Consider the following 232,045-nt stretch of genomic DNA (forward strand, 5'->3'; position numbering starts at 1 on the left):
GCTAAGAGCTATTAAAACACTAAGAGCAAGAACCAAACCTTAAAATAAAGATGTAAACAAAGTTACACAGTTCCATTTTACAACGCGAAAGAACTTTTTCAAAACACGTGGAGACTTTTTAAAACAAAATAAACATCTAATGCGGGGCCACGTTAGGCTGACTGGCTAATTCGTCTTAATGTGCCCACACATCCACCTGATTATATACACGTATATATATAGAATTATTATTTTTATTTTTTATATTTATAATATTCTAATATTTATAATATTTATTATTGTCTATTATAATTTATTTATAATTTGTTCATTTATTCTCCTGATTACATACACTTAATATATATATATATATATATATATATATATATATATATATATATATATATATATATATATATATATATATATATATATATATAATTTTTTTTCCATTTATTTTGAGTAGCTCGTTCCAGTTATTTTATATTTTCATTATCAAATATATATATATATTTTAACAGTATTATTAATATCATTGATAATATATTTTATATATTATGATTATATGCAACTATTGTAAAAATGAAGTTATCCATGTATTGACTGAAACCGCCAGTGGGTGGTGGTAAGACACTGTCTTAAGTGAATAAGACATTTATTCAGCAACAAAGCAACTGTTGTATTTATGAATAGTTCAATGAATCAACTCTCACAATTCATTTAAATCCACAGATTCATTCACAAAAATAACCAACTCTAGCCTAAATAAGGACTGAACCGATGTGAATGCTGCCAGGTTGGAATAATGATCAATATACTTGTGGATTAAACATCTTTGTTGACATTAATTGCAGTGGATTTTATTGAGTTATAAGAAAGGTAGGAAATGGTTTTAACTGCGAGCTGTACTGATTTTATGTGAGAATATGCTACATGCCAACACTGTCACGACATTCAAGTCAACTTAGAGCTAAAGAAAAATGCGAATTAAAAAGAAAAAAATAACAAAATACACAAAACGAATAATTACAAATTAAGCCAATGAATATTAAAGTGTAACTAGATCTAACGTTTATTACTGTATAGTCACAGGCTAGTTAGCTAGCGTTAATTACCATTTGATGCTAATGCTAACATTGATGCAACTTAATGCAAATGTAATGTAAATATTAATGTTGACGGTACTGTAACGTTAAACTAATTATTGTTTTACTTAAATCTAGATCAAACCTTTAACGTTAACATCAGTTTGATTGATTGCTATTTGAGTAATTCTGTTAATATTAATTTTTTTCTGTCCAGTTAACCTTAGGAACTATACAGGGAGAGGAATTATTTAGTTTTAGATTACAGAAACTTTATATTTCTTTTCTATATTTTTTGTTAGGCCACAGTTTAAAATGCCATTCTGCAGGCTAAAGTGGGCACACAATTAATGGGTTTACTACAAAAAAAAAATACAGTTAGGTTTATTTTGTGTGGATAAGTTTACTGTAGCAACCATGCTTTTGTTTTATTGCCCAAATGGGCTCATGAAAGTGTTTCACATAGAATGAATTAATAATAATTAATAATAATAATTCCTTTCATTTATATAGCACTTTTTCTGGACATTCAAAGTGATTTACAAAATTGGGGGGGGGGGGGGGGGGGTTCATTTCCTTTTATAGATGATATTTGTTCAACAAGTAATACGTTTTTACTCCCAAATAAGGTAAAAGAAATTCATTTCAAAATATTACACGGGTACTACTATTCCTGCAATATATTTATTAATAAAATCTTTAAAGACATTTCACGACAATGTAGTCTTGTTGTAACCTGAAAGTATTTTACATCTATTTTGTACTTGTAAATTTTCTGATGACTTTTGTAAAATGTTTCAGGGTTGATTTTTGATTCATTTGACAAAATAATTAACTTTGACGAATGCATGATTCTTTTTTGAATTGTAAAATTGGCTATGATACACGATAATGCTTTAAAGTTGATAATTTCTCTTGGGAAGTTTCACATACACAAGGCAAAAGTAATGTCTATTAATCCCTCCTGTCATTTTTTCTATAAAGGTTTAAAAATATTTTATAATTCTTTGACCTCAATTACAAGGAACTAGAAGACTATAAAAATCTCTCTAGTAATGCAAAAAACTATCTATACAATCTAATAATTTAAATAGGATGGATCCCCTCACATATATAATGTAGTATTTTTATGTAATATATGTTCTGCATCACTAAGTTTTGTATGACTGTTACATTTGTTATCATATAATCCTGTATGCTTGTCAGTTATATGCTTCAATAAAAAAAAAAATTAAATAAATAAATAAATAAAAACGTTGGGGCAAACCTCCTCATCCATCACCAGTGTGCAGCATCCACCTTGATGACGCAACAGCAGCCATTTTAAGCCAGACCACACACCAGCTGAGTGGTGGAGAGGAGACAGAGTGATGAAGCCAATTATGATATGGGGATGCAGGAGGCCATGATGGGCAGAGGTCGGGGTTAAACTCCTCTTTTTCTGGGCTTTTTAATGACCACAGAGAGTAGAGACCTTGGTTTAACGTCTCATCAGCAAGATGAGTAACTTTAAATAATTTATGTTTAATTTTGATTAATGACAGTAATTAAGAAAGTTAAAATAAGCAAGGGTCACTGTGGTGAGATCTTCTAAAGCAATAGCTGAGTGAAAGTCAAGGCTAACATTACCTAGGATTATGAAGAAACAGATTTCATGTCTCACATAGAGAAATGATGATTGTGTAACACAGTGTTGCATTACAATAATGTTCTGCTTATTGAACACCTTAATTTAATTCTGATTGTCTCTCCCTATTCAAAAATCATTTCCTTTGTCCAGATTGAGATCCGGCTGCTTGTAAGCTCTTTAAAGATGTCCTGCATCATGTGAACACCCAGACTGACAAAGCAAAATTAGAGATGCAGAGTATAAATGCAAAGCAGTGTTGCCAACTATTTCCAGTAGCTAAAGCCTGCCCGAAAAGTAGCTAATGTTGCCAGATGACATCACGCACTGATTTGCATATTAGTGACGACATTACGTAATATCTGACAAGCGTAAGCCCATCATGTCGTCTGGCCACTCAGGTACTTTCTCATTATATTAAAACAAGTGCCTTGAAAGGGATTATCATTGCACAAAGGGAATTAAAAATCAGCCAATTAGCAGACGATACTGCTCTTTTTTTAAGTGACGCATCTTGTGTCCCCTTTGCTATTAGCACAATTGAATCCTTCTCCAAAGCTTCAGGTCTTTTTAAAAATTTGTCTAAATGTGAATTATTTTCAGTTAAGGAATCTAGTCTTTCTACAATTAATATCCCAGTTAAAGATCAAATAGTTTACTTGGGCATCTCTATTTGTAAAAATAAAAAAGTTAGATTTAATTTTGACTCTATTATTGAGAAAACTCATAGAAAATTAAACTTTTGGCTCCAGAGAGATTAATCTCTGAGGGGAAGAATTCTTCTTACTAAAGGGGAAGGTTTCTCCAGCATTTCATATGCTGCTCAATCTCTCCATGTTGACAAATCAATTTTGAATCAAACTGATAAAATGTTTTTTAATTTTATTTGGAAAAATGGTATTCATTATATTAAACAAATCTGTAGTTATGAATAGCTTTGAGAATGGTGGTCTTAATATGCTGGTTTTTGTACATTTATTAATACTGTCAACATTAAATGGGGCAAAAATGTTCTCAAAAATCCAAACTCAATCTGCAGTTTTATTCCAAATGACATATTTTCTAAATTCGGAGGGCTTCATTTCTTATTACTCTGTAACTGTAATGTTGAGAAAATACCAGCTAAATTATCTCAATTTCATAAGCAATTTCTTCTTGCCTGGTCACTATTATACAAGCACAACTTCTTGCCACAAATATTTTATTTGGAATAACCAAAATATTGTATACAAAAACAAATCTCTTTTCATTCAACGCTGGTTTGAAGCAAATATTCGGCTTGTTAGTCAATTATTTAACTCAAATGGCCATTTATTAAATTATAAAGATTTTCTTAATCGATTCAAAATTCCTATACCCCCTAAAGAATTTGCTGTTGTATTTGATGCCATACCATCTGGAGTTATTAGGTCATTCCAAGGCATCCCCTATCCTTCTGTGTTTCCTCTTTTAGACCCTTCCAATGGCTGGAAAATGTTGTTTCTCTGCAACCTCTTCAAACAAATCAATACAATCTTTATTTCTTAACGGAACTGAATCAGTTCCAAATGTAACTTTTTATTGGAATTCTTTTGTTTCTGATATTGATTGGAGAAAAATATGGCTCATCCCAAATAGCTACTTAATTACAAATAAGATAAAGAAAGTTTCATTTAGAATTAATCCCAGTCATACCCAGTCAATACTCTTTTAGTAAGATCTAAAAATGATATTGATACTAATTGTTCATTTTGTGAGCAGCACCCTGAGTCCCTGGTTCGTTTGTTTTGGCAATGCAGTTATTCTAGTTTGCTTTGGCAGGATTTTTCTCTTTTTGTTATTGAGAATGTTGAGAAAGACTTTTCCTTACTATGGGAAACTGTTTTGTTTGGTTTTGTTCATTATAAAACAGAAGCTTTACATAAAAAGAAAATATATTTTCTTAATCTTCTTGTCTTATTAACAAAATTTCATATACATAAATGCACATTTTCAAACCAAAAACATTTTTTTATATTTTGCTTACTGAAATGCAGCATTACTTTAAAACTGTTTCTAACTCTTTAATAAAAAGGCTTTAAAAACGGAAACTTGTAAATTATATAATCTTTTTCTTTAATGTGTAATGTATATACCCCTTCTGTTTGTCTGTTTCTTTTTCCAATTTTTTTTCTTTTTGTCTTTCCAGTTTTTTTATAATGTACTGTGATTGTATATTCTCATTTTTCGCATTTAAAAAAGCCCATCATGTCTCTTCTCTCTGAGGCGCCGTGAATTATATTATATAAAAACATTACATCCAGATGCACAATAAAAAGGTTCTTATTAACATATTACTTTGCGTGATGCCGTCATTGCGTAATCGCAACTCAAAACTACATCTTTATGTAGTATACAAATAATTCATGTTTTCTCAAATGGACTATTTGTAAAAGTAATACAAACACTTTTTGATAAGAATTTTTTATTTTTAAATATAACACTGATAATAAACAGTTACATTCTGTTAAACAATCACAGCTTGTGTACTTTATTTAACTTGTGAAATGAACACATTTGTGAAAGTGACAACAATTATAGCACTATTGGAATTTATTGCTTCCTAAATTGGCAACAATTATACATGTTAACAAATATCAGTAAATTAAGAGTTATGAAAAACAATCTGAGCTAGCAATTTACTCTACTGAGTCAAAGTCCCTTTAAGGCAAGGCATTACACTCGGCGGCCATCTTTGAAACGCCTCTCAGGCAGTATACTCGGGCATTCTGTCTGAATGGGGAAACATCAAATTCTCCAAAACTTGCCAAGATTACGATTCCATTTCATAATATGAATAACCAATAAAATTATACAACAAGTATCAAGTGTCTTTTATTTCTAAATATTCGTATTACACAAAATCTGCAGAAACTCACATCTGGTCTGAGCCCCTCCACTAGTGAATTGTCATTCTATATCTATAACGATTGCTGATTGGCTCCTGTACTTGAAGGCAGGCTTTATTTGCCATATAGCGATCGCTAATTGGCTCCTGTACTAGAAGACGGGGCTTCATTCACCATATTGACTGTTACACTTTCCCCCATTCAAAAGTATACGAGTGACACGTCTTGTGTATTCTATAGTCTTTGACTGAGTGAAGCCTGCAGCCACCAATAATATCCAGCTGCAGGCCCGCAGAACCACACACGTTTCAGGCACACACGATCTAGGCAAACCATATATGGTTGTGACTGATGTTAATGTTGTTAACGTCTTCTCGGACATCATAATCAATATATTTATTTATATATTCTTAATAAATATTGTACACAATAAACAATAGTGTTTACTATTTCACAAATACTGCGATCATGACGGGCAAATGGGGAGCGTTGTTTCCGATCCTCATTCAATATAATAGACTGAACAGTTTTCTATCAGTCATCATAGATGATCACTCATTATTATCTGATGGAGTCAATATAGTAGATACTCGATTGCTGGCTTTGCTGAACGATCTAAATTGGACAGGTTGAATTTATATAATGGATTCATTTATAATGAAGAAAAAATAGCAAGTTAATATAGGCAATAAAAATCTTTTACATGTAATAAATGTATAAAACTATACTAATAATTTCCTGAAGCGATTTAATAGTATTTATTTTCTTAATTTTCTAATAACTCTTTTATTAATGATTTCCCACATTAATACTATAGTAATTTATAGTAAGCAATATATTGTTTTTAAACCATAAAGCACTGGTAATTTGTTATAATTATTGTTGCAACAAATTTAGCATTACAAACAAATTAACTGTTAATAATTAATAAAAAAATTAATATATATATATATATATATATTACTAACAGTTGCTACAGTTTAGTAAAAGATAGTAGTTTATAATCAGATAATCAGTTAAGATAATCAGTTTATAACTATATTATATATTGTTTAAATGATTAACTATAGTAATTCATTTTAACGTGACACATTATTATTTGCTTTTTATATTTTACAACAAAGCGATTTTAACCAAGATAATATTAAGATCCTGAATTAGTTTAATACAATTAGATGGTCTATTATGTTTTCTTTGTGTATGTGGACACGTGAGTAAAATCATAAGTGTTTAACCAATTATTTTTATTGACATAATTTGAGTTCAGAAACTGCAGAGATGTTAAAATGATAGTTACGTCGGCGCCAGTGGTGTAGTGATTAGTGTGTCGACACATGCACTCCGGTGCTTACGGTGACCCGAGTTCGATTCCGCCTCGTGGTCCTATGCCGATTCTTCCCCTCTCTCTGCTTCCCATGCTTTCCTGTCAATACACTCTACTGTCCAATCTAATAAAGGTGAAAACCCCGAAAAATAATTATTAAAAAAATGATAGTTAAGATATAATAATGATATAATGACTAAAATGGGAACCATATTTGTGAAATTCAATAGGTGGCGATAATGCTCCTAAGAAGTGAATTACCATATATGGTTTGCCTAGATCGTGTGCCTGAAACGTGTGTGGTTCTGCGGGTCTGCAGCTGGATATATATCTCGCAGCCACTGCTCTTTTGAGTCACTTTTTAAAAATTGCTAAAAGTAGCCAAATGAATGTTAAAAATTGCTAAAGTTGATGCTAGGTGCTTTTTAAAAAAAAGTTGCTTGGGTTGTATGAAAAGTTGCTAAATCTAGCAACAAAATTGCTAAGTTGGCAACACTGCGCCCTTCAGGCTACCCCCTGTGTATTTGCCAGCTGTTTTGAACATTAAATGGGCACATTTTCAGTGACAAGACACCAAAAACCCAAACATCTTTCATCATCTGTTAAAGCTCATTCACGCTTTGTAAGGTTTTTGCTTAAATAGTCATCATGAACTGATGTTTTTTATAGTTTATGGTTCTGACACGATTGGAAGCAACATGACATGTATATTACTATATGTAGTGTAATCAATATTGTACATAGCATTTTTTAAAAACTTTGTTGTAAAACAAATTCATTCATTCACCGACTCTTTTAAGGACAGCAAAGAAACAAAACAAAAGCGTTGTTTGCTGTGTGTTACCAAGAATTAAAGTGTAATGAAATATTGACCACCGGGACCTGTATTTTCTGTCGGATTCAAGTCAGGTGATTGGCTGGGCCATTCTACAACTTGATTTTCTTTTTCTGAAGAGTTTCCTTGGCTGTGTCTTAAATCATTGTCTTGCTGAAATGTCCCCTCTGGTTTCATCTTCATCATCTGGTAATGATGTTGGACTGAAGCGGCTAATATTCAATTACAATGACGAAGGGCTGAAGGTTGCTGAAGAACTACTGAAAGATTTTCAGCTACTGTCTGATCTTTCGCTGTTATTTACTATTATCTTACTACTATTATTTAATATTATTTTATATTAATTCTTGTACATTAGTATATAAAAATGAATATTCTCAAAATATTACTTTTTCGGTATGCAATACAGTGCAAAAAGACTATTCTGAACAGAGAATTTATATTCTAAATATTATATACTACATATTATAAAAATATAGTTCATGTTATTAAAATAATTAGTGGCTATAAGAACTATTGTTATTTTTTTGAGTACATACGATATCTGAAACCTTTGTGGTATTGCATAATACTGGACTTTCTGTAAAAATAGTTAATGTTAAACCCGGTTAGTCTGAAATTGCAATATATTCAAATCAACAGAGAGACAGAGAAGAGAGAGAAACTCTTCTATTTACATTAATAGTATCAACAAGTCATGATGAGTAATGTGAATGGAAAATCACTTCTCACGAGAGTCACAAGAAAAGTCATATGCTCTGACATTAGGTCATCATGAAAAACCGAACAACTACAGCATCTTCTATAAATAAAGTCCACTGAAAGACTTCGGGGCTAAATAGTGACGTGTTGAGCATGTGCGGTTATAGATCTGAACACTATATATAGTATCAGAGAAGCACAACAATAGTGAACGAGGAAGTGACTGCAATTCGTTTTATCCGATCACCATAGTCAAATGCATGAAATCAAAGGTTTATTTTCAGTTAGAAGGACATTTTAACCTAACCAAGTTTAAGATAGATTGTGGGGTTAACACTGAAGTTTTCCATCCAAATGAGATCCATAGCCAAAATTTTGTGTGTAATGAGGTTCATTTGTTTGGAATTTAGACACTTGAGACAGGAAGACATGACAATTTATTCTACTGCTAATAGCAAGTACACAGAGGAACAGTCAAATGGAGTCAAAATATTTTTTTAAACACCGTTTTAATACAATAACACATTGAGAAGCAAAAAGGGACAATATTTGCAAGCAACTGAAGACATTTTACACAGCACATATACAGTGGGGGGTGGGGAGTATTGAACACATCACCATTCTTCTCAGAAAACATATTTCTAAAGGTGCCGTTGACTTGAACTCTTCACCAGTTACGAGTATCAACCAAAGAAATCCATATATGCAAAGAAGAAATATTATTTAGTTCACAAATTATGTACATGTAATAAAATGAAATGATGCAGGAAAAAAGTATTGAACACATGAAGAAAGGAAGGTGTAGAAAGGCAGTGAAAGCCCAGACAGCAGCTGAAATCTCTCAGTAGTTCTTCAGCAACCCTCTGTCCTTCATCATTGTAAAGGAAACTCTCACATGCTTTCAGAGAAAGAAAATCAAGCTGTAGAATGGCCCAGCCAATCACCTGACTTGAATCCAATGGAGAATACAAAATATCAGATTTGATAGACGAGACCCACAGAACCATAACGATGTTTACACTCTGTTTGTGAAAAAAAAATAAATCACACCTGAGCAATGCATGTGACATCATTCTCCATATAAGAGGCATCTTTAAGGTGCCATCACCAAAAAAGCTTTTAATATAAGGTATTAAATACATTTCAGTAGTTCAGTACTTTCTCCTTGTGTCATTTCATTGTTATTACACATAACTAATTCTTTAGATTTTTGTGTTTTGTTTTATTTTTGTTTCTATTGTTTGGGTTTTTACCAAAATCTGGTTTAATTCAGTGTCAACAGCTGCTTTAGAAGTATTATTCCCAGAAAAAAACATGACATGTTCAATACTTATTTCCCCCGCTGTATATTTGAAAATAAACTAAACGTTTTCCTTTGTTTAAGATCGTATATACAGCTTCCTTCAACTTTTACTTAAGCGCAGCTACTACACAGACCAAAGTATCCAAATGTTTGTGCCACTTTACTACATTCATTTTAGTTTTACTAGAACATGACCAGGTTTCAGATTGAAGAAGTAATGTGGCGATTCCCACTGAAACTAAAACGCTCCCTAAGCCACCGACTTGACCAAAGTACCAAACTGTGTCAGGAAGCAGAGCATGTGACCTCCACTGCCTTTTAGACGCTGAGAGAATGTTTTATAGCAACTGCTTTATGGTTCATTTAATCTGTCACTTATATGATGTATTTTAAAGGACATATGACATTTATATGACACTGAACAAAACAAACTGTGATTGGTAGATTTAGATGTCAGTCGGGTTCTACATGTAAAACCAAAGCCTATGCAAAAGTGCTCACTGGTAAACCAGATATCATGATAACGCACTACATTTCCAAAAAGGAAACGGCCACTGCCGGGTTTATTGTTTGTTTTGTTTATAGTTTACCCAAAACTACAAATTTCCTCATGATTTACTCATCCTCAAGTGGGTTTCACTTCAGTTTCTCTATTCTGTTGAACACAAAATAATGTATTTTGAAGAACGCTTCAAACCTGTAACCATTGACTTCCATTGTATGAAAAGCAAATACAATGAAAGTCAATGGTTACAGGTTTACTATGTTCTTAAAAATATCTTCTTTTGTGTTGAATGAGTGTGAAGGATGAGTAAATGATGACAGAATTTCAGCTTGGGATGAACTATCTCTTTAAATGTCTTACTTTTACTCTTTAATGCTGTTAATTGAAATTCCTCAGCTCTTCAGAAATGTTATATCACGATTCATGTAACACACGTTAGTGAATTTGGATCGGGAACAAGCACAATACTACAAACTTAAGCTGCGAAACACACACAATAAATTAGCAACAACAAAATAAAATTCACAACTGGCACATTACAAGCAGATGAGCAGCATTTCTTGCTCCCTTTACAAAACACAATGGCTACATGCTAGGCCTACCGTTTGCTAACGGTCATCAGCCTCAGTTACTTCATAAGTACTGAACATTCCCTACCAAATTGAAAGTCAAATAGTGCCAACCAAAACCCACCGGCAGTCAAATGCAGTGTCCTGACATTTAATCCTACCCTGTATCTGAATTGTTTTAAGGTTAAGGTTAGGGACTGGGGTAGGCCAAGCCCTCATATCACTCCACATCAAAAATTGACGCTGGTAGCACATTGCATATTTCACCATCAAGATGTGCTACATAGTTTTTGAATGGGAGGTAGGACAATCTGACAAAGTGGGACGAATCAACAGAACACCGGCTCAAAAATATTTTACAAAGTCAGCAGCGACTGTTCATCTTTAAAGGTCCGGGTTGTTCTCGGTCTTCACAGAGTGGAACATGACCCCTTCAATGTTCTCCAGTTCTGCTGGAAAAGGCTGATTCTCATTCACCATCTGACTGAAGTGTGCATCGTTTATGGATGCCATGTTCAACATTGATTGGTTGATGTTAATATCCATGCCATCCAAAGGAAGGTTTAATTCAGAATTAAGGAGTTGGTTATAGACCTGGTCAGAACCTTGTGGACCCAAACACTGGAGCAGGAAGGAGCTCAAAGCCTCTTGGTCCATGCTAATGCAACCGTCCTCCTGTTTAAAGTCTTCGTTATAGAACAACTCATCCACAGTCAGGGATGGCATGTGGATGCCACCATCCTGAACAGGGACTGCCATGGGAGCACTCGAGACGTTACACTCGGGGGTGGGGTAGAATGGATCAAATTGTTGGGATGTGCCAGGATCATTCATGGGCAAGTCTTGACCTGAGAAAAAAAACAAAAAAACACAGATGTGGTCAACAGAAGTTCAGATTATTTATGAAATTCACCTGGCATGAAGATTACTGGTTTTATCGATAAAATTGGAAGAAACTAAATACAGCTGTAAATTTGGTCTAAAATTTTCTTCCAGGTAGTCAAAAATCCATATGTTCAGATAAGTGTTTTTGAATCGTTACCATCCATTAACAGCACTCCTTATACTTAAAAAAAAACAAACAACGCTAAACTAACCGAGACTTCTCATCGCATTTATATATTGTCTGGTGATTTGAAGTGCTCCTTTTAACCTCATTTTTAAGTCACTTTGGATTAACCTGTCAGCTAAATTAAAGGTGCATGATGTAGTATTGTACACCTAGTGGCTGAACTAGATATTGCAGTTCAAATTCTAAATATTGGAGAGGTTTTTTTCACCAACAATGAATCAAAACAAACGAAAGTTGGCAGATTGAGGCCACAAACAGGAGCAAGCTTGCCTGAGGATCGAGCTTTACACTGTACGCCACTCAGGTTATGTTTATGTTTGTAATATTTGTATCGTTTACAAATGAAAAACTACTTCATGTGGATTTTTTTTAAACTTGGAATGTGCATCTGGTTTCAGAAGCTTCTTCTGCCATCCATAGGCTGCATTTTCGGCTGTAGTCTCATACATATAATCGCCAAAATATAACTAAGTAAACTGGCAGTGGGTGGATTATAGAGACCAAAACATGACAAAACAGAGCTGACCTTTTCAAAGGCAATTAACTGATGTCTGCATTGTTGTTTTAAGATAAACCAGTATGTTCACTTGGCATGTTTCTTAAAGATCTACAAACATATTATGGAGGTTTTATGCAGATCAACTACTCACTGCTTATAAATCTAAAACATTTACTGAATGTATTGAATATAGGATTTAATCTTCACCACCTTCAGTCTAAACGCACAGTATTCTCATACCAGTCCTTATTTAACACGCCATTGTGTAGTTTTGGGGTTATCTGGAGCATATATGAAAGCTGCTGCTCTCTGTATTGTTTTTAGTCTCTTTTTGTGTAATTTCCCATTATTACATTAAAAGATCAGAAAAAGCCCATATATATTTATATATATATAAACAAACAACTGTGAACAGACCTCAGAAGGAGATCAAAAGTGGTCAAAAGAGACAGATGAAAACATGAAGTGTAAAAGGGAATGTGTTTCTACACTAATGGTTCAATTGACTAAAATGTATCTTAATACCAGAAGTAAATGTGGCCTTGGAAACATCCTTACTTTGAGGAATGTTGCAGGACTCGCTGAACTTCACATCAGTTTTCATTTTCCTCTTGCGGTTCACTCCATAGGGATCTGCAGACATAAAGTGAAATCAGCTTTACCTCCATTCATTGTTAAAAAGTGACAGGAGCATGTGATGGGGGCAGAGGTTACAGCAGCACAGACTGTAAAAGATCTGCTTGTGTTCTGAAGACATCAGAAGAGCTATTATGAAGGCTTAGTTTCCTCTCGCATATTTTCAGTCTGAACTACCAAATGCTGGCCATTTCCAAATTCCCTTTGAATAAATTGACAGGCACACATAACCCCAGAGTGCAATGTTTTAGAAACTAGCAAGGAAAGAGCTGAATCATTTCTCCATCTGTTTCAGTTGACTGTCCTGCTGGTCAAGACTATTACAACACCCTCAGAAGAAAACAAAATTCACACCACTTCGGCAAATGTTTAATATTGCCATGTGGGGGGAAAAGCTATTTGTACTTTTTATTAGTTTTTACTTAGCAAAGTTGTGTTCAATTTATCAAAATTAATTCTGAAGACATAATTCTGGCACAAAAATAAATGTAAACAAAACCTTTTGTAGTGATTCTAAAATTAACAGGAAGAAGAAGAGTTCCCAGAGAATCAAATAAGCATTGTTTTCATAACAGGAATAAAGTACATTTTAAATGTCATTAAATTTAAACTTTAAAATAAATTATTATTGATTTTTAACAATTTATTTAAATATATATATATATATATATTATTTTAAAATAATAACTAACATTCTTGTAATTCCAAATTATAAATCAAACTTTTAATATTATTTGGCAACATTCCAGGTTTTATTGTATGTTTGTTGAAATAAAGGATGCCTTGGTGGGCAAAATATTTATATATATATATATATATATATATTATAGGTGGGCAACGATTAATTTTTAAATCTAGATTAATTTAGATTAAAATAACTCATCTGAATTCAGCCGAAGGCATTCAGAATATGTGTGCTACCCAAATAACAAGTCTTTGAGAACAGGTTTCTCAAGTCAGGAGGCGCATTAGACCAGGGGCTCATCTCCTGTTTCCAAAATGCATCACAAACTGCTTGAGAAACTGTTCTACTATGATAACTGATGATGAAAATAAATGATGTTCAATAAGATGTACTTGTGTTTATTCAGTTAAACATGAACTTTGAGCTGTAGGCTTTTTGATTACCTTAATCGGACTAAAGTCATAACTGAACTAAACAGAAAGGGAATTAAGAATATGCAATGGAGTATGCATATATTAGTGGCATTACTGAAGTTAACACCACAATCAAACTATTACCGTCATGTAGGACTTTTCGCCATATTTTCTGACAAGATCCACACACGCGGCTCTCAGTAAAGGACCGTGCACACACACACACACACACACACACACACTGTAAAAATGCGGAAGTTTTTTTCTTTCCATTTGGCAAGCGTTATTAAATTCCATAACACTCTCACCAGTCCATCCTCCTTATTTGTGTCTAATACCCCAGTTTGTCACGGGGGCATGAATGAAATGTTTATGAATGAAAGTGTTTATGAACTGCAGTTAAAGTCAGGCATCCTGCTGATTTGATTCAGAAGGGCACTTTTTTGTCAGACAGCTCACCGGTCAGGTATACATCCGCGCTAAAATATCAAGGTGAAAGTCATTATAGCTTGCATAGAATAGACCCAGCTCCTAATGGAACTTTGAGAATAGATTAACGACTATATTTTTAACCGCACGATAAGAGTCTGGTGTTAACGCAGCACGTTAACGCCGATATAGGCCCACCACATATATATATGACAACATTTCTAGTATCTAGTATTCCTCTAGTTTCTGTTTCTTATAACTCACCTGCGTTGTCTGGAACATAGGTGAACTTGACAGGCTCACTGTCCATCCGATCAGACATGCGGCGCAGACACACATTCACCTCCGTTTCTTCTAAAATATTCTGCTCCCGGAATGGTGGCGACTTGAAGACAATAGCTATTTGTCTATGGACATCAGTCTGAGCAAACTCTGCTTTGGCCTCCCAGTCCTCGATGCTGAAAATGATCTCAATGTCATCTGTGGAGTTTCAAAGAATACAAATGAGCTTTTAAAACACAGCAAACAATAGGAATTCAGGACATAACTGTGGCTTTTTAAGTCAGGTTACCTTTCTGCACTTTGTCACAGAGCATGTAAATCTCTGTCTTTCCCGTGCAGGGCCCTCTGATTACATTAAGCCGATTGATTTTCAGCTCTGCAGTAGTGGTTGCCTCTAATCAGACAAAAACGAATGTTATCAGCTGAGAAACTACAGAGAGTATTGCATTCTGAACTTTTTGGATCAAGGTATAGATCTTTCTCTTACTCTTGTCATAAATTGGGTTGGAAACCACAGGGCTGAGAGGAACCCTGTCTCCGTTCTTTTGTTCCAGCTCACACTGAAAACACAGTCTCACCACGTTCATGTCCATGTCTTCTATGCTCTTACTGTGCCCCGCTGGTGGAGAACAGGACAAAGAAAAACTTCAACATGTGTTCATGCTATAGAACAAGAGGATTATTAGGACCTGCTTCATAACCTAAAAAGATAACCTAATAAAAATAATAATTAAAAACAAATTAAGAAACATCTCATTTAAAAAAAAATCTATGTGGGGAAAAAATTATTAATTTGGCCATATAAAAACATGTTTGTGCTATATAAGTCTATATATATATACACACACAAACATGGTTCATTGATATTAGTTATGAATGGCATATGGCAAAATAAGTCCCGCCTTCTCAATTACAGAGCCAATCAGCAAAAGGTAAAATCAGTGAGTCACTGTTGCCATAGAAACAGACCGGTGGTTGTTCCAGACTAAATATATATATGCTTTAATGCTATTTGCACATAAGAAACAACAATTATGGGATAGTTCATGTCAGATTTAGTATTTGTTATTTATATGTTTGTTAAGTTTGTGAATTTTGGGGTTTTCCTCACTTTAAGTAGATGGTACTTAGTCTAGGGTGTGCAATATCAATTTCTTTGAAAGGGACTTTTGTGCTTTTCTTTAAAACTACTTGTTTATGTTGATCAGACTACTGTGCTGTTAGCTTAGCAACATGCTAGCACCACTATACGTTTATGGCTAGTTTTAAAATGTGCTTTTAATTATCCGATCTCAAGACATTGACTTTAACATTAGCCTAAACACAGTCTGAAATGTTTCAAGGTTTGTCCACTTTTGAAGACTTCCAGTGATATAAAAAAAAACACATTTAATTAACAGCCACAACTAATCACCTACTCTCTGCCTACTGAACGAATATTTTCTTTCTGCAAGACTATGTATGCATACCTGTCAACACTGGGATGCAAACACTGGGGGTAAATCCCCCACTCAAACCTATACCCACAACAACTCCCAAATGACCCAAACTCCTCAATCTGTTCATTCAGAGCAGTTTAAGCCTAAATTAGCCTTGAATGATAGAATGCGTAGCGAACATTAGACAATGTTGAAAATAAATACTTTGATAACAGAGGTGTCACTTTAAAGCCTGGTTTATAACTCGCATCCGCTAGTTCGCTTGAGTGTGTGCGGCGAATGTGACGCAGAGTTTGCGAAGGTTCGATTTGGGTGCGCATAATTACAGCACACAATTTTTTTTTTGAGACTCAAGCAAACAGTTCCCGCAACGCCGCGTTTGAGTTTTGATTTTAGAGTCGACTTGAATATGAATCACTTAGGGATAATCAGACGGCCAATAATTATTGGCTAGAAACTGCAACAGCTGTGGGAAAGGAGGTAAGTTTTTGTTAAAAAGTTTGGAAAAACCTGAGGGATAAGTTTGTTAAAGCCAAAAGAGGCCATGGCAAAAGTGGAGAACCGGGTACACAATTACAGAATGTTTTTCCACCATTCATAGGTTTTACACTGATGTATATATTACAATTTTGAATATAAAAGCATTTAATAGATACAAAACTATAATTAAGCAACAAATTATGTCTTTGATAACTGGAAAGGAATATTTGAACATATCAGTTTACAATATACTGATGCCTGTTTTTCAAGGCTTTATTGGTGATAATGGTCAGGAATTTTGGACCGTCATTGCCTTTTTAGCATATCAGTAGAGGACAGAAACTAGCCAAACAGTAACATGTCAATTGTGGAGCAGGCTAAATCTAAAAAAACATATCAGTATGTTTTAGTAAGTGTACTTTTTTGCTTTTATTCCTGCAATTAATTATATATATATATATATATATATATATATATATATATATATATATATATATATATATATATATATATATGTAGAACAACCCACGTTCTGTTGTCATTAACATTTTAATAAACTGTTTTTATTATCTTGAATGGTTATAAAAATCTTTATAATCATTCAAATAATTTATAAAAAAAAACTAATAAAAATAATTAGCTTGAAAATCTTCAATAATATTAATGATATGACATAGTTCTGGAAACTTTCTACTTCTCTGTTTATCCGTCTGATTTTATGGTGGATTTCTTTTGACCGGCCCGTTGTTTTAAAGAATATGACAATGGCGAACGGATCAAGTATAAAAGCCTCGTCCATTTCATGAGGTGTGTGTGCAGGCAGCGAAGATCCGCAATGCGGCACCAGGCGAAAGTATAAATCAAGCTTTAGGATCCACACAGATCTATAATGGAAGCATTTGATTTCTTTCGTAATCATTTATGCTCAATAATACAAAATTATATGTGTTTAAAATAAAACACGCATTTCTACATCTTAAGTGTATTTGTCTGTTTAAAAACACACCCAAATCCCAAAGTGTCTGCTTTTGCTCCTCTTTAAATGGCATTGAAGCTGATCTGGGAACAGTGTCTTTATACTGAAAGTGTTCGTCAGTAAGCACAGCTACATGAATTGACTGATAAAGAGGCTGCATATGAAAGACGACGATTCACTGACGACGACGATTGACGCAAAGCTTAAAAGTGAATACAGATGTTTTTATATTCATTTCAAGCCAAAATAAAGTGAAAGCTCCTTTTCTCGAACAGCTCTTGCAATTACATCACATTTTAGATCGGTTCTTTGATGTTATTTTCAGTTTTCCTAGAAAGATAAAATATACGGGAGAAATTCAGGAAAAAACTTTAATGGGATGATAGCGGAATAGAATTGTAAAATACGTGAGAATACAAGCAAAAACAGGAGTGTTGACAGGTATGTTATAGTATTAAATTAGCTTCATTAGAATCCATTAGATTAGATCATTCAGTCTGTAGTATCAATCAACAACTCACTGTTAAAAGGATCGATATTCTTATTCCTCCTCTTCTGAAGTGAGGCATCAAGTTCCTTCCTCCGCACACACTGGATGCCCAGATTTGCAAAACTGGAAAACACCAACATACTCAGTCAGGAAATAAAGTTTCAGATCACGTTCTGCTGACTACTCTGTCGTCCAAAATCCAAATCCAAAATCACTGAAGTCAACAGAAATGTACCTGTGTCGGCGATTACTGTGAGGATTAATGTGTATGACACAAATGCCGTCTGTACAGTCTTTCCCGACCAAGCAGTGGGGGTGTGGACGGTATGGGATGTCCTTTGTCACAAGAGACACCGTGACCATGACTTTCTTGATATTGTCAATAGGCCCTTGGATCTAAAAAAAGAAATGAAAAAGATGACACGCATTTTTACTTTCGGTTTCATAACTCTGCGGTGCCACTGCTGTTGAAAGTAACCAAATATGATCATTTGTCAGTGGCAAAAATAACTGGTGAGCATGTTTATGTGTGTGGTTCAAAAGGTAATTCCCTCCAAAATGAGCACACAAAACACACACACACACACCTCTCCAGGGAACTTTCATTTTCAGCTGCAAGGACACGTTTAACTTGATTTCATACGTATACAACCAACAAACCCAGGTGGGGGAAGCCCCACTGTCTTGGGATAGTCGGTGCATTCCAAACACACCCGGTGAATCAGATAAAGAGCTCTGATCAATTTCGAATTAGTGTAAATGGAAAAAATGTGAACGGACGATGGAAATTTAAGAGGTTCACTGGGTCTAACTGAGGATCAAATTCCTTATAAGGGCTTATAGTTGATAGTATAAGTCTCTGAATTGTCAACATTATAAAATATTAGCAGAAAAAACGTTTTGCACAATCTTTTTCATAATTTCCTTCCCCAATCAAGAGTTCATTATTCTTCTTAAAGCAACAGTTCACCATTCACTCACCCTAGAGTGGTTTCATAACTTTAGGAGTTTACTTTTTCTCTAGATAGATATTTTGAAAAATGTTAGAAGCCTGTATCCATTGCCTTTCGTAGTAGGACAAATAGTCAATGATTACTGGTTTCCAACATAGCTTCCACAAAAGAAAGAACCACTTTGAGACAAGTAAAAGGTAAAGTAAATGATGACAGAATATTCAGTTTTGGGTAACCTCCCTCTGCCCCCTTTATCCGCTTGTTAAATTGTGACGTCAGGGGTGCCCCCAAGGCCACAGCCACCCATATGTAAACTGTGGTCCCCCCTGTGGCCACCCCAATATGATTTTGCTGTTGAAATTTATTATTAATTTAAATGTACATTGTGTAAATTCACAATATTTCAAAAAAATAACTAAATTAAATTCAGCCACTAAATTATTGTGGACTGATTGGCGCCATCGACATTGCTGATTCACTGCCCCTCCCCCTTTAAGCATGAGTTTATAGATGTTTGACCATTATTCTGGCTGCACCTCAGTGATGAACTACTGATGTTCAAACGAAGCATATTAGCTGACTTTACCACAGCAAATTCAAGTTTGCATTACTTTTGTTTTTTGTTTTTTTAAGGATAAAGTTCTTCTTAATTTGTTTAGTATTGTTTGACAACGAGAAACAAAACGTGACTTTGGGTTCATGAGATTGTACACTTTTTATTTATTTATTTATTTATTCACTTTTTATCTGATTAAAAAATAAATACTTTTTGTTCAGTTTGTTCATTTGTCTTTGTTTTAAACTAAATATTGATTTTTATTTGACACACATGTACTTGGAATAAAGGAATAAATTGCATTATTTTAAGAGTAACTAAGTAAATGAATTAAAACCACATTATTTAATTTACCAGAAATAGAAATATAACATTACACTCAATTCATTATTTTTTTTATGTGCCACCACATGATTTGGTGTGGCCTCAACGTCCATCCCTAAGAAGATTTTCTGGCCCACCATTGCGTGACGTATGGAATACTGTGTTCGGAATCAAACCAATACTTATTTGAATTGAGAAAATATTCATTCATGACCACTTTTTAGGCATATCACACAATAAAGTGAATTTATATAAATCATGGTGTACACTACAGTCTCTGGACATGCTGCATCACAGACACCAATAATTTTAACAATATATAAAACACTAATCACTTTCTGGCCATCTGATAGTATGCATGGATATATAGCGATTGGACCCAGAAGCCGCTTTGCGTGACGTCACACTTAACAAGCAGATTATGGATATCTCGTATTTTCAGTACAAACGTTCTTCCTCTTACTCACTTCAATGGCAGGCAAGGTCTTGTTAGAGTCTGTGCTGGAGGCTCCAAGGATGCTGCCTGCTGAACGGCCCTCACACTCATATCGGAAGCGCATGCCGCGCTCCTTAGGCTGCTCCGCCACCACCAGGTCTGGCTTTTCCAGGAACAGCTCCAGATGTTCTGTACCCGTCTGCTGAGGAATACGACGCTGGGCCGCTAAAGATGCCGGTCCCCGTCGCTGAGCTGACCCTTTAGCGCCTCGAATGGATTGCATCGCTGCCATACCATCAGCGTGCACAGTGGGGACCTGGTCAAAGCTGAGTGAATTCTGTGAGAAAAGAGAGATGCAAACTACATTTTTACATTTGAAGAAGATTAATGATGCTTTTACATACAAAAGTGGTTCTATGTGCTTGTTAGGACATTGTTATGCAGTTGTTGATATTTCAAATTGACCTGAGTGAGAGAGAGAGCCATATCAGCTTCTCTGGCTATGTCATAGCAAAAAACAAATCAAGTTTACCACATTTTATAAATATCACTTTCTATAATTATAAAAAATATTCAAACAATTGAAAGTCATAAACAGCAATAAATAATACTGTTACGACCCCAAATGTCTATGGCTGTGGTTGAACATCAGCTAAAGAAAATAAATAAATAGTTTGCAGGTTATGATTTTAAAGACCTTAAGGTTCTTTTATTGTGAAAAAAAGGAGAAAAGTGTTTGTTTACAGAAAACAAAGAATAGAAGCACAAACAAAAATAGCTTCAGGGCTGGGCAAGGCCAATATAATAAACAAAAAACTCCACCCCGAAGATAACTTACCTAAGGAATTAAAAGAAATACAGAAAATAAATTACAAACACTACTCTTACTCCTTAACTGGACCAAGAAACAGGAGAAAAATAGCTTGAAAATAAATGGCACTCATATCATACAGATGGGTGTTAACAGTCACAACAAAGAGGGAAGGGAAGAAAGATGGAGATCACCTTAAATTTCACAACTTTAGACGACTAGAAAAATAAAAGATAAAATGATAAATAACAAGATAAGATAAAATACATAATAATAATATATAAGATAAAAATCTAACTTAATCTTACTTTTGATTAAATGTTTTTCTACAATTTTAGAAGGATTCATATTTTTAAAAGAATTATTTAATGTCTCTTCAGATAAAAAAATTATGTCTGCTAACATTAGAAATATGGCATTCCACAAGAATGTGTTTAAGAGTTTGGTTTCTGTTGCAATATTGACATTTTGACATTTGCAATATTGACAGTTCTTCTCCTTTGAGTAAATGTTCATGTGTGAGTCTTGTGTGTCCAATACGGTACCTTCTGTAAACATCTCATCATGTCTCGAGTTAAAAAAAGTTGGATTTTCTTCTTGACCTGGGTGTTTTCAAAGGTTGCCTTAGTGTTCCTTTGTTGAACTGTGCTAGGTGGCATTACTATAAAATTCTGCATAGTGTTTTTAAAACATTATTTTACATGTAGGTTGTTAGAAGTCTGTAAAGACGTTACCGAATTACAATACAGTTACTAAGGTGTTCAATGTGATTTCACACCTTTGCTTACAAGGATGTTGCTGTGTGGTTACTAGCAAGATCTGAATTGGTTTAACATATTAAAGACTTGTTGAAAACTATAATGATAATTTTCCTTTTCATATCAACAGGTGAGGAATAATTGGCCACTGAATTCTAAGAAATTAATGCACACTGTGAGAATATAAATGGATATAATCTAGTTTCAAATGAACAGTGATATTTATATAACTGAATAACTGAAAAGTTGTTCTTTGGTTTTTAATTATATCATTTCATTTGAAACTGTAGCAGCCCAGGTGTGAGACACATTAAACCTATTTACTTCTTGAGCACTGGCTGAGCCAAAGTGATCCTAATGATATAGAGTCTCACTGACTGTGCCTTTGTAGGTCCAATCAATAAACTGTTTTTGTTGATAAACTTGTGTGATCAGAGGCTGGGCAGGTTCTTTCACTGATCTATTTCATTTGCATGCTTTGTTAGCCATCTCCACCTACAAACTCTGCCTTCTCCAAATAAAAACATAGAATAGACATGTCGACTCTGTCTCAGATTAGACTAATTTCAGACTTGCTTTAGACTCATTTTAGACTACTCTTGTCACTGTAATACTCCTGTATGCTCTTGCAGACTCATTACTTGAAGATACTGTTTATCTGCAGAACAACCAACATATTTAAATAAAGAACTCAGCTTGTTGAGTCGACTGGTTTGAGTTCGCATTATTCCAACAACTTGGTGCCATGACCCAGATGGAGACTGAAACTCTTGGTTTGGGTTCTCATTTTTTCCAACAGCACACCCAACAGGAATAATTTTATTTTCTAAGAATTTAACAGGCAATCAATTATATTAGGGTTTCCATACCTTAAGATTGTTCAGAAAGTCAGAACTAATCAACCAAGAACTTGTAAAGACTCAATTACAGCAGGGTTCTACTCTAGGACCTTCCTGTTAGAACAACTAATCCTTGAGGTTTACAACAAAAGTGAATACTACATTCGATATCTACTACACTGACAATTTAAATGTTTATTGGTAATGAATACTATAAAGATATCTACTACACTGACAGTTTTTAGATGTTTATTGGTAATGAACACTATAAAGATATCTACTACACTGACAATTTTAGATGTTTATTGGTAATGAATACTATAAAGATAACTACTACACTGACAATTTTTAGATGTTTATTGGTAAAGATGGCCATGCACAATGTTGTTTGTTGTAAGCAAAAAACTCAACAGTTCAAATTCAACAGTTCTATATAAGTTCCTATCTATGTTTGTTGGAGATTTTCCTCACTTATCACCTGGCTGGAAAAACACTGAATATGATTCCAATTACAGGCTTGATGTTGAGATGTTAAAAACCAGGTTACTTTAAAAACTAATCAAGATGTTTACTCTACAACTTAAAAAAAAACACTTACCATGCAGCATAACTACTTGTCCAAGACTCGACTACTGCAATGCGTTACAACCAGAATAACTAAACCTTTGCAGTCTACAATCAAACAAATAAAACCACTCTACTGTCACACAACTTACTCCCAGCTATGACCAGAATCAAACGTAAATCTTAGGACTTTCGGGACTACTGCTTAAATAGCTCCTCCCTCTACTTATAACCACAAATGTATGCTCCCATCACCTCAGGTCTCCTTGTTGTTTCACGATGAGGTAAATACTCACTATCACTCACTCTCCAAAAAAAAAACACTCAACACTTTCCACACCCTCTAGGTTCCTCTGTGGTGGCATGAGCAGCCAACCTCCACCCCAACTGCTAAAAACATCACGTCTTTCAAAGAAGCAACGTTAGCATGCACTCACACTTTGCCCACTCTCTTAAACCAATACACTTACACATACACAGTTTTTCTGCATCTTATAAACCTGCCATTGTACACTGCAACAATTGTCAATTACATGATGAATTGCTTTGTTCCTCTTTCGTAAATCGTCTCGGATAAAAGCATGTGCTAAATGCACACACTGGAAAGTAAATGTTATAGTTGTGGTGGAGGCTTCCTTGTTTTTACAGAATCTTAACCATTACACTTTATTGTCAGGCTGTAATGGCTGGAATTTCCAGAAAGCTGATAAATAATTAAATACAACCACAGGTAAACAAAGCTCTGCCTCAATGACTTTCATATTTAAATAAAAGAAATGGCCTACTCAATCACTAAATAATTCATTCTCAATGCCCTATGTAATGAATCGGCAGCACATATGGCTCTGAAAGCTTCATTGAAAACTAATTTGTTTTATCACTATGCTAAAATCACACGTTCCTTCCCAGAATTTCCAATATCTAGAACCCATTAATGGAAAGACAAACAATTCACCTTCAACTCACCATATGCATTTGAAATTTGAAACAATGAAAAAACAAGAGAGAAAGAGAAAGTGAGTGCAAGAATAAGAGGGCAGAGGAAAAGAGAGTGATCAGCGGTTTGTTTGACTCCACATGCAGAACGTTTACCGATACTGAACACAAAAAGCATGAATATAATAACGAAGAAGGCAAAAAGGTTGGTGAATTTCAGAGGAAGCGATAGATAAACACCAAGCCTGGACCTGCCTGAGAACGGACTCAGATCGCTTACACAAAGAGCCGCTGAGAAGAGCCAGAAGAAGCATGGTGAAGAAACAGGAAGCCCGCATAGCTTGACGAAAAGCAGCCAATGAGAATGTGAGAGGCAGAGAGGAGGGTATGTGCCTGTTTGCCTTTTGTGTGTGGGAGAGAAACATGAGCAGAGAGAACGCTAACTGAAAGTGGGCATCGAGTTACAATCACTCCTTTGAGAGCAAAAATGTAAACTTGATGTAATTTCGGTAGTTATTAGGTGATAAATAAAGGTGATAAATAAGCTACTCAGTGTTTGAGGAATTACCCATGTCCATAGCACAAACAATGATGGTTCAGTTATGAAATAAAAATGTAACTGTAAGGGTTAAAGAGATAGTTTGCCCAAAAATTTTAAATTCTATTAAAATTTTCCATACAAAGGTTTTTCTATGTGGTTGACAGGACAATGCTATTTAATTGCAATGGTTCTTGGTTTTGGTAATGTTTATAAGAAGTCATTATACAGTAACTAGAGTGTTCTGGAAGGCTGCCAAGGTTGCTAAAGTGTTCTTAAAGTTTTATCGAACATTGCTTTGTATTTGCTGAAATCTGTATGTATAGGTAGATGCCACATTCAGCTGATCTAGTGGAATCCCTATCAGTAAAAATCTATTTGTTTTCCCAAAATACCACAGGAGATGGTTCTGGTTGTAATAATTCAAATCAAATAAATTTACGATTACAATGTTTCATGGGTGAGAATGTGTTGGTTTCTGTTTTACTACTCAATATTTTCTGTTTTATATAACATATGGTAACTTTTTAATGTTATGTTAGCTATTCTCTTCATCTTGTGTTGAGTTGTTTTAGCCAATTCCTATCACAAAATATCAGTTTATTTATGTTGCTGCTGTCATATCACAGTAGCTATGTTTCCATCCAAAGATGCGAATTAAATTTATGAGCAAAACTGGAATATCGCATAGGAGACATGAGAATAATGCAGCGTTTCCATCCAACGAGTCAAAAAGAACCGAATCGTCACTTCCTGATTAACTGGCGGCAAATATCAACAGTAATAATGGAATTTGCTGCGATAGTAGAAGATGCGTAAATCTTTTCTTCGTTTAATAAATTACTTGTGCCTTAGAAGACAAATGCCTATGTGCAATAAACGCGTGGTGGCATTTGAAGATGTGAGACGGAGAGCAAAGATGCTCTCGACTATTCTAGAGGTAATTAATAATGTAATAACACTAATTCTGTAACTGTTACGTTTTTATCATCACATGATACAACAAAACATCTTACAAAAAATAAATAAATAAAAATCATGATTTTTTAAATGCGCATACTGGAATTTGTTCGGTAAACATGTTTCCATCATAGTTTATGCACATCTTTTCTTAGCGAATAAAATCCTACTCAGTTATGCACAAATGTTTTTTAGTGCATTTTCAAAATTGATCCGTATCTTGGTATGTCCATCAATCATTTTTTATGCACATCTCCAAAATGAGCATAAAAATAGGTGGATGTAAACATAGCTAGTGTTAAATGGTTACTAGGATAGTTGCCAGCATCTTACATGTTACAGACTAAAGAAGTATGTAACAAGTAATTAGAGCTGGGTAGATTACTTACAAGTTGTAATCAGTTACTTCATAACAAAATGTAGTCAATAATAGAGGGTATTTTCTTACCTAAAAATTACACAATCATGATAATGTTATTTGACTACTTTTGGATTACATTTAGATTACTTCTGCATTAACCCTTTAAGGTCCAGTGAACTGCTTTGAAATGTGCACTTTGTATTCGATGTTTGATGTCATTTCAATTGAAACATGAAGAGAGGGTGGGACAGAGTAGCTCCTCCCATTTTTAAAGAACAGCCAATAACATTTTGTTTTTTCATAGGTCTACCAGTGAGATCGATTAAGCTCAAGTGCATCAAATGAAAAGCAACAAGTGTATTGAAGGGGCGGGGCATGTCAGGTGCTAGAGAGCATTTGATTGGTCATGATTTGATGAGAAACTGTTGCATGAGAGGATGTGAATAAAACCATTAATCCATTTAGGCGGAAGTGGCTAAATACAAGCTTTACAAGTTTATATTAGTTTTAGATCTTATAAAACACGACTTATATCACTGTTTTGGAGCGCCCAATTCAACTACCCAATTCACCTGTACCGCATGTCTTTGGACTGTGGCGGGAAACCAGAGCACCAGGAGGAAACCCACACAAACACAGGGAGAACATGCAAACTCCACAAAGAAACGCCAACTGACCCAGCCGAGGCTCGAACCAGTGACCTTCTTGCTGTGAGGCGACAGCACTACCTACTGCGCTGCCTCCATTCAGTGTGCGGTCTCAAATTCCATTAAAACAACACTCTTCCAGCAGTCCTGACTACATATTCAAATCAAATACCCCAGTTTGTCATGGGGGCATGAATGTTGAATGGCATGAGTGAAAGTGAAACTGCCGAACTGCAGTTAAAGTCATTAAAGATGAAACACCCAAAATTACATGAGGAAACGCGGATAGCCTGGTGACACAGCATTCAAAAAACACTTCACGTAACACCTTAATTATATTACTGTCTTATTCAGATTAAGGCAAACAACTATTACTGATGTCCATGCAAACATAGTCAGTATATCTTCAAAGTAAGTAAAGATCCAGAAGGGCATTCTGCTGATTTGATTGGATCTGATTTGATTTTAAAAAGCCCCAGGTCTATTTTATTTGTATATATTTTACTTGAACGCATTAACTCTACAGGCGCCTGATGGTTAGCTGTGGAGCTAACGTTAATCAGAATCTCTCTAGTGAACGCATAAAAAAAATCGTCCTCATAATTTACTCGAGTACACGGCTCAAATTCTCGCGACCACATTAATAGGTGCTGGCACCCCCCTGGTGGGGCGCGCACCCCAGTTTGAAAACCCCTGGTTCAGAGCAAGTGTGTCAAATCAATGTTCCTTGTGTATGTTTATTCAGATGGCATAGTTAGTTAGTATCGTCAGCAGTACTTTCAGTTTTTAAAGACACGCCTTAGTTACCAAGTTTACAGTAATATCACTACAATACTAAAGACTGAAAATCCTCCACTTCCACACAGCTCTCAGATCAGCTGTAAATGCTGCTCTTCGAATCTCTATCTATCTCCCCTGAGTCTGTGTTTGTGTTGCCTCTGTGAAAATCAGCTGTTATGCACGTTATGAATCTCCCCTTTTCGTGCAAACCCTTTCCTCTTTCAACACTCCCACCTAAAGCTGGACTCACCCACTTACCTGACTTTTTTTAACTAGAGGTGTGAAAAGGCCTTGCCAAGACGATTTATCTCAATGAAACAAATAACTACTACGTAAAGGCACTTAGTGAGGGTTTCAAGCATAGTATGAAATCTACTAATAGTAATCCTTTCTCTCTTGCTCTAAATTTTAGACTAGAGAAACGGCAGAAAGACTCACCTGTGGAGCTGTTCCTCTAGATACCAGCACTGGATTGTTGGTGGTTCGCCGGCTCCTTGGCGGTGGATTAACTGCCTGGAGGTCCTGATCCACAGGTGGAGGAGGAGGACCAGGCAGCGTTATTGTCAACTCCTTGTTTGTCTTCTCCAACAGGTACTCATTTATTAAGTCTGTAAATATATGATACAGTGTTTGTTAATGCTGAACTATCCCATTTAAATTATAAACAATTTCAATTACATACATTGTCAATGGAAAATAGGCAGGAAGAGAGAGTAGGAAAGTAAATAAATTATATTAAAGAACATTAATATGAACATGAGGGTAAGATGTTTTAGTCAGTTACGGTATACAAATTAAAATCATTACAATGTGACCCAGTTCTGCTTGCTTTCCTATTTTCAGATGAAATTAAATTGTATTTAAATAATTACTCAATTATTTCTTTGGAAAATGTGGTTTGGTATTGGCAAATTCACTTTTGTGGATATTGAGTTTACAAAGAAAATTAATTTAATGTATAACAAAACAAGCATTTAATTTAGATAAAGACAGATTCATAATATCCAAAATAATATCTTTAATATTTATAGAATTGTTTTATTTAATTGTTTTATTATTAGCCTTGAAACATTACACAAAGTATTACTACAAATTCAGATATAAACTATATAAAACTATATAAAACTATATATAAACTATATAAAAAAGATTATCATACGCTTTAAGAAACATATTGTTCTTATTATTATTATTAATAAGCTTAAGAGATTCAATATTGAACAAAATTTCAGCAAAGAAAGTATTAAATCAAAGTATTTAGAAAAATTCAGTGTAACACAAAAAAATAACAATAAGATCAAGAGCATGATCATTGCCCGAGAAATACAGAAATTATATTTATCGAAAGTGGACAACAAGGCCACCTCACAATGACGTCACTCACCTAGATCCAGGTCTGCAGTCAGGCATGAGGGGAAAGAAGAGACAGGAGAAAACAGTTAAACGTGCTCATTTCTGGAAAACGAAACTGAAACAACTTGTCTACCCATCTACACAACATTACATTAGCGCTTAAGGACAAGCAATGTCGTTTGAAAAAAAACATGTCTGCATCAGTTTTAGCGTATTACAGCTAACAAACAAATCTGCTCAAACAAATCGCGAAAAAAAACAAAAAAAAACACGAGATGATAAATATTCAATTCAAGTGTATTTGTACAGCGCTTTTCACAATAATTATTGTTTCAAACCAGCTTTACAAAAGGTGCAAATTATTTCAATACAATCAAATTAAGTTTTAAGTTACAATCAAATAAAAGTTATTATATATAAACATAGTTAACCTTCAGTTTTAGCATATAGATGATCAATGTGTACATATTTAATGAGATGTGTTTGTGTATTAACTGTACGTGTTGTGCTCTAAGTCTTCGATTGCTGGCATCATCTCTTCACAGGTCTTGTAATGTACCTTTCGATTATACTAAACGATTTTTGTATGACAGTAGAGGAAGAAACACATCCGCGGGCCTGTGTTATTGTTTCGAACAGGCCCGCAACTTTTGGAAACACCCACTTCTCTTAGAAACGACTTACTGTCGATAATACCGTCAACTTGAGTGTCAATAAAAGCGATATGAACGCAATATAACGTGATGTGGCGATTGTGTTCTAATTCAAGTGCACAATTAACTGCGTAGGTTCAAAGTAAAACAGATATCGCTAAAACATGCTGAATCACAGTGACAACAGGGCCGAAGTGAAGATGGAAGAAACGCAACTGACCTCTGTTGGGAATGTTCATATCTTTCATTGCAAGGACAATGGAGAAACCAGAGTCTCTTCGGCTCCTTCACGCGTTCTCGCAGTCGTTGTGTTGAACTGCTGCCCGAAAACCAGAAACGGAGCTCTGCTTGTCAGGCCCGTGCTACACACTCATTTCCGGGTGCGTCGCCTGTTTTTTGGAAGGCTGTTAAGTTAGCAGAAGCTTTTTAGAGAAGAAATCCCGAGAGAAGCAGAGAGATTTCTGTAAGTTATCTCAGGCTCGTGAACAAACTACTGACATCGAAATTAGCTCTGTTTGCTCGTTTCACTTTTCTCTTCATAACTCTGGTGGTGGAAATCCCCCTACGTCACAGTTGGGGAAACCCCAAAAATGGTCACCATGACAACGTCTACCAACAGGTGAGTTTATCATCTTAACGCCTTATGAAAACAAGAGCGTGTCCTGAAATAACATACTTTTACAGTATTAATTACTTTGTATTATATACACACCAAATACTTTTAAAAAAAATGTATTATTTAATGTATAACATGTATATAAACCATTATTAAGTAATATGTAAATGAACTAATGTGTAAATATACTATTCTTACTGCTATTATTATTATTATTCATATTATTATCTTTAATCTTTTTAGGACCATATCCTGCTTCACACAAATGTTTTTAGGTTTAAATCGACATTTTGGCTTTTAGGTTTATTTTGACATCTAAACACTAAAAATATTTTAAACCATTAAAAATATAATTGCCTAATGTCTAAGAAAATACATACCAGATACCGACGTGTAACACGGGAAGATCAGTGAGTGAAACCATTTTTTGAAGGTCACGTGATCTAGAATAAACATTGCAGGATATCAGACGGATACATTACCACGGTTGCTGTAGTCATTGCGGCAGCTTCTGTTTATAGTAGCCCTGGTAATGTTAAAACACTACAAATAAAGCCTAAACTGCAATAACGCATGTAAAACACTAAACTGTACATATTTAACTGGAGCCCATGAATATTATTCATGACTAAACCAATGTCAAAATACCACCTACACACAGTGAACATGTAAATTACCCCCCTGCCCTGGGATATTTCCCAACGACACGGGCTGGTCACATGACAGAGAGGTGCCTATAAAGCGATCATGTGAGAGCGCGTTCAGGCGAAGCAAACACCCCCAAATTAGCGACCAGCTCTCCGAGTTCAGCGTTATCATGCGCCATGCCCTCACCAATCCCCGTCACCCGACTTTTGCCAAAAGATTTCGGCCTCGAGTTTGGAGCGTGCAGCAGCCCGCTCACCAAAACTGCTAGTGGATCTACCCTGCGCGTGCCCACAAACAAGTTTCATGGTAAAATCGCCCACAGACTCTGGTCCTCCGTGATCCACTGGCGCGAGCTGCAGGCTCTGGAGCCCATAGGCAGCGGTGGATTCGGTACGGTGTTCAGGGGCACATACTTCGGCGAGACTGTCGCTGTGAAAAAGGTCAAGTGTGTGAAAAACAAACTGGCATCGAGGCAAAGTTTCTGGGCGGAACTCAACGCCGCGCACCTGCACCATCAAAACATTGTGCGCGTGCTCGCGGCCACCACGTGCACTCCTACGCATCTCAACACCAAAGACAACATCGGGACGATCGTAATGGAGTTCGCAGGCAATATAAATCTACAGAAGCTCATTTATGGGCTCACAGACTTGCTTCCTATTGAAAAGTGTATTAAATATTCAATGGACATCGCGCGCGCCCTCCAGCACCTGCACGCGCACGGCGTAGTGCACCTGGATTTAAAACCGGCTAACGTCTTGTTGTCAGAACAGGGTGTTTGTAAAATCGCAGATTTTGGGTGCTCGTTTAAAATATCCAGCACAAGTGACACCGTGACGCATTTGAATGAAATCGGCGGCACGTTCACGCACCGCGCGCCCGAGCTGCTGAAAGGTGAGGAAGTGTGTCCGCGCGTGGACGTTTATTCTTTTGGTATCACGATGTGGCAGCTGCTCACCCGAGAACCACCCTTTGAGGGAGACAGACAGTATATCATGTACGCTGTTGTGGCGTATAACCTGCGCCCTTCGACCAGCAGGAATGTTTTTACCCAGTCTTCTATTGGACAGACGTGTCAAAAACTGATCAGCCGGTGTTGGGACGGCGACCCCAGCATCCGACCGACCGCAGATCAGCTCGTCGATGAACTTTCAGTTTTACTGTAAAAATTCAACTTCCGCGTTTGCAAAAAAAAAAAAAAAATCTTCATTGAAATGTTTTTTTATGACAATTGATTAATATTGTAAATGTCCGCATTTTTTTGTTTTATTGTGAAGCTAAAATAATTTTTATGCAAAAAAGTTTAATTAAATGTTCCCTTGTGTTTAAAGCGGGTCTTTTGTTTGATTTGTTGCATTTCCTTAATATTGAAAAAGAAAAATGCATATGTAGGCTAGATTTGCAAATAAACGTTTCCCAAAACTAGTAACTTGTCAAAGCTCATGGAGTTACATTTTATCCAATAGTTTGGTTACGATTGGTATTTTGGCCCTGTAGGTGCAGATTGACTAGTGTATTCAGCAATAAACTCCATTGTAAATGGTATTCTTATGTTTTCATTATTTTAAACATTAAATCTAAAACCGCATTAGTTAATATTATTTTAATGCATTAGTTAAAATGTAATAATATGATTAATGTTCCATTTATTTTGAAAGAATTGAGGAAATGATCCATGGCAATGTTTTTATTGACCTTAGGCCCTAAATCAAGTTTGGTTGTTGGCCCTTCATAAGAGAAAGTTTGGGCACTCCTGATTTAGAAACTAACAACCTTGATAACAGAATGCATTCATTTCTTTTGACGATGATGCATTTCCACCGCTAGGTGTCCGCACAATATAAAAATAAGCACCTGCGTACGTTTGTGAACATTGTTGTAATGAATTCAAACTCTAGAAAGCTCAACACAGCAGAAATTGCTCGACAATGTTTTTGAGTCATAGACTCCCAGTTTTTGAGACCAGACCTAAGGCTAATCCATGTACGAATGGTCTTTACTAAAAATAACTTGCAGTGACAAAGTACACCAGTAATGTGTTTCTCTTAGTTAATAAAAGCTGCTTAATTACCATATTTATTGAAGGCCTAGTCCTGGCTTAAACTGAGCCCTGTTTGTAAAACCAGTACGTATTCGCTAAAATAGCTGAACATGATATTGGAGATGTATTAGAAAAAGGGGACTAGTGTTGTATCATCCAAAAAAGGTTACAATATATAGGAAGTAATACATTTTCCTTCTATACTTTTTTTAATCTACAGTATATAATTAATAAACACTTGTATTGTCTATTTTAATATTGCCTTTTTCTGAAAAAATACTCCATAAATGCAAATAAAACTTAACTTTGCGTTTGCCCAATGACGTTTCTCCAAAGTAAATCTAACAGATTAATTCATAACAGTCATGCTGCCATTTTAATATTATTTTAGAATAATACAAAATAATGTATTATAATCAGCGGTTAAGTCTTTACACTTGTAACCACAAAACTTCTTCCAGGAAAAATAAATAAAATCATGTGTGGTGTGCACTTCATATGGAGCAATCAAATGTTCTCCAAAATCCTTACTATGTGGTTTCCATTTAAAATCTTCACTATTTATCCATTTTCCTTAATGTATTTATGAGTCGTGCTTCATCTCAAACCTTTCAAAAGTATGCAAAACATATGTAAACACAAAACTCATGAGACAAAAATAACTCCAATGTCCACTTTAAACTGTACTGAAGCTTTACTACAAACATGAGTGATCAAATTTTGGAACGTACCAAAATAAAAGCCCAATCAACTCAGAATTACGGCACCAAAATAGGACAAACCGGACATTTTGTCCCACGCGTTCTTGGACTGTGCCTTGAGTCCAGCCGAACCGGACACACGGTGGACCAGCAATGGAGTGTGAATATAATGAAACTAGTTCTCAGTGAGAGGACTGGCAATTCAGCTATTGCTAGACAGGTTAACGTCAGCAGGATTACATTTTACAAGCTGATAGGCTGTACAGTTTTAGGACATACAAAATAAAAGTCAGAGGCTTAGAAAAAAAAAAAGAAATCATGACCATAGTTATTAATAATATTAATATATAATTATATATTAATACCTACAAGGCTGTTATTTCTTTATTATTTTGTTCAAATCTGCAACATCAAATCTTGTTTTAAAAACATGGAAAGTCTCTTGTCTCGCACGGAATTGACTTTTTGTTTGGTCAGCTCCGTCTTACTCTACGCCGCTGCGTTCTGGTACCCCTTCACACATGGAATGAACAGAAAAGAAGTACACCGAATCAGGAGAACAGCGAGGCTACAGTTGTCCTCTTTTCCTCACTCTTGTACTTCAAAAAACAAAATGATATGTACTGCAATGGCCCTATTCACTCCAGCCAATGGGATTTAATCTCAGACCACCTGACCCTTCATGTTATTAGTGTTTCCAACCAAAAAATATACAATACAGTACATCACATTTTACTTCACTTGGACTGCAAAAATATGGGAGATTGGGAAGAAAGAAGAATGATTTTAGGAATTCTACATTAAATATATTTTTTCATGTGGATCCCACACAACGGAGGATCGTTGAACTGAACTTTTTTTTCCTGCAGTCTTTTACGTAATACCATTAATCCAGTTCCCTTCCCTGACAATTAAACAAACTCCGCCTCGAAGATGCATCATGCACCTTCAACAAGACCAGAGGACAAGGGAGAGGGGGAGGGTTAAAAGGGAGTTAATCATTCTTCTTCTCCCCATCAGGTTTTTCTGTGATGGCAGCAGGTGTTTCGGCAGCTGCCGGCTGGGCTGAGCTGTCCTTGGTGTGGTCCACACCGCTGGTCCCGAACTCATTTACACGGTTGGGATCCACTCTGTAAATCCAACGCTGGTACAGATAGATGAAGAAGACGACATCTGTGGGAGAAAAAAAAAATTGACAACACGTCCAATTAAATAGGTGAAAAATATGAGCAAATTCTTTTGTTTTTAGACGCATGCTACGCTGTGGCTCATTAGCACAATTAACATTACTGTGTGTACGCTTAAAGGTGCAGTCAAGCGACAACCTCCCGCTCTCCCTTCTGAAGCTAATACGGAAGTAACTGAAACTGCAATTTATCGAATTTCTGCTAGTCCTGGCTCCATAATAGAGCAAATTTCTATTGGCCCCACGGTTAAAATGTCCAACGTTACAGCAGAAATATATGGTGTTTACAGCCTGGCAGAAAGAACGATTTTGGTTCATATAGCCAATATTACCCTTCATGACAACTGTGAGGGGAGTAAATTTTTTTTTATAACTCATCCGTTTAGGCTGCATAATTAAGGGCATGGCCAATTGATTGACAGCTAGGTCTTGCTGGTCGCAGTCACTTTACCTCAGCTGATTCCGGCTGATTAGCCGCTGAACTCGGCATATACATCTTATTTTTGTTTTGTTTTATATAGCTTTTCATTGTGGTCAGAACACAAACGAGTCGCAGGTAATGAAGTATTAAGCGTTTCTCCCAAAGAAAAGCCTGTCTAAGCAAAATGCTAGCAGGCATCTGCGGCTCCGCTCACGCTCTGCCTCTTTGCCCTTATTTGATTACCCCTGGTTGGAGCGATGACGCGCAAACAAAATAGCAGCCAGTTATAGCTTCATTTGCGCTCTTCAGAAACCTATGGGTGACGTCACGGATACTACGTCCATATCTTTTACAGTCTATGGGTGCAGTATGTATGCTTAACACCCAGTGGTTGAACTAGGTATTTTATGCAAGCGCAGGTTGCCAGATTGACAACACCAACAGGAGAGTGCCTGACTATTGAGCCTAAAGGCTTATTTAAATCATGTTCTAAATAAAAGCAATGGCATGTGATAGAATAAATATTTTCCATATTAAAAGGAGTTTTTGTCCTAACCAACAGCTCAAATTTATATTTTAGAAATGGCTTCTATTTCTTGCAGACGAACAACAGAACTAAGACAATAATCATCTAATGTGCTTTTTTCAGTGTTAAATGCTAACAATGCGAGTTTGAATGCCATTTTACAGGATATTTATTGCCATACTAGTGAAAGCAGCAGTAGAGTTTTACCTCAGATCTTAAAAATAAAAAACGTTTTAAATTGAACTTTACAACTGTGACTCAGTGCAAGCCAACAAATATCAGTGATTCAGCATGTACATTTAATAATGTTAATGGGGTTTAATATGTATTAATTAGATAGCAAACCTTACCATTTCGTTGGACTGCAGTAAGTGCACTATTCTGTGCTCTTGAATGGCTGTATTTAAATTTCTGTCATGTATCGTCTGGTGCAGACAGCCAAATTGCTCATCACTGCAAATCTCCTCATGTAACTGTTGTTAGTGTTACAATGTAACCTCTTCACCTAATGTTTATATTCGTAAAACATTTATTTTATTTGCTACTTGATCTCATGTGGAACTCTGAATCTGCGTCTCATTTCAGAGTCTGCCACTGTCCACCGGAGGTCACATTTCAGTTGTGGACACATACTTTGAGAGTTTTCCTGACTGACTGAATGAATGAATGAAATACAGGGTTTTCCATCGAGGCAACCAGAGTGCTGAAATACAATTGACTAAACTGGAATAGGGCGGGTTAAAGAGACCAAAACAAAGACAGATGTTCCTGCACGGAAAGCACATTTTCAAAGCAGAATATCTGACTTTAGCATTGTTTTTCAGATAAACAAGAATGTTCACTTGGCATGTTTCTGAAATATCTGCAAACATATTATGGTATTTTTATACTTTACAAGAGTCAAAAACTTAAATGCAGCACCTTTAAAGTCTGTGTGAACCAGAAGTTACAGAGACTTAATTCAATATGTTGATATACTTCCAGCTGAAACTGAATATTGAGTAGGGGGTGGGGCTTTCGTTGTACATCATTCACTGGTAGCAAACTAACGATAAGAGGCGCGTGGTTAAGAATAATGTATTTGAAGTGAATATTACATTTTGAATGCTGAAGCAAATGGTCAGATTTTAACTGAAAGATTACCAAAATTTGCACAGATTAATTTTTCACCTAAAGAACAGCAATGTGCGCTAGCAAAGTAAATACAGTACATTTTGATTTCACACAGACTTTAAAAGATACTATTCAATGTAACAATTAATTGAAACATTGATTTTGGGAAATTCAGGATGTCAGAGGGAAAAAGTGTATGCACATACCATCTCTCAGACAACCTATTCTGTACATCATTGGCATCTTGATGACGAAGGCAAACAAGTCATCTATAAAGGTATTCAGAGCCTTGTAGGTGAGCATCCTCCAGGGAAGATGGGCTACTGACTTCATCTTGTAGTTAATAAAGAGCTGCGGCGTCATGGTGATGAAACCTGGACGAAACAAAAATCAGATGGGCATTTAACAGTTGCACGAGTCAGAACAACAAATTTTAAAAAAGCAATAAGGGTTTGTGACAGATGGCTGAACAACAAATCAGTGTTTAAGTACAACTTGAAGAACTTGTATGAAGCTGTTCGGAGCTAAATCTGGCCAAGCAAACTGTTAAGAATCAAACATTTTACAATAACATTTTGGCTTGTAAACACCTTCAAAATACCACTGGTCTTTTTGACAATGACAGAACAGGTAAGGTGTAGCTCTGAAGCTCTGCCAAAAGTAAAAACACTGAAAAGCTGCTTTGAAATAGAAACTGAAGTATCAATTTTATTTGAATATGACTCTGATGAGGAAAAAATGCTTTTAAGTATTATAAATAAAGTGTCAGAGTTGTATAAATTAACATGATGTGACTCGATTAGAGTGTAAGGGTTTGCAAAGCTCTGCAGTTCCACAACTCTATGATCAGATGCTTTCTTGACTACTGTTTTTTTCCACCATTGTAATTTTAGTTATGTTTATTTTGCTGTTGAGAAGAAAACACAGCACCTATTTATGCTCTTTCGGCAACATGAGTGGTGTCAGGATGCTCAATAAAAGCATTATTGGTGCTTAGGTATTTTGAGCAAAGACAGCAAGCAAAAAAAAACAGATATCTGTTATTCTATTACAAGTGTATAAGGGAGATAAACAGATTCAAGGGTCTTGAGAGTTTTTGATGATTTTCTTTTTCAACTATATTATTTTTTTTGCAAACACATCAACAGAAAAATGTAATGCAAACAAAAAATTTAAAAAATAAATAAATAAAAAGTTATATACATCAATAACCATCTGTAATATTTGTGAATATATTGTCAATAGGTTCTTTACAGAATATTTTTAATAATTATTCACGTATTAAAACTTCTTGTGACTTCCTAATGCGTTATGTCTGCACTACTAATGCAATCAAAGAGAATCATGAAATATTGGTCCTGTAGCTCAAACAGCAAACCACTATTAGCGATATAACAGTCATGGGGTTCATTCTCAAGGAATGCATGAAAGGATAAAAAAAAATTATAATAATATAATAATAATAAAATAATTATAATACTAATAATAACAATAAAAAAACAATAAAAATAAAAAATAAATACAAATTTAATTAAATATATCTTTAAAAATGTAATAATCAGGAAAATTGTCTGCAACTGACAAAACATTTCTTTGTAACTTTCATTATGAAATCCATCAAACATGAATCTGTCAACATGCAATCACATCCCCAGGGCTAACAACTGAATTTCACACATGGCCATACAGCACTCCTTCTTATTGTACTGTAGAAAATCCATTGAGCCTTAAATGCTAATAAGTTGAATTCCCTTTTGCAGGGTTTTCCTCAGGCATCTAGATGTTATTTGATGCGGACAGTCTGAGAGCGTGCTTTTGGTAATCAGAAACACAACTCAATGAATACATAACAAACATGATGTGAAGCTCTACTTACCGAAGGTTAACAAGAACCCATAAAGCATACTGAGCACCCATGAGTACCAGCCCTTGTGTTCCACATATAATAAGCTATAAACTGCATAGCATCCAAACAGAGGGTACAACAGCCAGGACAGGTACTTAAAGGCCATCTGGGGAGGGGGAAACCCATGTTAATCATGGAACAATATGGATTCATCCGAATTTGCTCTACAATGCAGCTAAAAAGTGACTCTTACGTCATCATAGATTTTAGTTGAAGACTCCACATATGTAGACTTGTCTTTGAAAACTAATCTTGGGACAATTCCAGCAATCCTGTTCTCTCTGTCCAGCTAGAAAAAGAAGAAGAAAAGAATGAACATCGATTCAGCCCTAGGCATTTGAGCAATCCAAAAGGTCTGGCAGTGGCTTCATCTCACCCTGACGTCCATGACTTTAGTGATCTTCCAGAAGTCGATGAGCAGGCCGATAAATACGCTGACCTGGACCACGAAGTTGGTCTCGTTGTCCAGGATATAGAGCAGCACAACCAGAGACTGGAACACTCCGAATATGATGGAGCGTACGGAGAGTCCCTCCAGAGACTGACGGCTGTTCCAGAACTGGATGTCTGCAGAGAACGTAAAATGAAAGAGACTGCACTGCTCAGATACCAGAACCCACAAGTCTTAATTAATCAAAACAGTATTGATTTACCATTCTTAAAGGCCAGAAACTCAAAAATGCTGTGGACGATGGAAACTACAATGGTCAGGCCTAGGAGGTATGGGTTGGTTTCAAGCAGAGCCACCTGTTAAGAGAGGCAAGCAAGCATATTAACGCAAAAAGACTTGTAAATGACATTTAATACTGTGCTTGTTGAACTGTTAACATTATTTCACCTATTCATGGGTCATGCTGAGGTTCATTTGTAGCATAATGCAGTGTTTCCCAACCATGTCCCTGAAGGCACACCAACAGTACATATTTTGGATGTCTCCTTCAGGGGACGTATTCATTTCAGGTTTCGGAGGCTCTTCTAATAATGTGATGAGCTGATTCAGGTGTGTTTGGATAGGAAAAGTATGAAAATGTGAACTATTGGTGTGCCTCCTGGAACAGGGTTGAGAAACACTAGCAATGTTTCCATCCAAAAAATGCAAATTAACTTATGCACAAAACTGAATTATCGCACAAAAATGTGCGAATAAAGCAGCGTTTCCATCCAACGGGTTAAAGCGAACAAAATCGTCACTTCCTGATTAACTGGCGCCAAATATCAAGAGTAAAACTCGAATTTACTGCGGTAGGACAAGCTAAGTGAATCTTTTCTTCATTTAATAAGTGACTTGCGCCTCAGAAGGCAATCCTGACAGGCACTGAACGGAAAGTGGCGTTTAAAGGTGTCAGGCGTGGAGCACAGATGCTCTTGATTCTGGAGTTCATTAATAATATAATAACACTAATACTTCAATGGCTACAGCGTTTTAGAATGACCAAAACAACATTCCAAATGTTTTACAGTGTGCTCAGTCTGCTGGTTTGTCCATTCATACACATTTTATCATCACATGATCTCTTATAACAAAGTCACATGACTTTTTTTAATGCGCATACTAGAATTTGTTCGGTAACAGTGTTTACCATCATAGTTTATGCACATTTTTTAAATTTATGTGCATGTTGGCGTGTCCATCATCCGTTTTTTTTTTTAATGCATATATCCAAAATGCACATGAAAATAGGTGGATGGAAATATAACTACTGGCATATCGAATACTACTTCATGGTTAAAGTCTCAATAAAACTATTTTATAAGCACTTTATGTTTTAGATGCTGCTCTTCTGAGACACATTTTCTGCTATGGTGTTGTTCTGAACCATTTCATCGTGCCTAAAATATTACTTATGCAATATTAACTTCTTTTATTTACTTCACTGCCATTTCAAATCAGCATCAAATCTGTGATCATACTCAAGTGTGGACATAGTGGAAAATGCCTCTCTTGCTTAACTGTAAAAGTAAAAAGTGACTTTTTTTTTAACTTGGCTATAGGGTATTTCTAACTGCATTTTACCAGGCTTCATCACACAGTAAATGCTTTCATTGAGACACCCCTCGCTGCAGCAGGTAGTACGGTGACAAAACATTTGTCGATGTCACAAACATGATTGCACGCATGTGTAGCGACTGCCCTGTTGTTTTTTGATTTCATGAATGAATACTTGTAGAACGTCTATAACATCGACAAGCATGCGTGAGTGGTTGTCGCTAGAAACGAAAATCTTTTGTATTATTTATTAAATTTGACATTACAGTGTGTCATTACTGTCTACACCTACCCAAAAACCCAACCGTCACAGCAAGTATTCAGGTCACAACATCAATTACGTAATGGACGTCATCTTTTTCTTGTCTTTTTAAGGTGGTTGGCATCCAATGTTTTGGTGCATTACCGCCACCTTCAGCTCCGGAGTGTGAATCAGTAAATAGATTTACAGACTAATGCATGGTTTCCCAACCTATTATTCCCAACTATTCCTGAAGGCACACCAACAGTACACATTTTCATTAATTTTCCTCCAGGTTGGCCTCCATTTCAGAGGTCACCACAGTGGAATGAACCACCAACTATTCCAGTATATGTTTTACACAGCGGATGCCCTTCCAGCCACAACCCAGTACTGGGAAACACCAACAGACTCTCGCATTCACACACACTCATGCACTACGGCCAATTTTGTTTACCCAATTCACCTATAGCGCATGTCTTTGGACTTGTCGGTGAAACCGGAGCACTTGGAGGAAACCCATGCAAACATGGGGCGAACATGCCAACTGAACCAGCTGGGACTCAAACCAGTGACCTTCTTGCTGTGAGCCACCGCATCACCTTGTACACATTTTCAACCTCTCCGTAATCAAACACACCTGAATCAACTCATCAGAAGAGACTCCAAAACCTGAAATGAATGAGTCAGATGAGGGTGACATCCAAACTGTACCATTGATGTGCCTCCAGGAACAGGGTTGGGAAACACTGGCCTAAAGTAATGGACACTACTCGAGTATGTACTACATTTCGATTTATTACACAACAGTTTGGAAGTATGGAGTATGGAAGTATGCAATTTTGGTCATAGCCATGCAGTGCGTCACATTGCACATGCGCACTTCAAAGTGCGTGACGTAGTGTATAAGTGACATCACTGTGCTACAGGCTACATCAAGGACTATTTTCATGTTTTAGACATATAACAATCATTTTTGTCGACAATAAACCCTTGCACAGTCCTAACAAAGTTATTTTCTTGAGCTGAGAACACACCTTAACAGAATCCTGGTCCTCGTCTGACTGCTCATAAGTGTCCTCGCCCAGGAAGTTCCAGGGAGAGCGGGCATTCTGGGCCGCATATAACTGCCAGCGCCACAAGGACAGGGGGCAATATGTGAGTCGAAGGGGCAGATTTTGCAGGGTGTCATTGATGGGATAATAATCCTTCTGCAGGTTCCAGTAGTCGTTGAAGTAAACAATGGGGTAGTAGTCTCCACTCACTGCATCAAACTTCACATCTGAGAGGAACAGAAGTGCTGTGGTTAACTACAGGCAATTCTAGATCGATTTATGGGCTGGGTTACTTCAGTTAAAAAAAACAAACACTTACGCTGGTCAAGGGGAGGGGGCACAGAGCCTTTCACCCAAGCCGTGTGATCATCTACCATGTTAATAGTGAGATTGGGATGCCAATGGGAAATGATCTCAACAGGGCCATGACTCTCAGCTCTCTGAGAACGCACAAACAAAGCCAAACTTTAGAAACTGCATGTATATATGTATATTTTATTAAGAAGACAATCTCAAAATGAACACCATTAGAAACAATAAGAGTTAATAAGTCAAATCAAAACTTGTTTACAAGTGGTGATCTGTCATTATTGTTTGGGTTTGGTATTAACATGTTTAAATGCGTCTCGTGACCACATGCACTCTTATGTTATGCACATCTTATGTTGTACAATATTTTTGCAGAAGTGCTATTGAATGAACAAACTCCTGTTGCACTTCTTACGAGCGAGTGGGAAAGCAAGTGAATGAAAAGTATATAAATGGCTACAATTCAATATTGTGTTTTAGCATAGCAATGTATGAATACCTTGTTTTGTGCACTTTTTAAGAAAAATAAATCTCACAACTATGATATTGTCTGAGAGTAGCTGATTTTTAGTGGCTGTTTATATTGTTTGATTGTATGTTTATTTATTTATTGCCAAATCGGTAACTTATGGCTATTTAATGGCAAGATCACTATACATTAAAATATAACATGATAAGAACAACTTCATATTTCAATAAAAGATGATACACAAACAAATATATTACTAGAAATAAATAAGTCACAAAAATGTTTTATTAAATGTTAAATATGATTTTGCAAATCACTATTTGATAAATAACCTAAATTTCTTCCTGGTGATGCTTTTTAAAAACACCCATCAAAGGGTTTTCATTATAAATATCTTGTTTAATTGTTCTTAAACTTTCATATTCTAATAAAACAGGTTTCACAGGGAGAGCAGTTTGACAGTAATTAAATGCTGGTGGTGCATCATTTAATAAATACAAATGAGTCAACCTAGAGTGACCAATTTGGCATCTGATTTAAGCCGTTTATATAGTCCGTTTTATAATTTAGTGTCGTCAACTTGATGCATCTTAATATTTACCTTGATCATTTCTGGATCAGCTTCAGTTTCTCCTGTCAACAGGTTTTTGGTCTTGAGGAACTTCCTCCTCTTGTACTTATTGAGCACTGTTGAAAAGGAAGAGTGTGAAAACAGGCTTTAGGCTTTTAAGCGGGTTCGTCCATGCACTGATAATTTGTTATTACAGGCCTGCTGACACAGGCAAATGCGTGAACACGAAAAACACAAATGTACCAGTGGTGAGAGACCGTGAATGAAAAACTAGACAAACTCACTTCGAGTGGCATGGACTGTGGATAGTCTGCGGTACTGGCCCTTGCGTTTGGGGTCTGGGTGAAAGCCACTCTTGGTGAAGTAAATGTGCATGTATATAGAGCCATTTTGCTTCACACTCTGTATGAACAAACAAAGGTAGACTGTTACTCAGAGGCACAGTTAGTCAACACAAGGGTTCAAATAAAATGCATATGTATATTTGGGTGGACATGGCCGCATATAATGTGTTTTAGATATACAGTGCTCAGCATAACTGAGTACACCCCATTTAGAAAATGAATATTTGTATCCCAATAAATATGGGCACTGTATTTTGCTGTATTTATACAAAACAGATTTATTAAACAGATATATTTATTAACATAATATTTTAGCCACCAAACATCTTTAGAAATTGAAAGATAATATAATTAAATTCAAGCAAAATATTGCAAAAAAAAAATACAACCTACAAAATTTCAACTAAATTTTTTTTACTTTTCTTGATTTTTACTCTTTTTGAACTTTGCATTTCATTTTTTCTATAACATATAAATTTATGTGTACTAGTTTTTGGACCGTTATTGTAAGTTTAGTTAGATAAGCTCCAGATTTGGCTTCAGTACTGACTAATCTAATGTATATGCACAAATATAATATTGTATAGCTTCCTATTAAATATGAATTTAAAAGATAGATTTGTGAGGGGTGTACTTATATATGATGAGCACTGTACCACGTAAATGTTTGGTGTGATCGGCCCCTAAGACAGCGAAGACATCATGATTTTTTTTTATTTAATGCCATCTCAGCAACTAAGGCTATTTTCACATTTTTAACATTTTTAAAAAGATTTTTTTTTCTTTTTAAGTAGGGTTTTTAAATGAGAAAAAAAATAAAATTTATTAAAAGTTTTCAAGAAAGTAAAATGGTCAAAAATTAGTTGAGTTTGAAAAATCTTTAGATTTGTAAAGTGAAACATCCTATTAAATGTTAAAAGAATTTGCGAACCACAACCTATAAACATACTTGGTTTTACCGTGTTCTAGTGTAGGTCAAAGCTTAGTAGACACATTTACTGAAAAGCACCAAAACGATACGGATGTGCAAAGTGGTTATAAATAGTCAAGTACATGCATTCATACATTTTCAAACCATGCATGTCTCAGACCTATCGCATTCACATTTACAGAAAGCAAACATGTCCCACCTCAGAGAGATCCAGCTCTTTGTAATATTCATAGCAGCCATCTCCCGAGTCCCCTGTGGTCCACTCTCCATAAACCAGATCTTGCTGGTACCAGAACAATTCTTCTGTATTGTTAAAATCTGTAAATATCTCACTCTCTGAGATATATACATATAAATCCTGTAAACAGACAGGTGATGGTTATCAAACCTGAACCTACTTTGGATTTGGTTATGTGCTTGATTACATATACTGCTTATGATGTTATATGTGAAAGGCCATGAATACCATAAGGGTGTCCTTAGGGAAGAGGTTTCGGCTGGGCACTCGTGGAGCTCCAGCAGGAGTGTTGGGATCTGGGGTTGATGGACCTCTGCGGAACCAGCTGCTTATAGCCCAGATGATAAAAATCCTGGACAAAACATGAGGGGTTTAACTTTAGACTTCAGTACTATGATATTAAAGAAGTGTAATCCCAGACGTCATGATGCAACACTGCTATTTTAAACTATTAGCTATAATGTAAGAGTAAAATAAATATGTAAAAGTTATATCGGCCTCTTTAAATAAGAGTAAAATCAATTTTGGAGAAACACCTCTGGAGAAGGTAAATGCTGTAACTGTGACAATACACTTTAAATATTGCGTAAGTGTGAAATATTAAGAATGCAAATCCCTTGACATCAATTAGAGCAGTCAGAACAGCTCTGGAGTTTAGTTGTTTTCCCCTCAGGGGATGTCTATTGAGTAATGCAGCCCGCAGGACACACACTGGGATTGTTACAATATCATGATAATATCTGGCAATACCAGTAAATCCGGTAATCCAATTTTCATAACACAGCAATGCCAGAGATGTCATTAATATCAAAAGTTGAGCACAGCCAGAGCTTCAGACTCATGGCAGATGGTCCGGACTCTCTGATTTGCCAACAGCAGCACAGAAGTCATCTGAATGACACGTAAAACAACCAATCACAGTTTTTTTTTTTTTGCTTAGCGTCATGTTAAGGGGAGTGAAAATAAATATAATGCTGATGTATCTATAAAAAAACATGCAGGTCATGTAAATCTCTTGGATGCATTATAAAAAGTCTATGCACATAGTTCTGAAAACCATGCATTTAGCTGATCATGTTAAGCACTGTCACAAAAGAAAACACCCCAGCTTTCTTCCATTACGTTTCCATGTGCATTAAAGAATCTGATACATCTCATTGAAACTCCCAAAAATGTGCTTGCATGACATGTGAGACTGTTAGAACACTGATTTTGCATTAATGTTACTAAATGAAACCATTTGAGTGTAGTGAAATCTAATGGCACTAATGGCAAATCCAGCTCAAACACCATTATATAATAATAATGTAATATTAACATACAAAATACTGACTTCTAAAATCTAATTTAAAAAAAAAATAAAAAAACTATGGTGAAACTATAAAAGTGTTTATATTCATAGTATTTTAGATGCGTTGGATCAATCCATGCTGTGCAGTAACTATGAACCTCTTCACATCACTGAACAATGTATGAGTTCTGAAAAAAGACATGAATTATTGTTTTAATATCCGCTAGAGAGCGAGTTACATACTATAGAACAACAGGGAGAAAAACTGTTACAAGTTAAACATAATTTAAGTTTGCAAAATCTGAACTCACCTAAAGAGGACACCTTTAATCACCTGCCAGGCACTGGGCTGTTGTTGTTGTTGTTGTTGGGGGTCCTGTGCAGTCGCACCTGTCTGAGCTACCTGACCTGAGGCAGCTGCCCCATTACTGCTCACCTGCACAAAACATTTAGTGATAATTAATTATACATGCAAAACGTTAAGTATACATTGTACTAGGGCTGAACAAAAAAATAAATAAATAATAAAAATAGTCAACTGCAATTATGCAAATACAGTGGTTATCATGCATATCTTGTCGGCGAAGCATGGATCTGTGATCAGTAGTAAATCTCCTCCAAAAGACCAGAGGGTGCTCTCATGTGAAACTCTTCTTAATACTCACAAGGATGACAGAAAATCCCTATAGTGGTTGCTGAATAAACCAGATTTAACTGCTTTTATTGATTCAATGTGATTAATAAACACATGAACATGAAATCTTCTCACAGAATGATTTAAAACACGACTACAAAATGAGTTTGTAGCAAAAACGTTTGAAATGTGGTATTTTCACATGCTTTTATATGTAGCAGCAACAAAGCCATAGATCATGTAGCTACGCAAACAGATTATAGAAGCTACGCAAACAGTCATTATCTTTCATTTCATCAACACATGATTAAATCATTTGAGCTAATGAACATGATACTGCAAAGCGTGTTAGTGAACTACAAACCTATGTATTTAATGCTGCTCCATCTGAATCTGCTGGAGATTAACCACTGATTACAGAAAAGTGTGCACAACAATCACCTTCCATTAATGGTGCAGCCACACATTGTACACTATAAGATCAGACCCTGATCACAAAAAAGCATTTATTTATTTTCGTGCCTTTAACCACATTTGTTTTACAACAAAATCTGTAAATAATCAAATTTATATTATTTAATTATTTTTATAATTATTAATTTATACTTTGAAATACCTTTAAGTTAGTTAAATGATAATTAAAACAACATTGAAATGAACTAATTTTCCATTATCTCTTCAATTTATATGATATAAATTATTTACTATATCCCTGTCTCTCTGACATACAAAACTTCAATCCAAAGCTCAACTACAATCCAGTACTATATGAATGTTTACTGATAATCAACATATTTGAAAAAACAAAACAGATCTTTCCTATACCACAAAACCAACACCCCTACCCACTTTTTCTAACTACTTAATATGAGTTGAACCAATACGATTGTTAATTTTTTGGTGGGGACAATGTAATTGTTTTATGTTCAATTCACTTAAATTTGTAAAAATTATTAAGTTAACAATTAATTTGTGTTGGGACAACATGAAAGAATTGTGTGGAACCCAGCAGACTGATTCAAGTGAAAAGAGGCTGATAAGAAAGCTTAAATCAGTGTGCCATTGACTCAATCTAAAGAAAACAAATTATGACCAATTTCAAACAACCTGGACACAAAGATATCACTTTCATAAATATAATTAAAGTCCATAAAGCAAGTACTGCACGTTTCATGCATCTCTGTATTCCCACCGTTTATTGTTGATCCACTAGAAAGCAATTCTCCAGTGAAAATGATTTGACACTAGTGGGTAAATATTAAACTTGCTAATCTTTTTAAAGGCAGGGTGAGCATAGAATTGCTTCTGACTGGATTTGTCAAATAAATGCGGGCAGAAGATGGGAATCTGATTTACAAATGATTCTGTTACAATCTAGATGTCTGGAGATTAGAGCTAACAGCTTTGAGATAACAACAGGTCCCAAAAGACCTGTCACCAAGTCCAATGATTGTACCAAAACATAGTGCCAGAAACATACAGAATATAAAAACATACCAACAACACTTTTAGAAACTGTGATATAAATGTAACAAGCAAAGTAAAGACTTGGTTGCTATTAAAATTTGCATTTACACACTTCTGTAGAGTATTTATTCCACTTAAAACTCTATCAATGGTTCCTGGAATGACTTACTAATAGACCCCAGGCAGGGTCAGATGGACAGCTAACCACTGCCAACACTCATTCTAAGTATGGGGTCCCCCAAAGCTCTGTCATGAGACCACTATTGTTCTAAAAATGTACCTAAACTAAGGTGCATTGCAGTTTTCTGTTGACATGGTTAACAGGTTGACGTCACAGATATATCTTAGATGTATATTAGTGGTGTACTGGATCACAAATCTCTTGGTTCAGATCATTATGGTTTTTTTAGTCACGGATCGGACCATTTTTGTGGCAATTTGCTTTGCATTTATTACAAATACACTACTGCAAAAAACTTCTGGTTTTAACAAACAGAACTTAGTGCCTGTGATTTTATTCAAAGTAAAATGAAGAAATAACCAGCTGAATAAAAACAAATTGTAATTTATTATTATTATTTAGGTTTTAATGCCATATCAGAAGCATTGGCTATATTCATGGAAAAAACAAATACTAATAAATATACAATATATAATCATAAAATCAAATCAGTTTCTTAACAAACATACATTGTAAAAAAACAAAAAAATAAATAAATAAATACAAGTAGCAACAACACTAAAACAGTCACATACAATATTTTAGTTTGATTAAAACAAATTGTAAAATATTCACTGTTATATTATATATTATAAAAAATTCACTGTTACTACTACTGTTGCTGAAAACCCTAGATGTATAAATCTAACATTATAATTCGTACAACTCATATTTATTTTTAGTCTGATTTTCAATAAATGATTACATTATTCACTCATAAAACTTCCTGTTTCATTGCTATATCTTTCATTTTGGAATAATTATTCAGTTGCATATTTTTGATGGCCGGTTGTCATCACCTACAGGTTAAATTATGTAATTGCTGCCTCCAACTTTCATTTTTGAGCATCAAGTTTAATGCATGACTGTGAATTTAATGTTTACCATAAACATCAGTGGTTTTATCTAAACTATAAACTGTTATCCCAGTACTTCAGTGTCATTTAGCGGTTTTTAACTTCATAACCAACCTAAAAGACTAAAGTCTGAATCTCTTTCTCGATCTTTGCATGTTTCAAATGCAGATTTGAATGCAGCGATTTGACGGATTTATAAACATACAATTCACCATTATTTATCAATTTATGTCGTGTGGGTGTTGAGATCACAATCTATTACTGATTAATCATGCAGCTTACACTGAATGCATTGATGCAGACTAAACAAGTAGTACCTTTAATAACCTAAGAAACCCACCACATCTCGAATAACGTCTTCCATGATCATTATATTTTATAGGAAAGCGTTAACAGTCACTCCAACTTGATTAGACAACAAACGAGATAAATGTAAAAAAAAAAAAATCACACATTTCAAATGAAATAATTACATCAAATCAGTTTTCCATAAAATCATCAAGCTTAACAAGAAATCAACCAAACTACGGAGAAACTGTCATCTGTTTACATTTGGCAGCCCACATTGTTTTGGAAAAAGTGTTAGTGAACCAGAGTAGGTTTATGATTCATAACACACACATACATGACCTTTATAACCTGTGCAATCAGTAACCACTGGGTTATTCATCAAAACAGGCAAAGCTAACCTCGCTAACCTAATCCCAGCTGCTAAATGCAGGTTCTCAGACCTGATCTGTCATCCTGAGAGTTTAGATACTACTCTGGTATAAAACCAGATAACTAAAGTCCTGATGTTCAGAAGAAAAAAAGATAATACATTAAAATTCTCCATGAAAGCAGATCTCCAGGATCAAATCTGACCACCTCTGACTTAAACCTATTACCAAAGTAGCTGACTACACACAATATGCTATGATCATTACAAAAGCAGTCACCACCACCACAGTTCCTCCATCCACACAAAGACACGTGCTATTGTGTCATTATAGGGTCTAACTGGAAGATTAATGACCAGGATTGCACAATACTGCCATCTTTAAACTGCTTTGACATGTGAAGCTAACTGGAGAGCTAAGCAGCTAGTTAGCTTACATGCTAACTCTGATCAACTCATACAGTCATTAGCATATAACACACTTAACAATAACATTTATGAACAGTCATCTACATTATAGGCTATTTCTCAGAGCCTACTTAGCTGTATATCTAGACAGCATAACGTTAATGGTATTTAAGGTGCGTTCAAACTAAATGATGGCAAAAATGCTGTCAAGGCGAGCAGTAGTTTACTAGTCTTCAAAATACAACCTGTAAAGGATGTATGTGGTATTAAATTAAGCTTTGTTGTGTTTTAAAAATAATAGACCTGTCGGTTAAAAATAAGCCACAAAATCGGAAAGACCCTTCGTGACTCAGGCAGCCTTTCTCCCCCACTGCATGTTGAATTAAAGGGGTCGCTGATTCAGACCGGCAATCTTGTTTTCTTCTTTAAAACAGAAGCGAAACAAGTCTTTACACTCGTGGACGCGTAGACTGTACTGAAACTGTTCGTTGACACGTTTAACTGACGGCTACATCTTGTCATTTCGGTTATTCTTACCTCTCCGTTGCTTACGGAGGACTGCTGTGTTGCTTGAGTCTCCTGCGCCGCCATCTTACCTGTCTCTATCGCACACTGTAATGTGCTGGTATGTAATCTGATGTATCGCGAGACTCTTTTTTTCTGGGAGCTACGACATACGAATTTCCGCGAGTCGATTCTTTTGATCAGTTCGTTTGTTATGAATCGATCCAAAAAAATACGTCATGAATGAGAGACTTTTCAACAACAACAATATCACTTATAACGTTAGTCAGTAAACCCTAATCTATTATTGGTCTGGGTTCATCAGAGGTTTAAATTGTAAGAGGTTTAAATTGTAAAAAAAAAATCATTTAAAAAAATTTCATTTAAAATTCTGCATAGGCCTAAATTTTACCTTGTCGAACATTTTCTTTCCAAGTTTAGACAGGATATAGATCAACACTGTTCATTTTGTTTGTCTCAGCCAGAAACTGTGTCGCATATTTTTTGGGAATTGTCAGTTCTCAAAGAAAATATAATACGAGATCTCCAAATTCATAAACAACAGATCATTGCCAAATTTGTTTAGAATACTAACATGTTATTTTGGGATTTTTGATCTGTAACAAAAAATAGGGAAGAAAGCTTATGTTATTAATCTTTTGATAATATTTACAAAGTACCATACTCACAGATGCAAATATAATAACCAAAAACCATTTTATCATGCGATACTAAAAAAATTATAACGTTATAATTTTTCTTTTTGTATTTGTATTGTTCTGTACTTTGTTCTTTAAGCATTAATAATAATAATAATAATAATAATAATAATAATAATAATAATAATAATAATAATAATAATATAATAATAATAATAATAATAATAATAATAATAATAAGCGTAGTTTTCATTCATTCCTTCATTCATTTACTTTTCAGTTTAGTCCCTTTATTATTCTGGGGTTGCCACAGCGGAATAAACTGCCAATTTATCCAGCATATTTTTTACCCATCACTGGGAAACATCCATACACACTTATTCACACACACACACACTACAGCCAATTTAGCTTACCCAATTCGCATATACCACATGTGTTTGAACTGTGGGGGAAACCGGAGCACCCGAAGAAAACCCATCGGGGAGCATCGGGGGAACATGCAAACTCCACACAGAAATGCCAACTGACCCAGCCGAGGCAATCGTACCCACTGCATCCCCATGACGTGCGTAGTTTTACTGCTGATGAGGCTGTTGGTTGTAATTTCATGTCTAGTTCAATTAGTTGATTCAATGATTCAGATTGTGATGTTTTTTTTAATTAGGTTTGATTTTAATTGGTTTTAATTGTTTTGTTTTGTTAAAATGATTTCTTATTGAAAGTTTTTGCTATTTTTGTATGTTTATTTTAGTTTTCAAGTAGCTTATATTTAATATGTTACTATTACAGGATTCACTCTGATATATATGATTTTCTTTTTTTTATTGAACACAAAAGAAAAATAATATCCATAGCAGCAAAAAAAAAATGTATACAAAATACAAAGTCAATGGCTACCAGATTACAACATTCTTCAAAATATACTATTTTGTGTTTAACTCTATACAAAGAATCTCAAGCGATGGAACAAGTGGGAGAGTAAACAATGACAGAATACATTCATTCATTATTCTTCAGTTTAATCCCTTTATCCATCAGGGTTCTGTTATTGTTCCAGCATTGTTAATAAAAAAGGTGTATTGATAGACTGTCAAAAGAACTGTTTGAAAATATGTAAATTTGCCTCCCTTTGTTTTTTTAAAAACAAAATGATTAATCAAATTAAACCATTTATCTTGAAACACCAAGCACTTACAACCAAATGTGGGCACACCTGCATGCAATACTTTCTCAGGCCATCATTAAATTAACAACTTAAATGTCAGCATGTATAGGCCAACATAATTATAGAAACTACTTCAAAACTAACAGCCAAAGTTGGACATCTCTAAAATTTGTATACTCAGAATCAGGAACATATCTGTTTTTAATTCTGTAATGATTATATTTCTTATTAAAGAAGTGTAATTAAAGAAGTCTTATTAAAGAAGTCTTATTAAAGAAGTCTAAGGCTAACAGACGTTATTTTAAAAAGTGAGTAAAATTTGCAGAATTATTAAAATTAAGTCAACTTAACAGTTCAAATTATATTACAACAGGTTTACTAATATTTAAATTAAAGTCAAGTTGTTGTTTTTAAAGCAATGGGTTTTAAGAAACTAATCATTTTTACAATGTCAATAAAATCAGCCAATGCAATTTAATGTTTTTATTATTAGCTTATTAATTGCACTGTAAAAAAGCGTTTAATTTGAAAAGTGAGTAAAGCCTCAAAATTATTACAAAAATTAACTATTTTCACCGTTATATAAAAAAAAATAATTTAAATCAACTTAACAGTTTAAAGATACAATGGGTTTATTCACTTTAAAGTCAATTTGTCACTTTATTTTTTAAGTCAGAATTATTAGCCCCCCTAAATTATTAGCCCCCCGATGTTTATTTTGTTATTTACTGTGAACATCTCCTTGGGATAAACATCTTTTGGGAAATATTTAAAAAAGAAAAAAAAGATTCAAAGGAGGCCTAATAATTCTGACTTCAACTGTCTCACACTGATTTTCATTAAAATTAGAATCCAAATCTCTTTGCCACACCTATTTAAGTGATCCTAGTGAAGAGTTGTAATAGTCTAATAGTGCAGAATATATCTCAGAGATCTTTCCTTTTAAAGACTCAGAATTCATCATAATCTCCTCTATATTGGAGAGCTCTAGGGATAGTTGACCTCTTTTTTCATAACTAATTATCAAATGGCGAATTTGCAGATATTTATAAAACTCCTGTCTTGGTATCTTGAACTCTTGCCTTGGGTCTGAGAAGGATTTAAGGGTACAGTTAGATTTCGAAACTGACATATACCATATTCCCTCCACTTTATAAACAAAGATTCCCCAAAGTTGTCGCTTTTAAGCCAACAGGTTTGTTCACTTTAAGTAAAGTAACTAATCGCTTTTTTCAGTGTGTGTTCAAAGAAGAGTTTAGTTTACAATGTTAGTTTAAGACAGCATATAAAAAATGTGACCAAACATCCTAGAATACACAAGTCATAGAATAGCCTAATCATTATTACTATTTTTAAGTGGGCTCCCAGCAAACAATTTTGTGTTTAATAGACATCCAATAGACATCTAAACGTAGACAGCTTGGCTAAAACAAGGCTAAACTTGGGCTGTCAGTAAAAATTGAATAGACATCTACTGTAAGAATAGGCCAAAAATAGACTAGTTGTCAAATAGACAGATTAGACAGACTTTATATGTGTAGTCATTCATTTCTGTTTATTTTTATGAATAGTTTTGACCTATTCTATAAGATTTTCACTGACAGCCCAAATTTAGCCTTGTTTTAGCCAAGTTGTTTTAGGCTATGTTTGGATGTCTATTAGACATCTATTAGACATCTTTTAAAACAAAAAATGTTTGGGCTGCTTCCTGGTTAAATCTAATATGGGTCAAAATATACCTATAACCGAGTACACTAAAGTGAATTTTTAAGTGCATTCTGAAAGTAGGCTACTTCTCAGTTTAAAACTTTTTCTTTTCAAAAGAGCTGTCACAGATTACTATAAAGGCATGAAATCAAATCAGCTAACCCCAAACCTGTCAGATTTAAACATTTTGATATGAAGAGTTGAAAACATCTAAATGCCGTCTGAAATTTTCTCCTAAAATGATGATTCTGTTTTTTGTTGTTGTTGTTTATGTTTAGTTATTTTACTCTAAGTGCAATGAAAAGAACTTATTCATCACTATAAATATAAAAGTTTCTGCATTTAAACTAAATTTATAAAAGTTATTTTTCTCTCTCTCTCTGTGTGTGTGTGTGTGTGTGTGGTTATTAATGGGGAAATGATGTGTTGTTCCAATTAGTTTCAACAATGACCTATAATGCTAGCCTAGGTTTCGTTTTTGGTAAATGAAGAGAGACCGTGAAGCTATATAAGCCGCTTCTGAGCTGTTTACAGTCACACTCTCATGCAGCAACAGGAGCCGGCACAAATGCAAGATGGACAGAGTGAACGGGTAAGAAGCGTCTTTATATTAGCAAAACAATAGAATGTATATAAGAAATTTTAGGCATTCTGAGAAAATTCTCTTTTTTTAACATGTTTACCCTTTGCTCCTCCTATACAACATATGCAAACATTAAAAACAAGTGAGAGTAATGTAGATGTGTCTTTAAAAAAACAACAACTAATTTATACATATTGCTTGATATAAAATGGATTTAAGTCTTGCTAATGTATGACAGAACTGTCGCTGGAGTCGGACTGAGTTTAGGTTTCGTTTCAGCAGAGAGCGTGTGCGTAAACAGCTGCCGCAGATGATTCGGGAATATGAAACTGAGAGGAGCCAGCGCGCCCCTACGGTCAAACGAGACTGGGCATAGCATGTAGCCCATTCTTTACAGTCTATGGATGAAGCCGAGAACAGGATGCAGACCAATGCAGATAGTAGCTTACCTGCTTATTATCCATCAAATAAAGATCAGTTCTAAACAGTGTGTAAATTATACATTGGCGATTAGGGGGGTCAACTTTTTTCGGTAGCCTAGTAGTTTTGTAACACATGCTTCAGTAGGCTAAATACATTTTATTAATATATTTAAATTACATGTCAATTATTAATAAAATGTATACGTTTTCAGTGCTTTTGAGGGATATTTAGTGACTTTTTTAGAGGTTATTGTAGGTCAATCTACCAATTGTGTCTATTTTTTTTTCTTTTTTAGACTACATGAAACATGCTTTGTGAATGCTTAAGATGCTATTGGTGCTCTAGAACTGCCAGTTTCAGAGTTGAAAGATATTCTTCCTAGCATTGATTGGCCCAATTATGCATTCACAATAGTATAAACTGATCTATGGGGTTAAATGTATATTTATATTTTACATTATCTATTAATTATTAATATTTAAGATATAGATCAGAGAAAGCTATTTCTTACTATTAAAGGGCTGACCCTCCATACTTCCCCATATACATGTTATTGTTTTGATGTCCTACGGAGGGGATCAAGTGTTTGGGGGGTCAATTCCCCACAAACCCCCCTGTGATTCGCACCCTGGAAAATAAAATAAATGATAAGAAACGCGTAAACATAAGCAAAATGGTGACAACAAAATTTACATTTTAAAAACATAAATCTAGAAATCTGCGTCAGCCAAATAAGGCTGATATGAAAATAGGTTTAGTTCATTTATATGTCCAAAGCGACTTACAAATAAGAACAATAGAGGTAGCTTGACCAATGCATTAATCATATAAGAAAATCCCCAAATTGTCAATAGATCACATTTGTGTTTACATAAAGAGAAATTAAAACCAAATACAGAATAAATAAGAGTGTTGGTGTTAGATTAAAAAAATCTTTAAATTAAAAAAGTAAGAAAGATAAGTAGAAAATAATACTGGAGTGATGAAAAAATGAATCTTTTACCCAATTATTGAGGACAAAGTATAGCAGTTAAAGAGTTAATAATACAACTGATTAATTTTAAATTAAGAACAAGAGATTATTAAATTAAATGTTAGAAGGAGCCAGCACAAATATAGCAAAACAATAGAATATACTCTATATAGGACATTTTAGGCATTCTGAGAAAACTCTTTCTTAAAATGTTTACCCCATCCTCCTCCAACGTATGTATAAACATTAAAAATGAGTGAGAGTAATGTAAATGTATCTTAAAAAAACAACTAATTTATACATATTGCTCGTTTCAAATTTTAAAAAGTAAGATAAGTAGAAAATAGCACAGGAGTGATGAAAAAAATGAGTCTTTAACACAGTTGAGCACAAACTAGCAGTTAAAGTGTTAATAATACAACAGATACATTTTAAATTAAGAACAAGAGATTATTAAATTAAATGGAAGAAGCCCTGCAGCCAAGAGAACAATTGTTAAAGTGTTTGGGGGCGATTAAAGCTCTGAAAAATTAGTCATTTACCGGTTCTCAAATAAACGCCTATCTTATAATAATCACTACTCTATTATCTTATAATGAACTTAATATTTTGCATGGTTAAAATTGTGTTAGATGTCATGTGTCATGAATACAGCTATTTCAATAACTATAGATTAGTTGTTAGTATAAAAATATATTTCACTCAACACATTGAGTCAAGAATAGTCCCTAATCAAGCTTTAATGAAGTGGTACAAGACAGACATATCAACAGAAGGCAAGATATTAATTGTATTTTTAAAAGTATTCCCTATATCTGATAGTGTGTGTGCGCACCTGCAGGCATTTAACAAATACACACAAAGATTCATCCTTGTGTACATTTTGTGAGCAGTTGCAGTCGTCTGCTGTAAATATTTACAAAGACATTTTTGGGCTTAGTTATAACTTTTGGACAGAAAAAGCACAGACACTGGATGATGAATATTTTAGCATGCATGTCTTGAGTGTCTGTTCATGCACAGTATCGAATGGATTCTAATGAAGGTGTGCTCGAGTGTATATAACACAAACACGCACGCACAATGGCATAGCAGTCTTAAAGGACATGCACTCATGCACCTTGCATCATAGGGGCCCCCCCAAAAATTTAGGTTGTTAATTTCTGTAATTTTCTTGAAGAAAAACTGGTGTCAATCGATTATTAACGGAATAAATATTTTGTTGAGTTTGATTTAATAATCAAAAAAAATACTAACAATCTATTACATCCTATACAAAACATGTTTCATTTTAATAATTCATACATTAACAACATACTTAAGATGTCATTTTGATCGTTTTCTATTCGGTAATTTAATAACTGTTAAAATAAAAACCACAAATCAATACCCTGATTTTTCCTATATATTTATTTCTAACATTTTAATTTTATTAGAATTAAAAAACATACCAGTGCAGTTTCATTTTGATTCATTTAATCAAGCCGTTTACCACAATGAGTCAGACAGGCTTTCCAAACCTAATATATTCAGCTCTGAAATCGCACGTCAGATGGGCATTTTACTTTGTGAAATTTTTTTAGAAAAATGCTTGAAGAAAGGGACACTATGGACATTGTAAAAGGTATATATATATATATATATATATATATATATATATATATATATATATATATATATATATATATATATATATATACAGTGAGGCACCCCGCCTTCACTCTTGTGGGTGGGCCCACGCAGTCTGCGCTACACCACTGCACATGCACACACACGCACACAGACACACACAGAAAGTAGGCTACTTTGGGCTTGGCTCTCTGTAATTTAGTATGATTATTATTTCTTCTCAGGTATTCAGCTTTTCTGATGTTATGGCTCCTCATTTGTGTCGGTAAGTAGACAATGACAAAAGTAGGACAACTTCATTATTCATGTAGTTGTTTTAGTCTTTTGTTTCTTCCTGTGATCAACTTGTCATCGATTTTTGACATGTTTTTGGATTAGGCATAATATAAATATCACGGTATTGAGATTACTGCTGTAAAATATATTCCTTTTGATTGTCTGGGTAAAAAAAAAAAAACTTTTCCCCCTTTGTACACAATATATTTTGGATCAGTAGTTTACTGGATCAGTAAACATGTCAGGCTGAATAATTCACATGAATGATTGATTTCTGCTGCCTTCATTTGTTTCAAAAACACTGATATTTTTTACAACTTAAAACGGCATCTTTGGAGATCTTTTCTGCTGGAGATACTGTTGTCCTAAAAACAAAACAAAAAATGTAAATAAATAATCTTACTCATACCTTAGGAATGGTATAGCAGAAAAAACAGTTTTAAAACCTTGACTTTTCCAAACCGTAGTATACCTCCCATGCCTCTTTTGGATGCCAATGTTAATGTCGATTTGATGTCATTTTGCATCATATGGATACAAAATCCTACAGTGGCAGAGAACGCACTGCAATTAACCTTAACGCACTGCAATTTAGCAAAACACATGTAATTACAACAGCAAATTCTCACAACGCAAAAAGAAAATGTGCTACATTTTCTCACAGCACATACAAATAGCACGGAACACAACAGAAATGTTTTAAGGGGACCCAAAAACGTGACGGACCCGGCTGGTATTTGCTTATTGTGCCTTGACTATTGCTCAGTGAAGTTGTAGATGATCTTTGAAAGGTGAGGTTTTTTGTTTATTTTAACATCCTAATTAGACGATTTGTTTGTCTTTTGTATATTATTAGCCTAAATAACAATATAGATGGGTCAGTCATGTTAATGTCAGTCATCCTAAACTTTTACATTGTGTTTTATGCTATTTGCTTGTGTTGTGAGAAAATACAGCGCATTTTTCTTGATTTGTTTGCGTTGTGAGGATTAGCAATATGTTTGTTGTCAAACTGATGAAGATCTTTGCTCTCAATTTGCTGATGTTTTTTGTTATTGCATGTGCTTCCTTAAATTGCAGCACGTTAAGCTTTCTCGGCCACCGTAAAATACTGTGTACATTTGGAATTGAGGCTTTCAGATGTAGAAAATATTTTATTCATTTTCTTTTCCGCTTAGTCCCTTTAATAATCTGGGGTTGCTACAGCAGAATGAATTGGCAACTTATCCAGCATATGTTTTACGCAGCGGATGCCCTTCCAGCTGCAACACATCACTGGGAAACATCCATACACACTCATTCACACACACACACACACACACTCATACACTACAGACAATTTTAGTTTACCCAATTCATCTATACCACATGTCTTTGGATTGTGGGGGAAACTGGATCGGAAACCCATGCAAACACAAGGAGAACATGCAAACTCCTCACAGAAATGCCAACTGGACCAGCCGAGGCTCGAACCAGCAACCTTCTTGCTGTGTGGCAATTGTGCTACCGACTGAGTAACCGTGATGCTCTATAAAATATTTCTAATATTAAAATATTTTTTGTGTCGTTATTTTAGTGGTCAAAAAGGCATCGATGTGTGTTTGTCAAATAGACGTCAAGATTGTGACATCAATAGTTAACTTTTTTCTTTCTCAAATGTTTTTATTGAACATGTTAGATTTGAACCATGCTGTACAAATAGTGCAACGATTTTACCTATTTTTTTGAACAACAAACAAACAAAAGGCATCGCACACATTTATGTTCTATGAAAATATTTGAATAATATTAAAATAAAATACATATAAATAATAATATTTAGTAAAAGATCTTCTTTATGCGATCTAAAACAGGTTGCCAAGTAAGAAAAAAACATCACTACAACCACTTACAGTATATCAAATTTTCGCTTCACAGCAAGAAGGTCGCTGGTTCAAGTCCTGGCTGGTTCAGTTGCAGTGTTTATTTTGACAGCAATTTTTGATTTAGTTTTAGTCTTAGTCTTTTGACTGAAATTCCATTTTAGTTTTAGTCATATTTTAGTCTTTAGAATCCTTTGTTTTAGTCTAGTTTTAGTCAACTATATTTTATAAGATTTTAGTCAACTAAATCTACTCTACACTTATGATAATGAAATCGCATCCCGTGTCTACTGTGGATCAGTTTCTTTTCAAATGTGTGTGTGCCTCATGCATCACACACCAAGATTAATTCTGATTGGATATTTTCCAAAAAACGTCCCCAATCACATTCTCATCTCATTTTTATTAGTGAACGAAAAGGTCAGTATATTTTTATTATAGTTGTAGTCATCATCACTTTGTTTTTATTTAGTTTTCGTCTAGTTTTCAACAGTAGAAAATTGTTCATCACGAAAGTTATGAGGAAAATTGTCAAATTTTCGAAAAAGTCAACGAAATCAACACTGGCCTTTCTGGCATTTCTGTGTGGAGTTTGCATGTTCTCCCTGTGTTTGGATGGGTTTCCTCCACAGTCCAAAGACATGTGGTATAGGTGAATTGAATAAACTAAACTGGTCGTAGTGTATGTGTGTTTCCCAGTTCTTGGTTGCAGCTGGAAGGGCATCCGCTGTGTAAAACATATGCTGGAAAAGTTGGCGGTTCATTTCGCTGTGGCAACCCCTGATGAATAAAGAGACTAAGCCAATGGAAAATGAATGAATGAATGACATCAAAGTGTTTGGCTGCTGTGTTTATAGTTGAAATAATTGTATTTTGTCACTTCCAGGCTCCTCTCCGCTCTCAGTGCTGTCCTATACCTCCTCAAAGGTGGGCCTGCCAGCGGTTCTGCCCTGCACAGTGGCGTCACATCTGGAGTCTGAACGGGCTCCTCATATTCAGTGGCAAACCGTGAGCGACTCTGTGTTTGAGCGAATGGGACAGGAGCAGTTCCAGGGGGAGGCTTACATAGACCGAGCAGACGTCCCAGAACACATGCTCGTCAGGGGAAACTGCTCTCTCTTCTTGCAAGATGTCCGATTCAGCGATGCAGGCGTTTACGAGAGTTACCTGGTGGTTGGGGAACCTAGTAGGCCTGTCAAGAGCCGGATTTTACTTCAGAGCATCCAACTTGTGGTTGTCGGTGAGGGCAAATTCTGAAAAACAACTCAAAGTCTATGAATGTTTGGAAAATAAAACAAACAAAGGTAAAAAATGTACTTAAGGGGTATAAATTCCATTTATTCATTCGATTTCCTTCAGCTTCAGCTTCTTTCATTCATTCGATTTCCTTCAGCTCGGTCGTCACAGCGGAATGAACTGCCAACTATTTCAGCATATGTTTTATGCAGCCGATGGGATACAAAATAATTTTCAGTTTTCATTACAATTTAACAGGACAGTTCACCCAAAAATTAAACCATTTATTCACCCTCATGTGGCTTTAAAACTTTTTTCTCTTCTGTTGAACACAAAAGAAGATATTTTGAAGAATGCTGATGGCTGCATGGCACCCATCAACTTTCATAATGGGAAAATAAAATACTATTGGACTCAGTGGGTACCAGCAACCATCATTCTTCAAAATATATTCTTTCATACAGAAGAAAAGAAAGTCAAATAGCTTTTGAAAAAGTTAAGGGTGAGTAAATGATGACAGAATTTGATTGATTTGATTGAATTTTGCATAATTTAAAAAGTGTCATTTTTAATCTTGTTAAAAAGTATTGTTTTTTTAATATCTATTAGTTTTTATTTAAATGTGTATATATGCAAGGGTGCGTTTCCGAAAACCATGGTTAGCCAACTGAATTCGCAAGTTGCGTCGTTACAAACATAATTCGTCGATTTGGAGTTTCCCAAATCCATCGTTCCAATGAACATTCGCAAACTGTGTCGCAAACTTGTATGCTTGCGACTACACCTCTAGAGCTGTAGTTAGAAACATAGTTCCTGACTGTGTTCTGTTCCCAGTTATCCCCCCTATGCCCTATTCATTTCGAACATTCTAACATTTAAACCTAGAATGATTAAAAACTAAGCATTAAAGTCATCACTCTTAGGTGTTATTTGCTTTCAAAGCATTTTTACAGTTCAGTTTTATCGATCTTCATGTTTACAATCGAGCTCCCTTCGCAGTGCACTTTGAAAACATTGATGTCATTTGGAACACAGTCGTAGCTCATGATGAAAGCTATAGGTGACCTATTATTTAAAAGCAGAATTTATGTTACGTCTCCAAAGCTTGTGAAAACAAAAACATAGCATACGTTAATGCTTTTAATTTATAGTAGGTTATTTATTAAGAAATGTATCTGTATATGACACGAGCCTGTTGGTTAAAACTTTCTGCTGTGGTTTGCATGTGTCATATTGTAAAAGTAGACTTTTCAAAAAATAAAAATAAATAAACAATATCCTACATAATAATATTACTAATAATAATAATAGTAATAATAATAATAAATCATCATCATCATTATTATTAATATTATTATTAAAGTAGGCTTTTTTCATTATAAATATTAAATTTCATTTCTTAATAAATAGCCTCATTATTTATATAATTATTTATTTATTTAAATGATTTATATATGATATTAGAATATGTGTTAGCTTTTGTAAGTGATTTTATGTTGTAGAATAAAATATGTAATGTTCTCAATAATATTTGTAAAGGAAACATTGGCCCTATAAGTGCTGTTTACATATATTTCACTTAATATGAAAAGTGAGTGCATGTTTTACCAAAACGAAGATTTTTTTTAAATGCTTGTACGTGTAAAACAATAGAATTTGCATTGTTCTTCTCTAAAGAAGTTGTTACCACCCCGTTTAGAGCATCATTTTGGGCGTTTTACGTTATAACAAACGTGATTCAAACAATAAATCTGCGACAGAGAAACTACGGGTTTTGGGAAACACTCGTCACTACATCGTTCTTTTCCCAAACGATGCATCGTATTATGATAGTTCAGCCGCGAGTTACGTTCAGTTGAGAAACGCACCCCAGTATAGTATTTCATCTTCCTTTTACTAAGTCTCTATTTCAGAGGTTGCCACAGCGGAATGAACCGCCTAGTATAGTATATATTTATTTATTTACTTTTGTAAATCAAGTTAAACAAAAAGTAGAAATGCCTTTTAGATATTTCATTTGAGATACCATTGATTTTATTTCGATATATGTCAATATATATTATTATAAAATAACAATGACTAAATAACATACATTTAGAAGCTTCACAGCGCTGCTTTTAAATCCTCCAGGAATGAATTCCATCATAAGTGCATCATAGCCATGACCTTGACTTTTAGTTACTTCAGTGAAATTCAGAATATTATTTTATAACATGGTCACAAATACTGAGCTTAATTTGTATGAAAGCTCTAATATTGATTTTAAAAGGATAGTTCGCCCAAAAAATAAACATTTGCTCACTATTTACTCTTACTAATCCCCGTTATGAGCTTCTTTATTCTTTTGAACACTAAGCTATTTTGAAGATAGCTTAAAACCAGTAACCATTGACTAACATAGTAGGAAAAACAAACACTATGGAAGTCAAGGGCTACAGGTTTCCAGCTTTCTTCAAAATATCCTCTTTTGTGTTAAACAGAAGACAGAAATTTAGGTTTTGAACAAGTAAGGGGTGAGTAAATGATGACAGAATTTTCAGTTTGGAGTGAACTATCCCTTTAACATCGAAACATCGAAACCATTTCTCCTCTCCAATTATAGATCACAAGGCCATCAGGTCTGTTCATTCGGGCTCAGATCTGATCCTGGATTTGCACACACATCAAGCCGAACAGGTGATTTTCCAGAGCAGTGATGACACAGACTGGACAGTCCTGTGGGAGAGAGAGGGAGACATGAAGAAGAATGGTCATCTGAAAGAGAAAGGCAACAAACTGATCCTCAGGAAGCTTTCGGCCAGCAGCGCCGGAACATACAAAGTTCTAGACTCACAGGGTTTGGCGCTCAGCACAGTCAAAGTCACAATAACAGGTGGGAAACTTTATTATTAAATACATGTATAATAACACTATATACATGTGTGCTGTAAAATATAACGTTTGCTGGGTAAAGTTGATTGGGACTATTGAATGTAGAAAAATGTTGAAGTTTGGGTACAACTCCTCACTTGATGTACCTGAATAGTTTGTATTTTTGCTCAAAGCATACACTGTAAAATGGCAATTATTAAAATGTTTCAAGAGTAAATATATCTAGTAAATAATATAACTAATATTTTTGTTCAAGATTAGCTAAAAAGATACACTTTTTTGTATTTTTTACAGTGAAAATACATAATAACATACAAGAAAAATACTAGCAACATGCAATTAACATGCTAACCATGCTAGAAACATATTAATAAAATGATAAACATGTAAGCAATGTGCTAGTGACATGCTAATTATGCTAAAAACACACTAGTAAAATGATAAACATGTAAGAAACATGGTAACAATATGCTAACCATGCTAAAAACATGGTAATAAAATGATAAACATGTAAGCAATGTGCTAGCAACATGCTACCCATGCTAGTAACTTGCTAACAAAATTATAAACATGTAAGAAACATCCAAGTAACATGATAACCATGCTAGAAACATGCTAATAAAATGATGAACATGTAAGAAACATCCAAGTAACATGTTAAACATGCTAAAAACATACTAAAAAATGATAACCATGTAAGAAACATGTAAGCGACATGCTAACAACATCCTAACCATGCTAGAAACATGCTAATAAAATGATAAACATGTGCGCAATATGCTAGTAACTTACTAATAAAATGTTAAACATAAGAAACATCCAAGTAACATGTTAACCATGCTAGAAACATGCTAATAAAATGATAAACTTATAAAGAACATCTAAATAACGTGCTAACCATGTTAGAAACATGCAAATAAAATGATAAACATATAAGAAACAACCCAAGTAACATGCTTACCATGCTAAAAACTTGCTAATTAAATGCTAAAAATGTAAGAAACATGCTAGTAACATGCTAACCATGCTACAAACATAATAACATGATAAACATGTATGAAACATCCAAGTAACATGCTAACCATGATAAAACCACGCTAAAAAAATGATAAACATATAAGAAACATCCAAGTAACATGTTAACCGTGCTAATAACATGCTAATAAAACAATAAATGCAATAAACATGGCAGTAACATGTTAACCATGTTAGAAACATGCTAATTAACTGATTAACATGTAAGAAACATTTAAGTAACATCATAACCATGCTAGAAACATCCTAATTAAATTAACAACATTTAAGCAATGTGCTAGTAACATGTTTATCATGTTAGAAACATGTTCATAATGTGATAAACTTAAGAAATGTGGTAGCAACAGGCTAATTAAATGATAAACATGTAAGTAACATGCTAATCATGATAGAAACATGCTGGGGACATGCTAATCAAGTAATCATGCTAGGAAGTTTTGTTATAAGCAAAATGTATGAGATATTGTGCTATTATATCCCTTTCAACCATGATGTATTATCACACTATGAGTTTATTTATTCTTTACGTTGAGGCGAGACTGTAATCTCTCTCTCTTTCTCTCTCTCTCTCTCTCTCTCTCTCTCTTTCCATATACATGAGTAGGAGGCACAAGATTTTGTATGAGACCAATTTTAGAGTTGAACTGATTTTTAAAGGGCTTCTAAGAGCAAGAATAAGGCATGATTTTAATTTTTATTTGTCAATGAAAGAGTTGGACAAGTCTGGAGGCATGTGGAGTGTAAAAAATATGTTGTGTTGGGTTGAAAATAATGTATTGTTTTTGGATGAAAATATTGTGTGATTTGGAAATATGTTTTTGTTTAAATCAATGAAACATGTTGTAGTTAAAAATTTTGTATTACATAAAGGTGTATTAATTTCTCAATTTCTCAATTTCTCAATTTCTCTCTCTCTCTCTCTCTCTCTCTCTCTCTCTCTCTCTCTCTCTCTCTCTCATAACTGTAGAACCTGTGCTACCAAAAGAATCAGAAGTTTTGCAAATACAGTCAGCATTTGGTAAGCCTGACACAAATATTTCACGCATTAACTGACAGGAAAGCATTTTTTAAAAGGGACAGTTCACCCAAAAAGAGAAATGTACTCACCATTCACTCTCCTACATGAGTTTTTTCAACTGATGAACACAAAAGAAAATATTTAGAAGAATGTTGAGTATTTTTTCCTTACTATGGGTGCCAATGGCTAAATCAAGGAGTACATTTGTTTGGGGGGTGAACTATCCTTTTAGAATAAACATACATTGACAGTGCAGGAATAAATCTGATATGTACAGTTTTGTTCTTTCTTTCTTTATTTACGTTTTTCACTTCTTTTTTTTTTTACTTTAGGTAAAGCTACAATGAGTTCTCCTCATCTAAGCCTCGTTATTCTTTTCCTTGTGTTTCATTGGTTGAAATTAACAGATATTTGGTTTTAATTGTATTTTAAGCATTTTTCCGTTCTAGAAATGAATGGGTGTTGCTTGCTATTTCTTTCATAGTGGATAATTTACTGCACTCTGAACTGTTAACGTTATTTAAAATAAATCATTATTGTATACAATAGTAACATGTGGATCAAATAAATACAAAGACGTGCATTCCTTTGAATCTTTGGTAAGTCACCATGAGTTCAAAATTGTCATTTTATTTAGTGCAGTTTTGTGGTGTATATAATATATTATTTATTTGTGGATATTTAATTGAGAAGGATTGTGGTGTGTTTGTATGATGAAAGTGCTACATGACCTTTTTCATGTTCTTACTGTGTTTTGTAAGCATACTGTATCGTGTTTCATGCAGAAAATTGGGTAACAATAAATTAACCAACAATAAAATTTTATATCTTTAAGTCTAGAAACAAGTGAACACCTTTTATTTGTAATATAAATTACACCAAATGTATACGCAACATAGACTCATTCTGAAAACAAAGCCCTATATACAGTTCTTGAGATCGTGAATTATGTAGCCAGAAGTTTGTATGGCTGCATTACATATTTTAAATGAATGCTATGGGGTGGTATGACGCAGTTCCTTTTCACGCTTACCAGCTGACCGCTTACCTCCATATGGGTGGTTTTCCGGCTGTTACCAGTTTGTCTACTCAACAAACTCATTTACGTTGTAGTGATGTCTGTACAACGTTGCATTTTTTCAAAAGCAACATTGCCACTTACATGCTCACTACATTGTTACAACGTAGAAATGTAAGACGTGAGAAGGCTGTAGCAACGTTTCAGCAACCATGAGACGACGTTCTTACTACATGTATTAATGTGTTTTTTTTTTTCGGGCAGTTTATCAATACTGCCTAGAATACAAGATAAGCAGTAATACTTTTCCAGTATTGCCTAATATTAAATATTGTTCATTCATTTTTCTTTTTTAATTTAACAACTGCATGTGTAAGCTTTGAAGTGTTAAAAAGCCACACAAGTGAATATAATCAAACTTTTTTATTATATATATTCACAATATTTAATACATACAGTACACATCTAATTATAAGAAAACAGCATGTAATAAAGTTTAGATTATATTAAATATTTAACTATATTTTCCCAGTGATGGGTTGCGGCTGGAAGGGCATCCGCTGCGTAAAACAAATGCTTTATGAGTGGGCGGTTTATTCTGCTGTGGCGACCCCGGATTAATAAAGGGACTAAGCCGAAAAGAAAATGAATGAATTTAACTATATATAATTAAACTAAAAGGGTAGGCTAAATTAAAATGTCGATTGAGAAGGTAAACAAACAAGAAAGCATTAAAAATAAATGAATGAATGAATGAATGAATGAATGAATGAATGAATGAATGAATGAATGAATGCAGACACTACATTGAAGCTCTGGACTGGAGAATACAGCAGACCGGGGAGCGCAGCTGAAGACCAGGTGTAGTTGTTGGTACGGAGAAAGCAGTCAGAGAAAGAAATCCAACAGAGAATTCAGTTCAGAGATGGATCCACAGCAGCCACAAGTCAAACTAGGCAGTGAACAAGAGGACAGATCAGAGCTTGACTCAACAGGATCACACAAATGACCACTGATGTCTTATTTAGCAAGAAGAAATAAAGCAAAACTCACGTCTCCTCGGTCGTTGTTGAATGAGACGCCGAATGGTCTGTTGAAATTTAAACTGATTCGTTGATGACGAGTAAATGTACAGTGGTCGTCCATGCTGCTTTAGCACAACCTAAGACAATGGTCGTTTAAATGACAATGTTATGACACCGTTGTGACAACCTTCATCAACAATGTAGATCCTCAACCTTTTTACAAGGTTGGTACAATGTTGTAGGAAGGTCGTTAGATCGAGGCAACGCTGTGTGTTTGTTGGGTAGTAGCTCACCATGTACGTCGGTGGACTTAAAACGCAGAGAGGAGTTGACCACGATGACAGAGTTCGAGTCTGGTGAAGAACGGTTGCAGAAAGCAGGTAAGACAAAAACTGAAGCCAAAAGATAAAATAAACGAGTGAATAACAGGTTGAGAATGTGGTAAAAATAAGGCGAGGGCTTTTCTTTTTCTGAATTGGTTTTTAAATTTGTTGGTTGGGTTTAGGGAAGTGGGTGGGTGGGGTTAATCTGTGCTTTTTAAAATACTATTGGTTGAGTTTAGGGAAAGTGGAGGATGGGCGAAGAGCTTAGAATCACCAAGAGGCGACACTCAATAGAACGTTCCATTGCAACAGCCCCATATTCCGCCATTTTGGAGTGAAAGCAATTTGCCGTCCATTGGATCTTATTGCTGTCACGATGGAAAGCAGCTGTTTTGTTTTTTATTTATTTATTTAAAAAGCGCATTAAATTTGAGACAACCTGAAAGACGACAATACAACACTTACTATCACAATCATCAGCACTTTTATTAGTTTATTTTACAGACTTATAATATGCTGTTGTTCTATTGGAATTTTCATTCCAAAATGGCAGCCGCGCCGTCTAGTGGCTGTTTCCCAAATCGCACTAGAGTTACGCCTCTTGGTGATTCTATGCTCTTCGGGGTGGGTCAGTTATTCAGTCAGTCAAACAGTCAGTCGACAGCGGCCTCTGGGGGATTTACGAGAGAACATCAGGCGAGAATAACACTAGCGGGAGAAATTTGAGATCTCATAAAGATGCCTCTCACAGCAGCCTCTAGTGGATTTGCGAAAACAAAAACTTTTATAAATTTATTTTATTTTTATTGGAATGTTCAACAAGAATACAGAGATATACAGAAAGTGTATAAATCCTATAACAACAAAAATAGACAACAGAACAAAACAAAAATAGAAAAAAGGTACATTTTCAGATATTTTATGTATATTTAAACTTCAAAGAAATGTATTATAAACCTTATACAATATAAGTTATTAACACCTATTGTTACGTCTGTGATGGAAAATGATGAAACAAAGATTCAAATGCAGTTCAGTGGGTTTATTGTGAAGTGCAGAAAATCGGGAATGATAACATAGTGAAAAAACATGACAAACAAAAACAGGCTAAAGAATAACAAAACCAAACCTGGGAACAACACAATCATCACGGGGGTACTAGGAAAACTACTCATTAATGAAGGACTAACAGAACCAGTGTCCTGACATTTTATCCTACCGGTCAGATTATGCTACAAACAATGTATTTGAATGGTTCTGATGTTGGTGTTAGGGATTAGGTAGGTTAAGGTGATATTACAGCTTCATATCACACTACTCCACATTAAAATTTACACTGGTAGCAAAATCTGATGGGTAGCATATTGCTTCATCAAATTGTGCTATTTTTTGAGGGAGGTAGGAAAATCTGACAAGGTAGAAAATCTGACAAAAGTAGCTAAAGCCTGCCCGAAAAGTAGTTAAATGTTGCCAGATGATATCACGCACTTATTTGCATATCAGTGACGTCATCCCGTAGTATCTGATAAGCCTGGTGTCTCTACTCTTGAGGTGCCATATTATATTATAATAAAACATACATCCAGATGCACGTCATTGCGTAATCAAAACTCAATTAAATACAAAATAATTAATGTTTTCTCAAACTGACTGGTCATCTCCGAAAAACAATATGTCCATTTAGATTTGTATGAAAAATAGAGTTGACTATTTGTAAAAGTAAAACAAACACTTTTTGATAAGAATTTTTTTATTTTTAAATATAACACTGATGATGGACAGTTACATTCTGTTAAACAATCACAGCTTGTGTACTTTTTTAACTTGTGAAATTAACACATTTGTGAAAATGACAACAATTATAGCACTATTGGAATTTATTGCTTCCTAAATTACCAACAATTATACATGTTAACAAATATCAGTAAATTAACAGTTATGAAAAACAATCTGAGCTAGCAATTTACTCTACTGGGAAGCCTGCAGCCTCTTTTAAATCACTTTCTAAAAATTGCTAAAAGTAGCCAAATGAATGTTAAAAATTGCTAAATTTGTTGCTAGGTGCTTTTTGGAGAAAAAAAAAAGTTGCTAGGGTAGTATGAAAAGTTGCTAAATCTAGCAACAAAATTGCTAAGTTGGCAACACTGGGACAAATCCATAGAACACCTGGTATAAATACACAAAGAAACAATTAACTAAAGCTGACGACACAATTAATAAACAAGACAACCAATAAAGAACACACAGGAGAACAAACGAGAAGCATGTGACATGAATAAACCAAACTAATGGTTTATATACACCTATAGAGTAGTGTCATTTTCATCAGCAAACATCTAAAATCTTTGATAACACATAGTTAGGTTTAATTGTCACTATAAATAAATATCTGTACATGATCAGTTCTCCACAGTTTCTGATTCATGTTTTTATTTGTCCCTGTTTATTAATGCTTTTGAACGGCATTATGGGACCTTGATCTTTCCTCCAACAACTTTTAACCTTATTAAGGTTTATATTATGAGGCTTATAAGGTTGTCTGGGTTGGTGTTGTAAATTACGGTACAAAAACCTTGTAATAAACAGCCAGTACATTTATTTCTCTATATTATTAATTATATTACTTGGCGACACGGTGGTGCAGTGGTTAGCACTGTCGTCTCACGGCAAGAAGATCGCTGGTTCGAGTTAGTTGGCATTTCTGTGTGGAGTTTGCATGTTCTCCCCGTGTTGGCGTGTTTCCCCCACAGTCCATAGACATGTGGTACAGGTAAATTGAATGAACTAAATTAGCTGTAGTGTATGAGTGTGAATGAGTATGGGTGTACTCCCAGTGTTGGGTTGCAGCTGGAAGGGCATCCAAATTCAAATTCAAAAGTTGCTTTATTGGCATGACAAATGTATTGCCAAGGCATTTATAGAGTTTACATAAAAAGTAACATACATATATCATAATGTAAAAAAAAAAACAGTACACACAATATATAGTAGTAGTAAAAAATAAATAAATAAAAAAATAATAATAATAAATATATATATATATATATATATATATATATATATATATATATATATATATATATATATATATATATATATATATATATATATAAAATAATAATAATTAAATAAAATATAATTGAAGGGCATCCACTGTGTAAAGCATATGCTAGATAAGTTGGCAGTTCATGCCATTCCCATGACCTCAAAAAGACATTTTAGGCAACCTCAAATACAGAAAAATGTGTGTCAAATGCCCTGTGTGCTGATCTGCCATTAGCATTTTAAATACTGGGTTCTAAGTGTGTAAAGGGTTTTAAATAGAGTTTTTAATGTGATCTATGATGACATTGAATATATTTGTGTTGCCTGTTTTTTCTGTGATCTGTGTGATGTGAACACTGATGTGGTTGTGTGGTGAAGCCACAGATAAATTTCCACTTGTGGACAATAAAGAAAGTTTAAAAAAATATTCCGCTGTGGAAACCCCTAAAGAGACTAAGCCGAAGGAAAATCAATGAATTATATTACTTGTCAATAACTTGTCAATACAGCTAACATGTCAATAAACGTCACTTTGTTAAACTGCACAGTTGAATTTTCAACATCCAAAGTCAACAGAGCAGAGATCAAGGTCCCATAATGCAATTCAAAACCGTAAATAAACAGAAAACCCTTGTGAATCACTAAATATGGAAAACTATTAACAGATATTTTTTTATTATGTATATTACTTAACATAAATGCTGTGTAAGTGAATGATTCTGTGTTAGTCATTATTATTTAGGTACTTTATTGTATAAATTGTTAAGTGATTTTTGAGTATTTATATCATGGTAATAAGTAATCATAACAGGTTACATTGTTTAATGTACCTAAACAACAATAGTATCATGTATCAGGACTATGTATCATGGCTTAGGCAAAAGAGATGTATATTATTAGAATTCCAATCCGAATTTAGGTTTATTTTCCCATTGATTAATTATAGGACTGTATTTGATTGTTACTTATGATATTTTGATCGAGATAATTAATTATCAGAACAGGACACCAATCAGAAATGGAAATAAGATACTAATGTCAAGGTGAAAACAACATACACAATAAAAATAAATGTTGTCATAATATTATTTTATTAGAAATGTACAAAACCAATATAAAGCCAGCATACTGAATATAGTGTGCACAATCAGGCATATCCAAATAATGCAGCAAAGAAAGTCATTATCATCACAGAAAATATCAATGTTTTCAGTGTAGAGAATATTTTTACTGACAAGAATGTGTGATTGTAAAAAACAAATGATTAAAGGCACAGTTTTAATTTACTCTCTATTTTTCTATTCAACACAAAATGAGATATTTCGAAGAATGCTGGAAAGGTGACCATTGACTTCCATAGTACACTCACTGTCAAAAATGCTGCGTTCCACACAATCGATTTTGTGTTAGGACAACATGAAAGGATTAAGTTATCTTATTACTTTTTACAATTTTAAGTGGATGTTGAACGTCTAAGTCGTCCGCCTAAAAACTCCAGAATTGTGTTGTTTCAGCCTATTTTAAATAAGCAGCTTCAACAAACAGCAAAAGTCACTTTTTTAGTTTTTACCCCTTGAATAAGTCGTTTAAAATTTTTAAGTTGAATCAATATAACTTTTCTACACTGAAAATATATATAGTTGACTTAAAATAAGTGAGTAAACTCTGCCTTATAATGTTTAAGTAAATGAACTGTGCATAATTTAAAAAGTTAAGTTAGATGAACTTAACAATTCTAAGTCAAAACTGGTTTACTCACTTTTTTAAGTAAAGTCAACTTGTCGCTTCTAAAGCAACAGGTTTACTCACATTTTAAAGTAAAGAAAATAATCACTTCTTACAATTTCGCCGTCTCAACTCACATCAGTCAGACTGACTAAAATTATTAACTTTAACTTCGCATGACTTAAAAATGAGTTGAAACCTGATTAACTTATTCATTCATTCATTCATTTTCCTTCGACTTAGTCCCATTATTCATAAGGGATCACCACAGAGGAATGAACCGCCAAATATTCCAGCATGTTTTACGCAGCGGATGCCCTTCCAGCTGCGTAACACCCATACACTCTCACATTCACACTCGTACACTACGGCCAATTTAGTTTATTCAATTCACCTATAACGCATGCCAACTGAACCAGCCTGGACTCTAATCAGCGACCTTCTTGCTGTGAGGTGACAGTGCTAACCAGTGAACCACCTTGTCACCCCTTGATTAACTTATTAAGATAGGTTGAAGCAACATATAAACATTAGCTGTCATGACTTTGTGTGTAGGAAAACAAAATGGACGTCAATGGCTACCGGTTTAGAACATTATTAAAATAACGTCTTTTGTGTTCAAAAAACAAATCAGGTGACTCAATAATGACAGAATTGTAATAATCGATTAAGCTTCATTCAGTGACTTGAAGGGTCCTCTGTTTGCTACATTTGGGCCCGTTTTCAGTGGCACGCTCCACACGTGGGTAAAATGGACCCACCAACCAGTTGAGAGGAGTGTTGTTGAGCAGGTAGTCCATCACGTTGTCCATGGACTCTGTGATTCTGCTGAGCTGTGAGCGGCTGGAGGACAGGACGGTGCTGGACAGATCCCCCAGGACGGCCGCTTTACTGAAGCTGCTGTAGATCTCCAATGCGGAGCGGCTGACGGAGACCACCTGGAGCTGGACATGCTGAGGAAGACCCCTGAGACTGGACACCAGCACCACACATGTGCTCTGAAGTTGCTGGCTGAGGCTGTGGGCGATGGCCAGTGTGCGCGACTCAATTTGCTGAGTGGAAAAAACAAGGAAACATATTTGACTGATTCATTCGAGTAATGGATTCACTACTATAGAAATTATTAAGGGTATAGTTCACGCAAAAAATTATATTTAGGATCTGGGTCAAACCAGCCTCTCCCTGTGTCACGATCACCAGCAATCCAGCCTGTGCAGATCGTTGGTAAATACACAGTTCGCTAACCAACTACAAATCTGCCAGCAAAAGAACTACAAGATTCAATCATGCACCACTCACACACCTGGCCTAGATCCTGTCTGATTGCAAACACTCACAGCTGAAGCCACTCATTAACTGATTACTTGGACTATAAAGAGAGCACTCACACACACATCTGGGCTGAGTCTTGTTATACTGAAGTGTGAACATTACGACGCGTTTTCCTTGCCTTGTCTTGTCGTGTTTTTGACCCTCGCCTTGTTTGTTTGTTTACGTTGCCTGCTTGTACTGACCATCTGCCTGTTATTACGACTCTGGATTTCCTGTGTACATCTGTTTGCCCCTGTGTTGACCATTGCTTGCCTGACCATCCTGCTAAAAACCCTGCATTTGGATCTGAACTCCGTTGTCAGCGTTCCGCTTCACATTACACCCTGGTCCCCAAGGCTCTGTGTGGTTAAGTGGAAATTCAAAATTGACCCAAAACAAATCATTAAGATTGGCAATGAAAATTCGCAGAAGTGGTTCGACCGGCATACTTAGAGCCGTGGAAGTTTTAAAACAAGAAAAAATAAATTATAAATTATATTTAATCACTGACTTTCAAGTGGTTGCAAACCTTTATGAGTTTTCTTTATTTGGTGGAACAAAAAAATACATATTTTAAAAAATGTGTAGCCATTGACTTCAGTGGTAGGAAAAACAAATACTATAGAAGTCAATGGTTACAGCTTTTCAGCAGTCTTCAAAATATCTTCTTTTGTGTTCGACAGAAGATGAAACAAGTAAAGGTTGAGAAACTGATTACAGATTTTTCCGTTTTGAGTGAACTACCCTTTTGAGTGAAACACGAGGACGCAAGATCGCTAAAGAACTCATATTGAGAAACAGCCATGCATTGATGGTGCTCCTCCAGAAACGTGGTTGAGAAACACTTCCCTATAATATATTTCTTTACTTTTTTCTTATAAATTCAGTTTTATTTCCATTAAAATTAAGATACAGGAAACCAATAATGTAATTATTTTAAGTTTTAATTATTAATCATATTTATTTTTGCTCTTTCGAATTTTATCAGCAGTTTTAATATATTTCTGTCACAATAATGTATACAAAGTAAAAGCCTTCTCTGTGTACATTAAAAGACAAAAATTCTTAAGTGAAATGGAATAAATCATGATCAATTTGCTGTATATGTTGCTAAAAAGCGTTAATATCTCTGATACCTCAGCTTCACTGTCTGTTTCGCTCTCTGTTTCTTGGCTTTGAGAAACACTCTTCCAGCCCATCAGTGAACCCAGTTTCTCCTGCAGCTTTTGGTTCGACCCATCAATATTCTTCCTGGTAAATTCAATCTAAAAACAAAAGCAATAACATGAGTTGCCAGTACTTTGATTACATTACTGTAGACCTCTGAGGGTTCATCTGAAGATCAACCTACTATATCCATGGTGTGGTTAAGCTGTGAGATGGACTCCTGTCCGCGCTGCACGGCATGACGAACTTTCTCCACAGCTCTCTGATAAGTCCTGTCTCTGACTTTAATGGACAGAGAGCCCAATCGGACATAATAATTGGCCAAATCGCTGTCATTTTCTAATCCTTCAGTATTCCTCTCTTCACCTTCTGAGAGAGAAACGAGACAAAGGCACATTTGTTAAGATTTCACAATCTTCACTTGTTAGATCTTTATTTGCAAGATTAGTGAGGCTCACGAAATGAGAGTAATTTCAGATTTCTGGTCAACAATCTGTTTGAGACGTGAACGAGTCGGATGTTCCGCACATGAATGGGGTTAATTTTCTTTTTCCAGGGAAATGAAGTAATTCCCAGCACTATTTGACACACATAACAGAGCATATAGTATGGATGCTCTTGTTAATTAGTTTAAAAAACCATGTCTCGTAAGAAGCATGTCACAAGACTATCACAAGACGTGAATCTGAAATGTACATATGCAGTGCAAGAGGCATTTATGGATGCCTTATAGAAAAAACATTATAATAATTAAATTGTGTTTAAATTTAGCCAATTTTTGATTTTTTTTTTTTAACAATTTTCCATACAATGACAGTCTTTCATCAAGACATTTTGTTTAAAAAATGGAAACATTACAGTAAATTATGGTAGAGGTATGGATTTTGGGTGAACTATAATATAATATAATATAATATAATATAATATAATATAATATAATATAATATAATATAATATAATATAATATAATATAATATAATATAATATAATATAAAATAACATAATATAATATAATATAATAAATTAATAATAATAATAAAGTATTAATAAAATAATTTAAAATTTGAGGAATTATTTTAAGTTTAAATAATTATAATTAATAAATATAATAATATTTTTATAGTACTTTAATTATATTTATCTTAACTTCTCAGAATTTGATCCTACTGTACAATTTTAATGTATACAATACCCAAATTAGGCTATTTAAACATACAGTAGTGCATCTTAAAGGGATAGTTCACCCAAAAATTACAATTTACTCATCATTTTTCAAAATAGCTTCTTTTGTGTTCTAAAAGATTTGGTAAAAGCTGAGTAAATTACAATTTTAGGCTCACTTTTCCTAAAGTGTTCTTATTATAGTTTTTTATATTAGGTTCCAAAAATATGTTGTGAAGCTCTCTTGTGATTACATCCATCTGAGGTCAAAATGCAATTTTCTTTTCTTTACATTTTTAAATTTTCTTTGTGTCTGAATCACTCCATTCAAGGATCCAGTCTTTCTAAACCCCGCCTTCTGAGTGCCTGTCCTGCTCTGATTGGTCAGATTTCCCAGTCTGCTCTGACTACTCCACCGTTTACAGCATGCCAAAAAGAAAACACCTATTACCAACTATTACTGACTATTAAATGTCAGTAATATTAACAACAATAAAACCAGTAACAATGGAATCGGTTTAATCACATCAACTCAATTTTCGACATTTGGAAGTACATTAAAAAAGTGGATATATTTTCCCAAAAGCAGCATTTTCTCTACCTGTCGACAACATCAAACTAAAGTTTTTTAGGTTTCAGCTATAGTTTTTTTGGGTAAAAGTATATTGTCACGATCACCAGCGATCCAGTCCTGGCAGATTACTGGTGAACTCTATATGTCATCTTAACGAACTACTAATCCCACCATGCCGTTTCACACATCCCAGTTGTCGATCACCGCTGTTGACCAACACTCAGCTGAAGCTGGTGATCGCTGATTATTTGGACAATTTATACACCATACACACACTGGTTCATAGCTGAGTCTTTGTTGTAGCGAGTGTTTCTAGTGTTTCTTTGTTTTGCCTGCCGTGTGTTTGACCTTAGCCTTGTTTATTTTTGTGTGCTGTTTCGCTGCCTGTCCCGACCATATGCCTGCTTATTGACTATGATTTGGATTACCTGTATACTCCAGTTTGCTCCTGTATGGACCATTGCTTGACTGTAGGGCTAATCTTATTAAAACTGCACTTGAATCCTTACCTCTGTTGTCCCAGACCCACTACATCTGTGACAAATACATTGTTTGCATTGTATGCAGCCACACACCTAGCGGAACACCGTAAACTAATAGTAAATGAGGCCCTCACCTTTTTCCTCCTCATTTTCAGGCAAATAGTGCTCCAGCAGCGTCTCAGATGTGCTCAGTGCATTGTCCACTCTGCTGGACACCAGTTTGAGCATCCTGCTGTCCATCATCGTCTGGACTCCACCGCTGACCGCAGTCTTGGTCTTCTCCACACTGCCCTGCACTGCCCCGCGTGTTCGGTCCATCACATCATTCAGGGTGATAGAGACAGACTCCTTGGCACCGCTCACGGTACCGCTGACAGCCTCCTTGGCTCCTGTCACTGCATCTTTAGCATTGGCCACAATCTGTAAGAGAAGAATAAACATTAGAGACCTGACAGAACTACAGTCTCCTGAAGAATTCATTATAAATGGCCATTTTATCCATAGAAAAAAAATGACAGTTGAAGTCAGAATTATTAGCCCCCCTGTTTATATTTTCCCCAATTTCTGTTTAACGGAGATTTTTTCAACACATTTCTACACATAATAGTTTTAATAACTGATTTATTTTATCTTTGCCATGATGACAGTAAATAATATTTGACTAGATATTTTTCAAGACACATTTATACAGCTTAAAGTGTCATTTAAAGGCTTAACTGGGTTAATTAGGTTAACTAGGCAGGTTAGGGTAACTAGGCAAGTTATTGTATAATGATGGTTTGCTCTGTAGACTATCAGAAAAAAAAGCTTAAAAGGGCTAATAATTTTGACCTTAAAATGGTTTTTAAAAAATTATTAATCTAGTCGAAATAAAACAAATAAGAATTTATTCAGAAGACAAAACATTATCAGACATACTGTGAAAATTTCCTTTCTCTATTAAACATAATTTGGGAAATATTTAAAATAGAATAAAAATTAAAAGGGGGGCTAATAATTCTGACTTTAACTGTATTCTAAATTTTTTCTCATTCATTCATTCAATCATTTATTCTCTTTTCAGCGTAGTCCCTTATCTATCAGGGGTCGCCATAATGGAATGAACTGCTAACTATTCAGGCATGTCGCAATAGCCTAGTGGTTAGCGTGCTGACATATGGTGCAGTGGCACGTTAAGGCATCCCAAGTTCGAATCCCGGCTTAAGGACATTTCCCAACCCCCCACTCCTCTCCGACTTGGCTTGCGGTTTCAATACTGTCCTATCTAATAAAGACAAAAAGGCCAAAAATAAACCTTAACAAAAAAACCTATTCCGGCATAGGTTTTACACAGTTGATGTCCTTCCAGCTGCAATATTTTTTTTATAGTATATAAACGTTTTTAGATAGCATAGCACAAATGAATCATTTATGTTATTCATTTCATTCATCATGTGAGTGGTTGGAGCTAAAGCTAAATTTTTGGTGCAATTTGCTCACTATTACTCTCTGATTGGTGGACTTTAAAAAAAATGTATCATGTGCCTTTTCAACTCAAATTCAGCTGTTAAACACGATTATTTTAAGGTAAAAAAATTGAATGAATAATGGCTTTGGCAACTTTATTAACAGGTCTGTCTTTAAAGATTTAGTTATTGTTAAATTTAAGTTTTCTAATTGAGAAAATTAATTAACTAAAACCTAATCATTGCACTTTATAGTACAAAAACAAGCCAATTAATTGACAATGTGCCAATTCCCAAATCATAGCTTTTGTTTTTTTGGTGTTAATTTTTCTTTTTTTATTCTTTTAAAACCTTTTTAACACATTTTAATCTGTTTGGATCTGTTTTTAATCATTTTTATTCTTTGTTGTTTTTATTTTGTTATGCTTGTCTCTTTTATTCCTGTTTATGTAAAGCACTTTGAATTACCATTGTGTATGAAATGTGATATAAATAAACTTTCCTTGCTTTATTTTTTTTTAACTTTAATTAAAAGGTTTGCAGTGTTGTGATGCACATCATATCTGGTTTGTTTTATTCATGTTTTATAACATCTGATAAATTCTTATAGAAAAAATATGCTGCTGTAAAGTGTGTGGTTACTAATGCTCTTTATTACTGTGATGTCATGTGAGAGACAGTTTGTCCCCATGCCAGTAAACACGTGATCAGAAAAGAGCTGAACAGATGTCTTTGCCAGAGAAAGTGGAAGTTATCATTATTTTTAATAAACGAATATGAGCACACTTTAATTTTTTGAGAACTCAATAAAATGATTAATAAAAATAATCAAAAATAAAATAAAACTATTAACTTCATTCCCATGGTGACTATTTACCTCTTCAGATGGCTTGTGTAGGATCGGCAGAGTCTTTTCTATCTTATCCAGTCCTTTGCACGCCAAGTCATTTGCCATAGAGACTACAAAAAAAAAGTTTGGTTAAAAGCACAGTCACACTGTAATCCGCCCTCATCTCACCCTGCAAACAACAATAGACTTACTCTGAGGCTCCAGTTTGCCAATGATTGGTAAAGCGCTGTGAAAGGCAGCTGAGGTTATGGATTTGACACCATTCTCAGCAACCTCGCACACAGACTTCAGGTACGGGTGGTTGTTCTTGGTGTTGACGTACACGTTCGACACCATGTCGTAGGTGGACACAACCAGGGGAAGGTGAACAATTCGAGCAACCACATTCTAGAAAGGAACAGACAGGGATGAGAAGATTCAGTCACATTTCATCCAACAAGCATCATATTTACATTTCAAACTAAACATCTTTCTGCAAAAAACTAAGCAAAACAATTTTACAGCATTTTTTTTACTTCTAACATGGATCTTAAAAGATTCTGTTTGCTCTCTTTTCATAACATTGTTTTGATTGCAGCACTAGAACACATACTGTGATATATTGTAGTAAAACAGCCCAAGAATTGTTGTAAATGGAAGATATATCACTGCATGTGATGACTTGCTGCCCAGGGTTTCTGCAGATTTCACCAAATCAAATTTAAGACTTTAAAGACCTTTTAAAGACCATGAAAAATGAAATTTCAGACGTATATAGGGCTAAACGCTAAGGATTTTTAATGGCCTAGCAGAAAAAAAATCTAATAAGTCATTTCTTAGCCACATATTTTAAATAATGTGTCAAAACAAGCAGACCTTAGTTGTATACATACATTTTTGTTCAACATAACCTAAAAAACTCTTCAAATGTTTGCACATCAGACTACAGTTATAATATTAGTTATCAGTAGTTTTTCTAAAGGTTTTATTGAAATTTGTTGTTGGTGATTGGATGTGTTTTGGATAGATTGGGTAGCTTTACATAAAAATCAAGACCTGTTTAAAATTATTTAAGACCTACAAGACAATATTTCAGTGAATTTAAGACTTTTTAAAACCTAAAATTGTGTTTTTGAAATTTAAGACATTATTAGACATGTTAAGACCCAACGAATACCCTGCTGCTGTTGGCTAACTGTATGTTGTGTTTCTTTTAAAATACATTTATGCAAATATATGTACTGTCATCTTTGCTTTGTTACCCTACCAAATAAGCAAAAAAGACAAAAAAATTCAACATTATGTGACATTAATGAGGATTAAAGTGGCAAACCTGGTTATTTGCATCCTCCATAGAACCCATGTTAGCAGAAAATCTGCAAAAGAAAATAGTTTAAATCGTTAGCAGACTGACATCTCCTTAATTTAAAGCAGTAGACTAAATAACACATAGGCCTATGTTGAGAGAGCACATTAAACATAAAACGATGTAGGCTATACATAGGCTACAGGCACAAGAAACAGATCTAAAACGCTTTTTACCTGTTGAGCAGTTTGAAGTGCAGAAGAAAGCTCATGAAGTGCTTCTCAGTTGCTGTAATGAGGATTGAGCGACTGCTTCAGATTTTATAGGAAGGAACTTTGGCGATAGACTGAAGATGACGTCACGACGAACGATGTAGTCCAAAGGTCGGGGATTTCACTTCGTGACCATGAAAATGACATAAACCGGTGTTTGCGAGGTTCATTTGACGGTTAAGCAGTAGTTCTAAAAACGGTTATAATACACAATTTAAAAACATTACGCAGTTTGAGTTTAATTTGCAGTTTGACATCTGAAACATGTTTTACAAAAACTACGTAACGTTAGCCGCTGACATACTGTAGCAACTTCCGGTTTTATTGACCTAATTATTGTGTAATCTAGGTTGAAGTTCACACATAGTGTCTGTACAGGTGAATTAAGGCACATATGTTGTATCAGGGCATATAGGCTAAAAGTCATCGACCATCGTCACAAGGACTTTGTCAAAATGTTGTCATCCGTCTGACATCATCATCATTAATGGATGAGATCACTCTTCTTCAGCATCTCGAAAACACATGCATAAATGAGAATAGACTAAACTCATCTGAGGAAAAATAACTGAAAGAAGTCCCGTGCTCAGTAAATTCGTACTGTGAAATAAAAGTTTAAAGAAACCATATCTAAATATGTAGCCCTAATGTGTGCCTATAATTCAAAGCTGAAATTTCGTTATAATTTTCACAGTGTTCATTTTCATGATCCTTCAGAAATAATTGATTTGCTGCTCTACTATGTATGATAATTTATAATTCATGCTCAGTCATTAGGCTAATAATGGTTCTTATTGTTATTATCAGTTAAAAATAAAATTATGATTCACTTTTTGTGGATACTGTGATAGGGTTTGTTTTTCGGGATCTTTGATGAATATAATGTTCAAAGTAACTGAAAAACAAAATTTTATTTAAATGAAATATTTAGTAACATTAATGTCTTTACTGTCACTTTTGTCACTGACAATAGCATCAATTTAATGTGTCCTAAAAGAAGAAGAGTATTTCCAAAACAACAACAACAACAACAACAACAACAAAAAAAAGAAAATTCTGCATTTTCATTTTCACCCTCACTTGTTCCAAGCCTGTTTGAGATATTTTGAAGAATGTTGGAAAAAACATTGCTCAGAATATCTTGTTTTGTGTTCTACAGACGAAAGGAATACATAAAAGTTTAAATAAAAAATAAAAAAAACATTTGGGAGATTGTACATTATCTGTCCCTGAAATAAAAAGATAAATACAGTGAATAAAAAGTATTTCATCCCAAGAATGTCTAAAATTAACTGATGGTTGATTTCTGTGAGTTGTTCTGTAAAGAAATATGTCATTCTGTTTGTTATTAAAACACGTTACAAATGTAAAAACCCTGTCATTGTCCTTGTCCTCAGCCCAATTGAACCTACAGCTTTAATAGTTTTGTAATGCTAAAAACTGTTATTTAGAAAAATACTTCAGAAATAGCAAGTTTACGTTGTTATCATTCACATCAATTGATTAAAAACATGAAATTGTAAATAGATTCTACAAATAAATACTACAAATATATAATACAAATACATTTACATTTGTCTCCATGTTTCTGTCAGTCCTGTCACATTTGCATTAAATGTGAAATGCACTACATGTTAAAGGCCATGACTCGGATGTGACATCATTTGATGGAGGAGAGCTGATAGTAATAAAGGATGTGTTCTGTCATTCATTAATTCATTCATTCATTCATTCATTCATTCATTCATTCATTTTTACCTTTTTATCATTCAATTGTATGGTTTTATGCTTGTTTTGTATGATTTTTTGAGGATGACGAGCTTAAGTCAGGCCCTGTCCCTTTTTTTTATAAGTAAAATTGTACCTTTCTGGTAGAATGTCCCATTTTTATTTTTGGGAAAACCATCCTTTTTTTTTTTTGCTTTACACCATATAAAATAATTTTTCTTTTATAAAACGGGTTACATTCATTGGGAAAACAAACACAGTTGCTATTTGGAACCTTTCATTTTTCTATAGGTTGTATTCAAGAAGGTCTATATATTTTTGTACACTTTAGCTCAATTGGTAAATATATAAACACAGGTAAAATATTTAAACATATCTGTCGTCTGAGTGTAGTAGCGTTGTATAACCACTAGATGTAGCTACATTAAAACAAGTACGTTGGTTGCTACATTGTTTTGTTTTTATGAATATCCCAGTTGAAACAAATATTAGTTTATGAAAGCTTCATTTAAAACATAATCATAATTTAATCATAAGCTTTAAAAAACGTATTCTAATTCTTATTATTATTAATACGCTTAAGAGACTCAATATTGAATGAAATTTCAGCAAGGAAAGTATTAAGTCTGCACTCTCAGATAAAAAGGTACACGGGGATATAAATAATGTTCCTTAAGGAACAAGTTTGTACCTTTGTAAAAGTTGTACCTTATATGGTACAGAAAAGATCTCTTATGACACTGTTCTGTGCCTTTTATGGTACAATTGAAATGAAGGTACACAATTGTTCTCACAAAAAAGGTACATAAGTGTTGGACAACGCCTTTATTACAATGTCTATTAAATAAATATGACTGTAAAGGCAAAGTGATTTTATGAATAATTTCCATATCAAAACATGAATCATCATTTAAAAAGAAACAGTGGAATGAACCGCCAACTTATCCAGCATACGTTCTACGCAGCGGATTCCCTTACAGCTGCAATCCATCACTGGGAAACACCTATACACTCTCATTCACACACATTCACTACGGATTATTTAGCCTACCCAATTCACCTATAGCACATGTCTTTGGACTTGTAGGGGGGAAACCGGAGCACCCGGAGGAAACCCACGCAAACATGCAAACTCCACACAGAAATGCCAACTGACCCAGCCGAGGCTCGAAACAGTGACCTTCTTGCTTTGAGGCAACAATGCCAACCACCATGCCGCCCCGTCATTTTTAAATTTATTTAACTTTATAGTTACATATTAATAATATAAATATTAATCCATATATTTTATTTTATAGTATGTTGTATTAAAAACACAATAAACCCTGTAAAGCCATTGGTTGACAGTGAATTTAGAATTTAAAACAACATAATGTTGTAAATTCCCTGCAAACCATGCCATCTGGCGGCTTAATGCTTTATTCATTCCTTTCAATATTATTAAAAAACTGCAATATGTTAACTTTATCGAAGCATTGCGAGAGGAAATTGTTTTTTTTTTCTCACTTGTATATTAAAGCAAGCACACAGTGAGGATATTGAGGGTTACGGGGCTGACATTATGGTGTTGTTGACTGTGGTTTGCATATTGTGCTGACAGCAGAGAAGATAATGATCAGTCAAGGCACAGACCAAAAAGACTTCACACCGTCATTCTACTGAATCATTGAAACAAAACTCTGACTCGGCCATCTGATAGAATGTGCTTTGCAGGGAAATTGAATCTGGCCTCTGCCCATCAGAGAGAGAGAACAAAGATAGAGACTGCAGATGCCTACGCTATCTAATATAGTTATGCAAGCGGGGTCAGCAGACAATAAAAGTTTGACAGTCATATGTGTTGATAAAGAATGAATATTGTGTATGACTCCCATGAGCTTGGAGGACTGCATCCATACATCTCTGCAATGACTCAAACAACTTATTCTGGAATGGCCTTCATCTTACCCTTGACATGCTCAATAATGTTTATGTCTGGTGACTGGACTGGCCAATCCTGAAGCACCTTGACCTTCTTTGATTTGAGGATTCTTTGGTTTCTTTCTTGATGTTGCCATCCACTCTGCAGAATTTAAACCCAAACCATGATTTTTTCTTCACCAAACTTGACTGATTTCTCTAGGAATCTTAAATCCATGCAGGTTCCATTAGGTTTACTGCAGTATTTGTGATGATTGGGATGCAGTTCAACAGACGATTCATCTGAAAAGTCTACCTTCAGCCACTTTTCCAAATGATCAACTCGAAGTCAAGTTATTATTTGTTGCTCTTACAACTGGGATCGACAACAAGACTTTTGTCAGGTAACGTGTGTGTACATATATAAATTTGTCATGTATTTACATTTTTAAACAGTTGGTGTTGTTGTTGTTATGATCTCAGACTCAAAGATTTTGTAGAATATCTGAATTAATATTATATATTAAATATTATTACATTTACATATTGTTTCTTTGAATATGTTTATATGATTTTTATTTTTTTGCTGTTTCATTAAAAAATTGATATTGAAAGCAGGCCTAGTGTGCTGCTGTCGCCTCACAGCAGGAAGGTCGCTGGTTTGAGCCTCGGCTGGGCCAGTTGGCATTTCTGTGTGGAGTTTGCACGTTCTCCGGTGCTCCAGTTTCCCTCACAGTTCAAACACATGTGCTATAGGTGAATTGGGTAAGCTAAATTGTCCCTATTGTATGTGTGTATGAGTGTGTATGGGTGTTTCCTAGTATTGGGTTGTGGCTGGAAGGGCATGCCCTGTGTAAAACATATGCTGGATAAGTTGGCGGTTCATTCTGCTGTGGCGACCCCTGATTAATAAAGGGACTAAGCCGAAAAGAAAATGAATGAGTGAATGAATGAATGAATGAAAGTAGGCCTGTTAAAAATCAAACTGATAAGTATTGACTGTAGACAACAAATGTACTAATTGATCATTTATGGAACCACGTAACATTGTGGAAATAGAAACTGTAAAAACGTATTAAATTGTAATTGTAGACACTTTTTATATGTTATTTATTCAGTAACTGTAAATATTTGTATATATCTTTGGTTGTTTCACTATTAACAAAAATGTTTTACTAAATAACTTACAACTAACTGTTTATTCTTTTATTTGTCATAGTAAAATATCACAGGGAAAAACACAAAACCCGGAAAATACCGACTTTGTTAAAGCGTCAAGATAACTGTTTTTCAGGGCGGGAGCTGATGATTTTCCTCCAGTCGGTGTGTGTCAGCGCTGGGCGGAGCCTCTGTGGTGTGCTGCCGGAGTGGATGTGTATACAGTCTCTCGCGCGCACTGACGAGCTGTTTTCGCTTGCAGATCTGTGATTGCGCGCACAGACGCGTGTTTTGCGCGCTCGCGACCGGACAGCGGAATAGCGCTGCAATGATATCCATGGGCGGTGGACGAGGAAAATGACCTTTTGTAATAACGACGAGGGCTTGGGATTTTCGTGCTCAACGCTGGAGTCAACACACTATTTATGTTGATTTAGGAAGTCTCGGTCGGTCGCGCAGTTTGGACTTTTCTTTCCAGAAATGGACCGCGTCAAGAGTTCAATGCAGCAAGTCCCAAACCCGATCCCCAAAGTGCTCAGCCGTCGCGCTGGTGGTGCCAACAGTTTGGAACTTGAAAAGGAAAACTTCGAGCGCAATCAGGTGAGGAACAGTAAACACCACCGGACAAGTTTTTTCATGTAGTCAGTGCATCGCCAGCGAGCTGTTTATATGGCAAGCCCAATTAACGTTTATTCATTTAAACTAACCAGTGTCAGTTTTAGCTTTAGCAAGCAGGAAAGCATCCATTATGACAGCGTTTAGATACTACCATGTGTTCCTTTTCTGCATCTACTATTGTAATGTCATCCGTTACAGTCGCTTTATAGTTCAATTAAAATATTATTGGTGTTTCTTTTACTAACAAACTTTAATATATAGCTGTTTAATTGTTGTAGCCAGTTCAAGTAATCCTAAATAACGAATAGTCTTCCAACAACTACTTATTGAAACAGAATTAAATATTAATTATTTTTTACATGTGCCATTTGTTATAAATAAAAAAACTTTTAACTATAGAGATTGTAGTCAAAAATAAAACAAATATAATTGAAGAAACATGAGAAGCGTTACATTTTATTGAATGGATTATTTGCAGTTGCTATGTGCAATTTCTCATTGAAAATATTTTTTAAGTTAAAGAACCTTTTACCTTTTTTTATTATTAACACGACAGCAGCGATATGTTGGCCTGAAAATAAATAAATAAATAAAAAACTGTCATCAACTCTGTGTAAAACTACAGAAACAGGATATGTATAATATATATGATAACACACACATGCATATTGTTCATTGTAAAATGAATGTGTGATTAGCTGACAGGAGGGTATATGTAGTAATATGCAGAAGGACTTTTAATTTTCCAATAACCTGGGTCAAACACTTCCGGTGAACTGTATGCAATTACAAAATCAGCGCATTTAAGTTCTGTTTTCTTTAAAAATCAACGATTGATTGATATACGATTTATGAAATATACAAATGATTGATATATGATATAAAGTGGGTCTCCGAATGTATATGAAGCACTGCATTAAATTACATTTTCACCCGCCATGTCTTTAGAATATGAAAGTTAATTTTACCCCAGTACTTTCAATGGAGTTTCTTTGCTAGCCTGCTGATCTTGACGGTGTGTGCGTGTACACAGCTTTTTATCTTGTTTTGCGCTTGAACAACTAAGTGAATGGTAAGTCTATTTAACTGCTTATATTTTAAATACATTACAACATCGATGCTGTAAAAGGAAGCGCATAAAATAAAAAAAGAAGACACATTAGCCGCTCACCGGAATTTTATTGGTATGGGAAGTAACACTAGCTGTTGATATACCCTATAAACAACAATCTCTGAATACAGGGCCGTATAAGTGCAGGTGCATAGGACTCTGTTTAGAAAGTGACATCACCACCTACTGGCCTGGAGCATTTTTAATCATTTTCACAGTTCAGTTTGAACAGGGATCATTTTGACAACATTGTTGTCTATTCATGAAGCTTTGTAAATACAAGCATGAATTGCTTTCAAATAAACACTACTGGAAATAGACAAAGCCCCTTAATTGTCACTATTGAATTTGTAATATAAATCAAAAACAAGTATTGTAATATAAAAGGGCGTATTAAAGAAATGCATGTTAAACAGCTTGCCATATCTGACAGCAACAAAAACATGGCTGTGAGCTAAAACAAAGTGCATTATGAAACAAAGCAAACGGTCAGAATTTGCAATACTTTGTATTTAACCCATCATCAAACCAAGCAAGCCTTCATTATCATTCTGTCTGGTGTGATATGCTGTTGTCTAGTGTATTATAGAGCTTACTTGTTAGCGTGTGCTTTGTCCAAACCATAAAATGATTGTTTATTTGCAATATATGCAAGTGTCATAAGGATAATCTTTTAAATTCAGCTGAAGTTTAGTGCACCTTTGACCACGTCGCACCTTCATTTTTATCAGTGTCATTGATTTAGAATGAGAACAAAGTTCTTCCTGCTGCGCTCTCATTATTATATGTGAATATACAGTCAGCAATGCCTTAAATTAAGGAATTTCTATGCATTATAAGAGTGTAACTCCTTAATATAGGAAAATCCTCTATGACAGTGTCTTGTGTTTCCAAGCTGATGCCCATGAATCAAGCAAGCCTAAAAGCTTTTAGTGACTCAAAGATGCAGTGGGCAGAGCCCTGATGGTCATGCATTCTGGTCTGTGCCATCAGCCTATAATGTATCTCTGTGCGTCTTTTAGATCTTGTTGACCGTAATGCACAGGCATTGAATTATGCAGTCAGGTTCTGGGTGCTGGAGCCTGAAAGTGTGTTGTGAAGTATAAAGAAATGCGTTCTCATTGTTCTCACGCACTCTTCTTTCCTCTACGGGGGTCTCAAATCTCCCCCCTCCCCATCCAGACACAGTTATCAGGAAAAGTAGGTCAGATGAATGAAGCTGCAGCCGACTGCCCTACTGCTGGGTTCGTGAGTGTTTGAAAACGGCACGACCTCCTTCTTGCCCACATTTCTCTAGACGTTTTTTTTATGCAGCGGCAGCTAACGTTTGTTTAACCTCTGGTTTGTTAATAAGGCGTGCAATCTGCAGCGTCATGTTCGGCTCGATCTGCACAATTCAGTCCTGTTGTTTACAAGTAGGACAGTGACATGGATTAGCGAGACTCGTGTGGCGCATGCGCTCTTGAACCCCCTTAGGACCCATCACTGGGTCAGACTCAGAAATCTGAGAGAGTTATTTGCACATTTCCTGTTTTTAGAATTGATTTCATGTCATAACATAAACTATAACATCTAAAAGAATCAAAAACACCATTCAGACTGCACAAACTGATCAAGTCTCAGAAGGAAATGCTATTGTGAGCCGTCCTTATCAGCTAGTTTGCCTGAAGGAAGTCTGATCCCATAATATCCCGTCGGTTTTCTGCCACTGGAAGACTATGTTTAGATTAATGGGCCTTCTGTGGTGTGAGTTCAGCCTGTTTTAAATGAGAGGATGTTCGTGTGGTGTTCTGTAATGACATGAGCACGGTTTGCTTTGTGGCTGGGTGTTAGAAGACTAGCGTCTACTTGACTTGGGTTTTATATGGAGGAAATCTAAGCAGGGAAACCTTTGTTGTGGTCAGAGTCTCGCTGAGGAACATCCGGCCAGCCTCGGATTCCACGCGGTTGAAATAACAAGTTAAGAGAGCATTTGTTGAAATAAGGCGTAGTAGTAAACATCATGCAGAACGTTTGGTACCAGGCAAAGTTCAAGATTAAGTCGGTATGAAATTCCAGTTTGACTTTGGGTCTCCGGTTGATGTTTTTCAAAATAAAGTTAATAGTCAGAATCTGATTTCCTCCGAAAGGACATTGTGATGTCACTCACGCCACGCATGCATGCTATTGGATGTCATTAACCTATAGCCAGAGGGTTGTTTATCTGTTGTTCTAGCTAACTTGAATTAATTTCCTCCAAAACAACATTGCATTTTTGATGATATCACTATAGGCCATGCATGCAATTGAATGGGTCTGGGCTGATTAACGATATTATATGGAATCGCAATAACTTTCATGTCAATAACAGTGATAAGCTCTGGACGTTTTTACTCAATTGAGCAATGAGTAAAAGCCAAATACATAGCAGAAATGTGCAACAATTGGAATGTAAAAGTGTGTTGATATGAGACAGGTATCGAATTTTAGTGAACCCTCTAATTTTTGTGGCTTCAGTCATTGTTGGGGTACTCTTTTAAACCTGGAAGCATTAACAACTTGTATCAAAATGTATATCGTTATTGTTCAATATGAAAAATAATTATCGAGATTGCATTTTTGTCATATTGCCATTCAGCGCTAATATTGGATATTGTTCATTTATAGGCAAAGAACTGTTAATGTGCTGTTCCATCAAGTTTGCATTCGGGTCTGAATTTCAGTAAAACCCACTTTTTTTGCAAAGATAAATAAAATGTAAATAATACCTATAATAAATATAGGTTATATTTTATACTGTTTTATTTTAGAGTAAATTTGATTAAGTATTATTTACAAATATAAATAATAATAAACTATATATATATATATATATATATATATATATATATATATATATATATATATATATATATATATATATATATATATATATGAATTAAGAATTTAAGACAAACATTATTTATATATATATATTATATATATATATATATATAAATATAAATAAATAATGTTTGTCTTAAATTCTTGATTAACATTGAAATATTTGACTTTTTAAATTTAGTTTAAGATTAAATATTTAATTACAGTAATAATGATTAGCAGTAAGAGTAACTTTATAAGAAGTGTTTTACTTTTCTCTGCTTTAAAATGTTTTATAAATTTTATATATATTACATGTTACATTATTACATTAGTATTATTATATGATTTAAATTTTTTTGGCCATTCCATTATAAAAACTGATAATTAAAGTATTTTAAAAAATGTAACTTAAATATTTAGAGTAGAAAACAAATCCACTAATAATCTGTCATTTATGAAACCACATGTGTAAGATTGTGGAAATGGAAACAGTAGAGAAACTATCTTCACACTGTTTCAGTTTCACAATCTTTCAATTTTACAATACACTCTGCCTTAATACTCAAAGTGTAACAACAATACTCATAATTCAAATTTCGTTCAATGTTTTTATTATGAATTATGATTATAATAAAAATAATATTGTATAACATTATTTTCATGACTTCCCTCAAACTATTCTCTTTTTAAAGTAGTAATGTTTATGCCTGCATCTCTTGTGCTGGTCTGGGGCCCATACAGGAATTCCCACCCACACAGAGCCAACCACTTGTAATTTCACCTCCCTCCAAACAGCCAATCCCTGCTTTCAGCCTGTCACTTTCTCTGTCTACAGTTGTTTGCAAATCCTACAGTATCTTTTATTATTTTTCTCTCAGAAAATTGAGTATTTCAGTATTTGTCTGCTGTTAAAAGTTGAGTAACTGGTGTGTGTTGAGTAAAACGTGTGTGTAGTGGAGGGTTTGTTGGGGTCATGGACAGCAGGAGGGCATGTATGGAAAGGCCTGAGACAGCAGAACATGCAGCTGCTGGCCAGTGGCCTTCGTTCACTCGCTGTGGATTAAAAATCCTATGCAGTTTGGTGGGCCGCCAGATGCCTGTGCCAGAAACACAGAAACAGTGTTTGGGTCACACTGCTGTCAAACAGGCCTTTAATGCTTCTGATTCAGGGGATGAGTTTGTGTTAGATTGTGTACAGTATTCTTTTTTTTTTAAGTGAATATTTTAATGGCAATTATGATTATCAAAAGAGATGATTCCGTTATTGGTAGTCATTTTTAATATTTTAATTGTTTTAAAATTATTATTCCAAATAATTCATGGAAAATGAGATAAATGCATGTGTGTGTATATATATATATATATATATATATATATATATATATATATATATATATATATATGCATATACAGTAAAGTCTTCAACTGTTTCAACTGGAAATTTCCTATTTTAATATATATATATATATATATATATATATATATATATATATATATATATATATATATATATATATATATATATATATATATATATATATATATATATATATATATATATATAGCAGGGCTATTCAATTGGCGGCCCGTGGGCCGAACTTGCTCCACGAGGCAATTTGTTCCGGTCCTCCAAATAGGCTAGTGTGACCATCAAAAATAATTTTAGTTCAGTCGAAAAACGGCTGCTATAGTTATGAAGTGACATGTGTTTGTTTAATACAGCACGAGCTGCAGTTGAAGGCTGCGTAGAGCGGGAGGCACCCGACATTAAACGAGCAGCTGAAAACATTTGGACATGTTTGTTGAAAAGGCCTTTTGTTCAATGCACTGATATCGTTATTAGAGATGCAACTATTAGCCGATTTCTCTATTAACCGCGCTTTAATTCGTAACGGTTAATTAATCGTAAAGGCTTCTCAATGCAGCGTTTCTGTTGCACGGAACGAAACTGCTGCAACTAAACAAAGTTATGCCACCTGTGCGCTAGTGTAAAGTTCCGCGCTCAAACACTAAGGCTAATATGCACACTGGATTAACTATAGCAGCGGGCAGTTCACATATCACGTAAGTTTATTTCCAATGTAAGAATATATGCCAATATGCGTGTGCAAGCGGAGCGACGCCCAGTAGAAAAGGTCTTATGCTGTAGGGTGGCTTTCAGTGCAGTGTAAACAACAGATATGTTGGATTAATTATTACCAATAATTAAAATGATTATGTATGTATGAACGCAGATGATAACAACAGTTCATTTAAATACTTACCTAATATAAAGCTTAAATTTACGTAAGACGTGATATCCGTGAAACCATGATTATTCTTCAGACTATAATTGTACAACCAAAATCTATAATTGTTGCATCCATAATTGTTCTGCAATTCAAAACATAACATATGAATGTGTCTGAATGTAGAAGAGGCCTACTTAAGCAATGCACTGCTCTTGTTGTGCTTTGAAATACAACATTTGAATGTTTGTAAAATAAAACCTATTGTACTACAGTATGCACTGATATTATGTAGTTTCAAAATACAACATATTAACATTTTAAAGGGCACCTAGTTTACCCCTTTTTTAAGATTTAATATTAATATGATGGTTATTTGAGTGTGCCAGTTTAGGTTCAGTTCAAAACACAATTCAGATTTTTTTATCTTAATGTGTTAAAAAGTGTCATGTTGGGGGCGTGTCCACAGGTCGTTGTTTTAGGGGTGTGTAGCTTCACATGAAAATTAGTTTCAACTTTGCGCCCAACTTAACAAGGGGGCGGAGCCAAGAGCTCCCCCACTTGGTGTATGGCAACAGACAGGCAGACAGAGAGAAGCAACACGAGCGAGAGGACCAGCATTCAGCGTACAAGTACGACTCGGACACAGACCAAGCAGAGACTACTGTTGAGGAATCAATGTGCCAGAATATGTCAGAGTGGTAGTAAATAAATAATTTGTGTCTTTGAATAGTTTTACTGCCGCTATGTAACGATGCATGCGTCATCTGTATAGGGATGCAACGATTAACCGGTTTTACTATTAACAGCGCTTTAATTCGTCATGGTTAATTAATCGTAATGGCTTCTCAACGCTGTTTCTGCAGGGAACAAAAACAAATTCGCCAGCTGAGATCCAACAAGTGTTTTCGGAGAGAGTGCTGAAAGACTCGGTGGATCAGCTGTTTAATGACCCGAATCTCGATACATTGCATTCACTGCGTGTTCAGATCAAATAGCCTCTAAATGTAAAATCTCTGTTGCTCGTTCGCAGGAAGTTGATGAAGGCTCTTGTGTTGAGCCAAATGAGCCTTGCATCCAAAAATAGAGCAAGGGTGTTTCTGTGGTGACATTGCTTTGACTCACACGCTGAAAATGGTGGATGTGAAACAACAAACTAAGGATGTGGTAATGCATGCATGTCAATCAATATTGGTGGGCTGGGCGACCGCACTCCTACGTCAAGTTGCAGTCGGTCTCAAAACGCTTCAATTGGTCCACCATTTTTGTGTTGTTGAATTGAAAAAAAGGGACTGGGTCTGTTTATATCACCCCAATATGATGGTCTATACACTATACCTACACACATGTCTGTCCAAACAGCTTGAAAAGTAGATTTTTCACCGTAGATGAAACTTTAATGTAGAAATATCCAATGTGGGTGTCTTAAGGAGCAAAAATACAACATATGGGCTCTTATATTGCTGTTGTGTCATCACTCATATTGCAAGACATATCTCTCCGGCCCCTCATTTGGGAAGCTTTTCATGAACTGGCCCCTATCACAAACTAATTGAATAACCCTGATGTATAGTATTTCCTATATTTTCTTTTTGACCTTTTCCATAAAACATCCATAAAAACCTAATTTGCAAGATGCTGGTTTGCTTTATCAAATTAAGTATTTTAGTTTTGATGTAAAATATTATTTATTAATAATATATTTAAAAAGAATAATAATAATAAAAATAATAACAATATTTATTTTATTATATTTTAATTTAACCAAAAATTGTGATTTTAGTTTTTGTAAATGAATAAAATGTGCTATATACAGTTGAAATAAGAATTATAAGCGCCCATTTGAATTGTTTTTCTTTTTTAAATATTTCCCAAATGATGTATAACAGGGCATGGAAATTTTCACAGTATGTCTGATAATATTTTTTTCTTCCGGAGAAAGTCTTATTTGTTTTTTTCGGCAAGAATAAAAGCAGTTTTTAAATTTTAAAAACCATTTTAGGGTCAAAATTATTAGCCCCTTTAAGCTAGATTTTTTTCCGATAGTCTATACCATGACTTGCCTAATTATCCTAAGCTGCCTAGTTAACTTAATTTAACCTAGTTAAGCCTTTAAATGTCACTTTAAGCTTTATAGAAGTGTCTTGAAAAACATATAGTAAAATATTATTTACTGTCATCATGGCAAAGATAAAATAAATCAGTTATTAGAAATTAGTTATTAAAAACTATAGTGTTTAGAAATGTGTTGAAAAAAAGAAAAAAATCTTCTCTCCAATAAACAGAATTTGGGGAAAAAAATAAACAGGGGGTCTAATAATTCAGGGGGTTTAATAATTTTGACTTCAACTGTATGCATATATATATATATATATATATATATATATATATATATATATATATATATATATATATATATATATATATATATATATATATATATATATATATATATATATATATATATATATATATATATATAATATGCATGCGTTGTGTGTTATATTTTTATTTCATAATATTTTCATTTACTGCGATAAGTTAAACAAGTTGTAAAGAATTCATAATTTTAGATCGGTTTGGATGATTCTGTAGTGGAACACATCTGCATTAAATGTCATTTAAAAATGACAAGCAAAGTTAAATACAACAGATACCAATAAACAATGATTCAGGATTTATGGGGAGTTAAACCGTATTCATCCACACAAATTAAATAACCACCGTATAATAATAAAATAAACACTGTATCGTTTTCATTTAATAAATAATTATATAATGTACGATCTTGTAATCTTTAAGCTACAAACGTTTAATTTGCTGTGCCCAAATAGCTTCATTTTGCTTGTAATGATTACACAGTCACAGGCCTTAAAACGCATGCAAATAATAAATGTTCACTCTAAGGTTAAACGTTGAAATTTCTCCAGTTTTTTGTTAACTGTAATGTCTGGTGAACTATAATCCCGACTATATTGCAGATGCCTGCGATGTGACTATTGTGGACTCGCGCATTGTGATATCTAGGATGTAAGGATATATTGTGCAGCCCTAATATATATTTTATAAACAACTTAGTGTAAATATTTTTTTTATATTATTATTTATATTATAAATATTATTTATAAAAATGTCACACTTCTTAGTTCTTTAGTTCGTTATGTTGAAATTGTTTGTTAAAATATTTGTTTTTCTTGGAAATATGAACATGTGATTAAAGTTTTCTATTTTAGCTCTATAAAATTGCTTTATTTAAAGAGTTCTGTGTTATTATTATTATTATTATTTATTTTTTTCAAATTCATGTTTCCCCTGCATGTAATAGTTCTGTAATTCCATTTGTAATTCTGAGTTTCACTCATTTTCTGCATCACCAAAATCAAAACACCCATTCTATATTCTCATCTGTAAACCAATTCAGCTGTTGGAATCTGCTTTCTGTGAGGCATTCGAGAAAATTCCTTGGTCAACATATGTGGGAATCCTGTGGGTAGCAGCAAAGGTCGCAGTCATACAGTGTTGGTTGATCCAATGTGCTCGGATCCACGCTAACATTATCATTTTTTCATTATCTAAAGTGTGTGTCATTAGCTGAGGAGTCTGCAGTTGTCCAGCCCTGTGGTCAATGCGAAATAGTCAGACACAGACAGTGTGTGGGCAGTGACTCTCTGAAAGTTTCATTTCACTACAGGCGAATGCTCTCTCTGAGTGAAATCTGCTTGACCACTGAAGCACAGTAGTGTAAAGTGTCCTGATGGTCCTACCACACGGTACCAGGAAGTGATTGGCCTTTAAAAAGCTTGCTTTGTTTGGTACCCCCTCCCTTCCCCCCTCACTCCCCCTCCCTGCTGGCACATTTTGCCTCCATGAGTGATTTGGGTGGCATAGTTTATATAAACAATGACTGGTATCCTGTCCACAGCTTGTGCCCGTTTTTTGATGATTATCTGAACTTTTCTAACTCTTTTTGCTGTAGAACAGACTTGAGCATAAAAAGAAAAATACAATAATTGATATTAATATATTACTTAATGAAATTGATTACTTATACATGACTAGTGTATTAAATCCAAGTAAAGTAAACTTATCTTTCTAATAACTTTGTTTTCTTGAATGGACTGAAGACACTGACACAATCGTCCTAACCTCCCTCCCCTAGTGGCGCCCCTTTCATCCAAGTTGGAAACTATTAACTTTAGCAGTCATTCGTGCCACGTTAACCAATCAGGGGCTTGCTCTAGTATGGCCGTGATTATGACGTCGCACATGATGCTGCTGGTTTCCCGAGAGGAAAACCTCCTGTCGTCAACCGTGCAAACAACTACATCATATCATAATAGCATTCAAGATATTCAACTAATTATTATTGTTGTTTTTATAAATTATTTTAATGATTATAAGGATTTTTTATAAACATTCAAGATTTTTTTTATCAAACTTTGATGCATCACTTGCTTATGTTCATATCTCGGACAATTTTACCTGTTATAGTTTATTAAAATATTAATGACAACAGTACATAGGTTACCCTACAAATATATATATATATTTTTATTATGGCAAGAATAAAAGCAAAAAAGCACACTTACTAAAAAAGACAGATGTTTTTTTAGATTTAGTCCACTCCACAATTCCAACACAATCTCACGGCAATTCGTAACTTTTTGATTTAGTGGCTAATTCGTATGAACTCGTACGAATTCGTACGAATTAGCCACTAAACTGACAAAACGTAAAATTACATTTTCTCGTAAGATCAGGCTGACAATTCACACATTACTGTCTGGCTCTGTCCTCTTCTTATGCTAATAAGGCAATAATGGTCCAACATTCCTGACCATTATCACCAATAAAGCCTAGAAAAACAGGCATCAGTATATTGTAAACTGATATGTTCAAATATTTCTTTCCAGTTATCAAAGAAATAACTTGTCTTCAAAAATGTCTTCAAAGAGGTTCATATTTAACTGGAATCAAACGCGGCACCGCGTGCACTGTTCGCTCGAGTTATGAGAAAATCATGAGCTCCGCCAGCTGAAATAATGTTGCGTGCACCCAAAGCAAACCTTCGCAAACTCTGTGATGACGTCACATTCGCCACGAGCACTCAAGCAAACTAGCGGAGGTGTCGAGTATAAACCAGGCTTAATAATCCCATGTACAATGTAACAGTTATTGTTCAGGTATGCCTTAGATTTTTATTCTATGGCACCTTAAAATGTACTGATCCAGTTCACTGGTAAATATAAATGTCCATTTGAAAGACTACAATATATGCTGAAGTTTAAGTGAATTTGGTAATTTTGTCATTCACTGTAATGCAAATTTGATTTTATATTGCAGTTCAACTACACCTAATTACAATATCACTGAATAGAAATCAATTTTACGGTCTTATACATTTTACAGATGAATTATGAATGCTTGGCACTCACAAATATGTGTTAAACTTAATAATGTTAATATTTTAATGCATAATTTTAATTTCAATTCTCTTTTCAGTATTATTCAATATTTTTTTTTTTTTAGTGAATGATAATTGTATAAATAAAAGCTTGTATTTTCCCTCTTTTGTATCTCTTATATTGATCTCCTGATTGTTGTTTTCATTCCTGAATATAAATAAATAAATAAATAAAATAGTATTTATTTGTAGAATTTATTTATAATTTTATATTTTTAATCAATTGATGTGAATGATAACAATGTAGACTTGCTATTTCTGAAGTGTTTTTTTCTTCTTCTTCTAAATAACATTATTTAGCGTAACAAAACTATTAAAGCTGTTCAATTGGGCCAAGGACAAGAACAGAGTTTGTACATTTGTAAAGTGTTTTTAATAAAGAAAAAAAATCTGAGAACCAAATGAATGACATATTCCTTTACAGAACAACTCACAGAAATCAACCATCAGTCTATTTTAGATATTTTCTGGCATGAAATACTTTTTATTCACAGTATTGATGTTTTTATTTCAACGACAGATAATGCATGTTTCTGGTAGAATGTCCCATATACTTGCACATATTTATATTCTGCATTCAAAGCATCTTTGTTTAGCTCTCCTGTTACACATGAGCACCTGTTGGATTAAATACAACATAGCAGCTCATTCTCCTGAGCTTTCAAAACAACCAGACGAGGGCGCCATTCACCAACATCACACACGTGATCTCGTGCAAGAAAGTATTCAAACTGGAATGTAATCAATCAGCTCTTACATCCGTCCTGCATATTGATAATCAACCTACATAAATGCACTGTAAAACAAATATACATTAATTAATAGATTTCGTTATGAATGGCATTATTCGACTTTAATCTGCTCTGTTTACTTAATGATGTTGAAAATCAACTCTGCAGTTTAACAAAGTGACTTTTAATTACGTTTTAGTAGCTTTAAACAACACGTTGTATTAGAAATAATATATAGAGAGAAAAAAGTGCTTAAAACAATAGAAAGTACTGGTTGTTTATTACCAGGTTTGTGTAAAATTTACAACACCAACCCATGCAATTAACCCAGGCAACATATCACTTTAAACAATTAAAAATCTAAGAAAAAGTCTTTTTTTAAACTTATGAACATCAAAAGTTTTGAAAGAAAGGTCAAGACTTTATAATGCAATTGAAAAGCATGCATTTAAAAAAAATAATAATATGAAAAATGCTTAATTTCCATATCTATGACTCATTATGCATCTATAAATCAGGTTGTCATGCATCATGAGTGCATTTTGCATCACTGCAGTAAAATTTTAGTGCATTACAAGCATTAAAACCGATTTTTAGTTTCTCTGTGTGCTAAAAACATTGCATCACCCAAACATTTCTACTTACGTTTGTTTTTACCGACGTAACATTTGACAGAATTGTTCTCCTTTTAAGTCAAGGCTGTGGCAAATGACATCAACGCAAGAAGAACTCCTCCTCTAAGCGTTACAATCTGTGTTTTGTGCTCGGTACCTGTCAGAGAGCATTTAGTCTGGCGTCTGAACGCTTTATAAAGCGTTTATGACACACTCTGCTTTTCTAGAGGCTTCTAATGAGTCTCGCCATCTGCCAATCGGATCTCGGGCGCGCGCGGTGGAAATAAGAGAACGAAACGGAAAAGAAAAGGAGAGAGAAAGAGAGAGAGAGACTATTCGATACTGACCCGGACACATGTTGAGTTAACGGGCCGCTCCAGCTCTCTCCTCCGCCTCCCTCGGCGGATTCACAGTCTGCTTTTGATCGCCGAGCAGGGAGCCGGTGTTCACCTTCACTTTCATAACCCCGCTTGAACCATGGACTCGAATAAAATGGTAAGCAGTCGACGAAATGTTGATGTTTTAGCGCACCTCTACTCGTTTTTGGGGGGTGGGGAGGATTGGGGCTTGCCCATTCGCGGGGTTGGCTTGTATATCGAGGATTGTATGATTTTCAGGATAAGAGTCTAGTTTATTTACCTTAGATTAAACCGTTGAATGTGTGGACCGTTAGTTGTAGCGACCTAGCTAACGTTAGTATGTGTTTATCTCAGTGTTGTTTGGGCTCCCCAAGTATTTCCCAAAACATTCCCGGATTTTAGGAAGTCCCAGGGAGTGTGCTAATATAAGCATGCATGCGTTTAAATAGCGTTTAAATGCACCGCTGATGTCTCAACATTGTATTAGTCAACCAAAACAAACGATTCATCTGAATCTAACGTTACTTGAATGCACAGTAAATGTATATAAAACACTCACCCTTATAAACCTGCTGCTTTGCAATACAAAAGCAGATGCTAACCAGAATGAGTGAGTCTCCATTCACTTTCATTATATGCAAAATACTTGATGAATGTGAATGGTGACTGAGGCTGTGAGAGTGTCCGCTCTTTATGGTCTTGTTAACAACACACTTTTGTGTTTCTTTGTGGAGGAGGAAAGTCGTGCAGTTTTATTACTTTGCATTTAATGGCAGAGTTTCTGTTATTATTATTATTATTGCTATTTTGTCTGTGAAATGTACCTTTAAACGTGCAGCTAATGCAAACTTTGGCAAATGTTTAGGAATAGTTTGTGCTAAAACAAAAAATAGCTGTTAATTAAAGGCACAATAAGTACGTATTTATATATTAAAATAGTCTAAAACTACTAGAACAGTATTATATATTTACTGACATGCGTACGTACAATATCCCAAATATTTTGAAGACCAGAGACAGAGAAATAAGCTATTTTAATTAGTAACACAAGCGTCTCTTGTATCATCATTATGCTAATTACATCATACATTAGTGTTTCCAGTTTTAATTAATATAAAACATGAAAATACTAACATGCGTTAATAGGGTCTGCGTTTTATTAGACTGTAAACCGTAGCATTATAATAGAACCATAAGATGTGTTAAGTATAAACACATCACTTTGCTGCTTCTTTCTCACATGATTTCGACCAAAAGCAGTCGACTGTAGCTTAATAATAGCTCTGGTGATTTCACATCCATTTCTCATTATGCGTCAGCAATCCTTTAAAATCCATCCATTAAAAAAGATTTTTGAAGGAGTCCTGTAGAATGTAATGAAGATCAAATCTCCTATGATTTCAGACTCAGTTATGGCATCAGTTTTGATGACTTTGTTTGTGGTGAATACACTCCCTCTAGTGGGGAAAATTACATAATGTGCCTTTAACTCACACTCAGCCTCACCCTCAACTTTTTTTCAGTATTTATTTATTTTTTTATAGCTAAAATCGTGGTTCTTGCCTTGTAAAATGCCATCAGCAGCCACCAGCACTTTGAGAGTCATAAAAACGCATATAGACAAATAATATTAGTTCCTGATAAACTAAGGTCTTGTGAAGTAAAACGATTGATCTGTGCAGGCCACTGAACAGATTAACCCAGGTCTTCTAATCAGACAGGAGGATTGCTTTGAACAGGTTGAAATTGGGATTTTATTTACGGATAAACAATGATGATCAGTGAAGCAATAGTCACTGACACATACTGGAATTCGATACTGAAAATTGAAAAATGTCCATTTCCCGCTAACATTTGAGCGCTGCTCAGTGCGTTCTTAAACAGCACTGATTTGCCATTGTGTTCACTTGCTCAACAAAAATGACTGTGAGTGGCCGTAAAGGTCATCAGTTCACTAAACCCACAGCTTTTTACTGAGTGTAACTACAGATACAGGGACACCGGAGCATTTTAAAGCCATTAAGATCAGTCAATTTATCTGCGGATCGCTCGGACGTCAGCTCATAAACAGACCAGCTAATCTTTGTGGCTTTTAAATACTCCAGTGTCTCTGTACCTGCAGTATTGTGACAACACTACTGACACATGAGAATTGCCATGTCTCTTTGTAGCTCCTCAAACGTGACAAGCAAGTATGAACTTTATTGGTTCTCATGTGCAAAGAAAGCTTGAGCTTTTGTACCAGATTCAAACACTGTAAACATTGTCCGTTGACCAATGTTTATGCGAATAAAAGCATTATTTAAATCTATTTCTCATTTAAAGTGATTGTGTCTCCTCCGATGACATCACTACTAGAGTCATAATGTTTTATTTTTGGTTTGTTTGTTTCCTGTGAAGTGCTTTGAAATGTGCATTTTTTATTCGATGTTTCATGTAATCTCAACTGAAACACAGAGAGGGTGGGACATAAAATTGCTCCTCCCTCTTCTTAAAAAACAGCCAATAGCTTTCTGTTTTGTCACCGGTATGCCAGTGAGAGTGGTTGAGATAAGAGCATCAATTGAAAAGCGTCTTGATGGGGGCGGAGCATGTCAGATACTAGAGAGATTTGATTGGTCAAGATTTGATGAGTAATTGAAGTATAAGGTGACGTTTCTAAAACTATTGCTCCATTTAGGTAGAAGTGACAAAACAAGCTTTACATGTTTAAATCAGTTTTATATCTACTAAACATGAATTTTTGGTGCACACTAGCTTATAGATATCCTAAAAATGAACAATACTGATACATCTAAAAACGTTATTTTAATTTCACGGGATCTTTAATGTTTTTTTTTTGTCTTTCAATGGCGTCAGATTGGACAAAAATAATTTCATTCATGTTTCAATGATAAGTCATTTTTATGACATTGAAGTTGAGTAAATGAATTTAGATGTTTGGAGTGAACAAACCGTTTGATATTGGAGGAACCTATGTTGGATTCTTACTCCTGAGTGGCTCCTTGGATTCCAGTGTGGGATCTGGGTCAGGGTCAGTACTAAGAGTGTCACGAATTCGATTCTAAATTGAAATCGATCGAAATTCCTGCTCAATCTCTTATTGTCAAATGAAAAAATAGAATCGTCGATGCTGCCACGCCCCCATGTCACATCAGCTTGGCTCGCCAAGCAGAAGAAAAAACGCTTAATGATGTGCTGCGAGTCAACCTAACAGCTACAACAAACAGCAAAAAGGTAGCATGGCAACTGCAAACACACAAGCCCCGTCGACAGAACTTGAACCCCCTCCTCTTATGTGAAGTATTTTGGATTTCCAGTGAGTTATGTTGACCGTTCATGTTGTCGACAAAAAAATACAAACACAGTTTGCAAGCTCTGCTATGTACGTATACCACATTTTCCCATCGGCAGCACGACTAACATGGCAGGGCATCTCAGCAGGCACCGCAAAAAAACGTAGATTTATCTGTTAAAATGACAAGTGTAACACAAACTACTCTCCCGTCTTCATTTGGAATAAAACTTCCAAGTAACTCAACACGTGCAAAGGCAATCACAAAAGCTGTAGGAGTTTTTATAGCCGCTGACACGCGACATTCATTGGTAGAAATCTCCGGTTTTAGGCATTTAATTAGCACGCTAGAACTGCGCTAAATCCCAAGCAGAACTCATCTCACAGCTACAGAGATACCCACCATGTACAATAATGTGAAGGAGAAAGTTATTGAAGCTCTTTGCAGCTCACATTTAGTAGCCTTGACTACAGTTTTCTGGACCTCCAGAGCAACACAGAGCTTCATGACTGTCATAGTGCACAAAGGTCAGATATTAATATATTGCATAAAAGTCTTAAAATGGCATAGCTTGTGCTTTCAAATTTTTCTTTTTTAAATCGAGAATCGAATCAAACAGTGACTCAAGAATCGAAAATGTAATCAAATCGAGTATTTGGAGGATCGTGACTCCCTTAGTCAGTACCTTTTTTGGACTCCCGACTCCCTGTTTTGACTTGAATCGCCCCATCCTTCTCTGTGTTATGACTCCCAGCTTGATATCAACATTGTATGCGTGTTATCTGCTTTTTCTCAAGTCCCTCACGTCATGCCCTGCTTGACAATGGTATGAAAACATGTCTTTACTTGAGTGGGGTCTTGGGATCCCCACTGGAGATTTTCAGAGAGTGTGTTTGCGCAGGCCATGAGGCTAAATCAAGCTTTATGGAAAGTCAATGATTGATGTAATTTGCACTGAAGCAGTAGCAGGGTTTAGATTTGATCTGTGTCTTCTGGGTTTACTGAGAGGTTTGATGTGGGCTCAGAAAGCCTCTTGTTGGTAAGCTCGTAAAACTCAAGCTTTTTTTCAGGTGTGCCGTTGTTGCAGCTATTCAGATCCAGAAACCTGCTCCACTTTTTCATTTTGGTTGTGTTTAGTAGGTGATGAATAAGATGGACAAAAGATCTGGTTGAGTTGAGTATAAAGGAAGTGTGTATTTTTCTTGCAGTGAATTGCTTTCTGTTTAATTAAAATGAATAAGGGAAGTGTTTATTTTATGTGCTATCTATTTTAGTTTTTATATCTGCATTTGACTTTTTGTTTTACTTTTTATTGTATCAATATTTTGTTTTAATAAGTATATATATTTTGGTCATACATTGTGATAATTTCATAAGTGACATTTAAATCCAAAGTGAATTTCAGCATTCCCCAAGAATCAAACGTACAGCCCTTGCAGTTCAAGCATTAATTTTTACTGGTTGATGCATGTATTCGTGTCATTATTTCAGCTATTATCTGATGTTCTTTGAGACATAAAGGCGTGATAATGAAATTATAAATGTGATTTATTTATAAAAGTTTACATTTATTTGAGTTAAATTGTCATTAGGGCTGGGCAATTAATCGAAAAATAATCGTCATTGAGAGCCTATAATCGATAACATTTTTCCAGGTCAATTGTTTTAATTACTTTCCCTACCACGTGTGGAGTCACGCAACCCTGCTCTGTTTATACTTCTGCATCAAACCAAGCGGATGGTCTAGCACAACCTTCATGTGGTCTATACCCCTCACCGTGGCTGACGACGACGCTTGCGAAACCTCACAAAAAAGACATGCAGTTGACGCTGATTTATACTTCTGCATCCACTTTAAAAATCCACATTTAATCTCTAGTCAAGCCTTACTTTGCACTACACTGACCATGATTGGAAGCTGCTTCAGAGATGCTTTGAGATGGCATATTTTCCATTACATTTGAAAATCTTATTTACATTAAAATATTTGTTTACAGAAGATGCAAGAAATGCACTGTTATATTATAATGTTAAAAATTAAATATTATTTACAGTAAATACAAGAGTTACTTTATGTGGAAAAGATACTGCTTATTTTCTACTTTTAATATGAAAACATTTAAAAATATTTTATTTTGTTTCTAAAAGTGTAAGTTAATTATTTTCACTTTTTTATAAGAAAAAAAAAAGTTGGTTTTAGGCAATTTGTGTTTTAATTTCAGTTGTTCAACGTTGGTGTTCAATAAGTAATCATAGATAGTAGATTGTGTGTTTCCTTCAGTTATTTTGAAATCAAGCGACAAGTAATTCAACCATTCAAAGTGAGGATTTTTACTGTACAAAACTTGTTTGTGCACTATGAACGCAAAAAAATTGTTCAATAATCATAATCGAATCAAAATGTTTAGTTAATCGAGATTTTAATTGTAGGCCAAATCGCCCAGTCCTAGGTGTCATACTATACACTAAATTCCACTCTATAGCCCTATAAATTCCAAATAGTTGGGCAAATAGTGTTTTACGTTATGCATTTATAGAGTGAAATGCTGTAAAGGGTTTAGATAAAAAGACCCCCAAACCTGGGCCCATGGGCTGGTGTTTGCAGATAGTGACCTACCATGCCTTAATTGCAGAAGGAAAAGATAATGAATTAAAAAAAAAATTATATTTCCTGTTTTAGTTTTTCCTGAAATATTGGAAACATTTTTCTTTAAATTTATTTTTAAATAATATTGTTTGTATTAGATGTTTTTATATTTTTATGATACAATGTATAAACTAAACTTTGTATATACATGTTGTTGGTTCAAACTACTTATTTAAGATCAGCTGAAACAACACAACTTTAACATAAGGGTGCTGGAATATGGAGGTGAGGATCCACGTGCAGCTTTATTAAGAGATGTCAGACAGGCATTGATCATCGGGTACAAACAGAAGCATGAGGACAATCCAGAAGCATACTCAAGTCACAGGCAAATAGTCGATACAGGCGGCAAACAACAGAAAACAATAAATAGGCAAGGGTCAAGGAACATGGAAAGACTAGACTAGGAAAGACTTCGTAATGTTACAGGGTTAGAAACCAACAAGACTCCGCAAAGTCTGTGTGTGTGCTCTATATATGCTCTGTGTAATCATTCCTTGAACAGCTCTTAGCTGTGTATGTGTGTGTGTGTGACAAAATGAGAACTGGAACAGGTGTGTGTATGTGGTGCATGACAGGATTTGTAGTCCATATAGTGACCGTATTGTAGTCCTCCAGCGATCTGTATGGAATAGATCGCTAGTTTTTTTTTCGGCCAGCTTAATTTTTTAATCAACTTAAAATGCTTAACCATTAAGTTAACTTAACTGATTTGCATTGAGATGAGATGAAGGGATTGTGTGGAACCTTGCATTTTTTTACAGTGAATGTAATCTTTACTCGCATCACACCATCAGTCAAATTGGATATTTTTTTATTAGCTTAAATTCTTGTGAAGCATTTGCACCTCTGGTTTAGCCTTTCTGTAGTTGTTATTACTATAGAGTTCAGCATAGGATTGTTTTTTTTTATCCCAAACAACATGTATCTTTCTTATGGAACTTGGAACTGTGTGGATGCAACCCTTGAAGAACATTTTGTTCAAGTAAAGTTCAAACATGGATCGAGTTCTGATATCAGGAGTGGCTAGTTATTTACGCTCATCATCAGTCCACCAGAGATACTGGGGCTTACTATTTTAAGTTAACCCAAAATTGAAAATTGTCATCATTTACTCACCCTTCATTTGGTCAAAACTGGGCATGCTCCGATCAGGATTTTTGCAGTACTGATTCCTTGTCATGGTGATCGGCTGATACCAGATACCGATTCTGATGTATCAAGCTTTATATAAATTTGCCATTGCATAATCATATTTTCCCTCTATGTATAAGATCTTGCCTTATCTAGGGGAATAAATGAAGGATGTTGCATACATGTAATGGTCAGAAGCAGCTTTACAAGAAATAATAGATAAATTAGATAGAAAAAAAATAGAGAAAAAAATGACTAACAATGCGATTTGGAAACATTACTTGCGTGTTGTAGCGCTGTGAATGGATAACTCAGAGCATGCACGTGTGTCTTCCTTTTTTTTTGTGAACTTTTAAACAAACACTTATGATTGGTTCATGAGATCGGCCAGATCAGTGAGTGCCGATCGAGTCGTGAAATGTGATTTTTGGCCGATGCCGATTGATCGGACCCTCCCTACTCAAAACCTTTCAGAGATTCTTTCTTCTGTTGAAAAAAAGATGTTTTGAAAAATACTGAAGCTGGTAGCTCTCATTGACTTCCATAGTATTTTTTTCACTATGGAAGTCAATGTGTGCCATCAGCCAGCATTTTCCAAAACATCTTATTTTGTATTTAACATAAAGGTGTAAATCAATATGAGGCAGAGTAAATTATGAGGTAATTTTCATTTTCGAGAGAACTACCTCTTTAAATGAGTCTTGTTTAGTGTTTTTTTTCCCACTCCAGAGTCTTAACTAGGTGTTGCTTCTGAGAGGAAGTTTGAGTCATATGTGAGTGAAATTTAGAAATTGCCTTTAAAAGGAAGAAAAACTAATTTCACAACACTGTTGCCTTTCACTGTGGTGACATTTAAAATGGGTGGAGTGGTTTGCAGGAGACTGCGTTAGCTGAAAAAACACAAGACACTAGTGGCTAAGTACGAGAGTCAATCCCCCTCCCCACTCATCAACATGGCAGGAATGGAGAAGCATGTGTATGTTCTTGCAGGCCATTGAAGACTTGGTATTTTCACACAGAATAGATGGCAACTTCAGGAAGTTGAGAGGTATTTTTAGTTCTTTCAATTTTACTTGTACACCCACACCTAAGAAGCAGAAGTGAAACCGCAGACCCATAGCTTGATCGTCGCTCACTATCAGCAGTGCTGCTTCAACGATTGTTCACTTTATACTGGTGGCTAATCTTGGAACCACCTCAAAGTAGAATGATAACCCAAAATGGGAAGTTGTGAAAGTTGTTTGGGTTGGCCACAATGCCCCATAGAGGACTGTGGGTAGAGTCTGCATTCTTCTGTCAACCGGATATGGCAAAGATGGGGTGATGCAAGAAAGGAAGCTCTAGAAGAAACATCAAAAGACTCTTGTGAAAGAATTTCAGGATTTAGTTCTAAGGTCAGGGTTTCCACAGGTCATGGAATTTCTGGAATATCATGGAATTTTGAAGGATCTCTTCCAGACATTGAATGTCAGGGATTTTTTAAAATAAATATCTTTGTCCAAATCATGGACTATCTGGGATTTTTGTTTGTCATGTAAAAATTTTCTTCCCATTTATATGTGTTTATATTATGTCTATATATTTTTTTTCCATTTTTTTTCTCATATTTTTTTCAATCACGTTTTTATGATTATATATATATATATATATATATATATATATATATATATATATATATATATATATATATATATATATATATATATATATATATATATAATAAAATAATTCATTTAATTCATCTAATTTACTAATCCAATGAATCTTTTTTTCAGTGCACAAAGCTGGCTTATCTTTGTGGTTAGGCTATTTTTCAGTTCCATTGTAATCTTTTCCCACTTGTCGACATGGCAATCAAATGCATTCACCAGACTGTTCCTGCACTGTAAAACCCAAAAAGTTAAGGTAACCCAAACCATTTGAGGAAACCAATTGCAATAAACCATTTAAGTTCAAAAACTAATCCTGAGTACTGTGAACTTAATCCATTTATGTAAAGAAGCAATTTTGCACAGTAAAACCCAGTAAATGAAGAGAACTCAAACCAACTGAGTACTGTAAAACCCAATAAGTTAAGGCAACTTTAACCATTTGAGGAAACCGATTGCTACAAACCATCTTAGTTAAACTAATCCATACGAGTAATAATTCAGATGGAACTGCTCTACACAACAGCTGCATGTTTGTCTATTGATTATAGATCATGGAAATTCAGCCTTTTATTCAATGAACATCAGGGAAATGTCAGGTAATTTGACATTTACAGTGGGAACCCAGTGAGGACTTTTTTTTAATGAAAACTGCTGATAAATTGGTTTTGGCAAAATTCCAGTATGAGAAGTTGAAGCTTACTTGTAAATTACTGGTATCCTGCTCTGTGTGAGCTAAGAAAATGATTGCCTGTATGAGGGCAGAATGTGCTGTGTGGTACTGCAGGAAGTCTGCTTTGGTCCAATCATAAAGCTCTGTCAGGGAAGTTTACAGTAAGTGCTATGGTTTGCTCGATATTTTTGGGTTTGGTATGATACCAGATTCTAATGCCGGTAATATCATTACTGAATCAATATCGTAGTTGTTTTGCTTTGTTGTTGTTTTAGACATATAAATGAAAGCTATTTAGTTCAATTGGACAGCAGGCACTGCAGTTGTAAGCTGAAAGAATCTCAATACAGCTAGGCCTGTCACAATAATCAGTATATCGACTTATTGTGCAATACTTGGAGATGACCTTAATATTTTTTGCCATTGCAGTACATATTTACAAATTCACAAATAAAGTTTTAGCCATTTTAAAATAACATTTACATTGTACCTCATCTGTGTCAAATTTTATATTTAAACATTAACCTAATAGGACATTTAATAGTGTATATATAAGAAGGCATTTACCTTTTTAACATAAAATTATAGAATCTAAGTAACCTGAAGAATGATACGTATTTTGAAGCGTTTATGGCTGTTTGTCTTATTATGCTGTTATACAATCATTATACACTACCTGACCAAAAGTCTTGTTGTTGATCCCAGTTGTAAGAGCAAAAAAATAATACCTTGACTTCTAGTTGTTCACTTGGAAAAGTGGTAGAAGGTAGAGTTTTTCTATGAATCATCTGTGAAACTGCATCCTAATCATCACAAATACTGCAGAAGACCTAATAAATCCCCCGTGGACACAATATTCTGACAGAAATCGGTCAAGTTTGGTGAAGGAAAGTTTATTGTTTGGAGTTGCATTCATTATGGGGGCGTGTGAGAGATCTGCAGAGCGGATGGCAACATCAACAGTCTGAGGTATCAGGCATGGGCCGGTATAAGATTCTGATGGTATGATAACCTAGGATAAAAACTATGTTGTGCTATGTTAGAAGTGTATTGCCATGCATTCAAGCCATTTTATTAGTTTTGTTAATAAAAGTTTGACTTTGTTTAATGGTAGTTTGATTTTCGAGGCTGTAAATAATAATGAAGCACAAACTATGCATTCCTTTATGTAAAGAGAAAATGAAAATATCTTTCATTTATTTGTGCCACAACACATTGCTGTCATTTAACACAGTTATTTATTGTTTTGTTAACAAGTTCTGCGTTTAATATAACCGAGTGTCGCTGCAATGTTTGCACAAAAAGCACAGGCCTACATCGGCTAGTTATATCAGACTCATAACAAGGTCCACAAAGAATCTGCACGTGCAGATTTTTAGCCCATCGTTGAGTCTGAGTATTTCCTTGTGTAAATATATATTTATCTAGTTTTTAAAATTAATTTCACTAACATGATTGTGATGTATTAATAGTAATAATAAAATGTTCATACGATTTATTTACAATACAGTTTGTAATGTAATGTCTTCTGTCTTTTAGTAGATGTATTATATTAGAGACTTGCTTTGTTTACCAGTTAAGTGAATCTAATTGGATTTGCATTGAAAACATTAAATAAAATGTATTATTTTTTATTTCATATGTTGTTTTTTGTTATGATACTCCTAAAATCATTTCGCATAAATCTGCAGATTTGAAGTTCTCCGCAGAAATAGCCAAAAATATGTGCAGATTCTGTCTGGCCCTACTCATAACCCTGGTTTTCATTTAAATATATTTGTATGTCATATTCAATGGTGATGTCTGAATTAAAATAATGACTCACAATGAGCCTTTTTAATTACTCATAATGTATAAATATCTAAATATGACTGTTAAAGTAAGGCAAAGTTTGTTTTTTTACATTATAAAATGTGAAAAAAACTCCAAATGTTTAAGAAAGTAAAGTCTTCACTTAAATGTTTTTAAAAAGTTTATTTTAGCTGCATTTGTTTGATCAGAATCATCAGAAATATTGTAATCTAATGTTTGTTCTATTTAAATACATTTTAAAATATATTTATGTTCCTGTTACCCAAAATCAAATGTTCTGTGGTGTTTATATCAGTCTTTAGCATCACGTGAGACACCAGAAATCATTTAGATACGATTTATTCATCAACATTCAAGCATGACATCATCCGTCCCTTGGGTCGCAGCACAATTTGAAGCATCGTCCCAGCCATCCTAATTGTTGAGCAGCACGGGTTAATGCATAACCTCAACATGAAGAGAGCTATTTCCTTACAGTCTCCTCTCCAGGCAGATGGGTCACATGAGGACAGCTGGCCTTAATATCCCACCAGTGCATTACTCCTGTCTGAGATCCCATTGATTTGATTGATATTGTGCATTTGGCAGTTGTGTACAACATGACTGTCAGAATGGTTCACGACACAGATGTTTGCAGATCATCAGTCACATATGCTTTGCCTAACAAGCTTGCGTCAGCTCCATATAGAAAGAGTGGCACAGTAATGAAGTGTTTAGTAGGTTGATGTTGCTGTAGGCGAGAGATTGAATAAACTACTTGTGGCATAACAGGCTGTGTGGAGAGCTTTCTTTGAAATGCAAACACAGGAAATTTAGTTACTCTGGCGTCAAGGAAAGAATTGATAAAAGCAATTAAATCGTTGTGTGTAGGATGACGATGCACTCCTGAATGCAAATCTGAGTGTTGTATAAAGATGATAGAGGCTCAGCGAAGCCCATGTCAGGCCGTTTAATAGGATGAGGTTGAGTAAATTGACAATTTTATTTTTGGTTGAACTTTCACTCTTATTCCTGCTGTATCCGGTTTGATAAGCCAGTTTCTTCAAGGGTTAGTTCACCAAAAAATGTAAACTGCCTCATCATTTACTCTCCTTCGTGTGGGTTTGAACCTTTGAGTTTCTTTCTTCTGTTGAACACAAAAGAAAATATTTTGAAGAATGCTGGTTGCTTGGGCCCATTGATTTACATATTAGTAAAATAAATATGGATGTCAATGAGCCATCATTTTCCAAAGTATATTATTTTGTGTACAGCAAAAGAAAGACACTGACATGGGTTTTAAAGTCAAGGGTTGGTAAGTGATGACTGAATTTTAATATTTAAGTGATCTATCCCTTTAAGTATCTACAGGTATGGACAAAAACTCAAACAGCTTCTCTTTACAATTTTAAAAAGTTTTGCGTGCGGATGACAACTTGAAAAAAGGGACCCTTTTCTCAGACCTGCGAACAGTTCAGAATATTGATACAGCAATATATTGACTGGATACTTCCACATCACATGATGTGGAGTGACTATTTTAGCAATCTCATGCACATTTCACAATGGCTCAGATTATTTTGCCAACAAAGACAAAAGTAAAATCAAAAGTATGGGACAATTTGGGGTTTTACACTCAAACAGCGATTGAGTCATAGCATTTGCAAGAACATCAAAGCAAAAGTTACAGCTATAAAGCCTGGTCTAGAATGTTGGTTTCTGGCAGTTCATCCATAAGTGAACCACACTTTACCAACAGGTCAGTTTTTTGCTTTTATAGAATTTTTCAAGTTTTGTTCTGTTATTGAGCCTTGTTCATGTTTCAAAACTTGACTTATTTAGTTATTGAACCAGAGACTTAAAGTAGAAGGATTAATATACAATTAAAGTCAGAATTATTAGCCCCTCTTTTTTTTTTTTTTTTTTTAATATTTTCTAAATGATGTTTAACAGAGCAAGGAAATTTTCACAGTATGTCTGATAATATTTTTTCTTCTGGAGAAAGTCTTATTTGTTTTGTTTTTGTTGTATTTAATTTTTAAAAATCTATTTTAAGGTCAAAATTATTAGCCTCTTTTAGCTAATTCTTTTTTCCTGATAGTCTACAGCAGTGGTTCTTAAACTGGGGGTCGCGACCCCTGCGGGGGTCATAGAATAATTTCATCGGGTCGTGAGAGTGATTTAAAAATTGTGTAATTTTCAGTGATTATATCATATATTTTTCAGTATTACAAGTAAAAGCTAATATTTTCAGATTTTTTTAAAGATATTACTGATTAGTTTAAAAAAAAAAGTGAATGGAACATCATAAATGTGCAGCGAATAACTCGCTAGTTCTCAATACAGCATAGTTATCAATACAGCATAAATTAGATTAGATTCAACTTTATTGTCATTACACATGTACAAGTACAAGGCAAAAAAAGGGGGGGGGGGGAAAGCTGTTCCTCAGTCTGCTGGTTTTTGTCCGGGGGAGCCTGAAGCGCTTGCTGGAATGCAGGAGAAAAAACAGTCTGTGAGCAGGGTGAGAGGAGTCCTTAAGAATACTGCATGCTCGACGCAGACTTTGTTTCTTCTGGATGTCCTCAATGGCTGGCAGTGTAGTCCCTGTTATTCGTTGGGCAGTTTTCACCATCCGCTGCAGTGCCTTGCGCTCAGCAACAGAGGAGCTTCCATATTAGACTGTGATGCAGTTGGTCAGGATGCTCTCTATTTTGCAGCGGTAGAAGTTCACCAAGACAGCTGATGAAAGCTGGTTCTTCTTAAGTTGCCTTAAGAAAAATAGGCCCTGGTGAGCCTTTTTGATCAGGCTTGAGGTGTTGGTGGTCCAGGAAAGGTCCTTTGAGGTGTGGGTCCCCAGGTATTTGAAGGATGAGACTGACTCAATGGCCATTCCATTGATCTGGATGGGATCAGGTGAGCCTGTTCATTCCTTCATGAAGTCCGCAATGAGAGCTCCTTGGTCTTGTTGGTGTTAAGGAGCAGATTATTGTCGGTGCACCAAGTGGCCAGATGCTGTATCTCCTTCCTGTAGGCAGTCTCATCATTGTTGCTGATTAGACCAAGCACTGTGGTGTCATCTGCAAATTTGATGATGGTGTTGGATCTGTTCACAGACCTACAGTCAATGATAAAAAAGGAGTAGAGGAAGGGGCTCAGTACACAGCCCTGTGGTACACCAGTGTGCACCTGTGGAGCAGCTGTGGCCTGATCTAACATTCTGAGGTCTGTTAGTCAGAAAGTCCATAACCCAGTTGCAGAGAGACGTGTCGATATCCAGGTCTCTAAGTTTGATCATTAACTTAGAGGCTATGACAGTGTTGAATGCTGAGCTGAAGTCAACAAACAGCATTCGTGCATAAGTGTTTTTATTTTCCAGATGTGTGAGTGTGGAGGAGGTGGTGGTGAGTGTGATAACTGAGTGGTCGTTTGAGGAAGTGATCCTGGTGTAGGGTTCTTTATTGTCTCTTTCAAAGCGGGCAAAAAAGTCATTTAGCTCGTTCAGGAAGGAGACATTTGTGGCTGTGGGTGTGGACTGGCTGGGTTTGTAGTTGCTGATGGACTGGATGCCCTGCCACATGCACCGTGGATCAGAGTTGGAAAAGTGCTCCTCTAGCTTTAGCTTGTAACCGTGCTTGGCCTTTTTGATGCCCCTCTTCAGATTAGCCCTGGAAGTGCTGTAGGCCTGTGCATCCCCTGATCTGAAGGCAGTGTTGCGTGCTTTCAGCAGGAGGCGTGCCTCCTTGTTCATCCATGGCTTCTGATTCGGGTATGTGGTGATTTGCTTCTGGGTTGTAACACTGTCTATGGTGGTGTTGATGTATTCCAGAACAGAGGAAGTGTAACTGTCAATGTCTGTGTGAGAGCCACAGGTGGCCTGGGAAGCAAACATACTCCAGTCTGTGCATCTGCATGCTTCTGGATGTGAAAACCGTCTAATTTGACTGAGCATAAGAGCAAAACCCCATCAGACAAAAGTAGGAAACATCAGAAATATCAGGATGAATTCATAATGTATTTAGGAGACATTCAGGTAGAATGGATCTTTGCACTTGAAACCCTGCGCTCAGGAACAGTTTAAAACAGTTGACATGTCAACTTGCTGCTGTAAACAAAGCTTACAACACTTGCCCACGTTCACGCTCTTCTTATTGGCCCATTGCTCTAATACTGAACGCGAATGGATTGGTTAAAATCGGCTGTCAATGACTCAGTCAACACCTTCTGCCTTAAAGATGACATGAGTGACAACCACGAAAAAGTAAAGCGCTGAAGATGAGAATGAAAACAACACTGACAGATTTAGTTTTAGAAACCACCTAAAGCTACAAATAATGGCACATCTGATTACTAATCATGTTGTGAATGTTAACCCACCATCTACGTTTTTCGAAGAGTGGATAAAAGACTTCCATTGGCTTAAAGTCTGTTATGAAAATAACTAAAGCGTAACTGTAAAGTCTGTGGGACAGAATTTTTCAGGTAACTGTTTGCCACATCTACACATTTTAAGCACGAGAGGTTCTGTTTAATCCTTCATTTAATCGCCAGACGCTGTCAGCAGTGCAATTTGGCAGCTATAAAGACATTTTGTTTAACCAAAAAGACATTTTGTTTAACTTCCATTTAAAGGGGACCTATTATCGAAAATCACTTTTATAAGGGCTTTAAGCACAGTTTTGTGACAAAGGTGTGTGAATATAGTCATGTAATGGTCAAAATGAATTATTTCCCACTTAATCAAAATAGTCTGCAGAAACACTTTGATTGACATTTTCTCGTTGTACATGGCATCAGAGGAGGGACAGTTTCTCCCTCATCGCAAAAACATAATTAAGTAACCAATTAAGTGTTCATTTTAACACCAACAAAGTGCGCTAGCAAACAAACATTGTACATTTTGTTTCATGAGGACATACCTGGCATTGTATCTGGCATTACAGGGCTAAGCGTGCCGAGATGACACAACAATAATCTCTGCTCGTAATCTATCCCAAACTTCTATCTCTTTCTTACTTTATTAAGTAGTTCTCTCTTCATCTTCTCATTCGCTTATGCCTGTGAGGGAGATAATGTGTCTGGGGTGCCAGCAAATTGGCTCTCCAATGCCAACAGGCCCGGGCAGCTGGCACAACTCATTCACCCACACCACAGAGTCTCAGTGTGAACCAATTAGGTCACACCTCTCTGTTCTATCCGACTCTTTAGCTGCTACAGTATGTTTATCCACTCCTTTGTTTTTCCTTTACTTTAAATGTTGTCATTCGCTCTGTGTTAATGGAAATTCTTTGACGTCATTTCCAGCCATCTCCTATTTAAATCTTCATGGCTCATAAATTGCTTTAGTCATATGTTTATCTCTGAATGCATCATTGGTTGTTGGAGACTGCTAGAGATACTTGGAATAAACCTACTTCTCAAGGAGATATGCCTTTATTTTTCCAAGTTTAAGATCATTTGGCTAAAACGTTCTGTTGAGTTGGTCCATGACAAACCTGGAAGGATTTCTGTATTTTCTTCATCCTCAGTTGGGACATAATTAGACATTCATAACACAAAAACACACACAAAGCCATGCCTCATCACATTTAACAGTGCATCTGGCATAGGGCTGCACAATATATCGTTTCAGCATCCATATCGAAATGTGATCATTCGCAATAGTCACATCGTGAGCATACGCAATGTTGAGTCTGGTCTATAATTGATCATTTTCCAAGTGTTTTTTGAGGCCTGTGACTGTGCAAGGGTTTTAAAAGCATTCAGGCATAAGAAATTGTACCATTTGTAACTTTGAAAAATTAATAACAATTAATTTTGTTGAACTGTTTACAAAAGGAAGACTATGCAGTACTATTTTACATTTGATTATTCAATTACAGTTCGACTCTTAAAACGCTGTTCATTTAATTAGTATCTTTTACTTTATTGATTTGATCTATGCTGGTAGATTTATTTATTATATTTTTATGCACATAATTATCCCAATCAGTCTAAAACTTACTTACGTTTTTTCCAAATAGTTATTTAAGTCACCTAGAGAAATTGTATAAATATCGCAATATATACAGTTGAAGTCAGAATTATTAGCTCCCTCTTAATTTTTTTCTTAAATTTCTGTTTAACGGAGAGAAGATTTTTCAACGCATTTCTAAACATAATAGTTTTAATAACTAATTTCTAATAACTGATTTCTTTTATCTTTGCCATGGTGACAGTACATATTTTTCAAGACACTTTTATACAGCTTAAAGTGACATTTAAAGGCTTAATTAGGTTAATTATATTAACTAGGCAGGTTAGGGTAATTAGGCAAGTTATTGTGTTACGATGGTTTGTTCTGTAGACAACTGAAAAAAGGGGCTAATAATTTTGACCTTAAAATGGATTTTAAAAAATTAAAAATTGCTTTTATTCTAGCCGAAATAAAACAAATAAGACTTTCTCCAGAAGAAAAAATATTATCAGACATACTGTGAACATTTCCTTGCTCTGTTAAATATAATTTGTGAAATATTTAAAAAAGAAAAAAAAATCAAAGGAGGGCTAATAATTCTGACTTCAACTGTATATATTGCAGATTAAAAAACATAAATTTTTCCAGTATCATGCAGCCCTAGTCTGGCAGTAGAAATCAGTGCAGGGGTGAAAGCTGAACATTGCATGTGTACCATGCCACCTTTATACACACCACTGCTGCAGTCTCTCTGCATCCTTGCCAGAATTTCCTGTCAGGATGATCCCTGGCCTCCTCAGCAAAAAAAAAAAAAAAAAAAAAAGTTTTTTTGATTTTATTTTTGGGCTGGAACAAAATTTGCAGCAGTGTAATTTTGTTTCAAAATCCTCACTTCCATTTGAAAGTTTAGATTTTTTTTAACAGAAACAACAGTAGGGTTATGAACTATCATTACAAGTTAACTTTACATTTGTTTTGTATTTGAATAGATTTGAAAATACCATTTAGTTATGTAATTCACAGCTGAATTTTTTATCAGTTTTCCTTCAACCTTCAGTCATACGTCCCTTCATGAATCAATCTGATATGCTGGTTTACTGCTTAAAAACATGTCTTAATAAACATTAGAAATGCCTTAAATGTTTTTAATTTAATGTGTTCTTGCTTTTAATAAGCTTTCATTGCTTTAATAGAAAAAATCTCACTTAGTCTTACTAAACCCATACTTTTAAATGATGTTGTTAAACTAATGCAATGCTCAATGCATAAAAATACATACCACACGCAAATATTTGATTATTTTTTAATTAAAAAAATGTGTGTGTATGTGTGTGTATGTATATATATGTATATATATATGTATATATGTATATATATATATATATATATATATATATATATATATATATATATATATATATATATATATAAAGAAAATTAGCGTTACTGTTTATTTTCACTTCTCTAACAGCCATTTTGAATTTGCCCCAAAAAATACTTTGCCATGGGCCCTGGTGTTGTCTTAGTAGGTTTAAAAACTTGTTCTGGAGCTAAAGTGAGTTATTTCTTCAGAAATAGCTTACTCTGTAGTAGGTACTACAATAAGGTGTCATTTACATTAGTGTGTTTTTGTATTAAATGGAGTTTTAGAATGAAAATTCTACTTGTCCAGACTAGAGATTTTATTGTTTTTTAAGAAAAATGATCTCCATCCACACTATTCAGCACATATTTTGCTTGCATCCATACTTGCAGGCTACATCTTGTGTAATGGTCTTATGAGAACACCTTGACGAATAAGGAGATGATACTCCAATAGTCTAGAAGAGCAGTCAGAGTGTAATTGTTAATGGCCACGCCTCCACTTTTAAAGGTTTGCGTTTTAGTCTGTTTACACTGAAATGAAACAAGTGTTTCCAAACCAAATCAGGGTCTTTAAGGTTTTCAAAATGCTCTGTTTTCACACATCAAAGATGCTTGAATAGGGTGGATGCTATAGGCATAAGTTTAATCAAAATGATGCATTATAAAATGAAAACATATTAATGTAAACAGCACATAGGGGGAGGGCGTTTTCAGATCTGGAGTTTGTTTGCTTTCGTTGAAATAGGAGTTAAAATTGTTACAATGTTCCAGTTTATGATTTTACGATTTCCAAAAAAAAAAACCTAAATTTGTTACATGCAAGTAAAGTCTCATCTCATTGGTCAGAGCGCACTGATTTATGTCCCGAGATTTCATTTTGTTTGTTTTTTGCAAAGTGAGTGACACACTTGATAATATCGGCTTACATATTCTTAAACAATAATTACAGTCAGCATCAACAGTGGTTATATGAATATATGTGCATCGACACAGCACAGTTCAGTTTCCAGCTCGATGTCCTTTCCGGATTATTATTTTATTTAATAAAAAAATTAATAATTCAAATATATATATATATATATATATTTTTTTTTCTCCTTTAATGAAGAGGGCTGTGGAGAGCGAAGACAGGAGAGGACCTTGAACCGGGAATCGAACTCTGCTCACCGTGAGACCCTCAGTGCCATGTGTTGACGCAACAACCACTAGGCTTTTTATCCACTTTTGTCACTGTGATGTGTCCTATGATATCCATGACCTTATGGCAGGGCCTTTCAATGTCTACATTAAAAGGTCCAAATCTGAATTCAAAGGTCCGCAACAATCGATATTACATAACTTGTTTTTAATAAACATCCATCACATTGCATCAAAAGTCAAAACTATTTTTCTTTAAATAAAGTGGCATTTGCATTCAAAACACATTAAATACAATGAAAATGTGGAAAACGAATATAAGTACATTTCTGTACAAAACACAACAAAAGATAGGCCAATAGTTTCTGGATGCAGCTGGAAGCTGATATTGCATATCTCAGAGATGCAATGTCAGACACACTGCACTCAATGGAGCTAGTGACGATACTGTGAGGGGTAGGGCTAGGGATGGGCATTAAAAAGCATTGCATGCAGCTCGGATTACAATTGCATCAGGTCTGCATCCAGACCTCTCCAAAAAAGATGAAAAATACAAAAGGTGTGTAACAAACGACAACTGTCCCTTTAGTTTTATTTCTTAGCATCCTAATCGCACAAAATCTGCAGAAACTCATGCCTGGTCTGAGCTCCTCCCCCAGAGTATCATCAGTCTATAGCGATCGATGATTGGCTCCTGTACTAGAAGGCGGGCTTTATTTGCCATAAAGCAATCGATGATTGGCACCTGAATTAGTAGGTGGGGCTTTATTCACCATATTGATCATTAATCTTTTCCCCATTCAAAAAGATACGAGTGACATGTCTTGTGTATTCTGTGGTCTTTATTTCGGCCTGTATTTTTTAAATTTTTTTTTAACAAACAACTAAACTGTTGATTTACAAGATTTATGCACTTGTCAATGAAGGAAATCCATAATTTAAATCCTTTACACATGGTCTTGCAATATGAAATGGAGTCGGTTCTATTGAATACCCTCACGGTCCGGATCCGTGCCTTATGGCATAGTAAAATCTCCATCAAATGCATACTTCAAAGTCTCATCGTAAGTAGTGGGTCGTCTGGGTATTTGTACATAGATGCATACAGACAATACTGCTTGCATACTACAGTCATTTTTGGAAACCGTGTTTTTCTCTACACACACAAAAAAAGATTATTCAGAGGAAGTGAGACTGAGAGGCTCGACTGCGCTGCCACACCTTAATTGCAGCCCATGTGCATTATCTGATGGGCTGATAAGGGTTCATTACGTTCAGCTGACCATGCCGAATATGTGATGCTTGTTTAAACAGGAACACTGTTTACATTTACAAGGCAGCAGTTTTGTAAGAACTGATGCTGGTTAGGCATCCATGGCAGAAACAGGAAAGAGAACATGTGGCTAATGCTTTTTCAAGTTTGTTCAGCTTCAGAGCTCTCAACATTGTTAGCATGTACGTTACCGGTCTAAAGTTGAGCATCATGGATTTGTTAAAGGTTTTTAAAAGCAGTCTCTTTTGCTCACCATAGTTTTTTCATTAGTCGAGAACAGTTAAAACTGTACAAAAATATTACAATTTCTTGTACAATCTTTTGCAGTTATTTAAAGCTGAATTTTCAACATTATCATTACTCCAGAATTTAAGTCTTACAAAATCCTTAATAAAACCATAGGGGTGTAATGGTATTTTAACCAAACTGAAAAAATCTCTCATGACAAACCGAGGATCTCCCTCCCTGGATGGATAGATAAATGGATGGATTGATAGATAGATAGATAGATAGATAGATAGATAGATAGATAGATAGATAGATAGATAGATAGATAGATAGATGGATATAATAAACAATATACAAACTAATAGACATAAAGAAAAGTGTTTATTTGTGAGCATTTTGCTGTGGAGATTAGGCCTGTCATGATATTTATTTTTTTATTGTATGATATATTGCACCAAAATATATTGTCATAATCAATATTATTGTCATTTTAGACCATTTTATGCCACTCATTAACACCAGAATGACAATATAATATCGTCACAATGCGAGTACACTCTTCCAAAGAATTCTTATTAATTATTGATAATAATATTTCATTTAATTAAAGTCATTTCAACAATTTAATAATTAGGCATTGGAGTTAGAATGTGAAAACGCATATCCTAAACAAGTAAATAATGATACATTTTAACAAAAAAGTGCAAGGTAAAAAGTAACAGAGGCTGCAATATCTATACTGCCAGATCTCTTTTCAGTTGTTAGACACCCACATGAAAATATACTATAGTAATTCATAGTAAACGGTGTGTTTTTTTTTAACCATACTGACACTGGCACCTCCAATAGAGATATAGAGATGTTGCACAATCAGCTAAAATGTTGCTAGAATTGGTTTTTATGTATGGGCGGTATATATTGCATCACCAAAAATGATTTAGGTTATGCCATGTGTTGTGCGATAAGTCGATATTTTGGTTATTGTGACAGGCCTAGTGGAGATGATTCATTTTAGTTTACTCCGATCAGCTGACTGTACTAAACAGAAACGTGTGAAGCCAGTAAATAAAGATAATAAAGGTTTTGAGTTTAATTATTCCTGTTAAATCAAAAATAAATGTACTGTTTTATAATATTCTTGCTCCCACAGCACAAGCCCTGCCCCCTTATGCCTTTTTCACACTGCACACGCGAGCGGAGCATGTTTTTTTTTAGCGTCCATGTTAACAGATTAGAGCTTTCATACTGCATGCAGAAGCAGCACGTCAGCGTGGAGCGTGAGTGGCGCTGAAGCAGTTTCGGTGCTGGGTCTATTTTTGCTACGCTGCTCGCCCTCATCCTCGACAGTGCATTGATAATGACCAAAAAGACATTGAATGACAGTAAAAAGCAATTTTACCCAATAAATGCATCTGTAAAACTGATCTTTATATAGTCAGTCAAATTAACTTAAACTATTAAGAAACTACAATACCAAATTTAAATAAATATCCTTATAACTATATTGTATAAATATTATTATAACTATTAGGCCTACATCATGATGACAATCAAAAACAAAATTACACAATAAGCATATATTTCTTTAGGATCTATATAATTTGTACAGGGATAGATTAGACAGGGATAGATTGATCTGTGCAACAGCTGCCGATTTGCTGTGAACTGAACCTAACCATGGCATTGGCATGCCGTTACACCTCTAGAAATCATACTCGTGGCTTGACGTTAACATCCGCCAACCTACCAAATGCAGGTAGATTTCAGCTCTGGCGGGTAAGACAGCTGTTCCCACTAGGCACTTTGGCTGGTTGGAAATAATTTTATATTGTAGTTTTCTTAAAAGCAGAGTTCGACAATAAAGATGGCCCAATATGTGTGCAAATGTAATCTTAGAATTGAGAAGCAACAGGACTGACAAACATAACTGTTTGCGCAAGCAAAAGGAAGCAGGTTTAAAAAGCGTGCTCGCTCCCGTTTCCTTCCGCGAAGCAATTGTGCCTGGAAACTCAACTGGTGTGATCAGTTCTCTTTGAAATAGACTTATCAAAGGGTGATGCTCGTGCACACACAAAGCCCTCCTACTTTCAAAAGCTCCAGATTTAATAATAAAGAAGTCTTTTTGTAAGCAGCAGCGGTTGCTACTTTCGCTTTAACCATTCTTTGAACAGATTATTAACAGGCCTAACGTCAACATGATTTTTTCATAATTACACACGGTGTGTTTTTACCTGCTTTCTTTTGTTTATTGTTGTTTTTGTTAATATGCTTTAATTGCATTTTTTTACAACAAGATTGCTTTAATAGGAGATTAACTTCCCATTTAGTGAACAGGTGATCTGAGACCTTTAAGCCAGGACACAGACTATGCATTGTTTTAGATGCATGACAAGAATTATTTTTAAAATGTCATTTTTTTTAAAGAAAAGTTTAGTTGAATAAAACATGTATGTATACAGCTATATTTAGCTTGTTTTGTCACATTATTTAAAACTTGTGGCTTAGAAAAAACTATTTATTTTTGGTGTGGTCAGAGATAAATTTGGTAAATCCTTAATTTTGAGCCCTGAAAAGTCGTGAGAAATAAAAACTAATTGCAGTGCGACACAACCCATTTGCTCATGCACGTTGAGCAAGGTCATACACAACACACAAAAATCAAAATGCATGTGGAAATAACACAAAATCTAAATCAAGTCATTTTAGCATGTCAAAGTCAAATTTAGGCATATAAAATATATTTTCCCAACAACAAAATGGTGGCTAGTGAAAATGGCGAGTGGCTAGTAATGTTGGAAAACCACTAGCCAAAGTGGCTGGGGATCAAAAAACGTAACGTCAAGCCCTGATCATACTAATATGCTGATTAGCTGGTCTATAATGATCAATTATTTTTTGTATGTGGCACTCAATCACCACCAGTAGTGTATTTAGTCGAGAGGTCGGTCATAAATGATTTGTAGGACGTAACTCAGTCGGTCAGAACTGCATTAGTATTCATTGGCGGCTGCGTGGCGGTGGTTAGTGTTGCTCAATAAGGCTGCAGTGAAACACTAAAACTCAGTGTTTCCCTCAGCGCACAGGAAGACTCTTCTGCCATGAGCTGGGTTTTAATCTTTTACTCTCGCTAGAAAGGCTGAACGAAGGGTTCAAATATTCAGTTTCTTTCTCTTTTCTTCTTCCACAGGCAGTGAGCATCAATAAAGCCATCAACACACAGGAGGTTGCTGTCAAAGAGAAGCATGCCAGGAATATCCTTTTTGTTTGTGAAACTCTGAAAGAGAAACATGAAGGAATGTACTGTATTAGCAGGAGAACTAGGACTTTTTATGATGAAAAATCAAGTCAAATGACCATAGTCATAGTCATGACCATAGGTTTGTTTTCTTTAGCCTTTTTCTAAATACCTCAATAAAAGTCAATAGAGATCAATATATCACAATAGTTAATTTTCCTTTGTTGGACATATTTTACACCTGAAGTTAAGACACTCAGTACTATTGATTTTATTTTATATTTATATTATTTTATTTTATTTCATTTTTTATTTTATATTATTTTATTTTTTAAATATTTAATTTTATAATATATATATTTTTTATTTAATATAATTTTTTCTTTTATTTGTTTAATTACATTTTTATTGTATTTTATTTTATTTTATTTTTTATATAATTTAAAAATATAAATATTTTTTTATTTAATTTAATTATTTTTTTTATTTTATATTATTTAGTTACACTTTATAATACAATTTTTTATTTCATATTTAATTTTATACAATTTTTTATTTAATTTAATTTTTTTATATTATATTTTATTTTCTAAATTTTATTTAATTATTTTTTTATTTGTTTTATTTAAAAATATTTGATTTTTTTTATTTAATTGATTTCATTTTTAAATTATTTCATTTAAGTATTTTATTTTTAATTTAATTTAATTTTTAATTTTATTTTATTTTACTTAATGCTAAGATACTTTGTTTCAGTATACTAAACTGGCAGTTCTTCTGCCAACATTTAAAACTGAAATTGAATGGACTTTTTTTTCACAAACATGAAAAGCATTATAGTTAATTTTCCAATATTTTAAACCTTAATTCTATTTTATTTTTTATTTTACACTTGCTTTTTTGAAGGTTTTGTTTGGTTTTTATTATCCATTGAATTCTCTAATTTTAGATGTTTCAGATAATATGTAACAATATACTAATCTGACCCATTTGTCATTTTTGTTTTGAGTTACCATCATCATACAATATCCATGCTTACATAAAGTTTACTGTAAACTGGCATTAATTTATCAGATGGTTCATTGATTATATTGTGTAACTCTGGCTGCTCTTAGTCTTTGAACTGGTTTTCATTAGTTCATTTCCCCAAGGCCTGGTTCAGGTTTCTCAGTATCTTGATTAAGCTTCTTCAGAATGTTGTCCTTGACGGTTGTGTTCACCGTGTATATTGGGCACTCATCATGAAAAAGGGGCTCACACATTCTGGCTGGCCGTCAACCGTCTGCCCCTGTCCAGCAATGCTGTGCTCTGCTGGAAGTTTTGCCACGTCTTCCATAAGCTGCTGCGGGACGGCCATCCCAACGTGAGTACATCTCTGACACTACACTCCATCTCTCTTAGTCTCCTGATATTGGCATCATTTATTTTCCTCAAATGATCATAGTGAACGCAGCATGCATCAGTGATGTGCATTTAGTCCATATTGAGCCGTTTTAAATTGACTAGTTCCAAAAATCTGATTGGCTGAAAACATAATGCGCTTTTCCACTGCACAGTATTGCAGGTTTGGTTCAGTATGGCTTACTTTAGGGGCCTTTTCCACTGCGTTCTGTTCCTAGTACCTGGTGCTTTTTTAGCACCACCTTAGATTTGTACATCCAGTTACATTGTTACATTGTAGTTACCTCAGATTACATTGGTCATAGATTAAGTAACCTCTAAATGTATATATCTGAATATGTTATTATACTTTTCCACCACTTCAGAAAAATATCAGTCTTCATTTGTAAACATGCAGTCATTTTTTCCATTATATAGACCTGTTTAAATCTCTGAATCCACTGAGCCACCTTTGGAGAACTTTCTTCTATCCAATATACTGTTATCATTTTGTTTTTGCAACCAGTCATAATATCCTTAATACAAATCTTGTTTCTTAATTAAACATTTATTTGGACTCGATCCCATTAAGCACACATCTATTTCTCTTTAAGCATTTTTATAAAATTCTCTATTCTTAGGGCAGTCCCAAAAACTGTGGGTATGATCTCCAATTTTACCACATTTTCTCCAACACAAAGCAACAGATGGTCCTTTTACATATGTCTAAATTACAAAAGGAGTATTAAAGTACCTCATTTTTACTTTCCAATTAAATTCTTTCCATAATTGACTAATAATTCCTTTATGATGTCCATTTTTTATTGTTATTTTTAAAATGTTACAATTTAATTTAGTTAAAAATAAATAGTGTAATAGAGGCAAGCTAGTGACGTGCTATGCAGGTAAACCACACTCCTCTGACCTCTGAAGGTGCTCTAGCAACAGACGCTAGAGAACATGGTTTTCAGCCTCCTTGTGAGAGCTACCAACTCCCATTCAAAAAATCGCCGGTTCGATCCCAGCTCAGACCGGGTTGGATGCAGTAGGACCTTTGGGTTACACGAGGGGGCTCTTCCAGGATGGTAGTGAGGTTTACGGGGGTGAGTGTAGCAGGCCAGCTAGTGAAGTGCTATGCAGGTAAACCTCACTCCTCTGACCTCTAAAGGTTTTCTAGCGACAGACGCTAGAGGCCATGGTTTTTAGCCTCCTTGTTAAAGCAACCGACTCCCATACAAAGAATAATGGGTTTGATTGCTGCTCAGACTGGTTTGGGTGCAGTAGGACCGGTGGGTTACAATAAAAAAAAAAAAGATACCTCATATGAGAGTGTTATGGTAATATTTTATTATTTTATTTATTCACATTGATTTATTTGCAAGGTATTTTAGAATTGACTTTAATAATACAGTCTCCCTCGCTCTCTCTCTCTCTCTCTCTCTCTGTTACCTCAGGTCATTAAGGACTCCATGCGGCACAAGGCTGACCTAAATGACATGAGCAGGATGTGGGTAAGTAGTGGTTGCTGGTTTTAACGATTTACCGCTAAAATGAAGACTAGATCAATATAACTGGTTATTGAATATGGCCTTGTCGAGTTCCCCTGAGTTTCCATTGATCATGGAAGCTGTCAGTGTGTCAGTCAGTGAGGCGTTTGGCTCCTGCTGATTGACGGCTGAATAGCTTGGCGTTGCGAGTATGAGTCAGACTCACTAGAGATGATCTGTAATTAGCCAACAATGACGTGAGTGTGTGTGTGTGTGTTTGTCACTTCAGAGGCTTTGCTTGTTATGAGTGTATCAGTCAAGCAGCCCTCATATTCTGAGGAGTGCTATTCAGGTTATGCATGCAGTATTACATTTTAATAGTTTATTTTTTTGCCATCGCATAGAAGGGACTGAATATGTGCAATTGTGCATCTTACTGATATCCAGATAATCATAATTCATGGTGGTTTATGCTGATTTATGTTTGTTTTTATTTATATTATGACATTTGTAGAATTTCACTGAAAAATAGAAAACAAAATAAGAAACATTACAATGACAGCAAATATGATCATTTATTAGATAAAACGTTGATGCTTTTCTGCCCGATAAATTTTTTTTTCATTAAAAAGCAGGCTTGCGCAGTTTGGCCTCAGATTGTATATTTATTGATTTATACTGATATAGATTGATTGATTTATATTTAAATATATATATACTATAAGTATTTTATTGTGTACTTTTATTGTAATAATTCACAGTAAAGCTGAAAATAAAAATTTAAAAACTTTATAATTAGTGTGAATATTATAATGCATCAGATAAAATGTTGTTTTTCAGTCTGATTAAACAAATCAGATTAAGAAGCAGACATATGCACAAATTGTCTTTAAATTTTTAGTCATTGATTTATATTGATTTACTATATATATATATATATATATATATATATATATATATATATATATATATATATATATATATATATATATATATATATCTATAGCAAGCTAGTCAATGATTTATACTACGTTGTATTTGTTGATTTATATATGTTATAAATTATATATCATAGTGTACTAGGGATTTAATGTTTATACTTATAAATACATGTTTTAAATAAATAAATACAAATTAATAATAAATTAATGATTTAATAATATTAATTAAATAATTCTAATTAAATATTAATTGCATATGCATTTATTTTATATTTTATACTGACATATATTTGTTAATTAATTAATTTGTTTCTATAAAAAATAAAATATAAGCATTTTATAGTGTACTTTTGATAATTTACAGTAAAATTGAAAAGAAAAAATAAGAAACTTTATAATTACACGGATTATGATTTAGATGAAATGTTGTTTTTTCTGTCTGGTTTAACAAATCATTTAAGAGCAGACATGCACATTTTCTCTCTAAGTTTTATAGTCTTTGATTTATATATATTTTTTGTTTTATTTATTTATTTATTTATATTATAAATTATATACCAGAAGGATTTTATAGTGTACTGGTAATTTAATATGTTACTGTAAAATAGAAAAGACAAACATAAGAAACTTTTTGTAATTACAGTGAATATGATGATGAATCTGATAGAATGTTATTTTTCTGTCTAGTTAAACAAATCATGAAAAAGCAGACATACACAATTTGTCTCTAGTTTTTATAGTGATTGATTTAAAATTGTTGATTTATTTATATTAGAAATTATGTAGCATGAGTAATTTAATATTACATATTTCATAGTAAAATAGAAAAGACAAATATAAGAAACTTTATAATTACAAAGAATATGATAATGAATACAATAAAATGCTGTTTTTCTGTCAGATTAAAAAGAATCTGATTAAAAAGCAGGCTAGTCATTGATTTATACAACGTTATATTTGTTTATTTATTTGTTATAAATTATATATCATAAGCATTTTATTGTGTACTACTGATTTATTATTTATACTTAAATATAAATATAAAAATACTTAAATGTACTATATTTATACTAATTTATATTAAATAAATATAAATTAATTATAACATTTTAATTTATGTTTTAATAATATTAATAATAATAATAATTAAACAATTCGATAAGATAATTATTTACAAATGTGTTATGATGCTGACGGGTATTATTATTAAAAAATAAGGTAAAATGCATATTTACAAAATAATGCAATATTTATGACTATGGTGACATGGTGGCTCAGTGGTTAGGGCTGTCGCTTAACAGCAAGAAGTTCGCTGGTTCGAGTCCCTGGGGAGGTCGGTTGGCATTTCTGTGCCAGTTTGCATGTTCTCCCAGTGATCGTGTGGGTTTCCTCTGGGTGCTCTGGTTTCCCAACAGTCCAAAGACATGCTCTATATGGGAATTGAATAAACTAAGTTGGCCGTAGTGTGTGTGGGTATGGGTGTTGTAGGTGAGTTTGTATGGGTGTTTCCCAGTACTGGGTTGCAGCTAGAACAGCATCCACTGTGTAAAACATATGCTGGATAAGTTGCCGGTTCATTCTACTGTGGCTACCCTGATGAATAAAAGGACTAAGCCTGAAGGAAAATGAATGAATGACTTATTACTATATTAATGCAGTTTCATATCGACTGATTGTCAACAATGTCTAAGCATTTCTAATGTAATTTTCCGATCAGCTGTGCATCACCAGCCAACAGGAAGAGTCTGAAGGAACTCGCTGAGTTTCATCTTTTGCTTACTGGAAACCTCTTCAGCTTATTTGCTGATAACACACTGCAGGACTCATAAGAAACATTTCCTGTGAACACTTTCCTGAGAACAGGAAGTGAAAGAATGAGTTCATTAAGTTGACTCGCAGCTGGTCGTATTGTGTGTGTTTTTTTACCAAACATGTTAACAAACACCAAAGCTGACCTTAATCTGGCCCGACTGACTCACACTCTGAATGCTGAAGTGAGCTGATGAGCGGAGACTCATTAGCTGCTCCTGCGACATCATTTCCTTTTGAAGTAATCAGTATTTTTTTTTATAACTCATTTTAGGGTCATCTGAGTGAAGGCTATGGGAAGCTGTGCAGCATCTACCTCAAACTGCTCATCACCAAAATGGAGTTTCACATCAAAGTGAGTGACGGAGGCCTTGAAGGAGGATTCAGCAGAACATCAGTCTTATTACTGTCCTCTTCTGATCTAGGCTCTTACAGGGATAGTTCACCCAAAAATTGAAAATTGCCTCATCATTTATTCTCCTTCATGTAGTTCTGAACTTTTATGAGTTTCTTTCTTCTGCTGGACACAAAAGAAGATCTTTTTACGATTGCTTTCTGGCACTCGTTGACTTCCATAGTAGGAAAAGATTTAAAAGGTAAAAATGAATCGCAGCATCCAAAATTAAATTTGTTTTGACGAAATATGTTTGGACGGTGTATATTTACTATGTGTATATCTAAATACACACATAAATGAATACATTTAAGGAATTTATATTTAGACACAAAATATACATGTATATGGATACAGATTATATCTAAATTTAAATATCTATGCAAAAACTGTTTTGTATAGTTTTGTTTCTATCACATATACACAATAAATAAATGTATATAATACACACGCATGCATATTATGTCAAAACACACTTTTATTTTGGATGTGATTAATCACGATTAATCTAATCCCAGCACTACTGCTTATGTTTAATTGAAGACAGAAATTCAAATGAATTTTGAAAAAGTGAAAGGTGAGTCATGGCAGAATTTAAATTTTTGGGTGTGCTATCCCTTTAAGGGGGCGCAGTGTTTTCAGAAAAAATGTAAAACGTTTTATGAGTGTTGCCTGTTCGTTCACATAACAACAACGTTTTTGCGACCAAAAACAGCATAAATCTGAAAAAGGGTTAAAAATTGAAAGTTTTTGAAAACACTGCCTTATTTGTGTTCGCATAAACACTTGAAAACAGAAGTCTTTGAAAACGATGTCTTCCATGCAGTGGTGGAAAGACTACTGAAAAAGTCTACTCAAGTAAAACTACTATTACTTTCCTAAAAATGTAGTGCAAGTAGAGTAAAAGTACCTGTTGTAAATATTACTCAAAGTATGAGTAAAAAGACCTTTCAAAAGTACTCAAGAGTAGTGAGTATTATGTTGCTAAAAGCTAGTACATTTACATGTAGTTTGTGCATGTGTGTGTAAACGTAACATTCTGTAGTGCATCTAGTTATTGCCCAGCAGGCACACAACATCATAAGACGTTAATATTAGGTTCGATTTAGGTTGTGATGTCAGGTGACCAAAATCAATGTCTAGCCAGCGTCTAAGGACAACATTATTTTGATGTCCAAAAGCGACGTCAATAGATGTTGATATTTGGTTGATTTTTAGGTTGTTAGAAAGTGACCAAAATCCAACATCGAGCCAACATCATATTGATGTCAAATACTGACATTTATTCATCAGGTATGGCAACCAAAATCCAACGTTTGGTAGACGTCATAGTAGTAACGTCCACACAGCGTCAAGCTGTAACATCATCAGACGTTGATATTTGGTAGATTTTAGGTTGAACATTGACGTCAGCCTGATGAGGAGTTCTGATGTCCACCCGATTATCATTTCCAAACAAAATGCAACGTCCCCACAACGTTGTGGTACAACGTCAATCTGACGTCATGTTGACGTATTGTGCCTGCTGGGTGTTTAAGGCCATTTCGGTCATCATACATTAAACATCCTTCATCTTCTCATCAGTGACATGCATCTAAACAGACTCTGGGTCATTGCGTGTAAAGATTTTGGACTCTTTTGGACACTTTTTTTAATGCTTCCAAACAGTTTGCTGCAATTATAAGTCTCCCATGTCTTGAGGTAGTTCATTATGGTGTGATTTACCTTCTGTGTGGGATTTGATTGGACCGGAAACACAGGACAGATTTTTCTAATCCCCACAAGAAAAAATAAGGAAGTGACTGCAGGTTGAAGGAAAATAGTGGAGTAAAAGTACCGATACTGCACTAAAAATGTTCTCAAGGTAAAGTAAAATTAGACAATTTTAAAACTACTTAGTAAATTACAATTTATTTGAAAAACTACTCAGTTACAGTAATTAGCGTATTTGTAATTAGTTACTTTACACCACTGCTTCTATGTGCATAGTACGTGTTTAAAGACAAGCTCAAACGAACACACAACAATGGTGGAGTACATGGTAGTGTCGCTGTTGCTCAAGCATTTTCTGTCACTTTATCCAACTCTCAAGAAATGACTTTTGCTGCTTGTTCAAACTAGTTATTTAAAATGAGTTGAAACCACACAATTGTAATTTTTTTGGAGGAGGCAACATCATTATTATATGTTCAATCCACTTAAATTGGTAAAAAAAAGTTAACTTAATAGATTTGTGCTGGGACAACATGAAGGAATTGTGTGAAACCCAACATTTTTTTTTCACAGTAAAGTGTGGATTTACTTCACATTACAACCAACAGTAGAAACACAATCTTATTAAAGGCTGATTTATACTTCATAATTTATCATTTATTTATAAAGGCTGACGCCGACGCTGACATGTACCTCTCAAAAAATGTAACTACACATCGCATCGATGCTAGCACAAGCTCCGTGATTAGTCGGCTTGGTAGCTATGATGCACTGTAAAAAATCTTATGTGCTATTTACAAAAAAAAATTGTGGTAACACTATTGCACGTATTATTTTTAAGTAAATTTCAAGACTTGATTTTTTTAGCAAAAACCACTTGAATGAATCATGTGAAAATTACTAAATGTTTTGAGTGATAAATGAAGATTTTAATATTATTAGCGGAATGTGCTTTTATAATTTAAGTTAATCCACCACCATTTACTCATATTTATTTTTTTAAACAAAAACCACTTGAAAGAATCATGTGAAAATTACTAATTTTTTTTAAGTGATAGATGATGATTTTAATATTATTAGTGGAATGTGCTTTTATAATATATGCAAATAAACCACCATTTACTCAAATTAATTAATTAAAATTACTCATTCATAAAATGTAAAATATATAATGTATAATGAAAAACATACACAATACATTTAGGCCAAATATCATTTTATTACATGTTACACTGATAACAAAATGGTACAATATGTTAAACAAATCTATGTAAAATTTACAGCAATGTTAATCTCTGATAAAAATTCCTTTATCCATGTCATGGAAAAAACTGACCTGTCAACTTTCCTTTGTAGGAATAGTCGCATTTTAGACAATATTTGACAGAATTTGTGTATTGCAAACTTAATATTCGTTTCTTTGTAAGTGATTTTAATTTGTGGAATATTTGTATAAATCCAGTTCTAGATTCTAGATTTTCCAGGCTAGCCATGACTCACTTATCCTCCAAGACAATGCAGAAGTCCTCATGGTTGGTCATCCCTCTGACAGACAGCAATTCTCTGTGCATTCCCACACTGTAAAATAAACATTTAGGTTTATTATATTGAAATTATGCAGTTGTACATTTCAAATGTTTAAGGTTTACTAAAACACATTAAGGAAATATATTAATGAAATAAACCATTTCTTTTTATATCTGTGAACTGTAATTCTTCATAATGTTTGAGTAGATGTTGCTGACTGACACAAATACACAAGTATTTTGACTTATAATGGACAGGGTGTTTAATGTATACTAGTGTACAGACATTTATAAAAACAAACCATGTTTATACAAGGAATAGTGCATTCAACAGTGTAATGCTTGAGCTATATATTTTTTGTAAGCATGCAAAAATATAAAATGCAGTTTTCGGAAGATCATAAATATCTGAAACAGTTTGAGACACTTACATTGCACTCCTGGATGAGCTCTTCCTCTTATTCATACAGATAAACCAGCAACAGAGGATGACATCTCTCGATTTATCCCTGATTTAATGTGAGGTCTGATGCAAAAAAAGTGTAGAAATTAGTAATAATAATAATAATAATAATAATAATAATAATAATGATAATAATAATAATAATAATAATAATAATACACAAATAACATTATTAAAAATACCTGATGTATGGCACCCATTCTCTTTATCAAAATCTGCCTCAATAAACTGCTCCTCTTTAGTGGGAAAACTCTGCAAACGTTTTCTTCATTAAACTGAAAAATGAAGCAAACAAATATTAGTATTTATGTTCAGTATTATATATAAACAGTTCATTACATTACATCAGCAATGCTGTAAAAGGAACCTTATGAAATGGAAAAGCACTAGCTGTACATAAACCCCATTGAATAGCTAGCTAACTTAGCTTAGCTTAGATTTACCACTTAACAAGCTCACTGTTGTTCGTCTGCTTAACTGTTGCCTGATCGTTGCTGTTAAATATTACGATGCAAATAATTTGTTCAACTTCATTATATAATTCAGAATGAACATTGAAGCAAATCAATTTCAAATAGGAATGGGTGGATACAAATACCTGTGTATCCCTATATACATCATATGGCAAAAACTAAGCTCCTGAACAAGTTTGAACAGCATGTGTCTTTCCTGAAAGAGCTTAGGCTACTTAAGACAATAAAATGATAAACTGTAAATGATAAAATGCTTACCTCTTAACATGCTCGCTGTTGATCTGCTCCTTCAAAATGTCGTCTGATCACTGCCGTTGTTGAGATTCAAATGCAAACATCTCAATCAAATCCACATAATTGAGTGAATTTTCTTAAAATAAACGTGAAGCCATCTTTCCTCAATTTTATTAGCTTAACTGGTTTCTCAAATTAAGCTTAATAATTGCACTAGTTTGCTTAAAAAAATAAGTAAAATTAAAATCTTAGTTATATTAGCGAAATCTCCTTAATGTTTTATAATAAATCCAGAATATCAATTTTTTAAAGAAAATATGCTCATTGTTTTTAATGACCACATTAATTTTTTTAATGAAAATTACAAGCCTCAAGATTCATTTTTTACAGTGTGAGGGTGGGCAGTGCTGAGAGCCGTGAGCCAGATAGAGCGATTGTTTACAAGTGTGGAGTTCCATGAAGGAGCTCCAGATGGAAACTTTTATTTTGTGTTTACTTTGATTAAAGTTGTTACATGTCCGCCAGTTCCCGCCTCTGAATATTTTTCAGCCACTTGTACATTAAGGCGGCGTTCAGAAAAAACAAAACATCTGCGAAGAAACTCAACACAAAGGAAAGTAAAAACCTACTGCCACCTTGCATTTCGGAAGTGTTATTGCAGAGCAACACAAACAACATGCAGAAGTATAAATGCACAGGTACAAGCAAGGCAGACTCTGTGGGTCACGCTGATCACTCGATGCTGAAGTATAAATCAGTCTTACACACACAGCAAATTATACAAAGACATGGCACGTCATCCCTTCCCCACAGGTACTGTTTTACTAACAATGTGACCGCATCAGTTACTGGCCCAGCATACGTAATACAGCATTTAGACTGTTTTTGAGCATATGTGTATTTGGAGATCATTTTGAAAACATTTGACATTTTTGGTTAATATTTATTGTGTAAACCTAGACTTTTTGAATCTGGATTTGAATCTTTTTAAAAAAATGACAGTATTAGTAAAAGAATAGCCTACATTTTTTTATTATGGATGAATTGTTGCATGTAGTTTGTTGTGTTATTTGTTTGATCTGTTGTTCCATTTCTAGCTATCAAATTAATCAAATAAGCAAATGTTTGTTAATAAAAAACATTTGGATATTTAAATTTGAAAATGTTTTTATTTTTAATAAGTCCAAATTATTAGCTCTCATATGAAATTTACTTTATTTATTGTCCACAAGTGGAAATTTGTCTTTGGCTTTACCACACAACCACATCAGCGTTCACATCAATTTGAATTCTTTTTCAAATATTTCCAAATGTATGTTTAATGGCGATATTTTTTCAACACATTTTTAAACACAATATTTTTAATAAATAATTTCTATTTACTTTTGTCCTTGTCATGTTGACAGTACATAATACTAGATTTTTGCAAGATACTTCAGCTTAAAAGCCCTAACTAGGCTAGTTAGATTAACTGGGCACGTTAGGTTAATTAGGCAAGTCACGGAACAACAGTGATTTGTTCTGTAGCCAATTGAGAAGGATTATAACAGTGTTGACTTTAAAAGGTGCTTTTATGCCAGCCAAACTGACAGAAATCTAAATTTCGCCAGGAGAAAAAATATATCGGGAAAACATTGAAAATGGCCTTTCTTCCTTGCTTGCTGTTCAACATTACTTGAGAACTATTTAAAGAATAATTTAAATTATTCATATAATTTAGGGCATATAATTTTAATATAATAACTCTATACACAATATTCAATATATATATATTTGCAATATATTCATGCATGCAAGTCGCGAAAATGTATTATTAATTTATGAGTTCATGTAGTATATATATTATCGGTAGTACATTTTAAAATAATAATTATAAATACATTTTTTTGTTGTTTGAAATTACACACAGTTGAAATCAGAATTATTAAACCCCTTTTGAATTTTTTTTTCATTTCTTAAATGATGTTTAACGGAGAAAGGAAATTTTCACAGTATGTCTGATAATATTTTTTCTTCTGGAGAAAGTCTTATTTGTTTTATTTCGGCTAGAATAAAAGCTGTTTTAAATTTTTAAACACCATTTTAAGGTCAAAATTATTAGCCCCTTTAAGCTATCTCCCCCCAATAGTCTATAAAACAAACCATTGTTATATAATAACTTGCCTAATTACCCTAACCTGCCTAGTTAACCTGATTACCTGGTTAAGCCTGTAAGTCATTGTAAGCTGAATAGAAGTGTCTTGAAAAATATCTAGTCAAATATTATTTACTGTCATCATGGCAAAGATAAAAGAAATCAGTTATTCGAGATGAGTTATTAAAACTATTATGTTTACAAACGTGTTGAAAAAATCTTATATCCGTTAAACAGAAATTGGAGAAAAAAATAAAGAAGGGGGCCTAATAATTCAGGGGGTTAAATAATTCTTACTTCAACTGTAGTTAAAGCCCAGTTTTTAATGATTTTGCCTCTGCCTCCTGTGTTGAAATGAAACATGTCAATACAGCACAGAAAATTGCACTCGTCAAGCCTTTTTCCTGGGCATTTTAAAAAGGCTAATGCTGTCAGACGCTCACAAATATTACATTTACTTCACTTGCTCTTCCCAGAATCCTCGTTTCCCAGGCAACCTTCAGATGTCAAACAGACAGCTCGATGAGGCGGGTGAGAACGACGTCAATAATTTGTGAGTATTGTTTTGTTTTTCAACAGGCATTGTGTTTCTCTGCCTGTGTTATTAAATGAAGCTTCTCAAGTGCTCTGGAGTGTGTTTGTGAGATGGAACTCAAGCACATTTTCTCTCCTTTTAACACATGTAGCTTCCAGCTGACGGTGGAGATGTTTGATTATCTGGAGTGTGAGCTGAACCTTTTTTTGGGTGGTAAGTTTAAGATCCGGCAGTAAATTCCCTTTAAGTTAAATAATTTGGTGGCCATATTTGGTTATGTACAGTTAAAGACAGAATTATTAGCCCTCCTGAAAGATTAGCCTCCTGTTTATTTTTTTCCCTCATTTCTGTTGAATGGAAATATTTTTTCAACACATTTCTAAACATAATAGTTTTAATAGCTCATTTCTAATAATTGATTTATTTTATCTTTGCTATGTTGAGTACACAATATTTTACCTGATATTTTTAAGATGCTAGTATTCCGCTTAAAGAGCAGATTAAAGAATTAATTAGGTTAATTAGGCAAGTTAGGGTAATTAGGCAAGTCATTCTATATCAATGGTTTGTTCTGTAGACAACTGAAAAAAAATAATCCTTAAGGGGGTTTTACGACCCTTGATGGAAACATGTCAAGGAAATTAAAAGGAGTTGCATTGAGATGACCAAAAGAATACACTAATGGTAAAAGTGGCAAGAGAAACACAGAAAAACAAATTAGCACCGCAAAAGATTTATTGCTCCTACAAGCCATATATTTACAGTATGTACAAACAATAATAATAAAATAATACATTTAAAAACCAAGACAAACGGCAGAGGGAACTGAAAGTTGTGCTAGAAGTTCAAAGAAAGAAATGTAACAAAAAATCCTCTTAATCTCCTCCCAATCCTCTAAATAAGAAACAATATCAAAAGGGAAGTCTTCAGCGTAGCTAAAAAATACAAATTAGCGCACTTCGCTAACTAATGTGTTTACCCATCAATAATCCTACGCTGAAATTCTTTGCTCTGTTAAACATTTGGGAAAAATTTTAAAAAGAAAAAAAAATTCACACACATGCTTATAATTGTGACTTCACATGTAGTCTGACTCCCTGTTGTTCAGTCCCACTGAAATCAAAATGAATTTTTTTTGCCTGCCACTATCAATATATAACTAACCTTAAGGATATCTGTAAACTAGTGTGTCGCATTCAGAAGATAAACTTTCAAATGTTGTTTCTCACTTTTGCCAATATGGATGAATTATTTTTATGACATCTCTATATAACATTCTCATGGTATCTTTTGACCATTCAGATTTCTAATATCTGAAGTGACACCGCAGAAATCACTAGGGATGTCCCGATCAGGTTTTTTTGCCCTCTAGTCTGAGTCATTTGATTTTGAGTACCTACTGATACCGAAACCCAATCCAACACTTCCATAATACATAAAAAAGAATAAAGAATAGTGAAGAAACAGATCCTGGATGTTCCTTTTTTTTTTTTTCCATTCACCTAATTTTAACATTTAACAACTCAGAGCACTTCTGTGAGGTAGCTTAAACAATCAAGTAATAAATAACATCAATTCTTCACTGTTGGACTTTAGTGCAACAGTAAATAAAAAAAATCTAAAATAAAAACAAACAGCACCTCAACCTAAAATACCCGGCAGGCAATCCCAAGTTTACATATCTCACAGTTTGCTATGGCAATGTTGTGGTCCTCAATAATACCTCTAGACCACAGACATACTTGCACTTTCCGCTTCATGCTGCTGCCATGTTCTACTTTGCCGGAATTACCGGAATTCTGTGTGAAGTCAAGAAAGAGGTTTAACTCTGTGCCACCGCATAACTATAGATGTGTTAAAAAATAATGAGAATATATATACAGTATATATATATGTTCAAGTCCTGATCAGTAGGTAACGTCTAATTCCGATTGAGTCTGAAACCGCATGATCGGGCACGATTTCCGATCACGTGATCAGATCTGGACATCCCTAGAAATCAGTCACTAAAGCCAGTGTTTCTCAAACATGTTCCTGGAGGACCACCAGCTCTGCACATTTTTTCATATCTCCTTAACCAAACACACCTGATTCAGATCATCAGCTCATTAGCAGAGACTGAAAGACTTGTAACGGGTGTGACAGACAAAGGAGACATCCAAAACATGCAGTGTTGGTGGTCCTACATGAAAGTGGTTGAGAAACACTAACTTAAGCCATGGTCACACTGCACTTCGCCCCATAGACTTCCATTCATGTGCATGCAAATGCACCAAATTAGAAATGCAAGCACGTGCGACAAGTTTCAAGTGTCGCTGTGGTTCGCTGAAGCTTCCCATCACATGAATGTATGAGACCAATATAAGATCAAAACATGACCTCTCTGTACAGAAATTTTAAATATGGAACAATCGCACATTTTTTTGATGTTGCATCATCTTGTTTCATCATATTAGGGTGTCATATTGCCCTATTTCACAGCACTGTCCGACAGATTTTCGCATGCTCAATATAGTTATTGTTATGTGTTCGCAGCTTTATTCACATGTAACTCGTCGTTTGTACTGAAGATTCACATGAACATTCATCAATTAATTTTCCTTCAGCTTAATCCCTTTATTCATCAGGGGTCACCACAGCGGAATGAACTGCCAACTTATCCAACATATGTTTTGCACAGCGGATGCCCTTCCAGCTGCAACCCAGTACTGGGAAACCTCACAGTTTTTAGAAAACCCACACAAACACGGGGAGAACATGCAAACTCCACACAGAAATGCCAACTAACTGACCCACTCGGCACTCGAACCAGCGACCTTGTTGCTGTGAGGCAACTGTGCTAACCACTGAGCCAATATAAAAGAAAACAGATTGTGACAGCATTGCTGTTAGACTTTATCTGTTGTAAGTTCAACAACTGCGATTTGCAGAGCTGTGCTATTGGCTTTTTATTTAAAAGGGAGGAGCTAATTGATATGTTGAACCCTGTCTGTGTGCTTCAGTTCAAATTACGTCACAAAGTAAAACAAGGCTGCACATTTCAGGGGACATTCAAGTAGGTAGCACACAGAGAATTACAGCGTCAGTATACTTGAATAGAAGAAGACTGGAATCTCTGTCAAGATTATATAATAAAGTGTCATATCAGCCATAAAAATGTGTTGTCTTTTTACATTTTAAATTGACCTAATGTCCATTTTAGAGTGAAAAAATGAGGTTGAATCTATGTCGGGATAGACATGTCCGTTGAAATGCTGTAAAATGTAGCTTGAACACTGCTAGATCTGGCTGTGCTTGTGCTGGAAGCATTAGGGAGAAGTTAATGCGAGTGTTGTTGGCTGAAGCACAGCTCGCTGGCACAGGAAACCACACCTCTGTGTGCTGAGAAGACTGAGTCTCACAGGAGCCTGCATCACTGATCACCACAGAGACGTGGACATGAATGTCAATGAGGAAACGGGCCATAGATGGAGGAAAACAGCATTCTGAAGGGAATGGAGCGAAGGGAGATTTGTGGAATCAATGAGTACAACTTAATGATCACGAATTGAAGCTGTCGTATAGGGTAGTATGGAATATGCTATGTGAAATTGCAGCTGAGTGTTGCAAAGTAGATGAATAGAAAATGGTGAGATTAGTTTTAGAACTGTGATGCAGCATGATGGGGTGCTAACACACTGCATAGGTTAAGATGGCCATTTCTGTAAGGCAAAGTATTTGGATATTTTGCAGGATAAAAAATGTGAGTGTGTATTATGTCAGGGCGATCTTGGAAAAATCTGATATTGCGATATTTCGTTTTTCTGCAATATATATTTTATATTTTGGTGACACGGTGGCTCAGTGGTTAGCACTGTCGCCTCACAGCAAGAAGGTCTTTGGTTCGAGTCAGGTCAGTTGGCATTTCTGTGTGGAGTGTGCATGTTCGCCCCACAGTTCCAGTTTCCCCCACTCACAACATATGCCCTATAGGTGAATTAAGTAAACTAATTTGGCCGTAGTGTATGTGTGTGAATGTGAGTGTATGGTGTTTCCTAGTACTGGATAGCAGCTGGAAGGGCATCCGCTGTGTAAACATATGCTGAATAAGTTTCGGTTCATTCCGCTGTGACAACCCCTGATGAATAAAGGGACTAAGTTGAAAGAAAATGAATGAATAATGCGATATTAATACAATTTCATGCAAACAATAAACTTTCACTCTATGAATCTATAAATCTCTACAAATCTATTGAGAAAATGCTTTTCTTACTTGTAGTTTTTGTCTAGTTTGTAGTCCAAATGTGTAAAATTTCTTAAATCAAGGAATGTTTAATATTAATATTGTTTAGTTTTCAGAAATATGTCAAAATTAAGTTTGTTTTTCCTAAAACAAGCAAAACCAGTGAAGTAAACAAAATAAACTTGTTTTTGGTTTGAATTAAGAGCAATTCCAGCATTATGGATGTGACATTTGCAGTAAAAACCTAAGACTTAAATTCACAGAGAAAGTTTGTTAACATTGTTCAAACATCTGTTTATATTTTCCAAAACAACTAACCACAGAGTTATTGGATCAGAAAAATATTAATCTGAAAACATATTTTAGATTTTAAATGAGGAAAATAAACACGCGTTATGATCAAAAAAAGTATACAACATACGTTTATAGAAATTCTGCGAATTAAACTACAGAACCCAAAAGAAACAATGCTAAAAAATATGAGGCAAAAGCTTGGTTATGGATGTGACATCTCTCCGTTATGGATGTGATCGATTTGAAATTTCCACTTTTTTTGTAAAACAAATATAATTGTTTAAAAACATTAACAGAGACATTTTTGAGTATTTTTGCAGTACAGTAAAATACAAGGCTACACAAAATACCTAGAAAGGGTTTTACTATTTTGGTTATTTCAAGAGTTCACACTTAGCTGATGATTAATTATAAGCTTGTTTGGCATGCTGTCCCGGGAGAGAGCCCTGAGCTCATAAGATCCTCGAGCCCGGGGCTCCCTCCCGTTGCAATGCGAGAGGGGAGTTTGAGCTCAGGTAGATCTCGAGAACTCCCCTGCTGTAATAACCAATGAACAGCCAGTGATTGCTCTTGAGAGATAACCATTTACTTGGAGCATGTCTATAGTGCTGGTTTGGATTAGTCAATTAACTTATGTTGCACGTTTTTTGGACGGTGGGAGAAAACCGGGGAACCCGGGGGAAACCCACGTGAGCACGGGGAGAAAATGCAAACTCCGCACAGAAATGTCTGCCGGTTTGGTAAAGCCTGGAGCGAGAGACATTCTTGCTGTGAGGCAACAATGCTAAGCACTGGGCCACCGTGTCACCCATCTAGGAAGGAGGAGGAGTAGGGGTGGATGGGGGGATTCTTCAAAACGAAGATAGCGGTGGTACGTAACCCAGGGTATTTGTAGTAGCTTAGGAGTCGTCTGATTGGTGCATTGAGAATTGGATAATGCGGATCAAGCCGCTAGCAATGAGAAGCATGTGATCCTCTCGAAATTAGTTTATAACTAAACTTCCCTTATTTCCATGGCAAGGTTGACATTTGCATGGAATTGCTGATAAGAATATTTTACCCATCTCACTGGCAGATAATTTAGCTTGTTATAAAGACAAAATGTCTTGATTTTTATTTATTTTACCTGAAATCATGACAATATTTTTAGTGTACTGTGAACTGTGACTTTAATTCGAGCTCAACATTGCAGATCCTCCAATGTGATTATTGCGAATGTGCACATTGCGATAGCGATGCTGAAATAAAATACTGTGCGGCCCTAGTGTGTATCTGCATTTATGTCAGTGTGTGTGAATAATATGTATATATGTAGGTATAAGTGGGTACATATGCAGGTGTGAGTATATATGTGTGTATGTGTCTGTATATATGTGTCGGCATCATTACATTAGTTTTGTCATAAGATCCTTCAGAAATCGATCTAATATGACAATTTAAGGCTCAAGAAACTTTTCTGAGTCGTTTTATTGATCAAGCACACATTTAGTTGATCTAAAGTGACAGTAATTAAATAGCTAATATACATTCTAACAATTTATGGTAATCATCTGTTGCAATATTTTATCATTTTTGTGTTAGAGAGTGACTTGAAGATATTATTCTGTGTAGTATTTATAGAATCATAGCATTTTTGTATTGTTTTTCCCCAGTGTTCAGCTCATTGGATATGTCTCGTTCTGTGTCGGTGACAGCAGCGGGTCAGTGTCGTCTGGCTCCTCTTATCCAGGTCATACTGGACTCGAGTCATCTATACGACTACACTGTCAAACTGCTCTTCAAACTCCACTCCTGTGAGTCTACTTATCACACCTCTACCAAACCGACCTGTTACCTCTGCACATATCTAAGGAGACACAGTATATATTTATTATATTCATAAAACAATTTGATTCATCAGTATTGATGTTTGTTTAATATAAAAAATTGTATTGATAAATTTGTATTTTGTGTATTTTTATTTTTATTACTGTAGTTTTCTCTATAATTTATTTTGGTTTAAATCTAGTTTTCTCTAATTTTGTGTAGATATTTTGAATATTATAGCAAATAAAATGTATGGATTATAAAAAAAAATTATAAAAAATATATACGGAAGAAAGAACGTTTGCTTGAATTCAGTCATCCTCACTAGTCTTGTTCTCGTGTCCTCCAGGTCTGCCAGCAGATACTCTGCAGGGCCACAGGGATCGCTTCCAGGAGCAGTTTAAGAAGTGAGTCTGTCAGTCACCAATCAGACACAACAGCTGCCATGACTCACACTGAAGTTATTGTTTTATTCTTTTGTCATTTCTCGCCGCCTTTCACTCCATCTCTCTTTCTCTCTTTCTTTTTCTCTCAAGACTGAAGAGTCTGTTCTATCGCTCCAGTAACCTGCAGTATTTCAAGAGACTGATTCAGATCCCACAACTTCCTGAGGTGAGACTCCTGCATACCAAACAGATTCTTGCCTGACCTGAGTCCAAAAATACAGCTAGTGGAAAGAAAAAATATGTAACTCATTTACATATCTGCCTGCTTGGTTTTGTAGCATCAGGAAAATACTGCAGGCTTTACTGACAAACTAAAATAGAGGGTTTTCTTTTATTTTTAACCAATATTAAAGGTGTATCTAACATTTCCCCCATTTATTCAAGAATCATTACCTCCCTCTTTTAAAGGTGCTGTATGTAAGTTTTTGACTCTTCTAAAGCATAAAATACCATAATATGTTTGCAGATATTTAAGAAACATGCTAAGTGAACATTCTTGTTTATCTGAAAAACAAAAAAATGTGTTTATCATGCTGGAACACAGTCTTTGTTTTGATTCTTTTAACCCGTCCAATGCCAGTTGAGCCAATTATATTTTAGCTAAAACTGTGTATTTGATTTATTTATTCAGAAAAGCTCTCAAAGCATGCATCCGTGACCGAAATGCGACCTCTGGTGGACAGGAACAGCCTCCGAAATAAGATTCAGAGTTCCACATGAAGTTAGTAATTAGCAAATAATATAAATATTACAAAGTAAGCATTAGGTGAGCAGGTTATATTGCAACCCCTAACCTAACAACACGCTACATGATGAGATTTGCAGTGATAAGCAATTTGGCTGTTCGCACCAGACGAACCACGTCAGAAATTTAAAAACAGCCATTCAGGAGCACAGAATATGAACTCACTCACGAAATGGTAAGGTTTATAATCGAATTATATAATCTATTTAAATTTTATATAGAACATGAACATGACTTAAATCAGCCTTTAGTCTTGGTTGTAAGACTCGCTACTGTTTGTCCTCAATCTGGCAACCTGCGCTTGCATTTGTTTTGATCCAGGAGTGCAACATACATGTAAATATTCTGTTCATGAACCCGTATATCAATCTATGCACATACCACAAATGCTTACTGGAAAAGAAAGAGCAATTCCACATAGCATACTTTCTTGTTTCTTGTAGCGCTACTCTGTTGTCATGGCAACCCTGATAAAATGGCGACTCTCCAATTGTTCACTGTCGATAAAATGTAGTTATTTTACTGGCCTGGGTTTTTGAAATCAGTATAATCTAAGAGTGTACTCACACTAGGCACGTTTGACCACCATTTCACAGTTGGTTTGACTGGTGTGAGTGCTCCAAATCGGGCCCATGCACTTTTCAGTTTGCCCTGGCCCAGTTGAAAGAGATGTGCCAGAACGTGATTTTGGCATGATACTTTTATATTGTGAGTACAAAGCTTGTCTGAGGGCGAAACCTGAAGATGCGCTTCTTTTCTGGCCGAGGGGGAACAATCGCACCTGGACATGGTTTAAGACAACCGTGCCCAGTGTGAGTACACCCTAAGTTATTAGCTGCATCCCAAATAGCCACTATACACTATGCACTATGTACTTATACACTCATACCCTCAACAGCATAGTATATGTATGTAGTGTCGTCCCAAATGGGACAGTAATGGTTATTTTAATAAGAGGAAATTCAAACTGTTTCCCTGATGACGTCAGTTGCCAAATTAGTGAAATAAATGACCAAACTGCCAAATAATACCTGCTATGGGTATAACCGCATTTACCATCAGGAGGCGGTATAATCCCTCTCGTAGGAGAATTTTGCTTTCACAATCCAAAATAAAGTAATCCAACATGTGCGCCTTATAGCTCCGCCCCTTCCGCTACGTGAGCAAAGCTGCGAGTGCGTGAAGTGTCCATCATTACATACTTCATTTTACCGGCTGAATGAGTGCATCATCTGGGTAATTAAAGTGCACTTATTATTTTTAGAGTTTTCAGTGTGAACGCACTACTTACATTATTTATACTACAAAATGGCGTAGAATAGTGCACAAGTATGCGATTTGCTACGCACCTATTGAGTTAAAGGTCCCGTGAAATGCTTTGAAATGGGCATGTTTTTTTGATGTTTGACGTAATCTCAACTGAAACACTAGGAGAGGGAGGGACATAGTGTAGCTCCTCCCCTTTAAAAAAAGGGCCAATAGCATTTTGTTTTATAATCAAATGTAAAGGGCCATGAAGAGGGCGGGGCATGTAAGATACTAGAAACATTTGATTGGCCATGATTTAATGAGAAACTGAAGTATGAGGTGACACAAAAAAAGCCCAGTTAATTTAGCGCAAATGATAAAGTACATGCTTATATCGGTTTTATAACTTCTAAACGTGAATTTTGTCATTGTTTTGGTACTCACTAGCTTTTAGATACCCAAAAACAAACAAAAAAGCATTATTTTAATATCATGGGACCTTTAAATTTAAAATGTCTTGCTGTTAAATAAAAAAAAATTATTACACAATTTTTTTGTTTTCGGTTTTCAGCCAAAGTGCAACCAGAGAAATATTTGTATATTTTTCAAACATTGGCAACATTTGAAGTCATTTTCATGGATTTTCTTAAAATCTCTTGGTTTCTCTTCAGAATCCGCCAAACTTCCTGCGGGCATCAGCCCTCTCTGAGCACATCAGTCCGGTGGTGGTGATTCCAGCAGAGGCTTCATCCCCTGAGAGTGAACACGTGGTAGAGACAGAAGACCTGGTGGACACGGACATCCCACCTTTAACAGTACTACACACACTCCCTCACTATTCGCAACTCAGCTGTGTTCTTTCTTTAAGCGTGAGTATCTAAAATCAGGCATTGATCTTAATTAGGGCACCGGGGACAGCAAGTTTGATGACCTCTTCGGCACCTCAGCCGCCACAGACCCGTTCAACTTCAACAACCAGAACGGCATGCGCAAAGATGATAAGTAAGACTCTGGGATATAAATAAGGCATTATAAGAAGGTCTTTAAGTTTAAGAGAGCAAATGATGATGACATGAATCTTAATCTGTATTTATCTGTCATTTCAGAGACCGTTTGATTGAGCAGCTCACAGCAGAGCTACAGGCCCTGAAAGAGGAGCTGGAGTCCTTTAGGTTGGAGGTAAATTAAAAGATGGTAGAGGAGAGCAGGTCGAATGTTATAATGGGATATGTGATATTTGTCATCTATGCTAATATTGTTTTTTTTATGTGAAATCTGTCACTTGATTTTTTTCAGTCATGTAGCAAAATCAAAGACATTTCAGTTAGAAGTTATTATCGTGAGTTAGAAATACCCTGTAATTCAAGTTAAAAAAGCAAATCAAAAATCCTATTAGTCAAATCTGATATAGTCAAGTAAAATCAAACACATTAAGTGGAGTTTTCTTAAGTGTTAGAATATATAAAGTCTGGTTAAAAGTCTGAAACTGAGTATTTAAAGCAGTTTAACAAGAAAAGTTAATGTTGAGTGTGCTATATACAACAGTGGTTTGTTTTTCTATTTTTTACCATCCAAAATATTAAAGAAGGAGCTGAGCCGAAAGGCAAAGCTCTCGATTTACTGGTCAATCTACGTTCCTACTCTCACCTATGGTCATGAGCTCTGGGTCATGACCGAAAGGACAAGACCTCAGATACAAGCAGCCAAAATGATTGTCCTTCGCAGGGTGGCAGGACGCACCCTTATAGATAGGGTGAGGAGCTCTGTCACCCGGGAGGAGCTCGAAGTAGAGCTGCTGCTCCTCCACATCAAGTGAAGTCAGCTGAGGTGGCTTGGGCATCTATTTCGGATGCCTCCTTGATGCCTACTTAGGGAGGTATTCCAGCCATGTCCCACTGGGAGGAGGCCTCGGGGAAGATCCAGGGCACGCTGGAGGGGGACTATGTCTCTCTGCTGGTCTGGGAACGCCTCGGGATCCCTCCAGAGGAGCTGGAAGAAGTGTCTGGGGTCTGGGGTTCTCTCCTACAGTAAAACCCCCCGCGACCCGGCCCCGGAAAAGCGGATGAATATGAATGAATGAATGAAACCATCCAAAATAATTCCAAACAAAGCCAGAGCAGAGTATTTTGTGCAGAACACCGCTCTGTTTTGTTTCTGAATGAATCTGTTTTTGAACAAATTATCTTAATGATTAATTCACAACTGACTGTCACTTTTTTAGTGTCTTAAGGAATCAGCTGTTTTGAATGAATCAATTGAATTAACAATTCAGGTCTAAATTAGTCAAGGTCCAACACAAAGACGCACTCAGCAAAATGTTGTTTGTTTTTGTCCTTAAAGCGCTCACAATTTTAATAAACTGCCAAAAGTCCATTACATTGATCAAAGTGAATAAAAAAAAAAGTTTTTTAGGTCACAAAATCAACATTTATTCAATTTTCTTTGGCTTAGTTGCTTTATTCATCAGGAGTTGCCACAGCAGAATGAACCGCCAACTTATCCAGCATACATTTTATGGAGGAAAAACTTCTTTACGTTTTTTTAAAAGTTTTTCTTAAATTTTCTTAAACTTTAAAAACTGAACTACACTATTTTAATTTACTTTGATCTTTTATGTGAAGCTGCTTTGACACAATCTTCATTGTAAAAGCGCTATACAAATGAAGGTGAATTGAATTGAATGTTTTACATAGCGGATGCCCTTTTGGCCGCAACCTTCATTCACACATACACTACGGCCAATTTAATTTATTCAATTCGCCTATAGCGCATGTCTTTGGATTGTGGGGGAAACCAGAGCGCCTGGAGGAAGCCTACGCCAAAACGGGCGTAACATGCAAACTCCACACAGAAATGCCAACTGACCCAGCCGAGACTCGAACCAGCGACTTTCTTGCTGTGAGGCAACAGTGCTAACCACTGAGTCACCATGTCACCCTTTTGACCAAATAATCTGAATCAACGATTCATTCATAACTGACTGGCACTTTTTAAGTTTCCTAAGGAATCTGCTGTTTTGAATGAATCAGTTGAATTAACAATTCACTAAATCAATCATCATGACATCAACTTGCCTAGAGCTTGATTTTAGAGCCAGATTTATGTTTTCACGACAGATCCAAATTAGTCAAGGTCCAACACAAAGACACACTCAAAATATTGTGTGTTTTTGTCTATATCGTGCTCCCAATTGTAATAAACTACCAAAAGTCCATTACATTGATCAAAACAAATAAAAAAAAACCTTTTGGGCACAAAATTAATCACAAATGATAGCTCTATTATTTTGTGAAGTTTATGTGACACTAAAAGCAAAAATATAAAATTGTATGTAGTTTACAGTGGATGAGAATTGAAAATAAAAGCAATCTCTAATCATTTTTATCTTTTTCAGAGTGGTCGTCTTTGTCAAGCACTACGGGGGCGGGTCAATGAGCTGGAGGCAGAGCTTGCAGAGCAGACTCACCTAAAGCAGCAGGCATTGGGTGAGAGTGAGTTTCTGAGGGCGGAGCTCGATGATCTGCGGAGGGTTAAAGAGGACACAGAGAAAGAGCAGCGCAGCCTGAGCGAATTCGAAAGTACGTTCTTTTCTATTGTGTGTATAGTTTTATAATATAATACAAATTTAGTCATCTACTTCAGAATATCAATTATTATTTAATGTGTCACTTGCTACTTGTGAAATGATGAGTCAAACCAATTAAACTTATAATTTATTAATTAAAAAAGATTGTGAATATTATTTAAAAATATTCTGTAATACTAACACACTATTGTATTGTAAATAACTAAAAAATAGCATAATAAATGTGTTTTATAATTTCATTTTTACTATAAAATTAAATTTTTTTAAAACATTATAATTTAATTGAGGTCTTCATCACAAAACATTTATGTTCCTCTTTCATAAAAACAAAAACCATGATTACTTCCTCTTTGGTTTATTTATGCTCACTAATTTACCTCAAACCCCTGGGCTCAAATTCACAAAACATTCTTAAGAAATTGCTCATTTTCTGCCATTTGCTTCTTATTTCTGAACTTATGAAAAAAGTTAAGAATATTTTGTCTTCCTGAAAAAATTTCTTTAAAAAAAACAAACAAAATAAAGAAGATATTTGAGATGTTCTTAAGCTTTTTCAAGACTTGCGCCTCAAGATATTTCTTAACCAGTTTCTTAAGTTTTTTGGAATGTCAGTTATAGTTTTATAGTCCGTGTGCAGAAGCAGCACATCATTTTATGGACTTAAACCCCGCAGCACTATTGATCACTATATTACAAGATAATAATAACAGCAAACAGTCAGTACCAATGCAGGACGGAGATGGATGTTGATTAGATAGTCTGTTTACTGTCTCTGGAGCTGAGGAAACCAGCCAGAAGGGACCCCAGTCACAGCAGCGACCAATCAAACACTAATAAACATCATAGTTCACAGTGCAATTCACCAGCAGACAAGCACACATCAGGCCTTAGTAGTGCTGACTGTTCACTGATACAGAGAGCAGTGTCTGAGGTGTGTGTCAAGGCTTTTGTTTTAGATGCTAAATATGTATTTTGTTGTTGTGTATTTTGTTTTTTCTAGGAAAAGCACAAGCAAATGAACAACGCTATACCAAACTAAAGGAGAAATACACAGAGCTGGTCCAGAGCCATGCTGACCTGCTAAGAAAGGTGAACTGACAATCTTACATCTTCATTCTGGACACATAGACACACAGTATAATCAGTCCTTCTGGCATTTTGCGAGTTTAATGGTTCAAGTAATTTTTTGTGTTTTTACACCGCAAAACACAAGAAAAATAATGAAATATGTTCTCAAATATAAAAAAAGTCCCTGCAATATTCTGGAGGATCAGAATAATGATGCATGCACACCTTTTTGGCACATTGATCACAATAATTCTTGCAATTAATACATTTACTAATGTTTATTTCTGTTTAATATATACACTTCTGTTCAGAGGTTTATGGTCTATAGGTTTTAAAAAGCATAAAAAACTGTCATTTTGATACAAAGTGTATTTTCTATTTGAATATATTTTAAAATATTGTTTATTCCAGTGATAACAGATGCATTCTGCCTAAGTAAAATATAAGTTGAAAAGAAAATATAGGTTGATTTAGAGCAGATGTAAGCTGAGCTGTGTACAATATGATTTAAGGGAAAAATAATGCTATTTATTTTTTACAGCCAGTTTTGCTGATGATTATCTGCAGTTAAAACACTGATTCAGCCATTACATTAGTTGTATGATGTTCATTTATATATATTTGGTGCTGTAATTAATTTTAAAGAGTTGTAAAGGAATGCTGTCTTTTGATTTGATCGCATAAAACTATACAGCAGTTCTAGTCAAAAAAAAAAAAAGATAGCTATTTACGACATGAGACTATATATTTCTTATCAAAATGAACCAAGCACCAACCAAACCTATTTGCGATTGTTGAACAGAATATGCACTGTATCCACCTGTTAATGTGACATCACACGAAGTGGCTGGCTCAACAAATGGTAATAATAAAAGATTACAAAAAAAAAGATATATATATACACACAGTTGAAATCAGAATTATTAACCCCCATGAATTATTAGCTCCCATGTTTATTTTTTTCCCTAATTTCTGTATAACTGAGAGAATATTTTTCAACACATTTCTAAACATAATAGTTTAATAAATGATTTATTTTATCTTTGCCATGATGACAGTACATAATATTTGACTAGATATTTTTCAAGACTGTTCTATACATATGCTTAACTAGGTTAATTAGGCAAGTTATTGTATAATGATGGTTTGTTCTGTAGACTATTGAAAAAAAAAACAGCTTAAAGGGGCTAATAATATTGACCTTAAAATGGGGTTAAAAAAATTTAAGACTGCTTTTATTCTAGCCGAAATAAAACAAATAAGACTTTCTCCAGAAGAACAAATATTATCAGACATACTGTGAAAATTTCCTTTCTCTGTTAAATATCATTTGGGAAATATTTGAAAAAGAAAAAAAAAATTCAAAGGGGGCTAATAATTTTGACTTTAACTGTATATTCATGCCTAATATCAAATATTTCATGGACACAATCCAATCCCGCCACAGAGGCATCCGCCAGTGGGTGCCATGTCCTTGGGAAGGGAACGGGGTCAGCCAAGAGTCTTGGCTCTGTGCTAAACTGTACATGTCTGTGTGTTTCTCAGAACGCAGAGGTGACGCGCCAGATGACAGTAGCTCGTGCCGCACAGGATGAGGTGGAGAATGTGAAGAAAGAGATGCAGGACAGATTGAAAGTTGCCCAGGACTCCGCCAGTCAGCAGGTTGGACACAAACCAGACACATAGTCTTCACAATCACACACACACACACTCCCTCTGCCTGTTGTATCCGTAGTATGCCTGTCTTATACCTCCCTATCCTCATGTATGTGCACGAGTAGGAAAAGGCTCAGTTAGAGCAGCTTCAAGCTCTACAAGCCGAGCTCATGTCCAGCAGAGCAGAACTAGAGACCCTGAAGAGCACCGTCACCTCCTCCCAACAGGTGGGACCTCACCCTCTACCCATCACCCTCTCCACCTCTGTCTCAAATCCATCTTCACTCTTTGTCCCAAAAGAAAGAATCTACAAAATATCAAGCAGCTTGACCTTATAATAGATAAATAACTGAAAGGCCAAATCAGCCAATCAGATTGCAAAAATCACCATTATATTACCAGATTTGGCTTTGGTTGTTGTCCATTATGACACACTATTTGGGGTAAAATAATTATTACATTCATTGTTGTTGATTTAAAAATATCCCAGCATCCTTTTTCGAATATATCATGCCAGAATTGAGTGGAACTTTTTCATGATTTGCTCTCCATCTGTTGTAGGGCTGTGCAATATGACAAATATCACGTGCAATATATATACTGTATATCATATAGAAGAAATAATAGACTTTTAAAAGTGTATTGTTTTCATATTATTATGTATAAATAATATAATATCAATGACATGACTATAGTTATATATATATATATATATATATATATATATATATATATATATATATATATATATATATATATATATATATATATATATATATATATATATATATATAATTTACATAAATATTAATATACATATACATAAATAATAATATACATATATATATATATATATATATATATATATATATATATATATATATATATATATATATATATATATATATATATATATATGTGTATATGTTTATATATGTATATGTATAGTCATGTCATTGATATTATATATTATTTATACATAATACATCATATATATATGAGCAATATCGCATGAGTAGCAGTGCGATATGGCTGTATATCGGCATGGTGGAAGGCATGCGTTGGCACAAGGCCGCAGGCTGAGTGCCTCAGTGTCCCACCAGTGTCGATACTCGTGTGATATTGCGTTTATACAACAGTTCGACGGCATAATAGTGTATATAAAAAAAGAGAATCAAACACAGGAGTCTAAAAACCCTTTTGTATGAGGAACTACTTTCTTACACCATTCATTCACATCTGCAGCTGACGTCAGAGCAGAAACTGTTACTAATTCACAAACGTCACTTTAGAGCTAGTATTTGAATGATTCTCTAGCGTAATGTCTAAAGTAATGACAAAACAGGTGATTTTGCTCACATTTTAAGATTATAAGGCTGAACGGCATGTCAACAGAGATTTCATAGTATTTCTTTGTTGCAATCGGGAGATCACAATAATTAACCCAGAAAAAGCCAAAGCAGCACAAACACTACCGGATAACTGTTGTGTTTGTGATAAGGAAAAACGCTTAACACATGCTGACATTTCTTCTTTCCTTCTGTTTACTGAACTAGTCTGCAGCAATGAAAACAGGAGACTCGTTTGATACAAACAGTTGGCCAACCCAAAAGTAACTCAGGGTTATACAAAGTGTGGCCAAAACAAAATACATACATTCCCGATATCTAGTGCTGTCTCTCACTCAATACACTACAATTATTATGGTATAAATACAGTGCTACAACATACCAAAGAAAGAGATCGACTTAGTCACCAGTTTAATAATGAGTTGATCAGCTGTAGTTAGAAATTACAAGTTTTTCTCTAAGGGCTTATTATGTGGTCTCTGTCGCCATCTTGTGGCATAACGTCAACCCTTTTTGCTCTGTTCAATGACAGACAAATGGATGCCGATGCGCAGTATTTCTGAAATTATGAATATTCAAAATAGACACTATCATTAGAAATAAACTGCATAGCTGCAATCTAAACAACTACATTCTTGACTAAAAAGCCTCAAAAGTACATTATATTGTCCAACAGCTGCGATATTTGTCAAACTGTAGTAAGTTAATTGATCTGCTGTCACTCTATGTTGGCGGCAATGTGTACACTGATATTATATATACAATATTATATTTCTGTATTGACATTTGTCATGTTGCCCAGCCCTAATTTGCTGTTATATTTAATGTTTCAATACAACAACCGGGTACAAAAGCTTATTTTTTCAGATTTTGGCATTGATTAACTACGATAACCTGCATCTAAAGTCAAGTTATTCCTAAATCATTAGTTACATCAGTGAAAAAGCCGACCCCAGTCATCAGTTTGATTGACAGTCATGGATAGAGCACCGTGTGTGTGGTTAATTAATCACTGTCATAAGGTCAATACTTGACTATGCTTTTCCCTGCATCCTTCATCAGCTCTCGACCCACCACAGGATCCATGTGTCTCTGTCTCTGAGGTTAGAGTCCAGAGCAGGTGGACATGTTGATTCTGTGTTAGTGGGGTCGATGTGTCCAGATTGCATGTAAGATCTGATGCCTCACCCTGCTTCCTCCTCCATCCCACTTCCTTCTGACACCTGCGCACCTGCTACCTCACTGCCTGAAGCAGCTGAACACACCTGTGCCCAAACGCTCAAACACTTTAAATCAACATCTACACCTTACTGCTGTTTAATGCTTTATTGGCATGGCAAATAGCTTGAAGGTGGTTGAATGCTTCATTAAAATATTAAACCGTTTGACAGATGGGAATCATTTTAAAGGGGCACTATTGTTATTTTTACAATTTAGGTTTTAGTGCGTGAATTAAATTTCTGTTTGAGTATGAAAAAGACCTGCAAACTTATCCACTTTTTTCTATTAGGGAAGCAGCGATTAGAGATAACTGATTTCACTATTAAACATGCTTTAATTCATCACAGTTAGTGGCTGTTTCTCAATTCCATGAACACAGAGAACGGACTCGTGTTCTTGTGAAGACCGGTCTTGCCAGGTCAAACTCGGGAGACCGTGAGAACAGAGAAGGCGTCCTGTGAGAAATGAGATTATTTATTTATTTTTTCAGGAAACTCTTGAGATAAATAAGTTATATCTCTGAACTTTAATTATAATTCTATATAAAATGCTGGGTTTCCCACCTCCTTTATTCAGTCGCAGTGACTTCTGGGACTTCTAGAGCGAGTTCGGTGCTCAAGTCTGCATCGACGTATCCTCGATATCAAGAACACATCTGGGAACTTTAATGCGTCCTCCATTCTTGTGGTTCTTTTGGAACTGAACTTTGGTGGTTAATGATGACGTTATATGGGAACACGAGGATGCGAGATCGCTGAAGAACGCATATTGAGAAATAGCCACTAAAACATAAACACTGTGTTTCTGTTGCATGGAACAAAACTACTGTAATTTTTGCTAAATGAAAAAGTTATGCCAGCGGCGTAAATAGACTAAGAGTATTTTTGATTGCAGTTTAACTTCATTGGTAAAGCATTACTTACATTTAAGCCCAAAAATGTTTTCACTTTTCTTTAACTCCAAAGAGAGAAATTGACTTTTGTTTGTTTTTATTATTATTTTGTGCTGTATTTTGGTTACTGAGCAGCAATATATAATTTTTTTATAATATAAGTTAGTTAGGTAGTAAGTTAGTTAACTTTATTTGTTTTTCAGTTGCAGCCTACACTCACAGAGACATCTGACATTTCACGTTTGGCATTTATATAAATAATCATATAAAAATCATGGTTCCCCTACACTCTCAAAAAAATGGTACAATGTTGTACCAGAGAAGATACAAACCCTTGTCACTGGGGTAGCACCTTTTTATGGGACAGAATTGTACCTTAAGACAAAAAACAAATTTGTACCATTGCAGTTTGTAATTTTAAGGACAAGATTTCTACCATGGGAAACCCAAAATGTACCTTTGTTTTTTAAAACGTGCAGATAAATATTGTACCTTCATCAAAGGTACAAATCTGATCCGTAAAGGTACCACCACAGTGACAAGACACTTTGTATTTTAAAAATGTAGTCAAAAATGCTAACCAGACATTTATTTAAAATGCCTTAAATGTTTAGTTTACAATACCTATAGTTTTATACTTTACCAGTTGTTTTGTATTATGGTATTATAGAACTAAATAATAATGAATTTCTTTAAACATATGCTTTTAAATGATGAATCATGTTTTGATATGGAAATTATTCATAAAATCACTTTTCCTTTCCAGTAATATTTATTTTCATAGATATTGTAATAAAGGAGGAGTTGTCCCACACTTATGTACCTTTTTTATGAGAACAATTGTGTACCTTCATTTCAGTTGTATCATAAAGGCACAGAACAATATCATAAGAGATCTTTTCTGTACCATATAAGGTACAGGTTTTAAAGAGGTACAAAATTGTTCCTCAAGCAACATTATTTGTAACATCATGTACTTTTTTTCTGAGAGTGTACTCTAAATAAATATCCAGTCTGCTAGCCGTCAACTGCTACTGAGAGAGGAGGAATTTAAAAAACTTAATTGCTTGAGGTATAAATGATAAATTTGTCCTATTTCAGGAGTTTTATAAAGAGTTTTCATGTGATTTTTATAATTTAATAGTGTTGTGAAATTAATGATGGCATATTAATTGCGATAACTGTTAATAATCCTCATACTATAATCATACCAACAGTATCTATAATCATTGTATCCATATTCTCTATATAAGTGTTCAAACTTCTTTTTTTGGAGTCCTTTTGACATTATTTGACAATATATTTGACAGCCGATGGGAAGAGAAGTTATGCGACGTGCCATCTGACAGCTGGCTTTCTTTGTGCTGGGATAAATAATAATAATAATAATATTAATAAACATAGTTAGAAATTAAGGATATAATACTTTGTTTCTTCTGTATTCAATATTTCATTTTATTTTCCCCGTTTCTAACCCCCATTCTCTCTCTCATCAGTTTTATTTCAGTAATGTAGTATTTATTTATATTTATATTAGCTATTTATATATTTCTGTATTTTTTAAAGAAAGTAAATTGAAATGTTTCTACTTTCTGACTTGGTTTATTTGTTTTTAGTATAATACATTTAGCTTGGTTTGTTTTAAGACAGAATTCTGGTATTAATTCATTTTTAAGTTTTTCATCTTTTTTCATTTCAGCCTTTTCAATTAATGATGTCTTTCGATGGCTAACAAGTTTATTTTAACGGAGTAGTTTTAATTAATGCTGTTTTTTTGTTCTCTCATTAAAGTCATGTTAGGTCTTGTACTCCATATAGTGGGAGACAGTGCTAACTTAACATGATTCTCTGTTCATATAGTCAACTGAGCAGCTCGGCACTCAGCTGTCTGCTCTAGTGGCTGAGAAGGCGGGGCTTGTGGAGACTGTTTCTCGAAAAGAAGTGGAGCTGTCTGGTTTGGGGGCGGAGTTAGAGCGTTTGCAGAGCAGTCTGACCAATGAAAGAGAGAGCGGTGTGAAAGCTGCTGAGGCTCTGCAAAACCAGCTCAATGAGAAGGTGGGATGTTATACATTTGCTGTCAGTGTTATTTGACTAGTAGTGTTGTGTTGCATTATTCAGCATTTTACCACAGGAAGAAGAAGGCTTTATATTGGCTAAATATAATGATAAAAAAAAAAATATATATATATATACTTTATACTATAATACATTTATATATTTATCTTTTTACTTTATTTTTTTATGAGTGATTTTTTTAACAAGCAAATGAGGCTATTCAAATATCCAAAATTTAGATTTTTTTCTTTTCATTTATTTTTAAATCTTTAAAAAAAATTTGATCGTATCATTTCAAAATATACATATGAAGTAAATATATTTGAAGTACAATATAACTATGAGGTAAAGCTTAATGATTTGACTTGATGATTTTACACTACATAATACTTAATTGTACTTAAAACTTACTTAATTAACAAAATAAAAGCAGTACGCAGGCTAAAAATGCAAATTAATTTTCTGCCTTTATTTAGAATTTTGTCTGCCAGTATCTCTAGCATCAGGAACAGTGGTATCTGCCAAGGAGGTTTTTCAAAAACAACCATAATCCACAAATACTATTAAACCAGCAGATGCACAAATATGTTGAATGAAGCCCATGTATAGCAAATTAAGGATACATGTTTGCAGTGAGCATCTGCCAGGGTTTTTTTTTCCAAAAACAACCATAATCCACAAATAAGATCAAACCAACAGATGCAAAAATATATTGAATGTAGCCCATGTATAGTACATTAATTATCGATATTTACCTAAGCTTTAGATGGAGTTTTTTACAGGTGAAATTAACACAAATATGATTTTTTTGCTGCTTTGTAAAGGTATAACACTCCCAGTGATCACCTAAATATGATTAATGATAAAAACTGCCTAAAATATTTTTTTATTTAATTTTGAAAACATCATAGAATTGCTGAAGTATGAAATGAACAAAGGACAGTATTTGTTTATGCTTAATATCTGATGTTTTTTGTTGATGTTTGGGCATTCCTGTCTGGTGACAGTACTGCCAGAACATTTTTTTTAACTATTTACACACTCAAAATGGCTAAATCTTTGCCATGAAGTTTTAAAAGAACACTCTTTTTTTTAAAAGAACACTTTTTTGTATATAGGCAGGGTGCAAATTACAGGGGGGGATTGACCCCCCCTAATTAACGCTTGATCCCCTCTGAAGGACATCAAAACAACATGTATAGGGGGTCAGCTCTTTAATACTGGGAAATAATTTGCTTTGCTTTGTATTTTAAATAATAATGTTAATAATATAAAAATCCGGCGTCACGGTGGCGCAGTGGGTAGTACGATCTCCTCACAGCAAGAAGGTTGCTGGTTTGAGTCCCATCTGGGCCAGATGGCATTTCTGTGTGAAGTTTGCATGTTCTCCTTGTGTTCACGTGGGTTTCCTCCGGGTGCTCTGGTTTCCCCCACAGTCCAAAGACGTGCGCTATGGGTGAATTGGGTAAGCTAAATTGGCCGTAGTGTATATGTGTGAATGAGTGTGTATAGATTTTTCCCAGTGTTGGGTTGTGGCTGGAAGGGTATTCGCTGCGTAAAACATATGCTGGATAACTTGGCAGTTCATTCCGCTGTCGCGACCCCTGATTAATAAAGGTTCAAAGCTGAAAAGAAAATGATTAAATGAATATAAATATCCATTTGACCACTCCTATAATGGTTAACACCACTGTGAATGCATAATTGCGTCAATCAGTCTATGCGAGAAAAAACTCATTCAACAGTCTAAAATGCAGATCTAGAGCACCAATAGGCAACGTAACTGTTCACAAGACTGTTTTCTCATAAAAAAGTTGTTTGTTTCTACATATAGCCTAAAAATAAAGTCAAACTAGATGCATAGTTTGACTTACAGTATCCTCAGAAGTAGTTAATCGGATACTGTAGGTCAGAATACACTAAATTTCCCAGAAAACATCGAAAACTTAAATACATTTTATTAATAAATTAGATGTCATTTAAGTAAATAAATACAGTACATTTCATTCACTGAAGCATGTATTACAAACACTAACATTGCCGAATAAGTTGACCCCCCGATGGGCAATGTGTAATTCGCATCCTGTAAACAGCACCATTTTATAACTTTCCATCAGTTAAACAGTTGAGTTTGACCATTTTTGAATCCATTCAGCCAATCTCCGAGTCTGGTAGGAGCACTTTTAGCTTAGCTTAGCATAGATCATTGATTCAGATTAGACCATTAGCATCTCGCTATAAAAAATATTTAAAAAAACGATTTTCAATAATTTTCTACTTCAAGTTGGAGTTTTCTGTAGTTACATTGTGTACTAAGACTGATTAAAAGTTGCTATTTTTGTAGGTCAATATGGCTAAGAACTGTACTCTCATTTTGGTGTAATAATCAAGGAACTTTGCTGCCGTACCATGGCTGAAAATGCTAAAACTCTAGGTGACTTGTACAAAAAGCCTATTTCCAAAAAAAGTGGAGTCTTCCTTTAATATAAGTCCAGAACAGAGATCGGCTGTATTCTAATTTCTCATCTGATTCTAATTTCTGTCCAGTCAGTCGATGCATATCTAGCTAAAGTGAGCTTTATTAGCATGTGGACTGTTCACCTCAAAGCTCACACAAAGTCGTCATTGTGTTTGTGTCTGCAGGAAAGTCGTGAGCAGGCTCTGGAGAGCGAGTTGGTCTCTCTGCGCTGGGCGTCTCTGCGGGCGGCTCTGGAGGAGGCGGGAAAGATCGTGCAGGACAGCCTGAATCAGCTGGAGGACCCCGCACACATCAGCTGCACCAGTTCAGCCGGTCAGAAACCAGCTCAGATGCACCACGCTTCTTACCGCAGGAACTGCCAAAGAGAGTGTAATAAATATTAAAAGAGCTTCTTGTGTGTGTAGATTACCTGGTGTCCAGGTGCCAGGTGGCTCTGGACTGCGTGGAGAGGCTGCGGTTGTCCAGAGACGGCTTTGTATCAGATAACACAGGTGAATTACATGAACACACACTCTCATTTCCCTTCTCAGCTAACAGTCATCAATGCAGCGTTCACTTTAGCAGTGCTGGGAAAGTTGAACTGAAACTGGAGCCTGCCAAGATTACACAAGTTGCACATCATTTAAAGTAGTTAAAGAGCTGTAAAGTTACTAGGTAATTAGAAATGTTGTAAAGTAATTAATTATGTTGAAGCTGCAGAAGGAGACAAATGTATTTTAGTTATTGACAGTTGTACTGCTTAATGCAGGGGTGCCCAAACTTGGTCTTGGAGGGCTGGTGTCCTGCAAAGTTTAGTTCCAATCCTAATCAGACACACCTGGGCTAGCTAATCAAGCTCTCACCAGACTTTCTAGAAACATCTGTGCAGGTGTGTTGAAAACTAATCTACTCGTCTAATCTAAGATAGTAGCATTTAATAATAGCTTAATAGTTTTTTTTAAGTACAAGGGCACCTTACCAAAACAAACATGTTGACAATTTTTGTCAAAAAGAAAACCATAAAGTTCAGTAAAACATTAGTACATATAAGTACAAATCTTAGATGGCATAAATGTTTTTACATTCACTTTTAATCAACTTAATGCATCTTTGTTGAATAAAAGTATTATTTTTTAAAAATACATGAATATTTGAACTGTAGAAAGAACAATATTTTAATGTAGTGGAGCTTTCTTACACGGTCTTAAAATCTTTAAATGTCTTAAATTTTAAAAACTAAATTTTAGGCCTTAAAAAGTCTTAAATTCACAAAAATATTGTGTTGTAGGTCTTAAATCATTTTAAACAGGTCTTAATTTTTACTTTGTCAGAGTTAAGCTACTCAGTTGGGCTAACATCCATCCAATTACCAACACTACATCTCAATAAAACCTTATTTTTTATATTTAAGTTTTTTATTGCAAAGAGATGCAATTTACAACAGCTATTAGACATTTTTACAGCAAAAATCTTCCATTAAATTCCCTAATCAGGGAAGGAAAACTAAAAACAATTACACGATTCCTGATGATGATACAGGGCCATTAGAACAAAATACTTATAGTGTTTAACCCTGTATAAGTCTAAAATTGAATTCTTAATGGTCTTAAAAGGGTCTTAAAAAATCTTAAATTTGACTTGATGAAATCTTGATGAAAACTAAATGAATCTATAATTAATTTATTGAAAGTGTTTTGTCCTTTTCCTTTATTTGTTGGTTTTCCTCACTGTCTATAAAAAACAAGAATCAACAGCAGGTGTTGATGATGGCACATAAAATACTAGGAGACAGCACACACCCCTTAAACAAATATTTTTAGTGGATGCCCCTTGGGTGACATCTAAGTACAATAATATGTTCCACAAACCTTTATAAATTTACTTTTGTACCTGGGGCAACTTGGTTACGTAATAAATGTGGTTAATCGATGTATTATTATTTATTACTATTAATTATTACTTTTTTAAATATAAATTATTTTTGTTATTTTTTTTCTTTATCTTTATTATTATTATTATTTTATTTATTAATTTTTTTGTTTGTGTACTTGATGTTAAGTTTTTTGTTGTTTATAGTGTTAAGTGTGTCGATCTTGTTATATGTGAAACACACCATATGAGAATGAATTGCCCCAAGGGGATTAATAAAGCTTTAATAATAATTATTTTATAAATATATATATATATATATATATATATATATATATATATATATATATATATATATATATATATTAGTAATAATTTAAATATAAATGAAATGGCAAAAAAGTAATCTAATTTCAGGTGGTAGCATTTAATAATAGCTTAATAGCTTTTTTTCAGTAAAATGACACGTTACCAAAACACAGACAATTGACAGACAAGAAGAAGAAAAAGAGGAAAGCTGTAAACTGCTGAACAGAGTATTTTAGGTCTTAGTATTTTTTTATTATAATTTAACACTCAGTCTGAACAAAGTGCATCATTAAACAAACTTTCTGAATCAGTAAGTGATATGAAACAGTCTAGCTGTTGTCTGAGCTCTTATGTTAGTAAGGTTGTGCAATACATGTAGTGACACTGCCATGATGTGTTAATTTGCAATGTTACATCACAGACTGTTGGGAAAAATAGTTAACACATCTGAAAAATTGAAGAATCCACACAGTTTTGAAAAAAGCCAGGCCATCGTCAAGCTACTGAAAACTTTCCTACTTCCTGTTTCTGTTTTCTACTTGGCTCAAAAATATTCAACTAAATCCTTTAAAGCCTTCAGCACCATGAATGCATTCAGACTCCGTTTCATCACTTTTATTTGATACTAAATTCTTCAATTAATATGAAAGATGCTCATATGATCCTGTTGTAACACTGATTTTCCTGTCTGTGTGTAACAGATGTGTCTGGACTGGTGCGGGCAGTGACTCAGTTCGCTCACCTGGTGGGCGATGTCATCGTCCAGGGCAGCGCCACCTCTCACATGGTGCCAGTGGAGCAAGCTGACGGTGAGCATGACACATTTATCATTCCAACACCTTCCTATTCAGATTTACGTCTTGTAATCGCATCTGAAATGCAAAACGAATGCATATTTATATGCAAATACTTGATCAAAAGGATATAAAGGGCAGTATCTTCCTAGCTCATGTTAATCTCGAGTACCAATAGAGTAGAACTGCATCATTCATATCTTTGAGTCTTTCATTGAGCAATATCTGCAAAAACTACAGCATTACATGTCTATGTGGGATTTACTGTAATCATTTGCTTAGTGGTAAATGACTAAGTCTCCTTTCATGATGTCGTCATATATTTTTCTGCATTTGTCCATTTTAAAACGTGTACATGTGGGTAGTTCAGTGCAATGTCAATTGAAGTAGTAAACGTTTGGTGGTCAGCTAAACATCGAGGGATTATGCCTGAGTAACATTTGGTTCATTATACGTTTGTGTTGTTTATAAAGCCGTTGTGAAAAATAGTTTGAGAAATCGATTTTGGGTTGGCGCCAATAGCCTAGTGGTACTGTTTGCTGACATATATAGCACAGAAGTGCACCCGAGTTCGATTCCTGGCTCGAGGTCCTTTGCCGATCCTTCCCCCCTCTCTGCTCCCAATGCTTGCTGTCTGAAATCTTCACTGTCCTAAATCATAATAAAGTTGATAATTTAAAGATTTTCAAAACGCATCGCTTTTTTCCTCTTAATTTGGACCTGTACTTAATTTTTAACAGCAGATGGCGCTCTAGGTTAGTTTTTTTTACTATAATATTAACTATACACAGAAATGCTCACGTAAAGCTCTCATGAAAAGCTCTCAAAGTCATGTAAGTTGGCGTTTATGTCAGGTGTTTAATGTAAACGGCTAACTTTGAACACGCTTGTAATTCACTTAAACCAAAAATAAGTATTCATTAAGTTAGGAAAGGTTTAAGTGGTATTTGTAAGGAATTGGATGCAAGCTGAGCACAGTTGTTTGTAAAGCATACAGTGCTATCTACTGTTAAATACTAAGCTCAGAATCGATTCAAGTGAGAATAACAGTGTATTTTGAAGTTTTTCTTGCTGCCTGGGTTTACAACTCTTGACCAGCGTCTTTTCAATGTTTTATCACTGCTTCATCTTTAACTTACAATTAAAATGTGAATGCAGCATTAAACTGTGCATTGTTTGTAAAACATTGGTCACTGAACAAACACAACATCACAGAAAAACTAACTGCGTCCACTGTTCCTTTTTTTGGGAAAGCTGAACAACTCAAAAGCAAGCAGTGTCAGTTTAAAGACGTTAAAAGCAAATAAAATATATTAAAACTATAATTTCAAAGCTGTTCGAATGTGGCTGTTTATACGCATTAAGCATCCTTCTTATGCATACACACAAAGCATAATAGATCATTTAGCATTCTAAGATAAAGGTCTATATGTTTTGCTCTAATAATTTGATGAATTAACTTACCTCTCCGATCTCAAGACAACACTCATGACAAGATTGCTGAGTTTGTCACTTTTTAGGGTCTCCCAACACATTTCCATTGTGGTCTGTGCTATTTGCAGCATGTTTCTGTATTTGCATGTGTTGTGAGGATTTGTGTGTGCATCTGTTATTAAAATAATAGCGTTTTCTCAGTTTGTTAGTGTTTTTCTACTTGCATGTGTTTTTTTCTTTTTACTTCCAGCACATTTGAGTTATATCAGCTACACTTTTGATATAAGTAGCGTAATTGCATTCGCTATAATTAAAATGGGAAATATTTAAAAACCGTACTGTATTATCACGTAGAGACGTCCAAGAAAATTACTTTCTATTTGAGTCGCTCTCCATACATCACAAGGGTCATTCGAGTCATTGTGGTACTGTTAATAACTGGCCGCCGGGGGTCTGGGGGTTTGGTTTTGAGTTGCTTTTAAAGAGCATGGCATAACTAAAAGCGGCTAATGTGCTGTGCCCACGTGCACAATGCGATCATGTCATTCATTGCAACAAATATGTGTCTGTCTGAGCGTATGTGGAGTGTCTGCAGGTGACAGATGGCTAGTCTGACTGCTTTCTGCTTTGTGTCTGTGGGCAGCATTGGCAGACAGCGTGAAGGCGTGTGGCGCGGAGGCCCTGGTGCTGCTCTGCCAGCTCAAGGAGCAGGAGTCTATGGGGGCGGCAGACTGTAGCCGGCTGAGGGTGGCACTGGATTCTGTCAAGGCCTTGGGCGAGGTGAGAGTCAGTCTGGGTTTTGGTTTAGGAAAACAGTGGATTGAACAGCCATGTTGGGCTTTGAAATGTTTTGGGCATTTGATAGTCTGTTTGGGGGTCTTTCCCTTTTTCAGCCCCATTTTATCTTTCACTTTTTCTGTCTTTTCTGTTCAGTCTAAGCACAAAATCATAATTATAAATCTTTGAAGGATTACATACGAAATGGTAGAATGTAACTGGCAGAAAGAACCATTTTAGCACACTTTTACGGAATGATTTATAATGTGCTAAACCGTTTGTTTACTGCATATTTTCCAGTGTTTTTTTTTTCTTTTAATATTTTGAATGGCTTTTTCTTTGTATATTTTGGGTTTTAACTACTTTTTTCCTGCAACATTTTATTTATGATTTTTTCATTTTTGCATAACCCATTACTAGGGTCAGACAGAATCTGCTGACATTTTTTGCTATTTCTGCTGAGAATTTTGTAAAAAAAAAAACTGGATTTATGTGGAATGATTTTTGGAGTATTGTTACTAAAACTTAATATATGAAATATATTTTTTTTAACCATTTAATATTTACAATGCAAATCCAATTAGATTCACTTAATTGGTAAACAAAACAAGTCTCTAATATAATATATCTACTAAAAGACAGAAAATATTACTTTACAAACTGTATTGTAAATAAATCAAATGAACATTTTTATATCAGTCAATATTACTGCAATTAATTAAAAAACTGAACAAATACAAATTTACACACATTTACACAGGTAAATAATATGCGGAAATCTGCTAAAACAAATTAGCTCCTTACAGATGAGGGAATTGTAAAAAAATAATTATATATATATTATATTATATAAAATTATTATTATTATTTATTATTATTTTTTTTTATACATATACAGTTACTACCATCATAATTTCTTTTCAGGGTACACATTTGTACATCAAGTTACATTGTAGTTGCATCAAATGACATTAATAATAGGTTAATTAAATCAAAAATAAAAATCTTGTAATACTTTTCCTCCTCTTCAAAAAAATCTTCATTTGTAGACATGGAGTCATTTTTTTTTTGTTATATAGACTTGTTTAAGTCTCTAAATCCATTCCAATGAGCCACCTTTGAAGGTCATTCTTCTTCCATTCAATGTACTGTTGGTTTTCACTATTTTATTATTTTTATTAAATTGTCATTTTGATTTTATATATTTTTTTAAACTTATTTTATTTTATTTAGGTGCCAAGAAATTGTTGTTACATTTCTCTTTACATGTTCTATGACTGTTTCATATCTAATTTTTTCATTAAATTTGATTTCTGCTTGTTAATAAACAATTTTTAATTGTTTTTATTGTTTAATTGTTCACTCAGGTACAAGGGGAGCATCTGATGTTTGTTAAAATCAGTTTTGCTTTAGTTTTACATCTAATATTTCCATTTAATTTGATTTCAGAATTACTTAATGTAAATAATTTAATTATTTTAGTGAACAATAACAACACTATTAATACCAGTAACTGATTTTATATTGTGAAATGGTATGCTCTGTATATAATAGGGTTGTCGCAATACCATTAATTTACATTATAATACTATACCAGCTGAAGTATCATGATACCAAGTAGTATTGCGACACTGTAACTCAAATCTATGAAATAAAGAAAACTGTCAGAAATACTATATTTTATATGTTATTACAGGCCTACTTGATTTAAATTCAAAATTCCCTTATTATTGAACATAAGTATGTGCACACATCACTTCACATAAACTGTTTTGTAGATAACTAACCGACAAACAAATACATTAAAATAAAGAGACAAACTATATAGAACGAAATTCGTTAGAAAAAGAGTATTTTTCACTCACAAAATTAGGCTGTATGAAGTGGCCACAAGTTGTCTCAATGTTTTCTGTTGCTCTTTTGGGTTTTTCATCTATTGTGTTTTTTTTTTTAGACTTATCGGGTATTCAGAATTTTATTTTGTGGGTCGTTCTTTTTAATAGATTGTTGCGGTTGTTGTAGCTACTAAATCATATTGACAGGAATAGAACTGAACTGATTCACATGTGCGTTCGAACTGAGAAAACGTGCAATAGGCAACCATAAAAGGTGTGAGTTCTACACAGTTTTGCAACCTTAAAGGGCTCCACAGACTATTCAAACAAAAGGGTCTATTGTTGTGAGCATTTTATTGACTTTTCCACATGCAACATTATGTATTGTAGATAGACCATTAATGACGATGCTACCGTTTACAAACTACAGTGGTACCACCAGTATTTTGGAGCCATAGTATCATGATACTACCATAGTACCGGTAAACCATGCAACTTTTGTATATAATATTACCCATCATGAAGGCCATGATATGAAAAATAAACTCCTGAGTTTCTTGTAATACTGCATTTCTTAAATATGTTATTTGCATATTCAAATATTTAAATCTCATATTTTGAATTTGATAATTATATTCATAATAATTAGTAAGTAATTAATAATTAGTATGCTCCAATGAGTAAAAAAACAAGAAAGAGATGCTAAAAATGACTAACTGCATATGCAAACAAGCATATTGCATTACTGTACCCCTAATAGTTTGCTCTGGCTATATGCTACTAATTTTAGCATATAAAATACATAGTAAACAAAGCATGCTAAGCATTTCAAACACAAGCTCTTTTTCTTGCTCATCTCCTCTGTGTTTTGTATGAGCAGAAGTTGCGTCCTCGGGGTCTGGAGCTGCAGCAGGGGAGCTGGGAGATCTGGTGGAGCAGGAGATGGCAGCCACATCCGCAGCTGTGGAGTCCGCCGCCGCCAGGATTGAGGTACTCAGACGGCTCCCATTCAGACCGATGCTTAATAAAACATGAAGCGCTCCAGTCCACTCATCTAATGCTTTTCCCCTTTGATCTCTCACAGGAAATGCTCAATAAATCCAGGGCAGTTGACACTGGAATCAAAATGGAAGTCAATGAAAGGTCAGACTGACCGAGCCGCACGTGTGTTATGAATACAAATACAGTGTTAATTCTCAGTGGATTTATGTGTTCAGTGATCAAAATGTCACCTTTTTTTTCACTTGGATAGTGCTGTGTGTTTACATTCACCCTAGACGCATTAGCCGACCCAACCTGACGCATGCTAAACAGGCTTTATTTGTTGCTTTTTGTCGCCCCCTGCAGGATTTTGGCGTCCTGTACAGATCTTATGCAGGCCATCAGAGTGTTAGTTCTGTCCTCCAAAGACCTGCAGAGGGACATTGTAGAGAGCGGCAGGGTGAGGGAGCTGAACAAAACACATGCTGGTGTTGAGTTTAAAACATGTTTCTGAAGTTTCTTATGTTTACAGGGAGCTGCATCTATGAAGGAGTTTTACGCCAAAAATTCCCGATGGACAGAGGGTCTCATTTCTGCCTCTAAAGCTGTGGGCTGGGGCGCAACCATGTTGGTGTGAGTATTTCAGAAATCGAGGAAATGTATATTGAGCTTGCCATGAAATGATGTGGCATTAAACCAGGGTTCTCAACCTTTTTCTCTTCGGGGCCCACTTCTTTCTCCAATTAAATTTTGAAGGCCCACCTGTCTGATGTTTTCTCTAAAATGTTTGTATGAAATGCTCATTTAAAACCTTTATTTATTAACACACACATAAATATATATATATATATATATATATATATATATATATATATATATATATATATATATATATATATATATATATATATATACAGTTGAAGTCAGAATTATAAGCCCCCCTTTGAATTTTATTTTCTTTTTTAAATATTTCCCAAATGATGTTTAACAGAGCAAGGAAATTTTCACAGTATGTCTGATAATATTTTAAAAGAAAGTCTTATTTGTTTTATTTCGGAAAAATAAAAGCAGTTTTTAATTTTTTAAAATCCATTTTAAGGTTAAAATTATTAGCCCCTTTAAGCTATGTATTTTTTCTACAGAACAAACCATCGTTATGCAATAACTTGCCTAATTACCCTAACCTGCCTAGTTAACCTAACTGACCTATTCAAGCCTTTAAATATCAATTTAAGCTGTATAGAAGTGTCTTGAAAAATATCTAGTCAAATATTATTTACTGTCATCATGGCAAAGATAAAAGAAATCAGTTATTAGAAATGAGTTATTTAAACTATTATAATTATAAATGTGGTGAAAAAATCTTCTCTCTGTTAAACAGAAATTGGGTAAAAAATAAACGGGGGCTAATCATTCTGACTTCAACTGTATATATAATTTATAATATATATATATATATATATATATATATATATATATATATATATATATATATATATATATATATATATATATATATTAGTGCTGTCAGTTTATATTAGTGCTGTCAGTTGATTAAGAAAATTTAACTAATTAATCACACTTTTTTTGCAATTAATCGCAATAAATCGCATTTAAAAGACTAAAACTTCTAATTTTGGCTATTCAAATGTAAAATTTATGTAAACGCAAGACAAAAACTATTTAAATTCAAAATATAATTGTTTATTAGAATTTTTGTTTAACTTGTAACACAGATTTCTTCATGTAAACAACATACTCACAATAAACAATCAAGATCCTGGCTGGACAGCCATAGTTATTACAGAAATTAAAACACAGGCATGTAAATGCCATTTGAATTTCAAAACAATCAATGCCAATAAAGAAGAAATTGATTTCCATGTTGGTTTCTAAGTGGACCGCAAAGAAATGCCAAAATACAGGCATTGCAAATATGGAAATTGGAAAATTATAATAATAATAAAGTATTGAATATAATATATACATATATATATATATATATATATATATATATATATATATATATATATAGATAGATAGATAGATAGATAGATAGATAGATAGATAGATAGATAGATAGATAGATAGATAGATAGATATAGAAAATGTTGGCTTTATATGTCTTTTTGCTTTTTTCAATTTAACATTAGATTTTTTTACCTCTCCACATTTTATTTATTCATCCATCCAGTTATTGTCTGAATATTTAAGGATTGTTTTTTGGGATTCTGTTCTCGTTTTCTGCATTGTGGAAATAATAGTGGTTTAAATCCTTCACCGACTGATCAATGAACCGTCACCATAATGACGTTTTGTTTTCCTGCAGTGATGCTGCTGATCAGGTGGTGCAAGGAAAGGGCAAGTTCGAAGAGCTAATGGTGTGTTCGCATGAAATCGCCGCCAGCACGGCTCAACTGGTGGCAGCATCTAAGGTACAGCGCAGATTTAATTAACATTAAAGCAAAGTAATGACACCACATGATGCTAATAATGATATATGATCTATTGTATTCCTTCAGGTTAAAGCAGAAAAGGGCAGTTCAAACCTTTCTCGTCTCCAGCAGGCCTCTAAAGGGGTCACCCAGGCCACCGCAGGGGTCGTGGCATCAACCAAGTCCGGCAAGTCTCAGATCGAGGACACAGGTGAGCAGCATATCCTCATTCCCAAACACATTGAGTTATGCTGCTCATGTGGAAAATTTAGATTCGATTCTTGTTCGCAACATAATAATATGAATAATGCAAAAATGACAGCAGCCTTATTTTCCTTTTCAATGACCTCCGCAGTCACATTGCCCTATTTTAAATTTAACTATAGCCAAGGAAACTGGTTTATGGTGTCCTCCAGAGATGCAGGAAAGAGCTGTGCACAGTTAGGCTCTTCTCCTCCGCACTGGCTCTTCTCTGAAGGCACAGGATTTAAACAACATTGACCAGTAGCATAGATTCAGTGACATTGTGTGTGTCCTTTCATATGCAAACCAGTAGCAGATTTGTTGATGTTTTAGACTCAGCTAGTAAATATTTAGAGTCATTGATCTTGATGTCCAAAATGGCAAACCAATCAATGGGCTGTATGTAAATTTTCAGTTTGCATGGATTACACGCATGATTGAATGTATTTGCTTAAATGTGCAGCATGCAACTGTAGTGCACTGCACTCATTTCACATATTTTTTTGTTTGTTTATTTTAATGCAAAGTAATGTCTGCAGTATTTACTGTACAGTTAAATAGAAGCTAGAAGAATTAAATTGAACAACACAAAACATTTCTGTAAGATCGTGTGACACTAAAGACAAGAGTAAAGGCTGAAGAATTTGCTGTGGCAACAGGAATTAATTCAAATGTAATGTACGCTCAAAAAAATATATATGTTCTGTTTGCTCAAACTGCTTATTTAAATTAAGCTGAAACAACACATTTCTGGAGCTTTTTTGTTTTTGCTTTTTTGTTCAATCCACTTAAAAAGTTAACTTAATTCCTTTATGTTGTCCCAACACATATTAATTGTGTGGAACCCAGCATTTTGTGCAGTGTGTATGTAAATGAAAATATCATAGAATCAAATATTTATATCTACTAAATTATAATGGTACTTGCATCACATTCTTGATAGGTCTTTTTGTTCTGTATGCATATTAAAAAAAAAAAAAAAAAAATATATATATATATATATATATATATATATATATATATATATATATATATATATATATATATATATATATACATATATATATATATATATATATACATATATATATATATATATATATATATATATATATATTATTATTATTATTTATTTATTTTATTTTATATATATATATATATATATATATAACACACTGCATCTGCAGAACATAATTTGAAAAATAAAACAAATCAATATCAGCTAGTAAATCCCAAAATCAATATTTTAATCTCTGTTGATTCTTTTGTTGTATCAATAAAACATTATTGCAACAGCGCACCTGTAGTTTGATTCCTTTAGATAAAAAACAAAGTATCATCTTTCAAATTAAAGTTAACTAAATTCAAATACTGTTTTGAATTTGAAGCTTTTTCATTTGTTATGGCAGGTGACATATATAATTAAACAAACCTAATAAAGACTTAATGAAAGTGGTCGATCAGTATCTTAACAAAGAAACACATTAATAAAACAGCTTGTAAAAAAAGTCAAGGCACTTTTTTTTTCCTGTAGTGATTTGTACAATGTAGATTGCACCAGAGCTGCTTTACAATGATGTAGAGGCAAATCATAAAAGGCACATAATAAAATGTCGCATAGCATTTATTTACCTCAGGCAAGTCATTCTGCATTTTGCTAGAAAAAGTTAGATAAAATAAAAATGTATGCATTTTTTAGCAGCCACATTGGTTGTACTTTACTATATTTTACTGAACGTGTTGGTGATATCTTATTTAACGTATGTTTAATGTTATGAAAATGTTGCTGTATATTATTTTTATTTTAGGTTTATTCAATTTAGATTTAAATTTCAATTCATTAGTTTTAGTTAACCTCCAATATAATGATTAGTGACTTCAGAAAAAGTGACTGCTTCTCTCTGTTATTTATATTATGCTTTTCAAAAGGACTTTTTAGCCAGTAGCCTAATTCACATCACAACAAAACAGGATTTCCTTCTTGGGTACTTTTTATATTCTTAATCAAATTAACTGAACAAATTCTACATGGACTCAAGAAAACTGTTCAGAAAAAAAGCTGTTAGGCCTAAGAAAGACATAAAATTACTTAATGCAGAGCTCTCTCTTGTTTTCAGAAACAATGGACTTTTCTGCAATGACACTAACTCAGATCAAGAGGCAAGAGATGGATGCACAGGTGAGTGACGGCTTGTTCTCCATGTTTGTGCAATGTGTCATTAAAATGCATTTTCCCTGATACGATTACAAGTTGACAGCCTATATGCATTACTGTTTCCACCTGATCTACGTAGATGTTCAGATGGGTCTTTGTGTAATATTGTCAGGACCCTTCCCCCTTATTTCATCACACTCTACATCAAGAGTGCTCAGTTCAGTGCACAAGTACAGTAAAATGAATAAACTCTTGTTATGGCTCATACAGTAGGTGAGTTGTTGGAATGTAATTGGAATTTGAATGATAATCCAGTTATTTTGGTACAACACAGTCGGCAAACTAAAAATACCTTGTGTTCTCCCACAACACATCCAGACAGATGGAAAGTAGATGACATGAGTGTTTACACTATAAGAGTAATATGATCAAATGTGTTTCTTATGGGGATGTCAACTTCCTCATCTTCCACTATTAGTCTGCACCACTAATCGCGTTACCACTCTTTACTAAGTGTGAAAACTGATATATATGGACACTGGAGTGTTTGAAAGCCGTGTCTATCAGAGGATATGCTAGCAAATCTGCTGTCCATTTCTCTGCTGATCTATGAAATGCGTCCTAAGTGTAAACGGTGTCTCTGTCAACATATTTTGAGCATTTGGTGCATCTCAGGTGTTGGTGTTGGAGCTGGAGACGCGGCTGCAGAAAGAGAGAGAGCGTCTGGGTGAACTGAGGAAGAAGCATTACGAGCTTGCGGGTGTGGCGGAAGGATGGGGAGGCGAGGAGGAAGGTGAGACCCCCGAGATGTCTGTCAACAAATCTACTTATTTCTCAAACAAACAAACAAAAATCCTAGGATTGAACAGGGTGGGTGGGTGGAGATTTCAGGGCTAATGCTAAAGGGTTAAGCTAACTGGTGTTGGTGCTAATAGGTTAAGCTAAAGCATGTGTGGCAGTTTGCTTTTAGGTAATTGTTTCTCTCTCTTCTCTGTTTGTCTGCAGGAACAGGTTGATACTCATTCTGAATCGCGGCCCTACAGATTGTGCGCTTGAAGTCTTTATATACACACTCTTTCCCTTCTCCCTTTTTATTGTACTTTTTAACTCTTTTGATTTCTTTTATTGTACATTAAAGCCAAATAAAAGGTGCTTTTTTCTAACCTGCTCCCTCCCCTGCTTGTGGAGATGCGAGGAGTGTGAGGATAGTGTGCCACAAATGAAGAAGGAAGTGGACGGCACCACCTAGTGGACAGAGAGGGAAGTACAAGCTGAACTGTCCGAGTGTTTCATTTCCTCTTCCACCTCATATGGAAATGGAGTAACTTCCCCTTCCCTGACTGTTTAGAACAATCCCATCTCCTCGTGAAACATCCCATGATGCACTGCACAAGGGTGAGTCACCCCATTTTGCAGGAAATTACACTGTGCTGTCACCTTTTCACAAACAGCAGCGGTGTGCGACTTCCAGCACTCAAACGCAATCCTTAATGCCATGTAGGATCATCCTCGTCTGGGTTTTTGAACTAAAAAGCGAGCGCTGGATGGAGTATTTGATGACCCGCTATGGACTAACCCGAAAACACTAGCAAACTCAACAGATTTTTCTGTATTCAGTATTTTTTTATGTTCACTTTTCCCTTGATTAGGCATTAATTTTATAAGAAACCCTACATAGACTTAATCCACAGGCTTTGAACTGTTTCACTTTTAGGGAGGAAACTGCTCAATAGCTCATCTAACGACGCGTTTCACCAACTTCAAGTCCATGACTGAATATGAACTGACTGTTTTTGTGAGACCTCACATCGGGCTAGAGCTTATGGTTTTTATTGTAATCGTTTCTTCAGCACAGGTAGATGAGGCACCATATTGTATTAGTAAGGGTCTATACAATGGTCTCGTACGGTTTACACGCTGTTAATAGGACAATATCTGTTAATTCCTGTTGTCTTCTTCCAGCTCCTCATCAGCGCACCCCTTCACACACGAGGCGAGGAGAGACATCCGTGCCTTCCAAAAGGGAAAAGGGTCAAGGATCACATTCCCTCAAAAAGACCTTTAAAATTGTGATCTGAGCAGCGTTAGGACCGTGTTTTACAGTTGTCGTTTGGTATTGCGAAGCGAGATCATGAAATCAGTAAAAGCGTGTGTGGTGTGAGAACAGATGTAGCCAATCCCTGTGTTTGTTCAACTCTGCTGTGTTCGTTTGGTATCGTGAGCTTCCCTTCTCCAGCTTGGTGGATATCTAAAGAAAGAAGAAGCTGTACAGAGCTCTTAAGGGAATACGGTGATGGGGAAAAATGAATGATTGGAGGTAAAGTTGCGGTGTTTTCTAGCAAAGACCTGCATTCCTCAGGGAAACTTTGCTCACAGATTTTACAGGTTGTCTCGCAGAAGTATTATGCTCACCTAAGAAACTGCATTCACAGCATTTTCTCTCCACATTGTTTTCATCCTAGAAGTGTTGCCACTGAATGCAAAGTTTCTTGCAGGAATGCAAAAGTATTGTGAGCAAATGCATTTACTCTAGGACAAAGGTCTCAAACTCAATTCCTGGAGGGCCACAGCTCTGCACAGTTTTGCTCCAACTCAATTAAACACAGCTGATCCAACTAATCAAGGTGTTCAAGACTCCTTTGAATCAGCTGTGTTTGATTAGGCTTGGAGCAAAACTGTGCAGAGCTGTGGCCTTCCAGGAATTGGGATTGAAACCTATGCTCTAGGACAGTGCTTCTCAACCACGATCTTGGAGGACCACCAGCTCTGCGTATTTTCCAGGTCTCCTTAACCAAACACACCTGATTCAGATCATCAGCTCATTAGCAGAGACTGAAAGACCTGTAATGGGTGTGACAGACAAAGGAGACATCTAAAACATGCAGTGCTGGTGGTCCTCCAGGAACGTGGCTGAGAAACACTGCTCTAGGATATGTAGAAGGTTTGTGAGAGAATGTGTTTCTCTTTTCTAGATACAAAAAGGGTTTTCTCTCTGGAGAACACAAAGGTTGTGTGTGCGTTTAGACTTTTTCATGGCAATAAGTCCATCATTCTGTGAATGAATGCAGGGGTTCTCTAGGGCAGTGTTTCTCAACCCTGTTCCTGGAGGCACACCAACAGTACATATTTTGTATGTCTCCCTTATCTGACCCATTCGTGTCAGGTTTTGGGGTCTTTCTAATGTTCTGCTGAGTTGATTCAGGTGTGTTTGATTAGGGAGAGGTTGAAAATGTGGACTGTTGGTGTGCCTTCAGGAACAGGGTTGGGAAACACTGCTCTAGGGAAACTGATTTTGTGAGAAAATGCTAACTTGAGGGAAATGTAAAACTTTGAATGGCAGAATGGTAAGGTTTCTCTAGGATAAGCTGAATTTTTGGCAGAGAATTTGATTTGAAGTTTTTATAGAGAACGTGTGAAATCCAGTTTTTCAAGGAATCGCAAAACTTTTTCACTTTTTTTTTGTAATTTTTGAGCACAAATCTTGCAAGTTTCTCAGAGAAGAAGCGTTTTGTGATGAACGCAGAGTTTGGATATGCAGAAGTTTTCCAATCAAAGGTATTTCCCTTTAAAAAAATGATAACCATTTGAGAATATTTAAGAGAATATATAAAAAAATATTTGCGAGACTGTTTTCAGTCTACATAAAAAGTTTTGCAAGTCAAACAGTGAACGCAAAAAATGCTTTGCAAATAAATGCCAAATTTCTTGCCCTAAAAGTCAAAGTTTACCAGTTGCAGTTGTTGTTGTTAGTATGAGAGAACATTTTCTTGAGTGCTTAATTTACTTTCCTTCAATATTTTTCCTCATTCGCATTCCCTTGAGGGTCTCTGTAGAATTGTGATATATTTTGCATAAAAAAGTCATTATTATTTCTTATTACAGTGCAACTACTACCAAAATATAAATGTATCAGTGTACCTTACAATTATGAAGTGTTATTTCATTTATAGTCATAAATTATGGGGGAAATGTTCATTTTTGTAAGCATCTAAATGCAGACTTAATTTTCTTTATGCAAAATATAATGATTTTTTTCTGTGTGTGTTATAAATAAGACACTTTTGACTGTTTTCATGAGATTCACCCAGAATGAAGAGACATGAAAATGATGAAGTATTTTGGGTTCAAGAGACCTGTCCACCTCCGTTAAAGCAATGTAGACCACACAGCCTTTAGACCATCACTGTCTGCCAGCAGCACAGCTCTCTCTCAGCAGGGCTCAGCCGGACACAGGGATATCATCTACAAAACATGGTTACCTCAACTTCTCCACAAACTACCAGTCAGAAACTACACACTAGGACATGACTGAGTTAGAGTCCTCCTGTAGACTCAAGTTGAACAGTTGGGTAAACCATGAGTGAGAGTGTGTGTGTGTTGTTTAATTCTAATATAATGTTTGGGTGGATGACAGATATGATATATACTGTATATTCCTTATGTTGTTTTGTCTTAATATCATCATATTGTTTCACTCGTTGCACTGCTTCGGCTGTTATGCTAAGTTGCTACACTGGGTATTTAATTTCCGTTTTGTTAGAGTTTGATCATCACTTCAGGTTTTGGTTTATTTCACCGTTTAGACTCGGTTGTGTAGTCTTACCAGCTCAGCCAGCCTCTAAACTGCCTCTCACTTTTTTTAATGGAAACAAAACAAAACCGCTCAATATCTTTGTATGATATATATATATATATATATATATATATATATATATATATATATATATATATATATATATATATATATATATACATTAAAACTATGTGTGGGTTTATTTTTCAGTTTTTAAATAAATATTTCACTCATTGATATAATAGCCGGTTGTTTTGTCTGTGTCGTGCTTGTGTGTTGTGTCGTTATACTTGATATTACAGGCGTAGAGGATTTTGAAAGCCTTTTTTATCTAGTTATCTAGATTAAGCAGCGGTGAGTTATTAAATTATGTGAAAATGATTAGTTCGAGCAGGAATCTGCTGACATGTCACAGATTATCCCACTAGGTGTCACTAAATATTACAGCACGAGTTCATTCATACAGGTCAGAGGAGCTAATCGCGCTGTCGAGACTGAAGAAAGACAGGACTTGGACGGTTCACTTTGCCAAGTAAATTCTCAACTGTAAAAAATAAACAAGAAAACAAACAAACAAACAAACGGGTGGGTGGTCGGGTGGTGACAAAAGTCTGACAAAGTCCAAAATTTGGCTTACGTGCTCGTTTGTCCCATTTTTGACTGTTACGCCAACACAAATTGTGAAAATTACAGATAGAAGGCTTTAAGACGGTTTTAATTTGTAATAATTTTAGTGGCCAAATTCTGACTGAGGAAAGTTGAATGAGGTGGCCAGTTTTTTTATTAGCCTATATAGGCTACACTTATTTTTAGTTTAAAACAAGTTTTTGCCAGATTTCATTTTTTATGATGGATGGTAATACATTTGTATTTAAAATAGTTATTTATTCATATTACCTTATTTTTTATTTAAGATGTTAATCCAACATTATTTATAAACTTGTAATAATTACGGTTAATATGCAAATTTGTAAATACATACTTTGTAATAAAATAGTATGGTGAGCACTGACAGAATTGTAGGAAATATTTTTAGTACATCAAAAAGTGGTTGTTATCATTAAGCTGATCAAGCAAAGATTAGTGCTTAAAAAGCACAAAAATACAGTATTTAAACCTCGCATGAGGCGAAAAACTGCAAAAAAAGTTAACTTTTTTAGAAAAAAGAACCACCCCTTTTAATAGGCTGGCTATGGGTCTGATATGTAGTGGATCACGGAGAAAAAAAACTCAGGTAGCTATTATATACATTCATTGTAGGCCTACACGTGCTGATGGCACTGACGTAACTTATTGGGAAGAAATGGTGCCGTCTATTGGACAGTGTCAGTAGTGCATTTTGTCCCATGATACATTTATAAAAGTGAAATTTCGTACTCTCAAAAAATACTTTTGCTGCTCGTTCAAATTACTTTTTTAAAATCAGTTGAAGCAACACAATTCTTAATGTTGTTTTGGGCACAACTTAATAATTTTTTACAAATTTAAGTGGATTGAACAAAACAATTAAGTTAGCTTAATTTGTGTTGGGACAGCATAAAGGAATTGTGTGGAACCCTCCTTTTTTACCATGTAACTTAGAAAGTGTTCATTATATTGTGAAAGACTGATATCTTAACTGAAATAAATGAGTGTTGTTTAAGTGACGATGATGTCTTGTCAACCAATCTATTTGTCTGTCCATTTTCTCTTTATCTATCAGTCTATCCATCTTTCGGTCTTCTTTTTTCTGTCTGTCTGACTGACTCTGTGTCTGTCTATCTGGTCTGTCTGTCTTTGTCAGTGTCGGTCTATCTATCTGTCTCTGTCTATCTGTTTGTATGTTTGTCTTTCTATCTGTCCTTGTTTGACTATCTGTCTGTCTTTGTATTTGTGTCTCTCTCTGTCTTTATGTCTGTCTGTTTGTGTCTGTCTGTCTATCTGTATGTTTGTCTGTCTGCCTGTCTTTCTATTTTTATGTTTGACTGTTTGTCTTTGTTTGTCTATCTGACTTTGCTTGTCTGTCATTATTGTGTCTGTCTGTTTTTATGTCTGTCTCTGTCAATCTGTCTGTCTGCCTGTGTTTGACTCTCTTTCTTTATCTGTCTGTCTTTGCCTGTATTTGTCTATCTGTCTTTTTATCTGCCTTTATGCCTATGTCTATTTGTCTGTCTGTCTGTCTGTCTGTCTGTCTGTCTGTCTATCTATCTGTCTATATGTCTGTGTTTGACTCTATCTCTCTGTCTGTCTATCTGTGTTTGTTTGTTTGTCTGTCTTTGTCTCTCTATTTGTCTGTCTGTCTTTGTTTGTTTGTCTGTCTGTCTCTGTCATACACATCTGTCTGTCTGTCTATTCCATACGTCTATCCTTTCATGCAATTTGTCTGTCTTTGTCCATCCATCCAGTGAATCTGTCCGTCTTTGTCCATGCATTCATCTATCCATCCAATTTGTCCATCTTTGTCCGTCCATCCAGTGAATTTCTCTGTCTTTGTCCGTCCATCCATCCATCCATCCATCCATCCATCCATCCATCCATCCAGGGAATCTGTCTGTCCATGTCCATGCATCTAGCTATCCAGGCAAATCTGTCTGTTCATCCAATTTGTCCATCTTTGTCAATCAATCCAGTGAATTTGTCTGTCTTTGTTCATCCACTAGGTGAATTTGTTTGTCTGTCCATCCATCCATCCATCCATCCATCCATCCATCCAGTGACTTTGTCTGTCTTTGTTCATCCATCCATGCATCTATCCAGTGAACTTGTCTGTCCATGCATCCGGTGAATTTGTCTGTCTTTGTCCATCTATCCAGTGAATATGTCGGTTCATCCATCCAATTTGTCCGTCTTTGTCCATCCATCCAGTGAATTTGTCTATCCATCCATCTAATTTGTCCGTCTTTGTGAACTTTGTGAATCCATCCATTCAATTTGTCCATCTTTTTCCATCCATCCATTGAACTTGTCTGTCATTGTCCATCCATCCTTTCATCCAGTGAATCTTTCCGTCTTTGTCCATGCATCCATCTGTCCAGTGAATCAGTCTGTCCATCCATCCATCCATCCATCCATCCATCCAATTTGTTTATCCATCCTCTGAATTTGTCTGTCTTTTTCCATCCATCCAATTTGTCCGTCTTTGTCCATCCATCCAGTGACTTTGTCTTTGTTCATCCATCTATCCAGTGAATCTGTCTGTCCATCCATCCATCCAATTTGTTCATCTTCCATCCATCCGGTGAATTTGTCTGTTTTTGTCCATCCATCCAATGAATTTGTCCATCTTGGTCCATCCATCCGGTGTTTTTTTTTTTCTATCTTTGTTCATCTATCTAGTGAATTTGTCTGTCTGTCCATTGTCTATTTATTTTTTTATCAACATACGTACAGTATAGTGTTTTACAAAGTTTAGTTTGTGCATAAACCCTCAATCTGAATTCTGTAATGTTTAATAATAATACACACAAATGTTTTTAAAGAGCTTTTGGCTTCATAAAATTACAGAACACTAGCCTGAGCATCAATGTAGATCACAGGAATGAATCAATCTTTATAATCTTAAACAAATGCAGAGATTAACACAATCCTTAATCCACAGGGAAAATATAGCCCTGCCCTGTTTAATTCTACGCCTCCCAGTGAGCTTGTTTACAACAGACTTCAGTAAAGTACACTCCATGTTGTATAGTGAGCACTGCTTTGGCCTCAGGACCTAGCTTTTACCTTGAGTGAAATCTGAGAATCACTGGTGTATGTTATTGAAATGAAACCTAATACTGGCTTATCTCTTAGGGTCAAGACAAAATCCTGTTGAATGGCCACAGTCATATCAGAGAGCATTAGTATATAAGTTCAATATGTCACATGGTCATGTCTGTTGCCACTCTTTGAATCTCGTTCACGGTGTCAATGCAGCAGTCTGTGTGAGTCTGTCTGAGTCAGTCTCTGCTGCAGAGTTTTGACTCACTGAACAGCTCTGCTATTTTTAGCCACTGCGTCGAACACTCCATCAGGTTACAGCGAGCCTTGCCTTCACCGCGAGGGCTGAACACCAAATCGAGAAGAAAAGATCGCTTATGGAAAGATGCTGGTGAATGTCGTCTCTGTTTAAAAAGGAAGGGTGGGGATGGGTGGTCAATTCAATACAGTCAACCTACTGTAAAATACTGCACTGTGCCAGCGTACTGGCATTTTAGATGAATAGTTCAGCCAGAAACATTGTTCGTGTTCTTTTAGGTTGCTTTGAATACATATTAACAAAGTTGACAAAATTAGATGTTTTGAAGAATGTTCATGCTGCACATTTCTGTTTAATGACTAACTGGGGAATAGGCATTTGCTTTGTAATGTACTCTGTTTACACTGTAAAAAATGCAGTTTTACACACAACCTTCATGTTGTCCTAACACTAAGTTAACTTAATAATTAAAAAAAATATTAAAAAATTTAAAATTTAAGTAGATTTAACATGAAATAATGAAGTTGTCCCCCCAAAAAACTTTAAAATTGTGTTGTTTTAACAGCTGTATGACTTCATATGTTCATATAACTATTAATCACTTGTTTCTAAATGGTCTGTCTCTAAAAGTGAGGGGGACGGATCCCCCCCGGTTGCTACGCCCCTGGTTTTAACTAATTTTAAAGAAGTAGTTCCAAATCTGAGTTTGTTTCTTCTGTTAAACACAAAAGAACATTTTCTGAAGAATGCTAGAAACTGGTAACCATTGATTTCCATACCAGGATCAACATATTCTATGAAAGTCAATGATTACAGGTTTCCAACATTCTTCAAAATATCTTCTTTTGCGTTCAATGGAAAAAATAAACTCAAACTGATTTCTGGTAAGTAAAGGCTGATCAAATGAACACCATTTCTTTTCTTTTTCTGGGATGAGCTATCACTTTAAGGATCAAGATAACTATATCCTAATAGACTTTTGTGTATCATCACCAGCTGCTTCATTGACTTACATTTTATGAATCACCGGACCAGAGTGTCAGCTAAAATCTTTTTAATGTTCTACTGAAGAAGAAAAAACTCACCTAATGTACGTCTTGGATGTCTTGAGGGTGAGTACATTTTCATTTTTATTGTTAGCTTATGCAGTATTTTTTTGCACTCAAATGAAGATATATTCATGTATTTAGGTGAACTGTGCCTTTAAGTATTTGCTTTTGCCCACAGTCTTCCGTTCTGAGTAAACGTTACATAAAATCGCTGCTGCCGGACGAGGAGGCAGATGCAGATGTGAGGTCATTGGCCAAAAAAAGACGGTTCTCCCAGAGGACTGCACTTTCACCAGCCAATAAACAGAACCCGATCCGCTCGGAGCGCCATCATTCCTTACTGCAGTCTGGTGCTTCAGGAACATGAGCACTAGATGTTCTTTGTTTGATTTTCTGCTGAGTCATTACATCCCCAGACACTTCATCCTACGGCTGGATACGGCACCTCTGCTTCTGTGCGCTGCTCGTACTCTTGCATTTATTCAATGGATGGCTCTCTTAAAAATAAACGTGGGCATTATTTACTTGGTGCTTGCAGTATAATGATTGATTTCTGCCTAACGAAAAGGAGAATTTAATTGGAATGTCTTGAATTAAGATATTCTATTTCTTTGAAAGCTGGTTAAAAAGTCAAATATTTAAATTAAGTTAAAGACCCTGTAAAATCAACATTTTCATTTGCACTTTGTTTGTCTTTAGGTGACGAATTTATCTGTGCAGATTAATCCACTGAAAAAAAAAGTTTGTTTTGGTAATCTTCAATCAAAATCGGTTATTCCCTGTTGCCAGTGGTGTAAAGTAACTAATTACAAATACTCAAACTACTGTAATTGAATAGTTTTTCCTCAGAAATTGTAATTTACCAAGTAGTTTTTAAAATGTGTAATTTTACCGCACTACTTTCCTTTAACCTGCAGTCACTTTATTTATTTTTGTCTATGGAGATTAGAAAAATCAGTCCTCTGATTTCTGTGCAATCAAATCGCACAAAGAAGGTAAATTGCATCATAACGAACTACCTCAAGACATGGGAGATTTTATAATTGCAGCAAACTGTTTGGAAGCAGTAAAAGTGTCCAAGAAGATTTCCAAAATCTTTACACGCATTGACCCAGCGACTGTTTAGATGTTTGTCACCAATGAGATGATGAATGTTTACTGTTTGATGACTGAAATAGAGTCATGACGTCAGATTGACGTTGTACCACAACATCATGGGGACATTGCATATTGTTTGGAAATAAAAAAATGGGTTGACATCAGAACCCAACGGAAGGCCAACCTCAGTGTCCAACCTAAAATCAACCAAATATCTATGTCTAATAATGTTACAGCTTGACGTTGTGTGGACGTTACCACTATGACGTCTATCTCACTTTGGATTTTGGTTTCCATATCTGAGGAATAAATGTCAGTATTTGATGGGAATATGACGTTAGTTTAAGATGTTGGCTTGACGTTGGATTTTGGTCACTTTCTAACAACCTAAAATCAACCAAATATCAACGTCATTATTGGACATCAAAATAACATCCTTATACTCTGGCTAGACATTGATTTTGGTCACCTGACATCACAACCTAAATCTAACCTAATATTAACATCTTATGACGTTTGTCTGCTGGGCAATAACTAAATGCACTACAGAATGTTACGTTTACACACACATCCACAAATTACATGTAAATGCATCAGCTTTTTACAGCGTAATGCTTACTACTCTCTACTCTTGAGTACTTTAGAAAGGTCTACTTTTTACTCATACTTTGAGAATATTTACAACAGATACTTTTACTCTACTTGCACTACATTTTTAGGCAAATAATAGTACTTTTACTTGGGTAGGATTTTTCAGTACTCTTTCCATCACTGCCTCTTGCTGTCAGTTTGACGGCTTCAGTCACAATATTCCTAACCCCCCCCCCTTACAGTTAGTTTGCTATGGGGAATAATATGCAAAAATAAGCCCCAACTTTTGTTTAAGTTGGAAGTACATAAACATACTGACTTTAAAAACAGACCCAAGAAATCATGATCAGCAGCACACAATATTTTCTGTTCTTGTTGTTGAAATAAATGAGTTCCAGTCTGAAATTCGAAAATCAGTATGCGAAAAGTACCCGGATAACCTACTACCTCCAGCGAGATTCTGAAGTGCACATTGGATGGATGCTACGCTATCTTATGATGCCCCATGAGAGATTTCACGAATGGTAGTAAAACGATGCAACCGATGCAGGTAGGTCACGTGATCATGACAAAATTGCGGATGTAGTACATCCGAGTTTCATTCATACTACTGACCTTCATACTTTATAGAACGTACTATCCTAACAGCCAAGTAGCATGTTAAATTCAAATGGAGTACCCACTGAGTAGTAGGTGATTTAGGATGCAGCCATGAATTTGTACATACTACTTGACTCACATACTGTTTTTAGCATACTTTATAGTATGGAAATATGTGATTTCAGACGCAGCCAATGTTTAGTCTTGGTGCAAAGGATTATTAGACCTGGAGTGCCTATCAGTTGAACCCTTTGAAATTCTTCATTCCAGAAGTGGACAGATTTGAGGACTTCAGTTTGGAACGACGCTTCAATATGGCATCTACGAATAATTTGTCTTCAAAGTGCCATTCAGAAAGTGATTTATTTTATTGGAACACATCATAAATTGTGCAAAAAGCATGCTGTTGTTTTTCTTTTGCACTTGTTCATTAACAGCATCGTCAACATGATCGCCTTAAAAAAAATCCATCACTATAGATCTTTGGCTGCGTCTGAAATCACTTAGTACTCAGTAGGTACTACATTTAAATTTTAATTTACTACTCAACCGTTAGAAAAGTACGTTCTATATAGTATGAATGTGAGTTGTATGACTAGAACTCGGATGTACTACATCCACCATTTTGTCATTATTACATGACCGACCCTTGTCAGCTGCATCGCTTTCTCCCATTCATGAATTCTCATGGGATAGCCTAGCATCCATCGGATGCACACTTCAGAATCTCGCTGGAAGTAGTAGATCATTGAGTAATTCTCGCATATTATTTTTCGAATTTTATGGCTGCGTCCGAAATCGCATACTTCCATACTTTATAGTACGCTAGAACAGTATGCAAGCTGAATAGTATGTCCGTATTCATAAAATTTGAAAAACAGCATGCGAGAATCACCCGGATGACCTACTACTTCCGGCGAGATTCTGAAGTGTGCATCGGGTAGACACTATGCTATCCCATGATGCATCGCAAGAGAATTCATGAATGTAAGTGAAGCAACGCAACTGAGTTGAGTAGATCATGTGATCATGACAAAATGGAGTATGTAGTACGTTCGAGTTTCATTCATACTAATGACATTCATACTATATAGAATGTACTTTCCTAACGGCCGAGTAGTATGTTTAAAGTCAAATGCAGCACCTACTGAGTAGTAGGGGATTTCGGAAGCAGCCATAAATTTGTACATACAACTCCGTATTTGTTTGTTTAATTTCAGCCTATATAAATTGTTTTTAGCTAGTTACCTATTCATAAAATTCTAAAAACAGTATGCGAGAAGTAGCCGGATGACCTACTACTTCCAGCGAGATTCTGAAGTGCGCATCAGATGGACACTTTGCTATCCCATGATGTACCGCAAGAGAATTCATGAATGGGAGTGAAGCGACACAACTGATGCGGGTAGGTCACGTGACCATGACAAAATGGAGTATGTAGTACATTCGAGTTTCATTCATACTAATAGAACATACTTTCCTAACGGCCAAGTAGTATGTTTAAATTCAAATGCAGCACCTACTGAGTAGTAGGGGATTTCGGACGCAGCCATAAATTTGTACATACTACTCGGTATTTGTTTGTTTAATTTCAGCCTATATAAATTATTTTCAGCTAGTTACCTTTAAAAAAAAAAGAGTAAATCCAATGAGTATTTATTGTTTGTGTAAACAGTTCTGTTGTTTGCCAATCATTTAAAAAAATTCACAATCACCACATTGTGAAACCCAAAAGTTAAGGTAACTCAAACCATTTGAGGAAACCGATTGCAACAAACCATTTAAGATTAAAAACTAATCCTAATGAGTACTGTGAACTTAATCCATTTGAGTAAACGAAGCAATTTAAACACAGTAAAACCCAATAATTGAAGAGAACACAAACCAACTGAGTACTGTAAAACCTAATAAGTTAAAGCAACTCAAACCGTCTGAGGAAACCGATAGCTACAAACCATTTGAGTTAAAAACTAATCTATATGAGTACTGTGAACTTACTTCATTTCAGTTGAAGTAATGAGGTATTTAATTAACTCATTACCTTCAACACTAAGTTCAAAACTCTTTTCAAATGAGTAGAATTAACTTTCAGTCAATTTTGAGTTACAGTAACTACACTCATTTGATAAAGTTGACTGTTTGGTTTTACAGTGCAGGAAACATGTTCTCAGCATTCAGATCACTAACATTGCTTGCCACATCACAACTTCCTTGCTTTATTTAATCATCAACAGCAAAACAAGATGCACGTTAAGTCTAATCTCACACAAGCAGAAGGTCGCCTGAGGACTCGAGATAGAGCAACCAGTGTACATAACCACTCTGTATGTGCTTTTTCTTTGCAGCTCCTGTCTACAGTTCACCCATGGTGGAGCAGAGAGCTGTGTAATCAACTGTAGGTGATATTATTCGCCCACACACTCACCAGAGCAGCACCCAGACCCCTGATAGACCTTAAACAACCCCAGTGTGAGATAAACGGTGGGTCCAGACACTGAATGACACCAGGCCTTGCACAGCCTCCTCCGCAACTTCAGGAGAGAGAGTGAGAGAGACGGTTGCTAGGAGACGCGGCCCCAAGTGCAAACACTGAACCATCTGTGTGTGTGTGAAGAGGAGATGGAGGGCAGCTGAAAGCCTGGCACACTCCCTGCAACAACAGCCACCATCTTGTATTTTAGGCTCCTCCATATTGCAATAATGCTCTTTTTGTTGGAGCGAGACCACATCTGGATTTTTTACCTCATCTGCGGTGCTGGAGGCAGGACTGGAGTGGAGCTGCTGATCAGGCAGAGATTGGGTTTTTGAGTAATCTTTCAGTTTTATAGACAAAACATGACCTTATTTTACCCAAAATAATTATTCACTTAGAATATGTGCACTACATTATAATTAAGATTACCAAGAAAGACTTTTGGAGTTATTTTTGGCGAATAGTTCTTTAAAGGACCATTTATAAACATTAAAAACCTTACAACCTAGAACCTTTTGTGGAATGAAAGAATCCATGGATATTAAAGTTTCTGTATGCAGAAAATAATACGCAGACATTTTATTTTTAGGAGTGCCATTTTAAAATAACCATTCTTTCAGTGAAATGAAAAAGGAGATATTTTGCAGAATGTCCAAGCTGCTCTTTTCTATACATTCATTCATTTTCATCCACTTTTCTGTATCCAGGTCACATGGGCAGCAGTCTTAGGAGAGAACCCCAGACTTCCCTTTCCCTAGACACTTCCTCCAGCATCCCCATGTCCTCGGCATCCCGAGACATAGTCCCTCCAGCATGTCCTGGGTCTTCTCCAAGGCCTCCTCCCGGTGGGACATGGCTGGAACACCTCCCTAGGTAGGCGTCCATGAGGCACCCGAAAAAGATGCCCAAGCCACCTCAGCTGACTTCTCTTTATGTGGAGGAGCAACGGCTCTACTCCGAGCTCCTCCCAGGTGACAGAGCTCCTCACCTTATCTATACAGGTGCGCCCTGCCACCCTGTGAAGGAAACTCATTTCGGCCGCTTGTATCCAAGATCTTGTCCTTTCAGTCATGACCCAAAGCTCATGACCATAGGTGAGAGTAGGAACGTCGATTGACCGTTAAATCGTGAGCTTTGCCTTGCTTAGCTCCTTCTTTACAACAACGGACCAGTACATCAACCGCATTACTGCTGCCGCTGCACCGATCCGCCTGTCAATCTCACGTTCCAGCCTTCCCTCACTCATGAACAAAACACCAAGATACTTCAACTCCTCCACATGGGGTAAGCACTTTCCTCCTCTTTTCTATACGATGCATACATATTCCCAAAAACAAACTAAACATTCATTCATTGCATTTCATATTACTTTAAAACAATATTAATGCAAAAAAGAATAAATGAGATGTTTTTAAGAATGCTCATGCTGCACTGCTAAGTTCTATATTATGAAATGAGGACTATGGTTTGCCAAAGCTTGTGAATAGCAAAAATTCTGTAAATAAATGATATATATTCAGTTTCTTGCACAGATCATTTCTCTTCACAAGACCACCAGGAGCCACAGATATTAATTTAATTTTTCCAGTATATATTTATGTATTTTTTTAACTCTATCGTGCAATTGATTGCATTTTTGAATCACCATAGACCATGGTTTCACCTAAGAGTAGCTGAAAAGAGAGTGACTTGGATGGGCTTGGAATCTCCTTTTTCTCTCCACAAACGAAAGTCATCATGTTTGGAAAACTGTAATGGTGAGTAAAAATATAAATGTTTTGAGTGAAAAAAAAAAAATCAAGCAAATCGATCAATATTTGAGTTTTATTGACATTTTTCTATCAATGTTGATGGGAGTTCCAATAATATCATTATCCTCTCCTCATCTGTTTATAAAATACACTAACAGTTCTTACTGGAATACAAAAGTAGTAAATTTTGGTGTCCAGACATAAAGCGTGACAATGATCGGATAACAAATTCAACAGTGTAATCCCTGACACAGATGAAAATCAATTGATGGTGAATAAATATGCCAACGCACAAATATATTACCACATCATTTAAATTGTGTCGAGAAGCTTGATTTTCTGCTATACGCAACCCCACATGCTACCGTTCTCTGCACCCAAGCAAAAAGCCTTATTTTATTCAAACAAATCATTTTTCTTTGGGTCTTTGGTGATTTTCGAAGACACTGGGATGTCTTGGGTACTGAGGAGCTATGATGAATAGTGTTTTTACTTTAAAGAACCTAACAGATAGGCAGTGTACAGTCTCATCTTATGTACATATTCCCCAAAGAGTCCACTAACGAGCAAGAACAGTCAGTACAAATGAACACAGTGCGACTGGGATCAGCACAAACTGTTGGAACATGGAACACAGACACAAAGCTGTCCAGATACAACAGCTTGTAAACGGTTATACACAAAGGTTTACATTCACATATTCAACTATGCGTATGTTTCATCCAAAATCAGTTAGATGGTTGCTTTATGTGAAAAGCTTGATGGTAAACGTCACTTTTTGCCTCTTAAGGTGCAGTCACATTAGCGATACTTCAGCCAAATTTCACTATCGAAAAAAGTCAACAGTGTAGTGATGTATGAACGAACACTCAGTCACTGTTAAACCAAAGCCTTATTCAGACTGTCAGTCCAAATCAAGTCGTCAAACCATTTAGCAAATGTGTGGGAATTTTTTTTAATTGTAAGTGTCAGGCTACATTTATTTGTTGTTGAACATCCTCACTCAATCATTCTCCATCTATCCAGACCCAGGTTGTAGGGGCAAGAGGCTACTTAAGACCAACCAAACCGTGGGGACACTTCCCCCAGCTTCTACTGGGGAGACCAAGCTATTTCCAGACCAGCTGAGAGATATAATCCCTCCAGCAAGTCCTGGGTCTACTCTGGGGTCTTCCAAACTGGACATGTTTGCAACAAATCTATCAGGAGACATCTAGGAAACTTCGTATCCAGATCTTGGAATCACTTCAACTGGTTCCTGTCATCGTGAAGGAGCAGTGGCTTTTGATTTCTTTCAGGATGTCTGAGCTTTTTACCGTGTCTCGCAGGGTCTGCTCAAACACTCTTTCAGCTTTCAGTTAAAACACCTCCACCTGTTGGTGTCTAGGAGGCTCAGCCAGGACTCGAACCAGTGACTTTCTTGATGTGAGATGACAGTGCTAACCACTGAGCTCCTGTGGTGTCTGCAATCGTACTATCTGCCCCAAATAAAGCTCATGACATTAGGTGTGGGCTGGAACCCAAATCAGCTGGAAAGTTGGGAGCTTTGCCCTCAGGCTCAGCTCCCCTTTCACCATGAAAGTCTGGTACTTCAGATGTTGTACTGCTGCACCGATCCAACCGATCCCTGTATTGAGATGCTACAATCTATCCTCACATCTAAACCCTGAGATACTTGAAAACTCCCAAACAAGGCAGGCAGTTTTCATCTCAGATTTTTGGCCTGGCAAGAATCTGACCTAGGACCTAGGTTGTAACTCTCATTCTCAGCTACATATTGACCAAGTAAAAGGTTGTAACCCAATGAGGCCACCAGGACAACATCATTTACTCAAAGTAAAGATTACCTGGTCTACACACCCCTTTGAATTTAAGGAACAGTAAAGACATTGGCATGGACTATAGCAATACATACTAACTTTCCATTTTTTTGTGTTGTAAGACATCTGTCTTTCAAAACCCTCAGTTTTCATGTTTTAAGCTATAATTGCCATAGAAACAAATGTAGATCATCTGTAAAATGAACATCTGCAAAGAGACACAAATCTGACGGATCTGACCAACTACAATATACAGTTTTAACAGCCAATCAGTGAGATTAGATTCCAATCAGACAAACACAGGAGCCGTTTTGGACTGACAATCTGAATGTAACTTCTGCCTTCTGTTTGTCAGTAAGTAAATTTATAAATCCAACTTCAACTGGTTCAACTTAGGAAACCAACTTCAACAAATTCTTCTGTCTGAACACAAGGATTCCTACTGAAATACCCAGATTTCATCAGTGAAATTTTGCCTCATAACAATAAATGTGACCACCTTCAGACACTTTTTGAGTGAGCTAGCCCTTTTAAGGGATTGTTCACTCAGAATTCAAAATTCATTCATTATTTACTCATTCTGGCATTGTCACAATGCTGTATGTCCTTTATATTTTCTCCACAAAAATGTCCATATAAAAGGCATTGAATAGCAACCAGCATTGTGTTTTAAAAAAGGATGTAGCATTAATAAAGAATAGCCTCATGCTACACATGGCATATATTTGAAGCATTATGGGCCTGGAATATATAAAATCACATGTGACCATTCTGCAATACATTTGCATCTTTTTAAAACCTTAATACTGGTTGCGGATTATTACCATTATATGGACTAGTGTGAAAAAAACTGTCCTACTATAACAGCACCAGACTTAAAAATGGACTCAATTTTCATTTTTGAGTAAACTACTCCTCTAGGCTTCTCATGTTGGTCTGTAGTGATGGGAAGTTCGGATCATTTTACTGACTCGGACCTTTGAGTCTCGTTCATTGAGATGAATGCTACTTTTTCAAGCCTTTTCATTCAATTTGCCAAAATATTATTAAAATGGTACGAGTTGCTTCCAAACTCATCGACTACTAGCCCAATCGTTGCTTAAACTACAAACAAGTCATAACTAGAATGCTATAAGAAAGTTAAAATAATCATTTATTGTTTAACTGGTCTTCAGTCTATGATTATGTCAGCTCACCTCTTCTGACAGGTCTTCAAATTTGAGTGGTTCGTTCAAGTCACACTAACAGTCCCATATAAGTTCAACCAAAGCACACAGTCTGAGCCGAAAGGAGTTAGTTCCCCTTTCGCGTCTTCTGGGTTTCTGGGTTTTGGGTTTTTCATTCATCACATGACAGAATGTTAAGAGAGATGACTCAAACCCGAGGACTCGATAGATGAACGGATCAAATCTTTTTTTTGGCTCTGACGGCATATGATTGGCTTCTGTCTTTCACGTGATTAACGAACTACTCAAACTGAGGACTAGAGAGATGAACGGATCAAATGTTTCTCCGGCTCTAAATGCAAAAGATTGGCTTCTGTCTTTCACGTGATAAAAGAACGACTCAAACCGAGGACTCGATAGATGAACGGATCTGATGGCATATTATTGGCTTCTGTCTTTCATTTGATGAATGAACGACTCAAACTCGAGGACTCGAGAAATTAACAGATTAAATCTTTTTCCGGCTCTAAATGCATATGTTTGGCTTCTGTCTTTCACTTGGTGAACGAACGACTCAAACCAAGGACTCGAGAGATGAACGGATCAAATCTTTTTTCGGCTCTAAATGCACAAGATTGGCTTCTGTCTTTCACGTGATAAAAGAACGACTCAAACCGAGGACTCGATAGATGAACGGATCAAATCCTTTTTTTGGCTCTGATGGCATATGATTGGCTTCTGTCTTTCATGTGATGAATGAACGACTCAAACTCGAGGACTCAAGAAATTAACGTATTAAATCTTTTTCCGGCTCTAAATGCATATGTTTGGCTTCTGTCTTTCACTTGGTGAACGAAGGACTCAAACCAAGGACTCGAGAGATGAACGGATCGAATCTTTTTCCGGCTCTAAATGTATATGTTTGGCTTCTGTCTTTTACTTGGTGAACGAAGGACTCAAACCAAGGACTCGAGAGATGAACGGATCAAATCCTTTTCCGGCTCTAAATGCATAAGATTGGCTTCTTTCTTTCACGTGATGAACAAATGACTCAAACCCGATAGAAGACTCGAAGAAGGAACAAATCTTCTACTCCACCTGCACAATGAACGAATCACTCCCTGAGAGGACTCATCGTTCTCGAGTCAAACAAAATGAACGAATCGTTCAAGAACGACCCATCACTATTGGTCTGTCAGAGCTCCATTCAGAGATCTCTTCATGCCAGGCCTCCTCACGGGCGCAGATGGTGCTAACCTCAGCTGAATTGGCAGAGGTCAGCCTGGTAGTTTCTCACTGACACAAACTGGAGAAAGCCCCATCAGCTCGGAGAACTCGTGACCCTGATCCTGCCAAGCACCACATGCCCTCTGAGCCCTGCCTTATGTCATGTACGCATATGAATAGAGCCGCTTGTAGTATAAACAGTCGGGCTGAGATGAGCATGACATGCGGTATACTGTTGTTTTTACACACGTATGTCTGTACACCTTGTGTATGCATTCATGTATCTCAGTGTGCTCCCATGTGCCGGGCGGACACACACACACACACACACACACACACACACACACACACACACACACACACACACACACACACACACACACACACACATGCTCACACATGCTCACACTCTCCTCCAGACACACAAAGCCCCCTAGGGCTTCCCGCTTTCCTGTTTCTGGTCAGGCAAGGGGGTGTGTGTTTGTGTATGTCAGCAGGAGATGGAGGGTAAAAGAGGGTTTAAGAGGGTAATGGCAAACCAAAGTCAGTCATTCACCCACACATTCACCATCCATCCGTCATCGGCTTGCTCTCTCCAGGACGCTTGCTCAGTCCCAGCCATTGTCCTTGATCATGTGGGCGAGCTCGATAATGAACTTGCCCTCCTTGTACTTCTGGCTGCTCTCAAAGGCATGTTCCTGGAGGCAGGAGGAAAACAAGAACCCAAGTTAGTTTGAAATCTGAGATGGAGAAACTGTTCATCATAGTAATCAAGTCAGAGCTTAACTTGTTAATGAATAATTTCCGGAACAAAACCGGGAAATAAAAGTTACCGTGACCGACGTCAACCACACAGTTTTAGTTTTCCTGAAACATGACGTCATTAAATGGTGATAGCGCAAATAAAGCATCCAATGTCTGAATGGTCTTGTATTATTTTGTGCCATATAACGTTATGGGTCAATCATGGATAAAAACAAACACGTAGCTACAAACTTCCAAGTAAAACAAAGATAATTAAACGATTCACTCTGTCTAATCTTCAAGAAGAGCCCACGTTTAGCTCTTCTGTCATGTTTTCTGGCTGACTTGAGATCGCTTTGCTTCTGTCTCCTGCTATCCTGATCCGAGGACGAAGTTCCATCTTTCGAGATCTCTTTTGATCAGGCTCGTTATTAGATTTACTCGGGGTTTAAAAACAATGAAAACATGCTTGACTGCCTCTTTGCCATTTTGAAAATACGAATATTATTTAGGTGGGCCGCTATGCTATTGTTTATTTTCACTGCTCACTGCGCAAGAAACAATCACCAACCAACGACAGTGATTGTAAGCGTGAGAAAGATGTTTGTCTGAAAATATTGCTAAGGGCCAATAGTTAGACTTCTGCTTTAACTTTAGCCACAGTTACACTAGAGTTTGAGTAAGCAAAATTCTGTCAGATGGTTCGGTGAAAAGGAGTGAACATGATGAACACAGTGACATGCGAAACTTGGTACACAAGCTTGCGTATGAATGGAAGTCAATAGGGCGAAAAGTGCAGCGTGACCACAGCTTAACCGGCACACTAACTTTACAGTTTTCACTGACTTTGCAAGACAGTGGACTGTTCTGAAGTGACTGAAACACTTCAACAGCAGGTTGTACGGATGAAGGCGAAAGAAATGACCCTGTCAGGCACCTTTAATCAAAACGCCAGACTAACTAAAGTTCACTTCAGTAGCTGTTTTCATCTAAAAATGTGAATTAAATGTATGCGCAAAACTGGAATATCGCGTTTCCATCCAACGAGTTAAAGAGAACAAAATCATCACTTCCTGATAAACTGGCGCCAAATATCAACAGTAACAGAAATTTGCAGCAATATGAGAAGCTGCGTGAATCTTTTCTTCATTTAATGAACAACTTGCGCCTCAGAAGACGTATGCCGACTCGCAATCAACACGTGTGGCAGTTTAAAGCAATGAGACGCAGAGCGCAGACGCTCTTGACAGTTCTGGAGGTAATTATTAATATAACTACACTAATACTGAAATGGTTACAGCGTTTTAGAATGACCAAAACAACATTTCAGATGTTTTACAATGTGCTCGGCCTGCTGGTTTGTTCATTCAGACACATTTTTATCATCACATGAGCTCTTATAAACAAAACCACATGACTTTTTTTAATGCGCATACTGGAATTTGTTCAGAAAAAGTGTTTCCATCGTAGTGTATGCACATCTTATTGAATAAAAAGTTTATACTCAGTTATGCGCATATCTTTTATGCACATTTTCAAAATGTATGCACATCTTGGCGTTTCCATTTGGTTTTTTTAATGTGCATATCCAAAATGTGTATAAAAATAGGTGGATGGAAACATAGCTAGTGATGAAAGCATGTTTATTTTATTTGGGTCTGTTGGGAAACATTATAATAATCTAACTAGGGAAAGGCTGAACCCAAAGTGTGTTTGAAAGTCAGTAAAGGTGGAGGTGAAAGGTCATGATTTGATGTTTTCTGCAGCAGGAGTTTCCCTGGAACTACATGGCAAAGTGAGTACATACGTTATTGGATAAAGATAAAGCAGTTTTTGATGCTGAAAACCATGAAATAATGAAATGGCAACCTAGAGTCCTGATCTACACCATATTGAAAATCTCTGTTAAATTATTGCTGATAAACTATGGGCTGCATATGAGCTTAAGTCATTCAAAGTTTGGGCCTATACACTTCCTACTAATGTTTGACAGCTGTAACCTTCAGAATTTTTAGTCGTTGTAATCTTTCTTTGTTCTTTAATCAATGTTGTGACAGGACATCAACATGACATCAGATTGACGTTTTTTTTGTTTGTTTGGAAATTAAAATCAGGTTGACGTCAGAACCCAACGTCAGGCCAACGTCAGTGTCCAACTTCGGACAGATGTTGCATTTTGGTTCCTTTCCAACGTAACCTAAAAACAACAATATATCAACGTCTAATGATGGTACAGCTTGACGTTGTGTGGACATTACCCCTGTGACGTCTATCAGACATTGGATTTTAGTTGCCATACCTGACGAATAAATGTTAGTATTTGATGTCAATATGACATTGGTTTAAGATGTTGGTTCGATGTTAGATTTTGGTAATTTTCCAACACAACCTAAAATCAACAAAATATCAACGTCATTTCCTGTCATTAATGGATGTCAAAATAACATTGTCCTTAGAAGCTGGTGACCAAAATCTAATTCAATATTAATGTCTTATATTCCAAAAAATTCACTGTATATTAAAAAAGTGAAAAAGTGTTTTGAAATTAGTCTTGACTTGTCATTTTTGAATAAATTAAAAGGTAAAACGAATGCTGTTTCACCACAGCGTTTAATATTCTGTTTGTCTTTGCTTTTTATAGCTGACGGTTGCAAGCAGCAGGGAGGACTCATCAGATTTCTGGAGAAGGGCACTGGGTCAAGCTCCGAAATGTCTGCATTCACACTGACATAAATATCTGACGTGCGTATAAATAACCGGGCCACTATGGGAACGTATACTTGTTTGTGTGCTTATTGGTCTTTGCATCGGTCAAAACTCCCCGTCAAGGGCGACCGGAAATCCACTAGCACTAAAAAAAAAGCAATTGGCATGCAGCACAGCTGCTGATTAAAAATGGACGTCATGCAAGGAATGTGCCCTGCTTAGACAAGTCTTTATGAACAAGCTTAAACCCGCAAAGCCGAGCATATTAACAATGTGCTATTATCTCAAAGTGTCCATGACTCTGGTGATTTGTAAGGTCAATATAAACACGCAAACACATTCAGTTTCTTCAGGTAAATGAGGCTGCAAGAAGCCTATTTGTTTGGTGATGGGCATTATTAAAGTAATTGTTCACCCAGAAAAGAAAATTTGCACCCTCATGTAGTTTTAAAGCTGTATGAACTACATTCTTTTATTGATACAGTAATATTGAAAAGGGGGGGGGGGATTGAATTAATATACAGAAGGTTACGCAACCACTGAATATGCCGACGTCTACTAGTGGAACAGTAATTTTTTCAAATGTGTGTGTGTGTGTGTTTGTCATGAATCACATACCAAGATTAATTCTGATTGGATATTTTCCAAAAAACATGCCTCAATCACATTCTCGTTTCGTTTTTATTAGTCAACGAAAATGTCAGTATGTTTTTTATTACAGTTGTCGTCATCATCACTTAATTTTTATTTAGTTTTCGTCTAGTTTTCATCAGTAGAAACTTGTTCATCACAAAAATGATGACAAAGATTTTTTGTCAACGAAATTAACACTGGTTCAAACAATCTTTAAACTTTATTCTTTTGTCCTCCATGGAAGAAATAAGTCTGTTTTCATTTTTCGGTGAACAATTCTCCAATTATAATGATGTATTGTAACTAGTTTACCAAAACATATCTGATCATATCTTTTGTTTTTTCTATCTTTCTTTCTCCAACCTAGTCTGTTTTTGCTACTGTACAGTGTTAAAGTAAAACATTCAGGTCCATTGACATTAATATGCATTAACTTTCCACATTAATTGATTGTTTTCTTACATATTTCCAGCCCAGTGTGGTTTTGCAGTTTTCGCAGTAGATATCGGCCACCGCATGAAGCCCTGTAAGCAAAACCCTCTCCTCTGCGGGACCACATCCCACATTCACCCTGAGGAGACCAGAGACACACGGTCAGGCACAGGAAGCTGCAGGTTGGTGGAAGTGAGGTAAACATGACCACTACATCACTATTCAAAGGTCAGGGGTCAATAAGATTTAGATGTGCCTGATATTTGTATTAACCAGGGATGCATTAAACAGATTAAAAGTTATATTAAAAACATGTATTCATTAGAGATTGGCCAAAGTATTAGACAATAATCTATATCAGCTAGTAGCTATTTTTTAGCCATACAATCATCGATCTGTGAATGTTTACACAATAATAAGGGGTCTAATTTATAAAAGTGGCGTATGCACAAAATAGGGTTAATACAAGGGTGTGCCACTTCCCAAACAATATTTGTGATCCATAAAAAAACAACAACTTGACAGTGGAATGAGTGCAGCTTTAAGTAAACATGTTTAACCTCAAACTAATTTAAAGCATCATATGAGCCATAATCATTAATCAAAAATTAAAAATGTATTGTGTGTGGGGAACTTTAGGAAGGTTTCTACGCACGGTTTTTATAAACGAGACCCCAGGGCCTGTTATTTCTGACAATGACAAAAAATATCAGTAAAAAAACTATTGTTTGTTAGCTCTGGACTGGTAAAAGTATTCCAGAGGTGGAGTGGCAGACACGGCAAAGAATATAACAAATTTGCCAAAGCTCTTTTAAGATATCACTCTCTCTATCAGATATCTATTTATAATTCAAATAACTACTTCTTTTTATCTTTCCATTTATTAAAGAATCCCTAGAAATGAAACGCACTGTGCTATGTTTGTACAGTTTTTTATGGAAAAATATGAATATTGGAAATTGATTGATACCACACCTTTGTGTGAGATATATATAGAGCACGTGAAAAAGCACATCCCCATTTTTCCTCAGAAAACATATTTTTAAAGGTCCCGTTGACTTGACATTTTCACCATATGGCGATAACAACCAAAGTAATCCATACACACAAATAAACTATTAGTTTAGAAATCAGGTTACTGGAAATAAAATACAAAGACATGACACACACAGACTTCAACAGAGTCTAAAAATATTCATGGTGCTGTATATCTTGTCTATCAACTCTGATCTTTACTTATTTTCTTTTGCATTCAAGTCAGGTGATTGGCTGGGCCAATCTAGCAGCTTTACTTTCTTTCTCTGAAACCAATTGAGAGTTTCCTTGACAGGGTTTGGGATCATTGGCTTTATCATCTGGCAATGCAAGTGTTGGGTCTGAAGCCACTAATATTCATTTCCACTGACAATAACTACAGAGATTTCAGCTGCTGTCTGGGCTTTCCATGCCTTTTTACACCTTCCATTCTTCATGTGCTCAATACTTTTCCCCTGTGTTTCATTTTATTACATACAGTATAAATTAATTTCTAAACTAATTAGTTATTTTTTCGGTGTTTATGGATTACTTTAGTTATTACTGTCATCTGACCAAACTTTCAAGTCAACAGCACCTTTATAAACTGTTTTGTGAAAAATATTCTGAAGTTTTCAACATTTATTTTACCCGCTGCATAAATGTATCAATTATCCAAGTAAAAACACAGAAATAACTTACACAGAGTTGAACAGATATGCTCTGCCCTGACTTCCTTGAAAGGACTGTAGAAAAAAAGAGACACATTCTTTTGAGAATTGATCTTCAATCACTTACATCATGTTAAACTAAAACTACATGATCTATCCTGTGTTGAAGACCATCCAGAGCAGAACTGATATGGCATTAAACAGCGTGTTACTGCCGTCTGTGATACTCCAAACAAACATGTTTTTTTTTTATCTCGCTGTTCTCTTGTCGTCAAGTGGTTATCTCTCACCTTGGAGATGAGCTCGTCGTGGTTAGCCAGGTGTGCTCTGCAGTGGATGCAGCTGTAGGTGCGGTGGCAGTTGGGCAGGTACGCCTGAAAGGTTTTGGAGCGCGTCATGGTGACCATGGGCCGGGTCGGCGGGCGGTGCAAGAAGGGGCTGCCGGCCCAGGTCGGCTCACAAGGGAAGCACCGCAACACACAGGTGAGGGCCGTGGTGGGGCGGGGTGGGAGGTATACACCTGTGAGCAAACACACACACACACAAAACTGTGGGGATTGCATTGTATTGTTTATTTGAGAGACATCTGAATCAAACAGTGCCTTGAGTTTGGAGGAAATCTACAACACCACTGAATCTACAATGTGAATCATATAGTTTGTAAATTAATTAATCTTATAAGAAAGACTTATTAATAAAGTAATTATTAATGTAGTTCAAATTATTACTTACCAAGTGACTCTAATGAACTGTTCATTTTTAGTGGAGTCCAAAACAGAAAGTTACATGAGAGCTATAGAGAAGTATACAAGTTATGCTTCCAGTCCAATATAGTTTTCAATAATTACAAGAAGTATCAAATGAAAGTGTTATAAGGTAAAAGACTGAGTGAAAGAACTACAATTCCATGAAGCAATATGATCAATTGATGATCTAAACTTCATGGAGAAAATATCTAAATGTTTACACACACAAACACCTATATCATGGGAATGAGTAGAGTCAGACATATCATTTGGCGTTCCATGTTGCTGCTCTCTGATTGGTGGATTTTTCTGTACAGGGTCATGGGTACTATAGTTTTTCTGCACATTTTTTTTTTTTTTGCTATTAAACATGCTTGTTTTTTTAACTAAATCAAACTAAATAAAGAATTACAGAATTTATTGCAAATGATCAAAAACTTCAATTAATTAATCGCTTAACCACCTCACAACAATGATCTCACAACTTGATCTCACAACAAGTGACATACAGTCTTTAAAGATGATATATTTATTGTTAATTAGGTTTTACTTGGCTGTTGCACTCTACTGGTAAATTCCACTCCCTGATATTTGCCTATTTATTTCAACTATTGTAATTAAAATAGATGACTGTTTTGATTAAGTTTTAAATTAGCAAAGTTCAGAAATGCATGTATGAAGGAATACTCAGCTTTATCAAATTGTCAAAATGTAGTTTATTAATGAAATAGGGAGTTTGTAATATATCAGCCTTTTCATTCTATAGTTTAATTTTTTTAATTAGTAGATAATATTGGCAGTGGATACATTGGTGCATTTCTAATTACTACAGGTTTTGCTTGTTTAGCTTTGGAAATAAAAAAAAAAACAACAACTATTTTTGCATTTTACTTTTATTGCATAAAAAAGAATAACTGTGGACAGTTATTGAAAAAATATGTGTAAACATATTTTGCAAGAACTGTTTTCAGTGTATTCATTATTACAATAATCTAATTATTAAGCAACAAAATACAGTACAATACATTTTGTGAGTTAAATTTACCTATTTTTCTTAAGACAAAAATAATTAGACTATAGATAAAAATATAATGTTCCATGAAGATATTTTGTACATTTCCCAAAAGTCAAATTTATACATTATACAATATACAGTTGAAGTCTGAATTTCCCGCAATTTTTGTTTAACGGAGAGAAGATTTTTTTCAACACATTTCTAAACATAATAGTTTTAATAACTGATTTCTTTTATCTTTGCCATGATGACAGTAAATAATATTTGACTAGATATTTTTCAAGAAAGTATTCAGCTTAAAGTGACATTTAAAGGCTTTACTAGGTTAACTAGGCAAGTTAGGGTAATTAGGCAAGTTACTGTATATTGATGGTTTGTTCTGTAGACTATCGAAATATATATATATATAGCTTAAAGGTAATTAAAATGGTTTTTGAAAACTAAAAACTGCTTTTATTCTAGCCAAAATAAAACAAATAAGACTTTCTCCAGAAGAAAAAATATTATCAGACATACTGTGAAAATTTCCTTGCTCAGTTAAACATCATTTGGGAAATATTTAAAAAAGAAAATAAAATTCAAAGAGGGGCTAATAATTCTGACTTCAACTGTATCTCTCAAATAAATATATCAAAATAAATACATTTATTAAATGTTTGGTTAGTAACATGCGTTAATAAGCACTTTATTTAGACAGATTTAAAGACAATTTTCTCAGTATTTAGATTTATTTGAACCCTCAGATAACCAATATTGTTTTTTTTATTCATTTTCTTAGTCCCTTTAATAATCAGGGGTCGCCACAGCAGAATGAACTGCCAACTTATCCAGCATAAGTTTTACACAACGGATGCCCTTCCAGCTGCAATGCACCACTGGGAAACGTCCATACACAGTCATTCACACACATACACAGGACAATTTCACTTACCCAATTCACCTATAGCGCATGTCTTTGGACTCATGGGGGAAACCGTAGCACCCAGAGGAAACCCACGTGAACACGGGAGAACATGCAAACTCCACACAGAAATGCCAACTGATCGAGGCTCGAACCAGCGACCTTCTTGCTGTGAGGTGATATTGCTACCCACTGCGCCACCCTAAAATTGTCATTTCCTAACAATACATGGAATTATCAATGGAAAGCTTATTTATTCAGCTCTCATGTGATCTCTATCTAACCCTTTTGAAGTCTAGGATCTCAATTGTATTTTCAATAAGAATTGTTAATGGGAAATCAGAAAAAAAAGAACTAGAAATCCTTCACTAAACCTTGTAGGCACATATCTAAATACTATAAAATGCTTTAATATAAATCTAGAAATGGCACACTTCACCTTTTAGACTGTGCATGGGTCTGCAAGTGTGTTTGTATGCACCAGTCTGACGCTTTATTGTTGGTACATTGCTCCTTCAGTCAGAAGGCTTTGTTGAGGCAGGGGTGAGCACGTCTTATAAAGAGTCCAGAGCAGAAAGCGGCTCTTATGTTCTGTCCATTGTTTCCCAGTCAAAGCGTGGGACCGGGGAATAAAGAGTCTACTGATAGATCGACGCGTTTTCCCACACAAACACACAACCGTCGACTGGCCACATCTACAAATAAACTCTCCAGCATTCTGGTGACCCGCTCTAGCCCCGGTTCCACACCCTGACCCACGTGTGGGTATTTTAAGGACTCTGCAAGTTTTCTCAGGACATGATGCTGGTGTTTTCTTACAGTTTACTGTCAACCGAACGATACACTTTGTGACACTGCTATGATAACTGCATAATGGATGAGATAATGGATTTCTCATTCTCTTGCACAAGCTAAGTGGCTTTTATTCGTTCAAAAAGTTAATACCAGTTCTGTCATATTTAAACTGAAACATTTCACATAGAAACAACAATGAATTACAGTAAGAGTGAAAACTAAATGCTTTTTTTTTCAGAGAGATGTAAACTATCCTTTGAGATTTTCCACTGAGGGGAGAAAAAACAAAAACGATCAAACCCAATTATTAATATTTTTGGATTTGTATTTTTTCCTTATTTGTGCAGCAGCAAATTGAATCCGGGTTTTGTATTGCCATAACAGATGGATCAATAAAAGCAAAGGGAGAGAGTCTCTGTATGGTTTCATCATGCAGACAAAAACGCATCGGCTGAGCTCTGATCCGTGAACGCTGATGAAGCTTCAGGCACAACCAGTTCAAATACCGATCACTGACCTAACACGTAAACTGTGCCACAGATCCTAACACTGGACACCAAATGGAAAGCAACACTTTATAAGATGCTTTCAAGTATTTTTATCTTGAGTTTAGGAGCTTAAATCAAGGCTATAGAGGCCAAAATATTCAATCAGATTTTTGAAGCTGTTCTGAGTGGTTTTTGTTGTCTGTAAAGCTCACCGTAGTACAAAAGCAACTAAAGAACATAAAAACCAGGGTTAAATGAATGTCACCCAGAGATTTTAATTACATAAAACACATAGGAGAACACACAATTAGTGTTTTTTTAATTTGAGAAAACAAAACAAATGAATAGAGATTAAATATGATTAACTATAATTATTTATAAAACATACTAGCAATAAAATCTGAATCCAAATGATACAGTAAGACCAATAATCCAATGTAAAAAAGCTTCAATTCCATGTTAGTCCAAGATGGTTTATGCATTGAAAGTTGGGCTGGGCTGCACGGTGGCACAGTGGGTAGCACCATCGCCTCACAGCAAGAAGGTCACTGGTTCGAGCCCTAGCTGTGTCATTTCTTTGTGGAGTTTGCATGTTCTCTGTGTTCGCGTGGGTTTTCTCTGGGAGCTCCGGTTTCCCCCGCAGTCCAAAGACATGCGCTATAGCTGAATTGGGTTAGCTAAATTGTCTGTAGTGTATGTGTGTGAATGAGTGTGTATGGATCTTTCCCATTGATGGGTTGCAGCTGGAAAGGCATTCGCTGCATAAAACATATGCTGGATAAGTTGGCGGTTCATTCCGCTGTGGCGAACCCAGATTAATAAAAGGACTAAGCCGAAAATAAAATAAATGAATGAATGAAGTTAGAGCTGGTATAATGCTGGTGGACTAGAATTGTAATGTTGTTCTCAAGCAAAGCTGAGCTGATGTATAGCTGGTTAGCTAGCAAACCACCACATTTTCCATTCGAGAGTTCAGAAATCTAGCAATAAACATCCCATGACCAGCATGCAAAACAGCCAATATTAATGGCCATAAATGCAAGGTACCAGTTAGTCAGACAAGTTAATAAAACACAGTCGCTATGGTCACAGGTACTTTTGGTGTTAATCCTTTATTGTATGAGGAACCATATATGGTAACTTCGTTTACAATGATTTGCCATATTTTTAATTTTTATTAGTCATAATGGTTCAAAAGTCTGGTAATAACCTCCTCTAAGACTCCAGTGTTTTTCAACCCTCTATAAAGGGTTAAGCATTTTGGTCACTCGCATAACAAGGAGACATGTTACTATTAACACTTGGTCTCATATATGCATTTCAGATTTCTTTGAGAAAATAGGCAGGCTTCTCCCTCACTTTTCTATGTAATATTGCAAAAAAAGCTTGCACAATCTATATTTAAACGGCAGCAGCTAGCTCTTTGCAACTCTAACATGATTGTGCCCGCTCAGTACCTGGATGGGAGACCACATGGGAAAGCTAGGTTGCTGCCTGAAGTGGTGGTAGTGAGGCCAGCAGGAGGCGCTCAACCTTCGGTCTGTGTAGGACCTAACACCCCGGTATAGTAAAAGGGGATGCTATACTGCTCAGGTCTTTCGGATGAGACGTTAAAACGAGCGCTCAACTCCCTGTGGTCGTTAAAAATTCCAGGATGTCCTTCAGAAAAAGGGTTTAGGGTTTAGGGTAGGGTTTAAGCCCCTGCATCCTGGGGAAATTTGCCCACTGGCCTCTGTCCATCCCCATATCATAATTGGCTTCATCACTCTGTCTCCTCTACACCAATCAGCTGGTGTGTGGTCTGGCGCAATATGGCTGCCCTCATATCACTCAGGTGGATGAGGAGATTCCCCCCAAAAATGTGTAAAGCGCTTTGAGTGTCCAGAAAAGTGCTACATGAAAGTAAGGAATTATTATTATTATTATTATTATTATTATTATTATTATTATTATTATTATTATTATACATCAACACAAAAGAATACAATGAAAATCAATATATAGAGCAGAAGCATTTGCAAAAAAAATATGCCAAACACCGTGGGTTTGTGTCAGAATCAAGACCTAAATCCTAAATCCTTTATAGTTATATATCCTTTATAGTCATGACAGGACACAGCATAAATATGAATCAGATTTTATGCATGCTTATGACAGCTGTAATTAATTGTCATTCGCTCAGATGTCATTTTAAATGTGGCGGTGACATTGTTTGAGATGTCTATGTCATGACAACTTGACACATGGTAACACTTTACTTGAAGGGGTGTTCAGAAGACTGTCACACATGCCATGACAAAGACAAAGGAGATTTTATGCATGCTTATGACAACTGTAATTAATTGTCATTTGCTCAGTTGTGTCACCCCTACAAGTAAAGTGTTACCATTAGCAGCTATTTGAATTCATTCAACCTCATATGCTTCTAGACCTGTTTATATAAGAGGTCTGTCATGCTCCAAAAATGTGAAAAACATCATTATAAAGCTAGTTTCAGTGCATTATGTGCAATATTTCTAGTATTTTAAAGCTACACTCTCTGTGTGATACAAGTTCCTTTAAAAAAGTTACAATGTCAATTTTTTATACAAAGTTACAATATTTTACAATGTCCTGCTTACAACTTTACAAGTTATATTGGAGGAATAAAACTGTAAACTTAGTTAAGGTATTTACTGACAAAGTTCTTTGCAAAAAACAAAAAAAAAAGCTGTTTATTGTTGTTATTAGACTTTATTAATCCCTAAGGGAAATTCACACGTCACAGCAAAGCTCTCCATACTAAAGAAAGATAAAATAAGTTACATTATATAAAAACAATAATAAAATTACATTCATACTGCACATCTTAGTTTCAAACGACACTTGTCCATATCTAATAACTATTACAATTCAGCATAATTCATCTAGTATGATTTTGGTTATATTTGGTTATTACAGAATATGAGTTTTATTTACTATGAGAAGAAAAATTCATAACAGTGAGCTCACAGGAAATAAAGGCTACAATAAAGCCAGTTATGAATATTTCATTGGTTTCCTATTGTATTCGATTAGCAGACATTCTTTAATAGGCATGCTCAAATGAAACAATTTTTAAGAATATGCGTCAGTATTAAATCAAAATGTCAACATTAAATATATATGTATATTCCACTACTGTAAGTGTACAATGACGATGAATTTTGGTGCACAGTACCTTTCATTTAGTTATGTCTCCCGCTAAGTGCTCTGATTCATTTGTTGTGACAGAGGGGCCGTAACTTTCATCTCTTCAAGGCCTGTGGAAGGCAAGGACCTTCCTTATGTAACCACTGCTGATGAGGATAACAGCAGCAGCAGAAAAGAGGGGGAAACGTGTGTCCTTGTGTTGCATCCCATCCTTCACTAGCTGTCCAGCCTCTAGCGTCTTATTCAAGTCTTTCTGGTGCTGCATTTACCGTAAATACTATGAGACAGGATTCATAATCTGCATTTCTGACGTGATTTTCCCCCTCCAAAAGCCTGCAGACGATACTTTTTAAGGATGAAATTTTGTCAAATGGTGTAACACTGTGTTACGTCATAGCAAATTATTAAACAGCCCCCTGTAATATCCTGAGTGGGTCATGAAAATTAAAATGTTCTGCTTGACATGATTATTCATTTGTGATGGCTTGTATTTGCATTCATAAATGCAGTTGATCATGCACCAAGTGTCACGGTGTATAATACCATAGCTTAAGACCTGCAGGAAACACTATTGAAAAAATGTAATCTCCGAAGACCGGATTGGATTTGACAGCGTTTCAGAAATTACTTGTCAGCATTCAAGCTGCCCAAATTCGATCGCATAAGAGCGAGAGAGAGAGAGAGAGAGCTTGTTGAATATAAAACAGCAATCAATTCTTATTATTGTTTTATGCAATAACTCTGTGTTCGAGTGCTGTGCTGTACTGATGTACGGACAGTACTGTATATGTGAGGCTGGATTTCAGCCACACACTGCACTACTGCCACTGTTTCCCTGATCAAGCATGCTTTCAATGTTGACCCATGACAACAGACACGTAAACATTTACAAATTCATTTTTCAGCCCAAGACAGTATAAAAATAGCAGTATAATGTGAAAATGTGAACAACACATCACAAAATATATCAACTAAAACTCACTGATGGTATCTAGTTTATTTGGTTTTACAACACAACCAGTATAATACTCATCCTTTACAGCCAAATAGTCAACAACAGCTGCAAAGTATGAATTATGAATATTCTGCAGTTTTGTAATAAACCCAGAAGATTAATTTGCCTCTGGTTCTCTTGAGATTTTCCTATAGTTTTTTTATAATGGGGTTTCTAAATGCATGAATGCATTACGGTCTGTGGAAAGCATAACTTGTTGACATTGAACAATGGGAATTACACCAATTTTGAAGCTTGTATATTTCTAATAGCTTATGTAACAACATAAGTATATTTGCAGTGTTTGTGTAGTAGGGCTGCACGATATAAAAAAAACTAATTTGCGATTTTGCAATATATATTGCGATATGAATACAATTTCACCATATGTCATAATATCTCTATTCGGAAAGAATTTATATTGTTAGATCAATTGGGATGATTCTGCAGTGGGAGTGCATCTCCATAAAATCTAATAAACAATCTATAAAACTTTTGTGGTCCCCCGACACATTTTCGTTGCTGTCTGTGCTACTTGCAGTGCATTTATTTGCATGTGTTGTAAGTATTTGATGCATGTGTTTAGTCTAGGGCTGTGTGATTGATCGTAATCGAATCGCAATCACGATTTGAAACATTGCTAGAAGCTGCAATATGGAATATATATGTATTATTTATTTTCCCCCACCCAGAGCAAATCCGCGACTACTCTCTGTGTTATAGTCTTACTAGCCAATTGAGTTAGCACACTTTCGTATTTTTATAGTTATTATTTTTTGTTTGTATAATAAGCTACACCATCTCCCTGATTTGAATTGAACTTGTTTACAGAAAGGTAAGGTAATTTTATGTGTGCTTACTGTTTGCTCTAGAGAAAAAAATAGTTTAATTTCTGAATATTTAAAAACAAATTTAAATAAATGTTGGAGTAAGTTAATATCTTTTCTGTTTCTTTTTTAACTAACACTCACCGCATTTTAGTAGTAAGAAGCTACAATACAGAATATTGAGCTGAAACTTGACTACAAAATTAAATCGCAAATTAAATCGCAATAACTGTCAAAAAAATTGAAATGAGATATTTTAAAGAGAATTTGTTAGTCAAAGATTTAATGTTTCACATTACATCTTTAGAGAATAATGTTTTGATTGAGACTATTTGCATCTCCAAAAAAAATCTAATAAACAATCTATAAACTTTTTTGTGTCCTGTCCCCCGACATGTTTTCGTTGTGGTCTGTGCTACTTGCAGTGCATTTCTGCATGTGTTGTATTTTCACGCACAACAATCTATAAATACAATCAAGAAAAAGATAGAATTGAAATAGTGTTTTATCATTTCCCGAGTCTAACAGTATTCAAGTACAGTAACTGAATGCAAAAATAAAAATAATTCAATAAAATTAATCCAGAGTTAAGGTTACAAATGGTACCATTTCTTATACCTGAATCTTCTGATACAATCACAGGCATCAAAACCTCATGCTAATGATAAATTGTGGTACAAACTCAACATTGCACATCCTGCGATGTGACTATTGTGAATGATCACATTGAGATATCAATGCTGAAACGATACATTGTGCAACCCTAGTGTGCAGTCAAACAATTTTTTTCAGCAAGTTGTTTACCACAGAACAATTGTATTAAAAACCTTATTGCAAAACCTGTACTAGGCTAATATTTCGAGGAAAACAGTGTTAAATAAACAATCAGCACTCTTAAATGTTCAATAATTTAAACATTAGATAACATTCAATCAAGCATTCTACACATTGGGTAGTTTTTACTTCTAATGCAGTAATATTATTTAACATATTACTCTTTAAGCTTATTATGTAGCCTGTATGTGATATACTGAAGAACCAGTGTGTCTATAAACACTGCAGTGTTTATCTCTTGGAGAACTGAGACGTGACGCACACTGTATAGAGTGCTTCTATTTACCCGGATATGTCTTTATTTACATCTCGCAGCCAGAGATGATACATGTGCCAGTGCTGATGCTGCAGTGATGCTGGTGCTGCTGCTGCTGCTGCTGCTGGTGGATGTGATAGTGGAGGTGTTTGATAAACAAGCATCAGCAGCATCACTGCGGACCCGCAGCACACCATTATCCAGCCTCTTCCACACTGCTATAATAAACACAACACTGTCATCATGACCTGAAGCTCCTATACAGCTCACTGTCACATGAAGATTACGATAACAAACTTTCACATTTGACAAGTGGGTAAAATCCCTCGCGTTTACCTTTGAAAAGAAGAAAATGAGCCTGTGAGATGGTGTCACGCGCTCCTCTGTTAAAGTAAATCAGGATTCACGGCAAACTTTGCTTCTGCATTCTTGTCACGACAAAATCCCTCTCCCGCCTCGCTCGCGGTCAGTGTGTGTGTGGACGTGGTGAATGTAAACCAAGTTTTGTCTGGCCACGAGCGCACTGTACATCACCTACAGGGTAAATGACAACCGTTTCCGCCAATCACCGAGGCGCAAAGGCATAGCAACATTGCGCTGGTTGGTCAAAACGCGAAAAAACAACCAATCATAATTCTGGATTGAATCTACCTGCAGCTCTAACTTGTGAGAGTTAAGCAGAATGTATTTACCTTCAAAGCTTCATTTGTTCGCTTGATACAGGTTTTGCTTGGTAAGTAAAGCCACAAATTATTTAATTATATGATTGTTCTGTGATTGATTATTTCCTTAAGGACTACCAAATACAAATATGTGAGTATATTCAAGAATTAGCGCTTTTGAAACAATATATTGGAAGTACTAGATCTGTAAACTAACAAGGGAAAAGGCATTAATAATCAATGAGTAGTTGAACCTACGGTTTTATTCGTTTTCGTGTTTTATACATTTATATTATGTTATTTCGTACACGTCGTGAATTAATACAGGTTTTACAGGCAAGTTTTGGTTATTATATAGCGCCCTCTTGTGGGTTTACAGTTATAGGCACTTAAAAATGGATAGTTCACCCAAAAATGAACATTCTGCCATCATTTACTCACTATTTACTTGTTTCAAACCTCTATGAGCTTCTTTCTTCTGTTAAAAACAAAAGGAAATATTCTGAAGAAAGCTGGAAACATATAACCATTGACTTGCATTGTATTTGTTTTTCCTACTAAGGAAGTCAGTGGTTACAGGTTTTTAGCTTTCTTCAAAATATCATCTTTCGTGTTCAACAGAATAAAGAAACTCGGAAAATTGGAACAAGTGAAAGAAGACTAAATGATGACAGAATTTTATTTTCCCGTTTAATGTCGAGATTTTTAAGCATCCTTTTTTAAACAATCCAATGTTGAACGCTTAGTTAACAAATTTAGTTTGTAAGCATTGGAAGGTATGTTTAAAAAGATATTGTAAACACCCAGAGGCCCTTAAACACTCATGATTAAATTAAAATCCAAATGTTTTATGGATTTATAATAGTTTTTTTTATATTGGTGTTTAGGCATAAAGTCAAGACATTTTGTTTAAACCCATTTATAAAACATATTTATTGACCAGATATTTACAAATCCAAATACCATTTATAATAACATATTCTATGAATCACAATACTCTTATTGTAAATTAAACAGCGCACTAAATATACACAACCAATGAAAGTGGCTTGGAGAAAATATGAACCAGAAAATTAAACGAAACACAAATCCAGGAGATACTACACCCATAAACAACACACAAAAAGGGGAAAAACATTGAATTCCACAAATACTGACTTATGCCAAGTTGTCAGATGATCTCTTTTTGCTTTTCACAGACGTTTCTTAAAAGAGGGAAACAAAACGTTTCCACACCATTGCAATACAGCAAAACTGTAGAAGGACCAACATTTTAAATCTTTACCTGTCCTGGAAAAAGTAACACTTGTTTGTGGATCAATTACACACAAACACAACTTCTTTCATCAATGTAAAACATACACAACCAGTCAAAAGCTTAGCCACACTAGAATGACTTTATTTTCCGTGATCAGAAACCCTTCTATGCTAAAGTCTACTCCTTGAAAACTTAAAATAGTTTTTTGTATGCATTATTATTTAAATTATTGTATTAGTATGTGTGGCCATGTTGCAGTGGGCATTAAAAGATTTTGAAGTAGCTCAGATACGAGTTTTTTGCTTGTGTAAAATGTTTTGACTGCAGTTTTAGATACTTTTGATCACGTTAACATTGTCACAAGTTAAAATAGGAATAACAAAGACTGAGTTGGTGTGTCAATTTCTGACTGGTCACACATAAAATATTATATACGTAACCCTGTAATCTCTTATTGTACAAATTACATGTCAATCAAACAACAGCAAAGTAATGCAGTAAACATTAATATCCCTGATGCACTCTGAATATTGGTCCCTCAACAATCCCAAAAGAAACCCTTGATACCGGTCTTTACTCTCAGTGCCTTGCAAAAACATCAGTAGCTTCGGTCTTGTCTTTTAGGCAATCTTCAGTGAGTTCAGTGTTATTGTGGAAACTGCTGAAAAAAACAACAACATACCAGCAGGATTTACATCCTCACAATGTAATGAAACTAAACTACTTTTCAATAATACAATGAAGGTGCCCATAGTAGAGTAAACCACACAGAAATGTCAGAATGATGATGACGTCACTCCAACATATTTGATAATTCATCTTCAGTCTGTTATTGATAACATGTATTGCTATGGAAGGATTTCATCACATATAATTGGCTTCGATGAATCCAGAACTGATAGCAGCCACTTCTACACGCACAGACATAAACATCAAAGATTTTTGGGCAATTAAAAGACCCATTTAGAGGCCAAAGATCAGTGGAAAACCATATCGATCATTTACTTTGGCCAGCAAGTCCTATTTAAGGGTGGTAGCGTAGTTGTTTTTCTCCATGAACTCCTTTAGCTTGGTGGGATAGTCTGTCATAACTCCTGTAGCTCCAAGGTCAAAGGCACGTTGAAAGTCCTCCTCGTCGTTCAACACCCAGACGTACACCTGTGGTTGGAAAAGAAAAAATATAATAATACAAAGACCAGTGGAAAGATCCCATGATCATGGCGTTCCAGGCGAGAGCGAAATTCCATTCAAAGCTCCTGTCATCTGCTCACGCACATCACAGCAATGCTAACTCATAGAGCACATGTAGCGTATGACCTAGATCTGACTTGAAGATTAGCACTCACCTGTATTCCTCTGCCTGTCAGATGATCGAACAGAGATTTCCTCATGAGGACCCTGAAAATACAATCACATTAGCGTTCCTCCATATTTAGGGCTTGGTATCGATTGAGATGTCCTTAATCGATTGCAATTTGCAAAAATTTGGATTTTTTAAAAATTCAATTCTTGATCCCTGATTTGATTCTTCACTTCTTTTTTGTTTATTTATCAGCAACTTATAGCTATTTCATGGCAAGATCAATATAGAACACATTATGTAATAACTTCATAAAACATTAAGAGACTAAATAAAAAAATAAACCTTTACATTTCACATTAAATATGAATTTTCACTTGGATTTATGAGAAGTATAAGTAACTTAAAATTCTTCCTGGTGAGACATTTATAAAAATATCTGACTAAGTATTATCTGTATAAAACATTACTTTTTTTTTGGAGGTAGGCTCATTTTACAAGTTTCTGAATCCACTCAGATGATTTCTGGCTCTGGCAGGAATACTTTTAGCTTAGCTTAGCATAATTCATTAAATCAGATTAGACCATTAGCATCTCAATCCAAATTTTTAAAAAGAGTTTAGATATTTTTCCAATTTATAGCTTGACACTTCAGTAGTTACATTGTGTACTAAGACCAATGGAAAATGTTTCCTTATCTTTGTTTTATGTTTCTTTATCGTTTTAATTACCATCATCACTGAGGTCAGAATGAGCAAAAACATTAAAAGCAAGCAGTTAACCACTTTCCCATAAGAAACCCATAAACTGTGTTAAGTCAATATTTAGGTAAAAGGTTCATTGAGGCCAGAGTGTACATAAACTTACTTGTCAGCCAACCATGTTATGAAGCGCTGACTCCGTGTCTGACGCTGAGGATCTTTGAGTCTGCAAGAAACAAAATCTGTATCACTTTTAAGATTTCCAACAACATCTTTAGAGAGAATCTGTCACACTAGTTCTGTGAGCATCCAAAGTTTATCTGTAGTATCTATTTAATCCAACCAAACCAAGAGGACTTCAATGAAATCCTAAATATTTGTGTATGCATATAATTCATTACAAAGAAGGTTTGCTAAGTAGTTAGTTCACCCAAAAAAGTCTTTTTATTTTTCACCTTAATGGCGTTCATTGCCATGAGACCTTCGTTCATCTTTGGAGCACAAATTAAGATATTTTAGATAAAATCTGAGATCTCTCCCATCCTCCATAGACAACAACAATCAAAAATCCAGAAAATAAACCAAAAACATTGTCAAAACATTCCATGTGACTTCAGTGGTTCAACTGTAATCATGTGAAGCTCCAACAACACTTTTCAGCACCAAAAAAACTTTAAAAATGACTTTGTAAAAATCACCTTTGTCTTTTGCATCAGATCAGGGTGTGCGTTTACTATGGACAGTACAAGTAAAGACAGAGGGCAAGTAATAACAGAATTTGCATTTTTGGCTGAGAGAATGGGTTAAGTAGAAGGGTTAAATAATGTTCCATCGTCATAACAAATATTTATGAAACACATATATGAATACACAATTCTGTCTTGCACTTAAATATATTAACGTGATCATAGTAAAGATTTAAGAATAAAGTATAAAGATTTAAGATGGAGCAAGATTATTACAGTTTTGCATTTTTAAATTAGTTTTTATTTGTTTACTTTTCAAATTTGCTGTACAATTCAGTTTAGTTTGAGTTGGTTTCATCAATGGTTTTGCTAGTTTTGAATTTCCGCCACAAAATGAGTGCTTATTCTGAAAATTATTAATTATTTTTGGCTATTTTTATTTTATTTCAGTTTTTCACTGACTGTTGTTAGTTTTAGTTTTTCATTTATTGTGAATTTATTTTAATTCAGTTAAGGGAAATGTTTTTGATCAATAGTTTTAGTTCTCATTTTAGTTTTCATTTACTTTCATTTCATTTACTAAATGTCAGCCTTCGTCAGCTGAGGAAGTTCAACCTGCCACAGGAGCTGCTCGTACAGTTCTACTCAGCTGTCATCCAATCCATCCTCTGCACTTCAATCACCGTCTGGTTCGGCTCAGCTGCCAAAACCGACCTCCGTAGACTACAATGAATAGTCCGGACTGCTGAGTGAATCACTGGCACTACCCTTCCTACACTTCAAGAACTGTACTCGTCCAGAGTGAGTAAAAGGGCTCGCAAAATCACTCTGGACACCTCACACCCAGCACACTACCTGTTCGAACTGTTACCGTCTGGTCGGCGATTCAGAGCACCAAGCACAAAAACAGCCAGACACAGGAAAAGTTTCTTTCCTCAGGCTGTCTACCTTATGAACAGTTAAATATTCCTCTACTGTGCAATAAATATGTGCAATACTTTCTCATACGCACTTGTACACAGCACCTTATATCAATAGACAATGCAATACTTTCTACATTTGCACTTGTACACAGCACCTTGTAACCTGTATATTTATAACAATCTGTACATACAACTCAACATCCAGGTTTCTTGACTAACCGCATCTGTTTAATGTTCATCATTTTTATTTTATTTTTTTTCATATTTATTTTGTGTTGTCAATTGTCACTATGTACACTGGAAGCTTCTGTAGCCAAAACAAATTCCTTGTGTGTGTGAAGCACACGTGGCAATAAAACTGATTCTGATTCTGAAAATAACCTTGGTCTACTCTTTGATTCTTAAATCAATTATTTTGTCATCAAAGGATGTCATCAAATATGGTCAAATGTATGATGGACAAAAAAGGGACACACCTTTTTTTAAATAATTGACACATATGACTAAAATGAATATGGTCCTCACTTGGAAATGATTGAAGGCATGGGAATCTCCAGGAATTGTTCTTTTATCGGCACAAAGGGCAGAAGGCCGGTGTAGAAAAGACCTAGCAACAGAAGCACCCTGGGCAAACTGAACAAGATTGGGATTTGTGGATTCTGCAAAACAAACAGAAAACATCAGATGCTTAGATCTTCAGTACATTTAATTTAGTCAGATTAAAACGTATTTTCCTTATATAAAAAAGTACATCTTTCTCACCTCTTTGTGACATTTCTTAACAATTTCATTGCTGGAGTTTCCCCAGACAGTCAGATCCTCCCTGTTATACTGAATGACCAGCTCAGACACCTGACAAGAAAAAAAAAAAAGAGGTAAAAGTCTGCTTCGGACCAACTCGGCTCACTAACCTGATTCATTTAAGTGGTGACAAACAGCTGCACAGAAAGAGGATTGGAGGAAATGAAATGTGAGCAGAACAGCAAATCCCACACACCTTCTTGATGAGGGTGTCATTGTTGACCTTGATGTCGATGTTTACCGGGGTGCTTGGGAAAGCTTCGAACACGTCTCTCAGCAGGGGGATGCGTTTGTCTTCTCCTCCTTCACAGTAGCAGTCTGAAACACATCAGGAATAATGCTACAGTCAGACATGCAAGACTTTAGGTGGCATGTCCCCGTTTGTAGTAACTACAGAATTACTCATACGGCATAAAATCCCCACAGTTTTTATAACATGTGATAATAATGTTCCTCAATTTGGGAAAGACCCACATTATCACTGATACAAATGAGATTACATTTGATTAATGATAGAAATCAGTTTTAGAATTCACATTTACGTATAATACATACATTTTATTACATTTAAAACTATCAAATGCAAAAATGTTACCCAGATTCAATTCCATTTTCGAGTTCAGATTTTTAAAATGGGACCTCAGATTGTAATTTTTAATTCACTTTTATCTTTAATCAAACTATTTGTATTTGCACATTATCTGGACTGAACACTCACCTCGTTTGAAACTGACCCCAAGCTTACAAAGGTAAGGTGGAAGATCCTAAGAAGACAAACATTATTTAACGTCACAGCATACATTTTGGCATAATAGTATTGCGCCAACTTCAAAGTCTCAAATATTAAGAAAGGTCTGAGTGCAGATTGAGTGCAGATCCATGCTCAGACATGCACTCTTAGAAACATCTATACCCAACCCTGCCTAAGACCCTCATAGGGATGTCATTTCATCTAGTGAGTGTATGTGTCTGAGAGTGCATGTATGAGCATGCAGCCAGACACTATTATAAATATTTGGACTTCCGGTGTGCCACAATAATTAGAAGATCTTACAGCATAAGCCACATCAGCAACGTATGCATTAATGCCAGTCGACCTCTTCAGGCTGGAGTCATGTAATACCACCACCTGCTCATCCTTGGTCAAGTGACAGTCCAGCTCCAACATGTCTGTGCCTAGTTTAACAGCACTGGGAAAAAACAAAAACAAAAAACAGAGTAAAGAAAGCGCTTGCCTTTTATAGACAAAGGTTTTCATTCAGATCTCTCTAGTATTTTTATAAGCTGATGATGCCACTTGGACGAACACTATTTACTAGGTCATATTTGTGGCTCAAATGTGTACAGCAGATGTTTTTGTGCATTTTATCAAATGAAGTATACATTAAAAAGGCTGTAAATTGAGCTATGTGTCTACATATAGTATTACGTTAAGAAAATATACTTGATTTCTTTTGTGTGTATAGCATTCAAGCACATTCAAATGCAGGCCTTCCTAAATATATACTATTTGATAGCAGGCATGTGCTCAAGGTTCATCCTCATCTAGTGTCTGCATTTAATAAAGCTCCAAAGGTAAAACATTTGTAGTAGTTTAAAACAGCGTTGCAGACATCTTCTACTCCACCCATCTCTTGTTTTGCCCTCTTTAACAATGTGTGGTTGTTCTTAATCTAACTCAACCATTTCTTTTCCTACTGTGAAACAACCGCCCGGGTTCGGTATTGACATATGGACAAACTACAGTAAATAATGCAAGACAATTCAAAGTGCATATGAGCTCAGGCTGCGCACGTTCAGTTTGTGCATACTGTTCTGATGGCAAAATTCATGCAATATGGACTTCCTCGTACATGTAAAAATTAAGTGTACTTTGGGATTTAGTACACTTTGTAAATTATACTTAAGCATATTATGAGCAATAAACAGCAACTCACTGCTTGAAAGCTGCCATTGTGTTCTCCAAGTTCTCACCAGCTCCTGAAGCAAAACAAATTAATTAATTCACTTAAAATAATTAATACACACAAAATCAAGAGTCATGAATGTATGTAGTATACAGAGTATTCCATGGTTCACAGTACACACACACCAGTCAAGGACCAGTATCTAGTAGTCAATAATGAATCCTATGGACCAACGTAATGGCCCAACGTGAACAGTATTATAAAACATGGCTTAAATATATATTCATAATATAAAAGACAAGTCTGAGCAAAAAAAAAAAAAGCTGATTAAACAGAATCTAAGGGTATTCTGCTGTTGTTGTTGCTGTAACCCTCATTCATTGACTATATATGAAAACCTAGTAGCCTTTACTTCCTACCTAGTCAGCACTTGTACATTATAACTCACTAGATTTTAGTTACTTATGAGTACAACGAAATAAAGCTAAATGTATGAACAGTGAGAAGAGACAGTCCCAGACGGCTGTGCGGTCGGTCTGGTCTGCTGTCAGCGCACTCACCGCCGCGGTGAGAGATGTGTCTGCTCCGGAAGGCTTCTCTCTTTCGCCGGTGAAGCAGAGAAGGACACTTCAGCAGTAACGCCGAGGTGAGCACATATCCGGTAACCGTGGATAGAACATAAACCGCGGCGCTCATTTTCACTTTTATCAGTCGGACAAGCGAGGAAGTCCTGTAAATCACTTGTTTGATGAAAAATTCATTGAAAAGTGAGTGTCACCGCACCGGCCGGTTTCATCCAGCACCGCTGGCCAGCCGCCGCCGCACTGTATCCGCGATCAGAAGAAACCCGAGCGAAGCTTCAAGGCAGAACATATAGTATCAGTAAGATTAGATCCTGCTTTAGTTCCACCTTCATGCATTTCTTTGTAAACCCACCCCATGGGCTTGCAGTTCAATGTTTCTTGACAGGCCATCCCCCTGCGCAGTTTACATATTGCTCGGGTCAATAATAATACGGTCGAAGGAACGCGCATGCGCAGCTCGTACATCCGATGACGTGAGTGAACGCAAGGGGCCGCTCATGGACAAATAAAAAATAAACCAACTGTTTTATGAAAAATGCCCACTTATTGAATGTGATTGACATGCACTAATGATTATTAGGAAATAAATATTTTTTATACTATCAAATACCTAAAGACAAGCAAACAAAACAAAAACAAAAGTGACCATATATCAAAACTTAGTAACCTTAGTTTGCCAACCAAAGTCAATACTATAAAATAAACAATTAGGACAACCAATGTATCCAATGCCATATTCATTGGGATATCTAGCTGATAAGGCAGTATAGATGAAGATGTTGAAGTAAAACTCTTCATATGTCACCTGAATGAAGTAAGCTGAATGTTATCTGTCGACCAAAGGTCAAGGTCTCATTGTTTCAGCTGTTCTCGTATTCCGCAAGTGTTCTTCTACATCAATGGAATTTATGAGGGATTATTGGATTATGCAACTAAGGCATGAGACTTTAGAGCATGAATGACTGGACTCATTATTGGGTGCTACTACTGTGTTGGTCCCCTCTATACCTTGAGAACTGCCTCAGATTTGTATGAAATTAATTTATTTTGGTGCTGGAAACATTCCTCTGAGATTCTGGCCCATTTTAAGATGAGAATATTATGTAGCTGCTGCAGATTTGTCCGCTGCACATTCTTGACACAAATCTCCCAGTCCAGCACATCCCAAGGTGCTCTTTTTGGGTTGCCATTTGGTGACTGTTGATGCCATTTTTGTATAGTAAACTCGCTGTCGTGTTCAAGAAACTAATTTGGGATTAGCTTTTGTGACACGGTGTTATCCTGATGGTCCAAGATGGGTTCATTGTGGGCGTAAAGGGTTTATATAATACTCAGGTTGGCTCTGGTGTATACCAAAATGCCCAAAGTCGTGCCAAGAAAAATTACCCACACCATCAGACCACTAAAAGCCTGAACCATTGTTACAAGGTAGCATGGATCCAATGCTTTCATGTTGTTTATCCCAAATTCTAAAGAAATAGCTCTTTCAGATCTCCAACAGAACTTGTTTAATAAACACAATTTCTCTTTATTATTAGCGGAATTCGCAGTGTTGCTCAAAATATATAGCCCTTCCTATAAAGCACAGACAACCAAGTGTGCTAAAGGTCAGTCAAGCTGGTCTGTCAAAGTTCACTACAAAGTTCAAGCCCATATCGCAATCACTAAGAAATAAGAGATACAACGAAGACTACCAACTGAAATGCTTCTAAACAAGTTCTCTTTGAATAAGCAGCAATAATTTTCCATTTTTGCTTGTATCAGTTTGTTATTATCAGATCTGCCTGTTGTCTAAGAGGAATCTAGTAAGTTAAACTGAAAAACTTCTACATGTCGAAGGCACTCGCAGCAGCTCTTCAAGAATGGAAGCTTCAGGAGAAAGAATTCCAGCAGCTTCAGGTAGGATCTTATTAAATCTGTTTTAAATTTGCATCCGATGTTTGTACAACACAACTTTTATTTTGAAATTAATCTTGTCTTTGTGCAGGAGACCCATCGGCTTTACCTGCAGAAGTTAGAGGAAGTGTCCAAACTTCAGAAAAGCTTTTCCTCCTCTTTGGCACGACAGAAAAAGAATTTAAAGGACAATTTAAAGTCTTTGATTAAGTAAATAAAAAGTGTTTTTATTACGTCTCATTTAAAAACTATTTAACGTTGAGGTTTACTGATGGTTGTTTTGCTCTGTATTGTAGATTCAATAAAGGGCTGACAGAAGAGGAGAGCAATGCAGTAAAGGAGGCCAAAGATCAGATCCGAAATATGCCAAGCCAAATCTTTCAAATGGAAGCATTTCTTCCAAAGAAGAATGGGTACCTGAAGATTATTCAAACGAGGATATTTCAGAAGCTTATTTACATCAAGTTTAGTAAATATTAGAAGTTGTTATTTCTGCTTCTTTTTTTCAAGGATTTATCTCAGCCTTGTCCTTGGGAGCGTGAATGTTAACCTTCCTAGCAAAGATGCCAAGTGAGTACTACATATATATATATATATATATATATATATATATATATATATATATATATATATATATATATATATATATATAATTGTATAAAAGTTTATGCAAATAACAAAAAAAATTATTAACAAGTTTTTTTTTTATTTGGTCAAAAGTTACAACATTTTTGTAATCATTTTCATTTGTATTAGTTTATAATTTTTTTTGTTAGTTTCAGATATTTTAATATAAGTTAAACTTCTGCATGGAGTTTGCATGTTCTCCCCATGTTCTTGTGGGTTTCCTCCAGGTGCTCTGGTTTCCCCACACAGTCCAATAACTTGCGCTATAGGTAAATTGGAGAAACAAAATTGGCCATAGTGTATGGGAGTGTGTGTGAATCACTGTGTATAGATGTTTCCCAGTACTGAGTTGTGGTTGGAAGGGCATCCGCTACCTAAAACATACAGTATGCTATAATAGTTGGTGGTTCATTCCGCTGTGGCAATCCCTGATAAATTAGGGACTAAACGAAGGAAAATGAATGAATTACATTCCATTTTATCAATATAAAATATAAATATTTTTTTATTCTAGCTTGTTGCCAAGGAAATATTGTTCTCATTTTAACTAAACTAAACAAATTTTACTAATTAACACATATTAAAATAAAAAAATATGAAAAATAAAACGTTGCAAAATCACTACATTTGAATCATTATGAAAACAGAAAATATTTATAATTATAAATAATTGTAAATTTTTATGCATTTAAATCTCAATAAATGTAATTAGTATGGAATTATGCTGGCAAAAAAACAAAAATCTTTTTTTTGTGTATAGTTTCATATACAGCATATCATATTTGTATTGCAGAGCTGAATACAAAGATGAGTATGAGCGGTTCAAACTGTATGTGACGGTGACTCACTTTCTACTCACATTTATCTGCTGCTTCTTCGTCAACTACAGGTAAAACTAACTGGGTTTACAGAGCTCTGTTTGAAAGTCTTCCCTCACATCACGCTTCACATCTTCTTATGTATCTGCAGATTTTTGGACGCTCTTCTCAACTTTCTGCTGGTTTGGTATTATTGCACTCTGACCATCCGTGAAAGCATCCTCATCAGCAATGGATCCAGGTCAGAATCCACCAGACCAAACTATATCAGAGACTTTCAGGTCTGAAAATAATATTGGATTTAATACAGTGCATCCGAAAAGTATTATTATTAATATTAATATTCATAGCACTTCACTTTTTCCACATTTTTTTATGTTACAGTCTTATTCCAAAATGGATTTAATTAATTAATTTCCTCAAAATTCTACACACAATACCCCATAATAACAATGTGAAAAGAGATTTTTTTTAATTGTTGCAAATTTATTAAAAATAAAAAACATGAAAAATCACATGTACATAAGTATTCACAGCCATTGCCGTGAAGCTCTAAATTGAGCTCAGGTACATTCTGTTTCCACTGATCATTCTTGACATGTTTCAGCAGCTTAATTGGAGTTCACCTGTGGTAAATTCAGTTGATTGGACATGGTTTGAAAAGGCATAGACCTGTCTATATAAGGTCCCAGGGTTGACAGTGCATATCAAAGCACAAACCAAGCATGAAGACAAAGGAACTGTCTGTAGACCTCTGAGACAGGATTGTCTCGAGGCACAAGGCTGGGGAAGGCTACAGAAAAATGTCTGCTGCTCTGAAAGTTCCAATGAGCACAGTGGCCTCCATCATCCATAAGTGGAAGATGTTTGGAACCACCAGGACTCTTCCTAGAGCTGGCCTGCCATCTAAGCTGAGTGATCAGGGGAGAAGGACCTTAGTCAGGGAGGTGATCACTAACCCGATGGTCGCTCTGTCTGAGCTCCAGCTTTTTTCTGTGGAGAGAGGAGAACCTTACAGAAGGACAACCATCTGTGCAGCAATCCACCAATATGGGCTGATGGTAGAGGCACCAGACGGAAGATACTCCCTTCCTGGAATTTGCCAAAAGGCATCTGAAGGACTCAGACCATAAGAAACAAAATTCTCTGGCCTGATGAGACTAAAATTGAACTCTTTGGAGTGAATGCCAGGCGTTACGTTTGGAGAAAACCAGGGACCTCTCATCACCAGGCTAATACCAACTATACAGTGAAGCATGGTGTTGGCAGCATCATGCTGTGGGGATGTTTTTCAGCAGCAGGAACTAGAAGACTAGTCAGGATAGAGGGAAAGATGAATGCTGCAATGTACAGAGACATCCTGATTGGAAAATCTGGGGTGACGGTTAATCTTCCAGCAGGGCAATGACCCAAAGCACACAGCCAAAATATCAGAGGAGTGGCTTCACAACAACTTGGTGAATGTCGTTGAGTGGCTCAGCCAGAGCCCAGACCTAAATTCTATTGAACATCTCTGGAGAGATCTGATAATGGTTGTACACCGTTGCTTCCCATCCATCCTGATAGAGCTTGAGAGGTACTGCAAAGAGGAAAGGGGAAAATTCCCAAAGACAGGTGTGTCAAGCTTGTGGCATCATATTCAAAAAGACTTGAGGCTGTAATTCCTGCCAAAGGTTCATCAACAAAGTATTGAGCAAAGGCTGTGAATACTTCTGTACATGTGATTGCTCAGGTTTTTTTATTTTTAATAAAAACAAAAAATCTTTTTTCCCATTGTCATTATAGGGTATTGTGTGTTGAATTTTGAGGAAATAAATGAATTTAATCCATCTTGGAATAAGGCTGTAACATAAAAAATGTGGAAAAAGTGAAGTGCTATGAATACTTTCCAAATGCACTGTATAATAATGGATTTAATAAGCTGTCGGTCAGTGTTGGGCGCAATTTGTTACAAGTAAGGGCTTAATTTTCATTTTTTTAGGTAATTTATTTACAGTTAGTTTTGATAAACTTGCCTTAAACACTGCATACATATTCAACAGTTCTGTATAAATTAGTTCAGAGAAGCAGAGAAATAATTTTTTTGTTATAGAAATATATTTTGTAAAATAGGTAAAGGTTTCATTTTTCAAGATGACTGAACATGCTTAAACAGAAATGAATGATAATATGGTCTGAATGAAATGTGATATGATTACTTTGATACATATAATGTTTATGTTTTTTATTTTTTAATAAAGCTAAAAGGCCCTGTCTGACTCATTCATTCATTTTCTTTTCGGCTTAGTCCCTTTATTAATCCGGGGAATTAAATTAAACGTGCAAACTCCACACAGAAACGCCAACTGACCCAGCTGAGGCTCGAACCGGCGACCTTCTTGCTGTGAGGCGACAGCACTACCTACTGCGCCATTGCGTCGCCCAACCCTGTCTGACCCATATACATTTTTAATATGGATTAATATCTGTCTATGCATTCAGATTTATAGTGACTTTATGTGCTACTGATTCAAGTAATTAAAGTAATTTTTGATTTTAAACTTTTAATTAGTAATTAATGACTTTATGTATATAAATACAGACTTAAATGTATACTTTTTTGTGTTTGTATAAATATATTTATGATTTTTTTTAGGATTAAAGGTTGGTGGGTTTTCCACCACTACATTTCCACCGTTCTGTCTGGAGTCATGCTAACCTGGTGAGACAATTTATTTCAGAGTTAATCATCATAAATTACAATTCACATCCTATTTGTGTATTGCAATGTACTATAAGTGTCCAATGGTGGCTAATTGTTTCATTCAGGTTTGGTCTTTTCAATGCACAATGCTATTTTAGTTGCAATTACACTCATATCTGACTCCAATTTAATTTCAGATGATTTTGCCAAAAATATTCATTGATTTACACTCAAAAAGCGACTTTTGCAGAATGTTAAACTACTTGTTTAAAATTAGTTGAAACAACACAATTCTTGAGCTTTTTTTCTGGGACAACTTAATTGTTTCATGTTCAATCCACTTAAATTTTAAGTTTACTTTATTGATTTGTGTTGGGACAACATGATGGAATTGTGTGAAATCCTGCATTTTTTTTACAGTGTTGGTGAATGTTTGATTATTCTGTTTAACTCATTATTGTACTCTATATTATACTCATTTATCCGGATTCCTATAACATTTACTGACCGAGTATACAGTACAGTTGTCATTAGACAGAGGTGATTTTCTATTATTATAAAAGGCCGCACACTATTTCCTCATTCTAGAATATATTATGTAGTAACCATAGATCTGCACCTACTACCATGTCATGATCATCGCTGAGTCAAGCAGACCAGCTTACTTCTTTTACTAGTAAATTTAAAGGGATGGTACACCCCAAAATGACAGTTCGGCCATCATTTACTCACACTCTTTTGCTGTTTGAGTTTCTGTTGAACACAAAGGAAGATATTTTGAAGAATGTTGGAAAGCAGCAGCTATTAACTTTCATTATATCAATAGCTGCTTTTTTCCAACATTTTTCAGAATATCTTATTTTGTGCTCAACAGAATAAGGAAATTCTTAAATGTTTAAAACCACTCGAGTGTGAGTAAACTGTAAGAAAATGTCAATTTTTGGGTGAAATATCCCTGGTGGTATTTAAAATTCCCTTACATAATGAAAATTACAAAAATACACACATACACTGTTTAAATTGTTTTTGCAACTCTTTGATGTTCTAAATAGAACCCCACCCCCATATTATTAGCCTTTCAGACAAAGTGTGGAGGTTGATTTGGCTACACAATCGCCCTGAACCTCTTGCATTTTTTTAAACACTCAGACCAAGACAGAATATGCTCCAGGTGTTTGAAACAAACAAATGAAATCTGAACGAGTGGAATGCGACATTTAAAGAGTGCATGCCCTATGGGGGACAGGTGGTCATTTGAAAGGAAGCCCCCAGTTAAGGGCACACCCTGTGCAAACGCGTCAAAGAATATAAAGTTGCAAAACTGCATTATGATTATAACCATTTCTGGGAATGAGTTAAATTAGAGGTATTACCAGCACCAAGACATTTCAAATGATATCAAACGTAATGGTTAAAATCACTTGCATTGGCACAGAACATTACTGTAATGATATGTTTCTGTGCGAGCTGAGTGGAGAAGAAAATGGGTGAAGGGAAAGAAAGAAGTGGGGGAGAAGGATCAAATATATAAATGAAGGATTGGAGGGAAACAAGCTTTCCTGCATTTTCACATCGGGTGTGGAGGAAAATGACTCTGTGTTAGAGTAAAATTCCAATTTACTCAAATCCTCAAACTTTTGTCAGATTATTTCTTCTGTTGAGCGCGAAACAAGATATTTTGAAGAATGGATATAACTGCCATCCATAGTAGGACAAAATGAATAAAAGTCAATGGTAACAGCTTCCAGCTTTCTTCAAAATATCTTCTTTTGTGTCTAACAGAAGAAAGAAAGTCAAACAGGTTTGGGGAAGAAGTGAAGGCTGAGTGAACATATTTGTTTTGTCCATTGTATTGTATGTGGAGGGATAACACATTTGATGTGTCTTTCGACCTTAAATATTATGAAATCTGTCAAAATAAATTATTAGATTAACAAAAGGGGGAGAAATGCTGCCATAGCATAACTCAAATGAGTTTTTTTGTGTTTTGAGTTCAGCAGTAAAACTAAAATAGAATTGGAATGAAACAATAACAGTAATATGAACTTATATCTTAGAGATTGAGAAAGACATTCCGTCATTGATTAAAAATGAAATGTGAAACTATGCTGTTTTGTATTGGTTTATTATGCAACTAATTAGCTCTGAACTAACAATAATTATGTCTTATTTTATAATGTATGTCTAGAAACAGTATGTATTGCATTTATGAAGTATGTGAATAATTACTGATAGAACAAGAAACAAATATTTAACTCTTGAGCCGGTGTTAAATTAACACTTTTGAAAATGTTCATTTAACTCTGGCCAGTGTGGATAATATATATATATATATATATATATATATATATATATATATATATATATATATATATATATATATATATATATATACACCGATAAATTGTTAAAATGAACTCTCTCAAAGTTGAATTAACACTGGTGATTTTGCTGTGTAAGCATGCCAGGACTCGAACTTGGTACGCCTGAAATGCAACGGCGTGTTACGGACTTATGTACTAGAATTCATTCATTAATTATCCTTCGGCTTAGTCCCTTATTCATCAGCGGTCGCCACAGCGGAATGAATCGCCATGTATTATAATAAAAAAGCTAAATTTAAGGGTTTGTTCACCCAAAAATGAAAATTCTGTTATTAATTACTTGGTGCAGTGGGTAGCACGATCGCATCACAGCAAGAAGGTCGCTGGTTCAAGCCTTGGCATGGTCAGACGGCATTTCTGTGTGAAGTTTGTATGTCCTCCCCGTGTTCGCATGGGTTTCCCCCACAAGTCCAAAGACATGATGAATTGAATAAACTAAATTGGCTGTAGTGTATGTGTGTGAATGAGTGTGTATGGATGTTTCCCAGTAATGGGTTGCAGCTAGAAGGGCATCCGCTGCGTGAAACATATGCTGGATAAGTTAGCGGTTCATTCCGCTGTGGCGACCCTTGATTAATAAAGGGACTATACCAAAAAGAAAATGAATGAATGACTCCTTATACCCTCCTTAAATTCTGTTATAACTTCCTTACCCATGTTGTTCTAATCCCCTTCAAGAAAACGTTTGTGCATCAAAAACTGTAAATAAAAAAAGCTGTTCACCCGTATTTCCTCTTCCTTGTCAGGTCAGGATGTACATATATGGGCAGTGCGACATTTGCCCATTAGAATCAGCAGCACAACATACAAAAATCATATTGCACATATTATAATCCACATGAACCGGAAGCTGCGACAGTTTTTTTTTTTTTTATATATTGTGACGCAGTTCCTAGAGAAAAGAAATGTTAAATGAGAAAACAGTAGGCATGGCCTATTGGCTTGTGGCTTGTTTCTTCTACTGCGAGCTGATTGGATGTAGTAAAGTAGGCATTTCATTAAGAAAGATCAGAAAAAAGGGTTTCGAGAGAGTTATTACAGCCTAACAGACACCTCCTGCTCACCATTTCTGTTTGTTGTCAAAACTGATAGTTGGAAGGGCGTGGTTAAGTATGTTAGTCACGCCCAATAGCTCAGGCAGACGTAATCTGACACTCCTAAACCTCTCAGAATTTTTGACACTCGCCGTTGCTCATTGTCCTGCTCTTCTCTTAATGGGTGATTTGTCAACTTTCAGGTTGACAGTGTGGACTGTGTTCATGCTACATGTTTAATGGATATCTTAGACTGTTTTAATTTCACACAGCACGTTCATTTCCTGCACACAAACATGGTCACACTCGCACACCGTACTTGGTTTATTCCACAGGAGTGACTATTGATTCACTTGTAGGAATGGAAGTATTGATCAGTGACCATAAGCTTCTCACGTTCAATCTGGTCCTTCCCGCCACACAGATTGTTAGTAAACACACTATCCCATTTAGACAACTTGTAAAAATTAACTATGATCAATTCAGACAATTGAACTGATTAATTAACTGATAATTAAAGATTACAAGGGCAAACTATTTTTTTTTTAATGATATGCACAGATTAATTGTTAACCGCAAAACTAGCAATGTGAGCTAACAAAATCATATGGTTAGTTTTGATTTCATTTGTACTTTAAACACCCACCCTGACCTGATGTTTAAGGAATATAAGCAAACAAGCTGTTTTTGGGGTGCCCGGGACGTTGGGGGGTGGGCTAATGTTGATTTTAAATGCATCAGTTTGTTCTAAAGCAGTATTTCTGTTGTTAATGCAGGCCGGATGGTGAAACGTACCAGTCTTTCAGAACCCAGTTTCTGGCCTACTGTTTGTATCAAAGTAAGTAGCAAACTCTGCATGCAAACACAACCTTGTAAAACATCTGTTGTGGTGAAAACAGCAACTGCAGTATTGATAGATTGCGATGGTAATCTTCTCCTCTTGTCTTTCAGGCTTTGTGCAGTATCTTCAGTATTACTACCAGAGCGGTTGTCTCTATAGACTCAAAGCTTTAGGAGAAAGACACAACCTGGATTTGACTGTTGGTAAGGATTGCTGACTTTATGCTATATTTTGAAGAATATCTGAGAGTGGAAAGCACAGTATATACTGTATATTTAACAGTCGTATTGTTTGCACAGAGGGATTTCAGTCGTGGATGTGGCGAGGACTGACTTTTCTTCTTCCGTTTCTCTTTTTTGGTCATGTAAGTGTTTGAAGGGCCTAAGAATTCAATTGTGCCACACCAGCCATGTGCACATAACTATTATTAATTCTAATTCTAATAAGTCTTGCCCGATTTCTTTGGCTTATTTTTAATGAATAATACACATACAGTTGGAGTCAGAATTATTAGTCCCCCTGTTTATTTTTTCCCCCAATTTCTGTTTAACGGAGAGAAGATTTTTTCAACACATTTCTAAACATAATAGTTTTAATAACTCATCTCTAATAACTGATTTATTTTATCTTTGCCATGATGACAGTAGATAATATTTTAGTAGATATTTTTCAAGACACTTTTGTACAGCTTAAAGTGACATTTAAAGGCTTAACTAGGTTAATTAGGTTAACTAGGCAGGTTAGGGTAATTAGGCAAGTTATTGTAAAATGATGGTTTGTTCTGTAGACTATCGAAAATAAATATAGCCTAAAGGGGCTAATCATTTTGACCTTAAAATGTTTTTAAAAAATTAAAAATTGCTTTTATTCTAGCCGAGATAGACTTTCTCTAGAAGAAAAAATATTATCAGACATACTGTGAAAATGTCCTTGCTCTGTTAAACATCATTTGGGAAATATTAAAGAAAGAACAAAAAAAAAATTCAAAGGGGGGCTAATAATTCTGATTTTAACTGTTGTGTTTTTGACAGTTTTGGCAGTTCTGCAATGGTGTTTCCCTCTTCAGACTGGCTCAGCTCCCTGAATGTAGAGAATGGCAGGTCAGTGCTGCTTTTAATCAACATCATTACACTGAAGTGATCATATAACACTGTGAATGAATCTGTTAAGACTGTGATCTCGAAATCTGAATGTATTTTGCCTGCAGGTGTCCATGTGTGGCTTCTGCTTCATGGTTCTGTTTGCTGGAAACTTTTTCACTACTCTTGCAGTCGTCCAACACAAGCGCAAAACCCAAAGAACCAAGAGCCTGTAAAACTGTCAATGAAGACGACAGACTATTCCATAATTCATTTGATGAAATTTAACTTTGTAATATGTGTTTTGTTTTTATTATGTTTTAGAGAATTTGCAGACTGTCTTTTTATTATTATTAAAAACCTGTAATAATAATTGTCTGTAATTTCTAAAATCATTGATTAAACTCATGATAAAAGTGAATAATTATAAAAATAATTATTATGCAGTGTTGTTTTAGTATATCCTTGAGATAGTAATGCTGTTTTATTAGTAGTTCAATTTTGTGTTTTCATTAACATTGTAGTTTAAATTGTTGTTGTTTTTTATTGATGTTTCTTGTTATTTCACCAAATATTAATTTCTTAAATCTTCTGAAGTTAAAACATTGCATTTGTGTCTGAAAATAAATATATAAATGTTTGGAAATGGCACATTTTTGGTATTTTGTTAAAACAATTAATAAAAAAGGTAGTTTTTTTATTTTTTGGCAGAAATATAAGTCAACATAACTTTAACATATTAAATCTAGAAAAACTGTATCTCAAATAACAAATTGATAGCTTTATGCTTAAAGTTTCAGTTGACACCCAATGCCATTTACAACAACAACACAAAAATAATACTTTTTATTGCTTATTTGATCATTTAAACTAATAAATTATTCTTATTGTTTTTTTATAAACAACATAAAGATACAATATGAACAAAGAGACAAAAATGGTTACATAAATAAAATTCCAGCAAATTAAACAAGTTTGAAAGATTTACACAAAGAAAGAGTTTTACATGCAATATAATTGTTAGGGTCTTTTAAAGAGTTTACATATAAATCAAAGTCCTGTCTGAAAATAAAAATGTAAGGGGATTTCTTCGAAAATTTATATTTATGGATG

The 232,045-nt window shown here is 35.2% G+C and overlaps 9 protein-coding genes and 1 long non-coding RNA gene across 11 annotated transcripts; 4 read left to right on the forward strand and 6 right to left on the reverse strand.

Annotated features, from left to right (window-relative positions):
• Positions 1-8,813: 8,813 nt before the first annotated feature.
• On the reverse strand, positions 8,814-30,844 carry relb (v-rel avian reticuloendotheliosis viral oncogene homolog B). 2 transcript variants are annotated; one of them, XM_056473606.1, is made up of 12 exons: positions 30,663-30,844; positions 29,887-30,070; positions 29,045-29,056; positions 28,099-28,268; positions 20,498-20,803; positions 18,433-18,593; positions 18,229-18,320; positions 15,300-15,431; positions 15,102-15,206; positions 14,795-15,010; positions 12,926-13,000; positions 8,814-11,644 (listed from the first exon to the last, which is right to left on the reverse strand). In XM_056473606.1, exons 2-12 carry the CDS (start codon positions 29,912-29,914, stop codon positions 11,181-11,183), a joined length of 1,761 nt encoding a protein of 586 aa, XP_056329581.1. In that variant the 5' UTR covers positions 29,915-30,070; positions 30,663-30,844; the 3' UTR covers positions 8,814-11,180. The 2 variants fall into 2 exon arrangements, with proteins under 2 accessions (XP_056329581.1, XP_056329580.1); XM_056473605.1 differs by lacking the exon at positions 30,663-30,844 and having other exon boundaries at positions 29,887-30,341.
• A 146-nt stretch (positions 30,845-30,990) lies between these two features.
• On the forward strand, positions 30,991-32,260 carry mos (v-mos Moloney murine sarcoma viral oncogene homolog). Its single transcript, XM_056473607.1, has one exon. The coding sequence runs from the start codon at positions 31,107-31,109 to the stop codon at positions 32,094-32,096; it is 990 nt and encodes a 329-aa protein (XP_056329582.1). The 5' UTR covers positions 30,991-31,106; the 3' UTR covers positions 32,097-32,260.
• Positions 32,261-33,641: 1,381 nt separating this feature from the next.
• On the reverse strand, positions 33,642-51,117 carry clptm1 (CLPTM1 regulator of GABA type A receptor forward trafficking). Its single transcript, XM_056473744.1, has 14 exons — positions 51,042-51,117; positions 46,572-46,696; positions 45,198-45,321; positions 44,931-45,089; positions 43,741-43,858; positions 43,487-43,572; positions 42,427-42,547; positions 42,090-42,334; positions 39,478-39,571; positions 39,201-39,391; positions 39,018-39,113; positions 38,795-38,930; positions 37,125-37,292; positions 33,642-34,845 (listed from the first exon to the last, which is right to left on the reverse strand). Exons 1-14 carry the CDS (start codon positions 51,093-51,095, stop codon positions 34,667-34,669), a joined length of 1,896 nt encoding a protein of 631 aa, XP_056329719.1. The 5' UTR covers positions 51,096-51,117; the 3' UTR covers positions 33,642-34,666.
• Positions 51,118-55,041: 3,924 nt separating this feature from the next.
• lgals17 (galectin 17) lies at positions 55,042-67,276 on the forward strand. Its single transcript, XM_056473802.1, has 6 exons — positions 55,042-55,134; positions 58,375-58,415; positions 61,175-61,528; positions 64,127-64,396; positions 66,398-66,448; positions 66,781-67,276. The coding sequence occupies exons 1-6, from the start codon at positions 55,118-55,120 to the stop codon at positions 66,867-66,869; spliced, it is 822 nt and encodes a 273-aa protein (XP_056329777.1). The 5' UTR covers positions 55,042-55,117; the 3' UTR covers positions 66,870-67,276.
• A 5,655-nt stretch (positions 67,277-72,931) lies between these two features.
• On the reverse strand, positions 72,932-82,276 carry plin2 (perilipin 2). Its single transcript, XM_056473801.1, has 8 exons — positions 82,096-82,276; positions 81,887-81,929; positions 80,766-80,961; positions 80,602-80,684; positions 78,414-78,699; positions 76,247-76,431; positions 76,032-76,160; positions 72,932-74,636 (listed from the first exon to the last, which is right to left on the reverse strand). The coding sequence occupies exons 1-8, from the start codon at positions 82,128-82,130 to the stop codon at positions 74,259-74,261; spliced, it is 1,335 nt and encodes a 444-aa protein (XP_056329776.1). The 5' UTR covers positions 82,131-82,276; the 3' UTR covers positions 72,932-74,258.
• A 4,837-nt stretch (positions 82,277-87,113) lies between these two features.
• On the forward strand, positions 87,114-176,400 carry hip1 (huntingtin interacting protein 1). The gene is given in 32 exon segments (XM_056473081.1): positions 87,114-87,516; positions 125,222-125,285; positions 126,490-126,632; positions 128,104-128,160; positions 131,161-131,241; positions 138,300-138,376; positions 138,510-138,571; positions 144,527-144,667; positions 145,030-145,087; positions 145,217-145,292; positions 147,791-147,934; positions 148,024-148,121; positions 148,226-148,298; positions 150,514-150,697; positions 151,706-151,794; positions 153,319-153,435; positions 153,555-153,656; positions 158,752-158,946; positions 161,590-161,737; positions 161,830-161,916; positions 164,284-164,391; positions 166,454-166,590; positions 169,303-169,333; positions 169,336-169,412; positions 169,507-169,565; positions 169,770-169,863; positions 169,936-170,036; positions 171,733-171,838; positions 171,926-172,049; positions 174,199-174,260; positions 174,912-175,029; positions 175,242-176,400. Coding segments are annotated over 32 exon segments (3,144 nt in total). The 5' UTR covers positions 87,114-87,396; the 3' UTR covers positions 175,253-176,400.
• LOC130241365 (uncharacterized) lies at positions 134,248-135,895 on the reverse strand. The gene is made up of 4 exons (XR_008838869.1): positions 135,714-135,895; positions 135,165-135,257; positions 134,951-135,045; positions 134,248-134,571 (listed from the first exon to the last, which is right to left on the reverse strand). It is a non-coding gene; the product is annotated as an uncharacterized LOC130241365 (long non-coding RNA).
• A 15,148-nt stretch (positions 176,401-191,548) lies between the features above and the next one.
• ypel2b (yippee-like 2b) lies at positions 191,549-211,239 on the reverse strand. The gene is made up of 5 exons (XM_056473756.1): positions 211,085-211,239; positions 201,012-201,241; positions 200,753-200,796; positions 199,067-199,175; positions 191,549-195,219 (listed from the first exon to the last, which is right to left on the reverse strand). Exons 2-5 carry the CDS (start codon positions 201,126-201,128, stop codon positions 195,130-195,132), a joined length of 360 nt encoding a protein of 119 aa, XP_056329731.1. The 5' UTR covers positions 201,129-201,241; positions 211,085-211,239; the 3' UTR covers positions 191,549-195,129.
• A 1,549-nt stretch (positions 211,240-212,788) lies between these two features.
• On the reverse strand, positions 212,789-219,988 carry gdpd1 (glycerophosphodiester phosphodiesterase domain containing 1). The gene is made up of 10 exons (XM_056474219.1): positions 219,547-219,988; positions 219,017-219,059; positions 218,134-218,269; positions 217,798-217,843; positions 217,276-217,397; positions 217,041-217,130; positions 216,804-216,937; positions 214,836-214,895; positions 214,015-214,066; positions 212,789-213,826 (listed from the first exon to the last, which is right to left on the reverse strand). Exons 1-10 carry the CDS (start codon positions 219,680-219,682, stop codon positions 213,689-213,691), a joined length of 957 nt encoding a protein of 318 aa, XP_056330194.1. The 5' UTR covers positions 219,683-219,988; the 3' UTR covers positions 212,789-213,688.
• A 1,231-nt stretch (positions 219,989-221,219) lies between these two features.
• On the forward strand, positions 221,220-231,578 carry tmem120ab (transmembrane protein 120Ab). The gene is made up of 12 exons (XM_056474518.1): positions 221,220-221,469; positions 221,558-221,676; positions 221,763-221,879; positions 221,977-222,036; positions 222,887-222,982; positions 223,063-223,152; positions 225,547-225,612; positions 229,789-229,850; positions 229,964-230,056; positions 230,153-230,217; positions 230,885-230,953; positions 231,061-231,578. The coding sequence occupies exons 1-12, from the start codon at positions 221,401-221,403 to the stop codon at positions 231,166-231,168; spliced, it is 1,014 nt and encodes a 337-aa protein (XP_056330493.1). The 5' UTR covers positions 221,220-221,400; the 3' UTR covers positions 231,169-231,578.
• The last annotated feature ends 467 nt before the right edge of the window (positions 231,579-232,045 follow it).

The sequence above is a fragment of the Danio aesculapii genome, chromosome 15, assembly GCF_903798145.1.
Source record: "Danio aesculapii chromosome 15, fDanAes4.1, whole genome shotgun sequence".
Taxonomy (NCBI): Eukaryota; Metazoa; Chordata; class Actinopteri; order Cypriniformes; family Danionidae; genus Danio; species Danio aesculapii.

Excerpts from the sequence above, each read along its gene's own strand:
- tmem120ab (XM_056474518.1), top strand. The coding sequence starts at position 221,401 with ATGTCGAAGGCACTCGCAGCAGCTCTTCAAGAATGGAAGCTTCAGGAG. Across the intron at positions 221,470-221,557 it reads AAGAATTCCAGCAGCTTCAG|GAGACCCATCGGCTTTACCT; the intron begins GTAGGATCTTAT and ends GTCTTTGTGCAG. Across the intron at positions 230,954-231,060 it reads CTGAATGTAGAGAATGGCAG|GTGTCCATGTGTGGCTTCTG; the intron begins GTCAGTGCTGCT and ends TTTTGCCTGCAG.
- ypel2b (XM_056473756.1), bottom strand. The coding sequence starts at position 201,128 with ATGGTCACCATGACGCGCTCCAAAACCTTTCAGGCGTACCTGCCCAAC. Across the intron at positions 200,797-201,011 it reads ACGACGAGCTCATCTCCAAG|TCCTTTCAAGGAAGTCAGGG; the intron begins GTGAGAGATAAC and ends TTTTTTCTACAG. Across the intron at positions 195,220-199,066 it reads CCACACTGGGCTGGAAATAT|GAACATGCCTTTGAGAGCAG; the intron begins GTAAGAAAACAA and ends TCCTGCCTCCAG.
- plin2 (XM_056473801.1), bottom strand. The coding sequence starts at position 82,130 with ATGAGCTTTCTTCTGCACTTCAAACTGCTCAACAG. Across the intron at positions 81,930-82,095 it reads CACTTCAAACTGCTCAACAG|ATTTTCTGCTAACATGGGTT; the intron begins GTAAAAAGCGTT and ends TTTCTTTTGCAG. Across the intron at positions 80,685-80,765 it reads TGGCAAACTGGAGCCTCAGA|TCTCTATGGCAAATGACTTG; the intron begins GTAAGTCTATTG and ends TTTTTTTTGTAG.
- mos (XM_056473607.1), top strand. The coding sequence starts at position 31,107 with ATGCCCTCACCAATCCCCGTCACCCGACTTTTGCCAAAAGATTTCGGC.
- gdpd1 (XM_056474219.1), bottom strand. The coding sequence starts at position 219,682 with ATGAGCGCCGCGGTTTATGTTCTATCCACGGTTACCGGATATGTGCTC. Across the intron at positions 217,844-218,133 it reads TTGCTGATGTGGCTTATGCT|GATCTTCCACCTTACCTTTG; the intron begins GTAAGATCTTCT and ends TTGTCTTCTTAG. Across the intron at positions 217,398-217,797 it reads TGGGGTCAGTTTCAAACGAG|ACTGCTACTGTGAAGGAGGA; the intron begins GTGAGTGTTCAG and ends GATGTGTTTCAG.
- relb (XM_056473606.1), bottom strand. The coding sequence starts at position 29,914 with ATGAAAGATATGAACATTCCCAACAGAG. Across the intron at positions 18,594-20,497 it reads AGACCTTGCCTGCCATTGAA|ATCCAAGGGCCTATTGACAA; the intron begins GTGAGTAAGAGG and ends TTCTTTTTTTAG. Across the intron at positions 11,645-12,925 it reads GTCCTGCAACATTCCTCAAA|GTCAAGACTTGCCCATGAAT; the intron begins GTAAGGATGTTT and ends TTTTTTTCTCAG.
- lgals17 (XM_056473802.1), top strand. Across the intron at positions 64,397-66,397 it reads AGTCAAAGTCACAATAACAG|AACCTGTGCTACCAAAAGAA; the intron begins GTGGGAAACTTT and ends TCATAACTGTAG. Across the intron at positions 66,449-66,780 it reads GCAAATACAGTCAGCATTTG|GTAAAGCTACAATGAGTTCT; the intron begins GTAAGCCTGACA and ends TTTTTACTTTAG.
- clptm1 (XM_056473744.1), bottom strand. The coding sequence starts at position 51,095 with ATGGCGGCGCAGGAGACTCAAGCAACACAGCAGTCCTCCGTAAGCAAC. Across the intron at positions 39,572-42,089 it reads AGGACCAGGATTCTGTTAAG|GTGGCTCTGCTTGAAACCAA; the intron begins GTGTGTTCTCAG and ends CTCTCTTAACAG. Across the intron at positions 38,931-39,017 it reads CAACTAAAATCTATGATGAC|ATGGCCTTTAAGTACCTGTC; the intron begins GTAAGAGTCACT and ends CCCCCTCCCCAG.